Raw genomic sequence first — 231,885 nt, 5'->3', positions numbered from 1 at the left:
GAAAATGAGGTCCATGAGCTCTACCCCAGAGAACCTTTGATCCACACAGCAGAACGAACAGAGAACTCCACTCAATCTGCTGGTTTCTGGACCCCCTTGTTTGGCTCCTGAGTAGAGGAGGTGCTTTCTCACACAGACCATCTAACCATGGGGGAAGCTGCATCTTGGACCCAAGGAAGATGGGAGCCATGGAAGATGGGAGCCACGGAAGATGGAGAGGTGCAGCTGCTGTCTGAGGGCCACTGAACCAGGCCCTATAGAGATCGCAAGGGCCATGAGAGAAACACAATAATGGGTTTAGTAAGGACTGGAGGACGACACCTGGTCGACTTCAAGACGGCTAACCCTCTTCCCTCCTAGTCAGATGCAAGAGACTGGGCAGATGTCAGAGGTATCTGTGGGACCACAATCCAGAAAAAAAAAAAATGTCCCTCAGAGGCTGGTGGCTCCCAGTCAGGTTACATACGGATGAACAGATGTGGCAAGGCTGTTAAGTCAGTGTGGAAAGTCAGTTTATCTATGTTCTGTTGATGTTATTATTTGAAAACTCAGTTGTAATCAGAATTGCTTCTTACAGTGTACACCAAGTGCTCATTTGGCAAAAATGCTGATCTTTCCCAGCAACTCATGTGTAACCATGAGCCACAGAGGCTGCGGGTGAAGTTTTCTTTCTCCTCACAGATACTGGCTGCCTCAAACACCCACTGCAGTTTTCATAAATAAAACAGAGGCGAGCAATGGGGGGGGGGGGCAGTTCTCCCTCTAGTATGAAAGGAATTAGTGTCATCGGTAAGAAAGGGAGCTGTGTGGGAAGCCCCGGTCTGCAGCACAGAGCTTCCACCTAGGAAGGCTGAAGATACCAGAGATGACAGAATCCTGGGGTGAGAAGGCAGGCCTGAGTCAGGAGAAGGCTGACACATGGATTTAACCCTCAGACATCAACGTGTCCCGTTATGAGCCCTTCCATCCAAACCTGGACTCTGTAAATCATAATAAGAAAAAAAAATCCCAGAGGTGCCTGCCTTCAACTATTAGATGAAAAACAGTGAAAAGCAGAAAACGGGCTATTAAAAAAAATGTAAAAGGGCTCAATCAATCAGAGTTCTGCTGTATTAACAGACACCTGAGCTGAACAACTTGGAGGGAAGGTTTAGTCTGGCAATTGTGCAGATTGTAATTTGTGACCGGGTGGCCCTCTGCCTTAGGGTGAGGTAGCAGATTTAGAGTCAATCCAATCCACACCAGTCACCTCATAAACGGGAGGCAGACAATGACAGGTAGGAAGCGGGCAGACCCCACAGGCCTAAGACCACCTACCTTTTAAAGGCCCACCTCCAAATAACTCCACTCTGGGGACCTGCTTTAATAGACGGGCTTTGGGGGAACATTCAAGATTCAGGAGATAGCTGGGAATCAAACGGGGATGATTAACTTAGTCTTCAGGTCAGCAACTTCTCATGTTGCCTAGATCCTTAGACACTCCAGACTGAGAAGCAAGGTTGGTAATCCTGTGGGTTATGTTGGGTTTTGTGGATTGTAAACACAGACACAAAGACACACACACGTCTCTGCTTAGCTGAGTCTGCCAATTTGGTGTCAGAGACTTCCAGAATTCCCTAGAGCCCCAGAACACATCTACAAGCCTGAGGATACCAGACACAACAGGCCACTGGGGAGCTATTTCGGTTATTGTAACTGAGCTGATCGTTAATATAGGATATCCGCTGTGACCACTGGCTTAGGATAACAAACAAAAGTTCTGAAACAAAACCAGAACCCACCCAGGCTATGGTAACATTGGTGTTGGGATCCCTCTTTATTTCATAGGAAGCCTGCTTAGTATTAAAGCCACTGTAGGGCTGGAGAGATGGCTCAGCGGTTAAGAGCACTGGCTGTTCTTCCAGAGGTCCTGAGTTCAATTCCCAGCAACCACATGGTGGCTCATAACCATCTGTAATGAGATCTGGTGCCCTCTTCTGGCCTGAAGGGACACATGCAGGCAGAACACTGTATACATAATAAATAAATAAATCTAAAAGAAAAAAAGAAAAGAAAACTCATTAAAAAAAAAAAATAAAGCCACTGTAGTGTTTATAGGTGGGTAGTGGTAGTGTGAGCTTGTACACTTTTTAGCTTGGGATTTGTTTCTGAAACCTATTCCTTAAGACACCGGAACAGAAACAGTTTATATTAGGATTTCCTGACTCATTACCAATCTTTGACACTCATAAACTTCTATATACGTAGTATGAGTTATTTTCCTCCACCATAAGCCTGATATTAAAGAAAATACATTTACAGATGGTACTTTATGTGAGTGTACATTTTTAGTTGAGTCTGAACTATTCCTTAAGAAGCGAACAGAAAGGTTTCCTACTCATTCCCTCTTTGACACTCATACTTTATATAGTATGGGTTTTTCCTCCACCAAGCCTGAATTAAGAAAATACATCAGATGGTACCAGGAATGTAAAAATTCTATCTCAGTGATATATTCAGAGGTAAGGAGAAGGGGCATCACCTGGCTGTGGAAAACCTCCACAAACACCAGGTCCTTTGGTTTTAAACATAAATGCCTTACAGCAAGGCTCCAAAGAGCCATGAAGAATGACATGATCCACTGAACCTCAAACCACACAGTGGCTTGACCATTGGATCTCCCAGGTCAGAGTATCTTAGGGTCAGAGTGGCTGACCTGGACAGCCCCACCGATAGTTGTCATGTGAGTGACATTCTGAGGCGTGGCTAAGGACAGGCCACCCATTCTAAACATTTTCTCCCATGTATCTTGACCTCAAACACTTTGCCTCAGGACTGAGTTCGGCGCAGAGTACTGGACTTTTTATTCATTTACATTAGACTTCTTTTCAAATGAATGGATGGCTATGGCCAAACTGAAGTGTTTAGGGGGATTATAGCTTCATTCCCACCTCCACCAAGGTGGTTCTGGGAGCCCATTTCCTCCTCTGTCTCATTAAGACTATATGAAGATCAAAGAGGCATGGGAACCACGCCATCTGTAGGATGTAACCACAAAAGGCCTTCGGCTGTCAGGGAACACAAGGGTAGTTCCAGCCCTTCTGGTATCCTATCAGCACATGGATATAGGAATGACGTTCCAACAAATTCTGGTTAGCCTACAGTGTCTTAGATGTCCTCTTTGAACTGCTTCAGACCGGAGATGAAAAACAAACAAACAAAACTCGACACAGTTTTAAATCAAAAGTTATGATGACTTTATTTTAAATCTTAATACACCAAAAATATTTTTTAAATGTTGTGAAATAAGCACTTGAAAATAAGAATTCCAACACTGCTGTGATTTGCCGTGAGGCTTGATAGTGAGTTCCCCTCTGAATATGGGTTTAGGGCCTAGGAAGCAGAAAGCCAGTCATTTTCAGGGTAGCAGTGAGCAAAGTCCAGCCCGATCATACTCAGACCCATATGTAACTAAAAACACATCCACACCAGTAGGAGGCACTGTCGGGCTACATCTTGATCTCTGTGTCAGGTTACATCTTGATCTCTGTCACCAAGAGAAAAAAAAAAACTCAAGTGCCAAGTGTTGGGAAAATACTGTTTAGATGCCAGTGAGAGTCAGGCCTGCTCTGATGTGTCCCAACTGGGTTGTAAATATGGTTTTCTCTTGATCTGAGGGACCAACCAACAAGCTACTGAAGAACTTGACTACAATGCAATTATTTTGTGGGTAGGTGAGGATACCTTGTGGGGTGTGGACACAGAAACATCTGAATTTGACTTTGTTTGACCTGCAATCAAAGCAGTTTCCAAGACTCCCCCAAACACCCAGATGGTCCCCTCTGCATCCATCACAACTTTAGCAAATGTTTGCAGGTAAAATGGAAGCCTGGGTATCTAGCACTCTTTCTGAGAACCCTGACTCTTCCAAGGATTGAGGATGAGTCAAGTACTGGGTTATATGAGAGGCTTTCAGGGTGTTCTGTGATGCTCCTAGTGGGTCTATTTTAAATGGCCTTTCCAGCTGTGGCCTCACCTATGGCTCATACGTGTTTCTAAGTGCAGTCTGTCACAACAGGCACTGAGAATTCTGGACAAGCACCAGCATCTATTTTGTGTCACTATCAGGTACAGAGGACGATGGCTCAATGACCAACTAGAATGCAAAGCTTCGTATTGAGTGTCCAAACAGAACAGGGCATCCTTGCTTCATTAGATGTCACTTTAACGCACAGAAGTGACAGATCATCTATTGTGAATTCTCACCCAAATCACTTTCTGACGGCAGAGAGCGCAGATACCAGGAAATGGGGTGCTATACCTAAGAACAGGGGTGGAGTAACATTGAGCTGTATAAGACAATGATTCACGTGACCACAGGCTCTACAATTGTCCCAAACCAATAGCAAAATATTCATTATCAAAACAAAGACTGGAAAAAGACACATTTGAAGACTAAGCTCTGGACTATCATCATGGTATTCTCACCCAACTGTTGCTCTCTAGGATCGACACCTTCGCAGGGAAATGCGCCTACACAAAGATCCTGCACGTACCACTCAAAGCTCAGAACTCTGGGATGGAGTCTAAAGTGGTCTTCTCCATTCTCCTAGGAACTCCCTTGACACTTGTGCCGTCCAAATAGTAGTCCAGAGACCATTCCATCTCCTGGAAAAGGCTCTCAGCATGTACTACAGCCTACGCTCATCTGTGTCTGGCAGTCTCAGGGTAAGAGATCCTCCTATCAGAACAAGATGCTAACCGGATATTCCCAGCTAATTGAGCAGTTTGGGAATATAGCCAGACTTCTGGAACGTTCCACACCAGCGTAATAGTGCTTTTCACTCTAATATAACAGAATTTATCCCATCATAAAGATCTACTTGACCTAAAACAAACAACAAAACAATCTGTGGGTGTCTTCCCTGGAAGAGTTCTCCTAGGCTCCTGGAGACTTCGAACCCACAAGGAAGCTTCTGAATGAGCTAGTGGGTCAGTCGGTCTCAACCTGTAAGTGAAGACAGCTGGAGACACAGCATGGACATAACGAACCTGCTTTCTCCTGAAGCAATGCGTACGCATTTTCCTCCAGTCTCAAGTTCCTAGAGTGAAGTAGGATTAGAAAACTTGGTGGGTGGGGAGGGAACGACACGGGACTGCCTGAAATAATAACCTTGAGAACTGTGATTTTTAATTCAATCCTTTGGCCTGGCATTGTATAAATACGATAAATAAATAATAGTAACAGTTGTTCATTTCTCCTAAGTGACACTAGAAGGTCCAGATAAAAATCTCCTACTGTGTGAACGGAGTGTTTCTCACTAGAATTTCATTGCAAACTCACACATTTTGAGTTGATGCTCAGACCTAGTGAACAAAACCACATGTATATGAAACCAAGGGTTTGTTTTCATTTAATCCAGGAACAGGGTTTTTACCACACTGAGGTTGGAATGCAGTGAGAACTCTCCAATAGAAAGATAATCTATTGTAGCGTAGTGGGGGCAGCTAGAACACCTGCTTGCCCGGAATGTTAACTGACAGCAATATTATCGAGGTGGCAGTCGATTCTCTGGCGGGTTTCAGATGTGTCATAGGCCAGTGGTCTAGCCTCGTATCTTGATATAATTAGAGCAGCTAAGCTGATACGTTAAAAACTGTGTGCTGAGCCTATATCAGAATTCTGTTTTTTATAAAACATGTGGCTTTTTCTTCCCATGATGAACACCGGAGATGCCTTTAGATATATTTAGCTGGTTTCGACACTATGTATTAGATATTCATCCTGCACACAAAAAGTCTAAGTTTATTTTACAAGTGAACACAGCATGAAGCGAGCGTCAAGATTAAGGTGCTTTGGAAGCATAGCTTAGTCTTTTTAAAAGTTTATGCTTATTTCCATATCATAACCTGTATTCTATGATAAATATCTGAATGAAACTGAATCAACCAGATGAGCCTCAGGCTGGCCCTGAGTAGATTCAAGTCAGCCGACAGGTGATTTCGTCTTCACTATTTTGCTCGCTTTCTTCTGTAAGGCAAGGGGAAGGCTTATCATTGTACACTACTGTGCATTTAGGAAACTCCAACAATTATGTCCTAAGACTCCACTTGCTCTAGGGGCTCTATACTTTCAGTTCGAGTCAACTTCTGCCCTAATAATGACAACACATCCCTCCGATCACGTCTCATCTGTCAGCTGACAGGACGCCACCACACACCATGTTAACATGGCTGCAACAGCTCCCCCAGCCCGCTTGGCGCTGGGCCTTCAGTCGTGGCTTTACCTGCATGGATTCTTTGTTCACTGTGTAACCCATTCACACAGAATGGAATCAAACTTTATTCTTTTCTAATTCCACCCATCGACAAGCTGCTGAAAACCCCCATGCCATCTCACAGAAAGGCTGCGCAGCTGTTTCACGAATGACAGATAGCACGATTAAAGCTAAAATAATATAAAAATAATTTGGAAAAAAAATCCCTTTTACTGTACACTCTCAAGTAAAGGAAGGTAAGTGATAGTTTCTGCTAGCCAAAAATTGTGGTTACTATTCGTGTGGGCTTTGTAGCTCCGTGTGCGTCACACTTCTGTGTGGACGTGGTTATGAGTGGATAATCTACGCACTGTAGTAGCCTCTAATGGTTTCATCTAGTTTGCCTAATCCTTAAGCTACTTAACCAATTAGAATACTAGTATATCACATTGAACAACTTTACATAATTGCATCTTTGAAATATTAGGAACACATTTATTTGGCTTGTAGAGGACTGAAATATTACAGATAACATTGTCTCGCTTTCTCTTTTTCTTTCTTTCTTTTTCTTTTTTTTTAAAGAATATGGCTCTTAATATACTGACTTTCTGAGTTCCCAAGTGAAAGTCACTTTAAAAATTTATGAAGCTTACTTGAAGCAGAGAGGTTCTGTTCTAATTTGGTCAAATTTGACAGCACTTAAAACTTAGGAATTAACCTACGCAGGCCCTGTGTGGTCAACTATTTTCAACCTATTATGAAGTGTGTTTGTTGAAGTTTCTCACTCGGCCAGCAGAGGGCACTTCATATACCTCTGCATTGCTCAGGGAGCAAATGCAGAAGATGCAGAAACACAGTGTTTACCCCAAATCAGGCAGAGCCCCGCAGATCTGTTTTTGAAAGTCACAAAAATATAGAAAACATGGACTGGGGCCTATTTGGAAAGTCAGGAGTCTGTGTGAAGTTAAACAGGAGGAGAGGCCAACATACTGTCTGTCTCCTGGACGAATCTCTGGTCTTTTCCCGTGGTCCTGCCCCCTTTTCCAGCTCAGTGGCAATTGGCTGAGTTTTGTTACAGATAGTACAAGATTCCATCTTCAAGTCAACTGAGCTTCTGGTCTTTTCAATCCTGCAATTTTTCTTCTGTCCTAAAGTCTGGGGCAGCTGAACAAAGGATGCTTCCTATCTTACCGAAGAGCAGAAATAACAGTTGTCCGTGGGACGCTTCAACTACACGGTCTTCTTGGGATTTGGGCTGCATGATTTCTATTCTCCCAGAAATAAAGTATCACGAGGAAGCACTGTCCTGTTTGGTTGTAGCAAACTCAGTAGCCTGAGGCTGTGCAGTGATGGGGGAGGGTATCTATCTTTTTTTATTTCAGCTGCAGTAAAAATAATTAAGACATCTTTTGTCCAGGGGCTACAAGCTAGCCTTCCTTTAAAAGGCCTTGATTTTTGCAAAAGCATTGCTGTTCTAGATATAAACCCTGTGTCTCTTCCATGTTTATCTTTTTCTACCAGTTCTGGTTTCATGTTGAAAAGATAGAAAGAAGTGTGTGTGTGTGTGTGTGTGTGTGTGTGTGTGTGTGTGTGTGTGTGTGTGTGTGTGCCCCCGCACGCACACATAGTTTGAAAAGGGGAACTTCTTTACCCTTAGAGAAATATAACTCTGAACTGATTTTTCCCCTCTTCCTGTAGTGTTTTGCTTGTTTCCCACTAATCTCTCTGCCCGTGGCTCCCTTTGGATCAAGTGTGTTCTAGAGTTGACAGATAAGAGGGGAGGGGCCCCTCAGCAGCAGTACTTTGAGATGGAGATGTGCTCAGTGAGTCCTCACCCAAAAAGGATCATAAACTTACTGGGTTAAGTCAAACTAATCATTGCTCCCAAGCTGCCTCGGGTTGTGTCTGCTCCTACGTTATGTTTTGTTTTGTTTTAGCTGCACCATATGATTCCTTGTGCCATTTTCTTTTGTCGGTTATTTTTCGTGATGACCCTGAGCTCTGTCTTCCTCCTCAGTTCTGACACTATTCAGCCTTCGCGGTTTTCTTCATTTTGCCGATGTAGGCCTCGAAGAAGAAGTGGCAGAAGAGCACAAGGTAGCTGAGGTACATGAGTGAGGACCAGAAGATGTTCTGGAAGTGGGAGTAACACTGGTCATTGTCGTGCTGCATCCAGTTGAAGACCAGGTAGTTAATGACACAGCCCATCAGCATCTGGGTGATCTGGGACAAGGTGATGAACATGGCAAACTTCCGGGAGACTCGGAAACCCGCAGCCCGCAAGGCGTAGTAAGAGTACATGACGGCATGCACGCCATAGTTCATGGTCATGAACCAACCCCCCCCAGCCACCATGTCTTTGTAGGAGTACCAAGAGTACAGCAGCACTGTGATGTGGTGGTACCAGTGCAGGAAGATGAGCTTCTGTTTCCGCAGGATGATGAATATCGTATCTCCTGGAAGACACAGAGAGCAAACAAAAGCGTGTGAGGCCCACAGCTGGCTCGGGAAGAAGTCGGGTAGCAATCTTCAACCAGCAAGACAGGCTACTCTTCCAGACACTCAAGAGAAAATCTTACTGATTTCTGATCTGAAACAGACATTATCAACCAGACTCAACCACACGCAAGTGGAAGCATGACCAGAAGAAGACAGGTGGCTGGTCTCAGAGCAAGTATGACCAGGAGGCAGACTGAAATGCAAACTCAAGTGACCAACGAAATGCTCTTAGGCATCTCAATAGTAAAACCATAATTACCCTTAGTTAGTTAGGTAGTTAAAAAAAAATATAGCTCACAAACATGTATCTCGTGAGCTCTCTGTAAAACATGGAGTCCTTGTAAATGAGAAAGACATGATTCAGGACAGGAGATGTAGCTCTGTGGTGGCACAGGGCTGGCCTGACACTGGCCAGGCCCTGGGTCTGATCTTCAGTGCCCGCAAGAAGTGAAAGCAAACCAAAAGAGAAACGAGAAGAAGAAAACCCAGATTAAACAGAGACAAAGGCAGAATAAGGTAGAAACAAAAGACACCACGAGAATACTGGCGACCATTTATTTATAGCAACCAGTGAATCAAGTGAGGAAAACCTGAAAACAAGCCTTAATTTTATGACACGAGTATTAAAAAGCTCTCCAGAATGTCAACTTTTTCGAATGTCAACTTTTTCCATAACTCTCTCCGATATAAAGAAAAAGAAAAACCCATTGGTTTGAAGTAGGGAATTTATATAAAAGCTAGAGCTATGCTCAAGTAGGTAGCTGTTCTCTCTATGTGCCATGATTTTGAGAAATATATTCTATAGGACCTTGATGGGGGGAAATAAAGCGAGTCGTAACAGATTCACACAGTTAATGCTGCTTCCACTGCCCAAGCGCTGTAGTGATCAGACATGGCGAGACCGTCTTCAGGACAGGGCCACGGCTCTGCTGGTAAACTGTACCAGCCTGACGACTGAGTCTGCAGCCCCAGCACTGGGCTAAAAAGCTGGGCTTGCTGACGGGTGTCTGTTATCTCAGCCGTGGAAGAGAAAGGCTGGAGCTCACTGGCGGCAGCATAAGGAATCGGTGAGCTCCACGTTCAGCAGGAGACCCCGCCTCATAGCACAAAGTGGAGAGTGGTTGAGAAAGACACCTGAAGGTGTCCACAGGCACACACTCATGCATCAACGTGAATGTGCACATGTACAACACACTGAAAGCCTCTTTCACAAGCAGGACTACTTTTCTAATACCAGTAAGGACTAGAAATTTGTCCTATTCTGAGACTCGATTACAGACAAATGGGACAAGTCCACACCTGAGTCTTACCCCTCACGTTCTTGGTGGATGGCCTAGAGTTCCTGGTACAGACAAGGTCAAGGAATGCTGGGCCTTGGAAAACCTCAAGGTTCTGATGGCTGCGGCTGAACTACTCACTACGGGTAGTGTCCCGTTACATTTACCAGGAGCTATTACTTTATTTCCCTGCTGAATTATTAAACCTAATTACTTCATATTTGTTTAGAACAGAAAACAAAGTTGCCAGTGGCTACATTCCCAAACCTATTATGAAATTTCCGCTGAAATCCTGCGCTGTCTTGTGTGACGCTGGCTTTTATTATGCCTATAAATGTCGGGCGGGCTGGAATGACAGATGGCGAGGGCCAATCTCATGTGTACACTTCAAGGGTCAAGTTCGACTTCATATTAAACTATACTATTATTTTGGCATGCCTGTCAGAGCCACCACTACTGTATAATAATTACTGCTCTGTTCCTTCTTCCCCTCCTTGGACTATAACGTAGACACGACAATTCCAGCCTTCCTTTGTTAGTAGTGGAAAGAAGGTGAAAGTCTAAGGAATTTCATGTTCCAAAAAAATTTAGTCAGTCCTTATCAGGATGTATGAGTCTCTTAACATTCACAAAAAAAAAAAAAAAAAAAAAAAAAAAAAAAAAAATCAATCTGATACAATATCCAGTCGTAATGAAAGCAATTTGCTATCAAGAAATAAGCACTTCATCCCATTATCACTCTTACATGAAGACTTGTGGTACTGAAGTGCTCTGTGCTTTCCCTCTGAATGGGTGGTGGTGTTAGGTTTGAGCGTCTCAGTAGGCCTAGCTACTTTCGGGGGAAGGTGGGTGAGGGAGATGAATCTGTCTGTCATCTTGTAAACAAAATCCACCTGAATTTACATTAAGTCTTTTCCAGCACTCATGTTCAGGGTGGTAGCAGGGGAAGGTGGTTCTGAGCAGTCCTACTCAAAGCCCTATCAAGTTACTGTCCCCAGAAATGGTGGTTTCCCATAAAATACTATGGTTGGGTTCCAGAAGGGCCAACTTCGATCTTCATGGCCTTTGTTACCGCCATGCTTTCTGATGCAAACACAGTTCTTCTGTCCATCACCACTGTTTCCCATTTTCCCAAGTCATGCCAAATCACGGAATTTGTAGGTGTAGCAGAAGCTATAGAGGAAGTAAGAAATGCATGCTACCCCAAGGACTATGATGGACTCGATGCTGGCCAGCAGGTCTTCTCAAGCAAATATCCCTCGGCATTTATGGAACTGGTGCTAGCCATGTATAAGTGGGAGAACTTGCTTTTCAACATGTCTGCTTTTTTCATTATTTTTGTTAGCCTCTGACTCATGTTTCTCTTTACGGTGACCCCTATAACCCCTGGCCTAGCTATTTTCAACCAGGAGATAGCTAGCAGACAAGACATGGTGTTTCTTGTACCCAAGATCTCTGTGTGCCTATGGAGAAGTCAATCAGTCCTTGTCTTTCCAGGGCAATCAGAGCCACCAAAAGACATGTTGAACCAACTGTGTGTGTGTGTGTGTGTGTGTGTGTGTGTGTGTGTGTGTGGCTTGTCACAGATGGCTGAGCTCCTCTTAGCAGAGTTAGCTGGGGTGCTGCTGAATCAGAGCTTCAAAACAATGGCAAGCTCAACTGAGTAAGGGCCTAGACGCAGAGCAGATGTTTCCAAGTCTTAACAAAAGCAAATCTCAGCAGGTTTTAATAGAATTCCAACCGTAGGCACTGGCAATCTGGCACACAAAATAGAGGGACGGCTCTCCTGCTCTCGCTTGTTCTAGTAGAGTGGAGTCCTTTAAATCCATTGAGTTCACTATTTCCGCTGAAACGGAGAGCCCTTACTGCTATCATTAAGGGTTTAGGGAAGCAGAGTCAGTGGTGTGAGTACAGCTAGGGGAGAGAGAAAGTTCCAGAAACGATGCACAATGTGGATATTATGCCTATTTAACCCCCAGGGGAAAAGAAAAGAGTGGTGAAATCTATAGGTGTATGCTTTTAGGGGGATTGCAAATAGTTTCAGTATTGTACTGTATGGTGTGTGTGTGTGTGTGTGTGTGTGCTCATGATCTTTTCTCTTTGGTATTCATAAAGGATCCCATAAATCTTAGAATATAGAAAGTAGGATCCAAAAGATAACCTCTAAATAATTCTAATGGATAAATCTTTCTTAATCAAATGAGAATGACGAGACTTGGTAATTGCAAAAGACTAGGAGTTTTTCTATAAAACTGTAGGCAAAGACACTGTAAATGAGTGCTGAGGCTGGTTTGGGGGACACCTGTTTGGATTTTCACACCTGTGACATTCAGCAGCTGCCCCGTGACAAGGACACTGTTACACAAGCTGTAGAGTGTTTAGAGGCCATTGTTCCATATTTCCAAATTAAGAACATGTTGTCAGATCTTAAAATACTTCTATGAAGGACTGGGGACTGTATGAAGAATGTGTCACCACTAGGGAACTGGCAGTATTCATTACGAGACTTTCTATACGTTGGTCAATGTAAACATATTCAACAAGAAGTGTGTAGCCCTAAGTTTGAATCCTTAGAACTAATACAAATAGCTGGATGTTTAGTGCCAGCGTCTGAAGGAGGTGGAAACAAGCTTGGGGGGCAACTAGCATGGTGTACACACTAGAAAAACAGCAATCAAGAAACCCTCTCTCAAATGGGAAGGGCTCAACACCCAAGGTGGTCCTCCAAACTCCAAATGCACGTCATGGCATGTACATACCTGCAGTCACACACCCAAATATGTACATACACACAGCCACACTCACACAAAACTTCCTGGGGCCTGGTCTATAGTCTTCATATTGTAAAATTCTGTGTCAAATAGCTTTGCATTCTAATAAAGGGTGCTGATATAAATTCACTGACTGATTGAATCTATATTTTATTCTCTGTGTTCATGGGCTATGTGTATATGTATATGTGCCTGTCACATGTACACACACTACTCATTCTGGATTGTGTAGAGACCTGTATTCGCATTCTGATCCTCATAGGAAAGGCTTTTAGACCTTTGTTACTCTTTCTTAGTCTTTGATCTTGGAAGACAACCATCAATTCTACCGCCAGCTACTTGCAGGCAGCAGACTTAACAGCACGTTGTGGCAAATGTCTCAGCTGCTCCCCAACACACTGGAGAGAACTCATGGTCACATGTGAGCGTGAACTGTGAGAACTTTACAAAGCACAGCCAGCACAGACTGTAGAAGTCTTGTGATGAACTGACAACCTGTCATCCCCTTTCCCCCACTTTTTTTTTTTTAAAGACAGGGTTTCTCTGTGTGTCCATGGCTGTCCTGGAACTCACTCTGTAGACCAGGTTGGCCTCAAACTTACAGAGATCTACCTCCTGAGTGCTGGAATGAAAGGCATGCGAAACCACCACCAGGCTCTGTCACCTCTTTTTAAGGGAGATAAAACAAAAAAGTGGTGCCCTGTATCCACTTTCCCCAGGGCCAGACTCATGGATGAAGAAAACCGAACAGCAGGATTCCACAGTTAGCATTTGTTAATGAGAACAAGAACCCCAGAAGTGAAGCTTCATTTCCCAACCTGAACCCTAACTCTAGAGGTGAGCGTATGCTTATCTCCATTGCCTTGGAAATTGCTGGGTTGTTCATTTTTCTCCTGTTTTAATATTAGCTCAGCTGTTAATGGGCCTTAGAGAGGAGATCGTGTGCATGTGTTATTTTATAAATCCCTGAGAGTGGCTTATTTTTAGTAGTGCTAGGAAATTGGCATTTGAAAACTCGTTTTTTGTCAATAGACAGAATGTACAGTTACTTAAAAAGGAGGGAGCAGAGGGGTGGAAGAGGTAGTTCAAATCTTCCAGTTCATGCATTCTAGCTTTTTAGCATCAGCGAAGACAGACCCGACATGGAGGGTTTCTTTGTTCACTCTTAACTAAGTCCTGTGTATGTGAAGCTGCATCCATCCATAATCGGGGGAGGCAGGGAAGGAGAAAGACACTCACCTAGTTCGGGTGCTTTGCTGAGCACAAATGCATAAGCCCAGAATTTGCTGACAGGTCCATTGTAAAAACTCTGGTCACAAACTGACTGCTTCAGGCCTTTGGTCATCAAAATGTACACCATGTAAGCACCAGTTCGAAGAGCACCGAATATACTTCCGTTAGGAAAAGAAAAGAGAGACAACAGTTAGGGGAGCAATTTCACTTAGGACATTAACCTTTGTTATGGTTGAGTGTGAAATGTTCACCATAGGTTCATTTGTTAAAATACCTGGTCCCCAGGGGGTGGCCTGTTCTGGAAGGCTCTGGAACCTTTAAGAAGTTAAAGCCTTTTCACAGAGGAAGTATATCACTGGAGGTGGCCTTGAAGTTGTTTAGCCTGGCCACACTTCCTGTTGTCTATCTGCCACTTGACCATGATGGAGTATTACCAGCTACCTAATGTTCCTCCTGCCATACTCCCCTCCTCCAAAGATGAACCACATCCCTCCTTAAAGTGTAAGTCAAAATAAATCCACCCTCCCTTGTTCCTTCTTCCTTCTCACAGCAAGGAGAAAAGTAACTGATACAACCATACTTAGAAAACAGGTTGGCCACTGGTCAAAGCCAGCAGAGAAGATGCCTAGTACACAGTTACCCGGGTGAATTTTAGGGCCCCATAAAGGAGCTAACACAACTCATGATACTCTGTTTTCAAGACCATTTGCTCCTCATCAGTGTTCCAGAATGAGGTCATGGAAAAGAAGACTCAGTCCACACCAGCATCTTATGAGGAATGGTTTGCTTTCTGCTTGGGAACTATTTCATGAAGAGGAAACCAGAAGAGCTGTATGTCCTTGGCATCACCTCAGGTCTATCTGTAGTCAGTCATTTTCTGAGTTCCATTGGCTCTCATCCCTAAAAGTCTCTTAGTGTCTCTAAGCTAACTCGCCCTTCACATCTGGAGTAGATGCCTTGGCTCCTATAGCAGGATCCCAGCTGCTGGTCCTGACCTCCTCCTCCTCCTGCTCTGTGATCATGTTTCTCTCACACAGGAATGCCTTCTAGGCTTAACTCTATTACCAACCCTTCTAGGAATTCCATCCACCCTAGAAGAGTTAAGTGTTCACCCAACACACTAACTACCAACACTGTTCTATGTGCTTGCCTCAACGTGTTCCTAGATGCTACACAAAGATGTCGGAAGGAGAAAGGTTCTTGATAATATAAACACAAAACAAACACTTCCAACTCGGACCTGATAAGGAAACAGGAGCATTTTGGAACATGCTTATTTAATAATGTAACTGGAAACATGAAAGGACTTGGCAGTTGGAACCAGGAGTGAGTGAACCCCTCATGTGTGTGTCCATCCAAGTTTAGACTGTAAGCAGTGTCTCCGAGTGTGGTATCCCTCATTTCAATACATACTGTCACTTTTGGTACTCATCCAGTTTCCTCCTTCAGTGGCTCTCTGCACCTAGACCCCTCCCTGTTCCTCACCAGGAATCACGTGGCTCTGCGGGGCTTCTTTATTGCCCATCTGCACTTACTGATGTTCTTGACAGCTCTGCTGGGTACCGCCTGCTCTCTCCTCAGGACAGTCTGTGTACTCCTCCCTCTGGGAGCTAGCTTGTGTGTGTTCCTCCCAAGGCTGGATCCTTGTTCCTTTCAAATCTCAATGAGGCATCATCTCCTGAGAGGGATACCTCCAGGTATACAGTCAATATTAATAGCCCCATTTAGAGGCAGTGATTTGAATTTCATCGGTCAAGTTGGATAATGGAGATTTTCATTCTTAACTGGATTCCCTTTACCCTTCCTTACTTCACTAGAGGATAGCTGAACTTTAATATGAAAGGTTCCAACGTCTCCAAATTAAGGCTGTACACCTTAGACACTCCACTGCTTTGCAAGTTAACAGCAGCTTGGATGTGTCATCCAATGGTGGGCTCTGATGAAAAGTCAAGGACTTCCCTCCTCCATATTAAGAGTCCTTTCTTCGGGCTGTTCCAATAGCTTACTCTAAGAAAACCAAACACCTTATCTGTAGTTTAAGAGCAAACTTGGGTGTTTAACTCAGTTTTTAGCACCTCCCCCCCCCGTTTTTCTTAGCAGAGACTGGCTAGGGAACACACGTGGCCAATTCTAGGCAAAGCGATGTGAGAGACCTGCTTCGGATTGAGAAAAGTTTCTTTGCTAATACAGAATGGCTTGAAAATGCGGCAGACATTGTGCAGCCATGAGGACAAGACCAACCCAGGATAGCAAAACAGTGACTCCAGATGTGGCTGAGCTGGTGAATGAAATCATGTTTTAATTACCCTGGAATAGACTTCTTGCATTTGACAAATAAATCTGTATTATCTAAGTCATTTGGAAATTTTCTTCCTATTACTTGCAGGCCAAAGCCCTAAGTAGATACAACACATGGATCTGATTTGCAATTGATTGGGCTTTTTTTTTTTTAACATTCTGTACAGAAATCACCTTTGGGGCTCAAAAGTGCAAGTGGTCGTCAGTACTGCGGGTACAGTACATATTCTATCAGTTACCTCTCATCATAACGAGTAAGGGGAGCTATCAATGACTCTTCTTATGCCTAAAGCAAGCAAACATGTGACACCCTTCAAAACACATTGGCTAGATCTAGAACTTTTCTGTAAAAGAATATTTTATAAAGCATAGTCTTCCCATCATATCCAGCCCGTCACCCATGTGGCCCCGGAATGTTTCTCTACTGTATCTGTCGCCAGACTGACTGCAAGTTGTCAGAGCAGACCCCGAACAATCTTTCTAATCTTGGGAATACCTGTAGTTTATTCCTAATTTCCAATTGTTAATAATGGTTTGGGGAGACTTCATGGATACGGTAGACATGTGACCAACTCCAGTCATGTGGTGAGGGCTGCTTTGGGTTGGGAATGCTCACGTTGCTCCTAGTCTGTATTGTCTGAAAATGCAGCAGACACTTTGCTGGCATTAGAGCTGGGGGTAAATAGCTATTCACAGGGTTGAGTGCCAGAGCCTGGGAAAGTCACTGCGAAGTTCTGACATCATGATGACCCACAATACACATATTATTGTCTCATAGCTGGACATAAGCCTCATTCCTTCAGCACTGAACAATAAGGCTGATCAAAACTGAGGACAGTGGCACTTTTGAGGGACCATGTCAGTGCCAGCCATTGGGGCCGTGTGTTCATGGGCAAAGGCGCATTGTTGGGCTGTGACCACTCTCCTGCTGGGGAGCACCGTGGATCTGCTCAGCCAGTGAGGTGACACTCATCTGTGGAAAGTCACTAGCTCTGCCTCTGCCACATCTCAGCCATGTGTGTTTTGGATCAGTTGGCTCTTATAACAGCATCATGCTGGGACACACAGCTAAAATATACTTTAAGGTGAGACCTCTTTTTGTCTATAAGTTGCGTTACTTCTAGAGACAGTGTGACCGGGCTGACAAACTGCAGCTTTGGTTCTGTGACCACACTTCTCTGAGACACATCACTAGTCCTTTTTATAAAGAAACACTCTACCCACACCCACAGCTGGAGGTCACGTCTTCTCAACCGACAGAGGAGACACCAGGGACACAAACATACTCGGTACCTAGTTGGCATAGGCTCCGTGCTCTCTCACCCAGATTGTGAACCCGGTGTGCGCCAGCGTCCTGCCATCTACGCCAGTGAGCAAGTTCATAATTCCAATGAACATCTTGGAAGAGAGGCTGTTGGCAATGGAAAGGCAACTAATTCCGGTGCACGCAATCTTTAGGCAGCTGATAAGGACTATCTCAAGGGCAGGAGAGCGGAATCTGGGCAATAATACTTAATGTGGGCAGAGGACCACCACAGCAATTCCTTTCTGTTCGAGTGTCCCACTCACGTACTTAGCTACTTATTAGTTCTGAGGGTCTATGCTTAGCTTTCTTCTTAACAGTGACGGGAAAGCAGAGTCTTGGGGAGGAAAGAGTAAATGTCTCTGCTCTCCCCTCACCAACCTCAGGCAAAATGCAGCAAGGAGGTCAGTGAAGAGCCCTGCTTGGCCGAGGGGTTACCTCCGGGCCACCTTGTAAGGAAGGGTGTTTTAAATTTCCACGGCAGACGCCAGGAATAGGTAGTAGACACTAAATTGAGAAGGGAACAGTCCACGGGTTATCGAGGGAACCAGGTTCTTTGTACTCCAGGTATATACATTCAGTATTGCTTATTTTTCAATAAGCATATATTAGACTGATATTTTTAAAAACTCTACTTAGATGGGTAGCTGGTGACCACCGACACCCTGAATAAACAGTAACAGAGGTGCACTAGCAAAAAGGCTTAAGACTGACTGTTCAGTGAGAAGATGAGGTGGAACATTAATCACCCTGTGTTTAATAACAAACTGGGGGGGGGGGCTGCAGTCGGGATGTAAAAATAAAATACAAATAAACCAGCACTAGGATCGTTGGAGAAAAGCCTGATTCATTTACTGAACCAACAACTATTTAACTAACTCCAGTTACTGCAGTGCTCAGCGGAAGGACAGAGAACCTCTGTCACATACTGTGGGTCACAGAGATACATAACACACACACACACACACACACACACACACACACACACACACACACACACACACCAACAGAGAATGCGGTATGCAGTGAGTATATATATGACCAGGACTCCTCTGTGGATAGTACAACACTTAAAATAAAAATTTAGAAAAACTTTGCCTTTAGGTTGTGTTAGCTATAAATACTAGGATCTTTTAAAAGGAAGCATAACATGTGTAGCATTTTGTGTAAATAGATACACTTAGTTTCCTTTTTACTATGTTTAAAATAGGGAGGTGGATCTAGCTCGTGTTTCTGAACTCTACCAGGGATCCCCGAGGTAGGGTAAACAGAAAGTGGTGTTATCTGACCCTTGTTTTGGAGTCTGCCAGCTGCCTTTTATCCCACAGTTGTTGTGGCCTGCTGTGTACACCGCTTCAAGAAATACGCTTTTGGAAATGGTTCAGAATTAAACTTTTAATTCATTAAAAGAAGTATAACAGACACCACTAATGGTCTTTACCTCATGCTTTGACCCAAGTTCTGCTCCTCTCTACTTGAGACTGACTTAGGTGCCTCTAAACTCTCTTATCATCCAAATATCAAAACGGAATGAATATCTGAGGAATGATTGAGAATTTCAGACCTGTCTTAAGAAGGGTCTTGTGCAATGAGCCCTTTCAGCGAGTTCCATTTCCAAAAGCCTCTTCCACAGCATTTCCTTATTGCTCTTGGCGTATCTGTACAGCATTTGGAATTTTAACATGGTCCCTAAGGCTCTTTGTGAAAGACCAGCGACCCCCAAGGTCTGCACCAAAGGTACAATTACTTCCAGGATGGGGTGATGAAACTGTTTTATGGTACTTCTATCATAACATCGGTGTCTGAGATTTCGTCAGTAGTTCCAGCATGGCAATGGCTGACCCAGCAGTAGCAGCCCTTTATGAACACAGGAGAGGCCACTGAGAGAAGAAATTCTGATAACAAAATCTAAGCTGGCATTTTTCTTTGACTCAGACAATATCCAGAGCAGGGCAAATACCCAATGACCGCAGACAGAATAAAAACAAATGAACAAACAAAACACAAAAAACAGCTGCCGCCACCCAGCATCTGCTGTAATGCATTTATTTACACTTAGGACAGGATGCAGACTACAGACGTGGTACAGAATCAGACATCCATGCCCCTGTCGTCTCTACTGATGACATGCAGCCCAAGTCTGAGCCCTTCCACACTGAAAGACTGCATTCTTGGCAGAGAAAGTCAGACTTAAAGGGACTATTATTGAGCCTTAGGGAAACTGTTTTTCAACAACAAAGCAAGCTAAAATACGGGTTGTTTTTGTCCAGCAGCTAACCGGAGATATCTGGCCCTTACTCTGTCCCTCCACTAGGTCAAGTGTGTAATTATAGAATTTCCCTTTAGCTTTCACTACTGAGAGGTGTTTCTACAGGTTTTATGTAATCATTTAAATTTTTATCTTATTATTTTATGTGGATGGGTATGTTGTGTGCCACTGGCCTGCAGTGCCCGTGGAAGCCAGAAGACGGTGTTGGATCCCCCTGGGACTGAACCACCATGTAGATGCTGGGAATGCGATCTGGGTCCTATGAACGAGACAGTGATCGTCACCACTGTCTCTCCAGTCTCTGGATTCATCTATTTTTACTTTGAAAATATTAAACCAGACACTTCATTTGGAAACTTGAAAAATCTCCCCAAATATGGTGGCTCAGAAGGCTAAAACTGTCCATTATGTGAATTATTAATTAATATGACACACGTGTTTGGATTCTACTTGGAGTACAACAGCAGAACCCTCTTCTTCCCCTAGACATTATTAGAAAACTAATTTTAAACTCTCACTTTTTTTTTCTTGCATTTTAAAACTACTTTTTGCCAGGTGGTGGTGGTGTACGCCTTTAATCCCAGCACTCGGGAGGCAGGGCCAGGCGGATCTCTGTGAGTTCAAGGCCAATCTGGTATACAGATTGAGATCCAGGACAGGCACCAAAACTACAGAGAAACCCTGCCTCAAAAAACCAAAAAAAAAGTAAAAAATGAAAAATGAAAGTTTTTATCATTTTTAAGTAACATGCAAAGTAATAGATTTCACTGTCTGATTAAACTCTCATTTCTAATGTTTATAATGTTTCCTTCATATTTAATCCTTGGGGTTCTTGTTCAGTTTTTAATTAAGAAAAGATACCTCTGAAGCTCTTATGTTCCTCGGACCCTACTTCCTTCTTGAAGCACAACAATCACATGAAAGAATGGAAATGAAGCCAGGCGGTGGTGGCGCACGCCTTTAATACCAGCACTCGGGAGGCAGAGCCAGGCATATCTCTGTGAGTTCGAGGCCAGCCTGGTCGACAGTGCGAGATCCAGGAAAGGTGCAAAGCTACACAGAGAAACCCTGAATGGGGGTGGGGGATGGAAATGAATAATTAGAATTGAAGAGAGATGATAACAAAGACTACTGGGTGTAAACAGTGAGCCTCGTTTAAAATAAGGAGGAAAAACCAACATGGAGCACTGGATTCATGAAGCAGCTTCGAGGTTATTTTCATTGTAATGACATTGAAAAGTGACCCTCAGCTCAGAGGACAATTCAAGGCTGAGCTAAGAAAGTGATATGCGCTGTAGTACGGGGCCCAGTCTTGAGGGCTTCACGCAGGACACAGTTGGTGGAAAGTGTCCTGCACAGAGAAGCTTTGTGAGCGCTCAGCACGTGCCCCAGGAGACATGCACTATGGTGGGTATGCAGGGCACAGCTGTCTCCATTCACAAAGCCCCCTTCATAAGCCAGGGAACCCCGGCCTCAAACAGTTGTTCTGATGATGTTTGATAGGACCGGCTGGCTCTGGTTCATCTTCTGATGGATCAGTTCAGTTTCCTCAACTTAATAAATATAAGCAATTTTTTTTTAAATAAAAAAGAAAGCCTCAAGGTTCTGAATGTTGCTTAAATAATACTTCCTTACCTCCCAGTGACCTGACATGTTAAACAAACAGAGCTGAACACAGTCCTTACATCAGAGTGTACAACTTGGAAATGACCCACTTGTTCCAAGAACCTGGCAAGGTATTGGCATTCTGGGGCCAAGTTTGAATGACTAACTTGATAAAAACTAGCTTTTTGCCGAGTGGGGAAAAGGAAGAGGCAAAGAGATATAAAATTAATTTTGAGGGCACCAGTAGTACCATGATGGAGCTCCATCAGCAGATCCCACAGGGAACAGGGCGTATGGCTGTAGGAACGGACACCTTAGTTCAGGATCAATCACACGTTTTCATAATGCAGCGGGATCTTATGTTACTGGAGTTGCTGTTACACTTCACTGCGAGGTATATGGGTTCCTATCTGCCTGGCACAAGGGCTGGCTGGCTTCAGTTCCCTCAGGACCAATAAGGAAAGTGCCTGTGCCAACCTCACCCTCAGTGTCAGACCTAACAGCGCCAGGTTCAGTTCTGGCTGGCTCACACTTGACTCGGTAAACATCTCAGGATGTCTCACATCTGAGGAACTTCACTGAGTCCCTAGATGATGCAACCCCCTCACCTCATGAGGCATTACCGTCTCTATTTCATAGGCGGAGACAGAGGCAGCAGAGGGTTGGGGCTAGCCTGAGGACTTCCAGCTCCCACGCAGCACACTTGAGCTTAGCTCGGAGCTGCTTCTGAAAACTCACCAGGCTGTCAGTCAGGAGAGTGGCTCTTGCTGTATCTGACAAGCAAATCTTCATCGAGCCTTAGCAGTCTAGCCCTTAGTCCTGGGAGCAACTACTGGTCTCAGCTCTAGGCTAAGAACATTCTGCAGACATTCCACTTCAAGATGCCACCTTGCCTGTCCTGCCCCACGAATCTGTGCGTGAAGCTACCCCAGGAACCAATGGAAGGAGTCGCCCATCTATGAGCCACAGATATCCAAGTAGAACCCTTCGCCTTGACTTTGAAGCCCGAGAGTTCTGCTGACCTTTTAGAGGTCGTGTCTTGTGGTGGGTGTGCTTTCTTCCTGAGTGACCGCCTCCGCTCAACCACAAAATGCATTCCTGAGAAGGGGCGCTCGGGGCTAAGAGGCATTTTCAATTTCATATGGGAAGAACAACATACTGGTGTCTGGACTTCAGAGAACCACAACAAGACACAGAACATGAGTGACAGGGTTGGGAACCCCAAGAGTTACATGAACCAGAAAGAACTTGAAATGAGTGAGGCTACAGGGAAGACAAACGTGGAAGCCAAAAAAACCTCATGAGCACCACAAAAATGGCTAGTCATCATTTCTCCAGAAAACCCAGCTCCCCAGGAAAACTCACTGTGTTTGGAATATGAGCAGATTATTAGAACAGTAATAATTCCAGTGCCAAGACTAATAGCCTTGCTCCATCAACACAACTTTAGAGGCTTTGCTGGCTTACACAGCCGCCGGAGTACACCAAACTCATCTGTGCGATGATTCCTGACAATCTCATGGGGGAAGAGTTCCTGAAGCATGCCAGAGAACATTATGTGTGTAGTCTCTCCCTGCGACCTAATTCAACTTCTCCAGAAGAAAGAGGAAGTGAAGTAAGGTCACCGTGGTCCTCAGTTTCTCACAGCCTTCAAATGAATGGGCTGGGGATGTCCTCCAGGAGCCCAGCTCTAGCTAGTCTTCCATGAGCTCGTACTACAGCTCCGAGAAAGGGAGGGATCACAAATCGTTAAGTTTCCACTCCTTCATGTAGCCAATGTCTCCCTTTGGGCACAGTAATCTACCGGTCCATCAGATCTTGGTCGCCCTTTAAAACAGTCCATGAATTCCTTCAGAAACTGTCACTGTGTCACATAATTGAATCATTAGTATCACAAGGCACATCCAAGAAGGTGAAGTTAATAGATGACCATATTATTCCACAAACATTAAGTATAAATGCTCTCTGGGTGATAGGGTGTACCCATCATTGAAAAGAGCTCAGTTTTGCTCTTCCTCCCATATTTAATTATTTTCTTTTTTTTTACTTTATAATTTAATTTAATTTTACATATCAGCCATGGGTTCCCCTGTCCTCCCCCCCCCCTCCTTCCCCCCATTCCCATCTCCTCCAGGGCAAAGACTCTCCTGGGGATTCAGCTCAATCTGGTGATTCAGTTCAGGCAGGTCCGGGGATACTAAAGAGAACCATGTTCTACATGGGTGCATGATCTGTAAAATATTCGTTCACTTGTGAACATAAATAATAATGTGCTTTTTCTGTCACGGACTCCTCCACAGACAACTCCCAGGGTCTAGACACAAGTGAATGACAACGTGGGTCCTCTCCTAGAGGCATCAATGGACACGACCTCCACAGTGAACAGGCCTACTCCTGCCTGACTGTCGGCACCTCAGACTGCAGCCTGGCCAGCATCCTACTGGCCCATCCCAGGGGTGTTGCCTCCTTCAGGTCATCTTGGTTTGATGGTTATGGAGGTTACTATCAGAAAACAAGTATAGAGAGGGAGCCCAGCCCCCTTGGGTGCTGACGGAGGGGGTGTGAAATGAAAGGAGATGCTAGGAAGACAGGATGGCAGTCCTCCTAAAGGCTGAAGGCACGTGTCCACATAATTCAGCAGTCTCGCCCCAGAGCACACAGTTTATCCACAAGAACTAAAAATAAAACCATAAAAGGATGTTTTAACACACGTGTTCCGGCACCCGAGAGGTGGGAGTAACTCATGCATCTGTCAATGGATGAATGGATAAACAAAATGTGGACTATTTAGATGACGGATTAATGAGCCACAAAAAGAAATTCTGGCATTAACTCCACCATGGACAGGGAGGATCCTGTTACATGGAATAAGTCCGCCACGAAAAGACAAATACTGTGTGACTCCAAACATGTACAGACAGAACAAAGGGTGGTGACTGCTGCTGGGGACAAGGGACGGAGAGATAGACAGTTATCTTTTAATTGGCAGCTTCAGTATTCCAAGACAAAAAAAGTTCTCGATCTGTTTGCACAACAATTCGAACACACTTGATACACATTAAAAAAAAATGGTTGAGAGAGTCAACAGTAAATCCCCCGCCGCCGCCCCAAAAAAGCAGCAGTTCTGGAAAAGGGTCTTTAAGTATTGTGTTCCCCAAAATATTATGCACCCTAATAAACTTATCTGGGGTCAGAGACAGAACAGCCACTAGATACAAAGGCTAGAAAATGGTGGCACTCACACCTTTAATCCTAGCACTCCAGAGGTAGAAATCCCTCTGGATCTATGAATTCAAGGCCACATTGGAAACAGCCAGGCATGGTGAGAAGTGAGCCTACTATTCCAGGAAGTGATGGCAAAAACAGAAAGATATATAAGGCGTGAAGACCAGAAACTGGAAGCATTTGGCTGGTTAAGCATTTGGCTGGTTAAGCTTTCAGGCTTTGCAGCAGCAGTTCAGCTGAGATTCATTCTGGATGAGGACTCAGAGGCTTCCAGTTTGAGGAAATAGGATCAGCTGAGGAACTGGTGAGGTGAGGTAGCTGTGGCTTGTTCTGGTTCTCTGATCTTCCAGTGTTCACCCCAATACCTGGCTCAGGTTTGATTTTATTAATAAGAACTTTTAAGACTCCTGCTATACCTATGCTTTGAGGTCTCACTTGCATAAGGCCAAGTGAAGTGACTCCACACACACACACACACACACACACACACACACACACACACACACACAAAGCTAAAAGCAGTGGCCAGCCTGTGCTACATAGCAAGACCTTGTCCAAACATCACCCACCTTCCCACACCCTGACACAATTAGAAGTGTGTGCTTTTGATAAAAATGCTAAAGTGGCTTCTTTGAATGAATCAAAAGTTCCAACAATGAAGAAATAAAAGAATGAAAGATAAGTCGAATGAGGCTGTAACAGGCACAGGGTGATTGACAGCACACAGCAAGCAGATCAGAGAAACTGAGCACCATATCACAGCCCGCCTCCTGCAAGGGGATCTTGGAAGAAATTGCTGGATAATGACTGCACATCAATCTATAAATCAGATTAGTTTATGGGGGTGGGGGAGTGAAGAATTCAAGATGGGTGCTAATGAAGAGAAACACTGGTATGGATGTCATGAGATGGCAATGGCTAAGGACAAAACTCTCTGTAACATCAATTGTTACAACAGCTGGATCAAGTTTACAGGATGAACATACTCAGCCATTAGCCACAAGTCCTTAAACAACAACAACAAAAATCTCAAACTAACGAAGCTCTCTTTTTTTTCAAGCAGTTACCTGTAAATATGGAAACTAGTTAGTCTTAACTGAATGGTCACAAAATAATTAGTACCCCGCCCAAACAAAGCTGGAGAGCACACACAGATAACCACCTATAAAACTGCTTTAATTAGACTATTCCCATCTGGGTTGATTCTTAGAAAAACTTACTTATTACATGCCAGGTTCTCTTTGGTATCCCCGGATTAAGAAAACTGAGAAAGACATGAAATCTGTTTTACCAAGTCTACGTTCTGCTGGGTCATCTAGCACACACAGAGAAGGAACTTAATGATTTCATGTAGTGGTATCTCAGTGCTGATGATGAAGTGATCGTGATTAGTGAGAGGGGGCAGGGTAATCAACTGAGATAGGAAAGCAGAGAGGTGACGGGTGAGCTGATAATGGATTCATGAGCAGGAGCCTGTCCTGACACAGCCTTGATATGAACACCCTGGGCAGACAAGGACCACAGCAGTCGGACATGCGAGTCCAAGGCCGGGGAGGCTGGTTGTGCTGGGGTGGGATACGTGTGACCATAGTCTGTAGAGCCTTGGAGGATTTTAGAAGACACAATAATTAGCAACAATAAAAATCAAGAGCACTGTAGAGGCACTGACAGGCTTTAAGCAGGGCAGGGATGTGATATGCTTTATACTTTAGGCTGTCATGTGGAGAAAGATCACAACGTGGGACATAATAACCTCCATATTCACACCACAATTATGGGTTTCTAATAAAGAACATTTATTCTTGTTATTATGTAACAGGGTAACTAAAGAGAGCATTAAAAGGGGCTAGCTCTCTCATTCCCGAGGGATGCGGGTAGCTGGAATGGTCACAACAGACAGGAAAGAAAGACAAACTAGGGATGTTCTTCAGCACTCTGTGAAACCCTGTCAAGGGTGTGGTGCAGGAGGAGAATGGACTAAAGCTGACCGGCTAAGCAGCAGTGTGGATAATGCTGAAGTTCTTGAGATAAAGAGGAACTAACTTAATCATTAACTTACTTCCTACTGATTGACTGTAGGGAGGAACTGGTAGTTGACTAACAACATTTTTTATAAAGCTCTACAGAGCAATGAAGTTTGAGACAAGATGGACTACCAATGAAAGAAAACGTAGACTGACAGGCAGCAGGGACCCAGATGTTAGTCAGTTCACACATAATTTTTTTTGAAGGTGGGAGGAGCCAGACTCCGAGATATTTCCCTCTCAGGAAATCATCAGAGGGAACAGACATGCTCAGGAGTCACCTCTCTCTCCTGGCTTTGCCAAGATGGCATGAGGCCAACTGGGAAGCGGACTGAAAAAAGCCACTCCCTGGGTGAAAGTTTACCAGAACAGTGCTGTTATCTCAGGTGAACGCATCTAGTTAATAGTCCACAGAGGTGGGGAAATTGGCTGTAGAGAGGTCAGCCCAGGATAGGAGGCTAATAAATACAGGCAAGCATGCCAAGTGGGCCAGAGTGCCAGTCAGATTTTTCTGGAGCAGCAGGCCACAGTGGGCTTGTCTCCACATGTCCTGCGCCCCTGGCTGTTGAAAGAAGGCCTATCTAGGGTGAGAAGTGGGTCATGTCAGTCCCTAAAATTACATGGACTTGTGACTTACAGTAAACCATGGTGGTTATAATAAATGCAGACTTTTAGGCTCTGCCACCAGAAGCTCCAAAGCAACCGCTTGAGAGGAGGACCCAGAAAACACCATTTTTAATTAAGATTCCGATGCTTCTCAGTAAATGGCTCCTAAGTCAGGGCTTGAGAAACCCTCTCCTCACACTTTCCACAGTAGGCTACCAGAGAGACTACTCACTCCGCTCAATCGTCTACTTTAACTGACTTAGTCTCTCGGGTTTAGCCCTCTTTAAAACTCCCATTCCATAAAGAACATGGAACAGAGCAAATAGCACTTTCAAGTCAGACCATGCCGTCTGTGTACATGTCCATGGGGACGTTTCTTCCCATTCTGTAAGTTCTTTCACAGGAACATGAAGCACAGTGATCTGGAATATTCCTACATACAATAATATGCTGTGGCTCATGCACAAAATTCAACGAAATGTGTCCCCATACATTAACCATATTCAAGAGACAGTTCCAAAGCTGGTGTCCAAACTGAGCTGTAACTACAAAGGAGCAGCACTTGGAGTTTCTCCCTGTCATTCACCGTCACCTTAGCAACGCTGTGCATTGGGCAGGTCATGAAGTGTTCGGTGTGTAATCTGGGCGGTAACGGTGATGAGGTGGAACCCTGGGCCCTGGCGGGCTATGTAAGTGTTCTAGTGAACTGAGCCACACTGCCAGCCTGACTTGGTTAAATTTAGTCCAGGCCATCCTCAAACTTGCAATCCTCCTGCCTCCACCTCTCAAGCCCTGGCACTAGTGTGCCGCCACTCCTGGCCCACTGCAACAGTCACAGCTGGCCAGCCACAGCGATGCTCTCTGTGGCACCACCAGGGAGGGCCACACTTTCAAATAAAGCAGCCCTTTCCACGGACAATTACTGCTAGTGTGTATTTGCCGCGCTTCAAATTATGCTTTGAAACACAAACTTAACATGGATGTACATCTACGTGGTCTGACCACCTCTGGCCGACTTTTATTCCTATGGGGAGATTCACCTTGAGCTGGAAGCGTTCAGAAATACTTGACTGTTCTGACATACTGAAAGAACGTGCCCGCCATCGCTAAAGGTTGCAAACCTAGTACATTCTTCGTGGGTTGGCTGGAGGATGATGTGACATACATTGTAAAAATTGCTTGTTAGAGACTTTGAGGGAAACCTGGAATTTTTCAACAGAGGGAAGCTGCTCCTTTAAAATCGGGTAAAATAGGTTTCGGGACAGCAAACGTCTCTCACTGAATATGGAGGGCGTATTCCTCGCGCAGCACCTGCGCTGCCCTGGTGGCTCGCTCTGCCTTTGTCTCTGAGCTTTAGGGTTGGGTGGACTCTGAGCAGCCGGGGCCGCTTCCCGATCACCGCAGCAGACAGACCCAGCTGGAGGAAAGGCTCCTGCAGAAATGCTGGGTGAAGTGTGCTTGTCATGTGTGTGTACCTTGACTCAGATCCCCGTCCTCCCCAAGCCCTCCAGTAAATGACTAGAGTCATCCAAACAGCCTGAAAACTTGGCAGTGCCAGAGTAATTATTTTCACTTTTGGACTTAATCCAAAACAGGAAACAATAAAGGGTTCCTGGAGCATTCCCAAGACAGCTGATGACAACACTCCCCGTTCGCAAAAAAAAGATCTGAATGGGCTTCTTAGTGTGCACCTGTCACTAACGGCACAGCAAGGACACTCACTGTGCTCAGACAGCTCCTTAACCGTTTCTACGTTTTTACTTAATTTTATGAGTTTTGAGACAGGGTCCTCCTGTGTTGCCCAAGGAAACCTAGAACTCTGCATTCCCCTGCCTGTCTGCCTGGTGTTGGAGGGACAGGCATGGCCGCTACACTTGGCTCACAGCTATGGGTGTGCATGAAAAACCAATGCTTCCCAACTTTTTGGTAGGCGGGATGAAGGAAGAAATGATTTTTGAAAATTTTTTGAAAAAGAATTAATTTGAAAAATAATTTTGGGCGGTGGTGGCTCACGCCTTTAATCCCAGCACTTGGGAGGCAGAGACAGAAGGATCTTTGTGAGTTTGAGGCCAGCCTGGGCTACAGAGTGAGTTCCAGGAAAGGCTCCAAAGCTACACAGAGAAACCCTGTCTCAAAAAAACAAAGAAAAAATTTTTTACAGTATTTTTAAAAAATAATTTTTGAGAAAAAAATTTATGTGGTTTTCACTACTAAATACTTCTAACTGAAAAAGATTTCTGGTGACTTTGTTTTGTTAAAAGATAGTGTGAAAAACATCCCTTTTTTTGAGATGTATTAGTTTTATTTACGTGTATTTGAACCTGTGTGGATCGACGTGCAGCCAATGCATACAGTGCCCACAGAAGCCAGAAGAGAGCGTCAGATCCCCTGGGTGTAGGGGTGGGAACTGAACCTGGGTCCTCAGCAAAGCAGCAAGTGCTCTTAACTGCTGAGCCTTTCCAGCCCCTAAAGATTGCTCATATTATGTTCAATAATTAGAGGCAATTTGGTTGTTATCAGACCTCTGACCTTTGGAGCAAAGGTGACCCATGGCAGGCTGAGACGACCCTGATCATCAGTCTGGAAACTTCGACTTAGAAAGTTCTTACAGCACTTTCCATCAAAGGGGCCAAGGGAACTGCGTATGGAATTTCCTTAATCCAAAGCCAACTCGGGATACTCATTAGGATGCAGCAGTTTATGTACTACGTGGGAGTCAAGATTAATCAAAAAGCTGACTGCAACAACTGTGAGAAAACACTGGGAAATTCTTGCAGAGGTACCCCACAATTTGTTAGCTAGAACTTTTGCCAATTATTTTTTCTCCCCTGTGAAAATACCCATGTTAATCTTTTTTATTATGCTAGTCACTTTCGCCGCTTTCTAGCAAATTTCCATTGGTAGTCATTTCTTATACTCAATTTAGGATAAAATGTTTGCAGAGGAAAAGTTAACGGTGAAAACCAGCTCAGCCTGCACATGAAGGACCATGGGATGAGAGGATGTGAAAACAGACATTTCCTGTTTTACAGCCAGCTTCAGAAATGGAGACTAATGTCAAACTTCTAAAGTCTCTACCTGAGACTGCCTCCAGAGCCTGTGGCTTTCTGGAGATGTGAGCCGAGAATTAAGCCTGGAGCTGCTAATGTCTGTTGACCCTGAGATCCGTGGTCAGTGAGAACTTTTGAGCAGACAGACCAACTGCCATGTCAGAGCAAGCCACTCTTAAAGTACCAGGACAGCGCTGAGTTTTAGATATTACTGGCAGAGTCCTGCTTGTAATTCAAGGCCATGAATATGGCCCATGCTCCTCCTAGTCATCGATCTATTATCGTTGGCCCAATGTAAATGGGCTGACATTAACTGAACATCCATTAAAGGAGACCAAGTTATTCAACCTGATTTGTTGTCTTCAAAAAAAAAAAAAAAAATGTACAAGCCAAACAAAGATGACGACGACAGTAGCTCACATCTAGTCAGTAGCCAGGAGGCTGAGCAGCAGGACTGAGTTCAAGGCCAGCCTGGGCAACACATACAAAACCCTGTTTCAAAAAAGCAAAGCAAGACACACACAGGACCACAGTCCTGCAGCCGGGAGCTGTGTTCGAGAGAATCGCTGGCTCTTATGACAGAATATGCCGGGGAGTTTTGATTAGATTTTCCTGTGAGTTTTCTGAACCTCTTGAGATTAGATTTTCCCACTGAAAATAAATAATATGGTGGCGTGGGGAGGGAGGTTAGGCTGTGTGGAGTAATAAAACATTTTCAAAAGCAGGACATCCTCTATTCCTATTTCCACTAAGCATAAGTCCTCCTTCCTCTTCCCTCTCAGGCAGTGTCTTGCTATGCTGCCCAGAGTCTGGAACTTTCAACCACCCTCAGTCTCTAAGAGTAAGGGAGATTACAAGCGTGAACTTGACATCACACGCATATTCTTTAAAGATGTAATCTGTGCCCCACAGCTTCGCATTCTACCCCCAAGGATGCCACATAATAACAGCAAGATGTGCTGCCCACCTAGATATACATAGAAGCCAGATGTTATTAACATCACACTCTGCTGGGGCCCAGTTGGAAATGGAGGATAAAGAGCGACGCTGCTCTTCCAGCCAGGACCAGAGGAGGTGGCTCCTCTGGACACCCTGAAGAAAGCGGACACCCCTGATTGTGAGCTGACTTTACAACCCCGACCTGTTATCTTCCCTGTATGAATGTGAAGGGAGCAATATCAAAGGCATTACAAGGGCAGGTGGAGGGAGGCCCAGAGGAATGGCCACCAGTCAGGCAGAGAGGCAGGGAGCAGACAAAGACATTTTAAGCTGAGATACAGATCATGAGAATATGCTTTTCTTCTTGACTTTGCATGAACTCAAATTATCAACTTAAGGAGATATGTATGTCGTCAAAACCAAAAAAATTATATGTACACTCTTAGGTGTCAACTGGTAGGTTAGAAGACACTCAGGCGTGATTCCTTTACTTCTGGATGTGATGAAAAATGGGTTTGGTCTCATAAAAAATATGTGAGGTGGCAAAGAGCCAGGAGGTCCGGTGGAATCCCCCAGAGCCCTCCGAGTCCAGAAAAACGCTGGCCCTTTAGATGCATCCTCTTAGCTCATCTCTCTCATGTTCTGAGGCATTGTTCTCGATATTTATTTAATCAAGCTAGTATAAGGATTAACTGGAAGCTAAATGCTTTCAGAGAAGCCAAATACAGCATCTCACGTAAGATACCTCTGAATGTCTTACGATTCTAATGTCTTCAAATCATTGCTGATTATTTTATTAGTTATGAACTGATAATTTCTACTCCAGACCTTGTGAATACAAAAGTTTGGCATCACTGAACAAGCCCTCCTGGCTACTTACATCTCCTGAGCACACCCTCTGTTACGTTGTGGCTGCTTTCTCACATCCCTGAGATGTGCGTGGTGAGAAGGAGAGAAAACTTAGCTGTACACCACTGTATCATTGAGAGGATAAAAGAAATGCATTGCTTTATTATATTAGCAATTTGTACTGTGCAGACAATGAAATATTCTTTTAAAAAACCAATCATTTAAATTATACGCACCTGATTCTAAATCTTAGGACTCTGAAAACTATGAGAACTATCTGAAATAGCAATGAATTCAGTGGGGGTTGTTCATATATCAGAGCCTCAGGCAAGTACAGCAATTTAGGTATAAGTGAGAACAAGAAGGGATCAGACAGCCTGCACCAATTTTCACTTGTAAATTTTCTGCAACAAATGGTAGGCAATGAATTCCTAACTAAGAGAGCTCGCCATTAACTAAGCAAATCCATCCAGCGGTAGGACTGGCAAAAAGAATTGCCGGTTACGAGGGGAAAACCTCATGCTTCCTAGGTCAGCGCCAAGTCCAGTGAGATCCAGGAACCTATCAATATCACAGCACCACCCCAGTCAAACGCTATTTGGAAATGTAGAGAAAACAAGTTGAAAGCTTTCATGAAAGAGCTGTTAAGAACGGGCTCATCCGTGGCCTGCAAATATCATTTCACACAGGAAAGGCACTGTATTCGGGAAGGTTTTTAGTGATGTAACACGAGAACCATAGTATGAACCAGCAATGTTTCTATATTGCCAAAGATTCCACTGATGGTCTTCTCCTCACATCCATACCCTGGGAACATGTGGGCTCCTGGAATAAGGAAGGTTCATCTCAGAGCTCCATTTGCTTCTCTATTTGCTAAGAAGGATCTCCTCCATAGGAATATCTACATTCCACCCATGTTACTCATTTTATGTTTTCTTCTGCCCACTGACAGACAACCACAATTGCTTCAGATTAATGACAAATGTCTGTCTCATCTGGTATATTTCAGATTACAGAATTATTCAGTCTCACAAAAATTTACCCCTTTGGTGTGATGCTTCTGAAGAAATTCAAATCCCCTCCCTCCTCTTACTCTCTCTCTCTCTCTCTCTCCAAAAAAACACTGACAAGCAAGATTTTTTTATGGATTCATGAGCTAACACAAGAAATTCATAGGCATCATAATCCCTTGCTCAATCTTAATTCCAAACAACCACTAACGAACTATACAGTTGTAAATCCATACTATGCTACCATGTAATCTCCTTTAGAAAATGCATGCTCCTCTTCAGCCCAGTGTGAGAAACCTAAGGCATGAGTGACTCACATACTAACATCTCAGGAAGACAAAAAGCACCTTGAGAGTCACACTGTCTTATGTCGTTATGAAGTCATGTCGTTGTCCAAATCAAATATTCTGTTACAGAGATTTTTAAGTTGTGACAAAAGAATCCCAAGTGTAATGTCAAATTATTGGAAGAGCAGTCATCGAAATAGAGAGTAAATATCTGTGGGTAAAGAATTTGTATGTGTGGTTTTTTTCTTTTCATTTTTTTTTATGAACAGAGACTACTTGTAAAACTAGAAATTAAAATGTAAAAAGCTATCAGATAACTTAGTGGTAGTATTGGTAATAACAACAACAACAAAAACAACTACAACTACTGGCTAGCGTTCCCAGTAACAGGCCAGCAAAGGTTGTAACCTGTAATACCTGGAAGAGAGAGGCTACAATTGGAGGCTGCTCTCTGTGAAGACACAGCCGAGTAGCTTTGTCCAGATTGTGTGAATCGGGGTCTTTAACAGGAGAGCGACCTGCAGGTCAGTGCCCATCACAAGACAGCAACCTGTCCACACTGATCAGAGCCCATGTGCCATCTGCAGAGCAGGTGACGTCTTCCTGAGTTCTATTCGGAAAATTCCTCCCATAGCAGCTGGAAATCTCTCCCATTCTAGGGCTTTAAAAAAATAAAAATAAAGATATCCTGCCACAAGACCACACTGTGAATTTACTTAATTAATCTAATAACTACTTTGCTGGAAAAACTCAAAATCCTTTTGTTTCTAGATTCAGCATGTCTTATCCCCTTTTGTAAAGGGCTATAAAACAGTTGTTAGTAAATAGCCGTCCTTAATTTCCTTGACTAATGTTAGAAAAGGACTATTAAACACCTACTTGGACTCAAAGAAAACAAAGCAAGTTATTCTTCAGACAAGATGTTGTTGTCTTCAGTTATGACAATGCCAGCAGGTGTCCTTCCTGCAGGCTGAAAGCCAGAAGAACCAGGAGCGCTAGACAAGCAGGAATTAGTTTTTCAATGGCAGTGGGCTTTGGCTCCTAGGATGCATTGAGCTTTTATACTTGGTCATTCATTTTGCTACTAGGAAACATAAATACTTCATATTTATCTTGAATGAAGACGGTATCAGTCCTGACTCAACCTCTGAAACAACTCGTGTGCTGTTCTCCCTCATCTTGACTATTCAATGCTTCAGGAATGAAGGGTGAGGAAAATCTGCTTTGTTCTGAATACGATAATGCATCACAGAAAAAAAAAAAAAGTTTAAATTTTGAAATTACCGGGTCCACTAAAACCGGGTTTTCATCACTGAAATTTTGCCCTTTTTTTTCTAGTAAACAGTAGGTATTTAATAAATAAAAGTATGTCTCCTTTGCCCTTGCTAAGACATACTTTTCTAGATTTATTAATGAATGATATACAGGAACTTTGTAAGTACATTATTGAACAATATTTTTTTTAAACACCTCAAGATATCTTGCTTTGTTATTATAACCATACCACATACTTCAAGATAAGGGAAAAATGAATGCATTTCAGATTACTGATTGTGGTGATTTGAATGGAAATGGCCCCATAATAGTGCCCATAAGGAGTGGCACTTTTGAGGACTGTGGCCTTGTAGGGGGTGGTATGGCCTTGTTGGAGGAAGTGTGTCATTGGGGGTGTGGATGTTGAGATTTCAGATGCTCAAGCCAGATCCAGTGGTTCACTCTCTCTTCCTGCCAATCTGGATGGAGAACTCTCAGTTACCTCTCCAGCACATGTCTGCCTGCATGCTCGCTGTCATGCTTCCCGCCACTGAGAATGATGAAACTAAACCTCTGAACTGTAAGCAAGCCCCAGTTAAATGCTTCCCTTTGTAAGAGTTGCCATGGTCATGGCATCTCTTCACAGCAGTAGAAACCCTAACTAAGACACTGTGAAGGTAAAATTCTTATAGAAAGTTTTGTGAAATATTAAACATGAATATAATCAACATTTGAGCTATACCTACTAAATTACAAGACACTCAGGGTTTCAAAGAGTGAAATCAAACAAAATCCAGTGTAGGGGAAATTTTACGGGATAAAGTCTACAGAGTGAAGGGTGCGGTTTCCTTAACAGATGCATTGAATGGGGAGAGGAAGGAGGAGAGAGACAACGAAATCTGGAGGTTTAATGAAAATACACAGACCTTATTTTGGTCCAGGTTTTTATAAAAGAAATATAAAAAGGAAACTCTAAGTCAACTAGAAAAACTTGAAGGTTGTTTTTTCTTTTTCTTTCTTTTTTTAGACAGGGTTTCTCTGTGTAACTGCCCTAGCTGTTCTGAAACTTGCTCTGTAGACTAGGCTGACCTTGAACTCACAGAAATCCTTCCTGCCTCTGCCTCCCAAGTGCTGAGACCACAGGTGTTCGCCATGACTGCACAGCAAAATTTGAAGATTTAACAAAGAAAAATTTAACAGTAATTTAGGTGAGGAAATGGTACTGTGTTCGTTTCTTTGAAAACAGCCCTGGCCTTTTAGTTCTCACAGAACTGCTTCAGCCTGTATAACTTCCAAATAATGTGTGGCTAAGGGGAAAGTCAGGTGTACAGAGAGCTAATTATGTATTAAGCAGGGTCCTGGGTGCATGGAGCATCACTGACATGGAGGAGCACAACTGCACATGGAGCATCACTGCACATAGAGCATCACTTTCATGGAGCATCACTTTCATGGAGCATCACTGCACATGGAGCATCACTGTACATGGAGCATCACTGCACATGGAGCATCACTGTACATGGAGCATCACTGACATGGAGCATCACTGACATGGAGCATCACTGACATGGAGCATCACTGACATGGAGCATCACTGACATGGAGCATCACTGACATGGAGCATCACTGACATGGAGCATCACTGACATGGAGCATCACTGACAGGAGCATAGCAACACACTGTACAGGAGCATCACTGATATGGAGCACCACTGCACATGGAGCATCACTGACATGGAGAATTACTGACATGGAGCACCACTGTACATGGAGCACCACTGTACATAGAGCATCACTGTACATGGAGCATCACTGACATGGAGCATCACTGTACATAGAGCATCACTGACATGGAGCATCACTGTACATGGAGCATCACTGTACATGGAGCATCACTGTACTGTACTCTGTTTTATGGGTTACAGAACAGCAAAGGGCAAAGGTTTGGGGCAATAATGAAAAACCAATTTTTCTAAAAGTCCTCTTTAGAATATGGAGACAACCCCCTCCCCCAGTATAAAAATTCTTTAGGTTGGACATGCACAGTCAACCGGAAGTATAAGTACAAAGGAGAAAGAGCAGATTCTTATCAGAGAATCACAAGTTAGCAGAAAAGGAGCTGGAAGTCTTCAGCGACAGTCCCACGACATTCCTTAAGCTCCTCATATGCTCTGCCTCCCTAAGTCCAGCGAAATAAAAAGTGGGGCCTGTAGTAACTGGGGTTTCACATGCAGGCAGCCAATGGGATGCACTGTGCAGCAGCTCCTGGAGCTCCATGGGAAACCCCTCTTCATGAGTGATCCTAATAAGCTGTCGGTGACTAATGAGGCTTTCAATGAGACCATTCATCTCTCCTTAGTGCTAGAATGCTAGTATATCATTCAAAAAACTATAAATGGATAGCTGTAAGATGATGATATATTTTGTCTCGCGTCCCCTCTGTTCTGCCCCATCAGCTCAGTCACCAACTTTGCTGGATTTGCAAAGGAAATCACAAACAGAACAAGTGACTTGGTCAGTGCTGTAGGTGAGCTCTGGCACCTGCCTGGACTCCAGCTGTGTGCTAAACAGCCTTGTGATGGCCTACGCCACCAAATATTAAAAACTGGAAATGCTCCTTAAAGCTTCCAAAGGAATGTGTCCGCAGCCTCTGTTGAGTTCTGCCAAGCACACAGGAAGAACCGGCTGGAGAAACACATGCCCAAGAGCACAGGGAATGAAAGTGGAGGGGCCTTCAGGAGAAGCAGAGCAACAACACTCTCTGGTCTGGTGATGCTGACACAGACTCATGCCCAGTCCTGGCCTTGTGTCTCGGTGTCATCTTTAGATTAAGTACTAATAACAGCACAACCGTGACACCGAGTCCTGCTCGCCAATGGACTTAACAACTTACTTGTGTGTCTTTGCTTTTCGCCTTCCGCTTATGTTTAGGCAACAAGAGCAACATAATTGGCGTGTGGTGTTTAGTCCCAACAGAGGACTGAGATTACTGAATGACCAACTTGGACAGGAAAAAGAAGGCTCAAGACTTCACCCAACAGAAGACTGAGCACACCAGGGCCAACGTGACTGAAACAAAGCATTTCTTGTACATAACTCTATGTTCATAGTGAATTAAAAACCCAAGTGTCAGGCATACACTAAGATGCAAGGACTGCTTTCTCCTAACGTCCCTGAGGAAATGGGTGGATTAAGGAAAGGAATACAACCTACCTGAAGACTGCAAGAGTCAGCGACCAGAGCACTAGTGGCTTCCGCAGTTCAAACTTGGCTCGCTTGTTCATCAGATGCCGACCACCAAATATAAAGGCAGCATACAGTGCAGAAAACAGGAAAGATTTCTTCCTAGGAAGAAATAAATGGACCAAGCCTTGTGAGACAGGAGTCTTAAAGTACCTTTCACAACAGCTGCCCTGTCTGTCCTAAAGACATTTTCATGAGTAGATGCCTCACTTCGATGAAACATGAATCCACTTGGAGACGTGTTCTGTGGGCAAATTCATCCTGTGGCTGCCAACATGCCACAGTAAGCACCATTCAGTGTAGACAGATGTTCTTTTCAGGCCCTAGGATCAAAAATTTCAACATGGCACCGAGGTACAAAAGTGACCTTTTCACTAGAGGAATGAACTATTCTTTTTAGGTAAGTGAATTTAAAGCAGAATCGTGGTTTTGGTAGAATGTAAGTATTAACTTTTGAAATTACCATTAATTAAAAAGGCTAAATTGTCAGATACACATACACACACAAGCTGAACTTAAACATCTCTGATATAACCATCTGCAGGACAACAGAAGGCATCTCTTTAGGTGAGCTGTACTGACTGAAGATCCGGGGTTGACCAGATAGATTAAAGCCACCTTGAGGGACACAGCAGCCACATGCAAGTACGTAAAAGGGGGGGGGGGAGATTCTAAACAAACGTGTAAAAAAGCAGTTGTAATAAAATCAAAATGCTAGGTAGAATATTAAAGCTATTTATCTCTTATGGATACACACTGAGGTATATTTATGAATGAAATAGCGTATCCTAAACTTGTTTTAAAATACCCCGGGAAGCAAGCAAAAGGAAACAAGTGGGGTTTGACACCAGGAAGACCAGAGATGACGGAGAGTGGGGCGACACCTCCCCCTCTTCTCTCTTGCAAACACACAGAAACCTCTTTGCACACTGAAAAAGTAAAAAGATTTCCCATTTCAAAATATTCCGCAGTAAGTATTTTCCAAAGGATGGACAATATGTGTGTAAGTGTTTGAGACCCACATGAGGACAACGCGGGTGGGGGGGGGGTGTTCACTGTTGGAGCTACTGCGCTGTCATTCACAGAAGGGTGGGGCCTGTCACAAACACGTCAGCAGGTAAGACAGGACTTCCAAGTCCCACTAACTGCTGATTGGCTGCTGTATACGGTTTAATGATGCCAAAGCACACGGAGAGTGAGAAGGGGAGGGCAGGTGGGGTGGGGGAGGACTACTACTAAATAATTTGAACGTTGAAGCATACTTCCAGAGACAGAAACCTATCTCTTAGCATGGGTATCCCCTATACAACTAGACCAAAGGAGAAATGGTTAAAGAATAAGTTGAAAGACATAATATGCAAATCAAAATGTGCTAAAGAATGTAACATGCAAGACGCTTCATGTATTACTTCCCTGGCTGCTGGCACACTACCATTTATCCAGGACACACTGCTGCTCACGCGCATGCAGTGACCTACTTGGCGGTCCCACCTTGTAAAGCCATGATCCCAGAATCAAGCCATAAATAAACACCATGGAAATCAGTTCAACTACAGCCCTGCAACCACAGCGAGTGCTTGTTGGGACACATGGTCCTGGCACAGAGTCGGCTCTGAGTGAATACATGTTGAAGAAGGATCTCGTGCTTTCAAAGTTTTTGAAGCGGGGAGAACAGCACATTGACACCACAGCTCCTCAGTAAACACAGTATGAATGAGCAGTTGGGGACACTGAAAGGAAGTGTATTTCCCCAGCAGTATATTTCAAACAACTGAAGAACAAACTACCCAGAAATGGATTGTGACACACGTCCTCCTCCAACCAACTTTGTTTTAGAGCATTTAAAAAAGAAAAGAAAAGAAAAAGGAAGAAGGAAGGAAGGAAGGAAGGAAGGAAGGAAGGAAGGAAGGAAGGAAGGAAGGAAGGAAGGAAGGAAGAAGAAGGATAATTTTATGGGAAAACATAACTAGGCAATCTTTCAAGAGCTACTTTCACACACAAATGCATGCACTTGAGTGTATTTTTGCTCTAATATCTGCCCAGGGTATGGTGTTGGATCATACAGAATGAGACCCCCTCTTTCTACACTCTTATGAAGTTAAGACACATAAGGCATACAAAACCCATACTTGAGCAAATGACTTGTTTAAAAAAAAAAATGAAAAGAAAAGAAATCAAAATCCAACATTAATGCAGGCAATGGGAGCATTCAACAGCGGAATTCTTTTTTTCTTAATTATGAAGGTGACGGGTGACTGGAACTGCTTATTTACTCAGTAATTCCTCTGGGCCAACATCCCGCTGAAAGACCTTATCACTTACTACCCTATCACCACACCTCACAGTTTAAGCATGACTTCCATTTTAGAGAAGAACTGGCCTTAGAGGTTAAGTAGCCCCGCGGCTTCTTCTCAGTCAATTTACAGGAGAAGAGGAGGTTGGTTATCGATGTACTGTCACCTAAGCAAGAGTTCCTTTGGTGACCTCTGGTAACTAAACAGAAAAGAGTTTTACTGTGAAAAGCCCACGGCACCTGCACCCACCCCACACTATCATGCTCCAATTGTTGGATCTCCCAGATCTGTGAAACTTTCATTCACCCCTCTCCTTGTTTCTTTGAGAATGCTGAAAATGGTCCCTGAGGAGGAGTTTTCCTTTTAAAAATGATTTCTTTTCCTTTTAGTATAGGAGTGTTTGCCTGCATGTATGTATGTGCACCATGTGCATGCCTGGTGTCTGGGAGGCCAGAAGAGGGCGCTGGATCCCCTGGAACTGGAGAAACAGAGTTCTGAGCAGCCATGTGGGTGGTGAGAACTGAACCTGGTCCCTCTGTAAGAACAAGTGCTCTTAACCACTGAGCCCTCGCTCTGATCTCTTATCATTATTTCTTGGTCATGCAATATATATATATATAAAAATTCGGGTCCTGGTGTTGGGTCTATGAACTGAAATGACTTGTAACCATGTGTCAACAAGTTAAATACTGTCCTTACACAATCATATCATTCTAGCCAGAGGAAAATGTGCCCCAGAAGCAAGGAAGAATAAAATTTCCCTCTTTGTTCTTCTGGTTTTTGTTTTGTTTTGCTTATTTATTTATTTATTGATTGATTCATTTATTTATTTCTGTAATTCCCCCACTTCTAGAATGAGGATTATTTCTAAGTCACTGCTAATGTTCTTGCAAAACCAATTTTCTTTTTTACATGTTTCTTTAAAAAAAACTTCTGCAATTTAAGACATGGTGGCACACACCAGCAACCCCAACATCTAGTAGAGGCAGGAGGACCAAGAGCTCAGAGCCAGCTTCATTCATCTGCTTAACAAGTTCGAGGCCAGCCCAAGCTCTATGAGGCCATCTCTGAGAAAATAGTCTGTTCAACAGCCGGGACAAACAGGGTGAACAGTGGCCCAGAACTTGAGAATTACAGGGAACCTGAGAGAAGCTGAGTTCAGGGAGAGGTCGAGTCCCTCATTCTACAGGGGAGGGAATAAGGATGATATTAGTGGCTGATGGCCACTGTATACACTGGTCAAGACGACGCAAAATGTTCATGGTTAATACCGAGAAGGCAGAAATGAACTGTGAGTCCCAGATAGTCAATGATGAGAATGACATTTGCTTAAGTATGATTAGAAAACCACTCGGTCACCGTACACTACAGACACCCACTGTGATGAAATCCAAACCATGCTTCGGAAACGGGGTTCTTCCACAAAGAACTAAATGTTGGCACTTCCAGGGCAAATGGACAAAACCAGATGTCTGAAAACGAGGGAAAGGAGCCGATTCGAAAGGTCGAGTACCATGCACTTTCTCTCACGTGGGAAAGTCAGGTGAAAGAGAGAAGCAGAGGAATGAAGAGGAGGAGGAGGCTGCAAGGGGAAGAGGGGATGTAGAAGGAAGACAAAGGGGTGATGGGATGGATGTGATTCAAAGCACAGTACATACGTGTATGAAAATATGGAGTAAAAAGCTTCAGACTCCCTCAGTAAGAAACTCATTTACTGAAGCATTAACTCTTGCTTCAAAAAGTGTAATTACTTTCCCATTGTTTGGAAGGTTTGGCAAACTGGGCTACTTCAGTGATTGAGAACTGGCTTCCCTACCAGTACCTCTCTGGTAAAGGTTCAATTATAGTCAGGTTGAGCAATGACTGGTTACTGGCCTACTCAGTATTTAGGATGGATTAGTGAGTGCCCTGATGCTTCAAGAGTAATCCAATAATTCTCTATTTTCCTGTAGGCATCCAGGGATGGGAATAATGTGGCTACTACAATGTTTTATTATCAGATAATTAGTAATCCCTAGGTAGCATGAAGTTACCTTGCTTAATAAATTTTAATGTACATCACATAGTACAAGCCTTCCTCTCAGGTACTTATTAAGTCCTTTCAGGGTGGAGAAACCAGAGCTGATTACTAGGCACTGAACCAAATAGGAGACAGGTCAAAAGAAAAGAGAGGACCTGAGTTTGAATATCCAGCACCAAATGTAAAAAGCCTCACATGGCCATGAACCAGGTGGAAGTCAAGAGTTCCCTGGCTAGTCAGTCTACTGGGAAACCTACTGTGAGCTTCAGTCAGTCTACTGGGAAACCTACTGTGAGCACCAGTCAGTCTACTGGGAAACCTACTGTGAGCGCCAGTCAGTCTACTGGGAAACCTACTGTGAGCGCCAGTCAGTCTACTGGGAAACCTACTGTGAGCGCCAGTCAGTCTACTGGGAAACCTACTGTGAGCTTCAGGTTCCATGAGGAAAATCTGTCTCAAAACAAAACAAAACACACAAAAAACAAACAAACAACAACAACAACAAAACCCCCAAAAAATAAACAAAACACAAGATGGAGAATGACACACATCTCCTCTAGCCTCTTCCGTGGGGGCATGGGCACACACACTTGCATGCTCATGTACGCATTCAACAGACAGGCAGACATACACACACACACACACACACACACACACACTCACACTCACACACACACACCTCCTCCTCTAGCCTCTGCAGTGGGGGCATGGGCACACACACTTGCATGTTCATATACACATACAACACACACACACACACACACACCCTGTTGTAAACAAGCAGAAGCTTTTTGGCCCTTACATTTCTGTCATCAATAATGGAAGTGAATAATAATGGAAATTAGTTTATAATACAAAAACAGTTAAGTCATATACTTAAGAGATTTGGATTTCTCTGACACCACTTTGTCCCTAAATCACTCCTCGAGGTGGGTTTTTATCCTCACTAGAATAACTGAACACCCTGTAGAAATTCAAATGGATTAAAACAAACAAACAAAAAACTCGTGGGATGCCTCTTGAACCAGTTCTGAGCTTGCTGCACCTCCCTGCGTTCCCACTGAAATCTGACAGCAGTTGGGCCCTCCTCCAAGAGTCAAGCAAGTTGACTTTCCAATGAAAGAACTTTCATGTGGGTGGTATTTCAACACAGGCAAACTCTTAATGAGCACCTTGGAAAGATGGCCTGAGTTCCTTCCTCAATTTTTCATGTTCTGTCTAAATGACCTTGTATATGGCAGCCATGGGTATCCGAGGTACAAAAAAAATGAAAAAAAAGAAAAAAAAAAGAATCTATGGAAATGAAAAACCAACCTGCGAGAGGGGAATTAAAAAAAAGATTTGTATACCTCCCAGTTCAGTTGATATTACTTAACGCATAAAAAGGGTCTATGCTGGCTGGGTGTGGTGGTGGTGCATGCATTTAACCCAGCGCTTGAGAGGCAGAGACAGGAGGATCTCTGAGTTCAAAGCCAGACTGGTCTATATATTGAGTTCCAGGACAGCCAGGCCCCTGTCTCAAAGAGAAAAAAAGACTAAATAAATAAATAAATAAATAAATAAATAAATAAATAAATAAGTAGAGTTTACACTTCAAGGGAATCCAAGATTTCTCTGGTTCAGATGCTAACTCAAGCTTTGATATGGTCTGGAAAGGAGTTTTTGGAAAGTTGGGGTTCCAGAGACTAAGGGAGATGACACACTGCTTTGGATGTCTATGCTGTTTCCAATTTGATAAAAGGATAAAAACAATTTTTCTTGATAAAGGTCCTGGGGTTATATTCCTGATGGTTCAGTGAGGGTTGAATTCTGTTTTTGAGAATTCTAAGACTTCAAACAAACATTTATTCCCCCTATGAAAGCAATCAGAATTTCATAACATGCAGAAGAAACTAAACACACTCCTCAAAATCCTGAAACAATAAGTTTGTGAATAATAGAAGTATATCTAAAATGTCAAGGTAAAGCTACTACAGAAAAGGGATATTCTCATCTATTATGTTTTGACCCAAGAAGAACCTAAATAACGTGTGATTTCTGAGCTACTTTGGGTCCAAACACCTCTTCGTTTACTTCTCTCGGGTGCTAATTTGGAGATCACAGGTTTTCCTTATGTACTTTTTAAAGGTGAGAAAACCATGATTTTGTGATTCAGTTTTTCTATCTTGAAGTAGGCCAAAGCACAATTACATTTAGTGAAACCAACTGAACACCACATGTCTTGCCATTAAGGTCCAGCTCTCTTGGGAAAAGGCCTGCCTGGCTCTCTACGTCAGTGAACAGTGTTTCAGTCTCACCACCTTTTTGTTCTTATGACTGAGAACAGGATTATAGGGGGAGAGAATGCTCTCAAAATTTAACCACCCCCACCAAAAACTGTCTAAGCATGAGGTCAGAGCCCCAGCATCCATGAAAAAAGCCAGTTAAGGAGGTGCATCCTGGCACCTGGAGCTCTCTGGCCAGCCTGACTAGCCCACGTGGTGAGCTCCAGGCTAGCAGAGAGACCATGACTCAAAACACCAACCAGGTGGAGAGCCACTAGGCAATGATACCTGAGGTTGACTCCTGAGTCCCACAGGTGTGCATGCGCATGAATTTGCACACGCCTGTGCACCCTTCCCCCCAAAAAATCCACATAAAGACCCCACGTCTGGCACCACTCATCTCCCCTCTGTGGACTAACAAGCTCCCAGATACTATTTTAAAGTAAGATACAAAAATCTACTTCCTTTTGTCTTGTGATGAAGAAGCCACCAGGGTTTTAAAGATATAAAGACAACAGATTTGGGGCCAGAGAAATGGCTCAGCAGTTAAGAGACCTTATTGCTCTTACAGAGGACCTGGACTCAGTTTCCAGCATGCCTCATAACCACCTTAACTCTAGTTCCAGGGGATCTGACACTGTCTGGTATCCATGGGTAACTGTACATTATTGGGGTACATTAATGCATGCAGGCATACAAACATACACATAAAAAAAAAATCTTAAACAAAAAAACTACCTAGATTTATCTAAGAGCTAGAGGCCACAGCTGGGAGTGAATATATTCAAAAGATATAATTATGGACATGGAACCAAAACTGTGAAATCCAATTTTACTAAACAAAACAAAACAAAACAAAAAAACAAACATGATTTACAAGAGTAAAGTCAATTTGGGCAGAATTTTCCTAGATTTAAATCCAAACAGAGACAAAGGATAACTAGATAAACAGTATATACAAATCCGTATCTGTCGTCTCTATCCTCAAGGGCTGGGTATCAAAAGATGGCCTGTCTGTTCCTGTCTGTTGTTGGTACTTCCACCTTGTAGTTATATAGGATTTCTTTATCTTATTGCTTCACAGACAGTTAAAAACAAGCTAGGAAATTAAGGTAGGAGACCGTGCTTTCATGGTAACCACTAGATGGGTGAATTCACCCATCACTAACTTTTTCCTTGATAGAAAAATCCAGAAGGAAACTGGGGATGCCATGAGAAAATACACAGAATGCTGTTTCTAGGGTGAGAGGAATGGCTCCACAACAGTGAAAATTATCTGATGGTGAGAAATTAAGCTTGATCAAAATGTGACAGTGACGGAAAAAAGCCCAAGCTAAGCTAACGAACTAAAACAATGACTTAAACATTGTTTTCCAGAGAGATTACCTCCCATTACTCGAGAAAAGGCTATGGATTTGATTTCTCTTGAAAATAATGGCAAGGTTTTTATTATTCCGATGGTCATAGTGCTCTTTCAAAATCTGAATGCTCATCACCATAATGAAATCCATTATTGCGTGCAATTATCACAAACTAACAAAATATGTAGATGAAATAGTCTTAACATTATGGGTCCTCACTCTTTCAATGCTAATGAAAGCCCTGTACTCTTACAATAAAAGCAAACAAAATAGCACTCATTCGATGACATAGTTGGATTGTATTCTTTCAAAGAAAACTGGTGACTTGTAATGACAAGAGCCTCATGTATTTTGGTGTGGAGATAATTTGAACTAAGTCTCTTGTGGCTAACATTAGGGTGTCAAGATGACTGCTCCCTCCTGGTGGGTGGTTCTAGGCAGAGCCTATTTTCTTGTCCTTCACAGCAGAGAGGTCCTGGAAGTCACCAGTCTATCAGTCCCACTACCATGGAACAGTGTTCCAGAGGCCCATACAGGCTGCTGGATTCAACTGTACACACTGCAGGGCTGCCACGCATCTCTGCCCTGAAAGCAACATTTGAAAACGCATCTGCAGACAGGCGAGAGGAGGTGAAGCTGAATAGAAGCAGACCCCACTGCCGAGGCATCCCCTCCCTCCCTCAACCCACACAAGAGTTCAGAGGGAGGTCCAGCTATTATTGCTATTGCTTTCATCATCCCATTAGCTCGATCGTCACAAGATAACTGCACAGAAGCCAAACTCAACCCCGGAGGGAGCTGCGTTCTCACCACTCCGCTGCTGGTTTCAGCTGTGTCAGCATGGGAGTGAGCTCATGCTCACGACAAAACAATCTGATAAAAGGCTTCCTATGACACAAACGCTCGTTAAAGAGTGGGAATCACTCCATCTTCCTGAGATTACAAACAAACGAGGTGTTGGCTGTGATGAACAAGTTCAAGGTCTGATGAGTGGGGGGACCCATCATTCACCCTGTTCATAGCTGCTTGGGGCTTTTGCTCCTCTCTATTTCTGCAGAGTTGGAGGCGGACTCTCCACTGATGATACAAATAGCTATGAGTTCTATCCACGGCTGCTCTGTATACGATGGTCATCAGTTTCCACAAGGAAGCCAGAGCAAGACCTGCCAGACGGTGTCCCAGCCAGTTCAGGAGCCTTTTATCTCCATAGTTTAGAAGACTTTTTATCTTTATATCTATTCACATCATTTTCCACAAAGACTTTAGTGTCCCTCCTCCTTTATTTATAACTTCAAAGCCAAGGGAAAAAAGGATACAAAGGCCTCTCAGGGGAAACATTCCTAACAGGAAAAATGTCAAAAATCACTCAGAAAATAAATGGTACAGTTTCCATTTCTTTGAACAATGGAAGAAAGACTCTGTTCATCCTTAAGTTTTTGTTTACTGTTAGTTTGGGAGACAGCCGGGTAATCCCTTCGTTTGCAAGACTTGTTTGGGAAATGATTGATGTATAGCTGGGATTCTGCAGCGTGGCTTCAGAAGAAAAGATTTTCAAAACTCGGCAGTTCTGATGGCACTGTTTCCATCAGTCAGTCTCAGAAGCAAGGCAAAGATGCCTAAGCACCAAGAAACTTGTCTCCATTCCCTCGAGAACTGGAAAACTCACATTCCCAGGGGCATCCCCTTTAGGAGCACACACTGCCAGCGTGTGCCAGACCTCAACCGGCACCCCAAACATGCACTGCGTCACGACAGCATCAGAGGGCGAGTCTGTGAAGTCAGCTCTCTCCTTCCACCTTGACATGAGTTCCCAGGTCCACCGCAGGGGACCTGTGGCTCAGCAAGCGCCTTTACACACTGCGCCCTCTCACCAGCCCCATTTTTTTCTCTAAGAAACTATGTTTTCTTGGGCCCTGTTCATGAGACAATTAAATTTTCACAGAGAGGAAAACCTAACAAGAAAATCTGAGGGGGCTGGAGAGATGGCTCAGAGGTTAAGAGCACTGACTGTTCTTCCAGAGGTCCTGAGTTCAATTCCCAGCAACCACATGGTGGCTCACAACCATCTGTAATGAGATCTGGTGCCCTCTGCTGGTGTGCAGGCATACATAGAGGCAGAACACTGTATACATAATAAATAAATAAATCTTTTAAAAAAAAAAAAAAAGAAAGAAAAAGAAAAGAAAATCTGAGAAGTTGATAGTGTCCCAAGTTTTCCTTCACAGGCCTCTGCAAGCTTGAGGTCAACAAGTACCAGCCGCCCTTCCATGGGAGGTTTTCCCTATGTAATGACAGCCAGAGTTCTTTGATCACTCAATGGCAGGATGTATTTTAAGATGTGTGGGCGGCTGGGGACAGTCTCAGTAGGTAAAGAGACTGTCAGGCAAGCATGAGCACTGAGTTTTTGGATCCCCAGCATCCACTTAACTGCCGCCATGGTGGGCTGCAACCTGGGTGCAGGGGGAGTGGGGGGCGGGTGGATGGATGGGAATGCCTCAATGAGCTCAAAGTTCAGTGAGAAGCTGTCTCAAAAAGCAGAGTGGAGAGCCGTCACCGACCTCTGGACTTCTACACACACACACACACACACACACACACACACACACACACAGGGATGCAAGCACTCGAATGCTTATCTGCAGATGCCCCCAGGAATACATACATACAGACACCTGTGCACCTGCATGAACACAACACTTAATGGTATGCCACCAGATGTTTGTCTTCTCACTTATAGCCATTTATTCTGTAGTTCTAGCTATCCAAAATCCAGTACAGAACAGATTTAGAGCACACAATTAAAAGGAAGTATCAACAGGAAGCTATACAAGGCTACAAATTTTATATTTCTATATGTAACATCATCTTCACTACTAGCCAACTATTCTAATTATTTAAATATAAATTCTAACTTGTCATTTTGCTGATCTCTGGGAAGTTATTTCCTAGTGGCTTTAATTCATCACCATTGTACTTTATTTCTCCTTAACGTTATCTCCTATAGCAGTTCCCTTTTATGTGCGTCACATGAAGTCACCATGCTTGTCTCCTCTTCAAAATCCTGGTGGGCTGTAGCTGTGCTCCTTAATTTTGGATGCCCAGGGCCTTATATCACAGGGCTGGCCGTAAGTGGCTCTTTATTATACAAGGAATACATCACATATCGGATATTTTTTAAAAAAAAATCTCATGTTGCTGGGTTGCTGCTGATCCTAGAACTCAGGACACAGAGGCAGGTGGATCTGTGAGTTCAAAGCCAGCCTGATCTACGAAATGAGTTCCAGGCCAACCATGGCTATACAGTAAGACACTGTTTCTGAAAAATATTTTAAAGAAAAAGAAAATACATTAATTACTGGGAGACCAAGAGGAGTCGTTTCTTGCTAAAGTCAGCTCTGAGTCTGTACTTCAAACTCACTAATCTAAGTCTAGACAGTGCTCTGAAAGTTACTGTAACCTCTGGCTTTTTTTCCCCCCAGCATCTGAGGAGAGCTTGGCGTGTTTTCCCAGGCAGGCTGCTTCTTCAGCAGCTGCCCCAGGCCCCGCTGAGCAAGGCAGGGACACAGCATGGAAATGTCTACTCCGTGCTGGCCCAGCACCACCTGCTATTTTCTCAGTGTGACTGATTCGAGGATACTTTGTTGTCCAGTGGCTAACTTTTGCCACAATGAAAGTTGACTCCATATGCAGTTTCTTCAATGCCCACATTCTCTCTCAAGTAGACTGGTACTGCCAGGGGCCGACATGTCTCATAGTCATAACAAAAAGAAAAGTTTTCTAAGTTATTAAAACATTTTAAATGCCATATTCTGTAGATCTCTGAAGGGTTTGAAGATGACCTGTCTAAGTCAAAGACAGGGTGGGCAGGGATAACTAACTGCCATTGGCGCTGTGGGCACATCGCCTTCCCTCCTGCTGGCTGGGCCCTCCCCCTCAGCCACCAAACTTAAGGGACCGTTAAGTAAGCAAAGTGTCACCCATGAGTTTGGTAAGCAAGGGTTTCCCATGATGCATATTATTTTGATCAGCCTGAACATGGAAAGACTTAAGACTTAACATTGTACCACAATAATCGGAATATTCAGTCAAAGAAATTCAAGGGGCGGTGGGGGGGGGGCACAGCAATGGGACAGCTCAGGGTAAAAGGACTCCCCGGACAAGCTGATGGCCTGAGTTGAGTTGGAGTTGCAGACTCACAGCGGAAGAGTACATGCTCTCAAAAGGTGTCCTGACTCCCACACAGACACAATGGTGTGCACAATTCCACACTCATACACAGACAGACAGACAGAGGCCTCTGCCCACCACGCTGACATACACAATTAAAAAAAAAGTTCCAACCCAGCACATAGGTCATCATAAGGTTCTGAGCTATAAGAATCTGGGTCGTTCTTGAACTGAGTTGAAGGTACTAGGCCACTTAACAGCATTATACTGAGGAAGGGATGAGACAGAGGGACTCTTATTAGCCTTCTACAGGTGTTTCTGAAAGAAAATGAAAAAGAAATCGCTAGCTTTTTCCTTCCTGCCCTATTTCTTGTGGAAGGGGAAAAATGGCTGCTTGTCCACTCATCTAATTACTTACTTACTGAGTGGCAGTATGAGGAGTCAATGTACCCATTTGGTTGATGTGAGGAAGAGTTAAAAGGCCCATGATGTGCTGGTAATCACCTACACATTATCTGCAGTCATGAAACCCAGACAGCAAACTGCTCAGTCTTTCCACAACCAATCAGGACTGTTGAGCCCTTGAAGTTAGTGAGCAGTGGCTGGGCTGGGCTGGGGCTGGCCAGTCGGCCATGAGAGTGGAGTCTTGTGTTACAGCCTGTAAGTGTTATAAAGGCCACTGTTCCGCCTTGGAGTCGGCCACTGGAAACCGGAGGACTTATCACAAGGCCAACATGGGTGTCGAACGCTGGTCTCTGCCTGTTCGCTATCAGCTGCCGAGTTAAAGGGTAAAGGGTATCAAGTCGGAGGAATGCAGGCATGGCACCGCCGCCATCAGACAGTCCCAAGTAGCCACAGGTCAAGAATCTGCCCCTAAATCTACATTCCTGCTGTGAGGTGAACCCAACTGACCCTCAGCAAATACCAGCTTTTTGACCGGAAGTAGAACTTCACCTTTTGGCCATTAGTAACTCATGCACTAAGTAGGTTTTAGACAGGGTTTCTCTGTGTAGTTTTGGTACCTGTCCTGGATCTTGCTCTGTAGACCAGGCTGGCCTCGAACTCACAGAGATTCCCCTGGCTCGGCCTCCCAAGTGCTGGGATTAATGGCGTGCGCCACCACTGCCTGGCTGCTCTAAGGTTTTTAACACCTGCCCTTTGCCCATAGATCCTTACATGGAAAAAGTCACTCGGGGCAGGGGTGGGAGTGAGGGGGTGGGGGAGCGTATAGAGCTTCCAAGATACCCCAGGTCACACATGCAAAGGAACGGTGAGGCTATAAAGGGGTCTGGGAAGGGCAGAGAATTAATTAACAGTGGCTACCCAACGTTTCAGCCTCCTTGAGTCCACCAGCCAAGGGGCAGCACGATCAGAGTACGTGGTGACTAGGGAGAACTTTTTACCCAGAAAGGCCTGTTGGGCTGGCAAGACAGCTCAATGGGGAAAGGCATTTATTTGCCTTCAAGCCTGAAGACCTGATCTGCATCGCAGAGACCCACCTGGTAAAGGGGTGGAAACAAAAACAAAGACAAAGACCTCCTGTAAGTTGTCATCGTCTGACTTCTCATGTTCATTCTGGCAAGTGTGCAATGACGCATGTACATAGGCAGCCACACACACAATAAACAAACAAATAAACGAAAGAACGAACGAATGAATAGGTTTGTGGGGGGCGGTGTGTCAAAAGGTTAATTCTTTGTGTTATTTTTCCTTTTGGTGCTGTGCCCTGCCACCACGACCCCAGCCCTCTCCATTTACAGGTAACTTTTCCTTTACCATAAACTCTTGGCAAGCTCCACCCTGAGGTGCCACCACCTCTAAAATTCCTGATGGCTTTTGGCTTGGACAAGGCTAGCGTGCAAAGGCATCTTTGCTCAACTGTGGGCTGGGGGGGTGGGGTCAAGAATCCTTATCTGTTAACTGTGTACGATAATAAAACTAGAAGGTTTTGATCTAAATGACACCAAAACAACCTGATTCTTTTTTCTACGTTTAATTTGTTGATCTATGCCTTGGCAGTTTTATACATGTACACACTGAAGGAAATACCTTCATATCCGCTCCTCAGTTTTGTCCACCAACCCTCCACCAGGATGTATGTCCTTTCTCAACACAGGCCCAGAAAGGGCAGACAAGTGACCATGGACAGAAACCTCTGAAAACAGGAGCAAAATAGTTTTCCTTACATTATCTCAGGTTTTTTTCCCCTCACAGCAATGGGAAGATGAACACCCTGATATACCATTTGAACTGGTACCTCTAAGTCTGTATTTGAGCAATAAACCTTCTTCTTTCATCAACCTGGTAGGTAGACAGAGCTAGCTGCACACACTCGGGAATATAATCCCTGAGGCTGATGTGGAGTGAGCAGTTTGGGGGAACACGGGCTGACCAGCAAGCTCCAGGGCTGCCTGGACTCCATAAGGAGACACTTCCTTTAAAGAAGCAAAGAGCAAATAGATAAAGCACCGCAGTACATACAGCCTTGAGTTAAAACATTTAAAGCAGCCTCACACTAAAGAGGTTTATTTAACCCTCCTTAGCAAACAAAGTGTACAGTGTTCATTCCGCTCAGGCTTCTCTTGCAAACCCAAACCTGAACACAGAGAGTACAGGCCACAGCTGGGAGATGACTCCGTGGGCAAAGCGTTTGCTGGGAAACAGTGAGGTTTGGATCTCCAGCTCCCACGTCAAAAGGCCGGGTGGGCAGCATGCCTACAACCTCAGTGCTCAGGAAGTAGCAGCAGGGGACCTTTGGCTCAAGCTGGGTAGCTTGGCTAAACTAAAGTAGCTGAGTTCCAGATCCAGTGAGAGAGTCTGCCTCAGTAAATCAAGTGGATGGAGAGAGCAACCGAGGAAGACACTCAAGTCAACGCCTGGCCTCCACATGCAGGCATGTACACACACGACTCCCTGCACCAACAGGGGCTGGCTCTTTAAGAAAGCTGCCAAGAGAGTATCTTAATTAGACAAGGGCCTGACTGACTCCATGCACATTGATTCTGCCTCACTGGCAAGCTGTTTTTAGGTCCAAGACTTAAGAAAGCGCACTTCTTGACAAGGAAATGGATTTTCAATTTTCTTCGTGAGTCAGCGGAGAGCAGAGTCCACAGGTGACTTGGCAGTGTACCCTGCTCCGGTGCGCATCCAGAGGCAAAGCTGAAATGACGAAACCGCAGAAATGAAACCGCTGGGAGCAGCCATTTAGTGAAGCCCAACTTCTAATCGGAAAATGAAAGCCACGTGGCTTTGCGATGAGAACAGGGTCTCTCACTAGGTCCTGGGGCATGCCTAATGGCAGCTGGCTAGTGAGTCCTGGGACACAGTGACTGTCGTCTGTCTCCATTTCTCTAGTGACTATAACCATCAGCACACACCACCACTTCTGGCTTTTGACGTGAATGCTGAGGATCTAACTCAGGTCCCCAACTGAGCTGTGTCTCCAGCCCGAGCTCACACAGAAATTTCTAAGCAGCTTCTTAAAATGGCCTACTGCCTATTCACAAAAGAACCCTCCCAGGATGTCACTAATACAGATTCCCCCCTCCCAGACTTTCTGAACCTAGGAAACCATAAAAGTCTGCACTTAAGCCACGAGCCCCAGCTGACACATCTGTGAGAAGTCTTGGGTCCCCAAGGCTTGGGCAACATCTCAGAGGCAGAGGACCAGGAAGTCTGCTGTGAGACCATGCCTTCTAGCTATAACAGGAAAGCTACACCCATGGGTTCCTGAATTCTAACCGCTGACACTCCAGTGTAGATGGAGGAAATCTCATGAGTCATGAGGGGCAGGCGAGGGATGGACCCCTAGATGAAGAGCTATGGGCAATTAGCAACAACTTCTCAGAGGGTGAATGAGTCTCCCCTGGAGTGGTCAACCCTAGAAACACACAAATGCTGAACAGACTTGGTGGGTTGTATTTATACGTTTATTCATTTATGTGTATAACAACGATGGCTAAAAAGGAAGCCACGAATGGGGGGTAGGGAGATGAGGAGGGGTGGGAGGGAGAGAAGACGGAAATAATGTAACTGTATTCTAGTTAAGTGACAAATCTGAAGTGAAATAGGAATCTTGGGAGAGTCAGTCTTTAGCTCAAACCACTAGTTCAAGACCATCGTGATTAGCAAGCTTCATAGCCCGGGGCCACCACCATCTCAACCCCTTTTGGACTCTGATTTCCTAGTTTCAAGATATCGCAACTGTACCACAAGTCAAAATCAACTGTATCCTATAATAAAATTAAACACTTCTAACCATCATCTGCACAAAAAAATAGGGAGTAAAAATGAAAATAAAAGACTTGTGAATTAAAATGAACAGTCTTTTAAGGGGGAGGGGGTAAGAAGACAAAGTGACATAATAGACCATGCCCCCATCTGAGGACAGGCTTTGTGGCTGCGTGGTTCCACTTCTACAAAGGTAACCAGTGTCTTACAGAGTTCCACATCTTCTCATTCATGTAAAAATCTCACAAAAAACATTGAGTCCTTACTGTTTTTTTTTTCTGTCTGAGAAAACTGAAACTAATAATAACATTTCTTTTCACAAATAATCAGCTATATTGGATGAAATACACTGCTTTCCAGGAACTGCTTTGAGGATGACAATTTAGTCTAATGTCACAGTGCCACGATATCCATTTACTTTTAAATTCAAATTTTAGAAAGACCTGGGTTTTGTTACACAGTCTTTTCAGAATCATGATCTCTTACCACAGATAGGGGAGGTTCATCCATTGTTTCTTACAGAGCTCAACAAATACTTCTAAGGGTTAAACAACAAATACTTCTATGTGCTGGGGATGGAGAACAGTTAACAAACCAGACACATCCTCTGGCCCCAGGGCTTTTAATGTCCTTGGGAGGAAAAACAGAAAAGTAAATGGAAAATTGAGATAACGGGTGATTAGGACACAGGAGCCTCTGCAATCTAGTGTCCTGGGTCTGAGCAGGCTTTCTGTAGAAACTCTCAGATCAAAAGAGTCTATCTATGCCTGGCAAACAAAGCCAGAAGGAGGAAAACGGTTGTGAAAGCCAGAGAGGCATGAGAAAGCACATTCCAACAACTATAGAATATTAAAGAGTGCTCCATCTCCAATTCCAAAGAGTTAACAGAGAGCGGTAAGGGGTCAAGGCCCCGAGAAGTATGTGGAAGCGAGATGATTAGGGCCTCTGTGGTGCAATGAATGAAAATGTCCCCACAGGCTCACAGGGAGTGGCACTATTAGGAGGTGTGGCCTTGTTGGAGGAAGTGTCACTGGGGGCGGGCTTTGAGCTTTCAAATACACAAGCCAGGCCCAGTGTCTCTCTCTTCCTGCTGCCTGAGGATCCAGATGTAGAACTCGAAGGTACCTCTCCAGCCTCATGTTTGCCTGAGTGCCTCCAAACTTCTCACCATGACAACAATGGACTAATTAATACCTCTCAACTGTTAGCCAGCCCTAGTTGAAAGCTTTTCTTTATAAGAGTTGCTGTGGTCCTGGTGTCTCTTTATAGCAACTGAAACCCCAAGACAGCTCCAGTGGACCATACGAACTTTCCTTTAAGTCTGAGCAGTTAAGAACTCACAGGTGGTTCTAAGTGAATGAAGCCAGGCTTGGACTTGGGGCCTGAATGAGCCCTTCACGAGTGGCCTAGGTATGAGAGCAGTGCCTGAAGCCGAGGATGAGTAAGGCAGGCACCATGTGTAGCTTGGTTCCATTCCACATCCCAGCTGAGAATCCTTTAGTAGTGGGTCAAATGTTCCACAGATGTGCAAGTGTGTAAGGTTAACACGTGCTTGAACCTTATTTATCTGTGAGCACTGGGCACACAGTCAAGTCTGATACTTCCTCATTTGTCTTGGTGTCTAATCCTGGGTCAGATCTCCACCCACAATGTCAATGGTGTCAGCTTCAGGACTAAGAAAACTGTCTGTCACCCATGTTCCCAACAAACAAGACAGAAAGCCCTCAGCAACATGGAGATGTGTTTTAGAAGATCCAAGAAAGGCTGGACTGGTGAGAATAGCAAACATGAGATTATTGAGCAAGACAAGCCACCCAGGGCCTCAAACAGAAAAACAGAGTTATCATCTTCCACTGTACGACAGAGCTACTCAAAGGAAAATATTGAGGGAGCTTTCCTCCTGGAAGGGAAAATGAGTACTTGTGACTATCAATTCTAGTACTGTGTTCTGGATTTTCTAAGGGTCACAGAACTGCTGGGAGTGACGGCTAACTAGTGTCTGCGAGTCCTTGAGTCTTGCAGGAAATGCCACACGCCAGGAGGGACAGTATATTCCTTGACGTGCCCCACAAGATGTCTTCCAGTGGGAACCTGGGCAGCCCTGGGCAGGCTCTCTGGCACTCTCCAGCTTGACTCAACTTCCACCCACAGTCGACTTCCCCTTTGCTCTTCCTCTCAGTGACAACGGAAAGAGCCAAGTGATGGAGCTGTAGCAACGACGCCACTAAGGGGTATGCCCCTGAAAGTATCTGAAATTGTGTCCACACTGGGGAGACATCTTCTGTTGGAGTTTTAGGCCTCTGCTCCTCCACCATCACCTGGCACAGGCCTGCTCCTTGCACTGTGAGTCAACACACGTGAGAAGGACAGAGCGAAAGACAAAGGAGCTTTATTGATGCCATCAATGAGAAGCTTTTAAGCTCCACGCTGGGTTCTTTGGACCTGTGAGTGAGGTAAAGAAATCCCTATCTCCTCCTCAAGGCTTGGCTTGTTGATTGTGCGTTACACCCAGCACAACGGAGCCTTTAATACTTCGTTCAAACTCAAGTGTATTACACTAATCTGTCTAAATTCTGTTGCTACGAACAATATAAAGAGTTCTTGTAGCAGGAATCTTAAAGAGTCTTATTAATAAAATCTAACCTGAGGCCAGTTATTGGGGTGAACACTGGAAGATCAGAGAGACAGAACAAGCCACAGCTAACCTCACCTGGCCAACTTCTCAGCTGATCTTGTTTCCTCAGACTGGAAGCCTCTGAGTCCTCATATCCGAATGGCTCTCAGCTGAACTGTGCTGCTCAAAACCTAAAAGCTTCTGCGGCTGTGGAGCTTAATCCAGATCGGAGCAGACCAGAGGACTCGTGAGTCGAGGCAGTGGCTACCAAGTGATTCAGAAAGCGCAAGTACAAGAAAACTGTCTCGAAAAAAAAAAAAAACCTAAAAGCTTAACCATCCAAATGCTTAACCAGACAAATGCTTCTAGTTTCTGGTCCTCACACCTTATATACCTTTATGCTTTCTACCACCACTCCCTGGGATTAAAGGCTCGCTTTCTGGGATTAAAGGCGTGAGTCACCATGCTTGCCTGTATCCTTGAACACATGGATTTCTGCCTCTGGAATGCTAGGATTAAAGGCATGTGCTACCACTGCCTATCCTCTATATTTAATATCGTGGCTGTTCTGTCTCTGACCCCAAATAAGTTTATTAGGGTACACAATATTTTGGGGAACACAATAACACTACAAGTTCTGTAGTAGACAGACAGACACAGACACACACACCCTACATGATGACATCTATACAGCCTCCTTCTATAATGACATTGATCTGAAAAAGCAAGAAAACAAATCTCAAAACTCACCATATGCTTCCCTGGGCATTTTGGCCTTTATTGTCTCGATCAACTAAGAAAAGCTCAGGCTGCTAAGCTGTCCCTCTACCCCCACCCCACCACCAACAACACAAAGTGGCTTCCCAGGACAAAAGGGCCCATGAAAACCCTTAGGGAAGTCACACAGCATTAAGTAACCTTCAAATTAACCAACCGTTCGGCCATCACCCACCCAGGCAGAAATAAAACACGTCATGGCGGCTGAAGGCAGCAACCACTGCATGTATTTACTCGGCGGCACAACCTGCCAGGCAGACTCCAGAATTCTTAGACTGGCTTATATGAACATCACATGGAATCACTTCAAGATATCAAGGGCAGCATACTTGTATCTTGCGCTGTGTGCATGTAAAATACGGGTAAGTGCATTTCTTTGGAAAGTGACCTCGTGCAGGTTTCACAGACTAGGAAGATCATTAGCAAACGCACTCCCGCTCTGGACAGAAGTCCTGACTGCAGTTTTCTCTTATTGTTTTTGCTCAATAGAATAGGAGCTTCCTAACTCATTAACACTTACATCTGCACCTTGGACAGTGAAGACAAAATAACAAAACACTTATGAAATGTCTGCCACAACATTGCTACTGTTCCCGTGGGCTGTGCCGGGCTCTGCACTGATTCTAATGTGCGTGGAGAGAAGCTGAGTCTCAGCACTGAGACACAACATACTTGGCACGGGAGTTCTCCTGTGGATTATTTTTAACCTGAATGATTCCAATTGTTTGTTTATGCTGATCAAAACTGGCCGCGGGATTTCCAAATCTCCACTTCCCTTTAGGACAGATAAGCAATCTCTTCTCTGAGAACTGCCTGTTTTATAAACATGATGTGTATTTTTAGAATTATCAACAGCAAATCTAAATTACTAGTGTATGTGAACACAACAATATGATAAATGGATCCAGCAGATTTTACTTATTTATTCTAAAATATTTATTATATACCCATTTAGTAGGATAGGAACCAAAGCCAAGCAAACTAATATTTAAAACCTGGGTATAGACAGGGCAGTGGTGGCGCACACCTTTAATCTCAGCACTCTGAAGGCAAAGGCTGGCGGATCTCTGTGAGTTCGAGGCCAGCCTGATCTACAGAGTGAGTTCCAGGACAGGCTCCAAAGCTACACAGAGAAACCCTGTCTGGAAAACCTAGGAAAACAAACAACCAACCTCTGGGGATTCTATTATGAACAAATACAGCAATTCTGACTGTCCATGTCAGGGCTTCTCAACCTGTGGGTGGTGACCCCTTTGTAACCCTCTGTCTCCAAAAATATTTACATTACAATACATGACAGTAGCGAAATTACAGTTATAACGCAGTAACGGAAATAATTTTATGGTTGGGGTCACCACAACATGAGGAACTAACTGTATTAAAGAGTCACAGCATTAGGAAGGTAGAGAACACTGCTCTAAGTGCTGTGCAGGTAGGGAGAGGGGCCAAGAGATTCTGACATCTCCAGGAGGACCCAGAGGCCCACTCTAGGGGACACTGGTTTATGCTCTTTCAGATGGTGGGGACAAAGATCATCAGCTGCTTTCGGTCTAGTGAGAAAGACAGACAAGAATTTGTAAAGCAGGATGTATGTACTGGTGTGCAGGGAACCCACGAAGACTCCCAGTTGCACTTTGACCTTCAGACTCTTTCTTCTCTCTGGCGGGAAAGAGCAGCACCAGGCAGACAGGAAACGGCGAATGCAAAGACACAGCCAAGGGCTTCTCGGAAAACGAACACAGAGAAGACAGGTGTCTAGCGTCACACGGCAGCACTCAAGTCCCAGGAAGATGAGTCCCACGTCATCCTAGCCTGAAAGCACGGTTCCTTGCCAACGTGAGCAGAGGCTTCCTTCACTGTGTCACGCTGAATTTGTAGTGAAGAGTATTGCTGCTGCACTTGCGCAAACGAGGAAAGAGGAGGCGGTGACAGCGGCCTGTGACGACAGGGGGACGAGGAGCCAGAGCTGGGCCGCAGGACTCATCCTAGACCTGATTAAGCGAACTATGAAAAGACTAATGAGAGTCATTATTTCCCAATGAACTCGATCATGGTGCCAAATGAAAATGGAGATAGTAAAGGGAAAAAAAATCAAACTCACCAAGTCAAATCAACATATTTGTGGGCTCGGCTATCATTAACAAAACCAGCTCACCCTCGAGGTACTTTGTGAAGTGCTAGTGAAATGTTTTTCTTAAAATTAGTCAACATGTAAGTTCAGAACATCCAGGGCTGGAAGAGATGGCTCGGCAATTAAGAGCATTTCCTCCTTTTGCAGAGGGCCTGGGTTCAATTCCCAGAACACAAATGGTGGTTCACAGCCATCTTTAATGCCAAATTGGGGGGGGGGGTCGTCCAATGCCCTCTTCTGGCTTCTGGAGGCTCCTGCATGCATATGCCCATACATGGACTTAAGTATACACACACACACACACACACACACACACACACACACACACACGTAAATTTAAAAAAATGTAAGAGGGAAAAAACATCCCAAGTGTCAGTGATCTCAAAGTGCTTATATACTTTAGAAAAATGGAATTAATAACATCCATAAAACTTTCACATAGTGGACTGTGATTATTTCATTCATCTATTCATCGGTTCAACAAATATTTAAAAATTTGGCTAAGGGTTAGAAGTCCTTGAGCTCTACTGTGAGATAGAACATTCTAGTGGGAGACAGAAATGAACAAACAATCCTGAAGACTCCATGGCTGTGTCATTATGGCAAGTGTTGGATGCACAAAATAAAATAAAATAAAATAAAAAACAACAACAAAAAAAAAAAAAACAAGGCAGGTGTGCTGGGAATGGCAAAGTTTCATTGCATAGAGTGGTCACAGAATGACCCTCACACGTTCGGTAGAATTATCTGAACATCAGTTCAAATACTAAAACAGTAAGACGGCACATCTGACTTCATCATTGATACCAAGTTCTTCTGATCTCCCAAGTGAGCCTCCAAGTTTCCACCACTGGCTAAGCACCATTTAGGGAGAGTCCAGTGTGGTGGTGCATGCCTTTATTTCCAGATCTCCAAGTTCGAGGCCAGCCTGGTCTACAGAGGGAGTCCCAGGACAGCCAGGGCTGCATAGAGAAACTGTGTGTCAAAAACAAAATAAAACAAAACACAGAAAAAGGAGGAGAGAGAAGCCATTTCCAGTTGTCAGTAGTAACTGTGGTCTGTGGGAAAACACAGTCATACACAAGAAATTATTAAAAAGCTAGGTCAACATTGGGAGAGTCTTTCAGGCTGTTAAGACAAGCACCTTGGCAAGACTGGAGCAGGGAAGCTGGGAAATATATTCTAGAATGAAGAACAATACAATAAAAGGGCTGAAGAATGTCTGAAGGTTGGCTGACATGCTTGACCTCTGTAGAGGATGGTGTGTCAAAGAAGACAGAGAGGACATCTGAACAGAACACAGAAGGGCCTTGAATTCTAGGCTAAGTCTTCTCTCTATATAGATCAGTAACGGACATGGATCATGGAATATGGGCTATTTCTTTGTTAAATACAACCGGTTGAAGATGAATTGCCACAGGACTAAGAAAGTAAGTGTGGTGCTGGGCATGGGTAGTGCCTGACCCTGCTCAGACTCACTCTGGAGGCAGAAGCAGGGGGATCTCTGTGAGTTCAAGACAAGCCAGGGCTCTATAATAAGACCCACCTTTAAAGAACAAACAAAAAATCACAAAGGATGATTAAGGATGCCTACCAGGAGAGTCTTTAACCTTAGAGAGCCTTCTGGGGGCCATGCTAAGAATCTGATTTCTCCTCTCAGCTCCTCACCAGCTTGGCTATGTCCACCGTCCCTACCAGAGGACAGAATTCCTGGCACCAAAGCTGGTTCAACTTGCCCAAGTGTGCACAACAGTAAAATAGTGGGAATTTCGGGGGGGGGGGGTTCTAACTGGCTTGTCTGTGATTCCAAAGCCCAGGTTAGCAACGTGGAGGGTAGAAATGATAGCTGAACTGGCAAATGGGAGAAGGATCAGAGCCGGATGACATGAAGCTCAATACTGATGGTTATATGGAAACACTGAGTCATGAGAAAGCAAGGCAGACACGGCAAAGAGAACCCAGGTGTGCACGTTGGCAGGTCAAGGCCTCTGTGGGAAAGAAGGCAGGCAGCGGACGGAACGCTCCGCAGCCCTGGCTCTCCCTTTCTCCCGCTGCTCTTCCTTCTCGTTTTATAACCTTCTTCAAGGCTGCCCCGAGGAACAGTTACGCAACCCTCTTCATCTCAGCACCGGTCTGAGCCAGTGCCGGGTACCACTGGTAACTCGGGTGTTCAGAGCAGACTCGAATATGAGAACTAGGAGTGATCTTAATTTAATATGAAATTTACAAAGAAACAACTCCTGCCACCCGGGAGACCTAGAACCCATGTGAATCCAGCAGAAAGAAAATCAATTTCTCTTCTGAACCTGGCTATGATCACATCTGGCTTGATACGAAAGATATCCACAGCAGCTCCCCTAAAGAAGTCATCATGGAGACGGCACATAGATCCACTGGGATGTGCCTGTTCAGAAAGATTAGCTTTGCCGGGTGTGGCGGCACATGCCCTCAATCCCAGCACTCAGGAGGCAGAGGCAGGCCGATCTCTGAGTGTGAAGCCAGCCTGGTCTACATAGACAGTTCCAAGACAGAGCCACATAGGGATTCCTTCTCTCAAACACACACACACACACACACACATACAACAAAAGGGTTGAGTTCTATGCATTCTTTGCTCTATTTTTTTTTCTCCTAGCTACTTGAAATTCTAGGTGTGAATGTGGTCTGTTTTCTCAATAATGTTTCTCAAATTCTCCTTTATTTTGTGACAACTATCTCTGATGCTCCTTCTCTCTACATGAAGGAGAGGACAAAGAAACAAGCTTTGAGTTTCAGTTACGCTCGGCCCTACAGTGCGGGAGACCAGGCCAATACCACTTTTGAGTAAAATCTATACAATTTTAGGATTGTCTTTAATAAAAAGTCCATTCCTCGTTGATTATCTCATTTAAAGCTTTAGAAACACATAAGAAGCAATAAAGGAAATCTTTATTTAACCAAGGCAGGACAACCAACAGATACAATGACCTAGGTTGGGGAAGACAGCACTTCCATAAAAGCTGATGTAAATCTGGAGACACAGACACCCTAGGGTAATGAGTATTGACGGTGTTCACCCTGACCAGCTTTCTAGAGGACTGCCACTCCCTTAATGATTCTGGCTGTATCCAATGACCATGTGGATGGAGCATGACCCTTGGGACGGCTGGCTCAGGAGCAGCCAAGGTTTTCTGAGTTCACCTTTGTTTTTCAAGGCCTCAAATGTTTGTTCCCTCTTAAAAACTGTTCTGTGAGGCTAAATCAACAAAATCAGCATGAACTGTCAACTATACCATGCCCCCTGGGACACAATAGAGCCAGGAGAACAGCAAGAAGAGAAACAGAGGCCTGAAAAGCAACCTGGTCACTGAAGTCTCCCAGTGTTTTCTGGGACTGTCAACTAAAGAGCTGTGGAACCGCATACTGCAGAATCACCTCCCACCCCTTCTCTTGCTGGAAGGCAAAGGGCACCATGACATTAAATACCTTTCACACATCAAAGCTGGGAGAGGAAATTAGTAACTCTGGAAACTGTAAATATATACCTCTCCATACACGGATGTATGTCAACAAAAAATATACATATTTTTTATTTCCTTAGAAGACTAGCAATCAAGAGAACTTAAGACATTAGGGTTCATGAGAACATCTGTGAGTTTAGAAAGAACTAGAAAGCAATGATTCTGACTTGCAGCCAGGATTAAAGCAGCCTTCCTAATGAGCAGTGACCTGGATTACTGGCTAGTTGATGGGGTTTTTAACTACTGATTTTTCTTAACCCTCTAACAACAGTAACAGAACATAAATTTGTGTGTTCTGTGTACATATATAAATCTGTATGCTTTCATGATTTACAAAAAAAAAAAAAAAAAAAAAAAACACAAGTTTTCTTGACAAGTGTTCTGTTGTTATATAACATACAACGACCTTCCTCTTTAAGTTCATTATCTTGGTTAACATTCTCTAGGGCAAGGCTGAGAAGTCAAGGTCAAAGTCAGTCAGAAATGGAGCCAACTGACCTTTCACCTAGTGAGGAGACTAGAACAGCAGCAACCCTGGCTTTATAAATGCATTTAACCTTACAAGTCTTACATGCAGGTGAGCTGAGCTTATGCTCACATCAAATCTATCTAAATTAAAAAGGTAATTGTTTTCAAGAGAGCCAAGTCAGTATTAACAGATTCCTCTTATCTATTGATAGAATCTGTGGAATTTTTAACCATATACCAATAGTTATAGAACCTAAATCTGTGTGGACTTTGGTAATTCACTAAATAGCTTCACTAATTGAATTTCCTTGACAACACACACATTCCATGCCAGCATATTTTGGTGTTCTGCTACCAGAATTACCCAGAACTCCAACAGAGCAGGGACTTACATGACATCAGGACTTAATGGAAGCACGTGTATCACTCACATCATTCTTATGAGACAAACTGACTGCCTTTTACAGATAAGAGTGGGATTCACAAAAGGACTCATTAATGACTGACTAAAGCATGACAGATCCAGTTCAAAGCCAGGCCGGTGCTTCATTCTTCCTACAGCTCCTGCTTAAATTGTTACAGGACTGCATAGAGCAGCCTTCCTGCTCTCTGCTGCTTGGGTTCAGCAACATAGCTTGTGGAACACGTCCATCTTCCAGGCATGACGTGGGCTACCTTGATGTCAGAGCAACTGAGAGCTCCCCAAGAACGGGGCCACTAACTCTTCCTTACCAAGGGAAGGAAGGGCTCCCGGGGTGCACGAGGTAGCATGCAAGGATCATATATATGGTTCCTGAGACAGCGGCGCTAGCAGCCTGACTCCCAGGGCTACTCTTGCTGGGCAGTGTTGGTGGGTGGTTGTCTTCCATGGTGTAGCAGCCTCTAAGTTGCCCATACTCCTCAAGTACCCCCAACCCATGTTCCTGGAAATAACCCCAATTAAACTAATTGGTGCACTGAGTTGGACCTGAGTAAAACCACCTTTTGGTTGGTGCCCTAGCTCGGATGAGGGCAGGTGTGCTCACGTTGCCAGGAAAGCATATGAAGCCACTACTATATGTTCTGTCACTTCCCTGTGACGTCACTTGACTAAGGATCCATTTGTTATTTGGAAACTTATCTCTGAAACACTACTCAAATGACAGCCCCTCTCTTCATGGCATCATGGGTTTGTACTAATGAAGTTCTGTCTACCTTCTTACTCGACAGATATTTCTGGGAACTTTTCCTATCAGCAAGCCCCTGTTTGGGTGCTGTGTGCACAGTGCTGAAGAAGACGGTCCCTGACACGAGCTCACAGAGCTTGTTCTGATGACAAGAGGAGAGACAGATGTTATGCAATGAACAAATAAAGTAACCCACAATAAATTACTCAGCAAAGTACATAGGGTTCTGGAAGACATGAAGTATGTATGTGGGAGGGCCTTAAAGAAAGAGTGGGAATGTTTCCCAAGAAATGGCAAGTACACGGATGTCACAGAACATAGCCTGGATGGAAGGAAGAGGTCCACAGAGAAGGGAATGCATCTCAGAGAAACTGAAAACCGGAATTGGTTTTTATCGGGAGCTGAGAACAACCATCCCTTGGTGGTCTGGACGATGACAGTCTGCAGTGCCTGAGTGCCAAACTACAGCTCCCTAAGCATGTGACCCAAGGGCCACAGCCAGAGTAACTGCACTGTGAGCCCAGCACCATCACAGATCAAACACAGAAGGCTGAAATGTCAGTACTGCCATCACTTAAAGGTTACCACGAGTTAATCACCTAACCAGAGCTATTGATGCAGACACATTGATGAGCACAGGTCAGAAGGAAACTGAGGTTCCTAAGCTTTATCTCAAGGCAATTTTCACACTTAAATTATCTTCCACATGGGCTGTTTAAATCAGGCAATGAAGAAAATCAAATCCAGGAATGTTCACTGGAATGGAGCCTAATATATTTTTATTTAAGAACTTGATGCATCTCAACCCATTTGGAGATCTCATCTGTCAATATTTGACTCTTCAGAGGCAGACAGACAGTGGACAGTCATGGCCGCCTGAGCAGCACTTCTCATCTGTCTGCTTAGATGACCTTTTTTGTTAAGGCTTTGGCATACTTTTTGAGAGAATAACCACACACACCAGAAACGTTTTTTTTTTTTTTTTTTTTCTATGCTCTGTTGGACATAGACTTTTTCCCTCCTCTGTTTACTCGTTTTCTTTCCTTTGGGAATTGGTTTGCAAGCAAAGACCTGTTATATAAGAAATACCACTTTCCCTAGCAAAAGAATATATTTTTTAAGATTTTTAAAATTGTGCATGGGTCCAGATTCCTATGGGTGTGTGCACAAGTACACAGGTACATGTGTACATGTATATTCTGAGGTCAGAGGCCAATGTTCCATGTCTTCCTCAATTACTCTCTACCTTATTTTGGGGAACAGGGTCTCTCCCTGAAAACCTGGAGCTTGATTTGGCTAGACTGACTAGCTTCCAGAGCCCTGGATCCTCTTGTCTCCCTTTTCCCAGGGCTGGGGATCCAAATTCCGGTTCTCATGATGTGTAACAGGCAATTTATTGATAGCCATCTCTCCAGGCCACTGGTTTATATTCGTTAAGCAGAACTGAGCTTTCCTGGGCTAGGATTCTCCTGCCCCATCAGGACGATAGCCTAGCTCTGCTCGCCTTCCCCCAGTCCACTTTAAACATGTTCAACAGGTGACAGGCTGCAACAGACCCGGGTCACCTCCCTCGAAAAGCGGTCTCATTTCCCTGCTTGGTTTGGAACTGTCTTGCGATCTCTACATGTTAGATGGCTGTGTCCTATCCTAACCCTCCCCTGGCAGGAAACCTTATATAACCCACCCTTTAGGCTGCTTACTGCATCGTCAATGCTGGCTGTGTCCTGTCTGCTTGGCATCCCCCACAAGGCTGCCAATGCAGGGACTTCCAGTCCTTCGTCCTCAGGGTCCCTTGTGAGAAGGCCAGAGCTGGCACCCTTCTGCTAGCCTTGAACTCCTTCACAGAAACAGAATAACTAACTGAGGAGCTTCACGCTGCTTCTGCATTGCCCCATCTTAAATTCTCCACGAGCAGGTTCTATTTTTTTTTTTCTCATTCTGTGCACACTGTTCAAGCCCTGCTCCCTCGGTGGTCACTCAAATGGCACCAAGCCAGAGAGTCTGGAGACGCGCCCATAGTAAACCACAACTGTCAGCGAGCCTGCCCATGCACTTTTTATCGGTGGCACTAGAGTCCCCTGGGAGTGCTGAGCAAATGCTAATGTCCTCTGTGTCACAGCCCGGTGGGGCTGGCAATCTGACAACCAGAAAGGAAACTTGATAAGATTATAGAAGCACTTCGCTTCCTATCTAATTTCCTCATGGGTGAAATGGCTCCTTGCTCACTCTGATATAATGAAATTATTGATTCCAAAATGAGTAGCTCTCCTCTCTAAATATGATGTTTCCTGATTGAATTCCTCCAAATGCTATTGCTCTCTAATATGAGTGGGTTTGTAAACATTTTTCATGTATTTTCCTCACATTTAAAGGTGACCACATCCCCACAGAGGTACCCTTTCTGCTATGGCCGTTGGGTAGGAAGCAGAACTCCCGAGTGTGTGGTATGCACCTTCCTTCACCCCAAAGAGCATCTCCCACCTAGGGACACGGTCTCTGGACTCCAAAGAATTTCATCCTCCCGGGACACAATAATTTGTGGTATGCAAACCGTCTGACCAGACAGTGAAGGCCAGATCTGCAATTTCCTTCACATATACTGTATTCTTAAGACATCACTTTTCAGTGAGGTGCTTTCACTTAATTTGGCATGCTGTGAAAATACATCCTCCCTGATTCAAAACAAGCTTAGAGCTGCTACAGCTTCTGGCATAGAAACTGCAGGTGAGGGTGTAGGCGCGTGCGGGGCGCTACACATACTGTTTTTTCCCAATCTGGGTTGACTAGTAGCATTGGACAGGGTTTCAAATCCCAAAAAGAACTGTTCCATACATGTATTTTCTGAGACTCCTGTGTTTTTATTTTGTACTCTGGAATTTAAAAAAACAAAAAACAAAAGAAGAAAACCACAACATTATTTCCTCTTTCTAACCTAAAAAAAATTTTTTAGGCGAAAGTTTTTTAGATAAAGATCAGTATCATTCAATTTACTTAGCAAACATGTTTACTGATGACATTCATCCACTGAAAGGATGATGGTGCTGCCCATTTGGTGGCTCGGCTGGCATTTCCACTTCAAAGCACAGGAGGAAAAGGTCTGATGTCTTATTGCAAAGCTGACCTTGGCCTTTATCTGTCAACTGCCATTCTGTTTCTTGGGTTTCTGAGGTGCAGTCAACTTCGGCCTGGATATCCTGCCCTTCACTAACATTTAGTAATAATATCACGGGGTCATGGGAAATTTGCCCCGGTTCTTTAAAACAGTGGCTCTCAGCCTTCCTGACGTGGTGACCCTTTAATACAGCTCAGGTTGTGGTGACCCCCACCCTAAAACTGCTTTGGTTGCTGCATCCTAACTCTAACTTTGCGACTCTCACATTTACGTTACTAAGTGATGATGTGAGCATCTGTGTTGACCGATGGTTTTAGGCAAGCCCTGGGAAAGGGTTATTTGACCCAAAGGGGTCATGACCTACAGGTCGAGAACCACTGCTAAAAAAAAAAAACAAACAAACATTAACAAGCTGGAGAGATGGCTGTGCTTAAGGCTGTTCTTCCAGAGGACCAGGGTTCGATTCCCACAAGGCCTCGAATTGTCTGAAACTCCAGTCCCAGGGGATCTGATGCCCTCTTCTGGCCTCTGAAGGCACCAGATACACTGACATACATGCAGACAGAACACTCATATGCATAAAAAAAATAAATTTTAAAGAAATAAATCTCAAAAACTGAAAGAAGAGACTAGCAGGCCTAGCTTGGTCTGAGCTACAGCCGCTCACCACTGATGATGTCACTCCCCTAGTTTAGTCTACCTAAGGCAGTTTCGACAATTCAGCTGGATGAACTCATTAACTGTACCAACCAGGAAGTTCAATGAACTCTTGCTCTCTTGATAATCGAATTGGTTCTTCCTCCTCAGGACAGATCATGGCATTTGCCCACTCATAATGAGTAACTAAATGACATGATTACTCACTCCAGGCTAACTTTTTTCTACTGTTTAATGCCCCGTAGCTGGGAGATTTATTGGTTAGTCACCATCTTCCCCCCTTTTCAGTATAATGCATCTTTTAATTATCGGCATGCCTTTTCAAAAAGTTATTAATTACGCCAACACAAAATCTCTCAACTGTAGTTTTCTGACTATTTCCCATATCGATTCCCCACCAATTTCCTCCAGAGTATACAAAATGACTCATCTCTTTCCAGGTTCCTTAGAGCCTTGAGTCTAATATTATAAGCTAATAACACTGGAATGAAGGGGTAGTTAAAAGTGTATACGTCTCATAACCGACTATGACTCCAGCTCCAAGGAGATTTAATGCCCCTGGCTTGTACTCACATGCGCGCACGCGCACACACACACACACACACACACACACACACACACTTAAAAATAAAATCTTTAAAATGAAAATCCTAACATTTCTCTACCATGTAGAAAATGAGGAGGGCTGGAATGATTGCTGATGTTTAATTTTTGATAAGTACAAGAAGAACGCTAGGATCTGACCAGGAGCCATCCCTACAAAACAAAAACAACCTCTTCCACATTGCTAGGTTCTAACGGTGTCCCTCAGCTCCAATACCCAGAAGACCTTTATATAGACTACGTTCCTCCACTGTGTCTTCTTTTTAAAAAAAACAGTTTTATTTTTAGATTCATGGGCATGAGTGTTTTGCCTGCATGTATGGTACTGTAAAAAAAAAACAAACAAAAACAATGTAGATCATGGTCTGTCTTTCCTGTGTGGAAGTCAGAAGAGGGCTTCGGATTCCAGGAAACGGAATTAAAGATGGTGTGATGGTCATGTAGTTTCTGGGAACTGAACTCGAGTCTCCTGAAAGAGCAGCAAATGCCCTCACCTCCTGTTTCTTCTGTTCATCTTTACAGTAAACTCTTTCCTAAGAACTGTGCCAGTTTCATGCTTCAGATGCTGTGTTTCTGTGAGATTCTCTGGTTCTCCGGGAGAAAAGGAACCGTGCAGGGTTGGAAACATGTTTATATAACACGATAAACAACAGACTGACTTCAGGAGCCCCGGATCTAGTCAGATCACACATGTATGAGCAACATTTAAAATTGATACTGAAGCCGGGCGGTGGTGGCGCACACCTTTAATCCCAGCGCTCGGGAGGCACAGGCAGGCAGATCTTTGTGAGTTCGAGGCCAGCCTGGTCTACAGAGCGAGATCCAGGACAGGTGCAAAGCTACACAAAGAAACCCTGTCTCGAAAAACCAAAAAACAAACAAACAAACAAAAAAAGATACTGAAGCCGCATGGTGGCGCACACCTTTAACCCCAGCACTCAGAACGCAGAGGCAGGTGGATCTCTGTGAGTTCAAGGCCAGCCTGGTCTACAGAGTGAGTTCCAGGACAGCCAGGCTGTTATTTAAATAAGGAAGAAACTGCCGCTGCTACATAAATTGGTGGATATGTGAATATATGTATAAAAGCCTCTATGTTTGGGAAGGCTCTGGACGATCTTCCAAGCTTTAGCTAACATTCTGCCAAGGCACAGTGGGGATTTCAAACATATTGTATGTTTCCTGACTGTCCAAAGCCTCATAACCATGTTACGGCTTCCGTCCAGGAGGATGGTGGTAGATCAATTGCACCTCCAAGAGATGTATGAAACAGAAATTTTATCCTGTGTGGAAAACAGGGAACTGTACAGTTAGTTGCACCTGAGGAGTGATTCACTGTGGAAATGAGCTGACTACCAATAGGCAACTTCTTGAGCAAATGGCACTTAGTTTTTTTCTCCAACACTCCAATAAATGTAATCACAAAGGTGCTCAAAGTATGTTTCTCCACTACTGCTCCTCTGAAGATTTTTTTTCCCCTCCATTTTGTGGGACAGGGTCTCTTTGTTGCTCAGCTTGGCCTCAAACTCACTATATAGCTGAAGATGACCTTGAACTCCTGATTCTCCTGGTGCTGGCTTTGAACTGATTACTCCTGTCTCTACTTCCTGAGCGCTCGGGTGATGGGTATATACAACAAGCCCAGGCAGCTTATCCAACTCAGGGCTTCATGTATTCTGGGCAAGTACTCTACCAACTCCAGCCCCAGCCCACCTCTGAAGATTTTTGATGCATACTACAGATCTTTTATTTTGTTAGTTCAGTTTTAAATATATTTGCATTCATGAAATGTCTTTAAAAATCTAGTTTATATGGAAAATACCCATCCTAAAAAGAAGGAAAAGAGAGCCCCATCAACAGTATCTAAGGCAAGAATTTGTGCTGCCATCTACAAACTTCCTAAAAAAATCAACACTTCGTGGGATTCCCTGAAGATATTTAGATGCATACTAAAATCAGATCAATGCTGCATTAGAAAATGTTTTCCACCTTAAAAAATAAAATTCAGTAACAAGAATATACGATGAGTCATTTTCACAGTATCGTATTGTAAGAGTCTTGAAAAAATGTAAATCAAGGAACCAATAAAGCAATTTGAATGGCACAATGTTGACTCTGTCACACAGGGACATTTTCTAGGTCCCACTAGATAAAGAACAATTCATGTCAGCGTCTATTTCTGCAGCAACCACCTAGAAAACCAGGTAAATGCCTGAATGTTGACTCCACCTAGGTCAATGATTTTATGTAGGTTCTCTCAAAATGAGACCCACTGGGAGTAGCTATGAATATTGTACATAGGAAGGCCCTCTTCTGTTATACATCTGGCTTAATGTTTGATAGCATACTTATATAGTAAACTAGTGATATAAAGATCATATATGCCTACCTCCTTTTCCAATTCTTTGACAAGTACGAACATCTTACGGAAATACAACGTTCCCTACCTGAGCGCGGCTTGCCACCAGCGTGCTGGTGACTCATGATGTCCTACCTACCTCAGCAATGCTCCAGCCTTATACCACTACTGTATTTGCAACAAGAATGTGATGGAAGAGACAATGAACACAAGCTAGAGACATCTGAGAAGAAACCTCAATTAAGAGAAATGCCCTCATCCACTTGGCCTGTAGACACGTCTCCGGGGTAATTTCTTTTTTTTTTTTTTTTTTTTTTTGGTTTTTCGAGACAGGGTTTCTCTGTGTAGCTTTGCGCCTTTCCTGGAACTCACTTGGTAGCCCAGGCTGGTCTCGAACTCACAAAGATCCGCCTGCCTCTGCCTCCCGAGTGCTGGGATTAAAGGCGTGCGCCACCACCGCCCGGCTCCGGGGTAATTTCTTGACTGACGATTAATGTCATTGGGCCGAGTCTAATGTGGGCGGTACGACCTCAGGGTAGGTGGTCCTGGGCTGTGTAAGAAAGCAGGCCCAGCAAGTCAGACAGAGTAAGCCAATAAGCAGTGTTCCTTCATGGTCTCTGCTTCAGGTCCTTCCTCTAGGTTAGTGCCTTGAGTCCCTGTCCTGGCTTCTCTTCCTGATGGACTGTGATTGGAGAGAGTAAGTCAAATAAACGCTTTCTTCCCCGATTGTTTTTGATAAAGCTGTTTATCACAGCAAAAGAAACTCAAACAAACTAATAGAATCGCCAACTCTGCTTCCTTTGAAAAGCAATTGTGTCGCTGTGAAGAGGCAGTCTGCCAAAAAAGCACGTGGTTGAAGATGGAGGAGTGTCTAGCACTTCAGGTCTCACTTAAATGACAGAAGTCACGGACTCCTGAAAGCCCTTCTCCTTGTCCTCTTATCAAGCAGCCACCCGTCTCCTTCTGCCCTGGTCTAAATGGCCTTACTCAGTACAAGCTTCCCAAAGTGTGTGATGGTCCCGACAGGGCTTGAGAAGGCTGGCGGCCAGCATGCTGTAATGCAGCCACAGCCACAGTAGCTGGGGGAAGGATTTAGATGGTCCAGGGCAGAGGGCAATGGTCTGTCTGCTGCTGGTGAGCAGGACAGGCAGACTCAGGTATGGGGCGGGGGCTGTGTGAACTGGTACTCAACTCCTGGCTAACAGGACTGGCAGAAATAAAGGAGAACCAGCCCAACAAGTCTCCTGGGGCAACTCTTGCCAGCCACACACACACACACACTCTCAACCTCTAATCCACAGGATGGGCCACCCAAATGCACAGGATACCCAGGGAGGAGGCTGCTGGTCAGTAGCCCTCACCTCAGGAAATGGCTAAGAACAGCTTTTACTGAGATCAGCCCCCAGAATGCGCAGTATGGCGTCCAATCTGGCTCTTGAAGAGCTAGTTGTAGGCCAGTCTATCCACATCCAAGTACCAGCAAATCAGCACAAAGATGGATCAGCACCATGTTCTTATCAAACACCGGATGTGAGGGTTTGGATTCTGTCAAGACCTCAAATTCTATGGCTGACCTTGGAGGACTTGTCTCTTTCTTCATTTCTACAAGATGGTACCTCAAATATGGGAAGGTTATAAGATGCAGAGAAATCAAAATATGACAAACAAAAAGGCTTGCTAACACACCCAATTTTCTTAAACTATTTTGAAGTGGCTACTGTTTTCTTCTTGCCACTGCTCCTCCTAAGACAGACTCACTGCCTGTGTGGATGATGTAAGCACGCCAGAAATCACTGACAGACAAATGAATGGACTCTTTGTCAAACAGCAAATCCTACAGGCTTAAGGAGCTTGCCTAAGCCTTTTTCATTTTCTTTAAAGCAAATCCATCAGGAGGGACAGAGAGTGCATCTCTGTGTTGAGAAAGAGAGTTCTGAACAGAAGCTGTTCTTCCATTATTTTGAAATAACCCTGAAGATGTAAATGATAAGGCTTCCTTTACAAATCTGTCCCACTCCAGTTCATGCTTCCTTCTCGTCGACTGCTCAACCAAACCTCAACAGTCAAGCTGCAAGAAAGACATCTTGGAAGTTTGAGGTTCTTTCCATTCATCAACATGAACTTGTTTGAAGTGGTTTCCAATCCAACAGATGTCTGAACACACCAGCCACATCTAAATGACCATGCCCACACAATTCTTGGCACTACAACAGTAATCTCGAACTTATATGGCTCCACCATCAGTCCATTTCTGAAATGATGACTTATCAACAATTCAGAAACAACAACAACCAAAAAAATTTTTTAAGCCTCTACTTTATATTTGGCGGTGGCGCATGCCTTTAATCCCAGCACTCAGGAGGCAGAGGCAGGTGGATCTCTGTGAATTCGAGGCCAGCCTGGTGTCCAAAGCGAGTTCCAGGAAAGGTGCGAAGCTACAGAGAAACCCTGTCTCGAAAAACCAAAAACCAAAACAGAAGGGGCTTTAATTTTTTTTATATTATTTTATGTGTATGGGCTGTTTGTGTGCACATGTGTTTGTGTAGCCTGTGTGCGTATGTACTCATGGTGCCCAAGGAGACCAGAGATAGCATCCAATCCCCTAGAACTGTAGTTATACCGCGTGAGCTGCCATGTGAGGGCTAGCAATTTAAAACAGAATATTTAAAAATTAGTTTTTGACATGGTTTAAACAATTTGAGATGCCCTTTGAGTTAAACCATCTTTGCAGTATTATTTGGTGATAAATATACAGATGTTTTAAAATTAAAATATGGCACTAGATTAGACTTTCAAACTCTAAAATGAATGTGTATTTCTGTCCTAGTCTCTGTCTTGTCTGTCTCTCTCTATCTCTGTCTCTCTCTGTCTCTGTCTCTCTCTGTCTCTGTCTCTCTCTCTGTCTCTCGTGTGTGTGTGTGTGTGTGTGTGTGTGTGTGTGTGTGTGTGTGTGTGTGTTGTAAGTTTATGTGCATGTGTATAGAGGACAAAGGACAGCCTTACAAGTCATTCCTTAAGAGCGCTGTCCAATGTTTTTTGGAGGCAGTTTCTCACCGGCCTGCCACTCCCGATTAAGCTCTAGTTGGTCCAAGAGTTCCCGAAACCCCATCTCCTCCCTTGTACTGGGATTACAAGCCTGCACCACCATTCCTGGCTTCATTTATGTGGGATCTGGGGTCAAAACTCAGATCCTCATGCTGGCAAAGCAAGTACTTTTCCCACCAAGCTATCTTTACCTCCCCAGTCCCAAATGTCTGCCTCTCTTGACAACCTAAGTTCCCAATAGCTGTGAGGTATTCTAGTGTCACTGGTTCATTAATAAGATCAGCACTGGGGCGTGACCAATAGGATAGATCCATGTTGTGTGGGTGTGTTGAGCCTGTGTGTAATTATTACCAAAGGGATTGCAACTAATTGGAGCAGCATTGGTAAGGTTCTACATGCCTACTCACTAAGAGTCAGGGCTATCAGCCACGGCGAAGCCGGGACGGTCTTCAGTGTCAGAAGAGGACGGACTTGCAAGAGCATGGATGGTCATTTCTAAATAAGTTTTTTTTTCCCCTCCTGAGCCAATTTTGCCTTCTACTTGCCTATTTTTTAAATGTCTAAATGTTTACTTCTTTGGTAAGGGAAGGGAGATGTCCCTATCCCAGGGTATAATACTCCTATGAGAAGTGTCCAACTAGGGATGGCTGACGGCACCGACTCGACCCCAAGCTCTGACCTTCTACCCTCCAAGTGTTTTCAAAGGCGAGTGGTAGCTGGGTTAGCCTATAAGAAAGAATTTCCAACTGAGCCTGGGTACACAGGCCTGGAATCTTAGCACGCAGGAGGATGAGTCAGAGAGACCCTGGGTTCAAGGCAGCCGGGAATACTGAAACAATTCCCCCAAGCACCTGCAAGAAGCTTGCCTCTTCCCTCACAACCCTCCATCACCACCTTATCTATCCTTTTTTTACGGAGAATTCCCCGAATGTATCATCAGAGAGAAACCCATCTGTCATAAAGGATTCTATGACTTCGCATCCTGGCATTGCATTTCAGCGGCTACTGTCACATTGTTATGTCTATAAAACCTGCATGTATCCACGCCTTACTTGTCTGGCACCTGTTTCTCTTATTTTAAAAAGAGCATGGGTTCTCTCAGGCAGGCCTCGAACTCAGAGATCCCTCTACCTCCCGAGTGCTGGGATTAAAGGCAGGCGCCACCACCACTCGGCTGCATCTCGTTATAGTGAGAATTCGAGGGCAGTAGGCTAGGTCCTGCCTGAGATCCGGCAGAATCCTGCCTGAGATCCGGCAGAATCCTGCCTGGGATGCTGCACACACATCCTTCATCTCCACTGTGAGGAAAGCTGGGATAACTGGATCACCTCAGCATGGCTGTGTGCGTGCGTGCGTGCGTGCGTGCGCGCCCACGCCAGCACACCTTTGCTCTCATGGTAGACAGCTAAAAATATTCCAGAGAGCTTTAGATGACAAAAGAGAAACGGTCCCTCTGCTCTCTCCTAGAAACATTATCTCAAAAGGAAAATTCGACTCTCCCTAAAACTCTACTGTTGGAAATTTCCAAAGTCAATCTTTTCTTTCCTCTCAAAATGAGGACGTATGACCCCTGGTCGACCTTGCGTGTTCTGAAGTGAAGTTCCAAGCAGGCGTCTTGACCCATGCTGCTGCAGAGGAAGCAGCAACTGACAGGCAGAAGGAAGCAAAACAAGCCGGGCAGAATGCAGGCCAGGGCAACTTGCTGGCATCGTGGGAAAGCTTTCAAGTTCAGTAATAAAAAGGGCCAGAAAGGGACTGCAATTATAGGAAGGCCATGGCAAGCACAGCATCCTATAAACATCTGGTGACTAGTGTCTCTCAGGAGTCTTATACCTGACTTAATTCCTTGCTCAAAGTATTTACAACAACAGCATTTACTTCTTAACTTAGCTCTTTTGAGAGTTTGTTTTGGAGTCTTGCTCCTATCTAGCCCAGGCTGCCCCAGAATGCAGGGAACATCAGGCTAGACTCAACTTGAAGTGACTACCCTGCTTCTTCCTCTCCAGTGCTGGGATCCGAGGCAAGCACCACCACGCCCAGCTCTTGTTAAGAGCTTTCAACTTTAATAGACAGTGTCAACACGTAATAGCTAGTTATGAACTGTGGAGAGAAAGCGTCCATTGACAGTGGGGTAACCGGAGAACCTGCTGGTTACACAGGATGAGAAATTCACTCACTGATAAAAAACAAGAATGGTCAGATGCGCTGTGTAAAATAAATAAAGCGAAATAAACTCTCCTTTAGCTGAGCAGTGGTGGCGCACACCTTTAGTCCCACCACTGGGGAGGCAGAGGCAGGCCCATCTCTGTGAGTTCGAGGCCAGCCTGGTCTACAGAGTGAGTTCCAGGGCAGGAACCAAAACTACACAGAGAAACTCTGTCTCGAAAAACAAAAACAAACTCTCCTTTAAATTGGCTTGGCACAGGGATTGTAATCCCAGCACTGTGTAGGTGGAGAATGTTCCAGATCAGCTTGGCTACATCCTGAGACACCTGTCTCAACTAAGTAAATAAATAAACACTGTCTCCTAAGATTTATAAGCCAGGCATGATGGCATGTGGTGTCTTTAATCCCAGCTCGGCAGAGGCTATCTCAATTGAAACCCTGTCTCAATTAAAAACAACAACAAAAACTGACACATTTTATCCTCATGTAAATCACATGCTTAAAGTAGTTTTTAAAAAAGCATCCCATAAAAACACACAAAAAATTTATAATGTAATTATAAAATTACATTATTATAATCTTTAAAAAGTTTTAATTTAATAAGTTATGTTTTTTAAAAAATGTTAATACTTAGAGTGTTATGAACTGACATTTTTTATGATTTAAATCTGGGCTCACAGAGTTAAGCAGAGTTTACAGATCTTTGTTTAAAGGAAGGTTCTCCAAGGCCTCCCACCGTCATTCCTGAAATAACTCCCAGATGGAATAAATAATGGGCTTTTCTTACTGTGGAACTTCTCGCTGCGAATGTAAGCGGCTAGCACAAGCTCAGCTGCCCTCACTGACCTGACAGCGTTCCTGACCGGATCCACAAGGGAAAGAAATGGGAGTTTCCGCCACACTTTTCCACCAAAGCGCAGCTTTTGTCTAATAAAAATAACTCTTGCAATTCCAGCCCTTGGCAAGCTGAGGCAGGAGGAGGATGGGTGCGGACAGCCTGGGCTACACAATGAGGCTAACGCAAATCAATAAAACAAATGCAAATCCCCTTCCATTCTGTGACATCGGAAAATTTCCAAAGGCACCAGCCTGTGGCTGGTCACTAGTAATTTCTTATCGCCAACTTTTAACAAGTTATTTAACTTTTCGCCCCACATCTAGTTCTTAAAGACCTTTCATCAAATTCAAACTGTGCCAACTCCTCTCACAGGAGTCCCACTGAGGCTGAGAAGCCTGGTACTCCGGGAAAGGGCACCGCAAGCCTGCGACCCGGACAGGCGGGACTCTCCGGCAGGCTCCCACTGGGAGGGCTGTTTCACAGGGTTGGAGATGAAGCCTCACTACCGGAAGTGGACCGCTGGAGGTGAGCCTTGAAGCTTCCTAGCCCGGCCCGCCCCACTTCCTGTCCCCTGTTTGTACGGCTGGTAGGATGGCTCAGTGGGTAAAGATGCAGACTGCCGAAGCCTGTGGACCTGAATTCAGTCCCTAGGACCCACATGATGGAAATGAGAACTGACTCCAGCAAGTTGTTCTCTGGCCTCCACACATAGACGGGGGCACAAGTGCACAAATAACTATGTCCAAGACTTTACAGACACTCAAAACAGTTCCTTAGCAGGCAGAATTCCAAATATGACTGCCTTGTTTTGAATGCCTATTCAAAGGCAAGAAAGACAGAATAAAAAGAGGGAGGCACACTCAGGAACCAGAGACAGGAGGACTTAAGTTCCAGGCTAGCAAGGGCTGCACCGCAAGCCTATCTCTCTAAAAACATAAACAAAAGGGCCAGGGGGAGAAAACCCAAAAGATAGCAAGGTTTGGGAACGGCCACCCTGACCCAACAAGGCCTTGGCAGTGGGAATGACCCTATCAGGGTTAGTAAGATCTAAACATTCATGGAGTTAAAAGTGTCTTCTGGAACGGGAGGTTTTGAAGCCAAGGACTAGATAACATATGATCTACAATTAGCATGTGATTTTCCCCAAAGGACCACTGTAGGATGATGAATAAACAGCTCGGGGCTTTCTCGAGGATGTGTCTACACTTGAGTGTCAAAGGGCCTTGATCTGCCTTCTTCTCCATGGACTTAACAGAAAAACCAGGGCTTGTTGGCAAGAGAACAAAGGTTTCTATTTTAGGACTTATCAGGTTACATTTAAGGGGGAAATTTTTTGTAAGCAAATCATTTGGGATATTCTTAGTCAATAAAATAGGATTGATCAATTTCTGCCACACAACAAAATATGGTATTTGTGTGTGTTTCTTCTTTTAAAGTAAGAGAACAGAAACACAGTTGAAGAAAGAGAAGAGTTTCTGAGGATGGAAGTTGAGTTCAAGGCCCAGAACAGGCCTGAAACTCAAAAGCTCTTGCCAAAGTGCCTGCCTCCTTCCCTCTCCACTCCCACACAGGGAGGGAGGGGGCTGAGCTCGGTTACACGTAGGTGGGGGGTGGGGAGGGGTTTCCAGTCTTTCTACCAACTGACTTCTTTCATAATGCTAATCTGGATGCCTCTTCCCCAAGCCCTCTTCTGCCACACCAGGACAGAGCAGAATTCACACTATGGCTCAGACCTTGAGTGTCTTAGCTAACTTCACAAGGGTGTCCTGAGCCCTACAGCCATCGGATTCACCGAAGTCTTCTATGGGGGGGGGGGGCGCGTGGCAGGGGAGGCGGGTGCGGAAAGGGGACTGAGCTGGAATGGACACCTACAGAAGGGAATGACCTCAACTACTGTAGCTCTTCATCCCTGTAGGGGTCTCTTTGCCTATAGCAAGGACATTCAACGAAGGCGTACCTTTCCTGAGCTGAGACTCAATTCTCTTGTGCCACCTGGCTCCACCTCCACACATACACTAGGGTTCTGGGAGGGACTCTCTTGCTATAAAATATCATTTCCATCGAAGTATCACCGCAGCAGGGGTGAAGACATAGCTCCCACTGTGTCACCTGCAGCAGCCAGGCGATTTCAGACTCGGGCAAACCCAGGCTTCTCCATGTTGGTACAGAAAGGAACTTGAGAATGAATGAGCCAATAGGATGCAGGGACTGAATTTATTAAGAGATTTTAATAGAGAGGTTAAGCACAAAGAGTTAAAGAAAAGCACTCAAAAAGGAAGACACAGCAAAGCGGTGGTGGCTTACGCCTTTAATCCCAGCACTCGGGAGGCAGAGCCAAGCAGATCTCTGTGAGTTCGAGGCCAGCCTGGGCTACAGAGCGAGCACACAGGTTTCGAATCATTGCTTTAAAGCAAAAGCAAAACAAAAACAGCAGCAGCAACAAACAAGAGCCACTGTATATCCACTTTGAGCACCAACCTCTTCAGGGAATCAAGAATCCCTGAAGCAGACAGCAAAGACCAGAGGAAATTACTCAGATTGAAACAGATGAAATACTTTATTTCATTATACTAAGTAAATCATTACCAAAATGGGAAGTAGGAAACAAAAACTTCAGAGGTTGAAAAGTATGCTAGAGAAAACATTTTCCTAGGAACAGGAAGGACCAAGAAATGACATTTAAATAGTAATTAAATGTTGTTGTAGAATATCTGGCCACACTGTATGAAAATGTGTCGCTGTTTTATTCTGATTGGTTTAGTAAGAAGCTGAACGGCCACTAGCTAGGCAGGAGAGGTTAGGCGGAACTTTTAAGTTATAAGAGCTAGTTGGGAACAAGCCTAAGCTAAAGGCCAAACTTGGATAATTAATAATAAGTCTCCATGTCATTATCTGGTGGTTGGAGGCCCAAAACAAAACAAAACAAAAATCCAACTATAAAACGTACAGTTACTTTATACTAAGCACAAAGGTAAAACAAAATTCATGGATATAAAGTGGTGGGTGTTTGAATGAAAATGGCCCCCATGTGCTCATATGTTGAAAACTTGGTCCCCAGTTGGTGGAACTGCTTGGGATGGATAGAAGGTGTGGCCTTGTTGGAGGAGGTGTGTCCCTGCAAGCCCATGCCATGCATGCTCAGTTGGCTTTTTCTGTCCCTGGTGCTGGGGATCGTGACACAAGCTCTCAGCTCCAGCTCCTGCACCATGTTTGCCTGCCAACTGCCAAGATTGGCATGACCTTTTAAACTTTCTGCAACAGTGAGCCCCAAATTAAATGCATTCTTTTATAAGTTGCCTTGGTTGTCATTATAAGTACTCTGGGAAAAAAAAAAAACAAAGGAAACAGTATCCAGTGAGTTAACTATGTCTAAATGTATCACAAATTGCCAGGCAAAAAAGGTGGCCCACACCTTTAATCCCAGCACTTGGGAGGCAGAGACAGGTGGATCTCCAAGTTCCAGCCAGTCTGGTCTACAAATTAAGTTCCAGGGCTACTTGGAAAAACCCTGTCTGGAAAAACAAGAAAACAAAACAAAACAACCTTCTAATTTTCTTGCACTTTGATTCAATTGAGAGCACTTAGAATATGCTATTTTAAAAAGTCAATCATATTATATATAGAATATAATATTATATTTGAATGAAATATATATATATATACTTATCCATCCATCCATCCATGTTCTACTTTCTATCATGAACTAGTCCATCACGCCAGTACATATTAGTACTGACACAGCACTAATATTATTGGCACAGTTAGAGAGATAACCACAGGGCTACACAGTGGGTCATCAAATGCATGGTCTGTAGTTTAATGGGCACTACTTTGAATACACACAACAAAATAACTAAGCATGACCCCAAAGGTATTTTTGTCACACTTTGCTTCAAACATTCTAGTTTATTGAGATAGGAACACATCTTTGGCGAAGAAGCACTCCATCCTTATCAAGGTCAAGAAGCAGGGGAAATGTCACAAGCATCTTCAAAAGCAAAGAGGAAGCTGGGGCAATTCCCTGGCCAAACAACACATCGTGACTCACAATTCTAGCCCGTTTTGTACTTATACAGGTAAATGTGTAGATGTTTTTATTATTTTTCTTTTTTTTTAGTCTCCTTTGACCACTTTTTGAAATACTTAGGGATCTGTGGAGTATCTTCTTTCAGTTTTAAATTTTAAAGTTATTATGTGTATGACAAGCATGGTGGGAATATTGGGGTGATGGTCATCTCTTTCCATGCTGCCGGGGCTGTGGCTTAAGGTGGTGAAGTATTGGCCACACAAGTGTGAGAAATGATAATACAAGGGGACCAGTCAAGGACACATGAGGGGAGAATAAAAACAAAGACGTGACTTGCTTCTTGGCCTCATCATACTTAGAGAAATTTGCTTTCCAGTTTTAATTAGGAAGTTAAAATTTCTTACTACAAAAACCCCATTTGGATATTTTAAAAAAGCAAAGGTAATAGTGTAAAATAAAAGTCCAGGCTGTCTTTCCTACTTTAGTCTCAATCCCGGACCTCCGATTTCACACATTACTTGGGTATATTAATAGATGCATGTTCAGATGCAAAACCACAATAAATCACTGTGAATCTTGGCATATTTCTGACATATTCTAAAATCTTTCTTACCAGCACTTGAGACTGGTATTTTTAACAAGTAGAAAACCCAAAAAGCACTTGAAAAAGTGAAGGAGTTCACACTTCCACCAACAGCATTTTCCTCAAACACTGAGATTGCTCAAAAATTTTAGTGTCTTAAAAACCTACAGTAACTGCAATTTTATCTTCAGTTATGAGTGTAGTTGAGCACTTCTTTAGGTCTGTTAGAAAAAAAATGACTAAGTCACATTCTCTTCCTTTTCAGGCCTTCGGAGTTACTTATCTTTTTCTTGTGGATCTGTAAAACCCCCTAATATTATAGGTACCTTACAGAAAAACAAAGTTTGATGTCATTAAAAAATATCTAAGGATGAATTAATCACTGCATGCACGCACATACATACAGGAAACACGGGTGCATGAACACGTAGGAAGTGCCTCGACTTTTCTACTTTTAACTGTAAGCCTTGAAGATCTTTCCTTAACAGTGCCTTGCACTTGACCTCACTTTTTACAGTTATATAGTATTCCGTTGCTTGGTGTGTCACACTCCCATGTCAGGTCTCTTGCTTTTAATGATTTACCTGTAACACACTACGGTGCAAAGAACTGCCTCACACCTACACCTGTCTAGACATATAGGTAAGGGAAGGCATAGCTGGGCAGGTAATACTCCAAGAAGAGTGCGCCACACTCCCACCACACTGATGTTGATCACGCGTAAGATCTTTCCAAGGGCTGAATGAACTGGCCCTGCAATTCTACCCAGGCTCTTCTCTGACTTGGCCCTCACTCCTACCACCCGGCTCTCGTGTCAAATACGCTTCTTCCACATCAGCCTGTTCATTGGCCCCTTACTCTCTCTACCCATGTCTTTACTCAAATATTTACTGTCCCCAGAAACCACATCTCCCTCCCCCTTTCCCATGCAGCTTCTCCCACTAACAGGAACCAACAGCCACAGTGCTACTGAAATGAAAGCTCCATGAAACCCCAATCAGTCATCTATCTGCAAGGCTCAGCCATTTTCCGATCTCTGCTCACAGGGGCCTCACAGCCCTAAAGCTTCTGCAGTCAGCCTTTGGAGCTCTCCTCCAGGCTATTGCAACAATCCCAAAGAAACGATGGGTTTGCAAGTGTGTTGCTAAAATGTGCGCCAGTTTCTGACCCCTACCATTTTTCTATGGAAAGCTTAGGGAAAGAACTGGCAAACTGCTGTAGAAGGAGTGAGCAGCATCAATGTGGTGTAGAAAGGCTTCCCACGGGTGAAAACCGTGACCGTCCCTGATGCGTCTGGGGTCTGAACTATTTCTTTTCTATTTGGTGCGTCTGTGTAGTCACTGGTTCCTCTGACAGGATAGGGCAAAGGAATAATAAACAGAATTCAAGTCAGTATTCACACAGCTTGCAATGGATGTTGTTACTGAAAGAAAGCCATCCCTTCCTCTAGGCAAAGTAGGAACGCATATATAGTGCAGTCATTAGGGAGAGCAGCTTGACAGTATCTGCTAATATTTCCAGTGCAATTCAACTTATGTATACCTATAAATACACATATATGTATTATACGGCTGTAGGTATGTAGATAGATATACAAGAATTACCCATCTAATGGAATATATACCCTCAAAACCCAAAAAAATAGAGAATCTCCTACCCTCAGTGAAATGAGTGTGTATCAAATCCCTTTAAACCACAGCCTTCGTAAAGACCGGGTGCAGAATACCGCATCCTGCATGATACCACGTGTTTTTTAAAGGGTAAAAACAAAAACGACACACATTTGATCGTCCTCAGCATTCACGGATTGGTAAAGTTTTCCTGCTCACTAACGCTGTCCCCACAAAAACCAATAACCATGGCTTTGTCACAGTGATTCTCAGCCATGTGGAGTCAAAATGGGACTTTTATGACCCCCACCCCTTCCCAGCTGCAGTGGAACAGGGAGGGCCATGCTCGGCCTCTGGTCTCAGTGGCCACGCTGTAAACAAGGATCCTGCTCACACCTGTATTTAATACCATGTCCTTCCATTTTGTGTTTCTTCTCACGTTTGTATTTACCGCTTCAGATGTCCCTGGGTTTAGGGCAGAAGGGCTAATCTGTGGCACCGTAGCACAAGAAGAAGGCTATGATGTGCCTCAAAGAGGAAACGTCTGCAATAAGCCTTCCCAGGCATGAACATTCAAAATGAGTGAATCCATAGTACCTATTAAATGCGGTGTCTTTAACCAAAAACCCAAAAGCTAGGCTATGCACCAATCATTGGTCATATGCTGTGCCCAAGGCCTGGAGAGATGGCTCAGCACTGATGCCTGGATGAGAAACACCTTCCCCTGCTTCAGAACATCCAGAAGGGCAACACTGTCCCTCCCAGTGGGCAAGTGTGGACCCCTGAGCAAGATGGAGTGTTAGCAACATGTTTAAAGACCACCAAGGCCATCCAGACCAAGGAGGAATTCTAGAAGTGCTGAAGGCAGAGGCCGGCCCACATCCTCAGGATGACAAAGTGGACTGCCCATTAACAGGAAGCTCCCACTACCTCTCGGCAGTGCCTTGTTGGGGACCCAGCCTTTACCATGTGGACTTTTGGGAGACCCTTGTGTCTACAGCGTACACAAGCACAACACAACACATAAGGAATGTTACTGTATTTTTGAGCTTATGGCACATGCCAGGCACATGATAGCCATCATTTAATGAGTCTCACTACCTCATCAAGTAGTCAATAGGATCTTTATTCAAGACAAGAAGTCTGGGGGGGAGGTGGGCATGCGTGTGCGTGTGCGTGTGTGTGTGTGTGTGTGTGTGTGTGTGTGTGTGTAACTTACATCCAGGTAGTAAATGGGAGAATAAGGACTTGAACTAAATGTTCTGTGTCTAAGAACATGCAAGGGAAAAGTAGCATCCTATGAGAACAGCCAGCCATTTAGATAGAAATAGCTCTGATAATACTGAGAATACACGAACTCCAAATCTGACTTATGCATGCAATCAATATCTGAGCAATGCTACAAAACAGAACGGAAAGCTGATGTTAACCGTTTCTCAGAGAGAGAGGAAACCTCTGGCCTGCTCTGTCTCCTCGGGACCCTCCTCTCCCACAGCCTGTGCACTGACTTGGTTTTCTCAATGATGGCGAGTCTTTGGAGGCCATTCTGGGGCTATCACACAGCACTCATGGTTTGCATGTTTGATAGCTTTGACACCACGGCACCCTTGCCTATGACAACAGGGGTCTTGGGCCTGGAATAGCATTTGGCAAACAGGATGCCTGCAGAAACACCTGTCACGCTGAGTCAGTGGGGTTTTGCAGCTAGATAGATGATGACCAAGTCTTATCGCGAGTATAGCAACAGCCTATAAAGTACTAATCATAAGTGATTATTATGAGAAAAGCTACCAGTGTCCAACAGGGAGCATCAGCTGAAGAATAAGGAGTCCAGACACAAAGCTCCAAACTACCAGAGAGCCTTAAAAGACTTCTGTGAAGGTGGTAGTATGATGAAGGGAAGGGGAGTGACATTCCAGGTGACAGACATACTGGCAGTGCAGCTGGCCAGTGTCCTAAGCTACATGCTGGGAGAGAAGCATTGCCTCTCAAGGCTGAGACGATTGATGAGTCGGGGACAGAACGCGAGGAGTCTTTCCTATCAGGATGGCAAATCGGAGTCACCCCGGTAAGTAATTTGGCAGCAGTGAGCCGTAGGCAGGAGGACAGCACAGCCTTCCTGCACCCTAAGAAGTTAAAACGCACTGTTGATGGGAACTCGACTGCCATGCTGAAAGCAAGGCGGGGCTACTGGGGTTTCTGACATTCCTCTTGGCAGGGCTATTGTCTATAGACAGTCATAATGATAAAGTATACATAATAATAATAAAGTGTCTGGTACTATGTAAGTCATCGACACACCTTAACCTGTCTAATTCTTACTGCAGCCCCATTGGATTATCCCATGTTCACTCTTGGAAATGCAAAGGCCTACTCAATGGAAAAGCATGCGCTTAAGTTCATGGGGCTATTCATATCAAAGACAGATTCGCGTAAGAACTCAAAAGCCCCGTACTTTTAACTCACTGCTTCTGTGGTAACAAGGTCAGCGGGGAAGAGGCGGTCATGGCCATCTTAGTAAGAAGAGTTGCAGGTATGGCTTGAATGAACACTTTCACAGAACTCAAGCTTCCCAAATCAACCGTAAATGCTGGCAAACCTCGGTGAGAGCAAGCAGTATGAAAGGATTGCTTCAACACGATGCTGTTGCTGTGTGTGGCTTTTTGTGTCTTTAGTCTTTAGAATACCCACCCAAAGTGTGGCAAACGCACAAGCCTGTGAGGCAGGTTTGTTTGACCTCTCTCTAAAAAAAAAAACAAAAAGGAATTGGCTTCAACTAGTTAGACAAGCCAAACAACCTGTGCGCTTGAAACTTGCAAACAGCAGCCGGCCAGGACAGCATTATCCTTCACATAAAAGCAAACGTGGAAAGAAAACAATACCAGGAAACCTGTTTTGGTGGAGCCATGCCATTTCACAGGCCCCAAGACGTAATTTTGTATAGATCGTTCTCTGTATTATTTAGTTTTGTAGAAGATGAAGACACGTCAGCCATCTTGTTCCTACTTGACTCATTCGGTTCCTTCCTGTCTACTTTATCTTTCTTCAGTTCCTCAGGCTGGTTCCCAAACTGCTGTTCCTACACTCGCTCAGGTACCCAACTTTATTCTCCCCAGCAAACACCCCTAAGCCTCAGCCAAGTCCGGCTGGTTCTCTCAGCTGCCGATGCTTATCAAACCGGCATTTTAATGATGCTGCAAAAAATCAGAACGAGCACGAATGAGCTCTTCCAGCTCACCAAGGCGTGAGACGGTTGCACATTAGCGGCATTCTCTTTGACACATGTGCTGCTGCGTGGGCACAGGAAGTACAGGCCCTGGTCTCGGGGAGCTGGGCAGCTCTGATCCCAGTCACCCATGCCATGTAGGGCAGGGGTGAGCTAATCACCTCCTCGGAACTCTACCTGCTAGATTATAGGCTAACAATGATAATGCATTCCTGCCAGGATTACCAGGATTTATGAAATAAGGTATGTGGAAATCATCACGGTTAACACCTGCTTTGAACAACAAAACATTTACCCATGAAAATGACAACACCACACCCTCTGCTTGTACCCCCCCCCCCCCCCCCGCCCCCCGTCTACCAGGGAAAGTGGGGAGGCTGGGTTATTTTCTCCAAGCAGGATGACTGATTTAGGCTTCTCTAGATTCCCAATAAACAGCCCCAGCGCGCCTACAACAGCTCAGCAGAAAAATAAGTAAATAATAAAATAAAACAAAAATAGCCTAGCCCAGGGCTGATCTTAGGAGCAGATACTGCAAGCACAATCTGTTCCTCAGGCACTGTGACTTCTAACAGGTTGCTCAAGCCCGTATTAATTTAGTCCCTGGACTGCGTGTTCTTTGACGTTTTCCTCTCTCACTTGCCCCCGAGTCTTTGTTTAATACCTCAGGTTGGCCTTAACGTACTGCCTAGGCAAGCATATGCTCCCTCCAGCCGTCATTAGACATCGCTTCTCTTTTTAGGTCATAAGGATGCTCTTCAGTTCCATGCTTCTATTTGTGCACACTGCCACCCGACCTCAGTGTGAGCCCTCGTGCTTAGCACAGGCAGTCTTCATTGTTACTGTCCTGCAGGTACCCCACCAGCAGCACCTCCTTTGTCAATCCAACTAGACACTCAGGTCCCTGCCTCTTAGTCAGCGCCACAGCCCACGACCCAGTCATTTTCCTCCTGCAGTGGCCAGTGGCTGCTGCATGCCAGCACCCGAGGATCTGCTTCTTCACAACTTCTGTATTTTGTACTCATATTTATTTTTCCTTCCTGGAGAGACAGTAACTCAAATAAGTTGAAATAGGTAAGCCTGTCTCACAGGAGACTCCAGTCATCCGGTCACCACTTCCCACAAAAGGCAGCTTGCACGGCCTCAACTGCATACAGCTGTTACGGGCCGCGGCTCTCAACTAGCAAAAATACTTGATGCACTGAGATTCACTCTTAGTTCCCTGACCACATATAAATGTCATCCTCTCCTCAATATGATTGAAGTGCAGATACTGTATAAATCCTAAGCCTATATGTTTTTATATGCATGTGTGTGCTCTATAAGTTGACCTTGTATTACACCCGCTGTAGACTTTTTCCTATTTTATAATGTACATTTCCTGTCAAAATATATTCTTCAATAACAAGATTTTAATAGTGACATAAGGGTCTATCCACTGAAGGACTGGGAACTGGGAAAAATTCCATGAGCATTTATTTTACTATACATTGATTTTTGTCTAGAACATGCAAAATAGCTCTCATGGCATTTTTTTTTTTAAAGCACAAAGAATTCCCTTTTTTTTTTAAAGGGAAAAGAGCCAATGTCTCTATTTAAAGTTATCCTGAAGGTTTGTATAAAACTCCTTGAGGCCTTTAAGTATCTGACCATATAAGGAAGGTTTTTCCCTGTGTTTTAGGGATGGTACTCTAGATTCAGTGCCTGGAAGGTCTAGTTAGGGAGTGTCTGTTATTTATGATTAATGTTTTAGGAGAACTATTGCTTTCAGGTTGCTTTATGAGTACAACCAGAATTTAAGTGACATAAAAAAAATTATTCAAAGAAAAACATTGGCGTTCTTCAAGAATGAATCAGCATTTTTGGCTGTATTTTGCCTCGTGTGTTACACTGCTATGAATTAACAGACTACTGGTGCAGGTAAATAGATGAGTTTTTCAAAAATTGGTATCTCGTGTATTTTCACAGAGCTGAGTCTTCTTTAATGAAATCCACCTCACCCTCTTAAGAGATGGTTTCCACTATGTTCTGAGTAGGAAGCCAAAGGGAGAAGAGGTAGTGAGCGCATAGCTCTCTGGGGACCCCACCAGACTGGGTTTAAAACCTGGCTCACCGACCAGCAAATGCACAGCATTGTGCAATTTGTTTAACTCTCTGTGACCATCCTGTCCGCAGGACTCAAATCACAGCGACCAACTTCATAAAACACAAGGTGACATACTGTCCACCACAAAGTCCTCAGCAGGCGCAGGGTAAGCTCTCCGTAGCTATATAATATCCTTGGGAAATGTTCAATACAAGCCCCCATCTAAGCATTTTGAGCAGACACAGTCGGATCTCCTTCCGTCTTCATGAAAGAACTCACTATGGATCTGGAATGAACCACCTTTCTCTCCGGATTCTGAGAAAACAGCAATTCTTTCGCTCTCATTCTTAACTCCTTTCATTAAGCTTACTTTTCTCTTTTTTTTTTTTCTTTCTTTCTTTCTTTTTTTTTTTTTTTTTTCTTCCTCTGTGTAGCTTTGCGCCTTTCCTGGAACTCACTCTGTAGCCCAGGCTGGCCTCGAACTCACAGAGATCCGCCTGGCTCTGCCTCCCAAGTGCTGGGATTAAAGGCGTACGCCACCAACGCCCGGCTATTTAAGTTTTCTAGTTTCCAACTTTAGAAGGCTTTAGTGATGCAAACGTGAAAGGAGACAAGGACTTGTCTTCAGTGTCCTATGGGAAAATATTTTAGGTGAAGGCTGCCACTATAAATGTAAGTTATCCAGGGCAGGATGAAGACATGGACTTGGTTTTGTCTCTCTCAGGGCTTTGAACACGGCAGGCAAGAGCTCCATCACTGAGCCCATCCCCAGTCCCACAAAACAAACTTTGGCTATTGCTTTCCACAAGTGTGGCCAAGCCTCATTGAGAATTTACCTTTTCAAGAGAATAACAGATGTAAAATCTCATAGCTCTAGGTGGGTATGGTCAAGAGACATTGTATACATGGATGAAGTTGTCAAAGAATAAATGTCAGATACTCTTTTCAAAACTCACAGTTCTTTTGCATGTGTACGCTCATGGTCACTTGAGTCATGCTCAAGGCAGGGAATATTCTGAGACTTGACGGCACATACCCACTGAGGTCAAGCAAGATGATGGATGGCCCGCCTTCCTGGAATCTCCTACTATATGTTAAACAAGCACCTTTCCTTCCGTTTCCTTAGTCACAATCTTTTCACTTAAAATGGACTCTATGACGAAAATGCTGTACAACACTCTAAGCACAAGGACGCGACATACCTTGCAAAGAAGTAAGGAGAGAAATGCACCGCTCTGCAACCTGAGGAATTCAGGGGCAGCGAACTCATGACACATTCGCAGTAAGGCGACTTTAGCCAGAAGCACACATGAAATAATATATGTGATCGGTTGGTCAAAAGTACTTTGTCCAGGGACTTGCAGAAACTGCCTGTGTATCTCCTGCGAGAGCAATGGTTGAGCATTCACTGTGTTCCCAACTTTGCTGTAGCCCACTGTGAGTCCATATATACCCCTACAGGTGTGTCTAAGGCTCCAGGGCAGATGATGCTTACCCACCTGAGGTAAACAGAAGAAGGAGCCTGGAGAGATTTAACACGTTTGGTACGTATGGGTTGTTTCTTGAGAAGCACAATCTGAGTATGATTGGCATAAAACAGCTAAGTACACATTTGCCTCAAGTACTTAAAAAAATGTGTGGTGCTTTCAGTTATACTGTGGACTCTAAGAGTTTTGAGTCGGGCTGGAGGGATGGCTCAGTGGTTAAGAGCACTGGCTGCTCTTCCAGAGGTCCTGAGTTCAATTCCCAACAACCACGTGGAGGCTCACAACCATCTGTAATGGGATCGTATGGGCCTTGTCTGGCATGCAGGTGTATGTGCAGATAGAGCACTCACACATAAAATACACAAATAAATAAATCTTAAAAAAAAAAAAAAAAAAGTTTTGAGTCTTGTTACAAGTGTGATAAAAAAGACACGTATGTTCTCCAAAATGCAGGAGCCTGTGAGCCTCGTGCTCAAGATAAGAAATTCAACTATACTCCCCAGGTCTCCCCAACTTGGTTCTCCTTTGGGTTTTTAGGGAAAAGTAGACCTTAGAGCCACAGCACTTGCGTGTGCGTGTGCTGAGCGACAGTCTCCTGTGCTGAGCAAACGCAGAGGTTTGTGATCAAGGTCCACCTGCATACCTGCGTACTGAAATAATCTCCGGCCTGCTTTTCTCCACCTAGACAGAACAGACTGCAGGCTGTGAAGGCGTGAGACAGGCAATAAAAGGAAGCAAAAGCCTGTGTGATGTGTGCAGACCAATTTTCTTTGAGCGTGAGTCTCAGGGCAGCAACAACTGCCTCAAGTCCTGTTGATGGCCCTGCTGCCAACACCCACAGCTGGCACCCACAGCCAGTACTCACAGCTAGCCAATCATTTACCCTAAGGCTTTCAGTTCGGTACACCCTGAAAGACTCCAGACTGTCAGAGAAAACTTCGTTCGACATGAGGATGAGACTAATTCCTGACCTGATTTCATGATATACAGCAGGCATGGATAAATATAATCTCCCTGTTATTAAACAGTCCATGTCACTCAGCCCTGGCTGCCTCCTGCCAAAACAACTCCTGAACTATAAAAAAAATACAACTTTCTTAATTGGCTGGTCCTCATGCTTGGAGGCTGAGGCCTGGGGAATAAAAAGTTGGGTGTGACGGCACAAGTCTGGAATTTGGAAGTTAGAGATGAAAGACACAAGTTTGAGACCAGCCTGGCCTCCATGGTGAGATGTATGAAAATGTGAAACAAGTAAGTAAGAGTAAGCTATCGTTACCTGCAATGTGATTTTTAAAAAGACTCAAGGAGATGTGAAGCCATTCCACCATTTTGAATATGTGTTTTCATAATGAATTCTACATTTGATCATGAGTCAAATAAAAGAAGTTTCACTGAGTTTTGTCTTACTCAATTAGACCAGACTTGCCAACTTTCCCGTTGGCCTTGGATTCCCTGACGCATGAAGTTTAACCTTAGAAACCAGCAACACAGACTCATGACATGCATGTTCTTTCATCAGCTCATCAGACATGGATGAGAATTGTACGGGTACTGGATAAACCTGCGCCCGGGACGCCGCCACACTGTACCACCACTGTTACCAAGCTAGCATTTACACCCACACCCAAATTGGGACACTGAACTTTTCTCTGAGTCCAAGGACTGTTAAAACGTTGTTAAACGTTCCTTTCTCTATGTGATTGTCATGGGCTTGTAATATAAGAATAAAAAATTCTACATGTAATTCTGGCTTATAAATAAAATTTATAATTAGAAAACTAAAAGGAAAAGGGCCGAGAGATGCCTCAGTCAGAGAAGTGTTTACCAGGCAAATATGAAGCTCTGAGTTTTGATATAAAAATATAAGGTAAATATTTTGCATTGCTGGGGATTTTAGTTTATTGATGCAAGTTTGAAGTTGATTTTGTTGTTCTGTATGTATATGTGTAATTCCTGCACCAATGGTCAAGAGAGTTCAAAACAAAGTCCAACTTTATAGTCACTTCCTCAAAGGAATGCATGTCGGAATCGTTTGGAATGCAGACATGTTGCCCGCTCCAGCAATACAGAAGAGTTGAATTCACAGTATTTCAGCATTTTTCTCCCACTTCCATTAAGGAAAGCAGCACGTACAGCTCTATTCTTAGACATGAAAGAGTAATTCCCATTTAACATCATTAATAACGCGATGCTTCCATGTACCTAACTAAGTGTATTCTTTAGGAAGTGTGAGATGAATAGAATTTATCTGAGTCTTTTTACTCCGAGGGGATGCTCTGGCTAGCGCGGTCAAAGTTCATCTTACACGTGTTTCCCTGTGCTAACACAAAGACGTCTGGTATAAAGTGTCCCAGGCCGATGTCTCTGTGAAGCGTGGGCAAAGCAGCCAATCCTTTTGCCAGTGGACGGTCTAGCAGGGAGACAGACCCATGACCCACATGACCCAGGCTGGCAGTGTCAGCTCTGTGATAAGAGCAAAGCCTTGTGTAAGGGAACATGAACAGGTTAGGGGGCTGGACACAGCTCAGCAAAAGGGCCTGACACCAAGCAAGCCTGACGACGGTCTGAGTGTGGTCGGTCCCCCAGGACCCACATGGTAGAAGAGAATCACCTGCCACAAGATGCCCTCTGACCGCCACACGCATGTGTGCATGCATACACACACAAACAAAAGAAACAAATGTGACAAAAAGATGTCGGGGTGAAGTTCCTCCTCGACAGGGGAGATGATCAGAGTAACCACTTTCTCATTCCTTCCGGTCAGTTTGGAAGCTGGTAGGGGCAAGACGTTACAGCAGCCACCTTGTAACCACCCAGAAAAACCGCCTGTCGGTTAAAGTTCACAGAACAGCAGCGATTCAGAAAGAACCAGAACTTGGCATGATAATCCTGTGGACAATTAGGTCATGTGTATGTAAAATGATTAACCATCTTAATGTTCTGAGCCTTAAATTCAGTTACTTTTAGTCAGAGCACTTGAGAATCGTTGATTAGCAAAGGAATTCTGCACAGGAAACGGAAGAATCATCACCAAGGAGGACATAGTACAGGGAAAAAAAAATACTGTGAAGCTGAAAGAGGTCAGAAAGACGAGAAAAACTAAAGGACTTGTGTGTGTGTGTGTGTGGGGGGGGTTATGCCTGGTGTCTGGTTAAAGTTTCTAAGACAGCTAAGAGTCACAAATTTTGACAGCTAAGAAAACTCACAGGAACGTTGCCTACATAAGAGATAATACTCCTGTTTTTATAAAAAGATATTTCAAATAAAAATGTCAAAGTAACAATGAATCATGCGTGTTTAAGGTCTCAGTATATACAAACTTGAGTCTTACTCCTTCCCTAGCTATAAGCTGGAAATTCCTGAAACATCTCTGACTGGGAACTTTGTTTATAGTCACAAAACGGTTCTTAACTTCCTTGTGACTTATAGTAGGAACTCTGTTTTCACCTTTATTATCTTTTCAAACTCTAATCCTATCCAGCGCACCTCAAAAACCAGCCTAGGATCTCATTTACTTAAAAAGGGGTGGCAAGATGGCACTACACACACACACACACACACACACACACACACACACACACACACACACACTTCCTTAAAAATACCTTGAACAATGTAATTTCAGAAGCCACCAACATCGTATGGATAGGTAGCATTATTAAGACACTGAAGCCAGAAGGTGGTGGCACACATCTTTAATCCCAGCACTCTGGAGACAAGAGGCAGGTGGATCAGGGTTCGAGGCCAGCCTGGTGTAGTGAACAAATTCCAGAGCAGTCAGGGCTACACAGAAAAACCCTGTCTCAAACCCGCCTCCCCGTACCCCACACACACACAAAAAAAAAAAAAAAAAAAAGGAAAGAAAAAACCTACTGAAATATGCTGGGCGTGGTTGGTGGTCCCCACCTTTAACCCCATCACTGGAGGCCAAGACTGGTATATCTGAGTCCCAGGCCAGCCAAGGCTGCACAGTGAGACTCAAGACAGAGACCAAGCACATTGCAATGTGGACAAGTCTTTTCTGTGTCAAGGTCAAGAATCCTGGCTGCACCTGAGTGGAGGTCCTGAAAGCAAAGTCCCCGAGCTGCCACAAGCAGCAACAAGAGCTGTATCTGGCTCTGCTGTTGACAAAATTTTGTACTCCAGTGATCAGTTAAAAAAAAAAAGTGGGGGAGGGGATGTTGTTCTGTTTGTTTGGTCTCACACAGCAGCCCAGCCTTGAAGTTGCCAGTAGCTGAAGATAAACTTCTGATCCTCCTGCTTCTACCACCCAGATTATGTAGTCCCAGGGACAGAACCCAGGGCTCTCTGTTCAGACTAAGGAAGCAATAATTCTACTGAACTACATCCCTGGACCAAAGGTAGAATCGCTGAAATGCTAGCATCCACAGAATCTCCACTTTCTTTCTTTTTTTTTTTTTTTTTAATTTACTTATTTTATTTGCTTTGGTGTTTTTGCTGCATGTATGTCTGTGTGAGGGTGTCAGATCTTGAGTTACAGAAAGTTGTGTGTTGCCATGTGGGTGCTGGGACTTGAACCTAGGTCTTCTAGAAGAGCAGTCAGTGCTCTTAACCACTGAGCCATCTTTCCAGCCCCACTTTCCTTTTGTAAAGCTCCTGGTTTTCTTTCTTTTCCCGTCTTTTTAAAGACAGAGGAAAACAAACAAACAAAAACACCAATTACAAGTAGAGTAGTATCCACAAGTTTTGATGTGTCAGCTAGATTAAAGAAATATTTCCATTTACTGTTTGGTGTACTAAACACCCATTCCATTTTCTTGTAGCGCACACCCAGGATTGAGAGACTAAGGCAGGGCTACCATAAATTTGAGGCCAGTCTGAGGGCTAAGCAGCAAGCCGATCTCAAAGGACTAACACAGAGGCAAACAAGCAAAAAGGTTCTAAGAAGATAATGACTACTGGGATAACATTTGTTTCAAAACAGAGAAGGGTCCGGTGGTAGTGCAGGCCGTGGTGGTGCACGCCATTAATGCCAGCCCTAGGAGGCAGCTGGTAAGATAGCCATCAACACAAGGTCAGCCAAGGTTAAATAGTGAGACCCTGTCTCAAATCAAAAGGATTGAATGTCTTTAAAATATCTGTGTTGGCCGGGCGGTGGTGGCGCTCACCTTTAATCCCAGCACTCGGGAGGCAGAGGCAGAGGAAGGCCGATCTCTGTGAGTTCGAGGCCAGCCTGTGCTACAGAGTGAGTTTTTCAGGAAAGGCACAAAGCTACACAGAGAAACCCTGTCTGGGGAGGGAGGGGGGAGACAGAAAAAAATAAATAAAATATTTGTGTTAAAATATAAGCACTATTTTGGAGGTAACATTTTTTTTCTTTTTCTTTTGCTTAATTATATTTTCCCAGTGTATTAAAGTTCTTGTTCCTGGATTATTCATAATAAGCAAAAAGTATTAAATGATAGTTTATTCCTTTTAAAATTGGCACAGCGAGATGGCTCAGTGGTGAAGAACATTGGCTGCTCTTGCAGAGGACCAGGCCTCTGTTCCAAGCACCCACATGGCGGCTCACAACCAACCATCAGTAATTTTCAGTCCCAAGGGATCTCACTAGCCAGAGGGCACCAGGCACACCCATGGTGCTCAGATGTGAATACAGGCCAAACACTCAAACACATAAAATAAAATAATGCAATTTTTTTTTCTGAGACAACACACCAATTTGTTCTTCCAATTTAAAACCTAGTACCCCCTACATTGAAACAGAAATAAAAATGCTGTGGCCATCTCCATGGTTCTAGTTCTCACAAAATGTAATCGACAAGAGAAAGCAATACATACACATATATAAATCTGGCAGTTTTTATTTCAGAAAGTTGGGTATCTATGTATTGAGTGGTTAAGGCCATCTGAACTCCCAGGAAAACATAAGAAATGTATGTCGTCTTCACATGATGGAAAAAAATAGTAATTTAAGGTAACTATGGAAGACAACTGGCAAGCTACTGATGGTCTGGCCAGGGACCAATAAAAACATAACTTATAACTCTGTTTCAGAAAACGGCTGCACTCCAAATGTCCCAGTTACTGCACATCAACAAGACATATGGAGTTGTTACACTGTTAGCCACCTAAAGAAAACACAAGATCTGTTACCACACAGCCAGACATAATAAACTCTAAATGCACAAGAGGCCTGGCTCCTTCCACTGAGTGAACTTAGTCCCCAGGCACGACCAGCTCTGCACCTACTCCTGTATTCACTGAGACACAGTAAGATACACTCACACCTTCCAAGTCCCTGTCCTTCTACCTCAGAGGGGCAGGGCTGGGGCAAAAGGTGCTTATATACGCCTAGTCCCTTGCAGAGAATAAATACACCGCACAAAAGCTTTAGTCAGATGATAAACCCATAGGTCTGAGTCTGGGCTTCCTACTCCTTATTCAAAGTAACTCAACAAAACACAGTGGAGTCTTGTTTGATCTGTGTAGCTTTCCACCCTGGGTGTGTTATTTCATCCTTGCAATGCAAATTAAAAAAAAAAAATCTTAAGCTTGCCATAGGAAATACCACCCAATTCTAAGCCCTGACCACAGAACCCTGTGCCGGGCTCTTCCACACCATAACAGCCAAACCGGAGGTTCTCGTCCACACTTGGTGGATTCGGAATAAGCTGCGTCAGTAGTGAAGTTTATTTTTAATTACAGTACTCATCTTACCCAGCATTAATATAGAAGTTATTTTTAAAATGAAATAAGCTTAATCTTCACTATACAGAAACTGTAAAGTCCCAGGAGACTCAACCTTACGTAAGGAACTAGAGACACCTGAAGAGGTGTTCAGAGTGGAAGAAAAGGTCTTCGCTGGGGAGAGCACTGACCGTTTGGTATGGGATAACCATACCAAACGGTCAGTGCTGAAAACCCGCAAATAACAGTACACAGACCAAGCAGGTTGTCTCTGTGGATTTAGGAACACACACACACACACACACACACACACACACACACACAGAGAGAGAGAGAGAGAGAGAGAGAGAGAGAGAGAGATTGATTTAACAATTAATGAAAAAAAGAGGTCATGAATTTTAAAGGAAGCATGGAGAGAGACCAGCCTGGTCTACAAAAGGAGTTCCAGGACAACCAAGGCTACAGAGAAACCCTGTCTCAACAAAACAAAACAAAAACAAACAAACAAACAAAAAAACCGCAACAACTTTAGAAACAAACTATAGATGGAAAAGCTTTAAAGAGTTAGATGCAGAACACATACTTTTCTTTTCAACTGGGAGCTGTGCCTATGAGTTCAGAAACTGCTCTGGTCAGAACACTGCAACTTAATAAGTGGTAGTTTTAATACTGACAAATGTGAAAATGTGACTATGAAGCGATGAATAATTCTTATAGTTTATTCTGGGGTAGCTAATTGTTAGTGAACTTCTGCCAGGCAGTGGTGGCTCACATCTTTAATCCCAGCACTTGGGAGGCAGAGGCAGGTGGATCTCTGTGAGTTCGAGGCCAGCCTGGTCTACAGAGTGAGTGCTAGGGCAGCCAGGGATACTCAGAGAAACCCTGTGTCAAAAAACCAAAAAGAAAAATCTACAATAAGTAAGTTTCCCCACCAGCACTCAGGAGGCAGAGGCAGGTGTATCTTTGTGAGTTCAAGCCCAGCCTGGTCTACAGAGCAAGCTCCAGAACAGGTTCCAAAGCTACACAGAGAACTGTCTCGGGGGAAAAAAAAAAAAGAAAAGAAAAAGTTTCCCTTAAAAATTACTTGAAAGAGAATCCTGTCTTTTTTCCTAACACAAAAGAGTCACAATGTTGAGCAGATTAAGTGATTAAAGTACTGTAGGATAAATTATCTTTGTGAGGAAACAGTGTTTTAATGTTGTTCTGAAAAAGCCAAGTCTAATATGCCTAAAACATTAATCATCTTAATTCAACCAGTGTATGAATCATTAGCTTACTAATTCGCCTTAATACTGATTCTTCATAGCATTTATTTTCAATAACAAATCTATACTGAAAGAGCATTCTATTTTTCTAATCTACAGTTTGGTTTTTGCATTCACAAGTAAATACCCAGTATATAATTTAATGATGGTATTTCATCTAAATTTAGAAGGAAAAAAAAAGAAGAACCCTGAGTATCACTGACTGTTTATAGAGGTTTTTAAAAACTCTACCTAGATGACTTAGAACAGCTTTCAAGGACGTCTCTCTCCATCCACCCTGTTTCTTGGCATGGCCAGTAAGTAGACAGGGAAAGAGGGTTGACTTCCTAGAGCCTGGCTCACTTGCCAATCACAAGATAATGAAGATGGAAAACAAAACAAAACCAAACAAAAGACACCTTAACTTTCTGTCCATGAAGAAGTGACACTCCACCTCTCCCTAAGAGGGGGTTCTAGAAGCGGACAGATGCCAAAGCAATGCCCAGAACAACTGCCCCACCAGGCAGTCCTGCGAGAAAGCTGACAAGATTGTTCCACCCACATCATGCACGCTGTCTCCCTGGACCCACACCCTGGGACACACTGGCCGGTAACAGCCCTAATTTCAGCAACAAGATCCTTTTAGCCTCCCTAAATCTAGCCTAAGTGCCCTTCAGTGTGAGACACATTTGCTAATGAGGTATCCCAGGGATATGTGCAGCATGTTTCCAGGTGCCACAAGGTCCCTCGGCCAATTATGCTATCCATGCCTTCTCTCTAGGGAGAAGTTTATGTACAATCTTTCTTCTCTATTAGATTAGATAATTCTATCCGTAGGGAGCCCTAGCACCACTAGATCCATTCCTGGGCCTGTGCCTAAAAATATTAAGGTTAATTAATATCTTTTAACCTTCTCTCTTAAAGAATATGATCCTTTCTTACTAAAATAAGTAAACATATAAAATGACTACATAATTTATTGCTAGAGAAAGATCTTGAATATAATACCAAACTATGTTTCTCCTCTATCCTAACCCTTGCTCCTAACCCCTAACCTTAATCCAAGAAAGCACGTCCAGGGGGATTAAGACTGCAATTCATCGTCCTCTCAAACTGCTTCTCCACTTTACAATGTACTCACTTAAAAAACAGACTATTACCTGGCCCTAGGTGTTATACACATTTATACACAGTTTATATATCTAAACTGAAACTTTCTTTACCAAAACCCTGAGCATAACAACAAAGGTAAGACCTCAGAACTCACCCAAACCCAGAATATGATACAGACTGCCGGAAACAGAAAGAGACACCACCATTCATCATCTTTATACAGTGACATTGGAGCACTGTTTTATACTTTCTCCCAGGCTCTCCACCAACTTTTCCTCCTGTATATTTGAGTCTACCTTTCCACACTCAACTTCAGGGAACTCCTTTTTTAAATGTCATTTCTTTCTGAGTGGAGTGGATGGTTCAAGTACCTAGAAAAGAACTAATCGCCCCCTCACCACCAAATTAGCAAGTGTCCCTTAAAAGTTAGTCACACCAAACTGACATCTTTTCCTCTTAAAAATAAGACCACCGGACACAATTGAGACAAGTGTTTTCAAGACACTCAACCCTCTCCCGCAACTCAGGAAGGAAATAAAAAGATGTTTCAGATAACAGGCAGATACATCTGGACTTGGATGAGAGCCCTGGGCACTGAATGTATATATCCATTTTTCTAGTCAATACACAAATGTATGTAGCTATTGGTAAATGAATAAATACTGTGGCCAGCACAGACTTAGTGCTTAGCAGGAGAGAAAACAGTAATCTTTTTATGAACAAGTGAGAGTACAACCCAAGGAAAGAAGAATAGATTTTGACAGGCTGGGCAGCCGGCCGCAGAAGCAGGTAACTTTAGTACAGTCAGAGGGCGGAAGAGCTTCTCAAAAGAATGATATCTGTCTAGGAAACAATGGGAACCACTCAAAGTTTTTAAGCACAGAAACAATATGATCAAACCTGAGGCTTAGCTCCTAATGCCCAGGAGGAGGCAAGCATTAGTAACAGAGGGAACGACACAGTGGTAGAGGCAGGAGGTCGAAAGGAAGTAGATCACACCAGAGACCTGGTTGTGATCTCCAGCTGGGAGAGAAGCAGGGGTGAAGATAGATGAAGGTGAGGAGTCTGAAATCCAGGGTTTAGGGAGCCAGCCCCGCAGAAATGCAGGACAGCACCAAGGCACAGGAAGCAGAGCTTTTCCACCTGTCTGGGACCCTCCCCAGTGGATGCCTGCAATTTGCACATAGAGTAAGGGAGAATGCAGGAAAGTAAGGCCCGGATACCTGACTAAAGAGTGAAAACATAAATTATGCTTCTTTCTAGTCAGTACAAAAATACTTCAACAATTTTAGGGACCTAGAGAACAACCAGGTACCACCAAAGAGGTACCGTCACATCATCAGGAAGGAATAGCAAAATACAGGCTCAAGACAGCAGTAGTTTTGAAAATATGAACACAAGCCAGGCAGTGGTGGTGCACACCTTTAGTCTCAGCACTCAGAAGGCAGAGGCAGATGGATCTCTGAATTCGAGGCCAGCCTGGTCTATGGAACGAGTTCCAGGACAACCAGGGCTACACAGAGAAACCTGCTCTTGAAGGCAAAAACAAAACAAAACAAAAAACCACCAACTACAACTGAACACAACCCTGGTTCACTGGTGTGGCAGGACGCTCACACTTTCTACAATTTCATATACAGTAGGAATCTGGGGAAGATCTCCAGCCCTTCCTCCAAGCAAGTCTCTAATACAGGCTCCCTCATTTGAATGTATCAGTGTCAGATTTTCATAATCTTCAATAAATTTCTTAGTAGTATCCTAATAAAAAGTATTTAACTGCTCTAACCCAAAGATGCCCAATTGTTTATTTTTAAAAGTATCTACATAGATTACCAGGGGACTACAAATAGCATTTGAGGAATGCCTAAGAAAGGCTTAGGGAGGGGTCAGAACTGGCATTTTAAAATATGGACTGGTGGCCTTGCAAAAGAATAAAGTACAGTTAGAGTCAACCATGAAAGACTTTTTTAAAAGATGGTAGCTTTTGGATCAATATATAGAAGAATCCTTAGTCGTAGGGAACCTCAAGCAGTAAGAGTCACCCAGAGAGGAGAGGACTGAGAGCAGCTGAAGGAAGTTCTCCGTTTCTGAACCTGGACCATCAAGTCAAAAATAATGCATTGCTGGGCATGAAGTTCAGGGGCGGAGCACTTGCCTAGTGTGTGTGTGTGTGTGTGTGTGTGTGTGTGTGTGTGTGTGTGTCAGTGTCGTGATTGTGTGTGCTGTTAAAGAATACGAAGAATTGCAGCCAGGCGGTGGTGGCGCACGCCTTTAATCCCAGCTCTCGGGAGGCAGAGGCAGGCGGATCTCTGTGAGTTCGAGGCCAGCCTGGGCTACCAAGTGAGCTCCAGGAAAGGCGCAAAGCTACACAGAGAAACCCTGTCTCGAAAAAAAAAAAAAAAAAAGAAAAAAGAAAAAGAAAAAAAAAAGAAACCAATGTTAGCATTCTGACCTGCCCCTTGGCGTCGCCATGTGTCTTGATGTAAAAACCTCATTTTAAGAAAAAATCCTCCCCTTCCTCTTTCTCTTCTACCTTTCCTCCCAAGAAGTGTGCAGCCTCGACCCCCACTTCCTCTCTCCTCTCCGTCTTCGTCTCTCTATTATAAAGAAACATTTCCACGCGGATGCAGTGTCTGAGTCTTGAATGACTGCCCACCGCTGCCCGCTGCCCGCTGCCATGCCCGTCAGCCCGCCACTTCATCTGCCCAGCATGCCAGCATGGCTCCCTGCACTCGTAGGACATTCTGGTCCAGCCAGCTGGGGATCCCCCAGGAGTGCAAATTCCTAACACTGATAACCTAAGAACTAGATAACACGTGCTTTACATCTCTGCTCCCCTTTAGCCGCAAGGCAAGCCAGAGGCCTCCACTGTAGCCCACCTAGCAAAGCCCTGCCTGAACAAGCAAACAGAAAAAAAACACCCTTGTCCGCTTACCCTGGGCTCAACCGTAAAAGAACCTAATATGGGATATTGCCAAATTTTAGTCAACAGCCAGGCCTCTGCCACCAAATCAAAGATTCTTTGAACAATGACCAAATATTTCACAAAAGCATTTTTACAGTTCCCAGATGTTCAGGCACCATCATTTCATTGACTGGTAAAGCAATTTTATCATTGGCGTAACATGTAGAAAGACAGCATGCATTACTAAGGTAATTCCAGGTCCTTTACAGAAAACAGATTAGCAAACAGTGTCCGTTGCTAGGCTGTCTGTCCTTCATACCGTTCATTAGGTGTGATGGCAGAAAAAGCAGCCTCTCAAAATGTTTCAAAATGTGATCGGCGAAGGCCTCTGATGCAACCATATTTACATTATCAATGTTTTCTCTTGCCAAGATCTTTCAAAGTGGATTATAGATTTTTTTCCAGGTGGAGATGAAGCCATATTCCCTCCTATCCCTCGGGACCCACCCGTGGGCACCTGTCAGTTTGTAGGGCTGACACGGAGCCATCTGGAGTTACCTAAGAAACTGCATTATGATTCCAAAGACTCCTCTTCTCTCCTGAACCCACAGAGACCATGGTGAAGGACTGTAAGAGTGACGTGGTGAGCACAGCACTGGAGACCAGACACACTTCGTCTCATTTAATCCCCTCGGCCTGCAGACAGATGACTTCCTCCCATCACCTTGGCCAACCGGAAGCCAAACGGGAACAGCAAGAAAGCATCTCCAGCTTGGAGAGGAGAGAAGCAAAGCAGAGACCACCCACCTTCCACACAGTGGAGCAAGAACCTCCAGCCATTCGAGGTCAGCCTGGGCTACAGAGTGAGGTTCCAGGACAGGCTCCAAAGTGACACAGAGAAACCCTGTCTCAAAAAAAAAAAAAAAAAAAAAAAAACACAACCTCCAGCCAGCTACCCCGAATCCACAGCCTATGCACTCACCACTGCACCATCTTGCCATAGCAAGTGCTCACTACCAGACCCATGAAAACTTGAAGAGTACAGTAGTAAGGAGGTTTGAAGTTGGCAGGAAGCCAAAGAAACGCACAACCTGTCTATATCAAGATGAAGCCAATGCCCTCCTTCCTGAAGCAGCTGGCCCGAGGGTTACAAAACCCACAAGCACAGATGTTTCAACTGATTTGATACAAAATATATCTTTACTGAATACACTACACTGGTCTCTTCTTTTTTTTTAAAGACCAGGTCTTACTATGTAACTCTGGCTTTTCTAGAACTCACTCTGTAAACCAGGCTGGCCTTGAACTCAGAGCTCTCTCTACCTGTCTCTGCCTCCAAGTGCTGGGATTAAAGGTGTGTGCCACTATCCAGCCACTAAACTGGTTTCTAATCTGCTCAACTATGTAATTAGTGCAGTAGAGGCCATACTAATCCTCCCAGAGAAGTGCATATCTCCCTAATGCATCCTAAGGTATTCAACTAGCTGGGTGGACAAGGACAGGAAGAATAATTTACAGGAACAAAAGGCAAGCAGACAGAAACCCAATCTCTCTGGACACCGTAAAGTAGAAATTAAAATGATGGGATATCATTCTGTCCTTACCAACTTATTCAAGATTTTTAACATGAAATCATCTTCTTTGTTACAAGTCTAAATACTGCCCATCCTTACCAGAGTATGAATTGATCCAACTTCTCTAGATAGCGGCCCTACTGTAAACATCGTAATTTGTTTGTTTGTTTGTTTGTTTTGTTTTGTTTTTTTCTGAGACAGGGTTTCTCTGTGTAGCTTTGCGCCTTTGCTGGAACCCATTCTGTAGCCCAGGCTGGCCTTGAACTCACAGAGATCCTCCCGAGTGCTGGGGCTTGGCGCGAGCCACCACCGCCCAGCTCATAATCTTTTAAATTAGGACTTACATTGCTCCAAAGGAAATTACTGAGTAAACGGATAAATATATAAAGACGCTCATCCTCATCTTGGGGCAGGAGCAATGGCTCAGAGGTCCAAAGCACTTACCATTCCTGTAGTCAACTCAAGTTTAACCCAAGTTGAATTCCCAGTACCCACATGGTGATTCACAAGCACCTATAGCTCCAGTTCCAGGGAGTCTAACACCCTCTTTCCGACTTCTGAGAGTGCCAGGCAGGCACCTGGTGCACATACGTGCAAGCAGACACTCATAAGACAAAAATAAATAAATCTGAAGATGTTCAAAGAATAATAACAAGATACTAGAAATACAACACTATATATTAAGAATGTTGACCTAAGCTGGGTGGTGATGGCACATGCTCTTTGATCACTGCGCTCAGGAGGCAGAGGCAGGCGGATCTCTGAGTTCGAGGCCAGCATGGTCTACAGGGTGAGTTCCAGGACAGCCAGACCTGGACAGACAGACAAACTACTAATGTTTTATATGTAAAGATAAAACCAGCAACATAGAAAGGGGGGAGAGACAGTGTGAAAATGCCAACTACCCAGTGCAATGCCTGGCACACGCATCAGATGCCTTAATGGAGAGAAAAGCCTTGGAAAGAGAATTGAAGGAAATGTGTGGAAAGAGCGGCGGTTACCTAAGAATTAAAAGTGCTTTTCCCCTGGCTGTTTCTCTTAAGTGACTTTATTTATGTTTCCTATAACACCCACTTTTGTTGCTTTAGAGCCAGGGAAAGTTTCAAAAACAAAATTTAAGAGGTTTTTTTAAGCACTCACACTGTGGAGCTGACCTCTGAGAGCAGGACAATACCCAGCCAGTGCACCTGCAGACCAGAGACTGTTACCAGCAACTGAAACCTTCCCCCAGAAAAGCGCGGCCACCGGCATCACCTGGGGGATGCAGAAGCATCAGAGGAGCAAGAGGCGGACATCACAAAGGGACAGAGAGCACTGTTAGTGCCAAAGCCTAAGGGATGTTCCAACTCTCTGGGCCAGTGTTTTGGATCACACTGTCAATATCTTATTACTCAAGTGTCATTAAAGGTGCTGAAACTCAGGAACAAGCAGTGTTCAGAAAGCAATGCTTGCAGGGGGGTTAAAGTATTTACATGTTCACACTGTACCAAGGAAAGCGAACAAGGGCTTTCTGTAGTCACTCTGGGCTGTAAGTGTTTAGGAGACACTTGTAGATCATTGACTAAAACCACAGGAATGAGCCGGGCAGCAGTGGCACACGCCTTTAATCCCAGCACTCGGGAGGCAGAGCCTCTCTGTGAGTTCGAGGTCAGCCTGGTCTACAGAGCGAGATCCAGGATAGGCACCAAAAACTACACGGAGAAACCCTGTCTGGAAACACTACCCCCCCCCAAAAAAAAAAAAAAACCCACAGGAATGTTTTAGAGTAGCTAAGTTTTTGTGTGTATTGTCGTACTGACTGGACATTTATTAATATTTAAACAATAGGATGATTGGGCCTGTGTGACGCCTTCCCCAGTCTGAGCTTTAGGTAGACCAGAAGCTTATTTTTTCACTTGTCCCTCTAGGGACACACACACATAGAACCTGTTTTCTTCTGCGTAGAAAAGCAGTACAAGTTTAGTTCATCAATGATCTCAAAAGAAACGCTGCAATCAGTAAGCAGCCGCTATTAACATCCTTCCACCAAATCAAAGGAAACCTAATCTACGTCCCTACCTCCTTACTTCTATAACCAAAAAGTCACATAAAGTTGAGGGGAAAACAACCAAGTTGAAGTGGAAGGCACTTTCCTTTTATTGGGCTTCCTTCTTACTCTCTTTTTTCTTTTCTTTCTTTCTTTTTTTTTTTTTTTTTTTTTGGTTTTTCAAGACGGGGTTTCTCTGTAGCTTTGCGCCTTTTCTGGATCTTGCTCTGTACACCAGGCTGGCCTTGAACTCACAAAGATCTGCCTGCCTCTGCCTCCCAAGTGCTGGGATTAAAGGCATGCGCCACCACTGCCCAGTCCTTCTTACCCTCTTAAGGACATCTAAGCCAGTTTCTCTGTACTCTGTGATCTGTCACCATGTACCTGTAACAGTATTCAGTGGCTTCAACAGAAGTCTCAAAATAGAAGTAAAACAAGTTTGGGGGACAAATCTTTTCATCAGCTCTTTGCTGTTTTCATTAAGCCTCCCAAAATAGGACCCTGAAATCCCAACTTCAAAGCATCCAGTGCCACTGACCACCCTTCACCTGGACATCCGTCACTCTAGTTAGCCTTTCCCATGTATTCAACATCCCTGTACAGAAGCTAAGCAACTGGGCTGACCAGACAGAAAAGAGGATTTTAACAATTATTAACCATTAAACAAACAAAAAATATAGTAGGCCCCAATTATTGCTGTCCCATCCCCCCCAACACACACACACAAGGTTGTCTAAAAGAATCAGGAGTAGTGGCCGGATGGTGGTAGCACACACCTTTTATCCCAGTGCTTGGGAAGTGGAGGCAGGCAGATGTCTCTGAGTTCAAGGCCAGCCTGGTCTACAGAGCTAGTTCCAGGACAGCCAGTAAGTACTACACAAAGAAACCCCATCTCAAGAAAAAAAAAAAAAAAAAAAGAATGATTAGTAGTATGGGTAACTGTTCTATGTACATGTCTGAGTTCACCTAACAAAGATACCGGGAAGCAAATGGGAGTTGGCAGATCTGAATGCATGAAAGAGCAAAGGGAAGTGCCGAGGCAAGCTTAATAGACTGCTGACTGACTCCTATCAATAAAAAGTAGCCCGGCTCACCCATCCATATGTGAAAGATTAAATAAATCACCAAGGAAGTTATTTTGGAAAACTAATTTCAGAAAGCACGTGGACCTAACATATTCCAGATCACTGACATAGATCATCTTCATTTTCCTTTGCTGGCTAATGACTAACTGAGGGGGGAGGGGGTTATTTCTTCTGCAGTGTTTGAAGGCCTCCTTCCCCTCATGCAGTTTTTCTCGGGATGAGCCCTCTTTCACGGAAATACATAAAGCAACTGTTGGATATGCAGTGGGTTGACTTTGGGGTTCAATTCTAGTGTGTACCATGACACCTTTAGAATCAACAGTGAAAAGGCAACCAGCAATTTCCCAGAAGCAACACCACCAACTGCACAGGAAGCCTGTGCAAAAATAAACAAACAACAAAAAACAAACAAAAACCCCTTCATTCCCACATACTAACTAACACAAACATACAGGTAGATAAGAGACTAATAACCAAGTAATCTATCTGTGTAAGTCTGGCTTTCATCCCTGAAACCCTGAACAAGGAAAGACCTGAGTACTTGAAAGTTCAGGTCAAAGTTCCCACACAGCCTTTTATTATTACTTCCTGTGTTATGTGAACCATGGTTCTCTTCCCTATAAAAGTGAGAGCCTTACCCCTCTTATCATATATGGCATTTGAACACACACACACACACACACACACACACACACACACACACACACGTGCACTGAAGTTCACTGGAAGGCTATCAGTTCCTTAAGAGCCCCAGTTACCATGAGCTATGATTCTCCAAAATACGAGGCAGCTACAGACAGAGTTCAATATGGACAGAGTATTTTCCTAGGCAGTCAAGCCAAATCACACTTCCTGTAATGTTAATAACCACTCATGGTCTTCCAGCACTTTCCTCAGAGGTATACAGCAAGTCACATGGAAAAATTCTAGAACAATTCAAAGTCGTTCTCTCTACAGGAAAAAACACCCAAAGCTATCCATTTGAAAAAATGTAAACAGCTAACACAGGTTTATATCGTTCTGGAACCCTGACATGCTGTGTCTCATTACTTTATAAACTTCATATACAGAAGAATATAGACGTGCAAAGTCAGTTTTCCCCCTTCAGTAAAAATAAAAATGTTCCCTCTGCTGGATAGCATTTCATTCTAAAACTTCGTCTCATAACCCTAGAATACAGAACAGAAAATGTGAAGAAAAAAAAAACAATAAAAGCCTTCAAGAAATCACCGCAGGAGGAGAGGAGAAAGTCAGAAAAACATACAAAGCACTCAAAGCTGGTCATGTGGAGGATGCCCGGAGAGGGGGAGGGCTTCAGGAGTTTCTAGGCAAGCCCTTTGATGACATCACCCCACATACATAATGTTACAGCAGTCAGCACAGGCCTCCCGCTTTCCTATTGGTGAACAGCGTGTCAGCCGACATCAGAAGATAATCATCATTGGCCAGACAATTACAACCGGAGCAACTAGCATCCACAGTCATTAGCACAAACCTGGCAGGCTGCAGGCAGGGAGAAGACACAGCCTGCTTTCCTTCTCAATGAAGTTTGTGTCTCCTTTCCAGTCTTTCCGAGGACGGGACAACAGCTGGGTGACTCTGCTCCCTAGCCAGCACCATTTACCAACTGAGTCAGCTATTAGTGAGCACAGGAGGTAAAGGCGAGGCATCTCAAAGAACAAAATGCTTCTCTGTCAACGCTGTTAACCCAAGGGCCGGCCTTTCAGTCTAAAACTGCAAAACGTTATTTGGAGCTGAAAAGCAGGCATTTTCCTCTACCTCATGTTAGAAAGGGCACCAGATAATATTACCCAGGATATTTTTAACTGGGTAATATTTTCAAGTTATGACATGGGGTGATTTTCCAGGGGAACACATACTTCCTACTTTGCACTGAAATTGCCATTCCAATCTAGTCTCTCTCTCTATATATATATATGAAACTATTTGTTCCAAAAATAAAGTCTACAATATTTCGTATCTAGGCCAGTAAGTATCAGGCTAAACATTCAAAGCAGCAATAAACCTCACAAGCTTTCTCAGTCCAGCCCTCAAGTTTACACATAAAGCACTCTAAAACCTGGGGCCCCATTCTATGAATGGGTGCTGAGGTAAGCATTATGGGGTGACTTTTACCAGTCCCTATTTTGAGCCCTCCTAAATGATGCTAGTTAGTGCATTCAGACTACTCAATGCAAGGCACTATACCTAGCTTCCCTAGTCCTCTCCCCCAGACTTCTGATGCTCTTGCAGGTTACTCAGTGGAGATACCGTTACAATTATCCGGCTTTGCTTAGACTAGGTCTAAGATTTAAAAAAAAAATGCTACAAATCAGTTCTCTAAAGATAGGAGCTTCTCTACCTGTTTTTCCTCCAGAAGCTATTTCTAAGCATTCTAAGTGACCAGGTCGAGTTAAAATGAGCCTTCATGATTTTCCAGCCATCAACTCTCCTCTCAAGAGGGTCTATAAGCCTTTGTGACGGCACTCTCTTCTCAGGACAACATGAGAAAAAATCCTTCATTTTGTTCAAGACGTTTTGGTTCTCGGGGGTTCTCTTGAGAGAGCAGGTGGAAGAGGCTTCGAAGGAAAAGTAGTGAGGTAGAAAGGGAAAGTGATGAGGACGAGCAACGAAGGGGTAGATCCTTCCACTGTAATATGCAATCCAAGAATATAAAGTCAAAGATCAAAAGGCAGGAAGGGCATACATTCTACAGTGTGACTAGAGAGCAGGGTTCAAACCCCAAAAAGGCAAGCATGCTCCAGGCGGCATGGATACTATGGGCAGGTACTACTGGCGGCAAAATGCGCGTTTTAATCACAGGACTTTGCAAGCATCTTCCATGAATAAGGCGCACTGCTAAGTGCTTTGCAGAATGGGGGATGGGGGGCAGAACCTTGCCCTCATCAGCCCATGATCGGCTACTAGAAGCCACAGGCACATATGTAAATATCCACCTCTTAAAAAGACAGGAAAAAGGGACTGTTCAAGAGCTAAGAAACATCAATCAGAGATTAACAAGAGAAAAGAAACTGGTGATTTGGGTCATTTTCAATTCCAAGAGGACTAAGGACCTGTCCGGTTCCGACAAGAGTGGCTGTCACTTATTGGGTGTCCACAGAAAGAGGCGGGAAATGGTCCTGGGGCAGGCACAGGAAGTAGCCTGGGGCGGGGAGTGGGGGGGGGGGCGCAACAAATAGAGACCGTATTCACCACGGTGTTGCAAGAAATGTCGGACAGTGAGTGCCATGCTCCTGCAAAGGCTGGGAAAGCCGATTTCTGAAAGGCAGGCCCAAGTGGGATGCAGCAAGCGAGTGCTAACACACGTTGGGAAATGGGACCGGCGGGCTACTGGAGGAGGCAGGCAGGCGAGAGCAGAGCCGCAAGGGACCGTGACACACGGCCTTAGAGAATTCTAGGCTAGAAGCCCCAGGCTAAGGAGCTGTTCTCGGGCCACCGCCCCCCAAAGCCCCGGGCGGGAGGAGGAAGTGCACCTCTAGGACCCTTGAACGCCCGCACCAAGGGGCTGGGCTTCCTGCTGCGCCCTGGCCTCCCTATAGCCGCCCCCTTACGGAGAGATCGAGACTCCCGGGGTGCAATCACCCTCCAGATCCAGGCCCGCACCCTCGGCCTCGGCGTCCGGGAGGACGCCAGCGACAGCATCAAGCCAGCTCCGGGGCTCGGGCCTCCGGCGGGCAGCCGCCATGCCGCAGCCCAAGTCGCGCGCCCCGGAGCCAGGCTCCGCCCGGCCGCCGCCGTAAACCGCCCAAGGGCCCAACTCGCAGGCTGAAGGCCAAGGGTGGGCGCGAAGGGGCGGGAGCCGCGAACCGTGGGCCGGACGGAGGAAATCCATCTCCCGGCCTCCGCCGCCCGCACCCCCGCCGGCTACTGCCACCACCCGCCCCAGTCCCGGGCGCGCCAGCGTCTCCGGTTTCCCATTGATGAATGGAGGGAGGGAGGCAGGTCGCGAGCGCCCTCGCACGCGGCAGCGGAACCTCCCCCGAGTCCAGAAGCCCCCAGAGGGCCAGCCACTGCGCGGCCGGGGGATCGCAGGGCTTGCACTGAACGGGAGGGAAACGTCTCCACCACAGCACCGTCTGCGGGGGAAGGAGGGACCTCCCTTGTTAAATATTGCAAGGTGACACTGGATCGCCTCCCACTCGGGGATCTTTTTTTTTTTTTCTCCAAAAGACTGACAGAGGGAATACAGTAAACAAGATGTTCTCTCAGATTCCAAGTTCTGGGAAAGGACCCCCAAGACTGCCTGGCAAGACCTTCCTAGTACCCAAACTCTGGCCGCTCCGCACTGAGAAGTGTGTCCAAAAGGCGTTTCCTTTACACAGAAACTTAATAATGGCGTGGCTCCACTTGCTCGGGTTCATTCATTTTTATTGCGGTTTTCATTGTCCCCTCTTGCCCGATGTCTTTAAGAAACCGGAAAGTAATCGGCGTGGGGAAGGGGTCCTGGACCCCAGGCATCTACAGCTGGGGGCGGCAGTCAGGGGAGGGCAGTGAAGTGAGAGGACTACAAGGAGAAAGGAAGGACACGAGGGATGGGGAGAGGGAGAGGACCAGAGAGAGGTGGGTTGGAGAGGGTTAAAGGCAGCGGAGACCGGGTCCTCCCTCCACTGCCTTGCACGCTCCAGTTGCCGGAGACCAAGCAAAACCCCCAAATCTAGGCGAAAGCCGGGAGACAGACAGCACAGGTGGGGTATCTGGATTGTAGCATGCGTCTATCTCCCTTGTCTCTCGTATACCATTCCAGGCACACATAGTCTATGGTCTACGTTATATAATCTACACAAAGATGCCCGCGTGGCCGCGGCTCAGACAGGGCACCCCCAAACTGCACACTTCATGCAGCCTCAGACTCCTGCAGACATGAGACTCGAGTACTCCTCGATCAGCTTGCTGGCTGCTGCCGTCAATCCACCGCTCCGCTCACGCTCTCATCGGGAATACCGACATTTATGCACTCCCGGGAACAGTATCACGCGAAAAGCATCACCTACCAGTTTTCCTGCATCCACTGGATGGCTTCATTCTCGTTGAACTGCTTTTCGAATTCATATTCTTGTAAAGTCAACACTGACATGTTCATTGGGGCTGATCTTCGGAGTCGCTACGTGTTCTCTATACAAAATAAAAAAATCTGTAAAGAGCCTTTTATTTTGAGTGCTCTCCTGTCTGCTTCCCCCTCCCACCCCCCTAGGTAGTGCCCCGCCGTCAGTCTCCTTGGCGGATCTCTCTCCCGGCCTCTCAGCTACATCCAGGGTTGAGCATTGCCTGCGCCTCGGCTCCCAGCTCCTGGCTCAGGGGCTCTCCTCCCGGCGTCCGCATCCACCGTAGGAGGAAATGAATGCCTTGCGGTCTTAGTGCCCGCACGTTTGTCCATCACGCTTTTTACTCGTCTACAGGGAAATCTCCTCCCCCTCGTGCGATCGGGAAAATTAACCCTTTGCGCGAGAGGGCGCAGAAGAGCAAGACCTCCCCTCGCCCTGGGGGACAGTTTTGTTTACCAGAAGGTGGTTGGAGGAGTGGAGGAAGGGCGCCGAGAGGGAGGAAGTTGCCTGGAGGTCATCCACAAGCCCCTTCGCAACCTCGTGGGCCGCCTTGTCTGGCCTTTGAATGAAGTTCAGCGTTCAAGGCGCAGCTGGGAGACGCGTGGACCCGAAAGCTTGACGAGTAAACAATTGGGAAATAGTAAAACCTGCCAGGTCTCTCGCATGAGAACTCCTGGCAAATGAACGTGAAGATCACTCTAGGCGAGCGCGCCTCCCCGACCCCGCAGCAGCTTTTGAGACCACCTTCACGGGACAACTTGGGCGTGTTCTCATGTTGACCGCGGGACCAGGTGGCCCGCGGACCCTTTAGGTCACATGCAGAAGGGATGCTGAAGATGAGGACCTGGGGAGTCAAGGGTGACTGGGAGGCGGAAGTGGAAGAGCCAAGAAGAGTTAGATGGAAGGTTTGGGTACATGGGGGGGGGGGATAATTAGCGAACAAAGAGGGAAGGAATTTGGCAAACAGAATTAGGCCAATTCTACTGGTCTAAAGCCAAAACTTTATCTGTATGCTTTGCTTTAGTTCTGCTTTATTCTTGTTCTCCCAGGAAGAACAGATTAAAAAAGGAGAGGGCATGAGTATCATGCCAATCCCTCTGAACACGCATCACACAGAAACATCGTTTTAACCTTACCTTTCCCATATACCTCTCTTATTTTCCTGGGAGATAGAATTTCCTATTCCTAAAAGAGCGAACGAAGTGAGAGACAATGAGGTACCTAATAATACAATATTTGGATCCAACCATAAACAAAAGGTAGTGATCAGCAACCTATTAGTTTAATTTTTTAATGTTTTGGGATTTTTTGTTTGTTTGTTTTTTGTTTTTTTGAGACAAGGTTTCTCTGTGTAGTTTTGTGCCTTTTCCTGGAACTTACTTTGTAGACCAGGCTGGCCTCGAACTCACAGATACTCGCCTGCCTCTGCTTCCCGAGTGCTGGGATTACAGGCGTGGGCCACCACCGCCCGGCCATGTTTTTGGTTTTAGAGACAGGATTTCTCTTTGTGGCCCTGCTGTCCTGAAACTTGCTCGGTAGTCCAGACTGGCTTTGAACTCAGAAATCCGCTTGACTGCCTCAGGAGTTCAGGGATTAAAGGCATGTGCCACTGTGGCCCAGCTGACAACCTATTAATACCCTCTGTGATGTACATTTCCTCACCTACCAACTAGTGGGAAGACAGGGCTCTTCATCCAAATGTAGAATAGAAAATTCTAGCCTTTGAAAGAGGAAACTGGAAGAAAGATCTCTGTAAATAAGGAAGGTATTTTTTTTAACCAGATTTTTTGGTTTTTGTTTTTCGAGACAGGGTTTCTCTATGTAGCTTTAGAGCCTGTCCTGGAACTCACAGAGATCCGCCTGCCTCTGCCTCCCAAGTGCTGGGATTACAGGCGTGCGCCACCACCGCCCGGCCAGATTTTTTTTTAAAGATTTATTTATTTATTATGTATACAGCATATATGACTGCAGGCCAGAAGAGGGCACGAGATCTCATTACAGATGGTTGTGAGCCACCATGTGGTTGCACAGAATTGAACTCAGGACCTCTGGAAAAGCAGTCATTGCTCTTATCCTGTGAGCCATCTCTCCAGCCCAGAAGATATTTAAAAAAAAGAAGAAGAAGAAGAAAGAAAGAAAGCTGGGTGGTGGCACATGCCTTTAATCCCACCACCCAGGAGGCAGAGGCAGGAGGATCTCTGTGGGTTCCAGGCCAGCCTGGTCTACAGAGCAGTTCCAGGGCAGCCAGGGCTACACAGAGAAATTCTGTCTCAAAAACAACAACAGCAAAAAGAGTTGGTCTCTCCTTGCCAGTAATCTCAGCATGACATTGGAGGCTGAGGCAAGAAGATTGGTGCAATTCAAGGTCAGTCTGTGACACCCCTCCCCCATCTCAAAAAAAAAAAAAAAAGGGAAAAAGCTAGGTATGGTGGAGCATACTCTTATTCCCCAATACTCTGTGGAGTCAGAGGCACATGAATCTTTGTGAGTTTGAGACAAGCCTGGTGGTAGAGCATACCCTTATTCCCCAATACTCTCTGGAGTCAGAAGCACATGAATCTTTGTGAGGATGAGACTAGCCTAGTCTAATAATGAGTTCCAGGTCAAGTCAGCCAGGGATACAGAGTGAGACCTTGTCTTTTAAAAAAACAAAACAGCGGGGAGGTGGTGGCACACACCTTTAATCCTAGCACTCGGGAGGCAGAGGCAGGCGGATCTCTGTGAGTTCAAGGCCAGCCTGGTCTCCAACGAGAGTTCCAGGAAAGGTGCAAAGCTACACAGAGAAACCCTGTCTTGAAAAACCAAAAAATAAAAAATAAAAAATAAAAATAAAATAAATAAATAAACAAAACAAAGCCGGTCGGTGGTGGCGCATGCCTGTAATCCCAGCACCTGGGAGGCAGAGCCAGGCAGATCTCTGTGAGTTCAAGGCCAGCCTAGGGTACCAAGTGAGTTCCAGGAAAGGCGCAAAAATACACAGAGAAACCCTGTCTTGAAAAACCAAAGAAAAAAATTAATATAATAATTTTTTTAAATGTGCAAGGTGGGGTTGGGAAACTGGCTCAGCATGAGGACCTGCGTTCAGATACCCAGATCCTACAAAAAGCTGACCAGAGTAGCATGTACCTGTAAGGCTACCCTTGGAAGCTGAGAGAGGAGGATCCTGGTGTTTGCTTGGCCAGCCAGCCAAGCTTAAAGTGGGAGCTTTAAGTAAGAGACCCTGTCTCTAAAAGGACGATGGAGAAGTCTTGAAGAATGACATCCTTGAGTCAGCCTCTGGCCTCCATATGCACCTGCTCATCTGCATAGAGAAGCAGCCCCACCTACACACACACACACACACACACACACACACACACTTTTTTATTAAAAAAAAAACAAAGCCGCATGCCTATAATTCCAAGGTTTGAAAAGTAGAAGCAGGAGAATCAGGAGTTCGAGGTCATCTTTGGCTAAGTAGCAAACTCCAGGTTATTTGGGGCCATATGGGACCCTACCCCCATCCCTCCCCCGCAAAAAAAATAAGTAAATAAGAGTTTAAATCCAGTAGAGTTTTACATCAATCATAGGGTTAGATTAATTAGTGGTTAGCATTAATATGTAAAGTGACACTCCCAAAGATTCCATGTATAGATCTTGCTTATCTCTTCAGGTAGGGATTGTCCTTCTGAAGTGCTGTGTCATGTCAGTCCCAGTGACTTTGGAAGTAAGCCCTGAGCCAAACTACTTGGCAGAATTAGGCTGAAAGGTGGGAGTAGCTAATAAAAGGAAGACTTGAACATAATGCCTGGGCCTGTGAGCAATCATGCAAGTGTGTGTGAAGTGAAAGAATGATTAAGTGATAGGACCAGAAGGGTGGGGAAAGGAACTGGAGCCAACCTTGGCAACCTTCACTTGTAATCCCAGCCCCAGGGAGGCAGAGGCAAGAAGATCCCTGCTGGTTGGAGCCAGCTTGGGTCAGACCTGCAAGGCTTACATAATGCAGTGGTTTGAATAAGAATGTCCTCATAGGTTTAGCCATTTGAATACTTAATTTGGTCCCCAGTTGGTGGTGCTGCTTAGGGAATTTGAGGAGGTGTTGGGAAGTGTGTTGCTGGAGAGTTTCAGGATTTCTGTGCCCTTTCAAGTTCTCTTTGCCTTGTGCTGGAGTTTGATGATGTGAATTCGGCTGCCAGCGGCTGCCTGCTGCCATTTTGATTTTCTAGAGCAGAAGTACAAAGATTAAACAGCGTACTCTGCAGAACTGGGAGTGCCCGTGTCAACCCAGAAGGCCTCACTGAGAAAAGGACTTGGAGCTGAGACTTCACTGACATAGAGCCACTCACTCATCTCACAGAGATCCAGTGCAAAAGCCCGGCAGTCCCAAGTGAGCTTGCACACAGCAGTTTCCAGTCAGTGTAAGAGACAAAGGAGACTTGTTTCCCCAAAACCCAGCTCAACCCAAACCAAGCGATGAATTTGAATTTGCAGGACTGAAGAGGAGAGACTGTCATAGTCTCAGCCTATCCACAAAGACTATGTTACAGAAAATACAACTAGAGAATTGAGAGGTCCCAACTTTGGGACCCAAGTAATCTAAGACATTTAGATCTCCTTCTTACTACAGTGTAGGGGTGGAGAGTAGCATTTAAAGAACATTAAAACAAATGATCTGGTATTGTTCTAATTTTTGTTTTTAGACTGGTATAATTCAAGTGCCCAAACTTGCCTTGAAATTATGATCCTCCTAGCCAGGTGGTGGTGACACACACCTTCAAGGCCAGCTGGGTCTACATAGAGAATTCCAGGACAGCCAGAGCTACTTAGAGAAACTCTAGAAAAATAATAAGCTGGGCGGTGGTGGCCCACACCTTTAATCCCAGCACTCAGGAGGCAGATCCAGATGGATCTCTATGAGTTCAAGGCCAGCCTAGTCTACAGAGCGAGATCCAGAACAAGCATTAAAGCTACACAGAGAAACCCTACCTTGAAAAAAAAAAATTGTATTTGAACTTGGTGATAGTAGTGCACACCTTTAATCCCAGTAGAAGGTAGAGGCAAGCAGATCTCTGAGTTCAAGGCCAGACTGGTCTGCAGAGCAAATTCCAGGACAGCCAAGGCTACACAGAGAAACCCTGTCTCTAAAAACAAAAAACTTGAACAAACAAAAAAATATGAAACTTGAGTCGGGCGGTGGTGGCGCACGCCTTATAATCCCAGCACTCGGGAGGAAGAGCCAGGCGGATCTCTGTGAGTTCGAGGCCAGCCTTGGCTACCAAGTGAGTTCCAGGAAAGGCGCAAAGCTACACAGAGAAACCCTGTCTTGAAAAAACAAAAACAAAATAAAATAAAATAAAAATGAAACTTTGCTATTATTGTCGAGCATATGTTCATGGTGTGTGTGTGTGTGTGTGCGCGCGCATAGCTGTGCCATGGTAGGTGTGTGGAGGTCAGAAGACAGTTTTGTGGACTCAGTTCCTTCTACCTTTATCTGGGTTCCAGGAACTGAAGTTGCGTGATCAGGCTTGAATAATGAATGCCTTTACCCACTGAGCCATCCTGACAGCCTGTGGACTTGTTCTGAAAGACAGATACACACACACACACACACACACACACACACACACACACACACACACGACTATTCCACAGAGGATTTAGAATTTAGTGTCATCCTGATTACAGACCTAGCTTTCTGACCTTAGAGAAAATTAAACAGATTCTTTAATTTCCATTCCTGTGCATAGAACAGCAGATCGTTGCTTCTTAGATGGATGGTGTTGATGCTAGCCCAGAGTTGGTCTAGCATATAAATGCATTTTAATGGACATACATTGCTTCTGGGAACCTCTAACGGTGACTTAATTTTTTTTTAGACTGTTTTCTTTAAACCAAGCTGGACCACTTGACATCTATCTCTGAGCATCAAAGGCTTTGCCTCCTTTGTGACTTTTCTCCCCTGGCAGCCTCTGCTTGGAATCCCCTTCCCTCCCAACTCCACCTCCCACGTCTGCCTGTAAATTCAGTCCACTCTGTGGGTTCCTGTGAGGTACCCTCCGCTTAATGCCTTTTCTGTTCTTTCTTTTGTCTCCTAAACTCTTGAAAACTTTCTTGGCATGGCTCTTCCTGACCAGAGTACAGCTGTCATGGCTCTTAGCTCACCTGTCCCGTGTAGGACATTAGAGATAATGACTTTCTGATTGGGATATTTTCTAAGGATGCCACAACAGTTTTCTATGGCCAAGCTAAACAACAGCAGAATGAAATTAGCCAAAGAGGGCTGGAGAGATGGCTCAGAGGTTAAGAGTACTGGCTGCTCTTCCAGAGGTCCTGAGTTCAATTCCCAGCAACCACATGGTGGCTCACAACTATAATGAGATCTGATGCCCTCTTCTGGCATACAACAGACTTACAGAAAGAATACTGTTTACATAATAAAAATAAACCTTAAAAAAAAGAAATTAATTGAATTTAATGTGGCTCTAAGCAGGGCCTGCAGAGTGGGAGGTATGGTAGGAAACCAGGGGTGAACGACTCTAGAACAGGCCTGAGCTTGGCAAACACGGCACTGGCCAGTCCTGCCCTCTCCCCTGCCCTCTCCCTTACTTAATGGTCAGATTACATTCCTAAAGCTAGCCCCCAAGGTCCATTCCCTCATTCGGTCTCTTCCTCACGCCTCACTAAAACTCCAGGGTCCAGTTAACAAAAACACAAAGGTCCACTATCAAAATTTGTTATGTGGCCACGTTGACTAACAGGCCTGGTCAGGACTTACGCACTCACCCTGGCACACGCTTTTGGCTTCTCTCCTTTAAATCCACTCCTGCAGAGACACCTGCTGCTATCTTTGCCCAATCCAGATGCAGCCCACCCCCCCCCCATGCACACACACTTGTCCCTCTGGGGGTCGTAAATGTCCTTTGTGCTGAGAATTTGGTGTGTCCTGTGCCGACTCTGAGGCCCCCTTTAATGGGTATATTCAGAAAGTGAAGGGCTCCCAAGGTCAGTGAAGAGAGCACCAAGCAGTATTTTGATACTATTGTCTTTGATTACAGGACTCGGTAAAGAAAGTGGCATCAGTTTGTGGCTGAACAAGCATTCACTGGGCAGATATTCTCACAGACAGACTTTTTGTGTCAGGGCGTCGTCATGGCCTTTGTGCAAGATTCTAAATACAGCGACGGTTCTCGTTCACAAACGTCTGTGAGAAGGCTCTTTTGTTTCGAGACCTGCCTTCTGTTCGTTTACCTGTTAGTATTTGACGCAAGTGACTCCATTTTGCCACTTTCACACCACAAATTTGGCAGTGAAACCTGGTAAAAATTCTGGAACCTCCAAGTCTGAGCTCAAGGGTCAGCAGGGGCGTTTGCCCATGGAGACTGTGCTAGAGAGCCGTCCCATTCCGGACTCCTGACATTTGATGACTGCCACCAATCTGGCATTCCTTGCCTTCTAGTCCCCATCTGTCACCATCTTCAGATCACCGTCTCCGTCTCCGCGCACCGTTTTCTCCCATCCCTTATAATCTTGTTCTTGTGGATCCGGGGTTGTCCCACTGTCATTCTTACTGTAGTTACATCCGCAATGACCCTTATTTTAAACAAGGCCACATTCTGAGGCCCTTGTAAAACTACACAACACAGTCCAACAGTTGTAGCTGCCCAGCAGCCTTCCTTTCATGAGTTCTGCGTAGAAATGATTCCAGTATGGTTCTGGTAGGAGAAACACAGAAGCCCGGGGCTACTGAGCATTCCTAAGAACCCTCAACTCTTCAGCTGCCAAGTCAGACACTCCTCTGCTCATAACTCCCCTCTTCTTTCTCCTGTTCAGAGAATATGCATGCTGAACCCCAAAGAGGCAACTCCCCTAACTTCAGACCATTGAACATAGTCTGCCTGTGTATGTTCCTTTCCAATCCCTGTTGTCTCAGAGGCCATTGGCTGACTGAACATTTGTAAAGAGGACTTTTTTTTAATGGAGGTCTTTTTTTTTTCTTTTCCTTTCTTATTTATTTATTGTTTGTTTATTTGTTTCCTTTTGGAGACAGGGTTTCTTTGTGTAGTCTTGGCTGTCTTGGAACTCACTCTGTAGACCAGGCTGGCCCAGACTCAGAGATCTGCCTGTCTCATGTTCCATGCCTGGCTAAGAGGGTCTCTTTTATAAGGGCTGGGAAAAGTCCCTGTTACCCTGAAGTAGTTTCTACATCTGATTTAATTCTGGGATTATGATTGCTACAAGCAAGCTTATTGGATGCCACAAAAATTTTGCTAGAGTAAGATATTTTTATTTATTTGTTTGTTTGTTTGTTTTTGGTTTTTTGAGACAGGGTTTCTCTGTGTAGTTTTGGTGCCTGTCCTGGAACTCGTAGACCAGGATGGCCTTGAACTCACAGAAATTTGTCTGCCTCTGTCTCCCGAGTGCTGGGATTAAAGGCGTGTGCCACCACCGCCCGGCTGAGAGTAAGATATTTTTAACACACATGGCAAGGAACTAGATGTCTTAAATAAATAAAAAGTTTCTGTAAATGGATAAGAAATTTGTATCTTCCCAACGAATGAGAGAAAAACTACATCAGGGTCTCACATGAGATAATCAGTAGATAAGAAAATACATGTTAACAGAAATAATAAATATCCATTATATGTCTCATAATATACCTTACACATTGACTTTAAACATATTATTTAAACTTTTTTTTAAAATAACAACTTCATGAGAGTAAACATTTTTAAAGATTTTTATTTTATTTTTTGTGTTTGAACATTTTTCATACCGGTGTGTACATGTATCACATGTGTGCACAGGCACCACATATGTGCCTGGTGCCCAGGGAGGCCATAGGAGGGTGTTGGATCCCCTGGACCCAGAGTGATGGATGGTTGTGAGCTGACACATTGTTTCTGGGAACTGAACCCAGGACCTTTGTAAGAACAGTAAGTGCTCTTTACTGCCAAGCCATCCCTCCAACCCCCAGAGCAGCCTTTTTATTTCCATTTAGTAGGTGAGAAGGCAAGCTTGAAAATAGTAAGGCTGTTGTCCAGTTTTCTACCTGCTGGGGTCAAGCTTCTAATCCTGATTTGTTTCTCAGGCCTCCAGCCTCATTGTGTGACACGTGTAACAAAGGTTCCTGTGTTAGAAACTTAATCCTCAGGGGGGCTGAGGGGGGGGTGCTGAGCAGTGAGGCAGCCTGTAAGAGGCAAGGCCTGTTGGATTAGATTGCGGGGGCATCATGATGGAGGGGATTAGTGTTGGCCCTGTGGAGCGACTTCCTTTCTCAGAATGGGGTTAACAAGCTGAGCCTACCTCCCACACCTAGCCTTTCTTCAAGAGGCTGTTTCCACTTCTGCTTTTCCACCACCTGACAACCAGAAGGCTCCCAGAGGGGCTGCCTGGGCCTGAACTTGGAGTGATGTCAAGTTTCTGTTCTCCTCCCCCCTCCTTTCTTTCCTCTGTCCCCTTTTGTTGTTGTTGAAGCAAGACTTGGCTGCGAAGCTCGGGCTGACCTCAAACTCTCAGTCCTCCTGCCTCAGCCTTCCAGATGGTGACATTACAATTGTGTGTCACCATGCCCAGACACACTTTTCTTCGTAAAAGTACCTGCTCCATGACTTAGTTATAAAGCTGGGGGGATGTAGTTCAGTTGGTAGAGTGGCTACCGCTACCTGGGAAGGCGGGTTTAAAGGAGAAATGTCCCCCACAGTCCCAGACATTTGAATACTTGGTCACAAGTTGGTGGCCCTGTTTGGGGGGAAGTTTAGGAGGTGCCGCCTTGCTGAAGGAAGGACATGGGGGGGGGCAAGCCTTTGAGATTTAAAACCTCACCCCACTTCCAGTTTGTTCTCTCTGCTTCATGCTTATATTTGACAGGAAGCTGTTAGCTTCCTGTTTCTGTCACGGTGCCTGCTTCTTGCAGCCACGCCTCCTGAGCATGATGGACTCATGCCTCGGGAACTGTCAGCTAAAACAAACTCTTTCTCACATAAGCGTTGATCACAGTGTCTTATCACAGCAACTAATACACATAGCATCTATAAAGCCTAACGTTTGATCCCCAACACTGCCTCAAAGCAGGTGTGGTGGTGCAGGCCTGTAATCCCAGTACGAGATAGAGGCAAGAGGATCAGAAGTTCAAGGTCATCCCTGTATACCTAGCAGATTCAAGGCCAACTTGAACTACACAGGGACTGTCTCAAAATAAATAAAAATAAAAACACACAACAACAACAAAAAACTTATATAGTTTACTATATGTAGATTACACATACATATACATACACATACATTGGGAATGATAGTGGCATGAACTGTAGCTACTGTGCAGACTAAATGGGAGCATCATGCCTGGTGTCCAGTGCTTAGGCTAGCAAATAATCGGCATAGTAAACTCTCAATGAGACTGGGTCTTAATTACCATAGTCCTGCTCCATATGAGTTGTTAGAGATACCGTTGAACCTTTCCTAAAAGATAATGGAGTTTGCTTTCACGGTTCTTCGACAGAGTGCCTAGTATAAACAACTACAGGTAGCAAGATTTCTTTTAGCTCATGGTCAAGGATTGGGGTCTATGGCTACTTGGTCCCATATGCTTGTCCAGAGTGACATGGCTGTGAGAGTGTGTGATGTTACACCACAGGAGACAAGAAGAAGAAGAAAGGGAATGAGAGGAAGATGCCCAGGACAAGACACCCAAGAACCTGCCCCCAGTGAATGACATATATCAGTTGGGCCCTACCTCCTAACTTCCCAGAAGAGCACCACTTGCTGGGGGCTGAAACCCAACACCGCATTTCTAAACCCTGGCAATCATATCATTAAGCTTCCTTATTGATGTTTGAGGGGACTGAGGCAAATATAAAAATGTTTTATGGAAATTGGAGTGCGAACAGCTAGGTAAAAAACTATGCTCACATGTAAAAATAGGTACCATAAAAATTAGTCAGAAGTGTCAAGTGTTAAACAGCATGAAATTGGATGTGGGAGCTGAAGAAACGACTCAAAGTGAAAAAGAGCTTGCTGAGCAAGCATCAGAACCTGAGTTCTGATCCAAGCATCCGTGTGAAATTCCAGTGTGTGTGTGTGTGTGTGTGTGTGTGTGTGTGTGTGTGTGTGCCTATATCCCCAGTGCTGAGGGGTGTAGACACAAAAGAATTGCTGTGGCTTGCTGCCTACCTGCCTAGCTGAAGACTCAGTTAGAGACCCTACCTCAAAGGAAGATTAGAGAGTAACAGAGTAGTGTCACACACACACACACACACACACACCACACGACACACACACACACGCACATGCACACGCACACACACACACACACACAAACAAGGGGAGAATAGATTTTATCATGGACAACAAAATCCAACCATATACTGTGTACAAGAGCCCCCGTTTGATGTTAATAATAGGCAGTGGATGGAAAGTGAAGGACAGAGGTCACCAAAATGTCTCAGGAGGTCAAGGCAACTGCTGCTGAGCCCAGTGATCTGAGTTTGGTCCCAAGGACCCACATGGTGGAAGGAGAGAGCCAACTCCTGAAGGTGTCCTTTGATGGCTGCATGTACACCGTGGCACATGTTCATTCAGTAAGAACGTGAAAGATGGAAGGGGCTCCATTTTTAGGAGAGGACATAGGTGGCTATATTTATAGGAGCTAAGATGAACTTCCAATCAAAGTGGACCGGAAGGGCTTGTGAGATGGCTATGTGAATAAAGGCCTTTGCTGCCAAGCCTGGCCACCTGTGTGGACCAAATCCTGCAAGTTGTCCTTTGATCTCCACATGCATGCCATGGCACATGAACATACAGACACAAACCACACACACACACACACACACACACACACACACACACACACACAGAGAGAGAGAGAGAGAGAGAGAGAGAGAGAGAGAGAGAGAGAGAGAATAAATAATTGTAAACAGAAGTTTGTTGATTAAAAAAACTTACTAGAGCCAGGCAGTGGTGGCGCACGCCTTTAATCCCAGCACTCTGGAGGCAGAGGCAGGCGGATCTCTGTGAGTTTGAGGCCAGCTTGATCTACAGAGCTTGTCCAGGACAGGCTCCAAAGCTACAGAGAAACCCTGTCTTGAAAACAACAACAACAACAACAACAACAACGAAACAAAACAACCAAAAAAAAAGTACTAGAAACCCAAGATTGTCATTAACTAGTGATAGTGGATCCAGCTGATCAGTTTGATATAACACTTACAAACACATATGAGCCTGGACTGGAGCACCTAAATGTGTAAAACAGATGAAGGACATGAAGAAATATCATAAAAACATGAAGAACAAAGAGTAGGTGACTTCAGTCCCCCACTTCTTGGGACAGTTAGATCATTCAGACTGAACACGGGAATGCTGGATTCAGACCTCACTTTAGACCAGATGGAATTTTCCATCACAGCTGTAGAGTCCATGTTCCACTCTAGCAGGGATCAGACATTCTCAACCACAGGCCCAATGCTGGGCCAGAAAACAAGCCTCAACAAACCCAACAAGATTAAAATCGCTCCAGGTAGTGTTTCTAGCCACATTGTTATGAAATCAATAACAGAAGGAATCTTAAGGAATTCACAAACATGGTGTGTGTGTGTGTGTGTGTGTGTGTGTGTGTGTGTGTGTGCATGATAGACTGTTACCCCTAGGGCCACAGTGAACAGAAGAACATGAGATGAAATTAAGCTGTGGGCTGACATGGCATACTTATAAGCAGAATCAGTATGCTCTCAAGCAGCGATGAAAAGCAGAATGGGGTGGGGTGGAGAGGTGGCTCAGTGGTTAAGAGCACTTAAAGTTCTTGCGGAGGACCCAGGTTCAATTCCCAGTACCCACACCAGATGGCTCACATCTACCTGTATCTCCAATTCCAGGGGGAGGACACCCTCTGGGCTTCTCAGACACCTTACATGCATGTGGAACACATAAACTCTTGCAAGCAGACCCAGACACAAATAGATATAAATGAACCTTAAAAAAGGAAGAAAGGAAAGCTGAGTGCACAGTGAATATATAATGCAGTAACTATTCTCTGTCCTCATGACAAAGTCCTGTGTGCTCACACGGCTGCCAGTGCAGTGAACCAGTTGACACTCCAAGTCCTGAGTAACACAGTGAGCTCTGAGCTGGATGGCTACCCATGGTAGAGGGCCAGGCTTTCTCAGGCTGCAGTTTGAATTTTGAACATCCCCATCTGACACCGCTGAAAGTTCAGGCCATTGAGGGGCAGCAGGAGTGGCAGAACCTTTAAGAGAGGGGGGGCCTCGTTGGAGGCCTTTGGAGCCCTTGGCAGGGCTGTCCTTGAAAGTCAAGTCGCTGAGTGACTCTGGGCCCCTCCTTACTCTCTCTTTACCTCTTTGAAATGAGATGGGCAGCTTTTGCTCTGTGGCGTACCCACAAATCTAAAGCAACAAGACCAAACAGCCATAGACAGAGACGTCCAGAAACTGAGCCAAAAGCCAGCCTTCTTCCTAAGACTCAGAAGTTTGTCGTAATGTCAAAAGTTAACATTAACATGAGCGTCACTGAAATCCTGGACTTGTTCGTTTGTTTCGAGACAGAGAATTACATGGCTGAAGCTGGTCTTGAACTCACAATCCTCTTGCCTCAGCCTCCTGAGTGCTGGGATTACAGGCGTGTGCCAGCGATGCTCAGCGTTCCTTAGACTCTTACAAGACTGCCCTTGCATCCTGCAGTCTATCATTGATGGAGACATTATGATGTTTCTATGTGCGCACGAGGCTGTGTACCAAACGTCTGGTGCATTCTCCTTATCTAGTGGATGATTTTCACTGTATCAACAAGCTTTCCAGAGCTGGGACAAACTGGGGACAGTCAACAGAAAAGAGGAAAACTAGGTTTGGGCTTACTGTTGCAGACTTTTTAGTCTGTGGTCACTCGGCTCTGTTGCTGCTGGGCCTGAAGCAAGACGGAAAACGTCATGGTTGAGGAAGGTGTGGAGGAGAAAGACTCTCTGCTCATGGCAGCCGGAGCAATAGAGTGAGAAAGGAAGGAGCAAGGGACAAAATACAGGCCTCAGAGGCACACCCCGCCGACTTCTTCCCTAGGCCTGTCTGCCCGACAGCTTGGGCTCTACTTCTTCCCAAAGGCACAACCAGTTAGGAACCAAACCTAAATCCACCAAGCTCCGGGGACTTTACTGTTCCAAACACTAAGAGTTCTCATCACTGCGTCTCCATGACTTCGAAGGTGCTATTTTCCTCCAGTTAGAAACTGCTTTTCACAAATACCAGCATATTTAATCCTATCCCTACTTTATGAGGTAGATGCTGGCTGTGAAAGCCCAGAGACACAGATATTTCACCCAGATCTCTGGTGAGTAGATAAGCGGAGACTGTGTGAATGATGTCCTTGCCTCACTCCTTAAAATGTTGTCACAGACCTGTAACTCTAGGGACTCTGGAGGCTGAGGCAAACAGAGGTGAGGAACGTAGTTCAGTTGATAGAGTGCATGTTTTGCTTTTGGAGTCCTAGCTTCCATTTCCTGTGCCACAGAAAACTGAGTGTAATGATGGTACGTGCCTGGAACCCTGGTACTCAGGAGCTAGATGCGGGATGATCTGACATTCCAGGCCATCTTCTGCTACGCAGCAGGTTCCCAGCCAGCTTGAAGCCTGTCTCAAAACCAAAACCGAACTAAAAATGGCTAGCCAGTGAGATCCTGTCTCCTAGTAAGAGCTCAATGCACAGCTAGGGGGGGTTAGCACTTCCCTAGCATGCATGAGATACTAGTGAGCATCCCCAGTGTAGAAAAAAAAAGTCCTATCCTAATTTACAATGAAACTGTGAATTTGAGGCTGGAGGGATAGTTCAGCCATTAAGAGGACTGGCTGTTCTTGCAGAGAATTTGCGTGGTTTTTCGCAGCAGTGACTTTGGTGGCTCACCAGCATCTGTAACTTCAGTTCTAGGGAATTCAACACCCTCTTCTGATGTCCCTGGACACCAGGCGTGTACATGGTGTGCATGATGCACCTTCATACGTGCAGGTACTCATACACATAAAATAAAAGTAATGCAAATAAAAAGTGGGCTTTACTTATTTATTTTATTTAAGGATGCATATTTGCGTAACTCATGGATCTAATGACCCAAATTAGTTTCTGAGCTCTGAAGATGGACAGGTGGTGGCAGATGTTCCCTTGGAGGACAGCTGACACTTGGGCTGAGTTATTGTTCTCTTGATGAAATGTTTAGGTCCAGCTTCTTTGGGTTGTCATCACTAGTGATGTGCAAGTAGGAGGCTTTGTATCCCTCAAAGTAGACCAACACCAAGAGCAAAGTCCTTTTCAAAAGTCGCACAACCGCCCGCAGACTTAGAATGTCTACATCTGCGGGGGAGGCTGGCCTGGATTTTGCCCTATGCCTTTTTTTTTGTTCTAGCTAAGAGGGTGAGAATATACACCATGCCTGCTATTATCACAAGTACCATGCTGGCCTCATTTGCAGAGACATCAACAGAATACTGATTAAAAGTGGTTTTTGGCTCGGTGGTGGCATGTACTTTTAATCCCAGTACTCACAGAGGCAGAAGCAGGCAGATCTTTGTGAGTTCAAAGCCAGCCTGGTCTACAGAGCTAGTTCCAAGATAGCTTGGGCTGTTACACAGAGAAACCCTGTCTTAAAAAACCAAAAACAACAACAACAACAAAAAAGACCAAAAAAAAAAAAAATTGTTGTTGTTTGGTTTGGTTTGGTTTTTCAAGACAAGATTTATTTGTGTAGCCTTGACTGTCCTGGAACTAGCTCTGTCAACCAGACTGGCCTCGAGCTCACAGAGATCCACCTGCTTCTGCCTCCCAAGTGCTGGAATTAAAGGTGTTTGCCACCACCCGGCTGAAAGTGTTGTTTCTCAAAATGGCATGACTGCCTGTGCCCTCATGTCAAGCCTTTCCTTCACAGCTCTGTAAACATGAGATGTCTAACCCTTCCCTGTTCCCTGCACATACATTGAAATACTAACACAACTGAGACCATGGAGCTGCTGTGAATATTAACATTTTAAAATTATCATTGTGTGTGTGTGTGTGTGTGTGTGTGTGTGTGTGTGTGTGTGCAGGGATGTCACAGTGTGTGGTGTGTGGAAGTCAATAGAACTTGGGTCGTCGCGCTTGCACTAGGAGAACCAAGCGATTTTCCTGGCTTAGCCATCTTGCCAGCCCCTGCTGTGAATATCAAATAATAAGACAATGTATGAAAGGTGCTAGCTAATGCAAGTCTAAGAAATAGTGACTTATTGCTTTTCTAGTTGTCTAAAGAATCACAAGCAGAGACATGAGCCATGGGGCTGGAGAGGTGGCTCACTGGGTAAAGGTACTTTCTGTCAAAACTAATGATCTGAGTTTGATCCCTGGGAACCACATGACAGAAGGAGAGAAACAACTCCACAGGTTGACCTCTCACATCTCCACACATGCACTTGGCATATTTGTGCAGACAGACAGACAGACAGACACACACACTCACACACACACACACAGAGATAAATAGGTAGAATTAAAAAAACTAAAAAAAGAGGAGCCACCAGGAGAAAGTCTGAAGGCCAAAAGTCATGTTCTTTGATAGGATTCCTTGACACGGGATGTTGAGTCAGAGGTTCCGGTTTCACTGCAAATCTTGGCTTGTGCTACTTCCTCAGGGACCCTTATGCAAACCTTATGGTCTGTTGCATGCCCTCAGGCCAGCATCATGAAGATCCCTTGAAGAGTTCTTGCATCACTGTGTTTCAATCACTGGATTAGCTGTGTAGATTAACAATCTGCTCTGGCTTCAATGTGTTCCTCAAAATTCCAGTGTTGGAAATGTGACCTCTAACGTTAAGAGTGTTGAGAAGCAGGACATTTAGGAGGTGACCAGGTCGTGAGGGGTGTCTCCTTATGCACAAAGTAGTTAACGCTACTGTAGGAGTGAGTTTCTGATGAAAGGATGGGCTTGCTTTCCTCCCCACACAACACCTTCCTCCCCTTCCTTCTCTTTCACACCCTTTACCTCTCCTGTCCCCACTTCTGCCTTTCTTTCCTTTCCCCACACAACCCCTTTCTCTCTCCTGTTTCTGTCTATTTCTAGGCAATGATTCATCAGGAAACCCCTTAAGTCCGGGTTGTGTTTTCTCATGCCCATAATCCCCAAACTTGGAAGGACAGAGGCTAGGGAGGGGAAGTGTGAGGAATCTGAGGCAGCTCAGACCATGGATTGAGATCCTACCTTTAAAAATAAGACAAAGCACCAGGCTGTGGTGGCACTTGGGAGACAGTGACAAGAAGATCTCTGAGTTCGAGGCCAATCTGGTCTATGGAGTGAGTTCCAGGACAGCCAGGGCTGCACAGAGAAACCCTGTCTGGAAAAATAAAAACAACAAACGAACAAAACCAAAACAAGACAAAACAAAACAACAAAACAAACAACAAATAAAACAGAACACCCTTCCAGATGTAGCCTCTTTTGGGCCCTTGGAATTTTAAGAAGAAGCCTCTATTCTTTATATTATCCAGTCTGTGGCATTGTTATAGTATCCTTAATGTCAAAAATCATTACCCATCACCCCCGACTGGGCTATGGGTGTTTAATAAGCACCTCCAGCATTTTGTTTAGTGTCTGACATAGAAACAAGAGTGAGGGGCTGGAAAGATGGCTCAGTGGTTAAGAGCACTGACTGCTCTTCCAAAGGTCATGAGTTCAGTTCCCAGCAACCACATGGTGGCTCACAACCACCTGTAATGAGATCTGGTTCCCTCTTCTGGCCTGAAGGGACACATGCAGGCAGAATGCTGTATATATAATAAATCTTTAAAAAATATATTTGAAAAAAAAGAAACAAGAGTGAATACATATTATGAATGAATTCATTCATTCATCTTTGAGGGGAAAGATAATGAATACTTTTACACTTTGTTTTTCTGGTCTCAAACCAATTCTAGTAGCACCAATTGGCTAATTAATCTTCATACATTCTGCATTCCAAACCTTGTAGGCTGAACAAAAGCCGTCATCCAAAGGAGAACTAGAAAGTCCCTGAACCTAGAAGCTGTGGATGCTACAGATGCAGGTGGGTAATTATCATGCAAGACATTAGGTCAAGCAGATTGTTTAGAAGTTAAGAGCACTTGCTGCTCTTGTAGTAGACCCAGGTTGGGTTCCTAGCATCCCTGTGGCAGATGATAACATGTGTAATTCTAGTTCCAGGGTGGTCTGATGCCCTCTTCTGGCCTCTGCTGACCTTTGCAAGTGGTATGCATACATACATACAGGCAGGCAAACCCTTAAGTGTATACAAGTTTAAAAACGAACAAAAAAATTAAGTAAGGTTTCTTGTTTTATTCGTAGACTATATGTTTAAAAAATTAATACTAACGTGGGGGAAATTTATGTAATGGAGTTTAATTTGTCTTTTCAAAGTATCTATTTTCACCCTCTTCTGTTTGTGGTACAATTAATTAGCATTTTCTCCCACTTACGACATGGAGATCTTTGAGTGTAGGACCTAGGAAATGGTTACAGTTAAACTAGCATGTTGTTCTAATCTTACATGGTCTCTATGAAATCCTCAGTCTAAGAGAGTGTTTCCTCACATCTTATATACCTATCTCTGCCCAGACATCACTTCCTGGGATTCAAGGCCTGTGTGCTTCCCAGTACTGGCATTAAAGGTATGTACCGCCACTGCCTGGCTCTGTTTCCAGTGTGGCCTTGAACTCACAGAGATCCAGATGGATCTCTGCCTCCCAAGTAATAGGATTAAGGGTGTGTGCCACTACTGTCTGGCCTCTATGTCTAATCTAGTGGCTGTTCTGTCCTCTGATTCCAGGCAAGTTTATTAGGGAACACAATATATCACTACACTGGTAGTCAAGTCGAACTAGTGAGAGTGTGAAGGAGAGTGAGACGGGAGAAGGCAGACCAAGTGGAGAGACAAGCCAATGAGGTCTCTTTGGATCCCAGGGCCATTCCCCAGTCAGCACTCAGGTTTCCGCAAGCTCTAGCTGCTGCCTCTCACTCTCGCTCCGTCTTCTCCAACACTGTTGTGGTAGCGCCTCTCCAGCCACCCGCAGACTTGAGTCAGACGTGTTTTACACAGGAGCCTGGAGCGAGCACCTCAAGAGGGGCAGTGGAAAGGCATGGCTGTTGAGTTTAGAAAGAAAGAAGTGAGGGAGGGAGGGAAGGAGGAAGAAAGAAAAGAAGGGAGAAAATAGTAGACAGTCGATAGATAGCTGGACGGATGGATGGATAGATGGACGGATGGAATGAGAGGAAAAGTTGAAAAAAACATGGGTTTTATACACAACGAAATTGCTTCTTACCACAAGTAAGATTGAATCTATGTCATCTGTAGGAAAATGTATGTAACTGGAGATCATGTTTAGCAAATTAAGCAAGCATCAGAAAGACATATATCAGGTGTTTTCTCTTCTTTGTGATTCCTAGATTTTCTATAGATACATAAAACAGTGTATGTGTCACATGAAAGCATAAAGGAAACTGTAAAATGACAAAGGGGAACTCATGGTCATGGGAGGGGAAGGCTTTGGAAAAGGGAGAGGATGAGGGGGTGGGGGGAATTTACTCAAAGTACAGTGTATACTTGCACGAAGACTCAAGATAAATTTAATCTGAACACAGAAGAAACGGGAACTACGTCTGCAAGTTTGCTGCTTGACATGCTACCGAGATGCCCACTTTTTCTTCCAGACATAGACCCCCGTGCAAACTTTGGTACACAAAACCAAAAGCAGCTCCCCTTACTTTCTGTCAAAGTACCCTCACCTCCTCCCAAGAGAACTGTTTTCTCTCTCCAAGAACCTGCCAAACCTCTCGTTGCAGCGTATTTTCTTCAATGAAAAAAATTGTGTGCGTGCATGTCCGCACATCTACGGGTACACACACGTGTGAGGGCAGTGTGCACAGAGAGGCCAGAGGTTGATGTGGCTGTCTTCCTCCCTCACTCTCCGCCGTATTTTATGAGACATGCTCCGTCACCGCGCCTGTAGCTATCCGTTGATTCTGCTAGGCTGGCTTGACAGGAAGTCCTAGGGACCATCCTGTTGGTGCCTTCCCAGTGCTGGGAACACCGGCCTCTACCACTTCACCCCGTTTTTCACGTGGGGGCTGGGGTCAAGCCCAGGGCCTCATGCTTGCACATCAGACACTTACCTCAGCCATCTCCTCCAACATCCACAAAGTTTTTAAGACAAGGTCTCACATAGCCCAGGCTGGCTTTGAGCTCTCTATGTAGCCAGGAGGATGATCTTAAATTTCAGATCCTTCCGCCTCTTCCCCCACCCCCCAAGTGCTGGGGTTGGGGGTTTATCCTCCCAGACTCAGTTTCCTGGGGGGAACGAGGGCTTGAAACAAGGATTCTGTGCTCGCTGGGAAAGCGTTTTACTAACTGAGCTATATCGTCAGCCCAGTTTTTTTTTTTTTTTTGACTGTTTAAAATTTTCTTTTTGCAATTGTGTGTGTGTGTGTGTGTGTGTGTGTGTGTGTGTGTGTGTGTGTGTGTAAATGTGTTCCAGGTGCATGTGGGGAGGTCAGAGGACGGCTTGTGGGAGTCAGTTCTCTCCTTGCCCTGTGTGAATCCCAGAGACTGACCTCAAGTATCCGGCTTTGCAGCAGGCACGCCTGCTGACTAAGCCTTTTCCTTAGCCCTGATTTCCGCTTAATAAACCTTTCTTTATCTGCTTTGATCTGGTCAATACTTTTTACCCCTGCCCTTCTGGCTTGTCACCACCACTCTTGGCGTGCTATTTTGGTGGCCCATATAGGAAACTCTCTCCTTGCCTTGCTTGGCAAATCTTGACTTTGGTCTTCATGGTGATCAGCCGACACACCTCTGAAGGGTTTGGCTGGGCCTCCGGTTCTCCAGTGAGACTTGAAGTCCTCCTGACTGTGTGACTGTGGACCCCCTCCGCTGCCTGTAAAGGCACAAACCCAGGTGATCTTTTCAGGCCCTTTGTGAAAGCCAACTTCTTGTTTGCAACTGAAGGGTCCTGGCCACGGCTGCACTTTGGTGGGACCTGCAAACAGTGGGAAAGGAGGTCTGCTTGCTGTACTCTGTAAGGGGAAGGGGCCACTTGGTATTCCTCTGAGAGCCCACTTTCCCAACCTGTGGTGTGGGGTTGCCCAGACAGATTGTGGTGGGGGAAATCAGTACATTTTGTAGGGCTTTCTTTTCTTTTTCCTCCACTTCTCCACTAATGCCTTCTGCCTGCCACACGCCCCTGGCAATTGGGGAGAGGAGTGTGTGGCTGATGGTGTGTGTGCCCACCATCCCACTCTTGGTCAGAGTCCTTGACCTGAGATAAGTTTGGCTAGCCAGGTTTTTGCTTTTTCCGAGGCAGTGAGCCTCTCTTGCCTTGTGACTGATTGGTGGCCATTTTTGGGTTTGGAAGCATTCCCTTTGAGGTTGGTCTGGCCTGACAAACAGAACAGGTTTGGCCTCTGAGTGGAACCAGATAGAGCAAGTTGCAACCAAGCCAGGGTGATGAGACGAAGTCTTCTGCTTCCCTTCACCCACGACAATAGGAAGGCCTTTGCTCTCAAGGGATGCCTTCCGGGTAAAGAATGTGCCCCTGATAAGGGAAGGACTCATGGGAAGGGTCTCTTTGTATTTTAGTTGACCCACCCCTAGGGTGTAGCCTCAAAAGTTGATCTAAATTTTATCCTTACATTCTCACAATGAAAACACTTGTTTTTATTTGTAACAAAATTTGTAATTTCTTTTATCCTCTCTCTAATCTAGAATGCTGGTTACCTCACGGCACAATAAACTCTAATTGCATCCCACAATTAGGTACGTTGTGTTGTAATTTAGGGAAGGACTCTGAGATATCTTCCAGCCAAGCCTTTGTGTCTTTGTCCATGATCCTCGGCTGGAAGGGGGAATGCGGTCTGTGTCTCACTCGATTCTCTTGCCCCAGCCAAATCTCCCCTAGATGCAGCCCCAGATGATATATTTGATGATCCCTAGGCCCCTCCCCTTGCAGCTCTGCTCCCGGCCCTCGCTCTTCAATGTTTCCTCCATTTCTTTCTTCCCTCCAGACTGCAGAACTCGGAACTCCTCTGCAGATTACCAGGATACACGCTCTCACATTCTCTCAGGAACTCCAGGTAGGGAACTCCAGGGAAAATGAAGAGTCACCACCTCTTCCTCAGAGAACAGTCTTCCCCTTTGCAGGGTAGATCTAGGACCGTTAGCACCGTTTATTCGACTTACATGTCTGATTCACCTCAAGTACAAGCCAAAGCAGGGTTGACTGTCCAGGCTACCTCAGCCTTCACTAAGGAACCCAAAGGGCTCCTGGGGACTTTTTGATCTAATCTGCCAAGACAACCCTACCATCCCAATAATATGCTGCAGGCATAAAAAGGCGTCCGGGTCTCTGGTCTTCTGCAAGTGACAAATTTGAGAACATGTATGCTCATAAGAGAGTAACAGCCAGGCCAGGCTCCATTGCTATGCCTGCTTTGGAGCCCTGCTCATCATTATTAGGCCACAGACATAGGAAATGAAGGGAAAGAACCTGCCAGGATCATACGGTTTCCTATTTATTAAAAGAGATGTAAATGGCCATCATCAAACCCGTTAATTATACCAAGTTGTGGGAGATAACAAAGGGTTTCCAAGGACCCCGCTCTCTTTCCACCTCAGCTAGCTGAAACCATGCGCAGATACGCTAATCTGTACATCGAGAGTCTGGCTATACATTTTATAAACCAAACCTTTCCCAGGTATTGGATACAAAAGCTTCTAAACTCAGCCTTCCCTTTCACATTATTCCATCTGTCCTTCAAGGTCTTCGGTAGCCAGGAGGAGACTTTGAAAGTAAGAAAGGCCATGCTGGAGGAGGAAAGAGATAAATGGTAAGCTTGGCAAATGGTTGCAGCAATTGCCTGACCAGGGCTGGGGGAAATCTGAGCACTCCACATCTTGCAGCCACATGGTTCAGTCTAAGAGAACAAACCTAGCTGTGAGTCAGAGGACTCTTCCTTTTTATGACTTTGGCCAGCTAGGATACTTCCATGCGCAGGACCCATAGCTACTTCGCTATAAGCCTCCCCCAGGGCCATATCCAATCTGCAAGGCAGGACCCCATGGGAAGCAGGAATGTCCCTTTCTCTCTTGGGAGATAAGATCAACCTCTATCACAATCAGTCCTGAAAAAAAGACAAATGGTCTTGACTTTGGCAAGGAACAATGTCCTTTTCCTTTGAGATCTGATGGGACTTGGAAACTACATAGGCCTCCAGAGTTTTAAACAGTGTGGATGATGCTTGAGTAACCCTGAATGTGGAAGTACCAACATTATATTCCTTATCAATATGGATGCTAATTTTTCAGACCATGACGACATTTTCTCTTTTACCTTCTTGTCCTTGACCCTTATCAGCCACCTTCTTTATACCCCTCTTTACCTGTAAGTACATGGGCACCTTCTCATGTGTTCATTTTGAGAATGAATCATTGCCTTCCTAGGTAGGGTCATCCTAAGACTACTGAGGCTCTTAGGATATTCCAACTATCTTATAACAGTGCAGAGCTGGCTGGAGCCCCAAAGGTCCCCCTTATAGTCTCTACTATAAAACTTTATATCATCACCCAACGAAGCCTAGGATACCTCCATTCCTGAGTCACTAATAGCCCCTTCTGTCATGATTGCCCTTAAGGATGTTAACAATTGTCTATGAAGTTTCCAGAATCCTTTAAATTTTGAAGGATGAATAAAGGTGTATACACACTCATTGATAAATTCCTGACGACCATACTTCTGTGTCCATATAGCTGTCCATGCAACAACCCCGTCTTGGTAGTAAAGAAGTCAGATGAATGTCTATAACGTGGGATGGGGCCTGGAGGACTATAAGTAAGGCTATGATCTTGATCCATCTCGTAGTTCCCATCTATGAGATACTCCCCACATCTCCTGGCATAAGGATGCTTTTTCTTATATTCACATTCACTCAGACACTCCTTAAAGGCCTGCAAATGGCAGGACTCCATTTGGATTACTCAGCACCTAACTGAAGAGCCAAAGACAGAATCCCCACTACACACCTTCTGGATATGACTTAAGCAAAGACATGTCCTAAATTTCCCCCCAGAAGCAGCTTTCTTTAGCATGTACATGACTTATCAATCCATAACCCAGTTCAGATCAAAGCAGTGTCTTAACTTTTGAAAAATTTGCCTTATGTGGACATAATGTTTCTCCACCAGAGGCAAAAACATCCCCATGAAATGTCCAGTTCTTGGAACATGAACTAAGCATTAAAACAAGAAGCCCTTCCAGTCACTACAGAGACCTCATTTTGACCAGCAGGGGCCCAGGCATAATTACAGCTAAGGTCTTTTTTGGCCAGGAAGGGGGCATTTTGCAGAATCTGAATCTCCCACTTCAGCCTGATTACAGCACCCCTTTATGTCTTGAGGAGACTGGAAGTAAAGCCATCAGATTGGATCCCTGAGGTGATAAGGACCCCGGATCTCTTAAAACCAATATTCATTTCTACCTCTGCCTCAACTTCCCTGTTCATATTAAATGTTTTTCTCTGTGTGCACATGACCAAAATAGAATCCTACTAGTTTTAACCCACATCTTGTTACCCTTTAAATCCTCACTTGCTTATCTATCCACTTCAGCTTTGTGGCACAGGGCTGGCTGGGTCCCTTGCCTTGGGGCACTGGCAGCTGTGGCTCTCTTGGTCAGAAGGCCTCTAAATAAACTCTGGGGACAGAGTATGATGGATTACATAGTTCAGCAGGCATGTGAAACACTCACCTTGAGGGCCTTCCACTGAGTCTCACACTCTTGTCTCACAAAGACTATGCCAAACTTTCAATCATGCTACTTAAAGCCAGCTCCTAATCCTGAGGCCTCTCTATAGCATCCCTGGGCATAGACAATGGACTTTACCTGCACTGCTAGACCAGATTTATATTCCTATTTGCTCAGTCAGAGACTACCTGTCTCACAGACATTAGTAGGTTCAAGGACGCAGCTCATGGACCCCTGGGATATACATTAGTACACCACACAGAGGTAATTCCATGTCAGCCCTGCAAACCGAACTAATTTCTCTTCGTGGGGCTCTACAACAGGGGCAGGAATAGGCAGGAATAAGACCCAGTATTTACACAGACTGGGCCTGTGCATTTCTTGTGCCCACACCCATGTGTCTATTTGGAGAAATATTCCTTACTACTTAGATCCTGGTCAAATAAGCCCCAGAGATTTGGGCTCTGCCAGAAGCCGTCTGCCACCCAACTCAACCATTTGTATTAGAATTCTCTAAAGGGACAGAACTGATAGAATGAATATGTGAAACTATATGAAAATACAAACTATAGGTCGGGCGGTGGTGGCGCACGCCTTTAAATCTCAGCACTCGGGAGACAGAGCCAGGCGGATCTCTGTGAATTCGAGGCCAGCCTGGGCTACAGAGTGAGTTCCAGGAAAGGCACCAAAGCTACACAGAGAAACCCTGTCTCGAAAAACAAAAACAAATGTATTAGATTTGGTTCCCATTATATGGTCTGGTACGACAATACCTTTGCTGTAGGGGAGAGGCCAAGGGTCCAGGAGCTGCTCAGTGTACAAGACTGAATGCCTCAAGCAGTCCCAGTTTGGTACTGAAGCCTTAAAAGATTCCGAATCTCCAGCCTATGTTGGAAGCCCAGGGAGGACGGTTTTAATATTTTCCTATTATTGTGTGTGTGAGGACAACTTGGAAGAATAGGTTCTTCCCCTCCACCCTGTGGGCTCTGGAGATTGAACTTAGGTCATGGGGCTGGGCAGTGAATTCCTTTACCTTCCCAGCCATCTTGATGGCCCAAGTGTTACATTTTAAAATGAAGCCATTCATTATTAAATAGTTTGTATACCTTTTCTTTTCTGTGGGCACAGATAATGATGAGAAATGTACTTGCCTGATAGGCAGCTCCTCAACCCCCCCCCACAGAGAGACAGAGACAGAGACAGAGAGAGACACAGAGAGAAATACAGGTTTTACTGACAGTTCAGCAGTGTTCCTGAAAGTTTCCCTTTGAGTGGTAGGACCCATTGTCCAGCAGGGGAGCTAAGGTTTTTTTCCCCCCCAGACAGGGTTTCTCTGTGTAGCTTTGGAGCCTGTCCTGGAACTCGCTCTGTAGCCCAGGCTGGCCTTGAACTCACAGAGATCCTCCTGCCTCTGCCTCCCAAGTGCTAGGATTAAAGGCATGCGCCACCACTGCCTGGCTTGGGAGCTGAGATCTTAATATCAGAGCTGGGCATCTATCAAAAGAATATCACCTATCTAGAGAACGTTATCAAATGGGTTCTTTAGGCTCACATACATCACAAACAATTCTTGTGCTCAAGAACAACTTCTTATGTTGAATACATACAGGGGAAGTGCATCAGAATACGTCCGCATCCAAACACAAACCCTGCATCCACTTGACTGTCTTTTGCAGAGGCCCCGAATGCTCAAGGGTAAAGGCAAAGTCTTTCTCTTGACCTTGACAGCCCCTGTCAGAAGCTATCAAAGTGAAAAGCTTTGACCCAGGGGCTCAGGCAGAACTGCTGAGTGAGGGAGACATGTTCATGGTTATGAAAACCCTGAGGTGAAACTAGGCTTTTGAGTGACCACCACCTTCTCTTCGGACATTGCTTTTAATTTTGTTTCTTGAGACAAGGTCTCCCAGTATGCTGTCAAATTCCCAGCCTTGCTCCCTCAGCCATTCAGTGCTGGGACTACAGACATGGACCACTATACTTGGTAATTTTTAATTTTTATTTTTAAATTGTTTTATGTATGGTGTTTTGCCTTCCTGTATGTCTGTGTACCATGTACATGCCTGGTGCCTGAAGAGGCCAGAAGAGGTTGTTGGATCCCCTGGTACTGCACTTTAGATGGTTGTGAGCTGCCACCTGGGTCCTGGGAACTGGATCTGGGTGCTCTGAGAGAGTGGCCAGTGCTCTTCACGGGTACTAAAACCTGTAGATATTCAAGTTCTGTAGATGGAAAGCCATCAGATTTCCATAGAACCTGTTCACATCTTCCCGCACTCTAAACCACTGTTAGATGACTTACATTGCCTAATCCAGTGCACTCACCATGTCAAGTAATTCCTTAGGGCCGTGTTCAGAGAAGGAGGAAAAGAGCAAAGACTGGCATTTTCTTCTTGGCCACACCTCGGCATGTGTGCAGTCCTCTTTGATGCCAGGATCCTCAAAGACATGATTTGGACAGGCCCCGAGGGCAGAAGAGGATTTGGTGACAATTTAGAGGCTGTCTTGTCTTGCTTGACTGATGAAGAGCAGCCTATTTTAAATTACGTGTGTGTGTGTGTGTGTGTGTGTGTGTGTGTGTGTGTGTGTGTGTGTACAAGTGTGCCATGGTGCATGTATGAAGGTCAGGGGACAACTCATGGGAGTTGTTCTCTTGTCCATGTAGATCTTGGCAACTGAACTGAGGTCCCAGTTTTGTCAACAAGTGTCTTTATTTACTGAGATATCTTGCTGACCCTGTACGACATATCTTTTGTTTGTTTATTCTGATTGCAAAATTCAAAATGGAGCCCAAGGTATTCGTTTCGTCTATACTAGAAAAGGCGGTTTGAGTGGCAAGGCTTATGTTGAGCAGGAGTTAGAAGAGGAAGTCAAATTAACCCTGTGAAAACCACGGAGCAACCACAGGAGACAGCATCTTGACGTATTAAGGAAAACAGCATCATAAGAGATTGCCTGTCGAAATCTATCCATCCAAATAATCCCGACGGGACCGTGACAGCTCTGTGAAATTTGTGCCAAATAGGGTGACACTGTGGTGGACTTTCAGGAAAAGAGCACGGTGGATGACTTCGTGCGGTTCACTTCACAAGAGAGAGCGGGGGGGGGGGGAGCCCTAAAAAAACACAAGGAAAGACTTGTGCTGTAGCCACTGAAGTTGTAGTTCATTATGATCCACCGTGAAAGCTTATGGTCATATGTGACAGGTCCCTACAGCAGAGCTGTGCCTGACAGAGGATAAGACGGTATTATAGACTGAGGCTTTTAGAGAGAGAGGCATGATATTCATGGCAGTAGCTACGGGGTTTTAAAAGCATAGCATACAAAATGAAACATTTTTTTTTCAAAATGAAACATTTTTTAAAAATTTTATTTTTTTTATTTATTTTACATTTGGGCTGTAGTTTCCTCTCCCTCCTCTCCTCCTGGCCCCTCCCTCCTCCCTCCAACCCCTCTGTTCCCATTCTCCAATCCACTCCTCCTCCCTTTCTGTTTAGGGAAGGACAGGCCTCTTAATTAAAAAATCCTTCATGACAGAAAAAAAAAAAAAAATGCCCAAACCAAGGTGGAAAAAGGTTGTCCCAGCAAGAAACAGTAAACAGTGTGGGACTGAGCTGCCCTCTGATGGTTAAGGCGATCTAAACCCCAACTCTGAACTACCACAGGAGTTCAATGCCAAGCTGGAAGGCACAGCACGTCCTGTCCATCCATGCAGCAGACAGCCGGGGATGCAGACATCTGGGGACTGCATGGCTCTGCGTAGGTAGGAAGAGCACCGTCACTGATGCTCCGTGCACGTACACGTTTTGAAATGAGCTGCTGCCGGAGTCTGCTCCCCGCACCAGGCCTCGAGAAGGTCAGAACAGGGCACAACGCCCGCTGTGTCTGCCACTGCTCATGGTGTGCGTCTGCTCTTGTGCCCCTGACACCAACCATTCTGTGTTTTGGTCGTTCCAGAGTACGTGGGGCCCGGGGTTCAAGTTCGCTAGGCTGCAGTTTATAATGCCTGTGAAGAACATGGCCCCAGCTTGTAGACATTGGCTGTCGTGATGGACAATCACAAATGGCTGGAGAGTTGCCAGGAAGAGGATTAGTCCAGAGGAATCACGAGTACCAAAGACAATTGTGACAAAGAAGAGACACCTTGGACAGTGAGAAAAACAGCACGGGACGAGGGTGGGCTGTTTTCCTTCTGGCTTTTGCTTTGTTTTGTTTATTAAAAGTGCAACATGGGACTTGCTGGCTAACTCTCCTTTCATTCGATACTCTGTAAGACATGCACATTTATCCTTGTCTGGATAAATGTCATGGAAATTTCCATGTACAATACCAGTGCTTTAGATGTTTACCCGAGACCATGAAGCCTCCGCTTACACTTTTTAAATTAATTTTTAGTTGAATTATATTAATTAATTATGGGGGCCTCACGTAACCTAGGATAGTTTCGAATTCATTATTTAGCCAAACCAAAGCTGGTACTGAACTCCCCGCTCTCCACCTTCCACCTTCCAAAGTGCCGGATCTCCCCCCTGGGTGAGGAGCTTCTTTTAGCCATGCTGCTCTGAGCAAACGTCACAGAATCTTCCGTTTAAACACCAGCCAACCAACCAACAACGACAAAACCCCAAACCTAAAACAAAACAAAACAAAATGTTCAGAGAGAAAGAGGGGGAGGGGGAGAGACAGACAGACAGACAGACAGACACAGAGAGAGGAGCCTGGTGTAGTGTTTTCAGTTTCTGGTTGCTTGACTCTGAGGATTACAGAGCTCCCATTGTAGACCAGCCTCGAACTCACAGAGATCCGACTGCCTCTGCCTCCCGAGTGCTGGGATTAAAGGTGTGTGCCACCATGCTCGGCTACAAGTTCCTTATTTTGCATCCAAATACTTTTGACTTGGTCAGATCTGAAACTCTATCTGTTCGATAAGAATATGCTGGGTCTGGGTTGGGGATTTAGCTCAGTGGTAGAGCGCTTGCCTAGCGAGCTACAAGGCCCTGGGTTCGATCCTCAACTCAAAAAAATATATGCTGGGTCTCACCAGAGACCTCCAATATAACAAAAGTTTAGGAGAGAGTATAATGGGTTTGCCAGAGTCTACTTAATTGAAGATTCTTCCACACCCATCCTGTTCATTCTGTTGTTGAAGCAGGGTCTTATGTAGCCTAGGCCAGCTTCAAACTTTCTATGCAGCTGAGGCTGTAGAAGTCCTGATTCTCCTCTACCACAGTCAAGTTCTGAACGGCAAGCCTGCACTATTGTGAGGCGTCCTGTTCATTTTATGTTCAGAAATCAAGGGCCCAGAATCTGTCATTCTGGACCAACAGGTGTCAGCTTACTGTAGAAGACTTAGAGCTGTGGTGGCCACAGAGTTTTGTTCTAGAGGAAATCGCTCATTTCTGAGCGTGCAGTGCAGGGCAAAGGGTTATGTGGGGTCCCACATGTCTCTCTCTCTCTCCCTCCGCCCCTCCCTTTCTCCCTCCCTCCCTCCCTTCCTTGGACATAGACTTGCTTTGCAGACCAGGCTGGCCTCAAACTTAATGACATTCTCCCTTCCCACTAGTGCTGAGATTCCAGCCCTTGTCTGCGGATGCAGAGAGTCTGAACTCTGACGCTTGCACAGCAAACGCTGCTGAGATCTCAGAGCCCCAGAGACACCATTTTAATTGGTACACAGAAGCATGCAAAAGACAGAGCGCCCCAAAGAAATCAATCAACCCTCCTACGGAAATTTCGGAAATTTCTCGAGGACATGAATAAGAATCACAATGCCTTTGGTCTTGTAAACAATAATTCCTGGAAAGGAGCTATCTTCATAGGTTGAGCGACTGATAAAAACTTCAATGAGTGCGGAGTTTAGAATGTTACTGATCTGATAAACCAGTCACATTTTCTTCTTGACCATCTTTAGCCCCTCAAGGAACCATTCCTTGATCACCTCTGTATCAGACCTAACTTCCTAGTAAACAGTTAAAAAAACCCTTGGAATGTAGTAACTTAACAAAATCCAATTCTCTACCAAGGGAAGGGTAAGAATGCCATCAGATAGCCAGGGCGGTGGTGGCGCACGCCTTTAATTCCCAGCACTCGGGCAGCAGAGGCAGGCGGATCTCTGTGAGTTCAAGGCCAGCCTGGGCTACAGAGCGAGTTCCAGGAGGACAGGCTCCAAAAGCTACACAGAGAAACCCTGTCTCAAAAAAACCACACACACACACACACACACACCCCAGATAGAGAATACCATCAGATAGAGAATACCACCAGATAGCAAGTGGAGCTGACAGTCTGGAGTGGAGATTCCTCTGCCCATTGTAATTGCTCATTTAATCTTTCTGCCACTGTATTTTCAAATTGCCTTGATTTTAACTTTCTTTGCTCTACTACTATAAAAGCTGAATGAAACTGCCTCCATGTCAAAATGTTGCATTTGGAGAGGCCTGAATATCTGTTCCCAGGCCAGGGTCACCCAAATATGCTTCCAGAGTAAATGATTTCTTATTGCCCTTTGAAGAAAGAGCTGCGGTTTTTGCATCAACATTCTCTTGACTTTCTTTTCTTTCTCACTTGAATCAAGTCGACACTGATTCCTTGAACAATTAGATCTTCAAATGAGCCAGAAATATCTGCATCAAATAGATCTTACACTTTGTTCTTCAGAACACTCTGACCTATCACAAAGCAACCATATATATATATATATTTCTTCAGAGGAACAGACCCAGTAGATTGTGTGTGTGTGTGTGTGTGTGTGTGTGTGTGTGTGTGTGTGTGCGCGTGCGCGCGCGCGTGCGCGCGCGCGCGCATATGTAGTCATCTGTATGCTGGAAAGGTAGAGAACCTAGACTCTGTTCAGTCCAAGAATCTGATACTTGAGATTCTAGTCCTCGTTTGGTGCTGAGAACCTCAGTGTTCCCTGAAGAGTTGCTGGCATTGGGTCCATGTTGGAAAGCTGAAGACCTGGAGACCGATGTCAGTGGAAGATCAAAGCAGCAATGACAGATGTACTCCTTGGAAAGAAAGGAAGGCAAGTGCAGGCACATGACTGTAACTCCCAGAGACAGGGTTTCTCTGTGTAACAGCCCTGGCTGTCCTGAAACTCACTGTAGACCAGGCTGGCCTCGAACTCACAGAGATCTGTCTGCTCTGCCTCCTGAGTGCTACTCCCAGCCTTTTTCATATCTGGAATCCCTGTTGAAAGGTGCTGACCTCCTTGAGGGTGAGTTTTGTCCCATCTCTGGAAACACTCCCCACATGCATCCCCAAAGTATGTTTCCTGGGTGATTCCAAATCCAGTCAAGTTGGCAAGTGAAACCAATCATGGGTATACTATCTCAAGCAGTGGTTCTCAACCTGTGGGTCCCGACCCACCGGGAGGGGGAGAGTGCAGAGGTGTCATATATTAGACATCCTGAATATCAGATAGTTACATTACAATTCACAACAGTAGCAAAATTATAGTTATGAAGTAGCAACAAATGGTTGTATGGTTCGGACTCACCACAACGTGAAGAACTGTATTATAATGTTATAGCATTAGGACCACTGATCTAAAGCTTTTTGTTTGTTTGTTTCTTTTGTTTTTCCAGACAGGGCTTCTTGGTGTAGCCCTGGCTGTCCTGGAACTAGCTTTGTAAACCAGGCTGGCCTGGAGTTCACGGAGGAGATCTGCCTGCCTCTGTTTCCCGAGTGCTGGGATTAAAGACATGTGCAACCCACACGGAGGAGATCTGCCTGCCTCTGTTTCCCGAGTGCTGGGATTAAAGACATGTGCAACCCACCCCCAGCCCCACAGCTAATCCAAAACTTAAAAAAAAAAAGATATGGACTAATTCAAGAAGAACTGAGTGTATCCTCCCCCACTAATGTAAAATCTAGCTCCCAATGCTGTCTGACACAAACTTATGAGTTTTCTGTTTCTTTAAAAAAGCATTCATTTTATTTCATTTATTTATGTGCATCCTGTATAAGCTTGGGGCCCTTGGCGGTCACAAGAGGGCATGGGATATCCTGGAACTGGAGTTATGAATGGCTGTGAACCAACATGTGGGCGTTGGGAAGGGTACATAGGTCCTCTGGAAGAACAACATGCGCTTTTAACCACCGACTCGTCTCTCCAGCCCCAGATTCCCACCTTCAATGCATTTGAAAGCAGCCAGGATACATACTGAGACGAGAATCGTGAAAAAGATGGTGCCAAGCACAGGTTTCTGAATGCTGCAATCGTTTTGTTGGATCAATGTCATTAGGAGAGCTGACTAGAGGCGCTGGGGCTGCATTGTCCTTCACGACCAAGGACAAGAAAACAAAGGAGAAACAAGAATTACTTCACTGGAGTGTCTGGGGCAGATTGCCAGCAATGATGGGAAGTGGCAGAGACCATGCAAATAGAGATTTATGACAGCCTTATGAAAAAGGGAATTAAGCACAGAGCATTTCCATTCCCACCTCTCAAGATTAGTCCTGAAGCAAGAGCACCCTGTTTGCATAGGAAAAACTTTCCACCTGTCCCCTCTCATGTTATTGGGCATCTGACACATTTGCTGCTGGAGAACCGTGGAGCCTCCCATGGGCCTTGAGTTCAAAGTGCACAGCTGTGGCTTTCATTTTACTGCTATGAAGTTTTGAAAAAAGAGCTCAACCCAGGTTACGACCTCTTTCTACCCAAGCTGCTGCACACTGCCATGGAGACCCACCCACAGGAGGTCTTGCAAAGCAGCTGGTGTACTTCTGTGAACCAGCCAGGTAGAAGCACTTGTCAAGGCCCTGCGTAGAACCTGGGCATTGTGCCCTGAATAGCTCGGCCCCACCTGCCTATTCAGGTAGCACCTGAATGGTGTGTGCCCACCTGAAGAAATAGCTGGGTGGATGTTGCTGAGGATCTCACCTCTGTGAGGTGCCTGAGAAGTATTTGCGTGGCCCTGCCTGTTCTCCTAAGCCCCAAGAAACAGTTTCAAATGCCCCCTCTCAGCAGTTTGGTCTACTGAGTCCTTGAGCAACAGAATGGCATCTGAAGACATCACAGCATCACCTATGTAACCCTTGGCCACAGAATCTCATCCCATCTGGGTCCAACGGTGTGACCTGGTTCCTCTGTGGCCCTGACAGAAACCTTGTCCCATTACCAAGTAAATATATCCACCTGGATACAGCGTGCTGGCCCCACCCCTTCCCAACTGGCTCGATCTGGACCGGGGTCCTACACCCACGGCTGGACTAATTGTGCCCAGAGCTATCAGCAAATCGGCCTTAGTCAGAAGCTGTATCACAGCTGGTGTTGTAACCCCACAGTGTTGCTCTCTGGGTCACTGGGCCATCTGTGGGTACCGCTGCCATGGATTAAGGCTGAAAAAGCTGAAGGGTACACACTGGGGTGCCTGCCTGGTGCCCCAGCCTCAAAGCATCACACAAGGCACATCATCAGGTCAGTCTTCGACGGTAAAAACCACCTACTAGTGGAAGCAATTGATCTGCCAGATGTACAAGCAGCAGTATGGGGACACATGAGGCATGCGAAAACAAGGTACCACATTTTCATAGGCGCACGGTACTCTCTAGCAAGGGATCTCAGAGAAAAGAAAACTGATGAGTTGCCCGGAAGAATAATTCAAAATAAAACATTTGAAGTACATTTCATGACTTGTAATTCAATGAAATTATACAATTCGTGTATGAAATGCAGATGTAAAATTTAACAAAGTAATAGAAAACATAAAAATAAACCAAACAGAAATCTCAGAGTTAAAAAATTCAACAAATGAAATAAAAAGAGTAAACAGAGTTCAAAGTCTCAACATTAGAATACATCAGGCAGAAGAAAGGCTTGCTGTCGCTATACCCAGAGATGAGTGCAGCTCAGCCCTCATCTGAGAACTTTCTTTGTCCCGTGGATGGTGGTCAACATTGAAACTCACAACCGATTTAAACAAGAGAATTCAAGTGTAGTGCCTAGCCACAAATGGGACAGCCATATCAGCTGCAACCAGTACCCTAAAGCTCAGAGACCATTTCAGAAGAAGGGGCAGCCTGTAAGAGCCAGAGGTTGGGGCAGAGTGCAGTAAAACAGTGTCTTGTGGACATGACGGGACTCAGGGCTTAGAACTCACAGTAGCTGTGGACCGCTACACAAGAGCAGCTCAAGATCAAACCAGTCAATATTCTAGCATGAAGGGAGGCAGGGGCTCACAGGCCTCAACCGAGAAGCTAATGACAGGTAATGGCTCCCGGGTAAGGAGAGTGAGTGCTCTTTAAGGGCATGCCCCCTGGTAAGTTAATCAGACTTCAGTGGACGGCCCCACACTGGTGAGGATAAGGCCAGCACAAACTAGACTCAGTGGGTTGTTATTTATTTACTTGATATTCCGTAGAAGTTCTGGGTGTGGTGACTCATGCCTTTAATTCTAGTACTTGTAGTACTTGGTGAGCAAAGGCAGGTGGGTGTCTGTGAGTTTTAGGCCAGCCTGGTTTACATGGCAAGTTCCAGGCTAACCATGGCTACATGAGACCCTGTCTCAATCTCTCTATCTCTCTCTCTCTCTCTCTCTCTCTCTCTCTCTCTCTCTCTATATATATATATATATATATATTATATATATATATATATATATATCTCCTCCCATGTAGAGTTTACTCTGGGTTACCATGGTGCAAGAACCAAAGCAAATAATTCTTTTTTTTTATTTTTTTATTTTTCAAGACAGTGTTTCTCTGCATAGTTTTGGTGCCTGTCCTGGATCTTGCTCTGTAGACCAGGCAAGCCTGGAACTCACAGAGATCCGCCTGGCTCTGCCTCCCAAGTGCTGGGATTAAAGACGTGTCAAATTAATGGACTTATAAATTTAAGTGAAACTTGCAACACTGGGGGATTGGTGACCAACATGCAGTGTGTATTCTTCCTGTTTGCAGAAATACTAGGAAAACTGACCACTTCCTCTGGACATTGTTTATTTTAACTCTTCTCAGAGGATTACCAACTCAGAGATTAGCTTTAAAGGATGCTGTTTCAGTCCAGAGAGTCTGTAGGGTCCAAGACAGTGATGACTGACCTGAAGATTTGGTACCAGCAGACTTGAAAGTCCATGGAAATTAATAGTACTTTAAAAAATTAGGTCGGGCGGTGGTGGCACACACCTTTAATCCCAGCACTCGGGAGGCAGAGGCAGGCAGATCTCTGTGAGTTTGAGGCCAGCCTGGGCTAACAAGTGAGTTCCAGGAAAGGTGCAAAGCTACACAGAGAAACCCTGTCTTGAAAAAACAAAAAAACCCAAAACCCAAACCAAAACAAACAAACAAAAAAAACAAAAAAAAATTAGTTTGTTTTAGTCAAAGGTATGTAATTAATCAGTTAAGAAGTTTTGAAATGGAGCCAGATGTGGTAGTGCATGTCTATTATCCCAACATCTGGAAGTCTGAGGCAGAAACATCTCCATGAGTTCAAGGCCAGTTTGGACTACATAGTAAGATCCCATCTCAATATCTATCCCCCCAAAAATAAATATCAAAACAAAGAAAGAAAACAAACAAAAGAGTTTTTGACACCAAATAAGAAAAACACACTGATTCTAAGACTGCTCTTTCGTTTGACCCAGAGGGTATTAAACATGTTGCCAGGTATGAAATGAATTTTATTTTCATTGTTTCTACTTCCTAAACTCTTGTTTTTTAACATATGAAACTCAATCAAATGAGTGTGAATTAAAGAATGTAGGTAAGACTTGGGGAAAGGAAGCTTCCCATTAATGATACAGAGAGTCCCTGAAATAATCAGTCACTGTGAGAGGAGAATCATTTCCCCAGTGGTCCGATGCAGAGGAATCTATCCATCCATTTACCTGTGAATTTTATAACTTCATTTGTCTTCTTTTTTAATTTTTGAAGAGTGCACCACAATTCCTGATGACTTCATTTTTCTTAACAGTGTAATAATTCATTGTGTAAGTGTACCACATTTTCATTATCCATTTATCAGAGGATGGATCTCCGAGGTTGATCCCAATTTCTGGTTATTGTGAATAGAGCATCAGCGTGAAAGGACCAAGACCAAGCAGACGCCATAACAGGCTGTTCAGTCTTCTTTCAGAGATCAGGCCTCAGTTTCAGTTTCCTGAGACTTAAGCAAGCAGTTTCTGGGAGGGCTGTGAACAAAAGACATGGGCCTTGCTGTAGCTCTCTTTCTGCACATAATCTGACCACTCAAGGTTCAGCCAGTTGTTTACGGTCTGGGACCCCTCACCAACTTAGAGCTACGTGCATGGGTCAATGTGAATGTGTGAGGCCAGCCAGCCCCCATGGCAGCTCAAGGACAAGACTTGTCCAGGCCATAACTGTAACCTCCATCCAGTAAATTCAAAGGTTACACACCCTCATCCAATCATATGATGCCAAGGCGTGTACCACCCTGTTTGCGGTTTTTCCCTTTAAAAACCCTTCACCCTGAGAGCTCAGGGCCGTCCTCCTCCACCTGCTGTGTTAGAGTGTTGGACGCGGACCAAGCCCGAGCTTGCTTGTTATCATTAAACCCCTGTGTGTTTTGCATCGGATATCGGCTCTGCGGTGGTCTTGCTGGAGGGTCTTGCGACTCAGCCACAACAAGTGAGCGTAGATGAACGTGTATCTCTGTAGTAGAGTCCTTAGGGCATGTGATCAAGAATGGTACAGTGGGATCTTGAGGTGGATCAGTTTCCAGCTTCCTGAGGAGTCTCCACAATGATTTCCATAGTGTCTGTGACAGTTGGTACTTACACAGGCAATGAACAAGTGTCCCCCTTTCCCACCTCCTCTCCAGCAGGTACTGTCATTCATTTTAGTGATTTTAACCATTCTGACTGGGGTAATATAAGATCTCAAATTAGTTTTGATTTGCCATTCTCTGCTCGCTAAGTATTCTCCCAGTGTTTCTCAGCCATTTGTGCTTATCTTTTGAGAACTCTGCTCTATACACCACTTTTAGTTAGGTTATTTCTTTTCTTGATGTTGCGGTTTTTTTTTCAGTTCTTTATATAGTCTAGATATTAACCCTCTATTGAATGTGTAGCTGGTAAAGATCTTTTCCCATTCTGTAGGCTGCTGAGTACAGAAGCTTTGCAGCTCCGAGAGATAGTCTCATTCATTAACTGTTGGTCTTAGTGCCTGTGCTAATGGTGTCCTCTCCAGAAAGTCCTGGCCTGTGCGGATGAGTTCAAGCATGACGCACATATGAACTCAAGGAGACTGTAACAACATGCACAAGACCTGCACAGGTTCGAGCCAGATGGGGTTCCAGAGCCGAGGAGGAAGTGGACTTGGGGTTGTATCCCTGGACTGGCTGGTTTTACGTGTCAACTTGACACAAGCTAGAGTCATCAGAGAGGAAGGAGTTTCAGTTGAAGAAATGCCTCCATGAGATCCAGCTGTAGGCGTTTTTTCAATTAGTGATCAATGATGGAGGTGGTGGGTGGTGCCATCCCTGGGCTGGTGATCTTGGGTTCTATAAGACAACAGGCTGAGCAAGCCATGGGGAAACAAGCCAGTAAGCAGAGCTCCTCTCTATGGTCTCTACATCAGCTTCTGCCTCCAAGACCCTGCCCTGTTTGAATTCCTGTCCTGACTTCCTTCAGTGATGAATGGCAATGTTGAAGTGTAAGCCAAATAAACCTTTTCCTCCCCAACTTGCTTTTTTAAAAAAAATTTTATTTTTTAAAATTTTATGTGCATTGGTGTTCTGCCTGTATGCATGTCTGTGTGAGGGTGTCAGATCTTGTAGTTACAGACAGTTGTTAGCTGCCATGTGGGTGCTGGGAATTGAACTCATGACCTCTGGAAGGGCAGTCAGTGCTCTTAACCACTGAACGATCTCTCCAGTGCCCCCAACTTGCTTTTTGGTCAAGGTGTTTCATTGAGGTAAAAGAAACCCTAACTAAGACAATCCCTAAGCAAGAAGCTATCTGCAATTGATACTCACTGGCAAAGAAAAAAAAAATCATCTTCCTTCAATGTTACTGGGTGTCCACCACACTCCAGGAGGCCCTGTGTTCAAGAGTAGTTGACCAACATAAAATCAAGTCAATAGTGTTTTTGTAGATTTTCTGTCTCATTTTGCTCTGTTTGGACCTTTTTTGTCTTGGTGGTCATTTGTTTATTTTTATTTTTGTGGGGTTTTGTGTGTCTGTCCTTTTTGTTTGTTTGTTTATTTGTTTGTTTGAGACAGGATTTCTCTGTGTGGTCCTGGCTGTCCTGGAACTCATTCTGTAGATCAGGGTGACATCGAACTCAGATTCCCCTGCCTCTGCCTCCCAAGTGCTGGGGTTAAAGGAGCGTGCCACAACTGCCTGGCTTTTTTAAAAAAGAGATAGATAGATAGATAGATAGATAGATAGATAGATAGATAGATAATGCAAGGTTGGGTGGGTAGGGAGGTGGGGAGGCTCTGGGAAGAACTGAGAAAGAGTTATCATTATCAAAATAAAATGCATGGCCAGGTGGTGGTGGCACAATGCCGGGCAGTGGTGGTGATGCACCCCTTTAATCCCAGCACTCAGGAGCAGAGGCAGGCGGATCTCTGTGAGGCCAGCCTGGTCTACAGAGAGAGTTCCTGGACAGCTAGGGCTACACAGTAAAACCCCATCTCAAAACAAAAAAAACAAAAAACAAAAAAAAACACCCAAATAATACATTGCAATCTAATTATAATAGATTTAACATTTGTTGTGGTGGTTTGGAAGAAAATGACCGCCAAAGGGAGTGGCACTGATAGGGGGTGTGGCCTTGTTGGAGGAAGTGTGGTCTTACTGGAGGAAGTGTGTCACTGTGGAGGATGGCTTTGAGATTTCTTTTCTCAGGCTTTCTTCAGAGTGATTGTCAGTCGACTTCCTGTTGCCTGAGTCAAGATGTAGATCTCTCAACTCCAGCACCACATCTGCCTGCATGTCACCATGCTCCCCATCCTGATGATACTGGACTGAACCTCTGAAACCTCAATGAAATGTTTTTATTTATGAATTGCCATGGTCATGGTGTCTCTTCACAGCAATAAAAACCTTAACTAAGACACACACACATATATACACACATACTATATATATACATAATGCATGAAGAAAATTTCAGTTAAAAAAAATCCAGTTTTTAAAGCAAAGTTGTTTTTTTTTTTTTTTTTTTTTTTTTTTTTGGTTTTTCGAGACAGGGTTTCTCTGTGTAGCTTTGCGCCTTTCCTGGAACTCACTTGGTAGCCCAGCTGGCCTCGAACTCACAGAGATCCGCCTGCCTCTGCTCTCGAGTGCTGGATTAAAGCGAGCGCCGCCGCCGCCGCCGCCGCCGCCGCCGCCGCCCGCCGCCGCCCCACCCGGTTTTTTTTTTGCTTTTTGAGAAAAGCTTTGGTGCCTGTTCGGAATCTCGCTCTGTAGACCAGGCTGGCCTCAACCTCACAGAGATCCCCTGGCTCTGCCTCCCGAGTGCGCAACCTCCGCCTGGCCTAAAGTAAAGTTTTAACTATTTTATGTACAACAAAATGGGCATTGCGCATACCACTTCGGTGATGATTGGAGCCAAATCTGAAGTGCATAATGTTTCTTCTCAGCTTTTTAGGTGTTCACAGTGTAGTTGCTACATACTTTATGGTTGGCACATTTAAATTCATAAGGCATCTCTAGGGTTGCCTGGGGGAGTCAGGAAGGGTTTTATGAAATGGGTGACATTTATACTAAGTCTTGAATAATGAATAAGAGTGATACCATGTGGAAAAGAAGAAGGTCACTTTATGCAGAAACAATAGCAGTCAGAAAACCATGGAGTTGCAAAGGCCTTGTGTGTGGGAGAGCAATAAAAATTTAGTGTGTGACAGGAACATAGCATATATGGAAGCATGGCTGGTTTAGGGCAAAGCAGTGCCATGCCAAAGTCTTAGGCATTATTGTCTAGGTGATAGGGAGTCCTTGAGAGTGAGAGGTGAGAGCAGGAGGTGGGGGGATGGGGGGGGAGGTGGGGGGGTGGGGGGATGGGGGGATAGGGAGAGCAAGGCAAGAGTCTGAACTCATTCAGCACAAGGCTTGGGAGGAGGGCATGGCCTGAGGACTGTAGTGAAGATTGGATAGAAAGGAACTCATTGTTGATGTGTGGGCCTGAAGAAGAGGAAGAGACTGGGGAAAAATCTGGACTTCCACCTCAGATGTAGAGTTCAGGGAGACTCCGGTGTCTGATGCAAAGGATTCTGGGGGAGAACTAGGTTTTTGGAGCCGAGTGGCAGAATGACCTAGCATTGAGTCCTTGTACCACTGGTCCCTGGGTCTAACCTACACGCTTTCTCTCTCAACTACACTTTCCTCGTCGACACAACTGGGTCTACACTGGCTGAAATGTTAAGGAGAGTAAAAGAGATTTTCAGTCGTATGCATCTGGCTCCTGTCAAATGTTCCCCATCGCGGGTGTTAGAGTGACATGAGACAGTGGGTAGGGCTGGAGGGACAGCTCCGTTGGGGAGATGCTTGATTTGCAAGCACGAGAACATGAATCGATTCCCAGGCTCACTTTTAAAGTTATTATTATTTTAAGAGCCAAGTGTGATGGTGTTTTCTTGTAATCCCAGCCAGTGTTGGGGAGACAGAGACAGGAGAATTCCTGAGGCTCATTTCTCAGCCAGAATAGCCTGCTTGGTGAGATTTTGCTTAAAAAGAAAAGGGGGTTGGTGCATGAGGAATGATGGGGGGGGGGTGCCCTCTGGATTCCATATGCATGAGCACACATGTGCACATGTAACACACACACACACACACACACACACAGACACACACACACAACACACACACACACGGAGACACAGACAGACAGATAGACACAAACAGGCACAGATATACACACAGACACATGAACACACAGGAAGACACACACACACAGACACAAACACACAGACACAGACACACACAGGCACACATACACACAGATAGACAGACAGACACATGGACACACATACAGACAGAGAAAACACACACAGACACAAACACACACACAGAGACACAGACAGACACACACAGAGAAAAACACACACAGACACAAACACACATACATAGACCAACAGACAGACACAGGCACATATACACACCAACAGACAAACAGATACACACACACACACACACACACACACACACATGCACATACATTCACAGATGCACACACACATGGACACACACACACAGAGAGACACAGACAGACACACACAGAGAGACAGAGACACATACACAAGAAGACTGAAACATGTCTTAAAATGATCAGATTCTTACTACCATGCGTATGTATTTTAAACAGAAATCAACAATCCCAACCAAGCTTCCTCCTGCAGGCAGCCAGGAGATGGGAGGAGAATCAAGACACTAAGGGAGTGTGCAGTTTCGACATGAGCAATTGTTCTCATCTTCCTACATACCTAGAGCAAGTCATTGCAATGTCAGCGGCTAACTTCCGAAAGAACAGAACTCTGGGAAAGAAAATCCAACTGTTCTCTTCCAATAACCCCGTGTGTGTGTGTGTGTGTGTGTGTGTGTGTGTGTGTGTGTGTGTGACATATATATCACACACACACACACACACACACACACACACACACACACACACACACGTATAGTATAGGCTTATTCCAAGAGATACAGGTTAAGTCCAGGTACACAACGAGCCCCAAGGGAATAGGAGAAAGAGCGTTTTGAAGAATACAAGGGCCACAGAGAAAGAAAACAGCCTGAGTTATGTATATGCTAGAATTAACTAGTGAAATAACATGGGAAATCAAAACAAGTGAATTACTATCACAGAAATAAAGGAGGCTGTTAGAAACATAAGTGTAAGGGAAGTCCGAAAACACCGAGCCTGGAGAATACCAAGGGTGAGATAACAGCACAAAACAACCTAGCAGATGAACTGGAGAGCATACCGGATACAGTTGAAAAGAAACAACCGGCCTGAATTTTAGGCAAGAAGTTGGTCTTTTACATGCTGGGTAGAGCGATGGTTGCCAGAATTTAACAGGAACCCCAGGGCTCTCTGGCTGGTTGCTACAGGGACTTTCAAAGATGGCACATTTTAGCTCACCTTCTTCTGCAGCACTTAGAGAAATTCCAACCATTTGGGAGGCCGTGTTAGCAAATGAAACTGCGTTCCCGGGGAACCTTTCACCTTGATCTTATGGTTTCTGCTTTGCTGGCTTTCAGATCAGGGATCACCTTTCTGTTGATTGCACAGACCAGAGTTACCACGTTCTGAAATCTGCCAGGCATGGTGGTACACCCTTGTCATTCCTGTCATGCTGGCTATTGAGAGACTGAGGCGGGGGGTTGAGAGCTCAGGGCCAGCCTGGCCTACAGAGAGACCATTTCATAAAAGCAGAGCACAAGTGTGTTGTCCCCATTACTAGGCTTTATAATGACTTTAGAATTCTGCTCTGTGGTCCTTGACTTGGAAAATGCTAGCAAACCATTGGGAAATGATTCCCTCTGGTGCTGGGTGGTGGTACAGCCTTCCCCAGGCCCCGACTGACGCCGTCTGCACTCTCCCTTTCTTGTCTTCCCATTTCCAGGTTAAATGCCCCAGTCTTTTCTACAATAAATACTACCTGATAAGGGAACACTCAGGTGAGCCAGGATAATCTTTCCACCTCAAGGCCTGCACCCTATTACATCTGCAAGGACTTTTTTTTTAATACTGTTCAATAATATATGGAAAGCTCCTTTGTGACTGTCCACATTGCTTTCCATTTTTTTCCTTTTATTTTATTTTACAATACCATTCAGTTCTACATAACAGCCACAGATTCCCTTGTTCTCCCCTCCTGCCCCCTCCCCTTCCCCCCATTCGCACCTCCTCCAGGGCAAAGCCTCCCCCGAGGACTGAGATTGACCTGGTAGACTCAGTCCAGGCAGGTCCAGTCCCCTCCTCTCAGATTGAGCCAAGCGTCCCTGTATAAGAATGCAGACATCCACGGCTAGGCCCCAGGTGGAGCACTGGGAGTCTAAATAGCGAGAAAGAGGAGGGTTTATATGATCGAGAATTGTTGAAACCAAGGTTGGATAAAGCACAGGGACAAATAGCCAAACGAATGGAAACACATGAACTATGAACCAAAGGCTGAGGGGCCCCCAACTGGATCAGGCCCTCTGAATAGGTGAGACAGTTGATTGGCTTGATCTGTTTGGGAGGCATCTAGGCAGTGGTACCGGGTCCTGGGCTCATTGCATGAGTTAGCTGTTTTTTTTTTTTTTTTTTTCCATATGAGTTAATAATTGTAGGTTTGAAGAGTTAGGCCCTGGTATCTTTGGTCTACTCCAGGACTTTATTTAATGTTTTTAGAATTTTCAGGTTCTGTATGAATCAAGTCACAGGGTACTTCTAGGATTTTTTTTTTCCAATTAGAGAGTGTGAATAAGTTTAGGGGAGGCACAGTATGCTGCTGTGTTTTTTGGTCACCTTGATACAAGCAAACTAGGGGCATCTGAGGAGAGGAAACTTTAATTGAGAAAATGCTCCCGGAAGGTTGGCCTGCAGGCAAGCCTTTATGGCATTTTCTAGATTAATGATTGGTGTGGCAGGATCCGGTTTCCTATAGGAGGTGCCACCCTTGGGCAGGTGGTCCTGGGTTGTATGGCAAACAAGCAGGGGTGAGCCATGGAGAGCAAGCCAGTGAGCAGCACTCCTCCGAGGCCTCTGCTTTAGTTCTGGCCTCCATGCTTAGTTCCTACCCTGGCTTCTGATGATGGACTGTAACCTGTAAGCAAATAAACCCTCCTCCCCAAGTCATGGTGTTCGCCAGGGCGACAGAAAGCAAATGAGGACACACAGGTTCAAATGAACATTTCCCCTGATAGAGTCCTTCCTTTCCTCCCCTGTAATATCAAACGGTTGGAAATTTGGCAATGCTTCGCCCCCTATCCATGAATGAATGGGAACGATGCTTAATCATTTCATTGATATTCACAGTTGCTAGGTAGCATGAGTTGCATCTCTCCCGCTGTCAGTGGAACAGAGCTGCCAAAAATAGCTAATTTCCCCAAGGACACCACCTTGCATCATGTTTTTCTAGCACTGAATAATTTTAGAGGGGACAAATACAGTCTGCCAGTGCCATGATGCAGCGTCTTGGATGGATGCAGCGAAGAATGGCCTGTGCTGCTTCTTGTAGGCTCTATGTAGACTCAGTGCTTCCATACAAAGGCGAGGGTAGAAGTGAGGAGTAGGATTGACCACTGTTCTGTGCATCTTGAATCTGCTTACAAGGTAAGTCCTTCCTATCAGATACAGCCCTCACATGTTTGTAAGGAGAGTGTTGATGTTCCTTTGGCTCTTTTTTTTTTTTTTTTAAAACAGGTTTTCCTGCATCTGTTTTCTATAGTCAGCTTTGCTTTTTGGATGTTAAAATCCAGATGTGGCAGAGGCAGTGGTGAGCTTCTACCATCTGTATCCTGGATCACAGCTGTACTGGTAAGAGCCGATCCAATCCTTCCATTAGTAACCTTATGACCCTGCTGACGATAGCTCCTCCAGGAGATTCATTCGGTAATGTTCCCAGGAACCAAGGAACACCCCCAAAAATGTGGTCTAGAGCCCTCTGCATCAGCCATACCAAAACTTATGTTAGCCTCTGATTTCCTGTGTCCAGTTGCTTTCTGCTTGCAACACCCCCCAAGCAATTCTGACTAGTGTTAGGCTGCGTACTAACCGGGTGTAAAGGAATGTGCAGATGGGCGGAGCTCAAAGTCCCACTTCAGTAGGCTGGGATCTCAGTTTCTAAATTTTAGGAAATTCATTTTATACCATCTTTCCAATTTTTATGAGATAAAAAGCTTGAATTGTGTGCACACGCTAATAGCATACAGAGCACGGATTCGAGAGCTACCAAGTGAGTTCAAAAGCAAAGCACACAAGAAATGTCTCGAAAAAACAAAAAAACAAAACAAAAAAAAAAGCTTGAATTTATGTGTGAAATATAAGGATGCGATTCATGTTCACAAGGTAAACCACACCACAGTACAACTTGAGATACTTTCTTTGAACCAACACTAATTAACCAATCAGGAGACTCCAGGAGTGAATGCCTTGGTCGACCAGATGGAGAAATGAAGACAAAGCTTATAGCTGCTTTACTGGGCTGGGCTAGAGCACTGAAAAGCCTGGTTGTATACGGTTGCTGGCTAATTCTGATGGATTGAGCTTGAATTCCTTTTTTCTTTCTTCCGTTTTCTTTGCTTGGTTTTTGGAGACAGGGCTTTTGTTCTGTAGCCCCAGCTAGCCTCAAACTTGTCATCCTAGCTCCCACAGCCTCTTGAATTATTGGGATTATAAGAGTGCGATCACATTTTGTCTCTCTGTTTTTTGTTTTTTTTTTAAAATACATTTTATGGGTGTTTTGCCTGCATGTATCGTTGTGCACCACGTACGTACATGCATGCTTGGAAGCTTTGAAGAGGGTGCTGGATCCCCTAGTATTGGAGTTACAGATGGTTGTGAGTCACCATGTGGGTGCTTGGAATGTGGTTTAAGCAGTATGGTTCAGCACACTTAATCTCTTAATTTGAGTTTAGGCAGTATGAGATGATTGAAATAGCAATTGCGATCTTAATTATATGAATTTACTGGTAACCCTCTTACAATTTCCTGATAGGTCCAGGACCCAGCAGACTAATTTGATATGTATTAAAAATATTCCATAGCAAGTTGGTCATGGTGGCATAGCTAATCCAGCCCTTGGAAGGCAGATGTAGATGGAACTCTACAAATCTGAAGCCAGACTGTTTTACAAAGTGAGCTCTCAACCAGTTAGGGCTGCATAGTGAGACCCTGTCCACAGTAAAGGTTCAAATGTGGCCTTAATTGGCCTTGGCTTTGGACCAAGTAATTTGAGAATAAATAGGAAGACTTCTATATCACAGAGGTCATTATGAAAGGTACTCTGTGTCACCATTAGTGACTGAGTTCCTTATGATAAAGTACCCTTCCTGTGTTATACGGGAGTGTGGGGCCAGGTGGGATGGGGGGTAACCTTAGCCAGATCTATAATTGGATGTGAGCAACCACTCAGTTTGCATGAGACTGGGCTTGGAACTGGTAACTTATATGGAATTGTACCTGATTCAACCTACAACCGAACGCAGAGAATGCAGACCCATCCCACTAACTGTCAGTGCAGGGCAAGCAGGAGAGCATCGTAAGCGTTAGCGTCCGTCACCTGAAGCTGAAGCTTAAGTTTAGACTGCTGGGTTTTTAAGCACTTGGCAGATGTAATGTGGAAGACAGTTATTTTAGAATTACGTCGGACAGTTTGAGCCAACTGGTGAAAAACTTCCCAACATTCTTTGCCACATGCATGGCAAGCGTGGCACTTTACAGGGTTCAGTTCTAAACTGAGCTTTCAGTTCTTTTAGATACAGCTGTCTTAGTATTGTCTGTGGACAGAAAGAAGTAAAAAGCTGTTGAGTTCCAGCAGAGTGGCCGTTTCTTGTCCTTTTCTCTTGTCTATGAATCTTCTGTGATAGACGATGAAAAGGCAAGGCTGAGTAGAGTTTTGGCTTTTTTGAGGCCCTGCACAGGTGCTTCTTGGGAAGCAGTGAAGGAACCCCTGAACATTTGTTCATCTCCAGGAGATTCTTCTGGAAATATGACAGCCATGAAGTGTCTGAGAAGGGACAAGTCTGTGGCCAGAACCATTTTGGTGTGGATGTCAGAGTAGAAACAAAAGGAGACAGAACCAAGTGTAGACTTCGATGATTCTTTTGAGTGCTGTAGCAAACCCAGATCTACTTTTCTCTGCTGCTTCTTCCTATTGGGTGATGAGAAAACCAGGAAAGCATAAATACTGAAGCAAACATCATAGGTTCTTGAACTGTAGGTGTTGCTTACACCAAAGAATATGGTATTACTGTGTTCAGTTTAGAATACAAGCCCATGGCATCCTACACACGACAGCTTTGGAGTAAAAGATGAGGGTAGTTAATGTTTCTGGGTGGCAGCTTGACTTCTAGATTTTATGTTAAGTGGTGCAATAGTTGCTCCAGGTACAGTGCAAAAAATTAAGGATAGATGAGTAGGGAATGCTCAGACTCCTTGAAAATTAATAGGGAGATAGTTTGAAAAGTCCACAGGGGGAATAACAGAATTTCTTTTTTCTTTTTTTTTTTTTTCTGTTTTTTGAGACAGGGTTTCTCTGTGTAGCTTTGGAGCTTGTCCTGGATCTCACTCTGTAGCCCAGGCTGGCCTCGAACTCACAGAGATCCGCCTGCCTCTGCCTCCCGAGTGCTGTGGTTAAAGGCGTGCACCACCACCGCCTGGCTGGAATAACAGAATTTCAAGAAGGTAGGAAACATGAAACAGGAAACAAAAACAGTAAGATGGTTTATCCAAACCTGTCCACTCCGGTAGCATCATGTTAATAGAAGAAACAATGGATTAAAAGCAGAAACCCAGCAGGTTTTACCCGCCTGTAATCCCAACACTGAAGTGGCAGAGGCAGGAAGATTCCTATAAAATAGAGCCTGCCCTGGTCTACACAGTGAGTTTTAGGTCAGGCAGCTGCAAAGTAAGTTCTTACCTCAAAACTAAAAGGAGAAAAGCAAGCAAGCATGAATTATCAGAATGAATTAAAAAGCAAAACATATTTGTACTGAAGGTCTGCTTCTTGAAGGGAGACGTAACTAGGATGGAGACTATTGGTCGGATGGATGGGTGGATAGATGGGTGGATGGACAGACAGATGGGAGGGGGCATACCACATAATAAAACTGAGTTAAGATGGAAATTGTAAAACTGTGATAAAGGAATTTCTGACCTTTTCAGTATTAGACATCCCCTTTCCACTGTGTGCTACAGACATCTCTCCTGGCCATAATTACTTTAAGTTTCATAAGGCGAATTTTGGACTTTATTAGTTATCCCAAAACAAACTTAAAAGCTGCTATTCAAGCCAGGCATGATGGCACATACCTATGATCCTAGCACTTGGGAAGCAGAGGCAGGAGGATCACTGCAAGCTCAAGGCCCAGCTGGGATACACAGAGTTCCAGGCTGGCTAGGGTTACATAGTGAGATTCTGTCTCAAAATAAAACAAAACAAAATTGAAAAGTGCAATTCATAGAGAAGAACAGAAATTTGAAAGCAGTGGAAAAATAAACAGACTTCCTCATGTTTGGGGCTTACATAGATGATTTTTTTTGTATAAATGTGTTTGGTTTAAGACATATATCATCAAAGTCTACAACATTGCATGTGTTGCTTTGAAGGATTTCTGTGTGTGGAAAACTGAAACCATCTAAAATATATACTATTCTGTGTTTTTGCCATCCAGTGCAAACAAAGCATTTTATTCAACAGAAATCAGTGTTCCAAGGTTCTCTGGCTCATTTCTGCTTGCACAGCATGTTTGCATTGGGGGTAAATGTACAACGGTACAACTTTCCATAGGATTTAAAACGGTGATCCTTAGCCATTCACCTGGTTTATGGGTGGTTTTGACTTTGGCATAATTCTAGCTAGAAACTGTCTAATCTAAAAACGTTGTTTTTATAACAATACCAGGGAGGCAGAAATGAATAGCTTCTAGCTCCCAGCTGCTTATGTGGATGGTCTTTTAGAATAGTGGTGACATTATGTGACTAGGCTTTTCATAATTTAAACATTCTGGATTAAATTACCATCATCATCCTCGTCATGGTAATTGTTGCTGCTGTTGTTATTTAAGATAGGGTCTGTGTGTAGCTCAGACTTCCTGCCTTGGCCTTTCAAATTCTGGAACTGTTGGTGTTTGACACTACTATGCTTGGTTTTAATGTCACCTTGCCACAAATCAGAATCACCTGAATAGGGAGCTGCACTTTAGTCAGGGTCCCGATTGCCTTGATTGATGTAAGAAGACCCACTCCAACTGTGGGCAGTGCCTTCTGGGATCATCCCAGATAACATGGGCATGGTAGATCAGCTGACAAGTTAACTTATCCGGTCTTATCCTGTTGCTGCTGCTCATTCCTTTGATGATATCAGAAGCACTATCTCCAAGCTTTTGTCATGGACTAGGGGCAAACAGCTCTCCCAAAACCTTCGGGGTGCCATATTGGGACTGAGTAGTGGACTGAGCAACTAGCTGGTTGTCAACCCCAGCTGCCTACTGAGAGACACTATTGTGGGACTGCTCCAACTGCTGAGGCATCCATTGGTTTTGTTCCTTAGAGAACCCCAACTAATATAGATACCGTGTACCATTGACTGGTAACCACTCAGGCTCACTCTTCCTCCCTCCCTCCCTCCCTCCCTCCCTCCCTCTCTCTCTCCCTCCTCCCTCCATTTTTCCCTCTCTTTCTCTTTCTTTCTTTCTTTCTTTCTTTCTTTCTTTCTTTCTTTCTTTCTTTCTTTCTTTCTTTCTTTCTTTCTTTCTTTCTTTCCCGTCTTTCTCTTTTCTTCAATAAGCTATTTTTCCTTTGCTTTGTAAATAAAAAACAGAACAAGGCAAAACTCTCTCTTTTTACTTTTGCTCCCCCTTTCTTCTTTTTTAAAGCAATCTTTCTTTTTTAAAAATGTATGAGTGTTGCCTACATGTACATGCCTGGCAGCCATGGAAGTCAGAAGAGGGTGTTGGATCTCCTGGAACTGGAGTTCCAGATGGTTGTGAGCCTCCAGGTAGATGCTGGGACTGAAAGCTTTTAGGTTAGTGGTTCTCAACCTTCCTAATGCAGGTTTCATAATACATTTAATAATAATACCCTTTAATACAGTTCATGTTGTAGTGACTCCCAACCATAAAATTATTTTCATTGCTACTTCATAACTGCAATTTTGATACTGTTATGAATCACAATGTAAATATCTGATATACAGGATGGTCTTAGACAATCCCTGTAAAAGGATTGTTCAACCCCCAAAGGGGTCATGAACCACACGTTCAGAATCACTGATCTAAGGGGTGGATGCTGGGACTTGAAGCTGGGTCCTCTGCAAGAGCAACAAATGTTCTTAACTGCCGAGGCATTTCTCCAAGCCTCTTGATTATCTTCTTCTTGGTCATCTTGTGCTTTCATTACAGATAACATTTACATTTCCAGGTAGGACTCTGTGTGTCTATTGCATAACAGGAACAATACCGCTCCTGGATACTTGATGAGAAAAATGGCAACATGCACTGGACAGCATTGCAATCATTGGCCCTTGGCTCCTGTGTTTTTCATACCACTGCATGGTGGGAGGGGGGAGGAGTGAGTGGCTGGCTCTTTCAGTGCCCAGGTTCACAAGGTTAAAAACTCTATTTCAGATACAACAACTGAAGTGTGCCTGGAGCTGATTGAGATGGTGGATTCTGGACTCTGAAGTGGTGAAAGAAAGAGATGAGCTTTGGAATCCTTGGGAACAAATGAGTGTGTGCAGGAACTGGTGTACTCCCATACAGGTAAAGGGATGTAGACAGTCCATGGCTAGATGTGTATAACATACGGCTGGGCGGCATTCTGTGTCGGAGTAAAGCATGCCCACAATCTCAGCTCAGCCTCCCTTAGAAAGGGGCCTGCTTCTCCTGCCTTTGAATATGTGATGAATTCTTGGACCTTTTCTAATGAATCTGATAAGACAGAGCGATGAATGGCATGTGGTTTGGGATACTAGCCCTTGGAGTCAGGTTTGTTCCTCTTCTCAGAGGAAAGCAAGCTGTCCTTCTGTGAGGTTACTGGGGTGGGCTCCGGAGAAGTCCTCATGGTAAGGCCCGGAGGCATCCTGCTCACAGGGCACATGAGGCACCCTCTTGTAAGCCTGTGAGCTAGCCATTCTGGGAGTCAGCCTTCTGCCTGGATCCCTTAATCAGACCTTGGGTGATTGTAGCCCCTGCCAATAGCCTACTGTAACCACGTGACAGATTCTGAGCCAGCAACACCTAGGCAGGGCTCTTCTGATTTCTCAGCTGAGTGTAATGACGCTTGCTTGCTGTCCCAGCACTCTGGAGGTTAAGTTAGGAGAACTGCAAGTTCCAGAGTATCCCAGCCTACATGTTAAGTTTGAGGCCATAATAAGATCATACCTCAGAAAACAGAAAAAAAAAAAAATTCCCATCCACAGACATTATAAGATAATAAATGTTTGCCATTTTATACTTTGGGTTCTTGGGAAGCTTTTTTTGTTTTGTTTTGTTTTGTTTTGTTTTGTTTTGTTTTTCGAGACAGGGTTTCTCTGTGTAGCTTTGCGCCTTTCCTGGAGCTCACTTGGTAGCCCAGGCTGGCTTGAACTCACATAGATCCGCCTGGCTCTGCCTCCAAGTGTGGGATTAAAGCGTGCGCCACCGGCACAGAGCGGCGTGAAAGATGTGACCGGCCGGTGATGACCACGGTGGTTGTGAGGGGGGTAAAGGGAGTGAGAGATCCGCTTGGCGTAATAACTTCGGGCCGCACGCCCGGAAGAGGTGTCCAGCGGGGGCCGCCCCAGCCCACCGCCTGGGCCGAATACTCGGCCGCCGCAGCTTCGGCGCGAGGCAACTATGGGGGGCATTTGGCCGGACAAGCGCCAACTGAGCGGATGGTAGCCGGCGCGGACCTCGGAGCACGTACCCCGCCCCCCGCGCCATGTTATGTAGGCCGACTTCGTCGCCAGACGCGCTCGGCGTCGCCCCGCGGCTCGCGCCTGCAGCCGCCGACCCCAAAAGGAGCCCAGAGCGATGGACGCGAACGTGGGTATGTCGATCGAGTGTACCAGGTAGACCCAACCCCAATTTGAAAAACATTTTTTCGCCAGGATATTTTTTTGGTAACAGTGTATTCATTCCATTCTAACAACAGATTAATAACACAGCAGGATTTTTGTTGCATTGCCACCTTTTTTTATACGGCCAACTTTGTGCGTCTCTGAAACAGCCTTTGTTTTTTTTTTTAATAGCAATAGATAAGGGAGGGCAGGTGGGAGTACATTCAGGAACTGGACAGCTGTACTGGTAAGTGCTTGTTGTGCGAAACAAATAACCGCACAAATAAGCCCGATGAAGCTGGGCCGGCTTGCCCGTCCAGGAACCAGTGTTGGGGCGGAACCGACACAGGCATGCTGGAACACACACACACACACACACACACACACACACACACACACACACACGAAATCAAATTGCAAAATCTCAGTGCCACACAATAGAATGTAGTTCTTGTGAGTCTGCAGGGGTTCAGCTGCTGGGATCTGGGCTGACTTCCAAAAAGTGGGTGAGCTAGGAGCCATCCCGTATCATCTTTAGGGTTCTCCCACTCAGCAGGCTATCCTAGATGTGTCTTAACTAGGTGGCAAAAATGAAGTAATCCCAATCATTCATTGACTTTCCTGTCTTTGGATATGCCTACCCACTAATGCTCTACCAGCAGAACAGGGCCCGAGCCTTCATGAAGGTTGTGGGAAGTAGAAGCTGTGAGTGTTATCGATCACATGGGAGGTGGAGAGGGATCGAGAGCTGTATGGAGGTTGGGAATGATTTGAGAGCTCTTCCAGTCACAGGGCAGTGTGGTTTGACTCACTGTCCCTCGGCTGAGAGCATGGCCATGGCCGTCTTTTCCACAGAGGTGACCGGAGAGGGGAATGCAGAACAAGTTTCCTTCATTGCTCCGATGGGGAGGAGAGGCACAAGAGATGCAAAGCCTCCGAAGACAGGCGTATACTAAATGTAACATAGAAATCAAAATGGCCACGAGGGCCTGGGCCTGCCTCGAGAAGAAGCCTGGGGCCGCAGGAGTGGAGGGCACCATGAGCCACCCACTTGTGAAAGGCATCAAAGAGAGGTGTCCATTTGACTTGCATTTGACTCTCCTGGAACTTTGGCTTTTAACTAACAAAGTTGGCGTGTCATGTTTGAAAACTTTTCTCTTAAACATTAAACTCTGACAGTGAGATTGCTCAGTAGATAAAGGCACCTGCCACCAAGCTTGACGACGTGAATTTGATTCCTGGGACCCACATGGGGGAAGGAGAGAACCGACTTCTGGAAGTTGTTCTCTAATCTCTACAACTACACAAAATAAACAAATGTGGAAAAAAAAAACACTTTTTCAAACAAAACAAAGACAAGCCCAATCTCTCAAAAACTTTAAAAACTGCATAAATCTCTATTCAGCCAAGGAAAATATTTGTTACTTGGGAACAGTGTATTATTATATCACCATATCTACACATACAGATATGAACTAAACCAGGCCTGGGAATTTGAGATATGGATGGAGCCAAGTTTAGAAGCCTGTAGGTCCAGGGAAGGTGATGTACTTTAGTTACCTTTTACCTCACTGAGCCAGAGTTGTGCAAACGCTCCCAGGCCAGTGGCAGATCAACATTATTCTAGTGGTTCATAGTTGAGAAAACAAAAGATGTGGTGTAACTTTAAAAAATGAGAGATAGAGAAGAGAGACAGAGAGAGGAGATGGGGGAGTGGGGAGAGAGAGAAAGAAAGAAAAGGGGGAAGAGCTAGCTACCCTTGGTTGTTCTGAGCTTGCCCATTTCATTTCCACAACGTTCTTTCTACATAATTTTTCTCATCTGTAAATTGGAAAAAGGGATTATATCTACTGTTACTAAGTAAATAAGTGTGTGCGTACGAGTGTGTGTGTGTGTGTGTGTGTGTGTGTGTGTGTGTGTGTGTGTGTGTAAGACGGGCTATACCTGGACAGTTAATTTTACAGGAGTCTTTCACAGATATGAGTACTCATTTATCCTCTGCTTTCTCCTGCAAACTTGGGAGATCCATTCTCTCAGCCCTGGAACAGGCAAAGTTTCTTACTGTTTTCAGACTTAGGAGTTTGCACTTGGCTCTTTACATCTTAGCGCTTACAGTAAAAGATAATAATTCATTTGAAGTTGGGAGGGTCTCCTTTTTTTTTTTTTTCTTTGATTTCTTCATACTTTAAGAAAGTTCCCTCTGCTTTATCATTTCATCTGTATTTGAGTGAAGTAAGTGTATTTGGAGAAGGGGCAAATTTTGTGATATGAGCCATTTCCACAAAGTGCAATTTCTTCCAAAAATTTCATACCTGGAGCTAGAGACATGTCTGACTGGGTAAGAGAGCTTGGTGTGGAAGCAAGATAATCCAAGCTCAAATCAAGCTTTCGTGTAAAGGCTGGGCACGGCTGCACACGTCAGTGAACTCAGCGTTGTGGAGCAGAGACGGGCAGACACTAGGCGCTTGCTGGAGCCAGCCTAGCTGAAATGCAGAGCGAGCTTCAGGCTCAGTGAGACGCTATATAAAACATAAGGTGAGAGAGATGGAGGAAGATGTCTGGTGTCATCCTCGTCTGGTCTTGGCATGCAGAATCCTGAGTGCATGTACATACATGGACACACACACATAAAATAAAGATTTCACATGAAAAAGTCCCAGTGGTCTGTCAACCATACTGTATGCAAAAGTTAAACTTGTACTATGGTGTGAGATTCTGTGATTCCCTCCCCTCAGCCCCTGCATTTGAGATCCCCAATGTTCTAGACAGTGATGGGATTATTTTATAATTTAAAGGACAACATTGAAATGAAAAGATACAAGAGGGGTAGGACAGGAATATCAAGATGAGTACCAGAAATTTTGCCATGTTGTGCTGGGGGATGGTCTGTATGTCAAATCTGTTGCTCTGATTGGTCAATAAATAAAACACTGATTGGCCAGTGGCCAGGCAGGAAGTATAGGTGGGACTAACAGAGAGGAGAATGGAGAGAACAGGAAGGTGGGAGGAGACACTGCCAGCCACCACTGCCATGACAAGCAGCATGTGAAGATGCCGGTAAGTCACGAGCCATGTGGCAAGGTATAGATTTATGGAAAGAGATTAATTTAAGCTATAAGAACAGTTAGCAAGAAGCCTGCCATGGCCATACAGTTTGTAAGCAGTATAAGTCTCTGTGTTTACTTGGTTGGGTCTGAGCGGCTGTGGGACTGGTGGGTGAGAGAGATTTGTCCTGACTGTGGGCAAGGCAGGAAAACTCCAGCTACAATGTTATGTAGAAGATAGTTATTTATTTACTTACTTAGTTATTATTTTGAGATAGTCTCTCGCAGTCCTGGCTGGCCTGGTACTTATATATAGTCCAAGTTGCCCTTGATCTTATATGCAATTCTCCTGCCTCAGTCTCTGAAGCGCTGGGGTTTATGGGTGCACACCATCATGCCTGGTTGCATCATGCTGTTGTTAAGCCTTAGGTTCTAAAGCATCCTTCTAAGTAAGGTTACTAGTGGACACTATCTCACAATTTCCTGCTGTGACCGAGCAGGTTCCTCCTAGCTGAATACTTGAGTTGCTATGGAGAGAGCTGGAGCTTGCCTTGTGAGGATTAAAAGAGGTCACTGTTTTGCAAACACTTGATGAAAGAGATCTAGAATTGCTTCCTGTGACAGGCCTGTCACTATGCTGGCTTAATCCCCATGTTTAAAGGTTATTCGCTCTATGTATGTTACTTGAGGGCTAAAGATTTGATGTTCCTTTGGGTACCATGGGAAAATACAGAGGACTGAGTTTTTTCAGGTGGTATCAAGTAGCAGGTGAATGTCGCCTACGCAGTTTCCCTCAGATAGTTGCCTGCAGCTGTTTCCATTCCGTATCTGTGGTCCACACTTAGAGGGAATGCTTTTTCTGGTGTTGAAGGCACCACAGGGATCAGGAGATGCTATCTATCACCGTAGTTCCAGATGTGTTAGCATTGTGACTTTACGTGTGCTCTGAGGTTTAAAGGAAATCAGCAGAGTAACTTTGCTATCCACTCAGCAGGTCTGAAGGCACTGTCCTCAGAAAGGGGTGAAATTCAAGGCTTCTGTGGTCTTGCCCTGTACTGGTGACTTATGTCTGTGATGATTTTGAGGAGGTGACTGGCTAGCACCAGGTTCCTCATTAAAGAAGGCAATGTCTGTCTGTGCTACTGACAGAGACTGAGCTTCAGGGGAGGAAGTGACGTCATGGAATGGGAGGCTGGGGGAGAGTCAGGCTGCCTTTGAATTCCTGTGTTCTGCCATCCAGTCAGAGAAGTGTGCTTTAGGTCATTTACAGTCTCTCTTCCTTTCTCCCTGATTTTCTCCCCTTCCTTCCTTCCTTCCTTCCTTCCTTCCTTCCTTCCTTCCTTCCTTCCTTCCTCCCTCCCTCCCTCCCTCCTTCTCTCCCCTCCTTTCTTCCTCTCTCCTTCCTTCCTTCTTTTCTTTCTTTTCAAATAAAAGAAAGTCTCATTTTATAGTCCAGATTTGATCTTTAATTAATAATCCAGTGTTTTCAAACTTCTATGACTGAGGTTATAGTTCTCTAATACTACACCTGGCTTTTAAACACACACACACACACACACACACACACACACACACACACACACACACACGAAGCATTTATCAATGAAAAGTTAGGAGTCAGATATCGGGGTAAGAGCCTGAATAATCTGAGAAGTGGAGAATTGACCTTTGATCTCTCTCTCTCTCTCTCTCTCTCTCTCTCTCTCTCTCTCTCTCTCTCTCTCTCTCTCTCTCTCGTTCCTCTATCCCAAAAAGGCCAAGACCATTTCTAAGCCCTGCCTGCTACTTTCTGTATCTACCTGTCCTTAGTCCTCCAAAACCTCTATGATTAATTTTGGTCACCTAGTAGCTAGCCCCACCCTCTGATTCAAAACAAACTTTATTGGCAGTCTCAGGAGCATCAGAATGCGATTAAAGTATCACATAACACAACACACACATGTGATATATATATATATATACATATACATATATATATATTATATCCTTGTGCTGGCTTAATCAGCACATATATAAAATTTGGAATGATAGAGAAAATTAATTAACATGGCCCCTGCACAAGTGGGTATAACCAACCAATATCTGATCTGACTTAAGGTCCACTCCACGAGATGGAACCCACACCTGACACTGCTTGGGTGACCAAAAACCTGAGACTAAGAATCCCAGGGACTTAAGGAAAAATCAAACAATACTTGTCTAAGAAAGAAAAAATAAAATGACTCCCAATGATGTTCTGCTGTATGCATAAATCAATGCCTTGTTCAGCTACCATCAGAGAAGCTTCCTCCTGCCCCAGTTGGGAACAGACACAGAGCCCCAGAGCCAGACAGTGTGCAGGGAATGGAAGAATCTGGAGCCTTCAGCCCTACATGGGATGTCTTTATCCAATCCCTCCCCTCGGAGCTGGGAACCCCACAGAAAAGGAGGAGGCAGGCAGAGTGTAAATTCATGACACATTTCATAGTTTCATATTAAAAAGGACAATACATTCATTCATTCATTTTTTTAAAATACAACAAAACACAATATAAGATAAAGCAAAAACTATCACATAAAAGTTAAGCAAGACAAACCAACAGAAGAAAAAGAGTCCCAGAGGAGACAAAAGATTCAGAGACCCACTTGTTCCCATGCTCAGGAGTTCCACAAAAACACTAAATTGTAAGCCACAATATATACACACAGAGGAACTGGTGTGTGTGTGTGTGTGTGTGTGTGTGTGTGTGTGTGTACATGTGCACACTTTCATTTGGTTACACTTTGGTGTTTTGTTTTGTTTTTTTGGATGTGATTTTTTTCTATTTTCTTGGTTTTGAGGGGTTTTTTTTGTACTGAGTTTCTGTTTGCTTTTTGAGAAGGAACTTAAAGTTGGGTGGGTAGGGAGGTAGACAGGATCTGGAGGGATTTGGGGAGGGGAAGAATATGATCAAAATATATTTGAATTTGAAAATCGTTTTAAATAATGAAAACACAATCATAAAAGTGCAAAAATGAGCAATACATATTATTGTAAGAAACTTGGATCCACAGAGAAGCAACATAAAGAAAAACATTCTGCCGGACACACGGTGGCGCATGCCCTTGGTTCTAGCATCCAGGGGAAGAAGCAGTCTGGATGGGTTTGGGGATGGTATGGCAGACACAGCAGCAGTGTTCCACAGCGGGACCCAGTCCCAAGCACCAAAACACAACGTGCCTCCATTTGACCTTGAGGTTGCTTCAGTGCATTTTCTTCTAGGTGTTCTTGCTTACACTGGTTTCATAATTAGCAACTATAATATATAGGAATAAATTATTAATAATTATCCGTTAGTTTCTTGCTAATTTTGCCTGATTTCCTTTTTTTTTAATAGTAAAAGGCATTTTCACTTGTAAGAAATCTGCAGAAAAATCTGAAAAGGAGAATGAAAACACTTAACGTGAAACAATGTAACGTTCTTATGTCAATGAACATTTGTGTTTGAAAAGTAAACTTTTCTATCTGGCTTCTGCTTTCTTTCTTTCTTTTTTAAATTTAATTTTATAATTTAATTTAATTTTACATATCAGCCACAGATTCCCTTGTTCTCCCCCTTCCCGCCTGACTTCTGCTTTCTTTACCTCCTTTTTCCATTCTTTCCCATAGAGAGCAACAAATTCTGTTCCACAAAGCAGGGATCGTCAAGGACTCAACAGAGATTACTTGGCCCTTTCACAGTGCATGGGAAAATGGTCACCTATGGATCAGGTTGGATATCTGATGGTCCTTTTGAGAAAGTGATTTGAAGACTTCCAGCTATCCTGAGAACCTAACTGTTCCTTACTCTCAAAGCTCTTTATTGCAGGGCTCACAGTGTGGATGAGACTATCATGGTTGCTCTGCCACACAATCTACACCTGTCGCAACTGTTAACATTGTGAGGATGGCCTGTCCTATGCGTGTGTGTCGTAGTTTGAATGTAATTGGCCCCCATAATCTCCTACGGAGTGGCACTATTAGGAGGTGTAGCTTTGTTGGAGTGGGTATGGCCTTGTTGGAGGAAGTGTGACATTGTGGGGACTGGATTTGAGGTTTCTTATACTCAGATGACTGTGCTTAGTCTGCTTCAAAGTGGACTTGTGGGCTAGCAGTGCCTAGAGCTGAGCTTTGGAGGAAAAAACAGATCAATGTGGTTCTCAAGTCATCTGCTGATATTGGTGACTTGGAGTGACCGTCACCCGACCTGATCCACAGGTGGACACATGCAACTGTCCCAAAGTTTATTCTTATCTACACAGTCCTCCTCTGCTTTCATCATGGACTGCTACTGTGTGCTGTTAGGGGGTGCTCAGGGGACATCTTCCCATGTTCTCACTGTTCCAGGGCACAGTGATGTCTATGCTGTTGTGCCTGGCATCATCTGCTCAGGTGACCATACAGCCATCTTTTCTCAGAGGTCTCCCTTCTACCAGCTCTGTGTGGGCAGTGAGGCCTCAGTATCTTTTCTCCTGAAGCCCACTGGTCTGCCTGGGGAGTTGTGAGTCCTTCCAGATCAGTGGACATGGTTTCCCTTTCAGGATCTGTTTGATTCTTCTGTGTTCTTTCTTGGGACTCTTTCCTAGCTTTGGAAGTAGGTTGGGATGAGTGAGGCATTCCATTCTTCCTCAGCAATGTCCCCATTACATTTTATCTGTCATAGCTCTGTTGGATCTCCAAGTGGCCTACATTTTAAAACCTTAAAGCCAGGAATCAGCTCATCTAAATTTTGCAATCTTCTGACACATTCTTCCTGGTTAGGGAGCAGAGAACAATCAATCTAGTTGTCTGAGTGATGGTGGTGGTATGTGTGTGAGGAGAAAAAGGGGGTGTCGGAGAAGGCAAAATGGGGAAACAGGGCAATGTCTCTGTATTTGAAGAAATTCGTCTTTTTATTCTCATTTTGTTAGTCTTAACTGATACCCTCAAAGCAATTACTTTTTCAGTTTGAAATAATCTTTTATCTTTGAAATAAGTGTGAAATAAGCAATTGCTCTTTTCAGTAAGACCACTACTAAAAGGAATGTCATTTGGCCCATTCCCGGTGATAAGTCTACGCAGCTGATTTACGGCACTGAGGTTGTGAAACTGTGTCAGAGATGATTACCCAAGGGCTATCGGCCCTCTGGACTTGTCAGGTGTATGCTCAAATATCTGGTTGTCAGCCAAAGGATTTAAAGCCACAGGGCAATGACTTTTCAGGTGTATTTTCTTTGGGGTGATGTATGTTGTCATGCATGTGGTTGAGGGTGAATGTTGGGATTGTTTCTTTTGACTACATCTTGGCTTCCTCACTCTCTTTTTTTGAGTTGCTTCTTCTTCTCTAGGGTATCAGGGAGGAGGAGATGAGTCAGCTTTGATACTACAGTCTTTCTGTTTTTCATTGATTCTATGCTCTGTCTTCTGAATCTATCACTTTCAGAAATCTGGAGAATTAAAGCTAAAAGTATTTCTGATTTGGAAGAAGGTTTCATGTGCGTATGACCCTTCTCCCTTTAGTTTGCCTCTTGAGGTCTGGGTTAGATGCAGGGGATATGCTCAGATCTTAATTAAGCAAACAGTTTGTGACTTTTTGCATATGGGCAGCCACACATGTAAACATGACTTTGGTCAAAGCAGGCACTATTCCACAACCCTGGACAGTTGTCCAGTGCCCCTCCTCAGACTTTCCACCCTTCAGGTCACTACCACTTTGACATCTAGCATCTCTGTGGTGGACTCTCTAATGTTTAGTAGACTCTTTCTTTTCTGGCAGCTGATCTCACTTTTGCCTTGACCAGAGGAGGAAGGAAGCATTCTCTTGGTATTGTTCAATAAATGCCCACTCTCTTGTTCTGTTTTTTAGAGCCTATTTTTTTTTGTATGTTTGTTTGAGACAGGGTTTCTCAGGGGTAGCCCTGGCTGTCCTGGAACTAGCTTTGTAGACCAGGCTGGCCTCAAACTCACAGAGATCCACTTTCCTCTGCTTCCTGAGTGCTGGGATTAAAGGTGTGCGCCACCACTGTTGGCTTTTTTTGGTCTTAGTCTCATCATGTAGACCAACATGGTCCAGAATTTGCTATCCTCTTGGCCTCCCAGACTATGGGATTATAGGAATGTGCCTCCAAACCATGCAAGGACACAACTTTTTCTTATATGCGCCTACGGCTGCTGCTTTTCTGTTAGAATTCTTTCTGGGGCTGGAGAGAACGCCAACAGAAAAGACTCAAATGCATAGGAGAAAAAGGGTCAAAGTATAATTTGACCTGTTTGGGTTTTGGTCTTCAGCTGCCTTTGGCTGAAGTAAATGGTTTCTCCAAAGAGCTCTCATTTATAAGTAAAAGGGAGGTTACTGATTCTACAGGCAATGTCCCTTTGATCAGTACTAGCCTTGCTGCTATAGACTGTAGCTGGCAATAAGGATGTGGGTTCAGGTTGCAATAAATGCTCTGGCCTAAAGAATACTGTTGGAACTGTGGAGATATTGGGATTTAAAGAGTAGAAGTACTTGCCTTCTGTTCTGGAAACTTCTTTAAGGTTTTCTAAACTTAGCAAGGTGCTGAAGTTTGAGTATGTCCCTTACAAATCCATGTGTGGGAAACTTGGTCACCCGGACAGTGGTGTCAAGGGACAGCATCCTATCAGGGTGAGCAAGCCATTAAGGTTGTTTTGACTGTGGTCAGAGTGGTGGCTTTCTTACAGAGCGAGCTTTGCCAGGTTTGTTTTGTCTTCCACCATGTCCGAACCCAGCCGGAAGCCTTTACTAAACGCTGAGCATGTGCCGGTACCATGCGCTTGGCTTCCCCAGCCTCCAGAACCATGAGCTAATAAATCTTTACAAATGACCCAGTCTTAGACATTCAGTTATAGCAACAGAAAACAGACCGAGCCTTCGAGGGAAGGCTGGTTCTCTTACTGTGTTGTCTGTCTATTTATAAACATGGTTCATCGAGACACTGGGTCGAAGCAATCTAGCTTAATGGGTGTTGAGGTTATGACAGTGTAGTTCTGGCAGGCATTGATGCAAACTGTTGAAAATATAAGTCTTAATATAAGCACTGGAGTGTGTCAGCCTTTGCAGGAAAAAGCCTGGTGCTTCTAAGATTACAGATAGGGATATGAGGAAACATGTCAGGCTGTGGGATACTAACTTGGCCAGCTTTTCCATGACAGAAATCACACGTTCACACATTGCTTTGGACTCCCTCCACACAGAGCACACTCAGTGTTTGCGTGTGGTCCCTGGGACATCTCTGGGATTCTGTCTCTCTAAACTCATTTTTTCATGGCTATACCCTGTTGTGTGTCCTTCCTTCCTTCTTTCCTTCTTTCCTCTCTCCCTCCCTCTCTCTTTCCTTTCCTTTCTTTTCTTTTCTTTTTCTTTTTTTCAGATAGGACTTCACTATGTAGCCTTGGCTGGCCTGTAACTCATTGTGTAGACCAGGCTTGCCTCAAAATCACAGAGCGCTCCCAGCCTCTGCCTCCTCCTTGCAGAGACTAAAGACAGGCACCACCATACCCTGCAATGGCTATCTTCTTTTCAGCCTCTTAGAATATGTTGTTCTTCCACAACACTTTAGAGTTTATAGCTCTTTTCTATGCTTTGCTACATGTTCAGAGCCAAACTGGCTCAGTGATCATTTTCGGTCATCAAAAATTGCTACAGATGCTAGACCCTTGCTTTGAATGCAGTAACTGTGGCCGCTGCAGCACTTTCAACACAATTCTTGTGCCCTAGCAATTATTCAAAAAGGAACTGAGATCTTTTTCCAAGAAGTGGCAGTGAGTTCTGAGAACATATGTACAGGTGTTCATTTTGCTATCAAGAATACCAACCAAAAGCCGGGCGGTGGTGGCACATGCCTTTAACCCCAGCACTGGGGCGGCAGAGCCAGGCGGATCTCTGTGAGTTCGAGGCCAGCCTGGTCTACAGAGCAAGATCCAGGACAGGCACCAAAACTACACAGAGAAACCCTGCCTCAAACAAACAAACAAACAAACAAACAAACAAACAAACAAACAAGAATACTAACCAAAATGTGTTTTATTCAGAGACACATACTTTCTGTGAGGTCTAGATTTTAGAAATCAATAAGAGTTCTACTAGGGGCATGATTGGCTACCTGTATGTCTAGATAAAAGATGAGCCTGTGGATAGGAGGTCCTGTTTCAGAGGTGTGGTGGCAGAACCAACCACTTGTCTTCCCATTCTAACTCCATCCTCATACTGGAACGTGTACATTCTCATACGATGTCAGGAGAAATCTTACAACGGGAAACACAGGTGTGCTGAACGCCATTCCCAGCAGAGGCTGAGACGTTTTCAGAGAGTGGGATTTCAAACCACAGACCATCACACTGGCTTCATCAGTGGCTGCCAGCCACTGCGCTCTACACTGACATCATCTCGTCAATTCACGTGGAAGTTTCAAACAGAAGTGCTGCGTTTGCTCTTGGGCTGCATCAGTTAATTTTCTTGATGCTGTGACAAAAATACCCAAAAAAGCAACTGCTGCTGTGACAAGGCACCATGATCCAGGCAACATAGAGGGAAGAGTTTATTGGGCTTATGTGGTGGTATTGTGTTCCCCAATATATTGTGCACCTTAATAAATTTATCTAGATCAGAGAACAGAACAGCCACTAGACAGACATAGAGGCCAGAAAATTGTGGCACACATGCTGTGGATATCACTCTATATAAATAAAACACTGATGGCCAGTGACCAGGCAGGAAGTATAGGCGGGACAAAGAGAGAGGAGAATTGGGGAAACAGGAAGAAGGAGGAGGGACACTGCAGCCACCGCCAGGACAAGCAGCATGTAGAGACTCTGGTAAGCCACCAGCCATGTGGCAAGGTATAGATTTATAGAAATGGGTTAATTTAAGATAAAAGAGCAGTTAGTAAGAAGCCTGCCACGGCCATACAGTTTATAAGTGATATAAGCGTCTGAGTGATTATTTTATAAGTGGATTGTGGGACTGAGGGGCTTGGGGAACCTGGAGAGAAGCCCTCCAGCAACAAATGGCGCCCAACGGCTCGAATTTCCACCTTAAACCTGAGAATATTTAATAACCAATTCTAAACAGAGCCAAAACCAGGTTCCTGCTTCTTGTCTCATACAGGCAGCTAGATGCCACAAAATGCAGGTTTGAACACTGGCGGGTTCCTGGTGTGTGGGTTTGACCGGCAGTGTGGCAGAAATGAGGGGTCTGCCAGCGACACATTACACTGTGTGGTAGATTTAGTCCTTACTAGTATTAAAAAAAAAAAAAGAGGTTTCTGGGCTACACGCTGCTTTGATAAAAGCTTAGACCCACTACTTCTGAGACTTAATGACTCACAGAACTGGCAAAAAATGTACAGCCGCCGTGTTGGGAAGCTGAAATGGGCGGAGCCAGCAGCCACAGCGCCGTTTCAGTCTTAAAATACTACAGTTTAAAGCAATAGATTCACAATATGTAGGCTTAAAAGAGATAAAAAAGATAAAAAGATAAATAAGCCACGTAAAGATGGCTACCACACAGAAAATCTGGATTATGTTGTCTTTGATATTTGTAACTGAAGAAAAACATTTGATTGCAAAACCTGTTGAGTTATGCCAAAATGTATATTTTAAAGGTACCTTGACTTCAAAATTTGGATTTAAGGATATGTTGCTTTGGAAAAGAGGTTCTGCTTTTGTTTCCACAGAAAGCCAGAGGCTGAGGATTTGTTCCAGATTAAGATACATCAGGTTTCACCAGCCAAGACCCCCTGAAAGGTCTCCGATGACACCATGGCCCAGATGATCCAACATCCAGAGCGGTTTCACGGCAACTGGTTCATACAATACAGCCTCAAGGACTACCCCATAGGCCTAAAATTTTCTTTATATCCCCATAAAATACAGCGCCCCCCTCCAGCAGGAAGTAGTAAGAGAGGCTACGCCCAAATTCCCAAATATACCAAGCTGGCTTTGGAGGTGGAATTGGCTCACTCCCCCTCTAAACTCAGACATATTAAAAAAATAAATGGTTAAGAGATTCTTGTGTCCCAAATCAGAAGAGCCCTCTGGTGTGGGACAGAAAAAAACCAATATTTTTATTTAAAACAGGTTGATTATAAATGTGATCTATTTCTAAAAAAAAAAAGGGGAATATGATATAAATATATAGGAGGATATAGAGATGATAAGATAAAAGGGTAGATTAATAAATCTACTTTTAAAGAACAACTTGTTTACAATGTTTTACATTGGTATAGATTTTAGTTTATTGATACAAACTTGAAGTTAATTTTGTTATACTGTATATATATATTTCTATTCTTGTTTGAGGTATTATGTTTAACTCATTTAAAATTGTAATGGATAATTAAAAATAGATTAATAATTAGTCATCTATGATAATCATATTTGTAGCCATGTTAGTTAAGTCTTCTAGGTATACATAGATATATTTCAGATAGATAGGTAATCTTCAAACACTTCATAGACCTAGAGAATATGGCATTTAAATAACTTAGAATTCTGTTGACGTGAGACACAATTGCTCCTGGCTGCACCAATTGATCCCGAGAGAATGTTGGGCTTCTAAGACATTTCCATTTGGAAGTTTATCTTTTTGGCACAAAATGGCCTACTGGGCAAAGAACTGCCCTTGCCTTGATGGCTGACAGTACAAATTGCTTACAGCAGAACACAAGGAAAGCGACCACTGTACTCTGCCAAGACAGGGTAAGATGGTCTCTCAAAATTCCTGTTTCTGAAAATGGTCTGTCAGATACTCTAGGCCTGTAGCCAATTTGAATGCACCAACAATGCTGAGAAACATTAGGTGACTGTCCAGGCTGCCAGCTGTCTTGGTCTACTCTTGCAAGATTCCCGAAAGTTGCTTGCATCCATCTACCATTTCTCAGGTACCATTATGTTCCTTCTCAGGTCTTTGATGTGGTTAAAGACTAGATAGTTGTAATTTCCTCAGTTATGATAAAAGATAAGTTAGATATAAAACCTTAAACTCACAAATATAGGACATCTTCTTTAATATTGTAACTATAATTCTTGCTCGGTAATTGTTTTGTTATATGTAATTTTACCATGTTAAAGTTAAAACCTTCCTTTTTAAAAAAAGAAGAAAGGGGAAGTGCTGTGGATATCACTCTATATAAATAAAACACTGATGGCCAGTGACCAGGCAGGAAGTATAGGCGGGACAAAGAGAGAGGAAAATTGGGGAAACAGGAAGAAGGAGGAGGGACACTGCAGCCACCGCCAGGACAAGCAGCATGTAGAGACTCTGGTAAGCCACCAGCCACGTGGCAAGGTATAGATTTATAAAAATGGGTTAATTTAAGATAAAAGAACAGTTAGCAGAAAGCCTGCCATGGCCATACAGTTTATAAGTGATATAAGCGTCTGAGTGATTATTTTATAAGTGGATTGTGGGACTGCGGGGCTTGGGGAACCTGGAGAGAAGCCCTCCAGCAACACACACACACCTTTAATCCTAGCATTCCAGAGGCAGAGATCCGCCTGGATCTCTGTGAGTTCAAAACCACACTGGAAACAGCTAGGTGTGGTAACAAGAGCCTTTAATCCCAGGAAGTGATGGCAAGAAACAGAAAGGTATATAAGGCGTGAGAACGAGGAACTATAACCTGGTGAAGCTTTTAGGCTTTTGAGCAGCACAGTTCAGCTGAGACCCATTCGGATGAGGACTCAGGATCTGAGGTCTGAGGAAACAGGATCAGCTGAGGAACTGGCTAGGTGAGGTGGCTGTGGCTTGTTCTGCTTCTCTGACCTTCCAGCATTCACCCCAATACCTGGCTTCAGGTTTGTTTTTATTAATAGGGCCTTTTAAGATTCCTGCTACAGGCTTATGGTTCCAGAGGGATGAGAATCTGTCATGGTGGGGAGGCATGGCAGCAGGAACTCGAAACTGAGAGCTCACATCTTCGAACAGGAGCTCAAAGCAGAGAGCAAACTGGAAGTAACACCACCCCCTCCAAGCACCGCCACCACCCTCTGACATATGTCCCTCAGCAAGATGGCATCTCCCCAGCCTTCCCAAACAACTCAACTGGGGACCAAGTATTTAAATATCTGAGCCTGGGCACCGGGCTGGGATGGTGGCGGAACATTAGGCAGTGGATTGTTACATTGTGTCCTCGAAAAGGGAGAGATGAATGAGGGTGCTCAGCTTTCTCCACTGTACTCTGTTAGGAGTCATGGTCCAAGAATGGTGCTGCACACACCCGAGATGAGTCTTTCTACCTTCATTAGCCCAGTCTAGGTATTCCCTCATAGACATGGCCTGTGGTTTGTCTCCCAGGTAATCTCTAAAATAATAATAATAATAATAATAATAATAATAATAATAATAACTTTATTTTTTTATTAATGTGCACATCCTTGTGTCTCTGTGTGGGTATGCACATGTCTGTCCTTGGGGGCTCACGAGGTATTGGATCCCCTGCAGCTGGAGTTACAGGTGGTGGTAAGCCACCTGATGTCTATGCTGAGAACTGAGCACACACATCTAACCTGCCGGAAGAGCAAGTGCTCTTAACCACAGCACCGTCTCTCTTGCCCCTCCTTGGTGATTCTTGATCCTCTCCGGCTGACAGTCAAACTTTAGTGCCAAGCCCGGCGCTCTCATTTTTACCGCTTCCTGGCTCTGTGAACTCTTCTGGTAGAATGCTGTGTAACTTGACACAACTTCAGCACTCCAGTCTCTAACGTGGGGACAGCTACAGCTTGTTTTATTTTAAGTCGAGGGCGGCCTTCTTCGGCTCCTGGCATTTGGTGGAAGCTTCCCTTAGACTTCAGGGTTAGCTTTGTATCTTTCATGAGTGGGTCAGTCTGGTGGTGGTGTGAGAGAAGGCCCAGGAGGAACTCGGGAAAGCAGTCTGTTTTACAGGTGTTAGGGGAAGAGGTCATGGCATGCCACCCTGGGGCCATGAGGAAAAGACACCAGGATGTCAGGATGCCAGAGACAGGAAAGAGTAGAGGGCTGGGTCAGAACCTTTACCTTTCTGCAAGAAAGACAAGACACAGCAGGCAGACAGTGTGGGTTTGGTTGTTTCAGTCATTTCTGTGGGCGCTAAGTTTAGGCATGTCTTTGGTTGTTCTGGCTCTTGTTCTGGGATGGTTAGGGCAGAGGACTCCTGCTTCCTGACATATGAGGACCGGGGAGATACTGTTCTGGATTGGTTCGTTTACACATCTGCAGATACCTTTGAACCATACTGCTTGGCCTATTCTGAAAGAAGCCTCTCTCTAGCCAGAAAACTTTTTTTAAAAGATGTCCTGGGAGTCACTGCCAGCCGCCGCCATGACAAGCAGCATGTGACGATGCTGGTAAGCCACGAGCCATGTGGCAAGAAAGCCAGAGGCTATGGATTTGTTCCAGATTAAGATACATCAGGTTTGATCAGCCAAGACCCCCTGAAAGGTCTCTGATGACACCATGGCCCAGATGATCCAACATCCAGAATGGTTTGAAGGCAACTGACTCAGACAATACAGCCTCATGGACTATTCCATAATCCTAAAATTTTCTTTGTGTCCCCATAAGATACAGTGCCCCCTCCAGCAGGAAGTATGTAAGAGAAACTACACCCAAATTCCCAAATTATATGTAATTTTACTTTGTTAAGGTTAAAACCTTTGTTTTTGAAAAAAAGGTGGGGGGAGTGCTGTGGGATGTTCTGTATGGCAAATGTGTTGCTCTGATTGGTCAATAAATAAAACACTGACCAGTGGCTAGGCAGGAAGTATAGGCGGGACTAACAGAGAGGAGAAAAGAAAGAACAGGAAGGCGGAAGGAGTCACTGCCAGCCGTCGCCAGGACAAGCAGCATGTGAAGATGCTGTTAAGCCACGAGCCACGTGGCAAGGTATAGATTTATGGAAATGAATTAATTTAAGCTATAAGAACAGTTAGCAAGAAGCCTGCCACGGCCATACAGTTTGTAAGCAAAAAAACAAAAACAAAAACAAAAACAAAAACAGACGTCCCAATATCATACGGTGTCATCCCAGTGCTGTACAATGACAGTTCATCCAACCGCAGACCACACCACACAGGTGGCAATCCCAGCCTAGAACTGCAAGGTTCCTGTTGTCAAGTGACGTTTCCACCATCTTAACAGCAGAGGACCACATGTCACTCACACACTCGTGGTGATGACTGCAAGCCTATCGTCCCCCCAGTACAGCACAGCTATGGATAATGGAGAGTACTTGACACTCCACTATACTGCTGGGTTATGTACTTAATCTACCATGTTTTCATCATTATTGTCAGAAACATACTCTTTCTACTTACTGAAAAATCAGTTTAGCTGCAAAATAGCATGCTGGGTTATGCTGGCAGCAGCTGCATTACCTCTTGATTCGACAACCTTTCTTGATTGTCTAAAGAGGCCTTTTTAGAGTGACTGGCCTGTGCCCTCTAGGTTTACGTCAGGACACTCCAAAATGTCTGGACTAGGATGAAATTGCCTGCCATTAGGCAATGTACTTGTTCAACTGAACAAGATGTGCTCAGTGTGGGGCTGTAGAACAGCGTCTAGGGCAGGCTTGAACTCCAGGCACTTCTTTGTCTATTCATCCTGACTTTGAGTCAGCGTGCCTGTGGCTGTCAGTGGTTGAGGTTGCTCCTTACCAGGATGGTGGGAAACCACAGGTCTCACCAGCGGGGATGAGGTAATCTTGCTACTTACTAGTGTGTTTCCTCATCATGCATAACATTTGATCACACCTAGGTTCCTTGTTTCATGAGGCTTCAGCCACATACTGTTCTGTAAAGCATGCACCTCAAGTAGGTCTTTAACAAATGTAATCTTAATCTGAGTAATAGTTTATTATTTCTGGCATTTTTTTTTTTGAGGCAAAATCCATCTACACGTCCTAAAACTTATTTGTAGCCCACTTGACCTTGAACTGCTCTGGCCTCTGCTTCCCAAGCACTGGGATTGTGTGTGCTTGCCACAACATCCAGTTCATGCAGGTCTGGGATTGAGCCAGGTTTTTATGCAGGCCAGGCAAGCACTGTACCCACAGAGCTGCATCTCCAGCCTCTGGGTGATACTTAGGAAAGAATCACACCGTGCCAAGAACTGCACTAGAAATCTCTCTTGTTCAGAATTAGTCTCAAGTCTCACCGGTCTGTGGAGGTGGGAAATCCTGTGTGGACAGGTCACTTGCTGAGGTGAGGACAACAGTTTTAGTTAGACTGAAGGATGGAGGAAGGCTTTATTGTGACTCACAGCTTCAGAGCTGTGGGTCTATGGTACAGGGAAGGATATGGCAGAGCAGAACAGGTCACATCACGACAGCCAAGAAGCAGAGAAACATGATGCCTATGCTTGGGTGCTTTCTCTATTTCCCCCCTTTCCTCTGTCTGACCCCCCCAGCTTATGTGCTGGTGAGGCCCACATTCAGGGCAGGTCTTTCCCAAATGTCCTCACAGGCCAATCCAGAGTATGGTTTCCTGACTTTGGATCTCTCATTCCAACCAAGACAGACAAGGTTAATAATCCCAGCCATGCCGAGGGTGAGACTGCGAGGTGAGTAGGTGCGAGGCATGGAAGAGGGAGAAGGAGCATGTGGCAGTTCCAGTGGCTCACGTTGATCAGGGTTTGGGGAACCAGGAAGAGGCAGACCTAGGGCTAAGGCCAAAGAAGTGAGAATTGAGAAGAGAGCCAGAGGCCAGTCGATAAGGACCTTACCCACCTTCTGTTAGGGATTTCGAACCTTACCCAGGGATGGATAGCTGCTAAAGATTTTCAAGAAATGAGTGGACATGGTCTGAGTGACCATGGAGGGGATGCCAATCATGTCAAGCAGGATCTAATAATGCAACTAACACATTTCTGTGTGGCTTACAGCCAGGAGGTCACTGCTGGCATTGTGGAGGTACTTTGTAGAGGAGAAAGGCCCAGGTAGCCTCAGATGGATGAGCTGAAACAGGAAACCAGTTACAATTGCAGCTTATTAGACAATAGATGTTTTATGTGACCAAGGACTTGTATCTACTATGTTTCTTGACTACAACATTGTGATCGAATCTAATCACATACCAAAGGTAAAAATGATTTTTACTCCCCCCCCCCTTAAAATAACCTTTATAAACAACTTACTTTGAGTTATTTTGGGGTACCAGGTTGCTGTTTACTTTAAAACGTTACTACTTTCATGGGACAAGACCCATGGTAAAAGTGGGTTGAACTTGCTGTAATGGAATTCTGTTGGTATTTTATTAATTCAACAGTACTTTATAAGATTTTGTATCAAGCTCCCAGATCTCAGTTTGCAAGAAGAAAAAAAAAAAAAGAATCATTCAAATCAAGCAGCCTGCAGCCAAATCTTCAATCCAAAAGATTCCCATAAAATATTAAAGATTATAGCATGAACCTGAAATCTTGCATGGTACTCAGAGTTCAGGTCTACGGTGAACCTTTAAATTGGCAGGACATGGTGTTATGAAACCTCGACTTTCCAAAGTATATGACAAACATCTATATATTCGTATATGTCAATCACGCAAGGACTGAAACTTGAAACAAAGGTCAACATTCTTGAAACCCGACAGGATCTGTGTCACCATGCAGCTCCAGACTATGGTAAAGATGAGTGACATGTGATAAAATTTTAGCTATGAAAAATGTAAATCTTACTTTCTTTCTTTTCTTTTTTTTCTTTTGCCAGCTTTCTTTCTCCACCACTAAAACATCATGCGACCCGGGCAAATACTTAGTTTCATTGCTAGTCTATATAAGACTAAGGTTCAAATCAAATTTAGTTCCCCCACCCCTCCCCATGGAGTCTTGCTAACCTAGGCCGACTTTCCACCTCGTTTTCTTCTGATTCTGTGTCCTGAGTGAGGGACACAGATCCAGTTCTTCATAAGGAACAATTACGGGTGACATTCTTGGTATTTGAAGCCTCATTTGATCCGCTTCCATCCATAGAGAATTACATGTTCATGTGTGTCAAGGTTCCAAGAGACAACTCCAATTTAAACAGCTCACCCACATTAAAAAAATGCACTGCTGTAGTTTGGTTAGGATGTGTTTGTCTTGAAGGCTCATGGATGGAACCTTTCCTCTCCAACTGGTGACTCTGGTGAGAGGTGACTGGATCCTGGGATCTCTGACCCAACCAATGGATTAAACTTTTGGTGGAGTCATAACATGGTATTATTGGGAGGTGGAGTTTAATTGGAGGAAAGTGGGTTGCTGAGGGCATACCCAGGAAAGATGTACCATATTTCCGACCCTTCCTTCCTTCCTTCCTTCCTTCCTTCCTTCCTTCCTTCCTTCCTTCCTTCCTTTCTTTCTTTCTTTCTTTCTTTCTTTCTGCCTCTTGTGTATCATGACATAAGCTCCTTTATCCCACCGTATGCTCACCACTGTGACGTTCACTCTGGACTCAGGCCCAGAGCAATAGAGCCAGTGAGCCATGTCTCAAACTTCCGAATCATGGAATGAAATAAATCTTTCTTCGTTTTAAGTTGTTTTGCTCAGGTATCTGTCACTGAAATGGAAATCTAACGTATATAGCAAGCTTATGAAGTCTGAAATAATTCTTGAATTTTCTGTACTACTCCTGTAAATGAAGTTATTTCCTGTGGGAGCCTGTGTAAGAAAGTCTGTGAACTTACTGTGAACTATGGATGGGGCACAGTGCTGAATGTTCTTCCCACAGGGTGGCCTTCTAGAAAGAATTGCATAAACTATGATAAATGAACACACTTGAAAGAACATGAAGGGAATGCCCTGGCATGTCCACACTATCCCTGTGGAAAAGGTCAAAGTCTGGGAGGAATATTCTTGGCTCTTTTCACGGTGACCAAAGATGATAAGAGGTAACACCAGGTGTACCCTCTGTGCACTTGTATCTGCTTAAGCTAACCTCAAATGTCATCTCATGTGTTGCTTGCTTTAGTAATAAAAATGAGAAATGCTGTATTTGCACTACCCTTGAGCTCAAACTCTTGGAGTCTCCTAGTACCCCACACAGGTCTTTGGAATAGACTTTGATTCCCAGGAAATCAGTCTCACTGGCCACAGGGTGGGTTGGCAATTTTCCACACATTTTTTTTCCGTGTAGACTGATCTTTTTCCTTTTATTCAACTTTAAGAAACACCAGGAAGGAGTATGCTTCCCTCTGCCAGCCGTGGTGGCTTTCTTTTCTGATCCCTGTAGGTATTCCTTCTTTGTAGGGAAGGGAAGAAACCCTGAGTAAGTGAAGTCCTGAGTGAATGTGAATTGTTAACATTGGCACAGCCATGACAAGGACAGAGCCTCAGACCCATGGGCACCTGGCAAAGCCTTTCCCTCTGATCCAAGTAGGAGATGCCCAGTGTGTACAAAAACTAGCAGCTGCAAGCTTCCTCCTTCTGGATGTTTACAGCCTGAATCTGCTCGCTGTTAGAGACTTGCGACGCCAACCTCACCCATGCTGTACACAATAAACACACCGAGGCTCTTTTCCTCCGGCGCGCCACTGACGATCTTCTTTTCATCATGGATCGCCACCCGCCCGTGTTACCGGTATTGTAAGAACAAGCGGTACGTACTCAAAGTCTTGCTTCTGCCGAGGTGTTCCTGAGGTTAAAGTCCGCATCTTTGGCTTGGGGCAGAAGGCAGCAAAAGTTGATGAATTCCCACTTTGTGGCCACATGGTGTCAGATGAATAAGAGCAGCTCTCTTCTGAAGCTCTGGAGGCTGCCCGCATTTGTGCCAACAAATACACGATGAAGAGTTGTGGCAAGGGTGGCTTTCATATTGGAGTGAGGCTCCACCCTTCCGTGTCATCCGAATCAACAAGATGTTGTCCTGTGCTGGGGCCGACAGGCTCCAGATAAGTATGCGTGGTGCCTTTCGGAAGCCCCAGGGCACGGTGGCCAGGGTTCACAGTGGCCAGGTCATTGTGTCCATCTGCACCAAGCTGCAGAATAAGGAACATGGGATTGAGGCTCTTCGTAGAGCCAAGTTCAAGTTCCCTGACGGCCAGCAGATCCACATCTCAAAGAAATGGGGCCTCACCAAGTTTAATGCAGATGGATTTGAAGACAAGGTTGCTGAGAAGTGGCTCACTCCTGATGGCTGTGGGGTCAAGTATATCCCCAATAGTGGTCCTTTGGACAAGTGGTGAGCCCTGCATTCCTGGGGGCTTCCACAGTGTTCTCCTGTACCCTACCAAATCATGTTCAGCAGTAAGTCTCACATCCAGTCTACTTATAAATAAATAAATAAATGAATAATAAATAAATAAATTAATAATGAATGAATAAGCAAATAGATAAATAGATAAATAAATAAATGAAACACACACCGAGGCTCCGAGTTGAGATGGTAGTAGGTGCCTGTCCATCACAGTGTGCACACCCTGCCTCATCCCAGCTTTTCTGTCCCCATATCTGTTCTTTCTTCATTCTTTCCCGGCCGCTAGTCAGGTTTCCAGGATCTAAGATGTACTTCTTGAGATGTGCTGAATCTGAAGCCCTTCTATACAATCATCTCTGTGTCCGGCTGCAAATGCCATGTGGGCTGTGAAGGGATTTTGTTTTTAACCGTTCAATCTTTGAACCCTCACTTTGTTGCCATTCTGTTTAGGCCTGAGGCAGCATTAGCAGAGACTCCGGGGTCTTCAGACTCCCTCAGAGCAAAGCTGGATGACTTCTGGTAACTAGCTTTCCTCAGAGCAGTCTATTGTGGCAAGAGCTGGCGGGAACTCAGTCTTACTTAGATTTATTTTTTTTTGTTATATCTCTTATGTTGTAATGTGGTTGTGTTGCTTCTGGGCATGTCTTATCTGGTCTGGAAACAGTTTCTGTACTGCAATGGAAAGGACGCGTGGTACATTCTGAGGCCTTCGATTAGAAATGAAGAGGTTCAAGTCCATATGCTCAGGCAGTGCTTTCCACCCAACTCTGTCTACTCCCCAAACATCCAGTGCCTCTAATGAAGCTTTCTGTGTAATTGGCACTTAGCAAATGTTTGCTGAATGAGTGAATTAGTGCTAGGTTTTAACTCTGAAGACAAAGATAAAACTCTAATTTGATGACTTGAAGGACGTGAGGTGGGTAGATTGTACTGAAAGTATAATTTTGATTAAATTATGGAATGGTAGGAACCAAGGAAAGAGGCATGGGGGAATAGGAAGGGACAGCCAGAATAATACTCTGAGATGGCAGAACAGGCAGGGTACCAGTCATAGGTAAGACAGTGAGAAATGTCACTCCGGTGACTGAAGGCCGAGGAGATGTTGTTTAGAGAGTTCATGGTCTCTTGAAATGGGAAATATTAGCTGGGAATGAGAAAGGAGGCGAGATAGATGTAGAGTAGGTCCGAAATGGTCACTAAGGTGAGCGTTTACTGGGAGTTCAGATTTACCAGTGTGTTTCAGGGCTTTGAGGCTGGACACCAGGCATGTGTAGTTTCACTGGTGTAAGCCACGGCTCCTCTTCTCCCCCTTTGCCCCACATTTACTGCCTTCATGCAATTCCTGTATAAATGAATTATTCGGCGTGACCTACTGTAGATGCACAGGGCCTACTCATTATTGCAGCAACCTGTGACAAAGATGCTGTTTGGAAGCAGGTGTCAGGTATGGCAGGTCAAAGGCCAGTTTTCAGGTCAGCAAGTTTTCCATTCCAGGGATTTCGCAGGGTTGGAACAGCATATGGTGTTATATGTGACTCCCAGGGTCAAAGAGTGGCCATTGAAAACGATAAACAATACTTATTAGAGATCAGTCTAGAAGACATCATATATCAAAATAAGTACCCTGGAGTGATTTATCAGCACATCTGCATTTTTAGAAAGAAGAAATGTCATTTTGCTTGCTTTCCCCAAGTCAGATCAAAGGGCAAACTATTACAATGAACTGTAACTCTGCTACAAATGAACATTTTGAGTTTTCTTTTAGCTTAATGGATCTCCATATAGCTTTAAAGAAAAAAGAGAGAGAAATGCATTTATATGCATAGATAACATATCAGATATGAAAAGTAATTAGCTGATAGGGCAATGGATACAATGGGTAATTTGCTTTTTATTGTTGTTACTGACTTTTGCTTGTCTCTATTTTAAGAAGACTCTTAATAGGCAGGGAATCTAAACTGTTATTTAAAACGTGAACAAGATATGTAGAACCTTCCAGCATGGCAACGATGCAAAGAACTGACGAGATCTAATGCTGTGAGGAACCGAAGAGACAGGAGCTCCCACAAGTCACCAATGGAAACACAAGTTAATTAGACACCTTAGAGAGAGGTTTGGGAAGATTTAGCTAAATGGCGTGTTTATAGCAATGTTAGTCACAATTACCAGAATTTCTACAGTAGGTAAGTGAGCAAATAAACTGTGGTATATCCAACAATGGTCTAGTTTTCACAACTGAAAGGGAGTATCTTTTTAAGCTACAAAAGCATTGGGAAAAACTTTAAATACCTATTACCAAGTGAAAGAAACTACTATGAAAAAAAAATCCACATGCTATATGCTTCCTACTATATGACATTCTGAAAAAGTCAAAACCATGGAGACAATAAAACAAAATATGAATGATAACAAAGGACCAGGGAGAAGTAAAGATGAATAGGTAGAACACATGGGTTTTTCAGAGCAATTAACTATCCTGATAGATACATGCCACTCAACATTTTGCAATGCTCATAGAACACACAATGCTGACAGTGAGGCCTAATGTAAATCATAGATGTAGAGTGATTAAAAAAATAACATTCAGGTCATCTGTATATGTGTCTACCCATCTGTAAAGACTAGCATTGATGTGACCTTATCATTTCTGTTTTCCTTAATGTCATTAGACACAACACTAATAAAAGAAATAACACCCATCTTGGGTTTTTACTGTCACCTTTGTAATGGATCTTGCTCATAAGTATCACAGAGGTGATTGTCACTCAGGGAAGAAACATGTAGGTTCAGATAGCTTAAGAGATGAGCATGGACTTGGTGCTCAGGCAGCAGGTACATGCTGGGAGGCGGCAGTGCTTGGCTGGTCCCTGCAGAAGTAGGTGGGAGATGCTGCTGAGTACACTACTTCCATGTAGGCTGTTTTCTTTGATCACTTCAGGTCTTTTGGGTTCAACCTCTGGCTTCCCAGACCCCAACATCCATGCTGTTACTGACCACTGTGTTCTGTAATGCACCTAAGTTGTTACTTCTCTGTTCTTTTTAAAGAGACACCATGACCAAGGCAATTTATAGAATTGAGGATCACAGTTTCAGAGACTTTGAGTCCTTGTTCATAATGGTGGGGAGCATGCCAGCAGGTGGGTAGGCATGGCACTGGATTAGTAGTTGAGACCTTATATTCCAAGACACAACCACGAGACAGAAAGCTAACTGGGAGTGGCATGGACTTTTGAAACCTCAAAACCCACTTCTAGTGACCTCTTCTAACAAGGCCACATCCCTAATCCTTCATAAACAGTTACACAAACTAGTGACCAAGCATTCAAATATACACGACCATGGGGTCCAGTCTCATTCCAAGCACCACAGAGGATCCTTCAGAGTTCCAAGAGACTTCAGAAGTATGAAATGGAGTCTGTATTGACAGCAACCTCAAGCAGCTACAGGGAAGAAGCTGCTGTTGTAGAACTTGGTTGTTGTGGGTCTCAGCTTTGAGAATGAAGACACAGTGATGAGTCCAGCTGCAGAGGTCCAAGGGCAGCACTGAGTCCAGATGAAGGGACAAGAGATGGATGGAGGTCTAGACAGGTGACTAGGAAGATGGATAGATGGTTGTTGAGTAGACTGTGTCAATAGTGGGGAATGAGCTGAACTGATCCCCAGAGACAGTTTGGGGTTCACTGCCTGTTGGTTTTTGGTGTCTACACCAGGTGTCAGATGACAGGTTGATGGGGGCTGTCACCATCCCTGTTCTGGGTGTCCATATCATTATGGGGTCCAGTTGAGGGAGTTTATACTCTCCTTGGCCTGGTGTATCCAGAAATTTCCTGGACCTGGTTTCCCAGGTATGGTTTGAATACACTCAAGTGTCCCTACAGTCTTAATTCACCTTGGTAAATTTATAAATTAGCACCTTCCTACACCCAGGGAGAAGTCATTTGTCAGTTGGTGCTGTGTGGTGGTGGTGATGTTTCCACCCAGGCACACAGTTATCTTCTGTCTTCACAGTGGTCAAGATCTGTTTGCAAAGAAAAGTTCCTGAGAACAAGGCACAGCCTGAAGAACCAGTGTGCTACACAGCATGTGATAAATTAGAGTAGGGCATAGCCTGATCCCAATGACCTAATTGATAGATTAAATGCATAGTGTATTAGTGAGGATTCACTGGAGAGATAGAGCTGAAGGTCTCTGTCTCTGTCTCTGTCTCTGTCTCTGTCTCTCTCTCTCTCTCTCTCTCTCTGTGTGTGTGTGTGTGTGTATACACACCAAGAGATTTGCTATTGGTACATCAACTTTTCTGGGGCCAGTAAAAATAAATAAATAAATGTCTATTCTGCCCAGATAGGTACAAAGGACGGACAAAGTACAATTTCATCAGAGTCCAACTTGGGAAGCAAATGAGTTTATTAGGCTTGCGTACAGAGTACAGCTGAGGGACTGTTTAGAGGAGTGTGGGTGACCTCAAAACAGCCACATCACTGCAAATCCCACACCATAATGGATGGTGACCGTGCGGAAGCCGCGTTATGGAGTCCTTCATTTGGCTAACCTTTTATTTCCTGTATATGCTAGCCTTTCCCAAGATCATTTAAGGCTGGAGGGGGAGGAGGGAGTGCAGGAAGGAGTCCTAGGTGAGGGTTATGTGACCCTCTCTTATTTCCTTCTACTAGGGAGCTCATTAGTTCCATCATCCTACCATAGACCTGGCTACCACTGTATTCTGTTTGCTGGTGGCCATAGCTACTGGAACAAGGTAATCTCTACTCCTAGATGGCATTAGGTTATTCCCAGAGGAAAAAATGTCACACAATAGTTGTAAAGAAATGGCTCTAGTGATTATGGAGGCTGACAAGGTCTAGCATCTGCAGTCAGCAGGCTGAAGACTCACAGAAGATGACATGATGCAGTTCTCGAATAAAAGCCGCAGCCTGTGAACCCTTAGAAGGCAGGGTTTCAGTTTGAATTGGTGGTGGTAGGAAAGGGTCACTGTGGCAGGCTAGCCTTTTTGTACCCCTGTTTTGGGGTGAGGCCCACCCATGTTTAAAGAGATGTAATGTATTTGGTAAATTGGCTAAGATGTTAATTTAATTGAGAAAAACCCTCAGTAATAATGTGTCGCCAAGTGCTTGGGCACTTATGGCCCAGGTGAGATCACACTTCAACTGGCCGTCCTGTACCATGACTATGCAGAAGGTCTGGAAACTCATGTGGATAGATAGGCAGGCGGCTGCCACACCATGTGGAGAGGAGGTTTGAAATGATGTCACTGGCTAGAAATTCAGTCAGAACAATCTTGGAGCATTTGCAATGTCATACGGGGAGCCCCCTGCCCCCAGGATCACCTATGGTGAGGGTAATGGTTGAAGCACAATATGGAGATGGAGGTGAGGGCAGTGGTTCATGACATTGCAGCTTTTCAGTCAGATGGAGGGGCAGTAGTGCCAGCCTGGTTCTACCTGCTGGCTTGCACTCACACGACTGTACCCAAGGAACATTGGTCTCCGAGAGATGCTCAGGCTCGGAAGGAGCCCAAATCAGAGCTCCAAGAAATGAGGGGAACTAGGGGACCACACATTCCTCTGCAAAACCCCATTCAGGTGCCCTCTGTCCGGAAGGGAAATTTTGCAATAGTTTTAACAAAGATTGTAAAACCTGACAGCAGGTGAGCTAGCCAGCCACACAAGGTCCGTTATAGCTCTGTCTGTTCTACAACAGTGTAAAAACATTGGACCTTTCTTCTAGAGGGGAACCATCTTAATGTGCTAAGACTGGCAGAGCACGGTGCACCACGGGATGGCTTATGCCACAGGACCTTGTTTTCTGGAGGTTGGAAGTCTGAGACCCACTCCTCAGCAATGTTGTTTGCTAAGGCCTGAGGGGGAACGGATTCCCTTCTGCCATTTGCAAGCGGTCATTATTAGCATCCCTTGGCTTTGACTGTGTCTCTGTACCCCTGGTGCTGTTTGCACTGGTGATGCGCTGGATACCATGGGTTATTCACTTCTTACTAATTTCTTTTCCATGGCACATATCAAACTTTTATGCCCTATTTCCTTATCTTCTTCCCATCTCCTCTTTCTCTTTTGCTCTCCCAAAACCTCTACCCTGCATTTCCCTTCAACCCTGTGGCCATCACAGGTAACAGAAACAAGAGCCTAGTAATTATTTCGACCTGCCTGGACTTGGTGCCATCTGAAGAAGATGTGTCTCAAGAATTGCTCTGTCTTATAGCACAATCGCAATGGTTTGGATATTGATGCGTTGCAGGTATGGTCCCTAAGGGATGGACTTATTGGGAGGTTGAAGAACTTTTAGGAGGTGGGGCTGAGTGAAAACAGTTGGATTGTTAGGGACTTGCCTGTCTCCCTGTTATGGTTTGAATGTGAAATATTACCCACAGGCTAGTGAGCTTTGAACAGTTGATTCCATGCTGATGGCCACTGTAGGAGGACCTTCCAGAGCTGGAGCCCAGCTGAAAGATGTAGAGCTGTGGAAGGCGGGGCTTGGCACGTGTAGATGGGCTCTGTTTCCTGGTCCTTGAAGATGAGAGGAGTCCTAGCCATATGCTCTCATTACCATGAACTCCACTATTCTTCCTTCCCTACAAGGTACTCTACCCTCTCAAACTGAGAGCCAAAATAATATCTTCCTCCCCTAAGTTGCTTCTTTTTTAATTGTTTGAGAATTTTGTATATGCGCATGTTGTTGAAAGAAACAGCTCTCTTATCAAAGGAATAAAAGACATGGTTTATTCTGGAGCCAAATAGATGTGATCGTGGCCTGGGGACATATATGCAGGTCTCTCCAAATATGTTCCAATGTGGAAGCATTTTCATGGAGTTTTTGTAGTAACATAACAAAGAAAGTTATAACCCAAGGCATTTTAAAAGCACAATGGTGGAAACATTAAGTGGGCAGTTACAGTAGGCAGAGAGAGATCTCAACTATAGGTCTCAGCAGTTACAGCAGGCAGAGGTGTAGGCTTAGGTATAGACGTAGGTTTTTGTGTAGATGTAGGTTTCTGTCCCACCAGCCAGTTCCCAAATCACAACACGGAAACTTAATATTAATTATAAATGCTTAGTCCATAGCTTAGGCTTGTCTCCAGTCAGTTCTTACAACTTACACTAACCCATTTCTATTCATCTATGTGCTACCCCGAGGCTTGTTTACCTCATGTCCATACTTTCCATCCTGTTTGCTCTGCATCTCATGGCGTCTCCTCACGGTTCTCTGACTCTTCCCTTCTTCTTCCCAGTATTCTCTCTGCCCCCCCAAATCCTGCCTAGCTATTGACCAATCAGCTTTTTTTTTTATTAAAAATGAGAGCAATACATTTTCACAGTGTACAGAAGGATTATTCCACAACACAGAGGGATCTCAACTGTAGGTCTCAGGAGTTACCTGATGCCATTCTTAGCCCTTCCATTGGTGGGGAATAGGTTTGGTGAACTTTGTAAAGGTTGTTGTCTTTTTATCAGGATGTTAGGTCTGATACAGAGATAGGCAAGGGCTAGAGAGAGCCCTAAAGAAAGTATAACTGGGCTATCAGATTAGCAACCATCCAAACCCTCCCAGCCACTGAAGTGATTATCAGCAGATCAGCCTGTGCAGACAGCTTCTTTCCAGGACTGTTCATTCACATAGATAATGTGATTTGATCAAGTCCACCCCCAGTCCCCCCTGCCCTATTCCTCCTCGTTTAGTCCCACCACTTTCCCTTGCCAGTTACGTTCTTTCTTGTCAGATATTTGAGAAGCAATGAGAGAGATAACTAATACACTCAGGAAGAAGGTATCAGGACACAGTTGCTTTCCCCCATTTCTGTTTGGTTCCCAGATGTCCTTGAAGAACAACTTAGCTTTCCTTCATGCTCCTATATCCTATTTCACCAAAGTGCCAAAAGAAAAGGCCAAGTGACCGTGGGCCGAGACCTTCAACTACGGGCCTGAGTGAACCCCTCATTATAAGTTGAGTTTCTTCAATGTTTTGTCACACACTGCTTCCAAAACCCAATAGATGTTCCAGCTCTGTCCTGCCCCTTCTGCGACGCAGCTTCCTTACCGAGGTCAGCGTAAACCTAGATTTGTCTCATCAAGAAGTTTTGTTTGTCATATTTTGTGATTCTGCCATGCACTATCAGGAATATTCCCCGAATTTCATGTCTCGGCCCAACCTTCAGCCCTGGGGCTTTCTGTTTCTTTTGCCGCTTCAGTATTCTCCAGACGGTTCCATGCTTTATTGCTCAGTGGCAGTGTGTTTGTCATGGTGTTTATCTTGAACAGGACTTACCCATCCTAAAGGCAGACAGTCAGGTGTCTTTTTCAAACGCACAGTTCGCACAACAGGGAGAGGAAAACAGCCCCCAGAAAATGACACCAACAACCCAACAATCCTTGTGAAAAGTGTAAAAAAGTAATACACACTTCTACTCTCAGGCAAGGGAGCCCCATCTTCACTGCCGAGGAGCAGGCCTCACCAATCAGAAATAATTTGAAGTTTGAATCTCTGAATCCTGAGTCAACAGGTGGATCAGCCTCTCATCACAGGGACTGAGAATTCAGGTGCTCCAGAGGTCATGTGATATTCACAGCTGCATCACTCCAGAAAAGGAACAACAGTGATGACAATGATGAGGACACAGAGCAATTCTTTACATAAATAGGAAAAGCTCTGTAAATTCATATTCAAAAGCATAAGGCATCTCAAATACCATAATGTGTGGTGATATTTTATTTGTATTCTAACAAATAAAACTTATCTGGAGATCAGAGGACAGAGCAGCCACTAGATTAGACATAGAGGCCAGACAGTGGTAGCACACACCATTAATCCTAGCATTTTGGAGGCAGAGATCTGTCTGGATCTCTGTGAGTTAGAGACCACACTGGGAACAGAGCCAGGTGTGGTGGCACATGCCTTAATCCCCAGCACTTGAGACTCATGTCTTTGTTTGGGAACAGCACATGCCTTTAATCCCAGGAAGTGATGGCAGGAAACACAAAGGTATATAAGGTGTGAGGATGAACTAGAGGCTTTTAAGCAGTTCAGCTGAGATCCCTTCCGGGTGAGGACTCAGAGGCTTTCGGTTTGAGGAAACAGGATCCACTGATGATTTATCGAGGTGAGGTTGGCTGTGACTTGCTTTCAGCTTTAACCTCAATATTTGGCTCTGGGTTTTCTATTAATAAGACCTTTTAAGATTCATGTTACAATAGTACATGACCTCAAAGTATGCTACAGACTCATAGTAAAAAGACAGCATGGTACTAGCCCTAAACCAAATGTAGAATAGAGATAAACCCACATAATTACCCACTTAATCTTTGATAAAGGTGTCGAAATATACATTTGGGGAAAGAAAAAAAAAACATCATGTTCAACAAGTAGGACTAAGAAAAATATATAAAAGAATGAAGCTAGATCCTTATTTCTCACTCTATACAAAAATCAATTAAAAACAGACCATAAGCTTAATAAACGATCTAAAACTACTGAAGGAAAACAGCTAAAAACACTTCTAGACAGAGGCATTGGCAGAGTCTTTCTGTAAAGAACTCTAATACCACAGGAAATAATGCCAAGATTTAGCAAATGGTATTTCTTTTTTTTTTTTTTTGGTTTTTCGAGACAGGGTTTCTCTGTGTAGCTTTGCGCCTTTCCTGGAGCTCACTTGGTAGCCCAGGCTGGCCTCAAACTCACAGAGATCTGCCTGCCTCTGCCTCCCGAGTGCTGGGATTAAAGGCGTGCGCTACCAACGCCCGGCGCAAATGGTATTTCATAAGAAATAAAATACCTTTGTACAACAAAGACAAAAGAAAAAAATCAGCAGAGTGAAGAAGCAGCTTACAGAATGTGACAAAGACTTTGCCAACTCTACATCTCCCAAGGGATTAATACATAGAATATCTAAAGAATCCACCAGCTCCACTTAGACCAAGAGTTACGATTGGATGAAGAGTGGCCCCCTAAAACACAGACACAGCAAGCACAGATTGGACCAGGAGCAGCTACCTCAGACACAGACATCTTTTGCACCTATTGGAGGAAGAGATGGGTAGATGCCAGTGCAAAAATACACATAACATAAAGAGCAATATGGCACCATCAGAATCTAGCAAGTCTACAACAGCAAGACCTGAACATCACAATGTGGAAGAAGCAGAAGAAAGTAAGCTTGAAAATAACTTTATGGAGATGATAGAGGTCTTTAAAGAGGAAATGAAAAATTCTCTTAAAGAAATTGAGGAAAAGACAAACAAAAAATTGGGAGAAATAAGTAAATCCCTTAAAGAAAGCAAAAAACAAAACAAAACAAACAAACAAACAAAAAAAACCCAAGAAAAAGCAATTAAGAGGAGAGGGAAACAGTTCAAGACCTGAAAATTGAAATAGAAACAATGAAGAAGACACAGACTCAGGGAATGCTGGAAATAGAAAATTTGAGTAAGTGAATAGGAACTATAGATGTAAACATAACCAGCAGAATACAAGAGATGGAAGAGACAATCTCTGGTGTGGACTATACAATAGAGGAAATAGATTTGTCAGTCAAAGAAAACATTAAAGCCAAAAAACTTGTAACACAAAATGTCCAGGAAATCTGGGACACCATGAAAAGACCAAACCTAAGAATAATAGGGATAGAAGAAGGAGAAGAATACTAACTCAAAGGCACAGAAAATATATTCAACAAAAATCACAGAAGAAAACTTTTCCAACTTAAAGAAGGAAATACCTATGAAGATACAAGAAGCTTACAGAACACCAAATAGACTAGACACCCCCCCCCAATTCCCCTTGCCACATAGTAATCAAACCACTAAACATACAGAATAAAGAAAGAATAGCTAGGGGGTAGTGGTGCATGCCTTTAATCCCAGCATTCGGGAGGCAGAGCCAGGAGGACCTCTGTGAGTTCAAGGCCAGACTGGTCTCCAAAGTGAGTTCCAGGAAAGGCGCAAAGCTACACAGAGAAACCTGTCTCGAAAAAACCAAAGAAAAAAAAAGTAATAAAAGAAAGAATATTAAGAACAGCAAAGGAAAAAGGCCAAGTGACTTATAAAGGCAAACCCATCAGAATAACACACAACTTCTCAATGGAGACTGAAAACCAGAAGGTCCTGGACAGATGTAATGCAGACACTAAGAGACCATGGATGCCAGCCCAGACTACTACACCCAGCAAAACTTTCAATCACCATAGACTGAGTACACAAGACATTCCAAGACAAAACCAGATTTAAACAATACCTCTCCACAGATCCAGCCCTACAGAAAGCACTAGAAGGAAAACTTCAACGTAAGGAAGTTAGATGCACCATCGAAAACACAGGCAATAGATAACCCCACAGCAGCAAATCCCAAAGAAGGGAAGTACACACATACTACCACCAAAAAATAACAGGAATTAACAGTCATTGGTCATTAACATCCCTTAATATCAATGGACTCAATTCACCCATAAAAAGACACAGGCTAACAGAATGGATATGAAAACAGGATCCATCCTTCTGCTGCATACAAGAAGCACACCTCAACTTCAAAGACAGACACTACCTTAGAGTAAAAGGCCGGGAAAAGACTTTCTAATCAAATGGACTTAAGAAGCAAGCTGGTGTAGCTATCCTAATATCTAACAAAATAGACTTCAAACTAAAACCAATCAAAAGAGATCAGGAAGGACATTATATATTAATCACAGGAAAAATCCACCAAGATGAAATCTCAATTCTGAACATTTATGCCCCAAATACAAGGACACCCACATATGTAAAAGAAACATTACTAAAGCTTAAATCACACAAAAAACCTCACATACTAGCAGTGGGAGACTTCAATACCCAACTCTTACCCATGGACAGGCCTGCCATATAGAGAAATAAGGGATCTAACAGATGTTACGACTCAAATGGAATTAATGGATATCTATAGAACATTCCTCCCTAACACAAAATAATATACCTTCTTCTCAGCACCCCATGGAACTTTCTCTAAAATCAACCACATACTTGGTCACAAAGCAAATCTCATCAAACACAAAAGAAATGAAATAAGCTCCTGTATTTTATCATACTACCATGGTGTAAAGTTAGATTTCAACAACAACAAAAATTACAGAAAGCCTACAATCTCATGGAAACTGAATAATGCCCACCTGAAACACCAATGGGTCAAAGAAGAAATAAAGAAAGAAATTAAAGATTTCCTAGAATTCAGTGAAAATAAAAGTACAACATACCCAAACTTATGGGACACTATGAAAGCAGTGCTAAGAGAGAAATTCATAGCACTAAATGCCCACATAAAGAAGTTGGAGAAATTTCACACTAGCAATGTAACAGCACACCTGAAGCTCTAGAACAAAAAGAAGCAAAATCACTCAGGAGGAATAAATGCCAGGAAATAATCAAATTGAGGGCTGAAATCAATAAAATAGAAACAAAGAGAACAATACAAGTAATCATTGAAACAAAGAGTTGGTTCTTTGAGAAAATCAACCAGCTAGACAAGCCCTTAACTAGTCTAATCAAAAGGCAAAGAGAGAGCACCCAAATTAACAAAATCAGAAATGAAAAGGAAGACATAGCAACAATGAGGAAATCCAGAGAATCATCAGTTCATACTCCAAAAACCTGTACTCCATCAAATTGGAAAATCTAAAATAAATGGACAATTTTCTGGATAGGTACCACATACCCAAATTAAATCAAGACCAGATAAACAATTTAAACAGACCTAACCCCTAAGGAAATAGAAACAGTCATTAAAAGTCTCCCAACTAAAAAAAGCACAGGACCAAATGGTTTCAGCACAGAATTATATCAGAATTTCAAAGAAGAGTTAATATCAATATTCTTCAAATTGTTCTACACAATAGAAACAGAAGTAACATTATCAAACTTTTTTTTTTTTTTTTTTTGGTTTTTCAAGACAGGGTTTCTCTGTGTAGCTTTGGAGCCTGTCCTGGAACTCACTCTGTAGCCCAGGCTGGCCCCGAACTCACAGAGATCCGCCTGGCTCTGCCTCCCGAGTGCTGAGATTAAAGGTGTGCGCCACCATCGCTGCACCAAACTCTTTTTATGAGGCTACAGTCAATACCCAAACTACAAAAGAGATGCAACAAAGAAAAAGAATTACAGACTAATCTCCATCATGAACATTGATGCAAAAATACTCAATAAAATACTAGCAAACTGAATCCAAGAACATATTAAAAAATTATTCACTAATACCAAATAGGCTTCATCTCAGAGATGCAAGGATGGTTCAATAAATGAAAATCTGCCAATGTAATACACCATATAAACAAACTGAAAGAAAAAAACCCACATGATTATCTCATTAGATGCTGAAAAACCCTTTGACAAAATTCAACACCCCTTCATGATTAAGGTCTTGGAGAGATCAGGAATACAAGGAACATACCTAAACATAATAAAGGCAATTTACAGCAAGCCAACAGCCAACATCAAATTAAATGGAGAGAAATGCAAAGCAATTCCACCAAAATCAGGAACAAGACAAGGCTATCTATTCTCCCCATATCTATTCAATATACTACTTGAAGTTCTAGCTAGAGCAATAAGACAACAAAAGGAGATCAAGGGGATACAAATTTGAAAGGAAGAAGTCAAACTTTCACTATTTGCAGATGATATGGTAGTGACCCCAAAAATTCTACCAAGGAACTTTTACAGCTGATAAACATCTTCAGTAATGTGGCAGGATACGAGATCAACACCCCCCCCCCAAATCAGTAACTCTCCTATATACAAATGATAAATGGGCTGAGAAAGAAATCAGAGAAACATCATCCTTTATAATAGCCACAAATAATATAAAATACCTTGGGGTAACTCTCACTAAGCAAGTGAAAGGCCTGTATGACAAGAACTTTGAGTCTCTGAAGAAAGAAATCAAAGAAGATATCAGAAAATGGAAAGATCTCTGATGCTCATGGATAGGTAGGATTAACATAGTAAAAACAGCAATCTTTTTTTTTTTTTTTTTTTTTTTTTGATTTTTCGAGACAGGGTTTCTCTGTGTAGCTTTGCGCCTTTCCTGGGACTCACTTGGTATCCCAGGCTGGCCTCGAACTCACAGAGATCCGCCTGCCTCTGCCTCCCGAGTGCTGGGATTAAAGGCGTGCGCTACCACCGCCCAGCTAAAAACAGCAATCTTGACAAAAGCAATCTACAGATTCAGTGCAATCCCCATTAAAATCCCAACACAATTCTTCACATACCTGGAAAGAACAATACTCATCTTCATATGGAAAAAAAAACTCAGGATAGTTAAAACAATTCTGTACAATAAAGCAACTTTTGTAGGCATCACATTGTCTGACCTCAAGCTCTACTATAGAGTTATAGTAATAAAAAACAGCTTGGTATTGGCATAAAAACCACCATGTGGACCAATGGAACCAAATTGAAGAGCATGACATTGATTCACACACCCATAAACACCTGACTTTTGACAAAAAAAAGCCAAAACTGTACTATGAAAAATAGAAAGCATCTTCAACAAATGGATGTCAACATGTAGAAGATTGCAAATAGATCCATATCTATCACCATGCACAAAACTCAAGTCCAAGTGGATCAAAGACTTCAACATAAATCCAGTTACTCCAAACCTGATAGAAGAGAAAGTAGGAAGTAGCCTAGAATGCATTGGCATAGGAGACCATTTCCTAAGTATAACACCAGTAGCACAGACACTGAGAGAAACAATCAGTGGACATCCTGAAACTGAGAAGCTTCTGTAAGGCAAAGGACATGGTAAATAAAACGAAATGACAGCCTACGGAATGAGAAAAGATCTTCACCAACCCCCCACATCTGACAGAGGTCTGATCTCCAAAATACATAAAGAATTCAATAAACTGTATATCAAAATACCAAACAATTCAATTAAAAAATGGGCTAGAGAGTTAAACAGAGAATTTTCAACGGAAGAATCCCAAATGGCCAAAAGACATTTAAAGAATTGCTCAACATCCTTAGTCATCAGAGAAATGCAAATCAAAACAACTCTGAGATACCATCTTATGCTTGTCAGAATGGCTAATATCAAAAATATTGATAACAGCTTATGTCGGAGAGGATGTGGAGCAAAGAGAACACTCCTTCACTTTTGGTGGGAGTCCAAACTTGTATAGCCACTTTGGAAATCAGTATGGCAGTTTCTCAGAAAATTGGGAATCAATCTACCTCAAGACCTAGTTATTCCACTCTTGGGCATGTACCCAAGGAATGTTAAATCACACCACAAGGACACATGCTCAACTATGTTCATAGCAGCATTATTCATAATAGCCAGAACCTGAAAACAACCTAGATGTCCCTCAACCAAGAATGGATAAAGAAAATGTGACACATATACACAATGGAATACTACTTAGCAGTAAGAAACAATGACATCATGAAATTTGCAGGAATATGGATAGAACTAGAAAATATCATCCTGAGTGAGGTAACCCAGACTAAAAAGGACAAACATGGTATATACTCACTCATAAGTGAATACTAGATGTAAAGCAAAGGATAACCAGACTACAACCCATAGCTCCAGAGAAGCTAGCTAACAAGGAGAATCCTAAGAGGGATGCATAGATCACTCTAGGAAGGAGACATAGATGAGATCTCCATGAGTAAACTGAGGATAAGGGGAGGCAATAGAGGGTAGGGGATGGGGGATGAGAACATAAGGCAATGTGATGGTTGAGCTGGAACAGGGACAGTGTGGGAGAGCAATGAAAGAGATACTATGATAGAGGGAGACATCATGGGGATAGGGAGAAACGGGGTGCTAGAGAAGTTCCAAGGATGACCCCAGCTTAGACTACTAGCAATAGGGGAGAGGGTGCCTGGACTCGCTTACCCCACTAATCAGATCAATGAACACCCTAACTGTCATCATTGAGCCTTCATCCAGTAACTGATGGAAGTAGATGCAAAGATCCACAGCCAAGTACCAGGCAGAGCCCCAGGAGTCCAATCAAAGAGAGAGAGAGAAGAGGGATTCTACAAGCAAGGGGCATCAAGATCATGATGAGTAAACCTACAGAGACAACCAAACCAAACTAGTGGGAACTCATGAACTTTAGACCAACAGCTGTGGAGCTTCCATGGGACTGGACTAGGCCCTCTGTATAAGCGAGAGAGTTGTGTAGTTTGATCTGTTTAAGGGGCCCCCTGGCAGCAGGATCAGGATCCATCCCTGGTGCATGAGCTGGCTTTTTGGAGCCCACTAGCTTTAAATGTCTGCACTATATCAGGATACCTACATATATGAAATAGTATTAACAAACTTAATGGGAGACATTGATTCTAATACAGAATAGCAGAAAGCATTAAAACTCCATATTCACCAATGGACAGATCATTCAGAATGAAAACTAGAAAATAAGCAGCAGAATTCAACTGCACCCTAGACCACACAGACCTAACAGACATCTACAGACCATTTCACCTTCTGAATAGGCAGCTTCAGAATAGCATATGGACCATTTCCGATCAGATGGGAGGCCACAAAAAGTCTCAACAATTTTTTTTAATTAAACCATATTGAATATCTTTTCTGGTCATAATACAATGAAAATAGCAATCAATGATGAGAAAAACTTTGGACACTATATAAATAAATGGGACTTAAACAACTGAAGATCAGTGAAAGGAACTTTTTTTTTACCCAAAAGATAGGATTGAGGGGAAAATATTAGAAATCAGAGATGAAAAATGAGGCCTAGAAACACAAAGGGTCCTCAGAGATTTTCTGACAGCCACATAACAAATTTGATAACCTGAAGGAAATGAATAAATTTTGCAACAAATACATTCTTTTAGTATTGAAGCGGGAAGAAACAAAAAACCCAAGCAGACCGTGAGTAAGAATATTTACTCAGAAATAGAAATCTCACACTCTTAAATCTTAATATTCCCAAGATAGCTAACATCTTTGCATCTTGTTTGTTTAAAACGAAGTCAAACTAACTCCCTATGTGTTTTCAAATATCCAGTAATGTGTACGAGGTTATAATGATGGCAGCACCAGCAATAGTGATATTGTTAGCGCCAAATTCAACTGTGTGGAGCATTTTCTAGACACTGCTTCTGGAATTTGTCTCTTCACTTTCCACACTCAATTCTAAATTCTAGGGGTGAGAGAGAGAGAGAGAGAGAGAGAGAGAGAGAGAGAGAGAGAGAGAGAGAGAGAGAGAGAGAGAAGTCTTTAGCTGTGCCTACTGTGGGTTGCTTCCATATTTTTAAATGTGTTATTTCCTCATTTATCACCTTTTCCTCTTATTTTGAGATGGGTGTTCCTTTTAAGATGCTTTCATAGTTCTAACTATCGGATGCTACAAAAGAACGGTGTGCACTAAATGAATATGGTTCAAGAGGACTGTATTTGCAAATAAGAAATACACAAGAGACCGTGATGGCTATACAGGGATGTGTACAAAATACACCTGAAGCAAGCAGCAATAGAGACAAGAAAAACAATTCATCGACCGCATCGGGCAAGAAAACTAACAGGTGTAATCACCTCTTCCTTATTCTCACAAGGAAAGGAAAACTTGGGTGGTGCTATCCTCCAAATATTCGTGATGTGTTAGACAGGATCTGGAGTTAATTCACTGCAGTACTGATGTGTGTCGTGTTATATGAAGGACACAGGTCAAAGATTTGTGAAGTAGTTAACAATCCATTTTTGTTTGTTTCTGTTTTTGGTACAGGGTTTCAATACAGTCCAGGTGGGCCTTGAACTCCCTATAGACTTGAAACCAGCCTTGACCTCTGATCCTCCTGCCTCTTCTTTCTGATTGTTGAGATTACAAGTGGGAGGCACCGTGCCAGCTCCTAACCTATTATTCTCAACCCTGTGTTTATATTCAGCTTAATTGCTGAATAGTAAATTATATTCATTTTCAAACCCTTTCTGAGGATGGTGAGGAGCTGGGATGAGTAGAGGGAGGGGAAACTGTGTGCAGATTATGTTTTATGAGAAAGGAAATCTATGCTGAAGAAAAGGAAGGAAATCACTCTAAATTAAATTTCACTCATCATGCAATCTATGAGCTGTATGCAACCATTTGTCTCTTCTTTCTAATAAAGAGCTCATTTATAAACAAAATGAAAGGAATTAAGATGTAGAATAGAAATCTACTATCTTAAGACTGTAAATGCATAGTTAAAGTAAGTCTGTCTCACACAATAGGAAATGGTTTTATTTCTGCTCACTAAAAGCATCACTCCTGAAACAGAGGAGCAAAATCCTTTATGTATTTCTCATCAAGTTGCTGACAGCTGGGGCACGATTTCGACTTCAGTCATTTTAAACAGGCTTATTGGTTTGTGCGGGGCACATTTTGAACAATTGCGCTGACAGTTTGAATTAGGCTGTGTCAGCACTGGACTGAATTATTTCAGTAGTTTATTTTCCCTAGTTGACCGTTTTGTTGAAGCAAGGCAGAAGGGCAAAGATAAGCTGAGCCCAGCATCAATATTGAAACCAGCTCAGTCAGAACCTTGGCAGTACTCCTGGAATCACCCCAGCCTGGGCTTCATGTGAGGGAGGCATGCACATGGAATGCCCCTGGCAAAAGAGAGAGGCCGTCCAGAGCAGAGTGCAAGAGCCTGTGTCCTTTACTCCCTCTGGGTTGATAGAGTGACAATGTTTTGTCATTTGGAGGGTTTACCATGCTCAGGAGAGAACTGGTGGTGTCAGAATCAGGGAATGATGCCATGCCCTCTCCAGTGTGTGCCAGTGACACGTGCTGGCCATAGCGATCTGGAAGACCTTTGGTTCATTCTCCCTCCTTCCCTCTCTCCTTACCTACGTGTGTCTGTGTGTGCGCACGTGCGTGCTTATGTGCGTGCGTGCGTGCGTGCGTGCGTGCGTGCGTGCGCATGTATGCAATGCATGTGGAGGTCAGGGGTTCTGTTCACCTTCATTTTTTGAGACAGGGCCTCTCATTGGCCTGGAAGTTGACAAGCAGGTAGACTAATTGACTAGCGGTCTGGCCACTCTGCCTCCCCAGTACTGGGGTTACAAGCGTGTGCAACCCATGTCAACCTTTTGATTCTGGGAATCAGACTCAACCTCTTTATGCTTCCAAGGCAGGTCCTTTAACAACTGGGCTTCAAAGTTAGCTCATAATCTTAAAAACAGGGGAAAACTCTTAGATCCAACTTTCTCAGCACATTCTGAGATTCTAAGGAACCACACTGTAGTTTACGAACATGCAACCAAATTCTACCAATTTAATGTATACAGGCTATGCCATAAGGACTTTGTCAGTAGTAATCATAGCTTTTGGAATAATTTCTGTGAGTTAAAACATTTATTAATAGTTCATCATTACTCTTTCTTGCTCTGTCTTCAAGGATATACATGGCCCAGGCTTACATCTCACCTGTTAAGTATCCGAGGGTGACCTTGAACTCTTGATCGCCCTCCTCTATGTCCCAAGTGTTGTGAGTATGGTAGTGTACCACCACAACTGACTCCAAGCTATTAGGTTTTTAAAATCCAGACTCTCCTAAGCCTGACAGAGGAGAGTATATTTCAGACTTACACTGCTCAACATGGTAGCCACTAGACACATGTGATTAGTAAGCACTGAAATATGGCTAATTTGAGATACTTTATTAGGTGTAAGATATACTGTCCATTTCATTCATTCTGAATTAATTAAAAAGTAAAGGGTTTCATTAATTTTCGAATGATTACTTGTTGAACTGGTAACAGTTTGCGTACATTGAGTTAAATGCTATGTAATTACACATACAAATTCACTTCAGCTTTTAAGTTTAGTTTTAGATAAACATGGTGGATCATGTTATATTTCTGTTGTACTGAATGGCTATAGATTACTCCAGAAGGAAGGGTGAAGAAGATTATTCCAGAAGGAAGGGTGAAGAAGTGCCAGGGTATTTATCTATTCTACGACAAGAAGATGTTCCCAAATAAAAGCACAAACAATCACAATAGATACAGAGATCTTGCAAATGAGTTTAAAGGTGTCCGAGTGAAGGAAAAGTGCTCACAGAACATTTCCCTCAGTTTCCTTTTGTGCTGGAGTAGTCGGTATACTATTCTCACCTGCCAAGCTCCTGAAAAGTGTGTGAAAAGATGATAGAAGAAAACAGATCTCTTTTAGAATCATGAAACACGAATCTTAAAAGGTTGTATTAATTGAAAACCCAGAGCCAGATATTGGGGTAAAATCCAAAAGAGCAGAGAGAATCAGAACAAGCCACAGCTAACCTCACCTCGCCAACTTCTCAGTCGATCCTGTTTCCTCAAACTGGAAGCCTCTGAGTCCTCATCCCATTGGATCTCAGCTGAACTGCTGCTCAAAAACCTAAAAGCTTAACCAGGCTAGTTCCTGGTCCTCACGCCTTATAAACCTTTCTGCTTCCCGCCATCACTTCCTGGATTAAAGGCACGTGTCTTTCCCAAGCAAAGACATGAGATCTCAAGTGTTGAGATTAAAGGTGTGTGCTACCACACCTGGCTCTGTTTCTAGTATGGCCTTGAACTCACAGAGATCCACATGGATCTCTGCCTCCTAAGTGATAGGATTAAAGGTGTGTGTGTGTCACCATTTTCTGGCCTCTATGTCTAATCTAGTGGCTGTTCTGTTCTCTGACCCTCAGATAAGTTTATTAGGATACACAGTATATCAACCACAATCATACTTTACAATAAGCGAGGAATATAGAAAAGTTAACTGGTGGTGTCACTCTGAGTCACACATTACTGTCCTCCATATTTCAAAGATTTTTTCTACTTAGTTGTGAGATTTCACTCCTGGGAGAATAATTAGCAGAGGAGAATTCTGAAAATGTACAAGCTATTACATGGGTAATTATTCAGCCGAACAGGAGAAATAAATATGTATCTTCACATTTACGTTATCTGTGCTTCCGTTAGCCGAGCCCATCTGCAGGAGATAATTGACAGTAGCTTCCTCAAAGCACTCACATACTTGGTTTTGATGAAATTGACCAACATCTGGCATTTCTGCAATGCTAGAAAGGGTTATTATTTGCAGCAGTGAAATGATGATTTATGTTTTTTAAGTGTTTCTTTCCTTTATTCTACTTTAAAAGCATTTCTCCCTTTAATGGAAAATAGATTCTTTTCTCATCCTGATTACTGTTCCCCCCCACCCCAGTTCCTTGCCAGGTTCCCTTTCCTCTGGATCAATTCCTGTTCTGTTTTTCATTAGAAATAACAGGCTTCTAGGAAATAACAACTAAACATGACAAAATAAAATACAATAAGAGAAAACAAAAGCCATCATATTGAGCCTGGACAAGGCAACCCAGCAGAAGGAAAGGAGTCTCAAGAGCAGTAACAAGAAACAGAGACACACTCAGGAGTGTGTAGAAATTCTAAGCTGAAAGCTGTAATGTATATGCAGAGGACCTGGAGCAGAGCCAGGCAGGTCCCATGCTTGCTACTTCAGTCTCTGTGAACTCATGTGTGCCTCCTGGAGTTGATTCAGAAGGCCTTGTTCTCCTGGTGTCCTCTGTTCCCCCTGACTCTTCCAATCTTTCTGCCTCCTCTTCTGAGGGGTTCCCTGAGCTCTGAGGGGAAGGATTTGATGAAGACATCCCATTTAGAGCTGTGTATTTCAAGGACTCTGTGTGTAATGTCTGACTGAGGGTCTCTGTATTTGTTCACATCTGCTGTGAGATGAAGGTTTTCTGGTGATGTCAGTATAAAGCAGTGATCTATGACTATGGCAGGATATCATTAGGAGTCATTTTATTGAGACTTTTTCTTTTCTGGATCGGTAGTGTTTGGCTTTACTTTAGGTCTCTGCACTATCTAGTCTCTGGTCCTTAGTCATCCAAGCAGTGTTGGGTATGGGGTCCCTCTCTTAAGAGTGCGCCTTGAGTCAAATCAGGCATTAGTTGGTTACTCCTACAAGTTCTGTGCCACCATTGTCCTAGCATATCTTACAGGCAGGACAGATTGGAGGTCAATGGTTTTGTGGCTGGGTTGGAGTTTGTATTTCTCTTTTGGCAGCCTGCAGAATACCCTTCTGCACTAAAGACACTAGAACTTAGGGGTGAAGGCTCCAGAAGTTGAACCAGTTCAACTTCCCTGTGTTCAATGAGTTGTGTGGGTGTTGTCCTCTGCAATGGGGCCCCACTGTCAGTTCTTGGAGAGCTACCCATTGCCTTAGCAACAGCCTGGGTTTTAGGGGATTTCCATGGGACCCTTGTGACGAACAACTCAATTGAATACAACCTAGTCCTGGTACTGGAAAGTCTTTAGTGAAAAGAGATCGTCAGATTCTGTCTCCCCCATTATTAGGAGGCCACATTAAGATTGCCTTCATACATTTTAGGAAGTTTCCACCGCATGGTTTTCATACCATCCCTCAAATGCCCCTCTATTCCAGCTGTGTCTCCCTGCATTCCCTCCTTTTACCCTAGCTCTCATCCCGTCTCCATCTGATTCTTCCAACCCCCATTCTACCCATAAAACCAATTCTGTTTTTCTCTTCCAGGGATATCCATGCACCCCCCCTAATCCTCTCCTCTTGTATCTAATCTCTCTGGGTCTACATATTATAGCTTGGTTATCATTTACTTAACAGCTAATGTCCACATATAGGTGAATGCATACCATATTTGTGTTTCTGAGTCTGGGTTACCTCACTTGGGATGACTTTTTTTTTTTCCAGTTCCATCCATTTGCCTGCAAATTTTCTGATGTCATTGTTTTTAACAGCTGAGTAATACTCCATTCTGTAAATGTATCCACATCTTACAATTGAAACATTTCTGGCTATTATGAATAGAGCAACAAAAACAAAAATGTAAGATTCGGGTAAATACCTAAGAGTGGTATAGCTAGATCTTGAGGTAGATTGATTCCCAACTTTCTGAGGAACCACCATATTGATTTCCATAGTGGCTGTACAAGTTTGTACTTCCACCAGCAATGGATGAAAATTCCCCTTATTCCACATCCTCACCAGTAAGAGCTGTCACTTGTGTTATTGATCTGAGCCATTTTGATAGTTGAAAGATGGAATCTCAAAGTAGTTTTGATTTGCATTTCCCTGCTGGCTAATGATGTTGAGTATTTCTTTAAGTGTTTCTAAGCCATTTGAGTGTTCTCTATGGAGAATTCTCTTTAGACCTGTACTCCATTGCTGTGGGATGTTCTGTATGTCCTGTGGGAGCCTGTTCTCGGGTTCATTTACCCAGCAGGTTTGCATAGAGGATGATTAAGACCACGGGCCTAAGTGCAGGTGTCTGAGATGGTCTGCACTTGGCTGTGCTGTGGGATGGCCTGTATGTCAAGTTGCTCTGATTGGTCAATAAATAAAACACTGACTGGCCAGTCAGTGGCTAGGCAGGAAGTATAGGCAGAGAAATAAAAGAGAAATAAAAGAACCGGAAGGCAGAAGGAGACTGCCTGGAGCCGCTGCCAGGACAAGGAAGATGTAAAGCACCGGTAAGCCACGAGCCACATGGCAAGGTATAGATTTATGGAAATGGATTAATTTAAGATAAATAAACAGCAAGAAGCCTGCCATGGCCATACAGTTTGTAAGCAAAATAAGTCTCTGTGTTTACTTGGTTGGGTCTGAGCAGCTGTGGGACTGGCGGGTGACAAAGATTTGTCCTGACTGTGGGCAAGGCAGGAAAACTCTAGCTACACTCCATTTTTTAAATTGGACTATTTGGTTTTTTGATATCTAGTTTCTTGACCTCTTTGTATATTTTGGATATTATTAGTCTTCTATCAGATATGGAGTTGGAAAAATCTTTTCCCATGATGTAGGTTGTGCCTTGTCTAGATGATGATGTCCTTTGCCTTACAGAAGCTTTTCAATTTCATGAGGTCCATTTTTTTAAGATTTATGTATGTATGTATGTATGTATGTATGTATGTATACAGCATATGTGACTGCAGGCCAGAAGAGGGCACCAGATCTCATTACAGGTGGTTGTGAGCCACCATGTGGTTGCTGGGAATTGAACTCAGGACCTCTGGAAGAGCAGTCAGTGCTCTTAACCTCTGAGCCATCTCTCCAGCCCTCATGAGGTCCATTTATTAATTGTTGATCTTAGTGCCTGTGCTATTGTGTTCTGTTCAGAATGTTGTCTTCTGTGGGAACTCGGTCAAGGTGATTCTCCACTTTCTCCTCTGTCAGGTTCAGTGTGTCTGGTTTTCTGTTGAGGTCTTTCATCCATTTGGACTCGAGTTTTGTATAGGGTGATAAATATGGATCTATTTGCATTCTTCTGCATGCAGACAGCCAGTTTGACCAGCACCATTGGTTGAAGATGCTGCCATTTTTCCAGTGTGTATTTCTGACTTCTTTATCAAAAATCAGGTGTCCAGATGTGTGAGGATTTATATCTGGGTCTTCAATACAATTCCATTGATCAATGTGTCTGTTTTTATGCCACTACCATACTGTTTTTATTACTAGAGCTCTGTAGTACAAATTCAAGTCAGGAATAGTGAGATGGTCAGCAGTTTTTGTTTTTTTTTTTTTTTAATTGTTTAGGATTGTTTTAGCCATCCTGGGTGTTTTCTTTTTCAATATGATGTTGATAATTGTCCCTTTCAAAGTCTGTGAAGAATTAGGTTGAAATTTTGATGGGGGATTGCCTTGAATCAGTAGGTTGCTTTTGGTAGGATGGCCATTTTTACTATGTTAATCCTACTGATCCATTAGAATGGGAGATCTTTCCAACTCCTGATATCTTCTTCAATTTCTTTCTTCATGGACCTGAAGTTTTTTTCATACAAATATTTCACTTGCTTGGTTAGAGTTACCCCAAGATATTTTGTATTTTTTTGAGGTGATTGTGAAAGGTATTGTTTCCCTGATTTCTTTGTCAGTCCATTAGTCATTTGTCTATAGGAGGGCTGCTGATTTTTGTGAGTTAATTTTGTATCCAGCTACTTTGCTGAAAGTATTTATCACCTGTAGGAGTTTCCCAGTGGAATTTTTAGCATCACTTATTGTCTTAGTTAGGGGTTCTATTGCTTTGAGGAGACACTATGACCATGGCAACTCTTATAAAGGAAAAACATTTAATTGGGGTGGTTTACATTTTCAGAGGTTCAGTCCATTATCATCATGGTAGGATACAACAGTGTGCAGGCAGACGTGGTCCTGGGGAGGTAGCTGAGAGCTCTACATCTTGCAGGCAACAGAAAGTGAGTTGTCTCACTGGGCATGGCTTGAGAATGTATGAAACCTCAATGCCTGCTTCTACAGGGACACACTTACTCCAATAAGGCCACACCTAAATGCAGTAGCACTATTGGGAAGTGTGGCCTTCTTAGAGGAAGTGTGTCACTGTGAGGGTGGCCTTTGAGGTCTTATCTATGCTCAATCTACTCTCAGTCAAGATGTAGTCAGCACCATGTCTGCCTGCACACCGCCATGCTCCAGGACATGATGATAATGAACTGAATCTCTGAAAACGTAAGCCACCTCAATTGAATGGTTTTCCTTTATAAGAGATGCTGTGGTCTTAATGTCTCTTCACAGCAATAGAAATGCTAACAAAGACAGAAGTTGATACCAGGGGCTGGGTTATTGCTGTGATAGGCCTGACCATGCTTTTGTTTGAAGGAATATGGACCTTGGGACTGAGGATTAGAAAAGCAGTTGAACACTTTAAGTGCTGCTTAATGGGCCATTCTAGTAGGAGCATGGAAGACAGTGGTGCTAAGAATTATTTGAATGGTGGGAGGCTGACTCAAGAAGTTTTAGGGGAGAAGGATTTTAGTGTGTTGCCTAGAGATCCTTCTTGTGATATTTTGGTGAAGAAAGTGGCTTTTTTTTTTTTAACCCTTGTATGAAACGTCTGCCTGAGGCTAAAGTGAAGAGTTTTGGATTGATTCCATTGGCAGAAGAAATCTCAAAACAGTCTAGTATTGACTCTGTTGTGTGGTTATTAGTGGTCACTCCAATGAAGATATATAATGAAAAAGAGCAAGAAAATGTAAAATTTGAGGAGAAAGGGAGCACTAGGAAGTGGAATGAGCTATATTTCCTCGCTATTCAAGCGATTAAACGTGTATATAAGAAGACTGATTAAGGGTAAATATTTATGCTTATTTTGAGAATGAACTCTTATTGCCTACACAACTCACACGCCTTTAAGTTGTTGATCATTTCCTTTAACAATCCAACTGCTATGTACACTAAAATTACAGTATATTATCATGTAAATCATGAAAGCAATCTGTGATAGGCACTATAATCTGCATTCCCATGTCATAGTCAAATCCTAAGCACATTTATAAGTGTTCATTTTCATGCAGTACAACAGAACTACGGCGAGCGTAAAGTCTCGAGCTGTTAGACGAACCACTGGCGACGTGGTTAGAAAAGTACAATCAGTTTCAGCAAGAGTTGACTATGGCGTGATTCATGTGAGCTAACAATCATAAGCCAATTCCCGAAATGTCAATAGAAGTCAGTAAAGCATATGGGGTATCCGCGCGTCACTCATGCCCATCTCAACGCTCAACGTACTGAAGAATGTAAAACACTATTTGTCATTATGCTTTCAAGTGTATGTTTTAAATCCCAAAGATCTTTCCCTAAGTGTCTGAGATGTTTCTATCTTCCAACAATAGGTAAGTCCTCATAATGGCGTAAGACAGAGATTCTGTTATGAAATAATTATACTCATCCCCCAGAGCTATATCTTAATATTAAGACTTAAGCACAGTCTTAAGCATGATTTGCCCTCACTTTCCTCGAGGATCGACGTTCCTCTCCGAAAATCCATATCTCATCTATTTGTGAGATCTCATTTCTATAAAAATCATTAACATACTGACATTGACACCCACATTGACTAAAACAGTGAGCCCTTAATTGTTAATTTACCAACCTCACCCCTGAACGCCATCACGAGACTGCCTACTTGATATGTCTTCTTACATTAACTGAGCTATTATCTGCATAGGTGAAATCCCTCAGACGCACTATTAGTGATGAGACACATAGAGACAGTCAAAAGTGCGGTGTTGGATTGGATAGCTGACTTCTGTAGCACGTATCCTCATCATTTATCATGCTTTGTGAGTTTCAAAATCCATAACTCCTCAGCAAATACGCTGATGAGGAACATAGTAATCTCGCATGTCATATGCATGATTCCCTAGATCACAACCCCAGCCACAAATCTATACATCGACGTACAGAACCACATGCCCACCTAAGCAGCTCTCTTTCATTGGTATATAGTAATATAAAAGTTAAGAGTTATCTTGCAGTTATGATAGAAATACCAAAATAGATCGCAATAAAGTGGTAGTCGCGTACTTAAGCTTCTTAAGCAATGTAGTTTCCATCTACTCCTTCAATTTCGGATCCTGATTTATCTCTTCTGTGCTGGCATTGTGGTCTCTCTTTGGATCCTGGAATAACGCAGACAATGTTAGCTGTACTTAATAAGACTTTTACAGCAGATGTCATTCAATTCAACAACCTTAACCCAGTGTATTTACTCAAGCGAAGCGATGTGTGAGAATATTATTTTTATCATTAACCTCAATATACAACTCGACATATGCTAGGTAGCAAAATTACGAGCAGATAAGGAGAGCATTTTCAATATATTAGATTCAGTGTCTATGCACTGTACTTTGTGCCTAGTTGCTAGCGCTCACACTATATGTCTCCTAATCAGCCACCTGCCCTCTCTCCGCTCTAAGATCTCTATTGACGTGTAAACTCTCAGTTGTCTTTCTCATACAGTATATGATCAAATTACCTCGAAGGACCGTCTCAAGAACGCCGAAATACGAAATCCGATATGCCCATACTTCACCGCACCTGAATATTCTAGTCATGGTGTCAGCACATCCTTACAATTCATCAGGAGCTTATGCTTTGAGAAAGGAACATAATGAGCGGATCCATAGGACATAAATGTTAATCTCCCTCCTATGTACTCATAATGAACTTACATGTGATTAGAGTTGTTGTCTTCCATAAGATTTAGCAAGAGATTATTCAGGCTTTCTGGCTAGTGGTAGTCTGGTGTTCTTGTATGATGGACTACTCATTTTTCTCTTTATTCTTTCATACAGGTGATTTCTTCAAATAATTATCACCTACGCATACCAGAACTCTATACTTTAATTAGTAATTGGGCTACTTTGTACAGTCAATGAACACCAGAAACTCCTACTCAGTGGACAACCACAGTTTGCATAACTTTTAATTGTATTTCCAGAAGAATAATCATCACAAAGCAACAGATCGGATGGAGTGGAATCCAAGCCTGAATACATTATCCTATTTTGTTCAATCTACAACATGTACATTAATCTTATATAGCTATCGTATCCTAAACATTGTGTTAATGACTCTAGTCTCTTCAGTCCCTGCACTAGCGTCCCACGTACCTCCACAGTATCAGTGTGTGCGTGTTCAGTGAATCCCCACGGCGTGTACGGCTATTCCTGTTTGTACATCTTCAGTGATGCGTGTGGGTTAGTATGACACCTTCCATTAGTATTATTTTTCTCTTCTTCAGCTCTTCTGGTATCTACAGAGATAATAAATTTAAGTTTCAAATTGATGTGACACAATAAAACTCTCTCTAAATTAACTAATACTTTTAATCCCTCCTGTCTACTCTGTTATAATTTGAAAATCTCTTTGTTATTTGTATCGCCTCTGTAGGCCAGAATAGACACAGGATGAATTTAGCTTCCTTGCTTTTAAATGCTTTTTAGTCTCATTCAGATTGTGAGTGATGGAACGCATGACTACTGCATACATTGCACCTCAACGTGCTACTGCGTAGTTCTGACAGCATCCCTTGCCTGACCATGTCCTCTCAATCTCACAGTGATTCCACCTTCCCACAACACCGACATGCTGTACACGGTTATTTCCGCGAACCATCCTGCTTAATCATGTTATGCGCTTTTTACACTAACTCCATAAGATGTCTAAGACAGACTATGGGCATTCATGATGCTTCAATGTGAGTATTTCGTCAGATTATATCTATTAATTTCACCCTTATATAAATAATTCTGAATTAGTTTCATCAATACTAAAACACGAGACTTTTCAACAGTGCAGCATAGCCACAAAAAAATTAAGTATAAGTATTGAACTCCCCGGAAAGAGTCTAGCATCGACAAAAAGTCCAATATGACAGGCGCCCATCTGCTTGTCTCTTATTTTTAGTCGAAGCCCCTTACCTTCTCTCCACTTGTCACATTGGTTTGACTGTTGAGTGACCTTGCTGATGCCCTGTTGTTACTTGCACAACATCAATCTATTGTATTATTTGGGTCACCTAGCATCATAGCAGATCACTTCCGTTGGCCTACTATAAGTTACAACTTTATGTCTGTCTAAGGAACTCTAGCCACAGAGTACGAAATCACTGCTATATACCGTAGTGCATGAAATACACATAATCGCGTCTAGAAAAAATTCCTTGTGTATTCATTTCCACTCAAATGAGTAGGCTCCTTGAGATACTCATTAACACATACAGGACACTCTCTATGAGTTCCTAGAGTTTGCTCTCACTTCCGATATGGGGCGACAAAGAGAAAGGTTGATGGTCAGTTCTGAATAACTAATCTATTGCTTAGGAGACTACATCGAGATTTTAATAGAAGTGAAAGTGTAGGTAGATTAAATGTGCAGCTTGGATTCAGTGAACTATTTGTACTAACCCCTCATCCTCCCTCTATACACTTTCAAGATAGTTCTCTATCTGCCTCCGCCTAACGCTTCTTTTATTCCACCTCGCATCCTTCCAATACCTCCATGTCATCCTCAAGTAACAATAGAAATTGTGTACGAAAATAAAGTAGTAATTACTTGTTGCCTTGTTCAACTTGTAGAATATATCAACGAGTGATCGCCAATTACCTACTCTCTCCAACTTACTCTCGAACGTTAGTAGTTGTATCAATAGTTATTTCTTTCATGATTTAATCTAGCTGTATTACATCTCTTCCAAATTTTTCTGGGAGATACAAAGCAGCTACACTGCAGTGATACACAGTCCAGCGGGTATATGCAGCGAACACTCAACATTGCAAGCTCCGTGCCTCGCTAATACATAAATAATGCGTACAAAGAGCACAAAATTCAAATTGTGTACCGCCCTGATCATTTGGATTCTCGCTCGCCTTCAGACTCATCAAGTTATTGATCACAAATGTCATAAAATCTAATTATTATATCCTGTAAATTGTATCATCAAATGAGACTCACACTTAAAATATACTTTAGTCTTCTATCACATGAATAACAGATAAATGTATCTACGCATACTATGCACTAATCATGCCTCCATCGATATAAAACATCTAGTATATCATATACATACCTAGGGTACATTCATTTCTCCTGCTCCTTGAATGTTATTATTACTCAATCAACTCCTTATCCTTCTATGTCACAGTACAACCCAATAATCAACCAGACGCCCATCTCAAAGGGTACCGATACTCGAGGACCTATGTCTATGTGAATTACAATACTCACACACATCATACTGCTCAGAAGTGACCTAACACAATCACTATACGTATATCGTCCAGATTCGAATATGGTGAGCACGTTCAAAGTGTTATCGAATTTATAACTATGAATTGAGGACTCTTTGACTATCCATCAACTACCATTTTTAGCAGACTTACACACGTAACAACAACCAATGTAATACCAATCAATTTCAGTAATCATTCTTAAGTGCCAGTTCTTCACATATTTTGATACAATGTAGGATCTTTTTATCCACTTAAGGCTTCCTACAAGCAATTTTGGCTTTACACTCGTAGTGAGTTACTCCGAGCATACAAAGCGAATGATAGCACTTATGGAGAGGATTTCAGGACTTCACTCTAGTTGAGTTAAAAAGTTATGTATAACTTTACAGTCAAGATACAGAGTGTAGGATAGTCTAATTAGAGGAACAACGTCTCATTAAACAAGAGGAGATAAACCTGAATAAAGCCTGTAAGGAAGCGACCCTTGGATAAGGTTCCTACGAATCCACAAATAAAATCGCCTGTATTAAGGCCAACAAACGACATACTCTGAGGGATTCGACTCCGAAGGCAACTGGTTAAAAAATCTAAATAATGTCATGGGAAACAACACACTATTTTTGAGTTTCGTTGACGTTCAAATTAATCCGCTTATACAAACTTATATTACTTGTGAGTAAGGACCCTCCAACCTGTTAATATAACCCACATATTGTCGACTAGATAAACATTTTAGAAACGTAATAACTTAATTATCCAGCTCATTCACAATATTAAGAGAGAAGCGTACTCTCTAATAATTCCCACCTGAGTGGCATAAGAATGCGCTGGGATGACCAATGAATGTAGATACAAGACTCTGTAGTTATAACAAACAATACAATCTAGAAGGTCTCGGCCGTGGTGCACTACTATGAGCAGGAATAAGAAACCCCTCAACAAAGAATAGGGAGAAGAGCAGTAACCTAAATACCAAAATATAATAATCATATAAAATAAGAAAATCCAGAAGATAAAGGAAGAAGCATGCTAATAGGCTATGAACTATATCATATAAAGTGGAAGATAGTCGTCTGAAACGTAATTTGTAAGCCTGTAGCCAAAGTCGTACAGAAAGACACTCCCTTCGGATCCGACTAACGAGGCCAGGGACAGACTATATCCACTAAGACAGTACAAAATTAAAAAACCTCGAAAGAAAATGTCTAAAAACGGCTCGGGCCAACGTTAAACTCGCCATGCTACTACCGCTTCTTCACCATCTCCAACAAATGATGCTAATTTGTGGGTGCTTTCTCTTTTAAAGTAATGTCTTTGCGTGTGCAATTCAACCGAGTTCGCGGTGGCTCAAAAATAAATGAAATATAACCTAAGTTTTATAGTTTTCCTTTTGTTTTTTTAACCTTCGATTTTTTTTTTTTTCCTTTATTTTATTTTTTTTAAAATAAATCACTAAAAAATAAAGCAAAACAATCCTAACACCCAGGCGATACACAGTTCACCCAACTAATAGTTTCCAGCTTGTGTAAACGAACAAAAAGCGAAAAAGTTCTAGACCATGGTGTTTTTGGTTAGTGCTCACCTTTAATCCTGCACTCGACGCAGAGGCGGCATTATCTGAGAGTCTCTGAGTGCCAGCCTGGTCATAACTCATTTTGAAAACAGAAAGTATGGTGAAACTATTGAGCCCAAACTGGGGGCCTGCTTCCCTTAGCCATTTAGAGATTGCATGCAGCACGCTCAGGAAAGCTTTCAGCCCATTTGGTCCTCTTGAGTATTACAAAGTTGCTAGCAAGAACTATGCGAAATTGCGTCCATGATCTCACGGGGAAAGCTGCTGAGGCCAGGTATGTGTCAGGGGTGTCCCTAGATGGAGGCCTAGAGAGGCCATATGTGAAGCTGTGAAGTTGAAGCCTGGATCACCTTGGAAACCCCAGTATTTTGGAGATGCCAGAGTTGTGGGATTCCTGCTAAGGAAAGCTGCTAACAGGGAGTGGAATCAGCCTAAGAGAAACAAGCATGTTGCAGTCAACAAAGCTGAAAGGAGTTGGAGATCTGAAGAGTGTTTTGACATCAGACATCGAGATGTGGAGTTTGGAGTTTGCTCAGCTGACTTTCAGTCTTGCTTTGGTCCAGTATTTTCTCACTATGTTCCCTTCCCTGTGTTTTGGAATGGTAATGTATATCCTGTGCCATTATATGTTGGAAGCATGTGATCTGCTTTTTGATTTTGATTTTTCAGGGCCTTACAGTTCAGAGATTGCCATGAGTCTCAGAAGAGACTTTAGAATTTGGACTTTAAAACAAGATTGAGACTATTATAGGCTATGGGGACTTTTGAAGTTGGACTGAATGCATTTTTGCATTATGATGTGCTACAAGCTTTTGGGGGCTAGGGAAAAGAATGTGGGAGTTCAAAAGAAAATAGTCCCCAAAGGGAGTGGCACTATTAGGAGGTGTGACTTATTGGAGTAGGTGTGGCCTTGTTGGAGGAAGTGTGTCACTGTGGGGGTGGCTTTGAGGTCTCCTGAGCTCAAGCCACTCCCAGTGTCATAGTCGTCTTCCTGCAGATCAATATGTAGATAGCACCACGTCTGCCTGCATGCTGCCATGCTCCACACCATGATGATAATGGGCTGAACCTCTGAAAATGTAAACCACCCCAATTAAATGTTTTTCCTTTATAAGAGTTGCTGTGGGGCTGCGCGGTGGTGGCACACGCCTTTAATCCCAGCACTCGGGAGGCAGAGGCAGGCGGATCTTTGTGAGTTCGAGGCCAGCCTGGGCTACCAAGTGAGTTCCAGGAAAGGCGCAAAGCTACACAGAGAAACGTTGTCTCAAAAAAACAAAACAAAAAAAAAAGAGTTGCTGTGGTCATAGTGTCTCTTCACAGCAATAGAAACCCTAAGATAGTATACTATCATATCATCTGCAAATAAAGACACTTTGACTTCTTTTTCAATTTGTATCCCCTTGATTTCCTTCAGTTGTCTTATTGATCTAGCTAATATTTCAAGTACTATATTGCAAAAGTATGGAGAGAATGGCCAACCTTGTCTTGTTCTTGATTTTAGTGGAATTGCTTTGAATTTTTCTCCATTTAAGTTGCTGTTAGCTATGGGCTTGCTGTAAACTGCCTTTATTGTGTTGAGATATGTTTATTGTATTCCTAATTTCTCTAGGACTTTGATTATGAAGGGGTGTTGGATTTTGTCAAAGACTTTTTCTGCATCTAATGAGATGATCATGTGGTTTTTGTCTTTCAGTTTGGTTATATGGTGGATTACATTTATTGATTTTCATTTATTGACACATCCCTGAATCTCTGGAGTGAAGTCTACTTGCTCATGGTGGATGACCTTTTTGATGTACTCTTAGATTTGGTTTGCACATATTTTTGTTGTAAACTGCCCTTGTCTCCATCGCTGACAGTAAGCACGCTGTCCAATCTGGACATGCAAGACACAAGGAAAAGCAACTGCTGAACCTTGCCAAGACAAGATAGAACAGTCCTTCAAAATTTCCTGCTTCTGAAAATAGCCTGTCATATATTCTAGGCCTATAGCCAAAGTTTGATGCCCCAACATTGCAGAGAAACACTGGATGACTGTCCAGGCAGCCAGATGTCTCTGCCATTTCTTGCATTTTTCAGAAGTTGCTTCCTCCCACTTCCTGCTTACTCAGATAATATGTTCCTTCTCAGCTGTTTGACAGGGTTGAGGACTAGATAGTTACAGTTACAATCCTCTCCTATCTTAGTTAAGGGCATATTAGGTACAAGACTTAGACTCCCCAGGATAAGACAGCTATTGGATTATCTCTGTAATTTGCCAATTACCTTTGGCCTAGACATTTAGTGAATATTTCTTGCTTGATGTTGTTCTTGTAGGTTATAGTTCCCTTTTTGTTTATGTTATTACCCTTTGCTTCTTCTGAAAGCTACTTGATAATTGTTCCTATTTTGTATTAGGATTACAACCTTCTTATTTAGATAGCAATACGGAAGTGTTGTGGGAATTTGATCCATTCAGCCAATGGCTTTGGGGTAACATGCCCTAGGGTGTGGTCTTGTCTGTGTATGTGACCTCTTAAGAACTGAGGAGAGGGGTCCTGGGCTCTCTTTTGGGTGGTCGGAGCAGAAGCAAGCAGAAGCGTGGCTTGCAGTTGGTCCTCATCGTCCTTGGGCAGAACAGCAGGACAACGGCAGCTGGATCAGCACCAGTGTCTACTTTGCTCTGTATTCAGGAGTGTGTTATTCCCATTGCACCCCTTAATAAGTTATAGGCCAGACTTTTGTGGATGATCGCTTTATTGAGTATTTTTGCATCTATGTTCATAAGGGAATTGGTCTATAATTCTCTTTCTTTTTTGGGTATTTATGTGGTTTGGGTATCAAGGTAACTGTAGCCTCATAAAATGAATTTGGCAATGTTCGTTCTATTTTGTGGAATAAGTTGAGAGGTATTGGGGTTAACTCTTCTTTGAATTCTGGCAGAATTCTATACTAAAACCACCTGGTCCTGGGCTTTTTTTTTTGATTGGGAGAATTTTAATGACTGCTTCTATTTCACAGGGGGTTCTAGATCTACTTAAATTGTTTATCTTATCTTGATTTAACTTTGGTAAGTGGCACCTATTGAGAAATTTATCCATTTCTTTTTGACTTTTCAATTTAGTGAAGTACAGGTTTTTAAAGCATGTCCTCATGGTTCTCTGTGTTTCCTTGGTATCTGTTGTTATTTTCCTGTTTTAGTTCTGAGTTTATTAATTTGGATATTCTCTTTCTGCCTTTTGGTTAGTTTGGATAACGGTTTGTCTATCTTATTGATTTTTGCAAAGAACCAACTCTTTGTTTAATTGATTCTTTGTATGCTCTCTTTGTTTGTATTTTATTAATTTTAGCCCTGAGTTTGATTATTTCTTGCAGTCTACTCCTTTTGGGTGTGAGTACTTCTTTTTGTTCTAGAGCTTGACAGTATATGGTTAAGTTTCTTATATGAGATCTCGCTAGTTTTTTTTTTTTTTAATAGTCACTTAATGTTATGAACTTGCCTTTTAGAACTGCTTTCTTTGTGTTCCAGAAGTTTGGGTATGCTGTGCACTCATTTTCATTGAATTCTAGAAACTTTTTAATTTTTTTCTTTCTTTTTTTTTTTTTTTTTGGTTTTTCGAGACAGGGTTTCTCTGTGTAGCTTTGCGCCTTTCCTGGAGCTCACTTGGTAGCTCAGGCTGGCCTCGAACTCACAGAGATCCGCCTGGCTCTGCCTCCTGAGTGCTGAGATTAAAGGCGTGCGCCACCAACGCCCGGCCCTAATTTCTTTTTTTAAACAGGGTTTCTCCGTGTAGTTTTGGTGCCTGTCCTGGATCTCGCTCTGTAGACCAGTCTGGCCTCGAACTCACAGAGACCTGCCTGGCTCTGCCTCCCGAGTGCTGGGATTAAAGACATGCCCCACCACTGCCAGGCTGACCCATTTTTCATTCAGACACCATCTATGGTGCTTGAAAATTTTCCTGGGTATAGCATCTGGGTTGGTACCTGTGGTCTCTTAGAGTCTGTAGCACATCTCTCCTGGTTATTCTGGCTTTTAGAGTCTGCACTGAGAAGTCAGGTGTAAGTCTAATAGGTCTATCTTTCTTTACTAGGCTACTTGCTCTTTTTCTCCTGCAACTTTTAATATTCTTTCTTTTTGTATGTTTAGTGTTTTGATACATGCCATGGGGACTTTCTTTTCTTGTTCAACCTATTTGGTATTCTTGTACTTTTATAAGGCATCTCTTTTAGGTTAGAAAAACCTATGATTTTGTTGGAAATATTTTCTGGGCCTTTGAGCCATGTTTCTTCTCCTTCCTCTATTCCTATTATTTTTAGACTTGGTCTTTTCATAGTGTCCTATATTTCCTGAATGTTTCGTGTCAGGGGTTTTTTAGATTTAACATTTTCATTGGCCAGTGTATCCATTTCTTCTATCATATCTTCACACACACACCCTCCCAAGATTCTCTCTTTTATCTCTTCTATTCTGTTGGTGAAGCTTGCCTTTATGGCTCCCGTTCAAATTCCTAAAGTTTTCATTTCTAGAATTCCTCTCAGTTTGGATTTTCTTTCTTGATTCTGTTAGCATTTTCAGATCTTGAATAGTTTTATACATTTCCCTCCACTGTGTTTTCTGGATTTCTTTAAGGGACTTTTGCATTTCCTCTTTAAGCACCTCTATCATCTCCGTAGAACTGGTTTGAAGGTCTTTTTCTTGTGTTTTAGCCGTGCTGGAATATTCAGGGCCTGCTGGGGTAGCATAGCTGGGCTCTAGTGTAGACATGATGGCCTGACTGTTATTGTGTTTTTACGCTGGCGTCTAGGCATCTGGGATTGGGGGAAGGGAGCGGGGATTATAAGTCTAGGTGCTGATTTCTGGGTTTGTTTTTGTTGGGTGGGTGCTTTGTTCCTTGGTTTCTATTTTCTCTCTGGATTTCCGGAGAGTTGTTGTGACTGTATGTTGCTTGGTGGGAGACTTTCTTTAGACCTGATAGTTATGGTCACTGGGGGTTCCAGAAAAAAATATGTCTGGTATTGAGAGCTGGGCCTTAGGGATGAGGATAGGCTAGGGGTCTGAAAGGGTTCACAGTGGGTGTGGGGAGGAGAGCAGAATGCTCAGCCAGGATCTGCTTGTTGCTTCTCCTTGGAATGTGGGGAGATGGTAAAGAGAGGTCACTCCAGAGCATCCACTGTAGTGCTGGGAGTCAGACTGGGGACTGGATCTAGAGGAACAGAAGGAATGGGGAAGACCTACTTGGAGCCTCCCTGCTTCCCTGGCAGGAGTGTTCTGTGGGTGAGCAGAAGTGCCTGTTGTGTTGGGAGCTGGGATACAGGAATGAGTGGGGAGGGGGAGGGGGAGGACAAGCTCCCTGGGATCCACAGGAGGTGGGGAAGAGGGGCAGGAAGGCTGAGGCAGGGAATCCGTTGCAGACCTAGGGATGAGACTGGGAGACTGGGGGACAGGGTTTGGAGGAGAGGAGGGGGTGAGAAGGTCTTCAGTCAGCTTTCCTGTTCCCCTGGTCTGCTGGTTGCACTGGGTCTGGAAGAACAGAGGGAGACATGCAGATCTGCAGTCTGCTGCCTACCTGGTTCCCAGGCAGAAGTGGATTGTGGGTTAGCAGGGTGTGCCTGCTGGAGTTGGGGCCTGGGATACTGGGAGGAGTTGGGGGAAGGAAGGTTGGAGGAGAAGATCTTTATGATCAGTTGGGGATGGGGTCAGAGAGGAAAGGGAAACGGACCGCAGCGGCTTCTCTGCTGCGACGCTTTCTTACTCCCAACTGTATTAATGAGAAGTAGGTGCGGTGACAGCTGAGACAGAAAAACGAAGCGAGACAAACATTTTTCTCAGAAATGTCCAGGACATTGCTATTAGAGATGGCACAGCGCACCTTCTCTATAAACACCCTAAGTTTCAGAAGACGTTAGGGGATCCCCAAGAAAGTATTCCACCTTTTTCATTCAGGAAGGAAGATGGAGGTCCAGAGCTACAGGGTCAAAGTGACGGAGACTGACCGGCAGAGGGCACACTGGCTGTCACTGGTTCTCAAGGCATTTCTGTTCATATCCCACTAGCCAAATTATTCATGTGGCTACTCCTTGCCTATGAGTGGTTGGATAACACAGTTTTTATTCTGAGGAGTCAGGTACCAGTGATGATGATGACTAGAGAGAACAGATATTGTGGGGCAATGCTCTCTGTTCCACAAGCTGTAGGACCAGAATCTACTCTAAAGACAACATCACAAAGGCACTAAAGTTTACCTTGCTTTGGCTCCCGGGCATTAAACAATATAGTTCCTTCTGAGCAGTGGGGATGTCTTCCTCACACATGTGAATATGAAGTAGGGGGACTAGAGAGATGCCTTGGTAGTTAAGAGCACATACTGCTCTTGCAGAGGATCTGAGTTAATTTTCCAGTACCCATATCTGGCAGGTCACACACTCACCTTAACTCTAGCTCCAGGGGATCCTCTGCAGAAACCTGCCACTCATATGCATACTTTCTTCTTTTCTTCCTTTTTTTGTGATTTTTTTTTGTTGTTGTTTGTTAAATTCAACTTTCCAAGCTCAGTTCTCTTTAGTAGGCCTGTAATTCCAGCTACTGGGAAGGCTGAGGCAGGAAGATCACAAATTCAAAGGCTGCCTCAACTGTAGAGTCACTTACGGTCAGCCTGGACAATGTAGTGAGACTCTGTCTCAAAGTGAAAACTACAGAGAGGCTGGTGGTATAGCTCAGTGGTAGAGCTCTTGCCTAGGATGTGAAAGCGTAGGTTCAGTCCCTAGGACTAAAGAAAGAAGGTTCTCCATTTGGCTCGGGTCCCCCCTTTCTGCCTGCCAAACCCGATGTCCCACAGCTTTTCTCTCCTCTGCTAAAGGCAGTTCAATCCCCCCAGCTTCTCAGCCCAAGCTTTCATATCACCCTCATGTCTTTTGTTGGCTTGAGACAGGGTTTCTCTACATGACCCCGGCTGTCCTGGAACTCACCACGTAGACTAGGCTAGCCTCAAACTCACAGAGATCTGCCTGCTTCCACTTCTCTAGTGCTGGGATTAAAGGTGTGCGCCACAGTGCCCAGCTTTCCCTTTGTATCCTTCTCCTTTCATATCCAAGTTATGGCAACCCAGTCATGCTCATCCCCTCCATCGCTGTCCTTCCAATGGATGGTCGCTGAAGTAACCCAGGTCCTCTGCTCCCCGTCTTCCATCAACTGAAAGCATGGTTGCCAGAGTAATTCTGGAAAAATGACTCAAAGGCTTAGTCTTTTAAGACACACAGCGAAGCACCGGTGAGGAAACTCATAGGACATTAGGGATTTATTTTTAAAGACCAGAGCAAACGTCATGAGTATTGGGGTGAAGGAAAATGAATTAAGATACATTCTCCCCATTTTCATTCCTCTTTTTCACCACTCTCTCGTTTCTCATTTCCACACTGTCATTTTCTCTTCTTCTGTGTGCTTTCTTTTCATTTTTCTCTTCGCTTCTATGTTCTCTGTTTTTTCTTTTCCTTTCTTTTCTTTTAGCCTCTTCTTTTTCTTCTTCCTCCTCCTTCCCACCCTCCTCCTCCTCCTCTTCTTCTTCTTCCTCCTCCTCCCCCTCCTTCTCCTCCTTTTTCTTTTCCTCTTCCTCTCTCTCCCCACTCTCCTCCTCTTCTTCTATTCTGTAGTTATTTTGTTTCTCTGCCTCCCTGTCTTTTCACAAACATTTGCAGCCTGCATTTAACATATTCAAGGGCAAATGGGAAGTGGAACAGTTGCCCTTTTCTCTAGCTCAGGACATCTGACACTTGGTTGACACATGTTGGTTTTGACTTAGAGAAAAAAAATCCCTCCCTCCTCTACCTCTTTCTCCCTCCTTCTTTCCTCTCCCTTTGCCCCTGTCCTGCCTTCCTTTACTTTCCTCCGTCTCTTTCTCTGTGTCTCTTTGAGACTGGGTCTTACTCTATTCCACGCTGGCCTCAAACTCTCAATGATCCTCCTGCATTAGCTTTCAGTAAACCATAAGTACCAAAAAATGCCAAGAGGAAGACCATTGTTCAGTGTTCTGGTGGAAGCTCCACCTCAGTCCCTGGCACCCTGGCATCCATATATTCAAAGAGTCTGGAATGTTCTGCTGGAAGATCCACCTCAACTCCCTTCCCCATCTCTTTCCTCAAACCCACCTCCTCAAAGCCTGCCAAACATGGCTCCTCCCCCAGAGATGCTCAAGACCACTCACACAGGGTATTTAAGCCGCATCCTGGAAAACTGACACATGGTTTTCTGGTCTCTCGTTCCAGTCTCCTCTCTGCAGGGGGCCTGGAGAATCACCCAGGAACACTTTATGCATTAAATCAGGACTCTTTCTTTCTTTTCTTTTGTTTTTTTGAGACAGGGTTTCTCTGTGTAGCTTTGGTGCCTGTCCTGGAACTCACTCTGTACACCAGGCTGGAGTCAAACTCATAGAGATCCGCCTGCCTCTGCTTCCCAAGTGCTGGGATTAAAGGTGTGCACCACCACCACCACCACCACCACCACCACCACCACCACCCGGCAAACTGGGGCTTTTTCTAATTCAGTTTGATTTGGTCTGATTTGGATTGCAGCATTGGTGGAGAGGCCTATATCAGGTGCAAAACAGTTATCATTCAGGGCTGTTGTATGCATGATCTCCCAGCAGTTGTGACAGCATGCACAAGACCTGCAAAAGAACAAGCCAGACAAAATCCCAGCATGAGTGGGGAGGAACTTATAAGAGCTCACTCCTGTCTGAGGAGCTATTGGCAACTGAGACTTTTATAGTATGTTGTGATGTCCCCCAATCGAGAATAAAGGTATTAGAGGTGCAGGTGCAATTAGACTGACAGAATGAAAACAAACTGACATTAGGTGAGAAAATGACAGCTGATTGTCTGTTCCAGAAGAGGCCAATTATTAAAAGGCCTGTCCTATCTAAGTAGTGTGGCTAAGGGGAGACTGCCCTATCAAGGTGGTGTGACTAAGGGGAGACTGTCCTATCTAGGTAGTGTGACTAAGGGGAGACTGTCCTATCAAGGTGGTGTGACTAAGGGGAGACTGTCCTATCTAGGTGGTGTGACTAAGGGGAGACTGTCCTATCTAGGTAGTGTGACTAAGGGGAGACTGCCTATCATAGGTGGTGTGACTAAGGGGAGACTGCCCTATCAAGGTGGTGTGACTAAGGGGAGACTGTCCTATCTAGGTGGTGTGACTAAGGGGAGACTGTCCTATCTAGGTGGTGTGACTAAGAGGAGACTGTCCTATCTAGGTGGTGTGACTAAGGGGAGACTGTCCTATCTAGGTGGTGTGACTAGGGGAGACTGTCCTATCTAGGTGGTGTGACTAAGAGGAGACTGTCCTATCTAGGTGGTGTGACTAAGGGGAGACTGTCCTATCTAGGTAGTGTGACTGAGGGGAGACTGTCCTATGTGGGTGGTGTGACTAAGGGGAGACTGTCCTATGTGGGTGGTGTGACTAAGGGGAGACTGTCCTATGTGGGTGGTGTGACTAGGTGGAGACTGTCCTATCTAGGTGAGTGTGACTAAGGGGAGACTGTCCTATCTAGGTGGTGTGACTAGGGGAGACTGTCCTATCTAGGTGTTGTGAAGACTATAGGTGAGACTGTCCTATCTAGGTGGTGTGACTAGGGGAGACTGTCCTATCTAGGTGGTGTGACTAAGGGGAGACTTTCCTATCTAGGTGGTGTGACTAAGGGGAGACTGTCCTATGTGGGTAGTGTGGCTAGAAAGGCTGACGGTTTTCATCAGAGATTCAATCCCTGGTAGGTTGTCCTGCTTCTGTAGATGGTTCTATTCCCAGACTGGCAGCACTGAGTGGACTCAGTGGGTTAAAAAAGCACATGAAGTTGGTGGGAAGTCATGTGCAGGGTATGGGAGGAGCTGGAGTGGAGGAGGTCGGGGTGGGGTGTGTGTAGATTTGATCAACGCACGGTGTACGTGTGTATGAAATTCTTGAACAATGAAATTTTTAAAAAGAAATAATTGTATCAGTAAAGAACAAATTATTGGTAATTCTCCAAGCTGGATGTATGTGTGGTGACGTACTGCTTCATTCTTTATGTTTGCTGTTGAAAGTGTCCACAATGCCTGTTTAAGTTTTCTATTGAGCAAGAAAGAGAAGGTGTGGATTTGGGTGGGTAGGGAGGAGCTGGGAGGAGCTGGGGGAGGGGAGACAGCAATCAGTATATTGGATGAAAAAAATCCATTTTCAATTAAAAAGAATGTCCACAATGAAAATATTTTTTAAGATGTAAGCCAGTCTTCAGCTCACACTGTTCAGATGAATGGGCGGAGTCCTTTCTCCTCTCTGTTCATTTAACACACGTTTCCTGAGCATATTCTGTAAGGACACCAATGAAACAACCCTTGTGCCCTAGTTTTAAGTCTTTGCTAAAATTCCCACTTTCTCAGAAATGTCTTCCTTTGTCACTTTTTATTTTTAATTGAGATGAAATTCACACATCCCACAGTTATCTTTAAGTACATGTTAGGACACTCACAGTGTCACGGAAACACTACCTCTAAAAGGCCATTTTCTGACAGGTCACTCCTTCAGTGACACCCCAGATCGCAGCCTCCAGGCTCCTTATCCCCTTCTGGCTATCAAAAGCTAGGTGGCTTAGGGTTCTGGAGGCTGGACACTTGAGATCGAGGTGTTAATTGGCTTGGTTCTTTGTGCAGGCTGCGCGGGACAATCCGCTCATACTTCTCTCCTAGCTTCTGACAGTAGCCTGGTGACTTCTTTCTTCTTTTGCATGGCTGGAGGCTGAGCCCCCCGTCTCACGCACACCAGGAAGTGCTCTACCACTGAGTGCCATCCACAGCCCTGTTCAGTCATTTGTGGAGTTCCTCACCTTATTATTGGTGGCCCACCGTGATATTAGCCCTCGTCTTCACATGCAGTCCTCCCGGGTGGATATGCCTGTGTCTCTACGCCCTCCCCCATCCACAGAGGCTAAGTTATATTGGGTTACAGGGCAGCCACACTCCATTTGATCTTGCTGTCCCCTGCAGTGAAATTACTTCCAGATAATGTCACTGTTGTAGGTCTTGGGGGTTCAGATTTCAGTAAATGAATTCATGGGAAGGGCATAATTCATGTCCAGCTCAGTAGACGACATATTTTATCTGTCATGCCTCTGGTTTATTTCTCTTCAGTTGGATAGCAGTTGCAGTGAAGGCAAGGATGGTTTCTCCTCTTCACCTAGTCATGCAATGGCTGAACAACCGACACCCGGAACATAACCTCCTTGAAGAAATGGATATGTCTGTCTGGGATTCTCCTGAATCATCATCCATAACAGGATCTCACACAGCAGGAACTTGTAAGTATTTGTTGGATGGACCATTGACATTTGGAGTCAGAAGGGCCCCACTCTATGACGAGCTGGGAATGTTATAATCAGTTATGCAGACAAGGCAAGAAGTCTTTATTTATAAGAATCAAAATGTAAGGAGTGAAGGAAGTAGCCTAGCACATTTGCTCATGATGGCTAGTTACAACCTCAAGTGCTTAACATACCAGAAAAACTAGAATTACTACCTTATCTCTGAAGCTTCCAGAGATAAAGCCTTCTACATTTCCACACATGAGCCACCCCATTGTTCTGTGGCACATTTACATAAGTTACATATCAATCAGCCAAACTCTTTTTATGTTAAAAATTAATTTTTTTATGTAGAATTAACACAGGTGGGATAGCTTGGTTTATTTGAAAGATACTATACGCTAGAAGACAAAGTCTTCAGTTAAGCCACAAGGACAGTCTCAGAAAAAGAAACCGATGAGGAAAAGAAGGGCGGGGGGGGGCAGGGATAGAATGCCAGATGAGAAGTTTCATATGGTAATGTGGGAAATACAGCAAAGTTCAACTATTAAAATGCTTCAGAGCGACATGCCAGTGGGTCCAGCAGACAGCAGGTGGCGCTATTCCATCTTGACTTAGGAGCAGCCGTTGACCTTGGAAATGAACAAAAGATGTGATTTTAGCATTGTAATTGGGACAAATGGCACAGACTTTAGAATTCTTTTGTGGCATACCTTTCCCTGAGTACTGTATTTTCACAGTGTTAGCTAGGCTCGGGCGTTCTCTCCGATGACTGAGGCTGAGGAAATGTAAAATGTGAGCCTTGGAGGGAGAAACAGTTGCAGCTTACTGTAAGAGTAAATGTCTACTTAATTGGTTGGCGCTTACTTCGCATCACTCAAAAATTTGGTGTTTACAATCTATTCAGTGCAGTTCTACATGCTCAGTGTATGGATATCTCATGAGCAAAATTTACAGAGTTTGCACTTATAGTAGGGGAAGAAACGCAATAAAAGCCAAAATTTAGAAAACTACGCAGTAGGGGCTGGAGGGATGGCTCAGCAGTTAAGAGAGCACATGCCTCTTTCAGAGGTCCTGAGTTCGGTTCCTAGCACCCACATGGGGCAGCTCATAACTGCCTGTAACTCCAAGTCCAGGGAACCCAAAGTGTTCTTCTGGCCTCCATGGGCACAGCACTCAATGTGCACAAACTCACATACACACACATGCACACAAGCACACATGCATACACACGCACACATACACTGCCACACTCAATTTAAAATAAAAGTTTTTTTTTTAAATCCTTTAAAAGAGAGAGAGAGGAAAAAACAATGGAGGATGGTGACACCATGAAAAAAATAACATAGACTGAGATAAAGGTCCTTAAGAGTGCCAAGTGGTAGTAACAGTGCCAGCCAGCTACTAGATATTTATTTTGATATTAGAGCTGACCTATTCT

At 44.0% G+C, this 231,885-nt stretch overlaps 1 protein-coding gene across 3 annotated transcripts; it reads right to left on the bottom strand.

The window, feature by feature from the left end:
- Positions 1–4,530: 4,530 nt before the first annotated feature.
- Elovl6 (ELOVL fatty acid elongase 6) lies at positions 4,531–113,030 on the bottom strand. Of its 3 annotated transcripts, none has more exons than XM_028856655.2 (5): positions 112,884–113,030; positions 112,377–112,497; positions 37,949–38,080; positions 14,023–14,174; positions 4,531–8,692 (listed from the first exon to the last, which is right to left on the bottom strand). In XM_028856655.2, exons 2-5 carry the CDS (start codon positions 112,463–112,465, stop codon positions 8,262–8,264), a joined length of 804 nt encoding a protein of 267 aa, XP_028712488.1. In that variant the 5' UTR covers positions 112,466–112,497; positions 112,884–113,030; the 3' UTR covers positions 4,531–8,261. The 3 variants fall into 3 exon arrangements, with proteins under 3 accessions (XP_028712488.1, XP_028712482.1, XP_028712476.1); XM_028856649.2 differs by lacking the exon at positions 112,884–113,030 and adding an exon at positions 112,651–112,805; XM_028856643.2 differs by lacking the exon at positions 112,884–113,030 and having other exon boundaries at positions 112,377–112,635.
- Between the last annotated feature and the right edge of the window lie 118,855 nt (positions 113,031–231,885).

Source organism: Peromyscus leucopus, chromosome 6 (assembly GCF_004664715.2).
Source record: "Peromyscus leucopus breed LL Stock chromosome 6, UCI_PerLeu_2.1, whole genome shotgun sequence".
NCBI lineage: Eukaryota > Metazoa > Chordata > Mammalia > Rodentia > Cricetidae > Peromyscus > Peromyscus leucopus.
This window is presented reverse-complemented; position numbering and strand designations above follow the sequence as displayed.

Excerpts from the sequence above, each read along its gene's own strand:
- Elovl6 (XM_028856655.2), bottom strand. The coding sequence starts at position 112,465 with ATGAACATGTCAGTGTTGACTTTACAAGAATATGAATTCGAAAAGCAG. Across the intron at positions 38,081-112,376 it reads CAGTGGATGCAGGAAAACTG|GAAGAAATCTTTCCTGTTTT; the intron begins GTAGGTGATGCT and ends ATTTCTTCCTAG. Across the intron at positions 14,175-37,948 it reads CTGACTCTTGCAGTCTTCAG|TATATTCGGTGCTCTTCGAA; the intron begins GTAGGTTGTATT and ends TCCTAACGGAAG.